This window comes from Stegostoma tigrinum, chromosome 3, assembly GCF_030684315.1.
Source record: "Stegostoma tigrinum isolate sSteTig4 chromosome 3, sSteTig4.hap1, whole genome shotgun sequence".
Lineage (NCBI taxonomy): Eukaryota > Metazoa > Chordata > Chondrichthyes > Orectolobiformes > Stegostomatidae > Stegostoma > Stegostoma tigrinum.
Window position 1 is genome coordinate 9084243 of NC_081356.1, and position 243793 is coordinate 9328035.

Sequence of the window (243793 nt, forward strand, 5' to 3'; positions counted from 1 at the left end):
CGTTATCTATAATAGTGCTGAAGACTTGTGTTCCAGAACTTGACAGTCCCCTAGCCAAGTACTCCCAGTACAGTTACAATACTGGCTTCTACCCAACAATGTGGAAAATTGCACAAGAATGTCCTGTTTCTCACAAGTATATCGCAGTGACCTAGCGATATTATCACTGGACGATTGATCCCAGAGACACAGGTAATGTTCTAGAGACCCAGGTTCAAATCACACCATGGGGCAGATGGCGGAATTCGAATTTGGTAAAAATCTGGAATTAACAGTCCACTGATTACTGTAAGCCTATTGTTCATTGTCAGAAAACCCTGTCTATTTCACTAATGCCCTTTAGGGACGGAACTATGCTATCCCCACCTGGTCTAGTCTACACATGACTCCAGACCCACAGCAATGAGGGTAACTCTTAATTGCCCTCTGGGTAACTAGGGAAGGGCAACAAATGCTTGCCGAGTCAACAATTGCCTCATCCGATGAATGAATAAAAAATGGTGTGGAAATGTTAGCCAGTGATTGCACAATGTTCAGCACTATTTGCGACTCCTCAGATACTGAAGCAGTCAATGTTGAAATGCAGCTAGGTCTGGATAATATCCAGGCTTGGGCTGACAAGTGGCAAGCAATATTCATGCCACACAAATACTAGACAATGACTATTTCCAATAACAGATGATCTAACCACCACTCCTTGATAGTCTACAGTGTTACCGTCACTGAGTCCCCTCCTATCAACCATTACAACTACAACTTTAACCAATCGTTACCTTTGACTGGAAACTCAACTGCACTTGCCACATACACACAGTTGCTACAAGAGAAGGCCAGAGGTTGGGAATACTGCAGCAAGTAACTCACCTCCTGACTCCCTAAAGCCTGTCCACCGTCTACAAGGCACAAGTCAGGAGCGTGAAGGAATATTCTCGACTTGCGTGGATGGGTGCAGCTCCAGCATTATTCAAGGAGCCTCACGCCACAAGGACAAAGCAGTCTGCATCCACTCCCTCCAAAAGCAATGGTCAGTAGCAGCAGAGTGTACTATCTACAAGATGCACTGCAAAGAGACAGCAAAGATCCTCAGACAGCACCTTCCAAACCCATGACTACTTCCACCTAGAAGAACAAGGGCCGCAGATACATGGCAACACCACCACCTGCAAGTTGCCTTCAAGCCGATCACCATTCCGGCTTGGAAGTATATCACTGTCACTGGAATTCTGTCCCTAAGGGCATTGTGGGTCAACCTACAGCATGTGGGCTACTGCTCACCACCACCTTCTCAAGGGCAACTGGGAATGGGCAACAAATTCTGGCCAGCCAGTAATGCCCATATCCCACAAGTGAATTAAAAAGTCCCATTTTCCGGTACTTGGCCTATAGCCTCGCGTGCCTTGGCATTGCAAGTGAGTATTACTTCAATATTATGAGGGTTTCTGCTTCTGCCACCCTTGTAGGCAGTGAATTTGAGATTCCCATCACCCTCTGGATGAAAAAAAGTTTTTCCTCATATCTCCTCTCAACATTCTTTCTGCCCCATACCTTAATTCTATGCCCCTGATTTCTGATCCCTCTATCAAAGACCAAAAGTTTCTTCCTGTCTACCCTATCCACGTCCCCTAATAATTTTATACATCTCAATCATGTCCCCTCTCATCTCCTCTGCTCTAAGGTTCAAAGTTGTGTGAGTGAAATATTCTTTTCATTTGGAAGAGCAAATTTTTGGAAAGAACAAATTGTTTCCCAGCTTGATTAGAACAAAGATAATGAGCTTGTTTTCATATCATCAACCATGTTTACAAGATTTTTTGACATGTTCATTGATAAAAGAATTGTGTCCTTTTATTTCTGGCCCATGTCTGGTTTTTTAAGCTACTTATTGGTGTTACAGCCTTTTCAATGACTTTAGACGACAGTACTGTTTTGCTTGTGGCAGTGTTTTGAACACTGCAATGTTCTGTAGAGCAGTGGCTGAAGCCTGAAAGAAGATATGCCCCTTTCCCTCTGTGGTGTTAGGAGAAACAGGTAATGGACGCAGGGTGTGACAATTTCATCTCTGCAGCATCTTTGAGGTTGATACTACAAAAGTGCTTGATGAGAGGCTCTGTAATAGCAATCACCCTGAGTAGTTATTATTTCAACATCATATATTAGCTGACGTGAAGCCCATTGTTCAAACTTGTAGAAAACCAGTTCACTGTACAAAACTGAGTAACAATGACCGAGGTTCAGGTTTTTGGCTGGAAGAGAGACCCAACATCAGCCTTGCTGAAAGAAATAGGCATTCAACTTGCACCCAAAGCCATGATCAAATGGTCAAGGTAATTCCAAAGCCTGTGGTAATGAACATAGAACATAAAACAGTACAGCACAGTACTGTTCGGCCAATGATGTAGTGCCAACCTATTATCCTACTAAGATCAAACTACCCTGCATTCCCTACATTTTACTATCCTCCATGTGTCTATCCAAGAGTCGCGTAGAAGTCTCTAAAGTGTCTGACTCCACTACCACTGCTGGCAGTGCATTCCACATGCCCACCACTCTGCGTAAAGAGCCCATCTCTGACATCTTCCCTATACCTTCCTCCAATTACCTTAAAACTATGTCTCCTCGTAATAGTCATTTCCACCCTGGGAAAAAGCCTCTTACGATCCACTCTATCTATGCCTCTCATCATCTTGTACACCTCTATCAAGACATCTTTCTTCCTTCTTTGCTCCAATGAAAAGAGCCCTAGCTCCCTCAACCTGTCCTAATAAGAACTGACCTTCAGTCAAGGCAGCATCCTGGTAAATTTCCTCTGCACCCTCTCTAAAGCTTACAACTCTTTCTTACAATGAGGTGACCAGAACTGAACAAAATATTCCAAGTGTGGTCTAACCAGAGTTTTATAGAGCTGCAGTGTAACCTAGCAACTCGGAAACTCAATTCTCCTGCCAATGAAAGCCAACAGACCATGCGCCTTCTTTATAACCCTATCAACTTGGGGAGCAATTTTGAGGGATCTATGGACATGGACCCCAAGATCTCTCTGTTCCTCCACACTGCCGAGAATCCTGCAATTAACCCTGTATTCTGCATTCAAATTCGACATTCTGAAATGAATCACTTCACACTTTTATGGATTGAATCCCATCTGCCACTTCTTTGCCCTGCTCTGCATCCTGTCAATGTCCCATTGCAACCTACTACAGCTCTGCATACTATGCATAACTCCACCAACCATCGTGTCATCAGTAAACTTACTAACCCACCCTTCCACTTCCTCAACCAAGTCATTTATCAAGATCACAAAGAGCAGAGGTCCCAGAACAGATCCCTGCAGAACACCACGAGTCATCACTAGTACCTAAGCTGAATGTTTTCCATCTGTCTTCTATTGGACAGCCAGTTTTGTATCCAGTCAGCCAAATTTCCCTGAATTCCACGCCTCCTTACTTTCTGAATGAGCTTACCATGTGAAACCTTATCATGCCTTGCTAAAATCCATCTATACCTCATCTACTATTCTACCTTCATCAATATGTTTTGTCACATTCTTAAAGAATTCAATAAGGCTTGTGAGGCCTGACCTTCCCCTCATAAAGCCATGCTGACTATTTCTAATCAAACTGTGCTTTTCCGAATAATCATAAATACTATCTGTCAGAATCCTCTCCAATAATTTGCCTACCACAGAAGTAAGGCTGACTGCTCAGTAATTCCCTGGATTATCCATATTCCCGCTCTTGAATAAGGGAAAGACATTTGCCACCCTCCAATCGTCTGGCGCTACTCCAGTGGACAGTGAGGATGCAATGATCATTGCAAAGGGGGCAGCAATTTCTTCCCTCACTTCCCGTAGAAACCTTGGGTATATACCATCTGGCCCAGGGGACTTATCTATCCTCATGTTTTTTCAAAAATTCTAGCACATCCTCCTTCCTAATAATAACCTGTTCGAGCATATCTGCCTATTTCATGCTGTCCTCACATATGTCAAGGTCCCTCTCATTGGTGAATACTGAAGCAAAGTATTCATTAAGGGCCTCCCCTACCTCCTCCGACTCCGCACACAAGTTCCCTCCACTATCCCTGATTTGCCCTACCCTCCCTCTGGCCATCTTCTTGTTCCTCACTTCAGCACAGAAAGCATTGGGATTTTCTTTGATCCTACCTGCCAAGGTTTTCTCTTACCCCCTTCTAGCTCTCCTATTCCATTCTTCAATTCCTTCCTGTCTGCCTCGTAGATCTCTAGAACCCTGTCCGATCCTTGCTGCTGAGTCTTTTCGGGGGTGATGTGATATGTTTTTGGGTTTGGCAGGGAATGCCAGTGTATTTTGATGGGGAAGGCAAAGGATCAATTGAGCTCTCCACATAATGTCTGAGCTGTAGTGGTGAACTTCTGAGGTGGCAGTGTGACACGGAGATAGAAGTGTGGAGAAGCCAAAACTCTCAGCCATAGGACATAGGGAGGAAGGGGGTCTTGGTTTGAAACTTAATTGAAGAGGTGACACGTCAAAATCAACACACCCTCAGTACTGTACTGAACTGTCAGCCAAGATTTTGTTTTGATGCCCTTAGGATGGAATATGGCCCATGACATTCTGACCAGACGTGAGACTGCTACCACTGAGTCATGGCTGGAATAAATGAAAGATCATTAAACTGTCTTGAAGCCAACAAATAGAAGGGTCGCCAGACCCCAAATGTTAACTCTGTTTTACTCTCCACAGATGCTACCAGACACACTGAATTTCTCCAGCAATTTCTGTTTTGTGACATACAGAGATTTGTTTCAGAGTTTCCAACAATGATTTTGAAAAGGGGTCTAAAGTACAGACGTCATTGGGATACCGTGATATGAAACTGAGGTGGCTAACACCTTGTCTGTGAGACACAAGAAATACATGAATGATCCATTCAGAAGGCAGCAGATCAGGGAAAAGATGGATGATGTAATGAAATAAATAGACAGTCAAATAAATGTATAAGTTATCAAATAGTCTGTATAAGTTGACTGTTCAAATATTGCACTACAAAACCCTTCTGATCATTCATATGAATAAGGCTCTTCCTTGTGTGCTTGTATTTAATAAGAACCACTCGTTTTTCACAAAGAATCTGGCTGTTGTAACATCTATACGACATGGGAGCAAGTCTCTTCCTTTACACATGTCAACAATGATGGGATATGCTCTGTAGCAATGAGGAGGCTGATCAAGAAGTTACTATTTTATGGCCAATATATTTAAATTACCAGTCTACCCTACAGTCACGGTATTGGTAATTTAAATATATTTCATAGAAGCAACATCTCGGGACTTGTCTGCTGACTGAGCAAAGTTGATTAGGGGCAGAGAAGCAGCTTGTTGGACAGTAGGATAAGTGGGAGCCGCCAGTCTCAATCAGAAACCTTGCATCACAAGTAAGCCAGAGTCATTAGATGTAGATCCCAGCTGATGCATGACTTAGGTCAGAACTATTGTACAGCAGGAACCACTGGTGAAGTAGGACCATAAGAAAAAGAATAGGAGCAAAACAAAATGATGAATGGAAACATAGAGACAAATCAAAAGAATGATTTCTTTTGTTGGGGATCTAAAGAGTTGATAACTAAATTCCTGGATGAAAAGGAAATGGGGAAATTGATAGGTAAGGTGAAGAAAAGGGAATGGAATCCCCAAGGATCCAAATGGGAAACTAGAGATCAGATTGGATGCCCATGAAAAGGAAAGGGAAAATAAGGGATGCTTCTTGGAAGGAAGACCATGAATCCAGAAAAGATTAATAATAGGATCAGTCAACCAGGAAAGTACAATATTTGAAGCATATTGTGTAGATATATCAAGGTCTGGGGAAAAGAGGGAGGCCGACAAGAAATGTAAGAGAATTATTGGAATTTTCAAAGGGAAGTTACCGTGAAAGAGAGGAATCATTTAGCTCAGAGACCAGCTGCAGAGAAGGGCTCAGTACCAGGACAGATGGCAGGATTTGGAAGTATTAATAATTAGGAATTTGTAGTTCTGTTCACTTACAAGGAATACGTAAAGCTGGTCTTAGAGATGGGGAAATGGGACGAGGGCAAGACATATAGTCACTTTCCAGATTGGCCAAAAGGCGGAATGTATGGTTTTGTTGAGACAGAAGAAGTTGTTTCTGGCCATCCCAAGATGAGAAATTTCCTCAGCCCTACCAAAGAAGAGAATGGGTTGAGGTGCCTAAGATAAAATCAAGGGCTGATCATCATGGACTATGGGCCTCAGAAAAGGGAATATCTGTCAACTAGTTCAGGCTCTACCGAAAGATTGACTGTGAGCGGCTACTGCTGTATACACAACGCTGCATTGAAGCAATTTCTCTGTTCTGCTCCAGAATGCGTGTGAGAGAGAGGGAGAAACGAAGGGGCAGAGTCTAAATGGTCAAACAGCTCTTCCATGTGTTGGCAGGTCAATAACTCCTTGTGGCTTTTTTTGTGTGGTTTTAAAGCAGTTTGTTGTTTAATGTGTCATAGTTGATTTATTTTTGTTTTCCTTCCTTTAAAAGCACTTGTTACTTTATTTATCTGTGTTTGGGCCAAAGGGGTTCATATTTGTTTGCATAATGTTTGAGTGTTTGAACTTGTGGCCTGGATAATTTGGATTAAAGGGAATGAAGGAACAATTTGATCCTAGTTGCAAAGCTACCAGTACACGAGCCCTTCTGAGGCCCTTCTGACCAGGGACACTTGCACATGTGGATATAGAAGAGAAAGTGTGATGGAAACACTAGACACAGGTCAAAAGTATAGAATGACAAAGGATAACAAGGACTATTATTGGATCCGCCATCTACAATCCGACCCCACCACCCAAGACATTTTTCCATCCCCACCCCTGTCTGCTTTCCGGAGAGACCACTCTCTCCGTGACTACCTTGTTCGCTCCACACTGCCCTCCAACCCCACCACACCCGGCACCTTCCCCTGCAACCGCAGGAAATGCTACACTTGCCCCCACACCTCCCCCCTCACCCCTATCCCAGGCCCCAAGATGACATTCCACATTAAGCAGAGGTTCACCTGCACATCTGCCAATGTGGCATACTGCATCCACTGTACCCGGTGTGGCTTCTTCTACATTGGGGAAACCAAGCGGAGACTTGGAGACCGCTTTGCAGAACACCTCCGCTCAGTTCGCAACAAACTACTGCACCTCCCAGTCGCAAACCATTTCCACTCCCCCTCCCATTCTTTAGCTGACACGTCCATCATGGGCCTCCTGCAGTGCCACAATGATGCCACCCAAAGGTTGCAGGAACAGCAACTCATATTCCGCCTGGGAACCCTGCAACCTAATGGTATCAATGTGGACTTCACCAGTTTCAAAATCTCCCCTTCCCCTACTGCATCCCTAAACCAGCCCAGTTCGTCCCCTCCCCCCACTGCACCACACAACCAGCCCAGCTCCTCCACTCCACCCACTGCATCCCAAAACCAGTCCAACCTGTCTCCGCCTCCCTAACCGGTTCTTCCTCTCACCCATCCCTTCCTCCCACCCCAAGCCGCACCCCCATCTACCTACTAACCTCATCCCACCTTCTTGACCTGTCCGTCTTCCCTGGATGACCTATTCCCTCCCTACCTCCCCACCTATACTCTCTCCACCTATCTTCTTTTCTCTCCATCTTCGGTCCGCCTCCCCCTCTCTCCCTATTTATTCCAGAACCCTCACCCCATCCCCCTCTCTGATGAAGGGTCTAGGCCCGAAACGTCAGCTTTTGTGCTCCTGAGATGCTGCTTGGCCTGCTGTGTTCATCCAGCCTCACATTTTGTTGTCTATTATTGGAATAACAACTCTTCTGGAGTTCTGAAGAAGTGGGACTGGACTTGAAACTTTGTTTTCTCTCCAGCTGCCAGAACTGCTGAGCTTCTCCAGCAATTTCTGCTTTTTTTTGTTTCACATCTCCAGTGTCTGCAATTCTTTGTTTTATTATAACACGGTCAAACCAGCTAGAAGTGGGGAAAAACAGTGTTTGTGAGGTTGTGAAATGTAGCAATGAAAATTTCCTTTATACACAAATGCTGTCATATATAAATCTGGAGCCAAAATCCTTCACTATGAGGTAAACTTTTACTCTCTGTATGTACTTAGCTGTGTTAGATTCAGTATTATTCAAGTTATTTGTTATTAAATTGCCTATTAGGCCTAACCAATGTGAATGCTGGCTGCAGGCCCACATTTGGAATATTCTGATCATTGTTAATAGCCGGAATGAGAGACATTTCTCAATTCTCTATGAGCACATTGGCTAGCTCAGTAGCTGAACTGTTCCACCAGAGCCACCTATTCATTTGTAACCATTAATGGGGAGGCAACAGCCAAGTGGTATTATCACTGGACTGTTAATCCAGAGACCTAGATAATATTCGGGGGATCCAATCCCAACACAGCAGATGGTAGAATTTGAATTCAATAAATATCTGGAATTACAAGTCTAATGATGACTGTGACTTCATTGTCAATTGTTTGGGGAAAAACCCATCTGGTTCACTGATGTCCTTTCGGGAAGGAAACTGCCATTCTGGCCTACATGTGACTCCAGACCCACAGCAATATGGCTGATTCTTAACTGCCCTCTGGGCAATTAGGGATGGGCAATAAATGCTGCCTAGCCAGCAACACCCTCATCCTGTGCATGAATAAACAAAAATTAATTTAGAAGGTAAATTAGTATTATTGTGGAGAAGCAATCAGTATTTAGCAATGAATCATGGGCTTCAGATCGGTATGACAGGTCGGCACAACATTGAGGTCTGAAGGGCATGTACTGTGCTGTAATGTTCTATGTTCTATGTTCTATGTTCTAATTGCAGCTGTAGTTATAAAAATACTTGCTAACTTTAAATAGTATTGAACAAAGCAATGTTCAAGAAAAATTTTAAGTTTCTTTGAGCAAACATGATAGCAAAACACTCAAGAAAACAGGGATCTTGGGAGATAGTCATTGATTCAAATTGGTCAACCTGTACCCAAATAGACAATGCGGAGAAATTCCCTCCTTTTGGGAGTCTTGCTGGCTGGTTGGAGAAAACCACATGATTGATATCCTGAACAATAACCTTGAAATTTCCTGCTGCCCAACTTGAATCAGTGGCTATGGCATACTATGGAGGAGGGGATGCTTTCTGACCACCAGCATGATTCAACAGCATAGATAATATTCACTGCTGAGAGAGCAACTCAAGATTCTGTAACTAGTCCCGGGCCCTAACAATAATCAGACATTCAGTGATAATTAGCATCCAGCCTTCCCGCAGGAAACTGATAAAGATGATCATTGATCTAACAGAAGATGAGTTGAGATGCCTGCTTTCAAAGGTAAAGCAAATGCCAAACTACTAGAATGTCTACGGAAGGTGAGGAGAGAGGCCCAGGTGACAATGAAGCAGTATGACAGCTGAGAGAGGATGTGGGAACCAAACTGGAAGTTGCATTGTACTGATAGGCAGTTTAAGACATTCATTCCAGATTAGAATTATTTTCCATGGAGTTGTGTTGGTCAGTTGTTAATCACTATTAATTTATAATAGAATGTGATTCTGTGCCATGCTGGAGTAGCAACCATAAGAAACCTGTGGCGAACTAGGATATGTTAGACGTAACTTAGAAAATGTAATCATAATTGAAATTGTAAACACGTTCTGCTTCAAAACACACCATACTGACTTGGAACTATATTGCCATTCCTCTAATGTCACTGTGTCAAAATCCTGGAATCCTTTCCAACAGCATGACAGATGTACCTACACTCCAAGGACTGCAGCAGTTTAAGAAGATAGCTCAGTACCTGGTTCTCATGAGCTATAAGGTGTAGACAATAAGCATTCACCTTGCTTGCGATCCCCACTTGCTATGATCAAAATACAAAAGTCTAACTTTCTATCTGTCCAACTGTAATGTGGCAAGGAGTGTGGATAGTTTAGCTTCAGTTAGAGATTTAAGCCAGTTATAATTTATTTTGGCACAAGTTCATCATAATACAAAATCTCAATCCCAATGAAGCCTGGTTATTAAGACAAAATTGGGGTTGTAAGAGGATGTTAGGTAAGGAGCCGAAGTTCGTTGAAAATGATAGGATCCAAGGATTATTCCTTGAATGGCGAATTCTATAGTAATGGCTCCTTTGTGTCTGGGAGAGTAATGCATGGAAATTATGGGACACTTGGCATGAAACTGAGGCGACTGAAGGCTTGTTTGTCGGACAGAAAAAAATCACATAAATACTCAAATCAAGAGTAAGGTGGAGAGATGATGGAATTAATTAAACAACGTGTCAAATAAATCTCTAACCATACACGATGACTGTTCAAATATTAAGCTGTCAAAACTCTGCAATTACTCATGGTATAAGGCTTCTCTTGCATGCTCATATCTAACAATGAATCTCTTGTGTTGAACAAGATATCTTACCATCCAGGCAGTTTTTGGGTGTTGGGGAAATCCCTCCCCTTTACAGCTTCACTTACTTTATGTGAAGTTAATGGGCAAATCAAAGCTGCTGGTGGTCGATTGTCATCGGAAACTGCAAAAGCACCAGAGGAGAATGATTTTCTCAGCAATGGTCATCTGAACTTGCAATCAGAAAAGTAAAAGTGTTCCAGAAACAGACCCTTCTGAGGAAGGGTCACCAGATCCAAAACATCAACTCTGTTTTTAACTTCACAGATGCTGCCAGGCCTGCTGAGCTTTTCTAGCAATTTGTTTCTGTTCCTGATTTACAGCATGTGCAGTTCTTTCGGTTTTTAAAAATATACCAGTCTAGCTGGAAAATATACTAGTCAAAAGTTAGACAAAATTTTTTCAAGCTGAACTATTCAAATACTGTGCAACGTTCATAAAAGTAATCACTTGCTTACTAAGTCAATGACATTTAATGATTTTGATTAAGGCTATTGTTGACATATGTTTAACTTGAAAACATAACTAACCACACTTCCCTTCAAGTAAACATTATTTTCAAAAAAGGTGTATTTACTATATTTTACAACTATGCACTGTTGTATTGCTTCAACAGCAACATAACTCTGGTGTCAAGAACTGTTCTGACTGAAATGAAATATGTATATGATGTTTAATCTTATTTACTCAGAGATTGACACTGCAGAAAAGAACTGAAATTTAGAAAGAGCTTGTCATAATGTCAGGATATTCTCCATACTTTACAGCAAAAAGTACTTTTAGAATTTAGCAATTTTGAAATATATAAAATGCCAGTGCAATGTCCACTTTGATTTCAGTAGTTAGTGGTAATCTCATATTTTGCATCCCATCTATATAAAACGACTTCATCCAGTGCTGAATTAAATTTTGCCATGATTAGCCTCAGATCAGTAATGCTGCCTATAACCCAGGTAACATGCACCAACAATCATCTGATTCATTGCTCTCACTCACTTCAAACAGTTCATTGTTTCAGAACAGATAACAATATGACATAACATATGTTATACTGTAAAGTTGAAATAAAACTTATCAGCACTTAGCTATGGCATGCTAAAACTAACAGTAAACTGTTCAACTTGGCAAAACTGCACACCACCAATAAAGTGCACAATGTCCTCGTCTGTGAATTGCTGTTTGCTGATAGTCTTTTAACGAGATCCCATTTTGAAGTTCACTTGCAAACAGCTTGTTAATCAATTCTCCCAGGCCTGAAATAAACCAAAGAAATGTGGCTGCTGAAGATCTAGAACAAAAACATAAATTGCTAAGAGAAATGCAGTAGGTCTGGCAGTAACTGTTGAGAGATAGCAGAGTTCACGTCTCGAGTCTGGTGACACTTCTCCAGCAATTTCTATTTTCTCCCAGGCTTGAAGTCAGTTCAGATTGACAATCAGCAGCAAGAAGACACAAGCTCCAGACCAGGTTATAAAAATGCCACCTTCCATCAACCCTGATAACTTCACCCTGGAGGGCATTCACATTCACATACCTTGGATCAACAATCACCAGCGACCTGTCTCTCAGCAATAAAATTAGTACCAGGATTGTTAAGGGCTATAGCTGTGATCTCAAAGTTAAGAAATTGTTTCTGCGTGTACCAGGCCTCTTAGCACCTTCCTTTACCCAGTGAAGCATGCATAATTTGTACAAGTCAGGAAAAACAGCTGAATAGTTTCCATTTCCTCTGCTGCAGACAAACACTGGGATCTCCTGGCAGTGGGCAGTGCAGAATATGAAAGTACACAAACATTCATGGATTCCCAACACGTTTTTCCCTTAGAGTCAGTATTGGTTTCTATTGGCTGTGTCATCTGAGCTCATTTAAATTTTGCTAGAGTGGGCTAGTTGAACAGAATATTCATATATACAAGCTTATCTTACCTGCTCTTCACAAAAAATTCAGACATCCGATTAACTTTATGGACTTGACAGTTATTTCTATTCTCAGCATATGTGTGCTCTGTAAGTATTTCTTCTTGTGTTTAGTAATTGATAATTTTCTCTCTTTGTTAATTCAAGAAGTCTTTGTTAAATTGACTTCTTTAAAAAAGTATCCACAAGGGAAGACATCCTTTCAAATTAACCTGGTTGCAAGCTACCAAGGGGTGGGTGAATAAAGAGGGAGAGAAGGTAAATCTTCCCGACCAAGTGCTTATTGCTTGAGGGTATTCCATCTGAAACTGTAACAATTTGGGGAATCTCACTGGGGCACGATGGTAACGATGCAAAGTAAAATAAGGTACACAAATATCTTGCACACGCCAGCATCACAATAGAGGAAGAACAGCAATGGGTTTTGAACGTGTTGGCAGTAAGGCAAGTTTGTAGGAGATGGCTGATGATGTACTAAAGCATGCGTCAACTATGTAAAAATAATTCAAACAAAAGGCTTACACTTCATCTTAGATATTGTTGTATTATTGCAAAGATCCCAGACTGGGCAGGCAAAGTACCTTTAAGACAGTTAGGTGGCATTATGGCACATGATATTCCAAGATAAAGGTACCTACCTCAACATGAGTATTAATAGCAGTGGTAACAGTGCTCATTACTGTACATTTGTTTTATGCAGTTATTAAGCACAGAACCTAGACAATGTATAAATATAAGATCTTATACCAGTGCCAATAGTTAATGTTGTTGACAAACTTTAAGAAATCTGTCTCATCAAAACTCCAGTCTTCATGTTGTATGTAACAAAGGTAACACAGAGGAAACAATTACACTGTATCTCACTGACATTATTGTTTGACACTGAAGCCACAGCCTGTGGCAGGTGATTGACAATGAAAAGCCTATTTAGATGTGGTAGTTGTGAAGATTTTTCCATGCTGTCCCCTAATCATCTAAATGAATTCTGAGCTGAATTTTACAACCAACTATGCAGGACAAAGGTGATCTGATCAATTTAGAGGCACAAAAGTCTTGTTTTTTGCATCGATATTTGTAAGAAAAGAAAAACAGAAAGTGCTGGAGAAATCCAACAGATCTGGCAGAATCTGTGGCAAAAATAAGTACCATGAATTATTTGGATAAGTACATGAATAGGAAATGCTTAGAGGGATAAAGCCAGGAGCAGGCAGGTGGGACTAATTTAATTTAGGATTATGTTTGGTATGGACTGGTTGGACCAAAGGGTCAGGTTCCGTGCTGTATGAATCTATGAGAGAAACGAAATCAATGTTTCCAGACTAATATGGCTCTTCTTTAGAATATTGTTCTCCATTTGGAACTTAGTTCTTATGGGGAGTCACACTAGACTCAAATATGGCTGAGTACATCAGATATCAGTGGAGGAATATTCAAGGGAGTGTGATCATTGTGTTATAAGGTTTAGGCAGATGGTGGATGATGATAATGTTCAATCCAGGGTGCAAAAAGTCAATTAATGGACACTTGTCTTCAATGGGGCAAGAACAGATTTGTGTTGAATAGACTGGAATGAAAAGTGTTGGGAAAAACAGTAAATGAGCAATGGGCTACCTTCCAAAAGGAGGAAGTTTGGTTGCATTCAAGGCATATTTCCACAAAAGAAAAATGGAAGACAAAAAATCCAAACTTTGTATGTGACATTAATGATAGGAATTAAAATAAAGAAGAAAGAATACATTTGGAACAAATGTTAGAAAAGAACTAAGTGGAGATCAGAATGTTTAGGAGCAAGGAGAAAAAGTATATTAGACAAGCAAAGAGGAATAATGAGTAAAGAAAGGCAGCCTACAGAACGGGAAATCTCAAAGTCTTCTATAAAAACATTAGCAGTAAAAAAACCGAATAGATCTGACTAGGGACCAAAAAGAGAATTCACAGATAGAGACAGAGGCGTGGATAAAGTAAGAAATTAATATTTTACTGTTGTCTCTACCAGAAAATTGTAGATGTTCTCCAGGCTATGGTCACAGAGGAGGAAACTCAATCATCAGAAAGGTACAAAATTCAGATGTAAAACTATTGTTTAAACTGTTGACACGTGAAGTTGACAAGGCGCTGGGACTGGTTGAGATGTACATGAGAACATTGAAGGAACACAGAGAGAAATTGCAGGAGAATTGATCAAAACTGTTCAGTCTTCCATAGACACAGGGGAGTGCTGGAGGACTGGACATTTGCAATTATCATGTAAGCTTTTCCAAGCAAAATTCCAGTCATTAAGACATATCAGCTTAACTTCATTGGGAGAAGCTCCGAGCAACAATTAATTAGGATAAAATTAGTAATAATGTGGAAGAAGGTGGGTTGTTTAGGAAGAGTGAGCATGGATTTTTAAAGAAGAAGTCATGTCTAACCAGCTTGCTGGACTTTTTAAAGAAATGACATAAAAGATTGATGAGGGTGACACTGTAGATGTAGCATACATGGATTTCAATAAGGCATTTGATGCAGTGCCACACAACACATTCATGAGAAGGTTTATAGCTGATGGAATAAAAAAGATAGCAGCAACTTGGATACAAAACTGGCTATGTGATAGAAATAGAGCGAAATGGTCAATGGTTTTTTTTGAGCTGGAGGAAGGTTTGTAGTGGAGTTCCCCAGGGGTCAGCATTGGAACTTCTTGTTGTTTTTCTTGATACGTATTAATGATCTAGGTCTTGGTATGCAGGAAAAATGTCAAAGTTTCCAGATGATGCAAAATTTAGGAAAATTGTAAACTGTGAGTAGGTTAGAACTCCAAAAGGACATAAACAAGTTGGTTCGAGTAAGCAGTTAGGACGCAGATGAAGTTCAATAAATTTGGCAGGAAGAACATGGATAGACATATAAAAAGGTCAAGCTTAATGGGGAGCAGAAGGATCTGGTAAATATGAGCTTGGTTCACTGAAGGTGGCAGAATAGGTGGAGAGGGCAGTTAACTAAACATAAGATGTCCTGGGCTTTTTCAGTATAGCCATAGAATCCAAGAGCAAGAAGGTTATGTTGAGCTCATACAAGACACTGGATAAACTTCAGCTGGACTGTTGTGTACAATTCTGGGCACCACATTATAGAAAGTATGCAAAAGCAATGGAGAAGCAGTCGAAGAAATTTACAAGGATGTTTCAAGAATGAGAAACTTCAGTGATGATGTTAGATTGGAGAGGTTGGGATTGAGAAGAAGGCTAACACAATTTGGCAGAAGTTTTGAAAATCATGGGAGGTTTGGTCATAGCATATTAGGCGAAACTGGACCTATTCATAGAAGGATTAAGAATGAGACGGGACAGAGGGCCTTAAGGCCATCCGCTTCTTCCTGTCCCGCAGACCCGACCAGACCCCCTCCACCGACACCCTCATCCCCCGGCCAAACTCGTCCTTACCCTCAACAACTTCTCTTTCGATTCCTCCCACTTCCAAAAGACTAAGGGGGTGGCCATGGGTACCCGCATGGGCCCAAGCTATGCCTGCCTCTTTGTAGGTTACGTGGAACAGTCCCTATTCCGCACCTACACTGGCCCCAAACCCCACCTCTTCCTCCGTTACATTGATGACTAAATCGGTGCCGCCTCATGCTCCCAAGAGGAGCTCGAACAGTTCATCCATTTCACCAACACCTTTCACCCCAACCTCAAGTTCACCTGAACCATCTCCAACACATCCCTCACCTTCCTGGACCTCTCTGTCTACATCTCGGGCAACAACCTACAAACCGATGTCCATTTCAAACCCACCGACTCCCACAGCTACCTGGAATACACCTTCTCCCACCCACCTTCCTGCAAAAATTCCATCCCCTATTCCCAATTCCTTCACGTCCACCGCATCTGCTCCCAAGATGAGGCATTCCACTCTCGCACATCCCAGATGTCCTAGTTCTTCAAGGGCCACAACTCCCACCCACCCCCCGCGGTGGTCGAGAACGCCCACAACCGTGTCTCCCGCATTTCCTGCACTTCATCCCTCACACCCTGCCCTCGCAATAACCACCCCAAGGGAATCCCCCTCGTTCTCACATACCACCCCACCAACCTCCGGATACATCGCATCATCCTCCGACACTTCCACCATCTACAATCCGACCCCACCACCCAAGACATTTTTCCATCCCCACCCCGTCTGCTTTCCGGAGAGACCACTGTCTCCGCGACTCCCTTGTCCGCTCCCCACTCCCGTCCAACCCCACCACACCCGGCACCTACCCCTGCAACTGCAGGAAGTGCTATACCTGCTCCCACACCTCCTCCCTCACCGCCATCCCAGGCCCCAAGATGACATTCCACATTAAGCAGAGGTTCACCTGCACATCCGCCAATGTGGTATACTGTATCCATTGTACCCGGTGTGGCTTCCTCTACATTGGGGAAACCAAGCGGAGGCTTGGGGACCGCTTTGCAGAACACCTGCTCAGTTTGCAACAAACAACTACACATCCCAGTCCGAACCATTTCAACTCCCCCTCCCATTCCTTAGACGACATGTCCATCCTGGGCCTCCTGCAGTGCCACAATGATGCCACCCGTAGGTTGCAGGAACAGCTACCCATATTCCGCTTGGGAACCCTGCGGCCCAATGGCATCAATGTGGATTTCACCCCTTCAAAATCTCCCCTCCCCCTCACTGCATCCCAAAACCAGCCCAGCTCGTCCCAGCCTGCCTAACCTGTCCTTCCTCTCACCTATCCTTTCCTCCCACCTCAAGCCTCACCTTGATTCCCTACCTACTAACCTCATCCCGCCCCCTTGACCTGTCCGTCCACTCCAGACTGACCTATCCCCTCCCTACCTCCCCACCCATACTCTCCTATCCACCTATCTTCTCCTCTGTCCATCTTCAGTCTGCCTCCCCCTCTCTCCCCATTTATTTCAGAATCCTCTCCCCATCCCCCTTTTCTGATGAAGTGTCTAGGCCCGAAACGTCAGCTTTTGTGCTCCTGAAATGCTGCTTGGCCTGCTGTGTTCATCCAGCTCCACACTTTGTTATCTTGGATTCTCCAGCATCTGCAGTTCCCACTATCTCTGACAACAAATGATTTGGTCTGGAATGCACTGGGAGCGGGATGGAGACAGAATCAACAGAGGCATTCAAGAGGCCTTTGGATGACTGTTTGACAGGAAACAATGTGCAAGAGCATGGGGGAAAGTCAAGGAATGGCAGTAAGTCAAAATGGTCAATGCGTGAAGTCCACTTTGATACCCCTGGGCTGCAGGGGTAGAATGGCCTCCTTCAGCTCTGTAATAATTCTGTGATCCTGGTTCTGTGAAAGAAAGCATATAATTGGTCATATTGCTAACTGGGTAAAACATTTAAATTTATTTGATGACCAGTGGATTATTGGAAGTGGAGAGAACAGCGCAATCTGTCCAACATACAGCCCATAAAGAAAGTATCTCTTCTATATCAATTGGGGTTGCTATTTCTGAATAACTAGGGTTTCCACAATGTATTAAAAACAATAGCGTACAAAATACAACCTTGTCAATTTTCTGAGCAAAACCCAATGCATGCTTGACCATGAGTTCATCTACTTACAAAATGCATTAGTGCATGGCTAACATTTCACATCCAAAATGCCTGTCATTATTCTCCTTTTCATTCATAGTTCGGGAATTGTTGGCCAGGCCAGCATTTATTGTGTTCATCCAGCTTCACACTTTGTTACCTTGGATTCTCCAGCATCTGCAGTTCCCATTATCTCTGAAAAGAATTGTTGATAGTAGGCCAGAGAAGAAAGTAATTGTAACTAATTGGAAACACTGAATCTACACTCATTGTCTGTTACTTACCCTATAACCCCAGGTCCTGACATGACAGAGGTTGCTTTCAGCTCGGCCAAACCATTTTCAACTAACCATTATCGCCTATCTAGCTTTTCTTCTTCTGCCTTACTATCAGAAATCCTTTGTCTGCCTTTCCTTTTTGCCTTCTCTCTCTCTCTCTCTGGCTCCCTGTTCACCTATCCACTCATTCATTTCTGCATCCCACCATGTCACCCTTCCATCCTCCTGACATCAGTATAAATATCATTTTTTCATTTTCATTCTGGCATACCAGTCCAGTGCCAACTACAACTATTGCCTTCTTGTTCTGTACTCCTTACTTGCTGTTGCATCTGTCTTGTGGTTGCACCTGCACAGGCATAGATGGATCACAGCATCTATTTTTACCACCCTACATCTTTCTGTCGATATTGCATACTCCATAAAAGGAGAGGCATCAGTTTTCTGGTGCATTTCAGTAAAGGTTATATTGCTTTGACACAAATAAGTTTGTGTGACAGCCTGGGATAAATTATGGTCCCTTAATGAAACTCCTTAATGAACAAACCCTGAGTCTTGTAACATTTGTGGTTATAAATTTGACCAAAAAGCTACAAGACTTGAATTTCAGGAACCTGTGGTTGGAAAGTTGAAGCTAAGAGTGGAGGGTCCAGTGTTGTAAGTAGAGTTGGGGGATTACATTCCCACAGATGCTGTTGTGAAAAATGAGGTTTGAGGTAAAATTTCGGAGAGAGAGTGAAAATAAAGAGCATTGAGGAAGCTGGATCTAGAATTGCTGATGGAAAAGGGGAAGGACAAAAGGGAATGAGAAAAAAATTACAGGTCAGAAAGGATGGCTGTGACTCTGCTGAGTACGTATTTGACTCCAGCCCAAGGCTCAGTGAGGAGTTGTTTATATTTGTGGAAACTCTCCCAAACTTTGATGAAAGGACCACAGAGAATTTCTTTTATTAATTGTTGTTGTGTCGAGACTGTAGTTGCGATGGCCAAGTGGTTAAAGCATTTCTCCACTCAGATTTAAACCTTGTTTACAGCAGATCTCTTCACTAGGTGAACGGCTGATAACCCCGGACTTGACAGGATCCATCTTAGGATATTAAAGGATGTAGCTACAGAGATAATGGATGCAGTGAGAGTAATCTTCTAAGAATCCTTAGATTCTGACAAGTCCTAGAGGATTAGAAAAATTCTAGTACAGCATCTTTATTTGAAAAGGGAGGGAAGAACAAAAATAGGTAACTATTAGCTACTCAGCTTAATATCTGTCATTGGGAAAGTGTGCAAGGTTATTGCAAAGAATGAAATAGCAGAGCATTTTGAAAATAGTGATATAATCAAAAAGAGTCAATATCACTTCATGAAGGGAAAATCATTCCTGTCGAACTTATTACAATTCTTTGAGGAGGTAACAAGCAGAATAGATAAAGTGGAACTAGTGGAGGTAATATATTTGGATTTCCAAAAGGCATTTGATAAAATACTCCACATCAGGCTACTTAATGGGATAGGAGCCCATGGTATTGGAGTCATATATTAGCATGGGGATAAGATTGACGAACTAAAAGAAGACAGTTGGATAAAGGGAACATTTTCAGGATGTCAATCTGTAGCTAGTGGAGTGCCACAAGGATCAGTGCCAGAGCCAAAATTATTTAAAATATATGTTAATGACTTGGATGAGTGAGGTTTAACTACTATCACCAAGTTTGCGGATGACACAAGCAAAAGTGGGAAGCTGAGTTGAGACAGTGACACAAATAATCTACAGAGGGATACAGGCAGATTAAATGAGTGGGGATAAACAGGCAAACGGAACATTATGTCAGAAAATTTGAGAATTTTCATTTTTTAGAAAGCATAGAAGGCTGAATATTATTTAAATAAGGAGAGACAGCAGAAATCTGCAGGGATTTGGAAGTCCTCATGCATGAATCACAAAAAGCAAGTTCAACAGCTGTAAGGATAGTGTCTTTTGATTTTGCCATGCAGGCAAGTGAGACGGCCGATACTTACATTCATTGTCAAAAAATCCAAACACTCTTTCCGTCTCCTCCACAAACCAAAGTAGAATAAATGCTGGGATGGATAAAGGAAGGCAAGTCACCAGAAAGAGATGGAGTGCATAGAAACACCCCAGGGCCTCCTCCTCATATTAGAAAGGCAGGTACTGAACATGGAAGTGATGTCCAAAACTCAAAGCTTTTCCATTGCCATACAGTGGGACATGGATTCATAGTCATAGAATCATCGAGTCATACAGTATGGAAACAGACCCTATCTCCTTTTGCCTGCACCTGGCCCAAATCCCTCCAAACATTTCTTATTCATGTACTTATCCAAACATCTTTTAAACATTGTAACTGTACCCACATCCACCACTTCCTCAGGAAGTTCATTCCACATGCAAACCACTGCCTGTGTAAAACGTTTTCCCCTCCTGTCTTTTTTAAATCTCTCTCCACTCACTTTAAGAATGTGGCCCTGGGTCTTGGAACCCACCATCCTAGAGAAAAATCACCCTATCTGCGCCCCTCATGATTTGGTTGTATGGAGTTTTGAAAATTGCAGTGTAAACCCATGGGACTTGTTGGGGTACACCAGGTCAATGCAGAGAAAAGGGCCCATTCCAAGAGTATGACAGATCAAGTTGTATCTCTGAAGGTATGAGATCAAATACAAACACTGTTGTTAATGTAGGGGAGATGAACAAGATACCTGAGAGCTACAGAGAATTCTGTCTAAAGGAAAATTAACTCCTTTTCGATCAGTTTACATTGTGACTCATGGAATAATATGACTAGAAAGAGAGAGATAGTGCACTTCTCCAATGAGGCAATGCCAAATACCATAATATTTAGAGATACAGGAACCATCCAAACAATTTTGCTAAATGTATAACCTTTCCATCTCAGATTGCAGTGAATGCCAGGGTTTTAGTGAATGATCCTGGCAGGGAGTGTACACCTGTACAATTGTATCAGGTGCACCTGGACTGTGGCCTAATGTCTGGAACAGCAACTTGTGGGCATTGTCTGCTGTTTAACTACAGACAGAATTGACCTACATCTGGGGAAAGAGTTGGCTAGAGCAAACATAGCAGTTTCTCCAAGAGTCATGGAGAGCCCAAATAATGTCAAAGAGACAGAGCAGTTGCAGGAAGAGGTTCCTGGAATTTTTCTTTCAAGAACAATGGCCAAACAGGTTCCATCACTGGAGATCAAATTGGCACAAAAGACTGATAGTTGGCTGTCAGAAACTTCCTTCGGGGGTTTGGATAACCTGAAGGTAATACTCAATTATACTTCTCTGACTGAGGGTCAGCAAGCTGATTCAGAGTCATGTAAATAGTATAATTGGCACCAAGCAATGAGAGTTCCAGAATGTTATTATACTAAGAATGTGATTTTGATGAGCAAGTGGAGCTGTCCTAATAGACTTGAAGCAAAAAAATAGCACTGTCGTTCATCAGATAGTGGAGACACCCAAACATTATCAGGCAATATTCCTGATAGCCCATGAAATTCCTATAGCAGGATATGCCACAATCCATAAGACACAGGCATGAATGAATCAACACTTTTACTGGCCAGATGAGGGGCGATCTGATCGAAGTTTACAAAATTATGAGAGGCAAGAATAGAATGGATAGACAGAGTCTTTTTCTGCAGAGTAGAAATGTCAATTACTGGGAGATGTAGATTTAAAGTAATAAGGCATAGGTTTAAAGGAAATAAAACTGAGAGAACTGTGGGTGCTATAAATCAGAAACAAAAAAATAGAAATTGCTGGAAAAGCTCAGCAGAGTCCATGGCAGCATCTGTGGAGAGAAATCACAGTTAAGGTTTCGGGACAAGTACCCCGTCCTCTAGGTTTAAAGGAGATATGAAAGACAAGTTTTTTTTAGAAAGAAGGTGCTAATTGACTGGAATGTACTGCCAGAGGACGTGGTAGAGACGGATACAGTTGTAATGTTTAAGAGGCACCTTAACAGATACATGAATAGAGAGGGATTAGAGGGGCATGGATCATGTGGAGGCAAAATGTTTTTAGTGTAGAAAGGCATCATGTGCCAGAACAGTCTTGGTAGAGTGAAGGGTCTGTTCTGCATTATACAGTTCTTTGAAACCAAAGGCTAATTTGATGCCATTAATGTCTTTCTTGCTTTGATGCTCTTATCATGCACTTAAAGCAGAATATTAATCATTAATAATTAAACTCAATTAATCATTAATCATTGCAATGGGTACTTGATATTTCAGCTGATTAAAGGCTAAAAATCCACCAGATAGGTCATGAAATCATGTTGGCAGCATTTTGATGCAGTTTTCACATCAATAGTTATGTCCTGCTCAAGTGACCCCTCTTGATTGCACCTTGCACAAAGTTTATTATTTACTGCACTTCTTGGGTCATTGCTGATCTGAAATGTTTCCTTTCTTATTTTAAAAATTTAAAATTCAGCCCAATTACTGACCTACTTTTAAATTCACATGTGGCAGTAGTGAGAGTAATTTTTCTTTTAAACTGCATTGACAGCATGTAACCGAAAAGTTTTGGCCCCTACTATGCAATTGAATCTCTCACATGAAGCATACAGCACCTGATACAGGCAGGGTGGTTCAAGGATTTGTCAGGAGTTTCCCACCATTTTCAACCCTATCTGTTCACAAACTACAATGGGAGGTGCATATTTTAAGCAATATTGAAAGGGATTCCCATCTCTGAAGCAAAGCACTGGACAATTTTTGGGGATATTTTGTTTCCATTAGGTTGCAATTTTTGGTTATGTAGACTATTTCAGAATGGTCCTATCAGTTGAACATTCTGGATTTTTAAGGGATTCCTGATAACAGTTTTGATTATCACAGGGGTCCCTCTTGCAATTCCACTCTGGAGAAGGGAAAACAAAGGATCAGGAGGAAGGAACCAACAGAACTGTGGCTGCAAAGAGAGAATAGAAGGAGATTCTCCAAAGGGCGTTTTCTCTATAGAACAGTGCATAAAACAATTTCTCAGGCTTCTACAATAAAAACCATGTCAGCTGACAAAGCCTTGCTCTGTAACATAGACAACATCATCATTCAGTGAGGACATTCAGTACAATGAGAGAGAATGGATGAGCAAGTTACAGGGCTCCAACACTTATTTATAGCCAGAGATCTTTCGCACCAAATCCCTGAAGAGCATTTCAGCTGATCATTCCTTTCATTTCCAATCATGTCCAACAAGTCTCCCAAACCTTTACCCTGGAATAAACTGTGTGTGCCCATAGACCAATATATTATACGTAATTAAAATTTTAGATCCACCCACTTGCGCAGACTCATTATACAAAAATACTTCAATACTTTAAATGTCCTGCCTGATTGTAATCTTTAATATTAATACTTAAACTGCTGACAGGCCCAAGTCACTGTCTTCTCAGCTATCTAATGAAAGGTTGCGTGTGTTGTTTAATTAAAAAGCAAACAATTCCTAATGCATGGAAAAATATCCAACAGGTTCTAAATTATTGGAGTAGATTTTCATTTTAGCTAGAGGGTGATCCAAAGGTCAGCTGTCCTGTCTCTTTCCCGATTTCCCTTTCCGTTAAGGAAGGAGTCTAATGTTGAAAGTCTCCACCATTACCTATCTTTCTTCGTAGCCAAACTACCCTACAGTGTACCAACAAGCCAGTTTCTCGCTGAGAAACCTAAGTTCTATGAGAAAATCACTCATTTAAATTCAAATCATTTAATCTGATTGTTATTCTTATCATAGGTTGTGAAGAAATGCACTATTGCTTCAATTTGCAAATTGACTTATGAAATAAAACTTAAGCCAATTGTATAGATGAAAGAATACAGAAGATAATCATTATTAACTGACACGTAGAACAATGCAACAGGACTTAATGTAAAACATTGTTGACTGTAATGTTATTTTGACCTCTTCTTGTCCTTTTTTATTACCAACTGGACGGGACACAGTTTTTGTTCCTGCTGAAGGAAGTGTTCTAATTTCTGCTTCAATCCAGTTTAAGATTAATATCCTGCTTTGTGACTGGGATTTGGAATGTTTTAAAGACTGTTCAGACCAATAACAGACCAATTTCACATCCTAAAAAAAAATTCTTTCACTGTAATGAGCAAGTATTCTCAACCACACTTCTATAAAGGACAGTGAATAGAAGTTAGAAAACCTGTTAATGGGGATATGGATAGGGTGAGTGTGAGAATTTCGATAAGATTCACCCAGCACATCCTTCATGTATCTCATAGAGGCTGTGTGGAAGAATCATCTTTAGAATATTTTTGAGTCCGTCTCCAAAGAATAAATCCTTACTTTTATAAGGAGAAAGATTAGATTAGATTCCCTACAGTGTGGAAGCAGGCCCTTTGGCCCAATAAGTCCACACTACCCCTTGCAGTGACCCCCTATAACCCACACACTCCTGAACACTACAGGCAATTTAGCATGGCCAATCAGCCTAGCCTGCACATCTTTGGGCTGTGGGAGGAAACTAGACCACCCGGAGGAAACCCAAGCAGACATGGGGAGAATGTGCAAACTCCACACAGTTACCCGAGGCTGGAACCGAACCCAGGTCCCTGGTGCTCTGAGGCTGCAGTGCTAACCACTGAGCCACGGTGCTGCCCCAAAGGAGAATGTTCTCCCTGTCGCCAGCACATGACAGGTCTGAGGAAGGGTCAGTGGACCCGAAACATTAATTTGGGTTTTTCCTTCTCAGATGCTGCCAGACCTGCTGAGCTTTTCCAGCAACTTCTGTTTTTGTTCCTGATTTACAGCATCCGCAGTTCTTTCGGTTTTTGTTCCTGTGTGATGTTTTGCTGGCCCCTTTCTGTTCTGACTCTGCCTCAAGGCCAGGTCATACCTGAGGGTGCTGCCAGTAAGACAGCAGGTTTAGTCTGAAGGCTAGACGTACACAGCAAAGTCTCTGGAGGCTGGACTTTTCAATTGAGTTTCAATACCTAAATTCACAATAAGCCTCAGGCTTTTGGTGTACATTTCAAGCATACAGGCCATTTTACCCCTGAAAAACTGGTCTAAGCACATATTTGGGCCAATTTTCAAGTAAATTTTGTGCTTCTAAGTATCATCGAGTAAATTACACAAAAAACTAAAATAAAAGAATTGCAGATGCAGTAAGACCATAAGACCATAAGACATAGGAGTGGAAGTAAGGCCATTGGGCCCATCAAGTCCACTCCGCCATTTAAACCATGGCTGATGGGCATTTCAACACCACTTCCCTGCACTCTCCCCGTAGCCCTTGATTCCTTTTGAGATCAAGAATTTGTCCATCTCTGCCTTGAAGGCATCCAACGTCCCGGCCTCCACTGCACTCTGTGGCAATGAATTCCACAAGCCCACCACTCTCTAGCTGAAGAAATGTCATCTCATTTCAGTTTTAAATTTATCCCCTCTAATTTTAAGGCTGTGCCCATGGGTCCTAGTCTCCCCGCCTAACGGAAACAACTTCCTAGCGTCCACCCCATCTAAACCATACATTATCTTGTAAGTTTCTGTTAGATCTCCCCTCAACCTTCTAAACTCTAATGAGTACAATTCCAGGATCCTTAGCGGTTCATCATACGCTAAACCTACCATTCCAGGGATCATCCGTGTGAATCTCCGCTGGACACACTCCAGGGCTAGTATGTCCCTCCTGAGGTGTGGGGCCCAAAAATCGGAAACAAAACAGAAGTTGCTGGGAAACCTCAGCTGGCCTGGTGCATCTATGAAGAGAAATCGGAGTTAACATTTCAAGTCTAATGGCCCTAACTCTGACTTCTCTTCACAGATGCACCAGACCTGCTGAGCATTTCCAGCAACTTCTGTTCTTGTACACAAATGACTATACTTGTTGGTACAGCTTGACTACAATATGTAGCATTCAAACAATTGTAGATCCCATCAAATTGGCTGAAGTTATTCATTGGACTGTCTTCCCATGCACACCATGATTGGTGATTTAACAGAGTGAATTATGTTCATATTTACTTTCATTTTGATACGTTTCAACAATGCCTGAAACATTTCGAATGGAACTGATTTACAATGAGGGAAAATAATAAACTGCTAACATTCAAGGAAGAAAAATGTTCAGAAAGGGAAATCTTTTGTGCATTGTTTTTGATCTGAACAGCTGAAGAAGATATATTTGGGGCACCATGATTCAGAGATGCCAGTTGCCAGTCATTTTAGAGTTTCACTGTTCCCATTCTGGTCTCTCCGACACTGACCTCCTACAAAGCTCCAATGAACCTTAGTATCAACTCAAGGAGTATCATCGTATTTTGACCTGGCACTGTGCAGGCTGCATTGTTGAACAAGACTGTGTTTGTTGTCAATGTAACTGCAGGGGGCATGCTCACTGCACATGTCATTTGTAGAGCCTGTGCTATAACTCCAATTCACCAGAGTTGAAATAACGACTTTTAGGGGAATACCACAACTGTTCATCCTCAAAAACTGCACTCTAAAGACATTGAGACAACCATTTCACTCATTGTTTCTATTCTTTAAATTCTATTCTGTAGCTGTGTCAGTAAAGTTTAAAGCACGGGAATGACAAAGTTGATCTTCAGGAGCCAGGGTGTAGCTGGACACACCATCCTGTGGGTGAACAAATCAGCTGGAGGAGTGGAAAATGGAGTGGCAAACAGCGCAGTGAAGGGAGAGACATATGGGGGCAGCAATTGCAGAGGAGAGTGTCGAGGTGAGCAGCAAGAACAGGCACACTTCTTTTGGCTCCAACTTCTGGTTCTAACTTCCAGTTGAGTGCATTGTCAGGAAATATCCTGGTTCAACAAACCTTTGCCCTCATTTGTTTATTTGATCTTTGCATTTTCTTTCTCCCTTGTTCCTTTCTATTTTCCTTTACTTTCAGGCACATTCATTCACAATCCAACCATTCTCACCTCTACTGCAAAGATCTTTTGCTTCATGACAATACCCATTACCATTCTCTTCGGGCACTCTTCTGTATTAATTTCCCTCCGTTCCCCCATCTTAGGTGTTTTCCTTTTGCTCATTATTATTGATTAAATTGCAACAACGCAATTGTATAATGATATATTTTTTAAACTGCATACTTACAATTTTCAGCCTACTATCAACAACCTGGCCAATTTTTAAAATTCATTTACGGGATTTGGATGTTGCCAGCTAGGCCAGCATTTATGGCCCATACCTAATTGCCCAGAAGGCAGTTAAGAGTCAACCACATTGCTGTGGTCTGGAGTCACGTGTAGTCCAGGTCAAGTAAGGGTAGCAGTTTTCTTCCCCAAAAGATAATAGTGAACCAAATGGGTTTAATAGCCTTTCCCCATCTCTGATATCTTTCCAAATTTGAAACTAAAATATTAAAAGAAAATGTATGAAACACACAACTCTGCTTTAATACCATTCATGATTTTTCTTGTGAGTTGTTGATAGTAGTATCTAAGAAATATGTGTTAAAAACCTGGATGTACATGATAATATTGGAGGTTTAGAAACACAACATGCCTTTGACATCACCACCATCAGCTTGGTCACTATACTACAGATTTTACGATAGAGTTATAGTAACATTCGTTATGTTAACCCTAGTCTAATCCAAAATAAAGGAAGATATCCGAATGCAAAGATGGAAATTCTTCAACAATTGCAACATCAGAGCATCTGTTGAAGTTAATGTGCAACTTCCCTCCACAAGTTTATATCCGATTGCAAGGACACTTTAAAAAAATTCCCTAATCAGAATATAAGAACCTTTCTTCTGCTGGGACAGTAGAAACCACAGAATTCCGATGACTCATTCTGAAAGAGCTTATAAATATACTAAGCTCCGGATGAAATATCTTGTTTTGAACAGTCAACTTCCTGACATAACAACAAAGATTAAAACACATTTTCAAACAAAAAAAATGTAAATACCAATATGAAAAAAATGTTATGAAGAAATGCTACAAGGAAGTATTTGATGTAAAATTTCATTGTTGATTAATATTGTAATAATGGGATACTTTCATTCTTCAATATTAACATCTGTTATAATCACAGGATTGTGAGGCTCTGACACAAACAGGACTCAATTTTGTTCTTATTTCCAAAGAATAGTACCCTTCTTCAGTTTAAAAGAATAATTCCACTTATTTTTACACCAGGCTTTCAAACCAGGAACCCAATGGCCAGGTAATTTCTGGCTCTCAGCAATTGTGCTGTAACTGGCCTGGTGGAGTATTTAATGATGAGTGGCTGGAGGGCGGTGATGGAGAGTGATTCTAAAACTCAATTGGCAACCATTACCGAGCTTCTGCTGTCTGGTGGCACAGAGAAGAGGGCAGACAGCCTCACAACTCACACAAGTGTCCAAATGCCCACACCTCAACACTAAATAAAAGTATAGAATACTCTGCTCAAGCAATACCAGCTTTGAAATTGTAAGACTGCAGATGCTGGAGTCAGAGACAACAAATTTTGGAGCTGGATGAACACAGCAAATCAGGCAACATCAGAGGAGCAGGAAAGTTGATGTTTTGGGTCAGGACCCTTCTTCAGAAATGGCTGAAGGAGGGTCCCATCCCAAAATATCAACTTTCCTGCTCTACTGATGCTGCCTGGCCTGCTGTTTTCCTCCAGCTCCACACTGTGTTGTCTAAATCCAGCTTTGCACCATTGCCTGAGAACCTCAGCTTGACTGTTCATGTGCAATTTTTCATCAGCAATCATAATGTACAATGACACTCCATTATGTTCCTGATGGTGTCACAGAACATAGGACTGTACAGCACAGGCATGGGCGGTGTTGCACTGAACATGATGCTGAATGAAACTAATCCCTTCTGCCTGCCTTTAATCCATATCCCTCCATCCCTTCTATAGTTACGTGCTTATCTGAAAGTCCGTTAAATGTCCCCTATTGTATCTGCCTCCACCCCATCCCTGGCAGCGAGTTCCTGACTCCTACCACTTTCTGTGTAAAAAAACCTACCCCTCACACATCCTTTGAATGCTCTGCTCATACCTTAGATGCATGCTCCCTAGTATTAGACATTTCAGCTCTGGGAAAAGTGATATTAAAATGCTGAATAGTGATCTTTGAACTCTGTCAGCTGATTTAATACCTGGGATTTTCATGGGTGGAAACATTCTTGAAAATGAACAAAAACACTGAATTAAAAAGGCCATGGGACCACATGACCATACAGGTTGGTCAAACTTAGTGAAATCGGCATGGATTAGATCCATGATAATCAGAGCTGAAATTAATATTTGTCCCAAGGGCAACAAAAACTAATCAGCCAGGCTTCCTTAGCCTGAGGTGGAATGTCATCATCTCCAAGTTGATACATGCCACAATGAGAATCTTCATATGTTGGACGTTAAATATTAACAGTGGTTATCAAGTATGGACTCATAACCCCAGTGAACATGGAATGTGCAAACAAATTGCAATTTCAAGTCACCCCGTTTTGACAGAATGGAAGAGATAGAATTTCAATGCAAGCAAACTGAGAAGGATCTCTCGGTTTAACAAGAAAGCAGCTGCTTCCATAGCACTAGCTGGAAAATGGAGTGTCAGAAAACTGAGAACTTCAGAGATAACTACTGCTGATGGCCCAAGGAATTAAATAATCAAAGGCCGCATTATGTTAAAACCTTACCCTTCATGGTTACCCAAAGGCCTGTAAACTCTATGGCTGATAATATTTCTGGAAAATTGATAAAAGGGCAGGAGTAGGGCATATGGTCCTTCCACCACTCAATATGATCATGGCTGATCATCTAACTCAATACCCTGTTGCTGCCTTCTCCCTATACACCTGTCTCACACTTCATTACCAATGCAAGGGAGACAATGTGTGAGTTAGTGGATCACATGACAAGCAAGGTAGAAGTTTTCAGCACTGGCAGGATCTTCCAGGGTCAAATGTTCTGGCTGCATATTTAAAGGTCAGCTTAACAAGACTTCAGACACCGCAAGCCAGGTACATTCCCTCAACCTGTGGTGGTCACCCTCAAAAGTTCATAGATGCCTCCCAAGAAATTGAAGCTGTGTCTCCGGTTCACCGATGCTATTCTCCCATTGTTGCTAGAGAGAAATAATTTCTCCTCATCTCATTTTAAAATCTGCTACCCCTTACCCTAAAACTAAGACCCTAGTTCTGCCTCCCAAGAGGTAATATCCCTCTACATTTACTTTATCTTATAGTCATACAGCATGGACATAAGTCCTGCGGCCTGACTCGTCCATGCTGACCAGGTTTCCTAAACTGAACTGGACCCATTTTCTTGTGTTTGGTCCATATCTCTCTCGACCTCTCCTATCTATGTACCTGTCCAAATGACTTTAAATGCTATAATTATATGCACCTCTACCACTTCTCCTAGCAGCTCGTTCCAGACATGCATCATCCTCTGTGTGGAAAAGTAGCCCTTCAGGTCCCTATGAAATCTTAAAAAATGAAAGATTTGCAGAGGCCGTAAATCAGGAATGGAAACAAAGTGGCTTAAAAAGCTCAACAGGTCTGGCATCAACTGTGAAGAAACAAACAGAGTTAATGTTTCAGGTCCAGTGACCCTTCCTCAGAACTGAGTTGTAAACCTGAAACATTAACTCTGTTTTTTGCCTTCACAAATGCTGCCAGCCCTGCTGAGCTTTTCCAGCAACTTTGTTTTGGTCCCTGTGAAATTTTTTACCCTTCATCTTAAACCAATGGCATCTAGTTTCCCCTCTAAATACTGCTGTGATGCTTCCTCCTAATCAAAAATGCCAAACCCCTGCTCTTTTGCCTCCCTCTGTACCCCACAATGTTGAGCTGCCAGACTTGCCCCTCCCTCAGCCCTGTTTCTGTAATGTCTACTTCATTATCTTATATGCTTCAATTAGGCCTCTTCTCATGCTTCTGAGCTCTATAGGTATACACTGCTCATCTCTCCTCATGAGACAAACCTTTCAGCGCTGGAATCGATCTAGTGAACCTCCTCTGAACTGCTTCCAAAGCAACTGCAATTCTCCTCAAGGAAGGGAGCCGAAGCTGTACACAATACTTCAGGTCCAGTCTCACTAAACACTATGACACAGCACTTGTCCACTTTTATACTCTATTCTTTTCACAATAAATGCCAAAATTCCATTGGACTTCCTTATTACCTGCTGCATCTGCATCATAGTTTTCTGTGATGGATGTACGAGGACTCCCAGTTCCCAATGCAACAAAGCTCTCCGAAGTTTCCATTTACATTGTCTTTCTGTTCTTCTGAGTAAAATGGATAATAGGAGCAGGGACTACAAGAAGAAGGCCAACTTAATACCTGCCATGCTTCATCACTTGAAGCAAATTTGTGAGAATAGTAAGGAAAAATCTTGGTAAGGGGACACTTTCATCAATGACATCCCTCCCTACGAAGCTTCCATGAGACTTCTGATTACATGCTGTACCTACATATTCATTTTTAAACTTTTATATCCCTGCTTGTGTATGTGTGTTTGATACCACATTACATTATTTTTCTCATGGGATTAGAAATAATTAAATCTCTTTTTATTTCACTGAAGAAAACCTTGTAACTGACTCTTTAATTTTGATTGACACAAAATTTTCATTAAACTGTGATTGCTGCATGGTAAAAAGAACATAGAACATAGAACATAGAACAATACAGTGCAGAACAGGCCCTTCAGCCCTCGATGTTGCGCTGACCTGTGAACTAATCCAAGCCCCTCCCCCTACTATATCCCATCATCATCCATATGCTTATCCAAGGACTGTTTAAATGCCTCTAATGTGGCTGAGTTCACTACATTGGCAGGCAGGGCGTTCCACGCCCTTACCACTCTCTGAGTAAAGAACCTGCCTCTGACATCTGTCTTAAATCTATCACCTCTCAATTTGTAGCTATGCCCCCTCGTACAAGCTGAAGTCATCATCCTCGGAAAAAGACTCTCACTATCTACCCTATCTAATCCTCTGATCATCTTATATGTCTCTATTAGATCCCCTCTTAACCTTCTTCTCTCCAAAGAGAACAGACCCAAGTCCCTCAGCCGTTCTTCATAGGGCCTGCACTCCAGACCAGGCAACATCCTGGTAAATCTCCTCTGCACCTTTTCCAATGCTTCCACATCCTTCCTGTAATGGGGTGACCAGAAAGAAAAATATATTTGTTACAACCTATTGAGAGAGAAAAAGATTAAAAAGAGGGATAACGAATGTGGAGGCATTGCCCCAGTAGAATTATTACTAGACTTTTAATCCAAAAACTCAGCTAATATTCTGGGGAGAGAATGTAGGAACTGCAGATGCTGGAGAATCTGAGATAACCAGTTGTCGAGCTGGATGAACACAACTGGCCAAGCATCATCAGAGGGGCAGGAAAGCTAATGTTTCAGGCCTAGAACCTTGTTCAAAAATGGTCTAGGCCCGAAACATCAGCTTTCCTGCACCTCTGATGCTGCTTGGCTTGCTGTGTTCATCCAGCTCCACATCTTGTTATCCCTAATATTCTGGGGACCCAGTTTTGGATCCCAACACTGCAGACAGTCAAATTTGAATTCAATTAGGAGAAAAAAACATCTGGAATTAAGAACATACTAATCACCATGAAATCATTGCCAAGTATTGGGGAAAGACCCAACTGGTTCACTAATGTCCTTCAGAGAAGAAAGCCTGCCATCCTCATCTGGCCTGCTTTACATGTGACTCCAGACGTACAGTAATAGAACATAGAACATAGAACTGTACAGCACAGTACAGGCCCTTCGGTCCACAATGTAGTGCTGAACGTTTACCCAAAATCTAAGGTCCATCTAACCTCTACCCCTACCTTGTACTATCATCCATATGCCTATCTAATAGCCGCTTAAATGCCCCTAATGAGTCCGGCTCCACTAAGCTCTCCGGCAATGCATTCCATGCCCCTACTACTCTCTGGGTAAAGAACCTACCTCTGAAGTGTCCCCTATATCTACCTCCACTTGCTTTAAAACTATGTCCCCTCATAATAGCTACCTCTACCCGAGGAAAAACGAATGTGGTTGACTCTGAGCTCCCCTGTGAAATGGACAAGCAAACCTTTCAATTCAAGGGCAGCGAGGGATGGGCAGTAAATGCTGGTCAGACAGAGATGCCCATGTCCCATGAGTGAATAAGAAAAATTATTATTTTTTCATCTGATCATAATATTCTTCTATTACCCTTATACCTCAAGGGACTGATGGCCACAGATTGGCGACTTGCTCGGACTTACTTTTAAACAATATCAAAAATCTCATAGTAGGCCAGGCAGTATCAGAGGAGAAGGAAAGCCAATGTTTTGCGTCAGGACCTTCCTCATTTTCTGAAGAAGGATCCCAACCTGAAATGTTAGCTTTCCTGATCCTCTGATGCTGCCTGGCCTGCTGTGTTCCTCCAGCTCCACACTCTGGCTCCAGCATCAGCAGTTTTTATTATCTCATCAAAAAATCTCATCCCTGTTTTCAACTCTCTTTCTGGATTCAAATTGCCTCATCCCTACAGTCTCACCAAGTCTGGCAACTCCTGACATCTTGTCTCTTGTCTATTTTTGATTTCAATTGCCCCACACCAGGTAAAGTCACCTATAAGAAAAACACTAAGGGAATGCACAAGAATCAATGGTGGAATATTGAATGAATTGTTGGAAGCATTGGTGGAAAAAATTATTATGGAATAATTGCATTGTCTTTCACTGTAAGTATACAAGCAATAGTCAGCCTTGTGCAAACACCAAAAGAAATCCAAACTCTTTTGATTCACCACCTGCTTGTAAAGTTGAACTTGCCCTGCTATAAGCCTACTCATTGATAGATTCACAGAACAGCACACCATTGAAGGTGAATGTCCAGCTCCTTGTGTCTGTGCATGCCACATATTAGGTCGAGGCTATAATCCCACTGGTACACATTGCGTGGCCATTTATCCAACCCTGTAATGTAGTATCAAAAAGAAATGGAAGATACATACAGCTTAGTTCAAGGTTAAAGTGGTTGAAACTGCAGAGCAGACAGGTAATTGTGCAGTGGCTAGACAATTCAATATACCAGAAAGGAACATTAGAGACTCATGGAAACTCACTCGGCAGCTTAGGCAAATGCCTAAGAATAAATACGTATATGGGTCATGCAGCCATGGTTGACAATTAAATTGCTAACTATGTTAACTCGTATTCCAAGAATTGATTTTCCATTTCTCACAGATGATTCATCTAAATCATTGCTCTGAAACAAGCAAGAAAATTAGATACTGCACATTTCAAAGACAGCCGTCAGTGGTAAACCAGCTTTCTGAAGGGAAATGATTTTGCATTGGATTAGAAATTCAATATTTCATATAATTTTAAATAAATTCAATAAAACAAAATACATGTTGCCTTCTTTTGCTCCTTTTGGGGAGAGCAGTCTGCAAACTGGAAACTTTGCAATAGAAGATGACGGAATTTCAACCCCCAAAAATATTACACGTTTTAAAGTTAAGTCCCTACTCTTTGACTTATTTTTAGAGAACTCTATATGGTATATCACAAATATGATCAAGCATAAACTGTGATTGACTGTAACAAGTGGGGTTGTGTTGAGTGACACAGGCCTGGGGTCAGGGAACCAAAGTCAAATGAGACATTTGTGAAAATCCTTTCTAAAATGCAGATATGCTGCTTGTGTTCTCTTCCTTCTCCTCCTTGTAAGATGGTTGTCATGGTCAAAGTCATGGGCTGTACCCACATAATGCCACTGGAAAGCTCTCTCTGAGTGGTTCATTGTTTCAGGATGACAAAGGACAGATCCTCGACAGTTCCAACTGCTCACTCAGTGGAAACTCAGACTGAGGTCACAAATTCGATGATGGCTGCCTTGCAGTTTCAGAATACTTCTGTCATGTCTGGGAGCTCATTGCCACAAGGGACATGCATCTCTCAAAGCAAATGATCATTGAGCAGATTATCAAGGTTGCTGGCTTGCTGCCCTTTACAATGGCAGTGGCTCAGTTCTGTATGAGCCTGGCCTCTCTCAGGCTGACATCATTCTGCCAACTATTACCTCCCAATCTGCTGTCTCTCCCCAGACTGCTATGTCATGCCCAGGTGAGACAGTCTAAAGGTAGAGCTATCCTGCAAGACCATCTGCAGATTCCTTCAAAAAAAGGAAATAAACTTACACTATCCTGCTGCAGACACTAGAGGGCATTGAACGGTTAAGACCCACCTTGGTGCATGTGCTGCAAAGATTTCCTGCAGCAGTGTTACCATTGCAAGCGTTGTTGACTGAGGTCAATTACATCCCTTTTGAGGTTGCAAGTGGCTCCCTGTCTTTTATTATGTCAGCCAGCCCCGGTCTTACATTGGATTGGCAATATAAATACCACATGCAGAGGAAGGAGGCTGTATCCCTGAACAACCAGCCTCTGGTTCCTCTGCAAGGGCAGAACAGGTTAGGTAGCAACAAAGGGAGTAGAATAAATCATTTCTCTGCCTCCAGTCTAATGGCCATCTGACTGGAAGGTCACACACCGACTGCGTATTGATCAAATGGTACCTTACAGCTTCAGCCACTCTCGCTACTGATATATGGAGTCCACAGAATCATGTAAGTTTGGTCAATGGTATCAAACACCACTGGGCATTCTGCTAAGATAATAAAATGTGAGGCTGGATGAACACAGCAGGCCAAGCAGCATCTCAGGAGCACAAAAGCTGACGTTTCGGGCCTAGACCCTTCATCAGAGAGGGGGATGGGGAGAGGGAACTGGAATAAATAGGGAGAGAGGGAGAGGTGGACCGAAGATGGAGAGTTATGAAGATAGGTGGAGAGAGTATAGGTGGGGAGGTAGGGAGGGGATAGGTCAGTCCAGGGAAGACGGACAGGTCAAGGAGGTGGGATGAGGTTAGCAGGTAGATGGGGGTGCGGCTTGGGGTGGGAGGAAGGGATGGGTGAGAGGAAGAACCGGTTAGGGAGGCAGAGACAGGTTGGACTGGTTTTGGGATGCAGTGGGTGGGGGGGAAGAGCTGGGCTGGTTGTGTGGTGCAGTGGGGGGAGGGGACGAACTGGGCTGGTTTAGGGATGCGGTGGGGGAAGGGGAAATTTTGAAACTGGTGAAGTCCACATTGATACCATTAGGCTGCAGGGTTCCCAGGCGGAATATGAGTTGCTGTTCCTGCAACCTTCGGGTGGCATCATTGTGGCACTGCAGGAGGCCCATGATGGACATGTCATCTAGAGAATGGGAGGGGGAGTGGAAATGGTTTGCGACTGGGAGGTGCAGTTGTTTGTTGTGAACTGAGCGGAGGTGTTCTGCAAAGCGGTCTCCAAGCCTCCACTTGGTTTCCCCAATATAGAGGAAGCCACACCGGGTACAGTGGATGCAGTATACCACATTGGCAGATGTGCAGGTGAACCTCTGCTTAATGTGGAATGTCATCTTGGGGCCTGGGATAGGGGTGAGGGAGGAGGTGTGGGGGCAAGTGTAGCATTTCCTGCGGTTGCAGGGGAAGGTGCCGGGTGTGGTGGGGTTGGAGGGCAGTGTGGAGCGAACAAGGGAGTCACGGAGAGAGTGGTCTCTCCGGAAAGCAGACAGGGGTGGGGATGGAAAAATGTTTTGGGTGGTGGGGTCGGATTGTAAATAGCGAAAGTGTCGGAGGATGATGCGTTGTATCCAGAGGTTGGTAGGGTGGTGTGTGAGAACAAGGGGGGTCCCCTTAGGGCGGTTGTGGCGGGGGCGGGGTGTGAGGGATGTGTTGCGGGAAATACGGGAGACGCGGTCAAGGGCGTTCTCGATCACTGTGGGGGGAAAGCTGCGGTCCTTGAAGAACTTGGACATCTGGGATGTGCGGGAGTGGAATGTCTTATCGTGGGAGAGATGCGGCGGAGGCAGAGGAATTGGGAATAGGGGATGGAATTTTTGCAGGAGGGTGGGTGGGAGGAGGTGTATTCTAGGTAACTGTGGGAGTCGGTGGGCTTGAAATGGACATCAGTTACAAGCTGGTTGCCTGAGATGGAGACTGAGAGGTCCAGGAAGGTGAGGGATGTGCTGGAGATGGCCCAGGTGAACTGAAGGTTGGGGTGGAAGGTGTTGGTGAAGTGGATGAACTGTTCAAGCTCCTCTGGGGAGCAAGACTGGGCATTCTGCTATCCTTGAGCTATCATCCTGGTCACAACTCTGAGGTGAGAAGAGGATGTATTGTCCTCTCGGAATAAATGACCAGATACACTAAGCTTTCTGGCTGCGAATCCTAGGACTGGGGACATAGTCTGAGAATTAGGGCCATATCATTCAGGAGAAAAGTTAGGAAGCACTTCAACAAACAATGGGTGGTAGAAGTTTGGAACTCTTTTCCACAGACGGCAGTGGAAGCCGGATCAGTGGTTAATTTTAAATCTGAGGTGGATAAATTTGCAAAAGTATTAGGGATAACAAGGTGTAGAGCTGGATGAACACAGGTGGCCAAGCAGCATCTCAAGAGCAGGAAAGCAGATGTTTCGGGCCTGAATATTAAGGGAAATGAGCCAAAGGTGGGTATATGGAGTTATAGATCAGCCATGATCTTGTTGAATGGCAAAAAAAAAGCTCAAGAGGTTGAATGGCCCGCTCCTGTTCCTATATTCCTATCACTTTGACCTGCCGGATGGTGCAATGTTAGATGGGCACAATTTTGCAATACTTACTCAATTTCTCCCATTCCCACTTGGAATGACCTGGAGGTCTAAAAGGTACAGATGACAATGGCTTTGACAGCTACTGGAAAAAACATTCTCACCCTGTTACAGAACTCCAAGTCAGTTTGCAGATAGTAGCACAACTTTGTGAGCAGCTCTTTGGTGAACCTGAGTCTCCTCAGGCATTGTTCCTAGCTCCTTTGAATGTACAAGAAGTCATCATGGAAAACATCTGGTTGATAGGGTCTTCAACATGGAATGTGCTTTTCCTCCCTTTTCACAGACTTTCCACCCTCTCTCTGCTCTGTTTCAACTCCTGGTCATTTTGCAAATGGAGAGACACCGCAGCAATTGCCTTCATACCTGAGTCAACTACCCCTTTTTGAACATATCCAACAGATTCCTAAAAGAAAACACCTCAACAGTCCATGAAAACCATACAAGCAAAGGTTATTGTTAAACCTGCCTTTAAGTAGCCCTAGTACAGGGACAATGATGTGAAAGTCCAGTACTGGACTGGGGTGGACAAGGTCAGAAGTCACATGACACCAGGTTATAGTCCAATAGGTTTATTTGAAAACACAAGCTATCGGACCCTTGCTCCTTCAGATGTTAGTGAGAAGGGCACAGAATTTTTAAGTGAAAGATTGAAGTGTCACACCACTGATGACGGTACACTAAACCTAAATCTTTAGTCAGTTAGAAGGTTTTAATTTATTAATATGTATATGTGAATCCCTAAATTCCTTTAAAGTCACTGTTCTGTGAGAACTAAAGGTTTTATCAGTGTAGAGGAGAGGTGATATTTTAGGTCAGTAATGCATGTTAGGTCTGAGGCCTAGTTCTTGTATCTCTGAGATCATTATTTGATGATAGACGTGAAGATTTCTTGTCAAAGTTGCTGTTAATTAAATTTGGAATCCTGACCTCATCAGCTATCAGTCAGTTTATGCTGTCTGGGCAGTACTGTTCCCATTCTTTCAGGAGATACAGGGATCAATTATTTGAGCTGACCTCACCAGGTAGGCTCCACAGAAAGCCATGGTATGTTGCACAGCCCAGAAAGTATCAATGAGTCACTCAATGCCTCACCCAAGCATTTCAGTCAGTGTCTAGACCACTAGCTATGAGTAAATCTATTTTAAATCTCTGAAAATGACGTCTAAAATAATACAAACTGTCATGACCTGCTCAGGAAAATGCTGATAATGAGTCCCATTACTCCAGAAATCATCACAAAAGTTTACGATTTAATCAACTTACTCAAAGCTCCTATCAGATGGACTCAGGTTGACAGAAAACACTAGGCAGGTTTCTGAACTTAACATAAACTATTATTTCTTACATTAGTTTCAAAGCACAACTACAAATTGTCAACATATAACTCTACTATTCTACCACTGTAATGAACAGACATGGGTGTTATAAAGTGTCTCAGTGGTTAACAATGCTGCCTCATAGCACCAGGCACCTGGGTTTGATTCTACCCTTGGGTGTGCATTTTTCTCCCTGTGTCTTTGTGGGTTTCCTCCAGGTGCTCCAGTTTCCTCCAACAGTGTGCGGGTTAGGGTGGATTGGCTGTGCTTAATGGCCCATAGTGTCCAGGGATTTGCAGGCTAGATGGATTAACCTTGGGAAAATACAAAGTTACAGGGATAGGGTAGGGGCATTGGTTTGGGTCGGATGCTCTTTGGACGGTTCGTGGAAACTTAATGGCCAAATGGCCTGCATCCACACTGTTGGGATTCTACGATGAAAACTAGGGCAATGCAGTTCCATACATCAGTCCACAGATTTAATGGGATATCCAGGAAACTGGATTTGCTTGCCTTCCTGAGAGTACAACTCACCGTACCCAAATTCTTTCCTGTTTAAAGGAAACCTACAGTTCAGTTCCATTAGCCTTTTGGGATATCCCTTTTGCATGGTCCACGCCTTTCTGATGTCTGATTGTCATATTGCAGCCCTTTCGGTTCTTTGCTGAAGACACAGATTGGTTGATACATTAATCATTCAGCCTCTCAGCCACTTTCATCCAGTTAAATGATTAGAGAGAATAGCTAGCCATCTTTCAATTTCCACATGCCACTAATTCAATCCACAAACTCAAAAATAAATTATGTGAGACGATATATAAATTGTGGGGAGAGTTTACTCTATCTTGAAAGACATGTGGATACTTGGAAATACTACCAGACAGGAAGTAGCAGAAATACAGAAACAGTAGGAGTAGGAGATATTAGCTGTTTTCTGAGTAAAGGAGAAAGTAATAAAAACTAAATTGGCATTGCAGTGCGTGCACATCAATGCATGGATTGTAAGAGATAAGATTGGTCGGTTACAGATGGATAGCCTCTGGAAAAATGATGGTGAGATTATAACAGAGTCCTGGCTCAAAGAAAGACAGGACTGTGACTTAATTGGATACTATTTGGTATGATTCCATGGACATTGTTCAGGATAGATAAGGAAGGAAGGAATGAGGGATTCACATGCCAATAAAGTATATCGTTGGAGAGACAGTAGCCCCAGAGGGATTGAGACGATCTATAGAAGGAGATAAGAAGGGGCAAACTGGTGCAATTGCATTGTAAGGTGTAGCGTATAAGACGGTAAACAGTGGGAAAGATGTAGAGGAACAAACATTCGAGAAAATTACTAAGTAAATTATAGGATAATTATAGAAGTGGGCTCTAATTACAAGACATAGACTAGGACATAGAGTGAAGGGCAAGGATGGGCTGAAGTTCTAAGTCAATGTTTAGGATTCTACAGCAATATGATGCCTGGCTAATGAGAAAGGAAGCATTACTAGACCTGATATCGGGTCTGCCAAGTGGATCAAGTATCAGTGGGGGAACTTATAGAGTAATAATTGTATTGCAAGATGAATGCTGGCTAAAAAAAAGAAACAACTCAGAATAAAAATAATTAACCAGTGGAAAAGCCAAGTTAGATGAGGTAAGAATGGATCTCACCCAAATAAACAACAATCAATGACTGGCAATAAAACTGGAACTGAACTGCAGGTTTCCTTTAAAGAGGAAAGCGTTTGGGTAGAGTAAGTTGTACACTCAGGAAAGCAAGCAAATCCAGTTTCCTGGATGATGAAAGAGCTGGGAGATTAGGAACACATTTTCTGGTTTCATTTTATGAATAACATCCGGCGGATAATACATAGAATCATAGAATTTACAAACACTATGAAGAGGCCCAAAGGGCCTGCTCAGCATTGTGTGTTTCTATAATTCTACAGCACAGAAGGAGACCATTCAACACATCATGTCTGTACCAGATCCCAACAGAGCTACCCAGCTAGTCCCATTCTCAAGGCCAATTCTCAATGGTAAGACTCAGAGTGAAATGTGCAACAGCATAAAAGAAAAACAAAGCGGAGTATGAGAGACATGCAGCTAAAAGATGGGGGTGCGTCGGGGGAAACGCTGTAAACAGTGGAGTGGGGTCTCTTAGGGGCCAGAAAGGCGACAAGCACATGGAGGCAGGAAGTGTAGTGTACAGATTAAGTGAATACCTGCATCCGTTTTTATCAAAGAAGATGTGGCCCATTCATGGTGAAAGAGGAGGGAGTTTAGAGAGTAGGAGGGTTTAAAACTGATGGTGAGGAGGCTTTGGAAAGGTTGGCTGTTTTAAAAATTGATAAGACACCAGGACTGAATGAAAAGCATCCAAGGAAGGGAGTAACAATGGAAAATGTTAAAACTTTACATTCTTCCTTCGACTCAGGCGCGGTACCAGCCAACTGAAGAATTGCAAATGTGGCAGCCTTGTCCAAAATATAGTGTAAGTAGAGACGAATCTGCTTTCAGAAGTGATAATTTGGGTTAATTAAGAGAAACCAGCGCACACAGATTTGTCAAAGACAAATAGCATTTAACAACTTGCTTCAGTTTTGTTCTGAATTGCTAACAGAGAAGATTGATGAAGTAAACACCAAAAAATAGCAGTGGATACTGTAAATCAGAAACAAAATCAGAAATTGCTGGAAAAGCTCAGCAGGTCTGGTACTGCCACTGACATGGTGCACACAACATTCCATAAGGCCTTGATAAATAACCATACAACAAGCTACTGAATAAAGTTGGCTCTCATTGAATTAGAGGAACAGTAAAACCATGGATGTCAGCTTGCCTGAATGTCAGGAAACAGTGGATTGTGGTGAATGGCTGTTTCTGAATTACTGGAGGAAGATCGATAGTGGAGTTCCCCGAGGGCCAATGTTAGGAATCCTGCGCTTCCTGACATATATTAATGACCTGGATATGGGCACACAAGTTTAAAAATGTGTGAATAATATGAAATTTAGAAAAATTGTGTACTGTGAAGAGGATATTTGTAGAACGTCAAAAGCATAAGGACATGTCGATGGAATTGGCAGGTCAAGTGGCAGATTAAATTGAATGCAGAGAAGTGTAAAATGATTCATTTTAGTAGGAAGAATTCAGAGAGGCAAGACAAAATACAGCATACAGTTCCAAAGCAGTACAGAAGCAGAGGGATGTTTACATGGCATAAATCTTTGAAGGTATCAGAACGTATTCAGAGCGGGTTATTACAGTATAATGTATCTGGGTCTTTATAAATGGTACAAAGAGGTGCACAATGGTATAAAATGGTATACAGAGTACAAAAGTATCAAAGTTATCTTCAACCTGCATGAAAGATTGGTTCCCCCTCAACTATTGTGTCCAGGTCCAGGTACAACATTTTTGAAAGAATGTGAAGATGTCAGGGGAGACACAGAAAATGGCACAAGAATGATTCCAGATATGAGGAGCTTCAGCCACCTTTAGAAGTTGGAAACTGGCCTGTTTGGAAGAGATTGAGAGGAGATTTGAGAGGTATTCAAAATCACAAAGGATCTCGACAGAGTACATAGACTGAAGTTGTTCTCTTAGGTGCACATATCAAGACCCAAAGTACATAAATGTATGATTCCTCCAAAAGGAACAATACCAATGAAGAAAAATGTTTTACTGCAGCAAATGTTTAGGATTTAGAATGACTGTCTGTGAGTATGGCAGAGGTACGTTTAATCAAAACATTGAAAAGGGAATTAGATTATCATCTGACGAAGAAAAATATGAAGTGGCACAGGAAAAAGATGGAAGAATGAGAGTCAATAAAATGCTCCTGCTGAGAGCTGCCACAGGCCAATAGGTCAAACTTCCTCCTTCTGTGCTGTGAGCATTTTGTGGTTCTGTAATTAGGGTCCCATAGTTACTCAAGTCAAAAGAAATTCAAAATCTTTTAAGGCCTGCCCAGTATCCTTGCACATGGAAGAGCCAGCTAAATTCATATATTTTCTCAAAGGCCTGTGAATGTATGCACTGAGGGAAAACTCACAATTATGCTTAATCTATCCTGGTGTTGTGGCCAGTTTTGTGAATAGAAAAGTTGTAGACTCATAGAGTCCTGGAGAAATACAGTACATTAACAGACCCCTCAGTCCAACTCATCCAATCCGACCAGATATCCTCAATGGATCTAGTCCCATTTGCCAGCATTTGGCCCATATCCCTCTAAACCCTTCCTATTCACGTACCCATCCAGATGCCTTTTAAATGTTGTAATTGTACCGGCCTCCTCCACGTCCTCTGGCAGCTCATTCCATTCACGCAGCACGCTCTACACGAGAAAGTTGCCCCTTTGGTCCATTTTAAATCTTTCCCCTCTTACCTTAAATCTATGGCATCTAGTTTTGGACTCCCCTACCTCAGAAAAAGACCTTGACTATTTACCCCATCCATGCCCCTCAAGATTTTATAAACCTGTATAAGGTGACCCCTCAGCCTCCGACAGTCCAGGGAAAATAGCCCCAGTATATTCAGCCTCTCCCTATAGATCAAACCCCCCAACCCTGGCAACATCCTTGTAAATCTTTGCTGAACCCTTGCAAGTTTCACAACATTCTTCTGATAGCATTGTTTCAAACTAGAGCAAAAGCTTCTGGAAACTCAATTGGAACTGATTGTAATTGCACTTAAAGTTCTGCAATCTTCTCTCACTTTCATGCAAATTATAGCAACAGCCTCAGTGTAACCTAATGGAAATTTTACCCCAAGATCTTTATTATGCTCAGTAATCATTCATTGTTCATAGTGCCAGAAAAGTCATGACCAAAAATCACCAGAATTCCAAGGTAGCATATTGTACTGCACAGTAACAATGCTGGATGATCCAATTTCAAATTACAGTCTACCCACACCAGGGAATCTATTGGGATTCTTGGCAGGAAAGGTCTATGAGTCTGTCACACCATAGTGAGCAATTTTTTTACTCCAGGTCCTATTACCAAGTATCTTGGTGAAGTATCTGATTGACTGAGAAAGTTTACCAGAAATTCAGGCATACATTGGATTTTATAACATATTCCTGAGGTGGCACTTCATGGTTGAGATATTTGGCAAAGTCAAATAATCAAACTTATATTTCTGATTTCATTTCCTTTGTTTGAAAACTCCACTAGCCCATTATTCCATTGTTGTATATATTTGATAAATCAAAAGATATATTTTTGAAAGGTAGATTTTCTTCTTATATCCAATATCTTTTGTTGTTTTTTCCATGGGTTGTGACAAGGCTAGTCTTTGTTACTGTTATAATCCCAGCTGATGCTAACTCTGTACAAGTCACATTTCAGACCAAAATCTGAGTTGATAGATCAAGAAAAACAAACCTAAAAAGATTTTAACACAAACAGGTAAAGGAAGGCCCAACCCCATGTCAAACAATATTCTTTGGAGTCTACTCAACCCCAGTGAAGAATCACTTGTATATTAGGATTTCTTACAAAACTGACTCTTTCCAATTCTCTTGGGCCTGGACACATCTTTCTGGGTCTGAGGCCTTCTTTCTAATTCCAAAAACCTGGGGCCTACTTTGCAATTCCGATAGCATGAAATCTGTAACTGCTTTGAGGCCTGGAAATCTCTTTCCAATCATCAAACCTGGAGCCTTCTTTTCAATTCCAACAGCCTGAGGCTACAATTCTGATGGCTGAAAGGGTTGGATATTTGCCTCCAATTCTAATGGTTTGGACTCTTTTATCCAGACTCGGATACTTCTTTCCAATTCTGGGAGCCTGGAGCCTTCTTTCATGACCTAAAGAGCTCCTTTCCAGGCCCAGAGTGTTCTGTCCTATTCTGATGACCTAGAGGCTTATTTTCAATTCCATTGGCTTGGACCACTCTTTCCAGATCTAGATACTTCTTTCCAGGCCTGGGTATCTATTTCCAGGTTTGGGTCCCTCTTTCTCGGCCTCTTTACAAGCTTGGCTACTTCTAAAGTCATAGAGTCATACAGTACGGAAACAGACCCTTTGGTCCAATTCTAACAGCCCGAAGCCTTATTTCTAATTCCAAAGACCTGGAGACTATGACAGCTATCACAACTCAGAGACTTCTATAAACTAAAAAAAATTACCTTTTCACTAGGATAACTCCTCTTCTTCTGAACTTGTCATAACTGTATCTGGTCATCTCTTTATTATCCCGTGTGCCATAAAATTTCAACTTTATAAACACTTTATCAACTAACACCCCTGGTAGTTAATTGAGTAATTTAACTTAGTTCACATGCTTTCTTGGAATAATGCTGAGCTTAGTGCTCAAATATGTCTTTCTCATCAAGTCACCTGTTCCAAACTGAAAACTAACATCCATTTGCCTTCCATTTTCAAATCCAAGTTCCTCAACAACAATAATACATTACAAAATTACATCACATTACCCAGCCCAATTCAAACTTGAACCGAATAGTTTGTAAGGCCATTTCAGAGGCAGTAAACCAGATGTAGGCCAGACCAGGCAAGGACAGCAAATTTGTTTCCCTAAAAGGCATTAGACAGTTTTATTTCAAGACAATTTCGTTTTTGCCATTACCAAGACTAACTTTCAAATTTCAGGGTTTATTAATTGAATTGAAATTCCATTAGTTACCACAGTGGGGTTTTTTTAAGCTCATATATGCAAAGAAATCGGCTCAGTTTCTGGATTCCTAGCCCAGTGACATGATTACAATGCACCGTCACCTCACGCGCTGATGCAATTGAGTTTGTGGTTGGTTTGGGGCTGGCAGTTTTGAAAAGAATGTACCATTACTCTCTTGACACGGTCAGAACACACAATACCTGGTTATAATCACTTCACCTGACAAAGGAGCAGCAATACGAAAGCTTGTGATTTCAAATAAACCTGATGGACTATAACCTGTTGTTGTGTGACTTCTGGCCTTGTCCACCCCAGTCCAAAACTGGCACCTCCACATTACAATTACTCTCTTGAGAGGACAGCACAGAGAAAATGGAAAAACACTGGTCGAGGGTACAGCATGTGTTTTTTGACACCTTTAACATACCAATGTGAATCCAATTTCCAGACCCTGTGTGGCTACTGTCCGTAAGAGTTCAGCTGCTTTGTTGTTGCTCTACAGTGCTGTGTAATTTTAATACTTAGAAATGATAATGCTATAAAACCTGTAAAGGCTTTTAAATGTCTGTATTACTCAGGGTGGTTGTTACTTATGGAAAAGGGTGTGTTTGTCAAGTCACAGAACTCAATGGTTAGAGGTGAAAAGATCATGCAATACCAAATAACAAGTCTTACAGCTTTCTGATGCTGTCATACCATGAAATACATTGCCACGGTGTGTCTACTTTATAAGCTACTTTCAATATTGCACCATGCTCTGTCAAATTTAGTTTCAATTTTCACTCAAACTGCTCATGTCAGAATCTTTTTATGTTTTTTGTTACACCTCCAACTTGTACATAATGTAAAAGGGATCTATTTTTTGATCAGATTTGATGGGAACTGCAGATGCTGGAGAATCCAAGATAACAAAGTGTGCGGCTGGATGAACACAGCAGGCCAAGCAGCATCTTAGGAGCACAAAAGCTGACGTTTCGGGCCTAGACCCTTCATCAGAGATTTCCTGTTGTTATGATGAATTCCTGACCTAAAGATTAGATTAAGTCACAACTTGGATGCAATTCAGAATATTGGTCACAATTCAATAGTGCAACACTGCAATAAAATTAAAATATTAGTTATGATGATGAATTGGGGCACACCAAAGTCATCCTGCAGGCTAATGGCTACCCCAATTGGTTCATTTTTTGCTATATATCGCCAAAACTCATGTACAGCCCCATAACCTACACTGTTGCTCCTGAAGATTGTCTAATCTTTCCCAGATCACTCTGCAAAAGTCAGATATCTCAAAAGTCTGACCAACAGGTAAAGTTACCCAAGTCAGGAGCCCCAGCTGATTTTTTTCTTGCCTAACCTGGGACCAATTTGAGCACCTCTATCACTGATGAAGCTAACGTCAGCTAAGTGAGCACAGAACAGGATTCAAATTGCCGACCTTTCTCATTTGTTCTGCTCAATCACACAAGGCATTTGGCAGCAAATTAAATAGATGAGGCCTCACAAGAACTTAATCTGTTCTCAATTATAACACTATGACTGTGAAATGAGAAAACAATTTCATGCACCAAACGTTGGATAAGATAAATGGAGCCTTTGCTCATGACGTTTACAAAAACATTGACATGTTGCCTACTTAGCTCCACTGGGGTCATATTTTGCAAGGTGATCTGAATGCAACTAGGCAATAATTGGGAAAATGACTTAACAGCAAAAGGGAAAAGGGACAGGTTAATCTTCAGAGTATTGGGTTGAAATTAGTGCACATGCATGTGAACAAACATGCCATACGCTTAAGTACTTGTCCCAATGATCAGAATCAGATAGCATTTGCCTCACTGTTACACTGTGTTCCGTTTAGAAGATGAAATCAATGATAGCAGTTAATATGTCATGAGTAATTTTCCATCTGTGTCCAATCCTCCTGAAACAACATGCTCAGTATCACATGGGGTAGCTCACATGGGCTCACTCAATTAGGCATAACAACATGTTTCAACACCTAGCACCTTGCCTCTGCCTCTGAAATTATCCATAACGTGTAATAATGGCATGAAAGTGGAAGTGCACGTACTAACTATTTCTTGTAAATTCCATTTCAGTTCATGAAGGTCAGCATCATACAAAAGTATTATGACATTAACATAGAATCCTTATGTCATGTAAACAGGCCGTTCAGCCCATCAAGGCTGCAACAACACTCCAAAGAGTATCCTACCCAGACCATGGCTAATCCACCTTGCTTGCACACTATGGACAATTTGATGTGGCCAATCAACCTAACTTACACATCTTTGGACTGTGGGAAGAAACCAGAGCACCCAGAGAAAACCCACAGATACACAGGGAGAACGTGCAAATTCCACATGGATAGTAGTCAAGGGTGGAATCAAACATTAGTTCTTCGTGCTATGAGGCAACAGTGCTAACCACTGAGCTACTGAGCCACCATCCATTATTAACTACCAACTGATGCCTTAATCTTTGCCTACATATTTTATGAATTACTTGTTACATAATAGGGCTCTGAGATTTGATGACTGTATTTCTGTGGATAGAACACAGGCTTTATGCAAAGCAGCTGCCAAATATGCATTTTGTCTCACCAGTGTAGAGGAGACCACATTGTAAGCAGTGAATACTGCAAACCAGATTGAGTGAAGTGCAGATAAATCATTGCTTCTCCTGAAAGGTGTGTCTGGAGCCTTAGATAGTGAGAAAGGATAAAGTAAACAGGCAGGTGTTGAACTTTCTGTAATGGATGGGAAGGTGCCGTGGGGATTTGGGGAGGTATTGGGAGTTGAAGAGGAGTTGTGCACTATCCCCAGTTGAAAACCATGCGATGGTGACAGTTGATGACAATTCACAATTATTATCCTCCCTGCATCCCAGCACGTACCTTCAAGTTCCCATAATCTCTGACCCCTACCTTCAATCCTCATCTTTGATTTGGCCAGTATCCCCACCATAATATTGGCCACGGTAACACACCATGACCTTCAGTGAAGGTGAACAGAGCTCCCTGACTAACTTGGGGTGACAGCCCTGACTGATGAGTGACGAGATCCCTCGCTCTGTGCAGCCTCCCTGGCCGACTTACCGCTAATCTCCTGCCTGATTTAACTGAACCTGTAGGACTGATCACAGCCCATCCCTGAGACTGCGCAGATATGGATCTACTCACTCTGAACTGCTTGAGCACCTAAATAACTGTGTCCAAGCCTCTGGGTTGATACTGGACAATGCTTTCGAATTACTAGACCAATATCCAAAGGCTGAAGACAGTTCCTCTTGACTTGACTAAAGACCACTGTCCCTAGAGTTTGAAACAGGGCCATTTGTTTGTAGCACGCTCAGTGGTACAATTGTGGCATTGATGAGGCATAATGTCATATGTCCCCTTGACTGGTCACTGTTAACAACTGTGACAAATGGCCTGGGTTTCTGCCTGCATCAAACAGCAAGTCAACATTATAATACTGTCAGCCTTTACATTTTGAATGAGGCAGCCAAGCATGAAAGGAAAGGCAGAGATGCTATGAGCATCCATGAAAATACAAAGGCAGCACTAAGAAAGCAAGCAAAGTGCCCACTGGTGTCCTCTTTCCCATGTGTTAAAGTGGCATGGCAGCAGCCATACATGCAAGATGTCGGTACCATCCAAATGTAGTAAGAAGTAGAGAGCTGCATTTAAGAGGTATAGAAGTATCCCATTATGATGGGTGAGGCTGGTGTGTGGCCAAAACCAACATTCATGGATGTGGTATGCTGGCATGTTTCTGATTATACAGTGAAACCTGAGATGTTGGGGACAGTAGGTCGAGATGGAAGCCCAGAGAAGCAAGTGGCAAACTGGAGCTAGCACATTCCCATTCTGAATTTAACATAGGGGATTGTTGCCATACAGTTCCTCTCCGCTGAGTGGAGGAATAGCAAAATGCCGATCAGTGAGGTGAGATGGCACTAATGAGACGATAGTGACCACAGAAACAAAAACAAAGTTGCTGGAAATGCTCAGCAGGTCTGGCAGCACCTGTGAAGGAGAAAACAGATCCTTCACAGATGCTGCCAGACGTGCTGAACTTTTCCAGCAACTTTGTTTTTACTCCTGATTTACAGCATCCGCAGTTCTTTTGGTTTTTGTTAGTGACCCTAAATAGGCTTCTTACTGCTCACCAGTGAGATTTTCACCTTACTGTTCAAACTGTAGGTGGAAGGTTAGACATTTTCACCTCAATGCCAATAGTCTCATTTTTCAAATATAGGTGTATGTTTCCAACTGAATCATTACCCATGTTGCTGAGAGACTGAGAGGCTGCTCAGGGAGTCCTTGCCCAGAACAGAACCCAGTTCTACTTCTCATTTTCATGTTTCGTCAAATTTTGTTCCTGGTCTCAGCACTAAACGTCCTTGGTCAAGGTGCAAAATGAGCTGATGAACAGTGGAATTCCTCTTGCATGTGCCCAGTCGCAATTCTGAAATTCAACAGCAAAGGCGCAATCTCCAACCAGAAAACCTTCATCTATCAGCTGCATGAATGAGCTGTCCATGAGGTTCCTTGTTTTGCACCAAATTATACTGAATTATGAGGAATTTTGGAGCTTTTTTTCTGTGTGGTACTTTACAGGTGAGGGAAGGAATTATAAGTGGTGACAGTGGTGAGCGAAACCACAACTAGGTGAGCTGTAAGCACAAAAATAAAGAAAAAGGGAGAAAGAGCTAAACAGAAGTGTAACATAATAAAAAAGAGAAAAGAATGAATCAGAACAAAAAGACAGAAATGAAGATAGGGAAAGAGATAAAAGATACGGCAATGTATTTGCTACATTGGAGAATAAAGATCTGGAGAAGCTTTCACAACGATATGTAAATTAAGAATAATTTTATATGGAGGCATAGTAAAGTCAGGATAAGAATTCTAAAATCAAGGTATTGCAACAATAAATAAAAAATAACTTAAAAAACACACAAAGTAAGTTCAGAAACAGTGATTCCTTTTAAGTAGAGAATTCCAGCATATTGTGATTAATGAAGTGCATATTGTCATTAATTATATGAGTCCACTTACTGAAGTCAGACTAATGGGAATAGTAAGATATTTTTATACAACAGGGAGATTGCTCATGAATACAGTCTGACCCTTTACAGGGGAGATAGAGAGAGAGAGAGACAGAGGGAGAGTGAGAGACAGAGACAAAGACAGACAGAGTGGTGGAGCCACCCATGGGGATTTCCAACTGAGAGTTATTTCAATGGCCTAGTGAATAAATGTGATTGTTGGTGTGATACCAAGCCAAAGATCCAAGTTAATTGTCAGGTGTCTGTGCCTAACTGTGGGAGCTTAAATAGAGAGATGATGATGTTACACAAGGAGGAAAATTGAAATTAAAATAGTTGGCATTTAGCTCGGTTGGTAGTTAAAGCCTAAGAAATCTGCTTCCTGATCTAAAGACAGCTCCAACCTGCTGATTTCCAACTTGAACTGAAGTTGCAAAGTGGGCAGGCTACCAACTCGGCCCAAAGGCATGGGTTGGAATTTGTAACATGATAATTAAACTGTGGGACTCAAGTAGTTTTTGAAATTCGACAGCTATCAAGCAAGTATCAGGGAGCCCAGCAGCTTAAGGTGGGGACTTGAACCACTCAGGTGGTTACCTCTTACATCCTACTACCTCCTACATTTTGGATAATGTGGTCACTAATCCCCTCTAGTCTAAGCCAAAGGTCAATGTCCCTCTGAGATTACCACCCCACACATTCTCTCTGGCTCAGGGGCAAGGGGGAGTGCGGGCATCTGGAAGATTAAGTTACATGGAACTCAAATGATGCTAGGCAATATACGGGATGAACTTGTCAAAAACTCAGATTCTTATTTTACTTCCTTCTTGGTGTCCACTTGAAAACTGTTTGCAGCAATACTGAGGAGATTCCCTTTTCATTCAAAACTGTGGCCCGAATTACCCAACATGTTCTCAGGCCATATCACAACTGACTCCTTATTGGGTCACTCTTCTATTAATTACATTCGGTAATGCCTGCTTTGCATCTGATACCTGCTTCCCATTAACTAAAGTTTACACTTCTGAAGAACAGTTTATTGGACACCAAATATCAACTTCTTTTCTCTCCCTACACATTTTGCCAAACCTGCTGAGCTTTACCTGTACTTTTTGTTCTAGCCTCAACAACTGAACTTAATCAATCTCTTACCCTTTAACAGGGATTTTTAATTCTAAATGTTCACCAGCTCTGAACTGTAGTATTTCAATAGTTTGGAGATATGATAACTTGTCACTGGTCCCACATAAAGCATTCATAGATTTTGACCTGCTTTACTGAAGGAGGAATGGAATTGTGGGAGATATAGCAGTTTGGATCGGAAATTGGCCTGCTGAAAGAAGACAGAGGATGGTAGTTGATGGGAAATGTTCATCCTGGAGACCAGTTACTAGTGGTGTACCACAAGGGTCGGTGTTGGGTCCACTGCTGTTTGTCATTTTTATAAATGACCTGGATGAGGGCGTAGAAGGATAGGTTAGTAAATTTGCAGATGACACTAAGGTCGGTGGAGTTGTGGATAGTGACGAAGGATGCTGTGGGTTGCAGAGAGACATAGGTAAGTTGCAGAGCTGGGCTGAGAGGTGGCAAATGGAGTTTAATGCAGACAAGTGTGAGGTGATGCACTTTGGTAGGAGTAACTGGAATGCAAAGTACAGGGCTAATGGTAAGTAGTGTAGACGAGCAGAGAGATCTCGGTGTCCACGTACACAGATCCTTGAAAGTTGCCACCCAGATTGACAGGGCTGTTAAGAAGGCATACAGTGTTTTAGCTTTTATTAATAGAGGGATCGAATTCTGGAACCAAGAGGTTATGGTGAAGCTGTAAAAACTCTGGTGCGGCCGCACTTGGAGTATTGTGTACAGTTCTGGTCACCGCATTATAAGAAGGATGTGGAAGCTTTGGAAAGGGTGCAGAGGAGATTTACCCGGATGTTGCCTGGTATGGAGGGAAGGTCTTACGAGGAAAGGCTGAGGGACTTGAGGCTGTTTTCATTAGAGAGAAGAAGTTGAGAGGTGACTTAATTGAAACATATAAAATAATCAGAGGGTTAGATAGGGTGGATAGGGAGAGCCTTTTTCCTGGGATGGTGATGGCGAGCACGAGGGGGCATAGCTTTAAATTGAGGGGTGAAAGATATAGGACAGATGTCAGAGGTAGTTTCTTTGCTCAGAGAGTAGTAAGGGAATGGAATGTTTTGCCTGCAATGGTAGTAGATTCGCCAACGGTAAGTACATTTAAGTCATCATTGGATAAGCATATGGACATACATGGAATAGTGTAAGTTAGATGGGCTTCAGATCGGTATGACAGGTCAGCATAACATCGAGGGCCGAAGGGCCTGTCCTGTGCTGTAATGTTCTATGTTCTGTGTTCTATGATTTTGTTTGTGAGGGTTTTAGGCCTGATCATGGTCTGTAGAGTCTCGTGCATGTTTTCTGCTCTGCTGCAGATACACATGTGAAGTATACAGCACATAAGATGATTCCTAAATCTTCAGGAGAGGTCCAGGACAGACTTTAGGGATTGCTGAGCACAAATTGGCTGGGAATTTGGAATGTGCAACTGATAACTCACTGAACAGTTAAATGTGGCAGAATGCAAATCCACAATCATCATAAAGGCTGAGGACATTCAGTACTGCCACATGATCAATGATGTAGTGGCCTTGGAAAAGATCCAGAAGTAAGTTACAAAAATGACCCCCAGCTTAAACAGCCTCAGTTATCCTGTTTTAGTTTTAAAGAGTCTTTGCTCTATTCACTTAAGAGCTGCCTAGATTTAGAAGTTACCCAATGGGAATCCTTTAAATAACACATCAGACTTTAGATAAACCAAAATATCGACCCTGTCGATAATGACCTTAATTTAACAAAATGAGTTTAATATAAGAGTAGGAATAGACCTGCTGTTAAATGAACAAAAACAGAAATTGCTAAATAAAAATCTTAATAAGTCTGGCGGTGTCTGTGGAAAGGAAGCAAGAGTTTTGGATCCAGTGGACCTGCTTCAGCACATACAGTCGCTGAGAAAAGTTAGGTATATATGCTGAGGATTGATAGGACGAGCAGGGAGGAGTGAATGGTAGGTGGAGGTGTAGGTGAGAGAGAAAAAATCAGTTGGCCATTGAGTCACAGAGGAGTACAGCAAGGAAACAGACCCTTTGGTCCAATTCATCCATGCTGACCAGATATCCAAAATAAATCCAGTCCCATTTGCCCATATCACTCTAAACCCTTCCTATTGCATGTATCCAACCAGACGCCTGTTAAATTGTAATTGTACCAGCATACACCACTTCCATTGGCAGCTAATTCCACGCACACACTACCCACTACATGGAAACGTTGTCCCTTAGATTCCTTTTAAATCTTTTCCCTCTCACCCTCCAGTTTTGGACTCCCCCACCCTGGGGAAAAGGTCTCATCTATTCACCCTCTCCATACCCCTTATGATTTTATAAACCTCTATATGTCATCCTTCAGCCTCTGATGCTCCAGGGAAAATAGCACCAGACTACTAAATCTTTCTCTATAGCTTGAACCCTCCAACTGTGACAACATCCTTGTAAATCTTTTCTGAACCATTTTAAGTTCCACAACATCCTTCCTATAGCAGGGAGAACAGAATTTCAGACAGTATTCCAACTATAGCCTAACCAATGTCTTGTGCAGCTGCAACATGACCTCCCAGCTCCTATACTCACTACACTGACCTATAAAGGCAAGCATACCAAACAGAGATAGTAAGAACTGCAGATGCTGGAGTCAGAGACAACACAGTGTGGAGCTGGAGTAACACAGCAGGCCAGGCACCATCAGAAGAACAGGAAAGTTGATGTTTCGGGTCTGTACCCTTTTTTGCTATCCGATCTACCTGCCACTCCATTTTCACGTCAGACAAAGGACCAGGTAGTGGTCAGCTGGAGAGAATCAATAGCTGCTAATGGGAACCATTAGTGGCTGAAAATGGCTGTCAGCAGAGTGTGGTAGCCACTCATGTGATGACTTAGCCTGGTATGTGCGGTTTGGGAGAAGGTGCTCAGGCCCTAAAATTGTTGAGCTCGATATTGATTCCAGAAGACTGCAGGGTTCCCAAGCAGAAAATGAAGTGTTGTTCTTCCAGCTTGCACTGAGGTTCGCTGGAACACTTCAGTAAGTCCTAGACAGAGATGTTGGCCACGCAACACAGTGGTGTGTTGATGTGGCAGGCAACTGAAGGCTCAGGGTCATTTTTGTGGACTGAGTGTGGCTGTTCTGCAAAGTGGTGTGAAGGAAGGGTCACTGGACCTAAAATGTTAACTCTGCTTTTTTTCCACAGATGCTGCCAGACCTGCTGAATTTTTCCAGCAATTTCTGTTTTTGTTTCTGGAATTCCAGCTTCCACCATACTTTGATCTTTTTGATTTTAAATGATTCTTCTTTTCCCATGGAGTATAGTCAGCTTCTGGAATGAATTACCAGTGTTGGTTACTTTTTTTAATGATGATGATTTTCTGCACACTATGAAGAGGGTCCATATTGGTTCCCAATTGGCAAAATGACAAAATCATGTTGAAGGCAAGGATTTGCACAGTTGATCCATGTATTTGTCTTCAGAGGCTCAGAAAGGAGTTTGCCAGAATAATTTTGTTCATATTTGGTCACTGTTATGTTTCTTGCCTCTCCCAGCCGAATACATCATAGGGCCAAAAACTCGTCAACTTACATCTTTCCAAGTTCTGGTCATGTACTTATGCCTGTTCTTGATAACCTACATTGGCTTCTAGTTAAGCAAGTTCTGAATTTTAACATTTTATGCTTTGTTTTTAATCAATCTATTGACGTGAAACTCCTCCAGCTGCAAAACTCTCTTTTGAATATCCTTATTTTTAATCTTGATATTCCCTTCCAACACATCTCTGCTTCTTTACCTTTCTTCCTTTCTTTAAGATGCCTTTTAAAACCCATGGCTTTGGACAAACTTTATTTATGTGCTCTAATATCTTCTTATCAAAGCAAAATACTGTGGATGCTGGAAATCTGAAATAAAAACAGAAAATGCTGGCTGAACTCAACATCTGTGGGTGCATCAGCGGAGAGAGAGAAAAAGGTAACTTTTCAAGTCCAAGTTGTGTACTTTGGAACTGAAGGGCCTGGTAAAGGATGCATCCAGTGCAAATGGTGGTAAAGGAAAGATAGAGATATTAAATAGGTGTCAATGGTATATTTGAATAAGACAAAATAAGTTAACGCTGCTGAGACCAAAACTGACAAGGAACAAAGAGGACGCAGCTGGTCGGAACCAATCAAAATGGACGGCAGTGTTAGTGTTCCTGTACCAAAATTTCCATCCTAGGCTTGATACAGTGTTTCCAGCAAAGCTCAATGCAAAGTGTTGAAACTGTACCTCATTTTCCACTTAGGCACTTGACAGCCTTCAGGACTCAACATTAAGTTCTGCTCTTCTATCATCACCCTGTAGAGCTGCTGTCACATTTTGTCTCTGTTCTGAAGTCCACCTGAACTTAAACCATTAAATCTGCTCCTCTAAACCCATCCCCAGCACATTGTCTTTGTATTTCAGATGTCCAACATCCACAGAATTATTGCTTGATGACTGGTCTGTGGCTTGATAACAATCTAGGCACTTATTACTCCATTAAAGTTGAGAAATAAATACAAGTTGCCCTGTTGCAGATATTTGCACATGATTTCTCTTCTACTCTGCTCCCATGTTCTACATTCTTGCTGTTGATTTCACACTAGTTGAACTAGTAAGAGAAGTCAAGGAATGCAACTATGTGCAGTCCTGAACCTTAAAGTGATCCAAGTGCTAACCAGGATGCAAAGTGATCAAAATCAGAACTGAGGATTCTTGAGGAATGCTTCAGTTTGAGAAAGCTGCCGTTTTAAACATTTCAACATTTCCCTGATGCATTATGAAAGCAAAATTTGACGTAATTGGATCTTTCCCTATCATCTCTCCTAACTCCCAGTCATGTACTTTCGAGCATACAACAGTCTCCCAGACTGTCATTGAGAGATCAAAGGGCAGAGTAGAGGAAAATTTCAGAGAAGTGTGAAAATAACACGGTGTTAACAATAGGGGATTTTAACTACCACATTATTAACTGTGATAAACAAAGTTTGAAAGGCTTAGAGAGGAAGGAATTCTTAAAATATATTTGGGAGAGCCTTTTAAGCCAGCACACAGAAATTTCTACAGGCAAGGAAATGGTGCTGCACCTACTTTTGGGGAGCCAAGGAGGACAAGTGGCAGGGCTGTCAGTGAGAGAGCATTTAGGTGATAGTGACCATAACTCAGTATTTATAAACTAATAATGGGAAAGGGCAAAAATGGACTAGAAATAAGGATTCTCCATAGAGCCCAAGCCAATTTTAATGTGTAAAGACAGGATCTGGCCAAGAGTTTTGAGGAAGTGCCACTGGAGCTGAAAAGTTATCTCTGATTTTTCTCCACAGATATTGCCAGACTTGCCAAGGTTTTCTCACATTTTCTGTTTTTATTCCTGGACAAAGTGGACTGGGCATAATGGCTTGAATGAAAATGTATATCAGAGCAGTGGGAGTCTTTCAATAAGGAAATAGTGACAGTATAGTCCCAACACATCCCCATAAGAGTGAAATGTGGAACAAGCAAGTTCAGAGAACCCTGGATTTTCAGGAGCGTACAAGATTAAATAAGGGAGGAAAAGAAAGGGAAGACTGTGGCTTGAGTCACTGATTTGACATGCAGTTTTTTTTCATCTACAAATTATATCTTAACGATGCTGTCAAAAAGGGAAACTCTGCTGCTCCCTTCTTGACCTGTCTGTGGCTTGTGACACAGTTACAGGTATTATCCACTTCCAATGCCTCTCCAATGGCAAGCAGCTGGGTGAGGCTACACTCTTCTGTCATTATTATCTATTCAATCATAGCTAGTGTGTCATGTAGTTTCTCTTCCTGCTTCTGTGCTCCTACCTCTGGTACACCCTAAGAACAGATTGTTGGCTCGTTCCTATTTCTCACCTAAATGCTTTCCCTCAATGACTTCATCTGAAAAACATATTAGTTTTTACATGTACACCAAAAATGACCAGCTCTTCCTCACTTACTCATGTAAATGTAAGGTTAGTGCTAACAGTGCTCATCTGCAGTGCTGCAGAACAGTCAGAAGGAATATCAACAGTGTGGTAAACAAAAAAGCCTCCTGGTTAGTAATTACCAATCATTTCCATTTCAGGTTACAGCAGCTGCACTGCAAATTCTCTGAAATATATAATAATTTTACAGTTCTCAAGGGGTTATTTCATTTGTTTATTTTTTTTCTGTGTTTATGTTACTTCTAGCTACTATTTCTTGTTTTTCTTTAATAGCCTAATTATTTTCTCAGTTTCCTGTTTTCACTTCTTCCAGTTATGAGCTGGTTCTGAAACAAAGCCCAGCTAACATGTGTGCAGGAATTCAAACCTCGTAAGTGTAATGAGATAAGCGGATACTGTCCACCCACATGCTCATGTTTTATGGCCAATCTTGTTTCAGCCTTGTGAAAAAAATGTTTAAGCCTCCATTTGATACATTGCTGCACTTAATTCATTCATAAATTGTTTCATTCTCATGATTATGACATCAGCGGAAATGGTGTGCCCTTCCCCCTCACCGAGCTGTGTCGCCTTGCACTGCACACTCAGCCAACTGCTTTCTCGTGTAATCAAAAAGCTGTGACATACACATAACTTTTGAACTACAATAGACCACAGAAAATATCTTGATCTTTGTTATCTTTTGACAATATTATCTGTAACACAAAATGTCAGTAATTATTACAAGAGAAATAACCAGTGAGTATAGTTTTTTAATCATCAAACTTCTGACATTAATAAAAAACATAATGCAGGGTTTTTTTTACCCAATATTTGCTCATGGGATGAGTCCTTGCAATATCTATTGCATATCCTAATTGCCCTTGTGAAGACACTGATGAACTTTTGGCGTGAACTCATGCAGTCCATAGTGTAAGTACAGCCACAGTGCTGTTGGGGAGGAATTTCCAGGATTTTGACAGTGAAAAAACAGAGGTACAGTTCCAAGTGAGGATGGTATGAACATTGGAAAAGAACGTGCACATGGTGGTGATCCTGTGTCTACCGCCTTTGTACTTCCATATGATCAAAGTTGTTGAGTTTTCAAGGTGCTGTCAAAGGAGTCTCGGTGAGTGGATCTTGTGAATAGGACACACTACTGCTGCTGTGTGCAGCATTGGAGGGAATGAATGTTGAGGATGGTGGAGGAGGTGCCAATTAAGTTGGCTGTTTTGTGCTGGATGGTGTGCAGCTGCTTTTTGAATTTTGCTGGAACTGTCCACATCAAGGGAAGTGGAGAATATTTCAACATACTCCTGATGAGTGTACAGGATTTGGGGAGTTAGGAAGTGAATCAAACACTACAGAATCCCCAATCTCTGACCTACACTTGTTGCCACAAGTTTTGTATGACTGGTGCGATTCAGTTTCTGAATAATGGTAACCCAATGGATGTTGATATTTGTAGGATTCAGTGTTGGTAATGCCACAGAATGTCAATGGGAAAATATATAACTCTTTGTTGATGTCTTTGCCTGCATTTCTGTGCCACAAATGTTATTTTTCCCTTCACAGCCTAAGTCTATAATATTACCTAGGTCTTGGTCATGAATCACTTCACAATCTGAGATAGTAGGAACTGCAGATGCTGGAGAATCTGAGATAATAAGGTGTGGAGCTGGATGAACACAACAGGCCAAGCAGCATCAGAGGAGCAGGAAAGCTGGTGTTTCAGGTGGTGCCAAACATTGTGCAATCATCAATGCGAACATTCTTACTTCTGACCTTGTGACGGAGAGAATTTCATTGATTGAGTAGCTGAAGATGTTTGGGCCTAGGACCCTGATGAACTCCAGCTGAGGAGCCCTGAAGCTGAGGTGACTGACCTCCAACAATCGCAACAATCCTCTTTTATTAGCACATGACTCTAAACATGATTCCAGTTTTGCTTGAGCTCCTTGATGCCAGATTCAATCAGACGTAACCTTAATGTCAAGTGCTGTCGCTATCTTCTCAGCTGTGATTTTAGCTTTTTTGTCCATGTTTGGACCAGGGCTTAAATAAGAACAGCTGATGAGTGGGCCTGACAGAACATAAGCTGAGCATCAGTGAGCAGGTTATTAGTTGTAAGTGCTACTTTCTGGCATCGTAGGTTATACTTCTCACTAGTCTGCTAATAATTGAAATTACACTGATGGAGGTGGTAATTTCCTGCAATGGGCCTGTCTTGCTTTTTGTGAACAGGGCATAATTGGTCAACTTTTCACAGTCCCTGGTACATGTTAGTGTTGAAGCTGTACTGGAGCAGCTTCTGTGTCTAGTTCTGAAGCACCTTTTAAATACTATTACTGGAATGTTGTCCCGCCTATAGCTTTTGCAATATTCAGAGTCTTCAGCTGTTTCTTGACATCACAAGGAGTGAATTTATTTGAAGGCAATAAAAACGGCAAGCACTGGAGAGACTCAGCACATCAGGCATCTGTGGTAAGAGAAACCGAGTTAATGTTTCAAGGCCATTAAATTGAGTTCGACTCTTTTTCTGAACGCTGGCATCTGTCATGCTGATGATCTCTGGAGGAGGCTGAGATGAAGTGTGTACTTGATACTTCTAACTGGAGATGGATGAAGATGCTTGAGCCTTGTCCTTTGCACTGATATACTGTGGATGGTGATATTTATGAAGCTTTCTCCTCCAGTGAATGGTCTAATTGTCCACCATCATTCATGATTGAATGTGACAGCAATTGGATCTGGCATGTTGCTTCCAGTGTATTGTGTGCAAATGGTCCTGTGTTGAAACTTCACCATGCTGACACCTTATTCTTAGGTATGCCTGGTGCTGCTCCCAGCATGCCCTCCTAAAATCTTTGCTGATCTGTGGTTAATCTCGTGGCTAAACTAGTAGTGAAAGAGTGGATGATATGTCAGGAAGTGAGGATACAGATTGTGGTTAATTAAAATCTATTGCTGCTGAGGACCTCAACTGCCTCAAGGATGCTGAGTTTTGTGTTGTTGGAGCTGTTTGAAATCTTTTTTATTGAGCATGGTGGTATGAATATCCTCAATGTAGAGACAGGACTTCATCACCACAAGGACTGTGTAATGTTTAATCTTACCAACACTGCCATGGACAGATGTACCTGCAATATGTAGTTCTGTGAGGATGACATTGATTAGTGGTGGGGCACCATGCGATAGGGTTAGCACTGCTGCCTCACAGCACCAGGAACCAGGGTTTGATTCTAGCTTTGGGTGACTGATGTATGAAGTTTGCACATTCTACTTGTGTCTGTATGAATTTCTGCCAGGTGCTCTGGTTTCCTCCCACAGCCCAAAGATGTGCAGGTTAGGTGGATTGGCCAAGCTAATTTGCCCAGTAGTGTCCAGGGATGTGCAGGCCAGATAGATTAGTCATAGTAACTGTGGGTTACAAAGATAAGAGGCTGGGCCTGGGTGGAATGCTTTTCAGAGGGTTGGTGTGGACCAGATGGGCCAAGTGGCCTCTTTCTGCACTGTAATGATTCAATGATTCTCATTAATGCATCTGAAATAACTGTAGTGCTTTAGTTGTACAGCACGAAATACTCTATGAAATAATATCAGAAACATGCACTACATGCAGCTGGTTTTGACTTTTTCTAATGTAAAATGTGAGATATTGATTCAGCCATCCATTAACATCTTCCCAATGATTACTTTTGCAAAGACATTTGAATCAAATTTTGGTTGAAGTGTAAAATGAGTGCAAGCCAATAGCATAGGTTTTGCCTTATTGCCATATTGCCTTGAGGGTGATGAACCCATTGTGTACATGTTTACCAATCTCACAGAGCTCAACAATTTCCACAATTGCAATTAGGACGGATTGTTTGCTATGGTAACCAATATGTATCAACAGTATGGGAATATGATTTCAAGACCAACATGCATGGTCTCAAGAATAATTTTGTGTATGTAATTTCCAAAACATATCAGTCCTGTGGTTTTGAGGATGTCAAAAGAACTTCCTCAAAGATATGGGAGATGGCAGGGAAGTGTGATCAGATGTAATTTTTGTGTGAATGATTGTCATTCACATGGTTGTGGGGAACAAAGAGCCCCAATCGATGTATATACTTTTAAGCAAATATATTCATGGAATTCACGCAGATATTTCATATGATATTAGCAGAATTTTCCAAAGATCTGATAGTTGCAGCTATTCTTTTGACATTTTCCATTAAACATATTTTAATGAATTTTGCTCCTTCCTTGAGACAAGGGTAAAATTTCTCCCCATTCACAAGGAGGTATACACAGAGATAAGTGGGTGTGAACATTTGCATGGAAGGTCAGCACGAATGACAGTCTGTACTGTGGGCCATTTTCTATTGTATTGCTAGTTTCTGTGAGTTCTGATGAGTGATCATTGGCCTGAAAAGTTAACTCTATTTATTAATCCACAGATGCTGTCTGACCACTGCAGCATTTCATCGCAACAGTGACCACACGACAAATGCTGTTCCATTTCCTGTGAAACACTTTGGGACTTTGGGATATGGATGGAATCAATACAGATTAATGGGTTTTTCTTCTCTGATGAACAGAGAGTGAAAAAGGCCAGTGACTTTGTGATCTTACACGAAAATGGAAAGGTCCATGGAATATGATTTCCAAGACTGGTGCAAATTTGATATTTTTCAGGCATCAGAAACCAATGGCCAGGAAATTATATTTAGGTTTTTGTTTTCAAGGCTGCCATCAGACTGCAACTTGAGACAGTAGATTTCAGAAAGGACAACAAATCTGTGATGGTAAGTTTTAACAGGAATGAAACTATAATGGCAATGTGTTTGGTACCAGTGACTGTTCACCAGAGTTACTGTTAAATATTATATGTATTTTCAAACAGAGGTAAATGTTTTTATCTTGTTCTGTTGTGTTGTTCTAAATGTGCCAGCTGGAACTGCTGACCTTATTTTTCAGTTTGACCCTGAAGAGAAGGTTAACTGTTATTAACATTTTTTTAAATTAAATTTACTCATTTAATGATGATGCAATTATGCACAGCAGCACTTTCACCTACAGACAACTGAATTTCCTGTTTTGTTCTCTCCAGCGTTTGGACTTGGGTCAGTATAATTCTGAACGGGTGAGTCCACAGAGGAAGCAGGATGAGTAACTGCTACCAGATCAAATCATGGGACGGATAGTAAATGAGTGTTTCCCACACAGATCAACAGTAATGTTAAATGGAAATATTAATCCTTGCATAGCTCAGCCTGTTTGTCTCACAAAATAAAATATATAATAGACGGAACATGTCAGTCATCTCTTTCTGAAATTGTAAAGGGATCAAATATATCTGAATTGCCTTATGTCACAATTATGACAGCTTAGTTTTTTTTGACAGATTACGTATTTTTGCACTTGTGAATGATGAGGTGCTTAATTATGGTAATATATAAACTTGTTGGCAGAACTAACACTTCCCATACAGCCTGGTAGGAGTTTGTTGCAGTCAATTTAATTGCTAATTTTTAAAAACATAAACAGTTGTTACTTCATTTAAGTGTCGTTACATGAAAACCGTACCTATTAGAACAGCGCCATTGATAAGATTGTGCCAGATATCCTGCATTTAACAATGTGAGTTTGAAAAAGAGGAATCTTTGGAAAGCAGAAATATCTATTAGCAATGCTTTTGCAAATCCAGCACAAAAATTTAGTTTTCTGTGAGTTTCTAAGCAACCAGTTTTTGCTGCAGTAAAATAGTAAATTACTGTTTTGGTAAAGGTAACAAAACTTTTGATCTTACTTAGATAGTCTGCAGAATATCCAGAATGGGGAATTATCCAATCAGAGGAAGTCTCATGGTGCAGTAAACAAGGTCACATTGCTTCTGAGCAGTACAGCCTTGACTTCAAGTAGGTGAGAGCAAAGGAGCTCTACTTAGGTTAAAGAAAACTGGACAAAAGCTTCATTAAATTGAATAATACATCAAAGTTTATAAAATATTTGCAGTTGACTACTGAAACATGAAGTCTGTGCCAAGTATAGATATAGTGTCTGTGAAATCATTAATCCAATGGTCATTCCAGAGAATATTCTGACCACCTTTCCTTGCAAAGTCTTTGGAAATGACTTATTATGATATTGAATTATTGAAGGCCATGCATTTTTGCAATTCTTCTCCTCAAAAGAAGGTGGAAGCAGCCTTTAAATATTTTTGGGGCAGAAGTTAATGAATTCTTAATAAGCAAGGAGGTGAACAATTATTGGGAGTAGACAGGAATATGGGTTCATCAGATCAATCATAATCATATTGAATGATGGAATAGGCTCGAGGGGTTGAGTGGTTTCTTCTGCTCCTAATTTCCATGCGTGTGTGCTCATGTGTTCAACCAAAATGCACTCTTACAGATAATATCATGCTCCTGTTTCTTGGAACTTGCTTACTTTGGAACTTTTTATTTACTGTACAATGGAGACTACACCTCAAAAAGTGCTTTATTGGCTCAAAAGCACTTTGAGATTTTCTAAGGCCATGATTGGCTCTGCATAAATACAGGTCGTTCTTCCTTTCTCAAGTTTTTAGATGACCCAGTATAGCACACACGGATGGTATGTACAGATAGTTCAGCGATACTAACGTAGGAGCATACAAAACACTGACCTGATCCCAAAATTAGTTTAAAGCTATGCACAAGCCTCAATGCTCAGGGACTGAATGCCATTAATGAACTGACAGTACAGTGGCAGCCTGCAAGGGGACCTTTGCCAGAACAAAGAATCCCTGCTGTGTGGAAACAAGCCATTCAGCCCTCACCAACCCTCCAAAGAACATCCCAACCAGGCCCAAACCCATCTCAGTTACCCTGCGTTTCCCACAGCTAATTTACCTGCTCATCCCTGGGAAATTTAGAGATAACACAGTGTGGAGCTGAAGGAACACAATGAGTCAGGCAGCATCAGAGGAGTAGGAAAATTGGTGTTTCGGAAGGGTCCTAGCTGCAGCATCAACTTTCCTACTCCCCTGATGCTGCCTGACCCACTGTAATCCTCCAGCTCCACACTGCATTATCTCTGATTCCAGCATCAGCAATTCTTAATTTAACATGGCCAACCCATTTAACCAACACATCTTTAGACTGTGGGAGGAAACCAGAGCACCAAGAGGAAAGCCACACAGACACAGGGAGAATGTGTAAACTCCACACAGTCACTCACCCAAGGCAAGGATTGAACCTGGGACCCGAGTAGTAGGAGGCAACAGGACTAACCACTGAGCCCCCATGCCACTCACAAAGAAGGCAATCACCTTTTGTCCAGCATTTGTGCTCGGTAGTAAACTGCCTGACTCATAAAAATATGGATGCACTCCCAATGACCCCATAATTCACAGCAGCATGCTTAATGATCAAGGGCATCAAGTGGGCACAATTCCAACACAAATAGAGAGACTATGACTGAAGTAAATTTCAGCACCATTGATTTTCGTGTTGTTGGTTTTCTTTCGACTCTTTTATTTGATATTATTTCAACTTTCCTGTATATGAACACTCTCACGGATCAAGTCAAAATTTCACATACCTCTGAGAAATTTTTCTCCTATCCTCAGGATCTAGGTAAACATGCAGTAATGCCCTTAGAGAAATGAAACAGAAAAGGCCAGCCTATTAATTCCTTTCACAGCATCTAGATCATCTTCGATCACTGAACCGAGTATCCCTGCTTCGGACCTTATTTTAAGTTTGAAAACATTAAGTCAATTTGTTTAATAAAAGCAAATCATATAGCAGTTACACTTTTATGATACAAATTTTATCATCTCTTGACTGGAAAAAGATAAAAAATGATAAAAACTGAGATAAATCATTTTCAAATACACATTTTGTTCTTTCTGTTTGAATTTCTTTTCATTGTGGTTGACCAGAATAATACTAACATCTTTGAAATTTCAAACTGATTTTTATCTCTTTCTGAAGTTTCTAAGTGATGGTTTCCTTCTTTCAATCTCTTTGTTGATTTAAGCAGAACACTCATTTTTAATATCTCAGAAATTAAATTTAGGTTTTCAATATTTAACCTTTCAAATTTAAACAAAAGTGTCAGTCATATACAAAGAGAAATGGCTACGTTTGCCTACTTGAGAGCTGGTAATGATAGCATTTGCATGTTCTAGTCAAGTAAGCTTGTTAAGGAACCTGACCTGTAGTCAAACTGCTTTTGTAGTGTGACTGGATGTGTAGGAATAGCCACTAAATCAAAATTAAACAAAAGCATTCATTGTCGCTGGCAACTATATTTCAGAAATCATATGACAGGCTGATCATAACTTCACAAAAAAAATGACAATTCCTAGTTCTCATGGGCATGCTGCTCCTTATAACCTAGCACTCACAATTTTCATCTATTCATAAACACACAGGCTGGGAGTTCAACTGTGTGATAAGATGGGAACAAGAGAATTCCAGGTATATACTGGAAACCCAGAAACAGGTGCCGCTGTTAATTGTTTCTCTAACTTCATGTAACAATATTACCCTCTCACTTTTGTAAATTTCTTGAGCAATTTAAGGAAGTGGAAAAGATGGCAAACATGATTTAAACTGAATTTTTAAAGAAATGTTCCAAAACATTGAATATGTTGAATTTGGAAGGCCAATAGAATGAGTGTGTAGAATGGAGTGCAGTTGTTCAAAGGCTTGGTCATGCCTCAGTGATACCTCCTTAAAGTGCTGCTAGCAGCTGTAGATGCTTACATGCTTGGAGTTAGGAATTCGCTGTACCAATATATGGAAAAAACCTCCAGCTGGAACTAAAGAGGCATTGCTGGAGGTAACCTATATGGTGAACAGCAAGAGGATTGTGCCCATTTCAGGGATTAAAAGCTGAAGACAGCACATTGACATAAACTGGGTGGGACCGATTGGTACAATGGAATATTCATCCACATTCTTATCTGTATGTCACCCCAACACCTTCACTCTGCCTTCCTGCACAAAATTAGCTACCAGTCACACCTATCCCTCTTACATCAGGGCACTGCCTCAGATCTCGACCTGTTCATCCTCCATTTACACCCAAATTACCAAGCCATGCTTGTGCTTTGCAGCCAACATCAAAAAATGATCTCCACATGCCTATTCAGCACACATCTTTCATCTCACTTATTGGTCTATATCTTCTTTCATTCCTCACTAGAGAATATGAAAGAGGTAGAGAATTGGAGGTGATCCTCCAGCCATCTCTGTACTGACAGCTGTACAAGAGCTGGTACTGGACTTCAGCAGAATCAAACTGGAGATGTGGAGGGTGTCCTTGCCTCATGGTGATAATAATGTATCAGCAGATATCTAGATGGCATGAGTCATCCATCTGTGGTGAATTAATGTCAAAATTAACTAAAGTATCATCATGTACATAATCATTTTTAAAAAACATTTCTACCTTGACAGCCCTCATTCATGTCATTACCTCCCAAAGGAACTGCAAGCAGCCCCTATGAGATGAACTGACTGGGTAATGACAACCCCTCAGGAGGGGGTCAACCTTCTAAATGTACACTGTCACAGGGCCCCATTGTGTATTTGCTAAGCTATTCACACTTCAGTAGAACAGCAAGGCAGTTAGTTGAGTTTTACACTGGTGACTCACACAGCACAAATGAGTAAGAGCAGATGATGGAGTCAGAGACATCAGTGACGAGTCAGCATGGAGAATTGTAGGATGCCCAGGTTTTGCCCAGTTGGAGGCAAATGCGCTTCCTCAGGGGCTGGTGCTGAACAGGATACTTCTGGAACAGCAGCTCTGCTAGCTTGTGGAAGGATTTAGTCTCAAATATGGGTGGCATGTTATCGCATACCATTGCAAGTCTTCAATGGAAAGATAGAACATCAAACACAACAATCATAAGACTGCATGCAAATTTTTGCTAATGGCTTGCACTGTGTAAACAGCACCTTAAATGGGATTAAAAACAGCCTAGCTTTGGCAAACATTTCCCAATGCATTGCCAGCAGGAAAATGTGAGTTGACACCAATTTCAAACTGAGGATAACTCTGACACAGTTAATTTTGGCTCTCACTCTTATTTGCACTCCCACTCCATTGTGTTTTTGGCCCTCAGTTAAGTTAATGCTGTCCTTCTCATGCTCTCTTCAATTAATACTGGTAGTGTCCTTCCTCCCCAAACTCAGTCAATATGGGTTTTAACTTTTCATGCCTCCTCAATGTGCTTCTGCTCTCTGCAAAGTGCTGCTGTCAGTTTCCCTCTCTGTTCTCACTTCTCTAAAAGAGCTGTTCCCAGCATGCCATCCCTCCCCTCTACCTTCAAATGTTTAATTCCTGTTTTTTTTTGACATTGTGGGAAGGAATTTTCAACCACAGTTAGTATCACAAAATGCTTACAGAAATTAACATGAGGTACAGTAAAAGAAGACCTCAAGATGGCAAATCAGTAGAGGAGTCCAGCTGATCCCAAATTTTCATCGACCAGTGGGCACAGTAATAGGGTTTTGCATTTTGTGCAAAATACAGAGGCTGCTGGGTGTGTAGTTTCAAATTAAATAACAGGAATAAACAACACTGTTTTGAAATGCACATCACCAGTGCACGAAGAAACGTTTTTTCTCAAGTTTTTCCCATTTGTTCTAATTCTATTTGTTCAGCCCTTACATTGATTCATTAATCGTGTTGACGGATACTGCACCATTAAAGAAGACAAAAATGAGTGGACTGTACAATCGCAGGTGAATAAGGTGCTCTTTTTATACAGAAATTAGCATTAACAAAATAAATAGAAATCAAGCGAAGTCTTTTCCCAACGGAATTTAGGTGAGAGTGAAAAGGTCCAGTGACTCATGGTTAGTCAGTTTGCGGATGACACCACAATTGGTGATATAGTTGACAGTGAAGTAAGTTATCTAAGAGTACAATGGGATCTTGACCAACTGGGCCAACATGCAAAGGAGTGGCAGATGGAGTTTAATTGAGATAAATGCAAGATATTGCATTTTGCTGAGATAAGGAACAGGAGTTACACAGTTATTGGTAGAGAAACCTATGGGTTCAGATACATAATTCCTTGAAAGTGGGATTCCAGATAGACAGGGTGGTGAATAAGGCACTCAGAGAATCCCTACATTGTGGATGCAGGCCATTGAGTCCACAACGACCCCCAAAGAGGATCCTACCCAAATCCATCCTCCAACCCAATCCCTGTAACTATGCATTTCCCATGGCTAATCCACCCAGCCTGCACATCCATAGACACGATGGGCAATTTTGCATGGCTAATCTGCCTCACTTCCAGCACTGGTCAGAGAATTGAGCTTGGGAGTTAGGATGTCATTTGGCAGCTATACAGGACAATGGTGAGGCCATTTTTGGAATACTGCATGCAATTTTGATAGTCTTCCAATAGGAAGTATATATATATATACATACTTCTTTTCTATTCATTTGTGGGATGTGGACGTCACTGGCTGGCGAGCATTTCTTCCCCATCCCTAGTTGCCCTTGAGAAGGCGGTGGTGAGCTGCTTCTTGAACCGCTGCAGTCATCCTGCTATCAGTTGACCCACAATGCCATTAGGGAGGGAATTCCAGGATTTTGACCCAGCGACAGTGAAGGAACGGTGGCATTTTTCCAAGTCAGGATGGTGAGTAACTTTGAGTGGAACTTGGAGGTGGTCATGCTCCCATATGTCTGCTGCCCTTGTCCTTCTAGATGGAAATGGTTATGGTTTAGAAGGTGCTGTCTGACGATCTTTGCTGAATATATTATTAAATTGGAAAGGGTGTAGAAAAGATTTTCAAGGATGTTACCAGGGCCCTTTGAGCTCTCAGGAGAGGATGGATAGGCTGGGTTTTTTTTGCTGGAGTGTAGGAAGTTGAAGGGTGATGTTGTAGAGGTTTGTAAAATTATGAGTGACATAGATAAAGTGAATAGCGTAAGTTTTTTTTTCCCTAAGATAGGGGAGTTCAAAACTAGACGGCATAGTTTTGAGGAGAGAAGGGAAAAATTTAAAAGGAACCTGAAGGGCAACTTGTTTCACACAGAAGGTGGTTCGTATATGAAATAAACTGCCAGAGGAAGTGGTAGAATCAGATATAGATACAACATTTAAAAGATATTTGAACAAATAGATGAAGAGGAAATGTTTAGATTGATTTGGTCCAAATGCAGCCAAATGGGTCTAGTTTAGTTTGGGAAACTTGGTTGGCATGGATGAGATGGACTGCAAGGTGCGTTTCAGTGCAAATGAATATGACTCAGCTTTCTAAAACAGTCAGAGGGCACTATTGAAACAAACAATTGTTCTATTCACCCTCAAACTAATCAGATTAACTTTCACTGCATTAACTTATGAATAAAAGATGTCCAAATAAAATGTTTTCTCTCCACAGACGCTGCCAAACTACTGTGTTTTTCCAGCAATTCCTGTTTTTGGTTCAGATTTCCAATATCTGCAGTTCTTTACTTTCTAAGCCATATTTGGCTTTGCTTCCATTCACTAGAAGAATATTAACATGAATACATTTCTTCTTACTTGAATTTTTTAACCAATTCTGAGGCACAATTTAATCAAAACCAGTTGCCATCTTATACCTTGCCTATCCTTTCGGTGTATATATTCTTCAGATATGAATCCCAACAGAGAGAGTGAACAGGATATTCAAACACGAGAATATGCTCCTATACTTACCCATTGATAACACTCATGTAATCACCAAGCATTTTGCAAAGATCAGTGGCTAATCAAAAGAAAAGAATCTTGCATTTATATAATGCTTGACTTCAGGTCACCTCAAAGCACTTTACAGCAATTTAAACACATTTTGAAATGTCATTTTTTTTTGAAATGTAGAAAATGCAACCTCTCAAAAATACCGAAATACAATTTGATTTGATTTATTGTCATGTATACCTAAATACAGTGAAAAGCTTTTGTTTGCGAGCAGTACAGGCAGATCATAGCAAGCACAGACATACAGATCATCGGGTAAAAAATCTTGGACAGAGAGAGTCACACAGGTTGCACCACACAGGACGTACAAGAGGCAAGAACAACATTAACAAGATCAACATTATTTGAAGTTGGAGAGTCTGTTCATCATTGTAATAATGGTAGGGAAGAAGCTGTTCTTGAACCTGTTGGTGTGTGTATGTTCAAGCTTCTATATCTTCCGCCTATGGAAGAGGTTGTAGGAGAGCATTACCAGGGTGGGATGGGTTTTTGATGATGTTGGCAGCCTTTCTGCAGCAATGAGAAGTGTTAATGGAGTCCATGGATGGGGCCTTGGCTTCCGTGATAGTCTGGGCTGTGCCCACAACCTTCTGTAGTTTCCCATGGCCCTGAGCAGAGCAGTTGCCATACCATATTTTGCTATACCGTCATGCACCCAGACAGTATACTTTACTGGTGCATCTGTAGAAGGCCTTATGGACCTGCCAAATTTCCTGAGCCACCTGGGGAAGAAGAGGCATTGTTGTGTCTCCTTGAATGTCACATCCTCGTGGGATGTCCGGGAGAGGTGGTCGGTTATTGTGACTCCAAGGAACTTGACCCTTCCAACCCTCTCAATATCAGCCCCATTGATGAATTTGGGGGTGTGTTCTCCTCCCTGCTTTTTGAAGTCAATGATCAGTTCTTTAGCTTTGCCAACATTGAGAGAGAAAACGCTATCATTTCATCATGTCACCAAGCCCTCTGTCTCCTTTCTATTCTACCTCGTTGTTGTTAGATATCCATCCCACTCTGGTGGTGTCATCAGTAAACTTGCAGATGTTGTTTATTCAGAATTTGGCAACACAGTCGTGGGCATATAGGGAGTACATAAGGAGGCTGATACACATCCCTGTGCTACTCCTGTGTTGAGATTATTGTGGAGGAGATGCAGTTGTTCATCTTCACTGATTGCAGTCAATGGATCAGGAAGCTGAGGATCCAGTTGCAGAGGGCGGAGCTGAGAGCCCAAGTCTCAGAGCTTTGAAATCAGTCTGAATGGGATAATAGTGTTGAAGATAGTGTTGTAGTTGATGAGCAGGATTCTGATGCAGGTGTCCTTGTTGTCCAGACGTTCCAGAGATGAGTCCAGGGCTAGGGATAGGGCATTTGCCATGGCATATGTCAGTAGGCAAATTTCAGGGGATGGAGGCAGACGGGGAGAATTGATGTGGGCCATGACCAACGTCTTGATGTACTTCATGGCTATTGAGGTCAGAGCCACCAGGCAGTAGTCATTAAGGCACGTTGCATGTGCTTTCTTGCGTACGGGGACAATGGTGGTCTTCTTGAAGTAGATGGGGACTTTGTTGTGTAGGAGGGAGAGGTTGAAGATGTCAGTAAATACCTCTGCCAGCTGGTCCACACAGGATTTAAGTTCATAGCTGGGGTCTCCATCTGGGCCTGTCGCTTTCCTTGGGTTGACTCCCAGGAAAACTGATCTGATGTCTGCAGTAGTCACAGAAGGAACAGGTGCATCTGGGGCTGGTGGAATGGTGACACCGTGCCACTGGAATTCAGCTCGAACTGAGCATAGAAAACATTCCGCACATTTGGGAGGAATGTGACTTTATCCACTATCTTGCTCTGCTTCATTATGTAGCCTGTACTGTTACCCATAATGTTACTTATTATGTTACCTGTTAGGAATCAGCAGATAACAAAGTGTGGAGCTGGATGAACACAGCAGGCCAAGCAGCATCTCAGGAACACAAAAGCTGACGTTTCGGGCCTAGACCCTTCATCAGAGAGCTGTTTTAGTGATATTAAGACCATAAGACCATAAGACATAGGACATAGGAGCAGTAATTAGGCCATTCTGTCCATCAAGTCTGAGCTGCCATTCAATCATGGCTGATACGTTCCCCAACCCCATTCTCCTGCTTTCTCCCTGTAACCCTTGATCCCTTTGATAATAATGTTGGTTGAAAGAGAAAGATATTGATGAAGGTGCAAGTGGATACACCGCTGCCATTTTCAAAATACTGAATACCACCATAAGATCTTTTACAAAACATCTGAAACGACAGCAGATTTAATGTTAAATCCAACAGATAGAACATCCAATGGCACTTCATCAGTACAGCAATGGAGTGGCAGCCTAAAGATGTGCTTTAAAGAAGGGAACATAAATGGCAACTAAATATTGGTTGGATATCTTCTCCTTCACTTCTTACACAATCTTTCAGAATGAAGAGTCAATAAACGTGGAGCTGGAAAAGCATAGCAAGTCAGACAGAATCTGAGGAGCAGGGAAGTCAATGTTTCGGGCCAAAATCCCTCACTGTAAAATGCGATTGATAACAAATTATTCAATTCAATGTGTAACCAGCAGACTGTGCTACATGGCAGGTGCTAGCAAAGGACTGTTTAGCTGCGATGCTTAGAAGCTTGTGTGCTCTCTCAATTTCTCAGTTTGGCCTCTGTCTGTTCCTGAGGAAGCCTCCCAATATGTTGTGTGCCTTCCCGAATGAACATGTTCCATTTTGACCAATTACAGGACAGAGGCACTTATGAGTCACCAGAGGGATGTTTGACCACTTCAATGATGCTTTGAAAGCATCTACAAGGCATTTCCACTGTCCTCCTGAGTGTCTAATGCTGTGACCAAGTTCTGAATGGAGTAAAAACCCAAAGGAACTGCGGATGCTGTAAATCAGGAACAAAAACAGAAGTTGCTGGAAAAGCTGGCAGCATTGGTGATGAAAAAATCAGAGTTAACGTTTCAGGTCCAGTGACCCTTCCTCAGAACTGAATGGAGTAGTTGCTCCAGGAGTCTAGTGTCAGGCATGAGAATGATACATCCTGCCCAGTGGAATTAGTTTTAGGTGCATTAGTGACTGAGTGTTGTTCGTCGGACTGCAATTGGACAATCTGTTCGATTCTCCATCATGCAACCTGTCTCTTGTGAAGGAAGCACTGGTGGTATTTCCCCAGTGATTTGCATTGGTTAATGTAGGTTGTCCAAGTCTCTGTCTAATTAAATACATCAGAAAATGCCTGTTTATGCGGTAATAAATGGCACAATTTTTTAAAAAAGCGTTCTTGCAAATTGCACTTTTCTGAACTGCATATTATCAAAATAGTACCATAAGAATTAAGGATTAATTTATGTGTTACCTGTCAAAACTCCCCAGGGAGCACATACCACACTGGATTAATTAAGTGTTCACAGTCAGTGTCTCTCCCTAGAGTGTTAGATTTCATTTCCTGTGCTTTGTTGATTTATAGAATATTATGATTTAACCAATACTGAGGCATTTAATTTAATCCCTTCTTGCATATTTCCTGGTCAATGTGAAGCAACTGAGAGTGTGCCTCATGTGAATCAGTTAAAAGAAAAAGCAAATAATAGCTTACAAAATGCTTGGATACGACCAAGACATTTGAAATTTAAAAAAAAACTCCGAGGCTGTGTCATCGACTGCAATGTGAGGTGGAGCACAATGACTTTGTAATGTGCCAAAGAGACTCAGCATATATTCAGCTCATAATGTATGGTCCAATAGCGTTTACCGCAGTGATACCATTTTCTAACGAATTTTTCTTTAACATTTTTAACAATAGTATTTCGTTTTTCAAGATCTTATTGGTAAAATGTTTTGTTCTAAATTTTCGTCAGTTTACCTCTCTCCCTTCCCAGTGGCCTGCATTTTGCAGACTGTAATGAAAGAACAATACTCATTGAATACATTCCAGGGCCACATGTTCAAAAATTGTGGCATGATTGATTTGAGCTTCCAACCACTACAGTAAGCTACGGTTGGAAGACCAGGGAATGGGTCCTGTACTTGAAAACCTGTTTTGTTAATTTTTTTTTGTAAGTTTTTCTTGCACCAACTAAATTGGCTAACTGGCTTCCTCTATGCTACATTATTGTACAATGATCCTTACAGCAACCTGTAGACTTTTCACTGAAGAAGGCCTTGTAAATAGTTCCTCTATGATACTGTCATCATTAGAGAACTACATTTTCATTAGAAAGAGATACAGCCTTGTGCTAAAAGAAAACTTAAAGATTTGGCTCACCCAAGAGGCTAACAACAGGGGAGCCAATGAACCCCTCCTGTCTGGGAGTAATGATAGGGTGAACATTTGTGGCTGAATCATACTGGACACAGTTAGCATGCATGCAACGAATGTCATCTGAGCAGGCAGATCATGACACCAGCAATGCCATTTTGCAGCTCAATTCTCAAAACAATATCATGCCTTAATCTTGCCCCCTGACCACATATTCAACAGCAAGAAGGTCCCTCCAGCAGCACTATTTGGAGAAAGACTTAAAAATCTTTCAACTACTATATTATCCAAAGAAAACAAAATATTGCGACAGTCAGTTACAGGAAAAAAAAGTAAGAAAACCAATTGCATTAACTCTAAAAACTAGTGATGAACCAAAGAAGATCACTGGGTATGTAAGCACACTAAACAAAGGAGGAGCAAAGATAGGGATATATTCAATAATAAGGTCAGAAGTCAAACAACACCAGGTTATAATCCTACAGGTTTATTTGAAATGGCAAGCTTTCAGAGAATTCTTCACCTGATGAAACAGCAGCTCTCAGAAAGCCTGTAATTTCAAATAAACATGTTGGAATATAATCTGCTGTTGTGTGACTTCGGACCTTGTCCACCCCAGTCCAACAACGGCACCTCCACATCATATTCTTTCATGTGTTTTTGAGTCAATCCCATCAATATCTGTGGTGTTGACTTCATTAATAAGAGAATAAAACTAAATCAAACCGCAATTTGATTTCAACAGGTATTAAAATCAATAAAAATCAAAATTAGTGAATTTCAGTAAATTTATTGATAATATCAGGTAATAGCCAGTAGCAAAGGATGATTTCTGATAAGTTCATAATTGATATCAAATGTCAATACCATCAAATGCCAAGTGGTTTAAATGGCAAAGGTCTTAAAATGATTGATATGAAGGAAATTCACGAGCAAATCATTTAATTTGAACAAATTACCCCAGCTGCAATGGTAGAAGTAAATAATTTGATGTTCCTATGCTCAGTCATTGTCTCATTTATTGTTCAAGAAGATGGCATTCTCCTTTTGTCCATCAAGGATTTCTTCATGGATCTATCGTTATCTTCTTCACACCTTGGCGACAGTAACTTCTTCACATTTCAGAAAGATTCTATCAGCTTTCATAAGTTGCTTGGAGGTTTTAAATACTGGTTCATCCATTGTCCATGTGCATTTCACAGCTTTTAATCATATCAAGGGACATTATGTGCCTTACTCCTTTACCAGCACTCAACTCACAGATTTATGAAATATAGGCCCATTAAAACGCTTCCCCTTCCTCATGTCTTCAATTACCTTTTCTGAGCCTGAGAATGGTATATATTGGGTCAGAAAAATATTAGATGTTCGTAAAAGAACTTTGTAAAACTTTCTTCCTGTAAAAACTCCATCCCATTCTCTCAGTTCCTCCATCGGTGTCGCATATGTTCAGATGAGGCCAACTGTGACAAAGGAGACTCTGAAATATCCACCGCCTTCCTCACCCGAGGATTCTCCAGCACCATTGTCGACAGGGCCTTCAACTGGGTCTGACCCAACGCCCACACTTCCGTCCTCACCCCTTCTCTTCTCTCCTGCAACAGCGATAGGGTTCCTTTTGTCCTTACCTACCATTCCACCAGCATCCACATCCAGAAGATTATCAGATGCCATTTCCGGCACCTCCAGGGAGATGCCATCACCAGACACATATTCTCCTCCCCTCCCTTGTCTGCCTTCCACAGGGATTGTTCCTGCCGGGACACCCTGATCGACTCTTTTTTCAGTCCCGACAGCATATTCCCACAGCCTCACAGCACCTTCCCCTGTAACCGCCAAAGGTGCAGGACCTGCCCATTTACCTCCTCCCACCCTGCTATCAAAGGACCCAAACATACATTCCAGGTGAAGCAGCACTTTACCTTCACTTCCCAGAATCTGGTCTACTGCATTCACTGTTCGCAATGTGGTCTCCTCTACATTGGGAAAACTAAATGCAGACTGGGTGACCATTTTGCAGAATATCTACATTCTGCTCACAAAAAATACCCGGAGCTTCCTGCTACCTGCCACTTTAACACACTACCCTGTTCCCTGGCCAAAATCTCTGTCTCAGGTTTGCTGCATTGACCCAGCAAAGCTCGGAGCAAGCTGGAAGAACAACACCTCAATTTCCACTTTGGGATCCTGTAGCATTCTGGACTCAATATTGCGCTCAATAATTTTAGGGCCTTAACTCTACCATGCCATAGCCTCCCAACCCACACACCAGGCCTTGTCATCACATAACCTGCCATTACACACTACCTATTGTCACTAACAGTCCCCATTAACAATTACTCACCTTCCCAGCTAGATTGTTAGCAACTCCTTTGTCTGTCCAACTGCTCTTCTCTGTCTTTGGGCTCTTTCCTACTGTTTACTCCCTACCCCATCCTTCTCCCTATTTTCCGCATATAAACTGACGTTTTCCCAGCCACCATCAGTTCTGAGGAAGAGTCACCAGACCCGAAACATTAGGTCTGATTTTTTTCTTGACAGATGCTGCGAGACCTGCTGAGCTTTTCCAGCAACTTGTGTTTTTGTTTCTAAAAACTCGCCTGTTTCAAGGTTGTAATGGCAATGAATTACTGGAAACGGTGTTGTTGCAATAATAAGGTAGCTCACTACCTTGCTAAGTTAATTTCATGCATTTCTGAATTTGCCTCTCCCTTCCATATTGTGTATCCTTGCACAGTTACCACCTCTTTTGTACATAATGATCAGTCAGTGTATTTGAATGCAACTATCCTGATCCCCCTGCCTACATAGTTGTTAATACTGGTGATCTTTTTTTCCAGACTCCTTCAAAGTCTGAGAATCACTCATGGTCCTTAAATTCTTGTGTCTCTTGATATTTTCAACATTACTAGATTCAGCATAAATAAATCAAGCCTTACTAATGGTGCATGGACATTGCTGCAGGATCTTGAGCTTTCTAATTATATTGGCCAGGCCTTGGCTTTCCAATTTCATCGGGATCAATCTTCTCTCTCTACTATTTACGCACTTTATACTGCCTGCAATATCATTGGGTAAGTGTAAGAAATCTCTTACTTAAACAGTTTTAGCATCATCAATGTTTTCTGTGATACTTCATTTAAAATCTGATGGGAATATACCCTGTGTATCAGATATGTCTTTAAAAGATCTGCACTTCATTTAGGTTTAAGACTTGTCATCTTCAGATTGTTGATACTTCTCCTCCCAATTTCCCTCAACAATTGCAGCCCAAGTATTGACGCATTCTCATAAATTTAACTTATTTCCATGTAAATCTTTTGTGTGCACCAATATTTAGAGAGTGGCCTACCTTTAACGTCTTCAATAACCAGTTGTTCCATTGTACATGTTATCATTTTTTACTCGGTCCTATCTTGATTGGAGTCTTAGCTGACCAATGAATTGAAGACTTTTGCAATATATACAAATTGTACTGTCAGCATCAAACGCGGGTGAGGACACCTCATGAAAGCCCTCAGACTGATGCAAAACAAAGATAGAATGCTGCCAATGTTTTACTTGGGCCATAGCAAAACACACCAAAAATGAGGTTTTGATATCCAGACAGTTCCAGCTCCCTTGCATCATAATCCAGACAGAATGTGCAAGTGTGCTGTTCAGAACTGCTGATTAATGGGCGATGTTCTGGATTCAGAGGAGACAGGGGTATTTTCACTGGATTGTTAATCCAGAGATTCAGGTAATGTGCTGGGGTCCCAGGTTTGTATCATGATAGATGGTGGAAATTGAATTCAATAATAATCAGGAAGTAGGAGTCTAAATGATGATGATGACCATGAAACCATTGTTGATAGTCAGAAAAACCCATGCGGTTCACTGATGTCCTTTTGGGAAGGAAACTGCCTTCCTTGCCTGGTCTGGACTATACGTGACTCTTGACCCACAACAATGTGGTTGACTCTTAATTGGCCTCTAGGCAATTAGAAATGGACAATAAATGTTAGCCAGCAATGCCCTGCATTCCATGAATGATTTGTTTTTAAAAATCAACAGCAATCTACCATGAATGATGGAGAAGATTAACCAGGAGGATATCCAACAGATCATTACAATGTGGCGCATGATTGAGCATGAATGAATTGGGTTGGGGTTTCCTTCAGTTGCATAATCTTCTTTAGTTATGACAAGTAGACCCTACTTAGTGAAAAATTCACTTTCAGGTATCAGCACATGAAGGGTCCTACTTACCATTAGGAAGAAAATAGCAGTCAGTTTGACAGGGCACTAACATCACATGATGTGAAGGTTAGGTAGCTCTTAATGATATGATATTCACCTGTTGTGCCATGAGGTCTCTCATGATAAGCAGAAGGCTGAGATACAACCGCAGACATCTCCGTTTAGACTTTTAGAACCTTCCACCACAGGTTAGACTTGGATATTTCAGAGTGCAGGCAGACCACCAAATTGTATTGAATTACATTAGCATCCTGTACAATAGCATTTTACACATCCTCGAAAAGCTTATGGACAGAAGTAACATTTCCCTCAGTATATATAGACCTAGCACTGACTCCACCTTGTCATTTACAAGGTGTGGAAGATGTATGCACACTAGGCCAAGTGACAGCGTCAATACAGTGTGGAGCTGGATGAACACATCAGGTCCAGCAGCATCAGAGGAGCAGGAAAGTCAATGTTTCAGGTTGGGACCCTTCTTCAGAAATGGGGAGGGGGAAGGAGGCTGGGAATAGAGAGAGCAGGGGTGGGGCTGGGGAAGGTAGGTGGGATGGTGATAGGTGAGTGCAGGTAGGGAGTGGTGGGGATTGGTCAGTGGGTTGTGAAGGGCGGATAGGTGGGAGAGAAGATGGGCAGGTTGTGTCAGATCAACAAGGTAGGGATGAGAGGGAGGCTTGGACAAAGGATGAGGCCAGGGGTGGGCAGATTTTAAAACTGGTAAATTCTATGTTTAGGCCATCAGAATGTAGGCTTCTGAGGTGGAATTTGAGATATTGCTCCTCAAGTTTCATGTAACATCATTGTAGCACTAGAGAGGCCCAGGATGGATATGTCACTCAGATTGTGGGAGGGGGAGTTAAAATGGTTGGCAACTGGAAGGTGTTGTCATTTGTCACATTCAGAGCTTAGATGCTCTATGAAATGGTCTCCAAGTCTATGCTTGGTCTCACCAATGTAGAGGAGGCCACATTGAGAGCAGCAGATACAGTAGACCAAGCTGGCAAATGTATAGGTGTCTGAAATGAAAGTTTTGCTTTGAGCCTTGAATGGAGGTGAAGGGGAAGGTGTAGGAACAGGTGTAGCACTTCCTGCGGTTTCAGGAAAGGGTGTCAGGTGTGGCAGGGTTAGTGGGGCGTGTGGAGCGGAAGACGAGAGAGCTGTCCCTACAAAATGCAGATAGGCATGGGAAGGGAAATATGTCTTTGGTTTTGGGGTCCGATTGTAGCTGGCAGAAGTGGTGGAGAAGGATCCACTGGATGCAGAGGTTGGTGGGCTGATAGATGAGGACAAGGGGGATTCTGTCTTTCAATTTTTGAGAGGAGGGTAAGTGAGAGCAGAAGTGCAGGAAATGCAAGAGATGTGGTTAAGGGTATTTTTGATCACCGGAGGGGGCATGTTGCAGTCCTTGAAATACGAGAATGCTAGAGAAGAGCAGAATGGATGGAAGCATCTATGGAGAGAGAAACCAAGTTAATATTTTGAGTCCAGTATGACACTTCTTCATCGAGTCATAGAGATGTACAGCACAGAATTAGACACTTCACTCCAACCCATTCACGCTGACCAGATATCCTGAATTAATCTGGTCTCACTTGCCAGCAATGTCCTAATCATATACGGACCCAGATGTCTTTTAAATGTTGCGATTGTACCAGCCTCCAGCACTTCCTCTGGCAGCTCATTCCATACAGCACCCTCTGTGAGAAAAGGTTGCCCTTAGGTCCCTTTTAAATCTTTCCCTCTCACCTTAAAGCTATGCCGTCTAGTTTTGGACTCCCCAACCCTGGGAAAAAGACCTTGACTATTCATCCCATCTATGCCCCTCATGCCTTTATAAGCCTCTATAAAGACCCCTCCAGCCTCTGATGCTCCAGGAAAAATAGCCTCAGCCTATTCAGTGTCTCCCTATATCTCAGAACAAAATAATTTATTATTTCATTGGTGTATATCGATTATTTTCTCCATTTTTAGAATTCATTTAAAGACTTCTACACCATCCCTAACAAGGTGCCATAATTTAATGTGAAAAGCCTCCTCTCATTGTTGCAAATGCCAAAACATCCTACCATTACTTTATTTTGGGGATATGGGCTAACCTCCCAATTTTAAAGCAGCATTATAGATTGTGGAAACCTGTTTTACCAACAGCTGAACGTGCAATTATAATCTGATAACTTTTACGCCAGTTTAGATGAATCACTGAATAGTGTTCATCGACAGAAACTCTAACCTAAAACACTTAATAAAACCATATGGGACCAATGCCAGAAAAGTAAGCATTGCTTTCCTCCAAAAACTGACAAGAATTGACTACATTCTTCCCAACTAGGTACTGAGCTTTCTAATGCTTTAATTACTTATACACCAAAAGTAGAAAACCAGCTATTTAGCCATGAATCAGCACATTGAAATCTCCTCAACAAATACTTGAGAATAAACTTTTCACAGTGTCTTTTAACCAACATCTGAATATGAAACAATCCAAACATTGGTTGTTTAATGCAAGGATCAGATGGCCAAATTGGAAGTCACTTCAACTTACCAAGTATTCATTCACGTTTCAAATATCGTATTGGTGCCAAACATATTTTCCTGAAACGATTCAATCTTACAAAGATGTTGATTCATATCTTCAACTTGCTATGACCTTCGGCTTCAAACAACCATCAGTGTTCGCCACATTCCTGTGGTTCCATCCTTTTCTCCCTATTGTCCCAACGAGACTATTTATGGAGGTATGCGAACAATTCATCCTCAACATAATTGAAATATTTAATGAGATACTATTTTAAGTTTGTTTTTATTCCAATTCCTATTGTCCTTGACGTAGAAACATAAAAATTATTGAGATTTTTTAGATTCTCTAATTGTCTTGGTATGCAGACAGATCCTTTCACTTTTCTTTGATCTTTTGTCCACAGTTTGATAGAAAAATAAACTGAAGGGAAATTCAGCATGAATTACAAAGGAGTTCATTAGGTGACTGACGAGCCTAAACTGATTTTAGCATCTTTTAGCATTGTAAAGGACCTTGTTTGCTCACTTACAACCACATACTTTTATTATCATGCAATGCCCAAAGCTGTCACTCTCACAAAGATTTGATACTAACCCATGAAAAGGACATTCAGGCAAAGATTTTAAGACTTTCCCCTGCAACCGCAGGAAGTGCTACTCTTGCCCCCACATCTCCTCCCTCACCCCCATCCCAGGCCCCAAGATGACTTTCCACATCAAGCAGATGTTCACCTGCACATCTGCCAATGTGGTATACTGCATCTGCTGTACACGGCGTGGCTTCCTCTACCTTGGGGAAACCAAGCGGAGGCTTGGGGACCGCTTTGTAGGACACCTATGCTCGGTTCGCAATAAACAACTGCGCCTCCCAGTTGCGAACCATTTCAGCTGCCCCTCCCTTTCCTGAGGCGACATGTCCATCCTGGGCCTCCTGCAGTGCCATAATGATGCCACCCGTAGGTTGCAGGAACAGAAACTCATATTCCACTTGGGAACCATGCAGCCCAATGGTATCAATGTGGATTTCACCAGCTTCAAAACCTCCAATCCCTCCACTGCATCCCAAAACCAGCCCAGCTCATCCCCACCTCCCTAGCCTGTTCTTCCTCTCATCTATCCCCTCCTCCCACCTCAAGCCACACCTCCATTTCCTAGCCACTAACCTCATCCCGCCCCCTTGACCTGTCCGTCCTCCCTTGACTGCCCTATCCCCTCCCTACCTCCCCACCTATTCTCTCCTCTCCACCTATCTTCTCCTCTATCCATCTTTGGTCCACCCCCCCTCTCTCTCACTACTTATTTCAGAATCGTCTCCCCATCCCCCTTTTCTGATGAAGGGCCTGGGCCCGAAACGTCAGTTTTGGTGCTCCTAAGGTGCTGGTTGGCCTGCTGTGTTCATCCAGCTCCACATTTTGTTATGAACGATTTTAAGAAACTTCTTTGAGGAGGAGTGGGAATTAGACATGTGAAGATATTTAGCACAGTGTTTCCAGAGTTTGGGTTCCAAGCAGTTGAAAACACAACCACAAATTGTGGAACATCAAAATTGGGATGTGCAAGAGGCCAAAATTAGTGATTTTTAAGAGGTCTGGTCAAATGTATGGCTGAATGAGGTCACAGAAAGGAAGAAAGAAATGGTTTGAAAACAAGGATAAAAATTTTAAAATCAAGGAATAGTGATGTGGTGGTGGGGGGGCGGGGGGGCACAATGTAGACCAGATGGCACTGAGTGGAAAGATGGCTGTGATTTTGTGTAAGTTAGGACAAAAGAAGAATGAGTTCTGAAAATGAGCTAAGTAAATTCATATTAGTGGAGGGTGGATGACAAGAGGCATGTTCAGAGTATATTGGAATAGTCAAGTCTAAACTTAATAAAAGCAAAGGAAACCATTTCAACAGCATATGAGCTGTGGTCAGTGAGAAGATGGGTGATGTTACTACAGTAGAAATAGGCCATGCTCATGATGGTACAAACCTATGGTGTGGGTAGGAAATAGAGTATGGCTGAAGGCAGGTGGCAGATGAGAACACAACAGATGAGAGATGGTGGAGGGATCAACACCGGTGGTGATGAGATACAGTGTACACTGAGAATCATTTATATCACACATTTGTTACATGCAATTGCAATTGGTAGTGAATATTCTTTTTGTCTGTTGGCTTCTGTTTGTTCAGCAGTCTTCATTGAAGGGCTTTGTGTTGATTTAATTGTAGGAATGTATGGGAAAGCTAGGCTCCTTCTTCTCTATCATTCGCAATTAGATAGGACAATGGTGTTAATTTCCAAAGAATACAGTGACACTGTTTATCCATAAGTAGTTATTCTTCAAATAAAGAACTCAATGTCTTCAGAGTCAGTTTGGGTTGAGGTCAGGAACAAAAAGCAGTCACTTTGTTGGAGGTTTTTTACAGACCCCCTAATAGCTGCAGAGAAATGGAGGAGCGGATTGGGAGGCAGATACTGGAAAGGTGCAGAAGTCACAGGGTTGTAGTCATGAGTGACTTCAACTTTACAAACATTGATTGGAAACTTTTTAGTTGTAATAGTTTCGATGGAATTGATTTGGTCTAGTGCGTTCAGGAGGGATTCCTGATACAGTACATAAATAGACCAACACGAGGAGAGGCCACTTTGAATTTGGTGCTTGGCAATGAACCGGGCCAAGTGTTAGACCTGTTGGCAGGAGAGCATTTTGGCGGTAGCGATCATAACTCTGTGTTACTTTTACAATCGTCATGGAAAAGGACAGGTATATACAGTAGGGTAAGGTTTATAATTGGGGGAAGGCTCATTATAATTCTGTTAGGCAAGAACTGGGTAACATAAAATGGGAACAGATGCTGTCAGGGAAGACCACTATTGAAATATTGAGATTGTTTAAAGAATGCATACTGTGTGCACATGAATCTTTTGTCCCTAGCAGGCAGAGAAGATACCATCGTGAGGGACCCTTTGTCCTCAAGACAGGTCGAACAACTGGTTAAGAGGAAGAAGGATGCTTCTGTAAGGTTTAGGAAACAAGGAACGGAAAAGACTCTTGAGGGATACAAGTTAGCCAGGAAGGAGCTGAAGAAAGGGCTTAGGAGAGCTACAAGGGGGCATGAGAAAACCTTGGCAGATAGGATCAAGGCAAACTCCAAGGCTTTTTACATGTACATGATGAATAAGAGAATGACCAGAGGAAGGGTAGGGCTGATCAAGGATAGTAAAGGGAACTTGTGCACAGAGCCTAAAGAGATAGGAGAGGTCCGTAAGGAATACTTTTCTTCAGTATTCACAACTGAGGGACTGAGTTGTGAAGGAAGACAGTGTGAAACAGGCTGGTAGGCGAGAGGAGGTTGATGTTAGTAAGGAAGATGTACTAGGAATTTTGAGGAACTTGAAGATAGATAAGTCCCCCGGGCCAGATGGGATTTATCCAAGGATTCAATGGGAAGCGAGGGAAGAGATTGCAGGGCCTTTGGCAATGATCCTTTCATCCTCACTGTCCATGGGTATAGTGCCAGAAGATTGGACAGTGCCAAACGTCATTCCCTTGTTCAAAAAAGTGAATAGAGATAACCCTGGAAATTATAGGCCAGTTAGTCTTACTTCAGTGGTGGGCAAATTATTGGAAAGGGCTCTGAGAGGTAGGATTTATGATCACTTGGATAGGCACAGTTTGATTCATGATAGTCAGCATGAATTTGCGAAGGATAGATCATGCTTCACAAATCTTATTGAATTCTTTGAAGAGGCGACCAAACACATAGATGAAGGTAGAGATTTGGATGTTGTATACGTGGATTTAAGTAAGGTGTTTGATAAGGTTCCCCATGATAGGCTCATGCAGGAAGTAAGAAGGCATGGGATGGGGGAAATGTGGCAGATTGGTTTCAGAAGTGACTGATCCTTAGAAGACTAAAGGTGGTAGTGGACGGAAAATAGACAACATGGTGCTCAGATATGAGTGGTGTACCACAAGGATCTGTTCTGTGTCCTCTTCTTTTTGTGATTTTTGTAATTGATTTGGATGTAGGAGTAGAAGGGTGGATCAGTAAGTTTGCGGACGATACAAAGGTTGGTTGAGTTGTGGATAGTGCGGAGGGCTGTTCTCAGTTACAATGAGACATTGACAGGATGCAGAGCTGGGCTGACAAGTGGCAGATGGAGTTTAACACTGAAAAATGTGAGGTGATTCATTTTGGAAGGACAAATTTGAGAGCAGAATACAGGGTTAACAGCAAGATTCTTGGCAGTGCAGAGGAGCAGAGGAATTTTGGGGTTCATATCCACAGTTCCCTGAAAGCTGTCACCCAGGTGGATAGCGTTGTTAAGAAGGGTATGGTGTGTTAGCTTTCATTAATAGAAGGATTGAGTTCAAGAGCTGTGAAGTTATGCTCCAGCTATACAAAAGCCTGGTTTGGCCACATCTGGAGTATTGTGTCCAGTTCTGGTCACCTCATTACAGGAAAGATGTGGAAGCATTGGAAAAGGTGCAGAGGAGATTTACCAGGAAGTTGTCTGGAAAGGAGGGAAAGTCTTACAAGGAAAGGGTGAGAGAGCTAGTGCTTTTTTCTTTAGAACAACAAAGGAGGAGGGGTGGCTTGATAGAGGTGTACAGAATGATCAGAGGTGTAGATAGAGTGGACAGCCAGAGACTTTTTCATAGGGTGGAGGTAGCTATTATGAGGGGGCATAATTGTAAAGTGAGTGGAGGTAGATATAGAGGAGAAGTCAGAGATAGGTTGTTTACGCAGAGAGTGGTAGGGGCGTGGAATGTATGGCTGGAGAGGGTAGTGAAAATGTTAAGGCATTTAAACAGCGATTAGATAGGCATATGGATGATAGCATGAGATAGGGGTGGAGGTTAGATAGACCTTAGGTTTAGGGTAAAAGTTCGGCACAACATCATGTGCTGAAGGGCCTGTACTATGCTGTACAGTTCGATGTTCTATGTTCAATATTGATCTATTCTTCATGGTTCCATTCTCAATTATGAATCTACACATTGACTTAGAAATTTCTTAATTTGGTGCATGGAATTTTCTTTAAAGAAGTGACCTATTTTCTTACAATGAATATATTGTTGCTCTACGACTGGACAGTTTTACCTTCACTAATGCGGTGTTTTGGAAGCACACTCTGGGAAGATATCATAGCAATAGATTGTGTAGGATTTTACATAGATGTTGTTATATACTATATATTGTTCTGATGAAAAATCCATTTGTTCTGATCAAATTAACTATTATGCTTTACATGGCCAGTGCACTCTGTAGAATGTTCTGTATTAAATTAAACTTTTACTCTAAGAAGTTTCTTGAACAATTTTATACACTCTATCAACAGTTATTTGGAGTGCTTGTTCTATGACAAGATCTTCTTTTCATTGAGGAGACTCAGTGACTGATTTATCTCAGAATCTAATGAAAATTCTGTCACAAATGAGCTCTTGTTGTTAATTTCCATAGTTGCATGAGTCAGATAGTACATCCAGGTCATTCATGAAGTTATGTATCCCTCAGAGTTTGAATTGGTTACTGAAGCATGTTCTGAGGATAAGTCACCAGACCCAAAATGTTAACTCTGATTTTTTCTTCACAGATGCTGTTAGATCTGCCGAGCTTTTCCAGCAACTTTGTTTTTGTTCACTGATGTCATATTTGTTCTTGAAGGGAAAATAAATCAAAAATTGTTTGGAGGGTCTCAAATATAATTTGCTTCTCAAAATCTTTTGACTGTGTAACGCAAAGGGGCTAACCTGTTCTACACTTTATTTCATCTCCAATCCTACTGTTGGATTCTTAGGAATTACACCTTTCACATTTGTAAATCTTGTGATCTATCAAATGAATCTGATAGCTTGTTCTTTTTCTGATGCAGATTAGTATCAATGAATTTTGTTACAATGACTGATTTTCGTTAGGCATTTCAAGTGATCAGACAATCAGGTTCAGAATTATGCCATTAAGCCCATCAAGTCTGCTCCACCATTGGGTCATGTTTCTCAACTCCATTCCCCTGCTTTGTCTCTGTCAAAAACGTATCTATCTCTGTCTTAAATACACTAAATTTGGCCTTCACAGCTTTCTGAGACAATGAGTTCCACAGATTACCCATCCTTTGGTTGAAGAAATTCCTCTTCATCTCAGTTCAAATGGGCTGTCCCTTCATGCTAAGGTTGTGCCCTCACATCATGGTCTCTCCTACTATGGAAACACCTTCTCTACCTCCAGTCTAAGAAAGGCTGCACAGTATTCTATGCATTTCAATCAGATCCTCCCTGATTCTTTTAAACTCCATTGAGGACAGACCTAGAGTCCTCAACTGCACTTCATGTCATTACTTTCTTGACTTGGATGATCATTGTAGAATCCTGATCTCCTTGCACTACACTCATCTGTTGCCTTGTTGTAATCTTCGATGATTAGAATTGTTGAATCTTTGGTGCTGTTAAAATTGTTATTGCAGGTCTAAAACTGAAAGCTGTTGATTTTTCTGTTGTTGTAAATTTTATTCTCAATGTGAAGTTAGTTTTCAGGATCAAAAACAAAGTTGCTGGAAAAGCTCAGAAGGACTGGCAGCATCTGTAGAGGAACAAACAGAGTTAATGTTTCAGAGATAATGGGAACTGCAGATGCTGGAGAATTCCAAGATAATAAAATGTGAGGCTGGATGAACACAGCAGGCCAAGCAGCATCTCAGGAGCACAAAAGCTGACGTTTCGGGCCTAGACCCTCTTCTAGAGCAAAAGTAGTGTTGGTCTCTAATTGGCTGGAAGTTCTCTGTTAATGGGACTTAACACCCCTGAGCTCCTGATCTGGTGGAGGGTCCATTAATTGCCTGGTTAATTGAGAACGTTTCTAACCACATCATTTTTAGAAATCTTGCAACCATATTGGAAAAGGTGAGTATTTTCATTCAGTTCTATGAAGGCACTGTACTTTTGCTATGAAATGCTTTTTAAATAATTTTGTACACCCTTTATCAACTACACTTCAGATGGGATAAAGGAAAACTATCTTCATGAAAACCGAAAGAACTGCTGACACTGTAAATCAGGAACAAAAACTAAGTTGCTGGAAAAGCTCAGCAGCTGTGGTAGCAACTGTGGAGGAGAAAACAGAATTAACGTTTCAGGTCCAGTAACCCTTCCTCAGAACCGACCCGAAACATTAACTCTGTAGCATCTCAGGATCACAAAAGCTGACGTTTCGGGCCTAGACACTTCATCAGAGAGGGGGGATGGGGAGAGGGTTCTGAAATAAATAGGGAGAGAGGGGGATGCGGACCAAAGTTGGAGAGAGGAGAAGGTAGGTGGAGAGGAGTGTATAGGTGGGGAGGGGATAGGGCAGTCCGGGGAGGATGGACAGGTCAAGGAGGCGGGATGAGGTTGGAAGGTAGGAAATGGAGGTGCGGCTTGAGGTGGGAGGAGGAGATAGGTGAGAGGAAGAACAGGTTAGGGAGGTGGGAACGAGCTGGGCTGGTTTTGGGATGCAGTGGGGTGGGGGAGATTGTGAAGCTTATGAAGTCCACATTGATACCATTGGGCTGCAGGGTTTCCAAGCGGAATATGAGTTGCTGTTCTTGCAACCTTCGGGTGGCATCATTGTGGCACTGCAGGAGGCCCATGATGGACATGTCATCTAAGGAATGGGAGGGGGAGTTAAAATGGTTTGCGACTGGGAGGTGCAGTTGTTTATTGTGAACCGAGCGGAGGTGTTCTGTAAAGCGGTCCCCAATGTAGAGGAAGCCACACCGTGTACAGTGGATAAAGTATACTATATTGGCAGATGTGCAGGTGAACATCTGCTTAATATGGAAAGTCATCTTGGGGCCTGGGATGGGGTGAGGGAGGAGGTGTTGGGGCAAGTCCAGAATCCCAAGTCAGATGTAACTGATGGCAGGAGGAGTTTTGCAGAGTGGGGGTTGAAGAGAAAAGTGTGCAGGTTGATCAGCAGCAAGGTCAGGATGTAAGCCCTCAGTAGTTCCTGCACCGGTCTGCCCATCTGATGATGGATCCGTCAATCACGTAGAGACGTTCAACAAGAGATTTATTGCCTCTGGAAGGATTCCCACATGTGATGGGAAGGCTGTGTAAACACTTTCCCATCACATATGTATTCAAAATGGAGGTTCAATGTTGGTAGAGTTCATACTAATCACCATACCCACCCACACACCCCCGGAATTAAATGCTTTCTATCTCCAAATTCACCACTCAGGGAAGAGTGTAAAATACTCTGCATGATGTTGGATCAACTGGCATTTTCCTGATTGGAGATGAACAGGTCTTTATTAATTTAAGGCTATGGAGAATGCAAAGCAGTCACACCCACAATTAAATTAGGATACAGATCAGCCATATTCTAATTGAATGTCGGAAAAAGCTAGAGGGCCTCAATGGACATCTTCTGTTCTTATTTTTCTTCATAAGACTGTAAGATATCAGGGTAGAGTTAGGTCATTCTGCCCATTCAGTCCGCTCTACCATTCAATCATGGCCAATATGTTTCTCAACCCTATTCTCCTGCTTTCACGCAATCTTTGAACCCCTTACTGAGCTGTATAACTTGATAACTTTAGGACTCTAATCAAGAACCTATCTATCTCTGTGTTAAATACACTCAATGACATGGTTTCCATAGCCCTCTGTGGCATTGAGTTCCATAGTTTCACCACCCTCTGGCTGTAGAAATACCTTCTCATATCAGTTCTACAGGTTGTCCCTTCATATAGAGCCTGTGTCCTCAGGTCCTAATCTCTCTTACTAGTGGAACCATCTTCTCCATGTCCATTCTATCCAGGCCTCCCAGTATTCTGTAAGTTTCAACAAGATCCTTCATCATCCTTCTAAACTCCATTGAGCATGGACCCAAGGTCCTCAACCATTTCACAATGAAAAGCCCTTCATTCCTGGAATCATCTTTGTAAACCTCCTCTGGACCCCCTCCAAGGCCGCACATCCTTCCTTAGATATGGATCCAAAACTGCTGACAATATTCTGAAGGTGATCGGACCAGAACCTTATACAGCTTCAGTAATACATCCTTGCTGTTTTATTCTAGCCCTCTAGGAATAAATGTTAACACTGCATTTGTCTTACTAACCACAACTGAGCCAGCTTGTTAACCTTAAGAAAATCCTGAACTAGAACTCTCAAGTCCCTTTGTGCTTCAGAATTCAAAAGCCCTTCCTCACCTATAAAATAGTCTACACCTCTAATCTTCATACCAAAGTTCATAACCTCACACATTATCATGTTGTATTCCATCTGCCACTTCTTTGCCTACTCTCCTAGTCTGCCCAAGTCCTTCTGAAGCCTCCTTGCTTTCTCAACGTCTATTTTTGTGTTCACTGCAAACCTAACAACAATGCCTTTGGTTCCCTTGTCCAGATCATTAATATATAATGGATAGTGTGGGCCCAACACTGAGTCCTGCAGTGCTCATTGGCTGCTGCACCTTGCCAAAGACCCTATTATCCCCAATCTCTGCCTTCTGCCAGTCAGCCTATTCTGTATCCATGCCCTTATTACCTTGGGCTCTTGTTTAGTAGTTTTTTGCACAGCACCTTGTCAAAGACCTTCTGGAAATCTCACTAGATCACATCTGCCTTGCTGTTACCTCCTCAAATAATCTTAACAGATTCATCAAATATGACTTCACCTGGATGAAACCACACTAACTCAGCTCTATTTTACCATGAACTTGTGAATATTCGGCAATCTCATCTTTAGTAAAGGACTCTTACCAGCAACTGAGGTCAGATTAACTGGCCCATAATTTACCCTCTTCTCCCCCGCTTCTGAGGCAGGTGTTTTACATTAGTTATTTTCTACTCCTGTGGGACTCTTCCTGACTCCAGCCATTCCTGAAAGATCACACTAGAGCTTGCATAGTCTCCTTAGCTATCTCCTTCAGAACTCTGGAGTGTGGTCTATCTGGTCTGGGTGATTTATCCACCTTCAGATCTTTCAGCTTCCCCAGTACCTTCCCCTGAGTAATGGTCATTATACTCATCTCTGCCACCTGACTCTCTGGAAGTTCTGGTATGCTACTGCTGTCTTCCACTGTGAAAACCGAAGAAAAGTACCTATACAGTTCTTCTGCTATTTCTTTGTGTCCCATTACTACATCTCAGCCTCATTTTCCAACTGTCCAAAGTCAACTCTTATCTCCCTCTTCGTTCATTTATATATCTAATCATATTGTTAGTATCATTATCCACATATTTCATCTTCTGTCCCCTTGTTACTTTTTTAATTGTCCTCTGCTGGTCTTGAAAGGACAGTCCTCTGGCTTCCCGCTAACCTTCATCATCATATTTACATGAATAGTCATATTGTATGTTCACTGATGCGGAAAGTAAAATTAAAATTAATGTAAGGAATAGTATTGAAAACAAATACCAGTCAAATGAAAGAAATCAAGGAAATTACAAGCTGTCTTTATTGTAATATTTATGGTCAAAGATTATCATGCAATACAGCATAACATGGTATGCGCTAACTTCACTCACTTGGTGGAAATTAACCAAACCTTCTGTTTAGCCAGTTTCTGGACAATTTACATGTTAGTGTTTTAATATTTTAAGACTGTAACAAACCTATAAAGTTACGCATATTTTCTTAAAGAGCTTTTCCTTCCTTTATCTATTAAAGTTGACAGGAGGTAGATATCATGAACAAAATGTTAATTTTTTAGAGTGAAATGAATGAATGTCAGCTTTCAAAGAGATAAAGTAATTTACACGCATGCAAAGTCGGAAACAAAGAGAAACATCAGAGCTGATAATCATTCAAAACACATCCATTATGCAGGTTGTATCTGGTTTATGTCGGAAAAATATTTTGCCAATTCACTGATTTCTTTTTTAAAGGTATGAGTTTTATAACTGCCTTATTTCAAAAAAACTCTACATTCCTAATTTGATCACAGGAAAGTTAGAAGGGACTTTTCTTTAATATTTCACAATATGTAGAACATTTCCTTGGACTCCTCACATTCACAATTAAGATGGGGCGTGGCATAACACCAGCTAATACATCTTAAGCCTGAACCCTGGAAGAAAGACCCACAAGATTGGCATAGTCTGCTTTGGGATGGATATTAAGTACTGCCCAAAGAAACTGTTTGGACAGCAGTAATGGGTAACATTTTTCTTAATATTTGTAAACTGGCCCCTTTACAAAGGAGAACAAGAAGATGCTCTGAAATTTGTTGAGGGGTGGGAGTGGGAGGAGAGGTAGGGCAATGTGTGAAGTAACAGGGTACCTAGAGCAGCCCCTAAAAGATGACCCACCCTAGATTTGCACCCATGATGGCATGAATGCACTCTAAGCCTCTGCAAAAAGATGTCCTTCTGTTGACTGCACCAACTACAATGGGGTCAATGCAAGAGCACAATTTTTGGGTTAAAAGCTCCTTTGCGTCCTGTGCTTTTTTAAATATTCATTTAATCATATCTTTTACGGGATATGAGGTATGCTGATAGACTGCATTTTCATTCCAAAAGCCAAGTACTGGTTTCCACACTGTTTATTCAAGCATTTTTGGAATATTTTTTGAGGTCATCTTCTCTTGTCTGGAATTCATTTTTCCACTGCAAACCTTCATTATTATATGTTAATACCATCAGTCTCTGATCACCTTATGGAGCTCATCCTTGAACTAATTTACTTAGACTCTTAGAAATATTTTCATTCCAGTAATTGTTTTGTGCAATTTCCTTTGAAAGACTCATAACATAATACCACCTTCTAAAGTTAAATTTCTGCCTTCGATAGTTTAGTGTAAGCTTGCAGAAGTGTATTTCAGTAACTCCTACCTAAAAGCCACCTTGACTTGTAGATTGTAATCCTGAGGAGAACAGGACTTTTACTACTAAAATGTCCTTTAAAGAACTTTACTTCAAAGAACAGGGCGATGGAGTCCAAAACTAGAAGGCATAGGTTTCAGGTAAGAAGGGACAGATTCAAAAGGGATCTAAAGGGCAACTTCTTCATGCAGAGGGTGATGCATGTATAGTATGAGCTGCCAGAGGTACAATTATAATATTTAAAAGGCATCAGGATGGGCACATGAATAAGAAGGGTTTGGAGGGATAAGGGCCAAATGCTGGCAAATGGGACTAGATTAATTAGGATATCTGGTGGGCAAGAACAAGTCAGAATGAAAGGTCTGTTTCTGAACTGTATATCTCTAAGACTCTATGACTCTATAACACACGTCTGTAAACAAAATTTGTCTGTAAACAATATTTGAGAGTGACAGTCTGAAACTTCGAGTATTCTGTAATAGTTAAAACATAATTTGTACCAACATAATTTGTACATAATTTATGTAGAAGGAAGTTCCTGCTATAATCCTTTTATTTGAAGGTGCTGAGTGGAGGCCAGATTATTTTCCTATTAAAAATTTAGACAGTAGATGTAGTCCTTCCATTCATGGCTTTTTAGCAGTAGGATGAAATAGAGGACAAAATTCCAAGAGATGTGAATGCAAATTTTGAAACTATCACAAATCTTAAAAATGCTCTCTAAATGGGGAGTTATCACTGTGAATAAAAACTCGTTAAATTGAATATTTTCAAAAACATAAATAACCTGCAGGAGATACATAAAGACAAGTCTGTGTTAATGTTATTCTATACTACTTTCAAAATAAAGACATAAAGTGCTGGAAAAACTCAGCAGGTCTGGTAGCAGCTGTGGAGAGAGAAACAAAAGTCCAAAATAACTTTTGCTGGGGATCACAGCAGGTCAGACAGCACCCAATGGAGAGAGAGCAAGCTAATGTTTCGAGTCTGTATGACTCTTCAAAGTCACGTAGACTTGAAACATTAGCTTGCTCTCCCTTCATTGATGCTGTCTGAACTGCTGTGATCCCCAGCATTTGTTTTCAGTACAAATTCCAGCATCTGCTGTAATTTGCACCTCCAATATAACTCTTCATTGGAACTGGAGAGAGAGGTAGCAAAGTAATGGGTTTTACACTGTGGAAAACTTATCATTCTTCTTTCTCTCTCCCCAGTTCCAAAGAAGTTATATGGGATGTGAAACATTCACTCTATTTTTCTTCCCAAAGACATCTCCAAACTTGCTTAGGCTGGGGAGAGTTTAAACTAATGTGGCAGGGGAATGGAAACCAGAGGAGTAAGACATTAGATGCAGAAGTTATAGGAGAGGTAGAAACCAAAGCAAACATGACCAAGAACAAGAACTGGCAGGGAAATGCTGCTAAAAAGAGCAAGGGAGGTGGTCTGAAATGCATGTGTTTCACTGCAAGAAATTTAATAGGCATTGTAGATAAACTTAGAGCTTTGGTTAGTCCTTGCAACTATGAAATTATTGCGATTACAGAGACTTGGCTGAAAGAAGGATTGGACTGGCAGCTGAATGTCCCAGGATTTAGATGTTTCAGGTGTGATAGAAAGGTTATAAAAAGTGGGGGGAAGTTGCATTACTGGTAAAGGAGTATCTCACATCTGCACTGAGGGAGGATACATCAAAGGACTCATACAGTGAGGCAAAATGGGTACAACTCAGGAATAGGAAAGGTGGAATCGCAATGCTGGGATATACTGCAGACCTCCCAACAGCCAGCTGGAGATAGAAGAGAGAATATGTAGACAGGTTTTGGAAATATGTTAAAACAGCAGGGTCGGTGTGGTGGGTGATTTTAATTCCTGTACAGTGACTGAGACTAACTTTGTGCTCAGGACTTGGATGGGGCAGAATTTTTAACAACCATTCAGGAGGTTTTCTTGATATAGTGTGTAAACAGTCCAACCAAGAAAGGGGTGAGACTGGGCTGTGTTTTCAGAAATGAGTCCAACCAGCAGAGTGAAGTTTCAGTGAAAGAGCATTTTGGGAGTAATGACCACAGTGCTGTGAGTTTTAAGGTACTCACAGATAGGGATAACGACAGTCCTCGACTGAATGTGTTAAATGGGGGGGAAGACGAACTACAACAATATTAGGCAGGAACTGGAGAATTTTGATTGGAGGAGGCTACTTGAGGGTAAACCCACATCAGATATGTGGGATACAGGTCCTGTAAGTGAAGGTAGTTTCAGTATGGAAAGGCAAGAAGTATTGGCACAGGCTTGGAGGGCTGAAGGGCCTGTTTATGTGCTGTATTTTTAGTTTGTTCTTCTTTGAAAGCAAAATAGGAAACCGCATTGAGCATTCTCACGTTAACTTGTAAATAGCTCACCTTTTGCAAGCTGCAGCAAAGAAATAACCTGGCTACCATCTGAAAGCAAGCTGGCCGGTACAGTGCAATAAATGAGGCTTACTTTCCTTTTCATAATCTCTACGAAAGAGTGGTCATAACATGAAAGTTACTCAATTAAGTCTGAAACTAGTCTCTTGGATCTAATCAAAACCATTTTCATACATTTGGGGCACAAGTTGGCTCAGGTAATTTGGGAGATTATCTGAAAAGATATGGCGGTAGATAAGCAACGATTATCAATTTAAAAAATAAATATGTTGTTATCTTTAACCTGTATATCTCTATAATCAGCAACAAATATTCATTCCTAAAGAGTATGCAGACACTACAAAAATAAAGTGGTCCATGCATGGTTAACTAAAGTTCTTAGTGTTATTTACCAATACAGAAGACTTAATGAGTTTGCAGAGATTTTCATAAGGCAATGAATCACATGATGTTACATCACCTCTTGTGATTATGTAAGTATCTGATTTGCATAATTAATGCATCTCTCCACAAACCTCTAATCCTCATAGAATCAAAAACCCATAGAAAAGTTACAGCACAGAAAGAAGCCATGAGCCCTTCGAGACTGTAGCACCTGAATAAACCAGGCACCCATTCTAATCCCACTTACCAGCATCGAGCCCATAACTATCTGGGCTCCTTTTAAACAGATGAGAATTTCTGCGTAAGCCACCAAACTGGGCAGTGAAATCCACACACACTCATTACTCTCTGCGTGAAAAGACTTTGCTCATGACCACTCTAATCCTTCTACTACACATTTAAATCTGTTCCCCCAGAAATTGGTTTGTCTGGTAGGGGCAACAAACCTACCTTGTCTACTCTATCCAGGCAAATTATTTATTTGTTCACCTCAATTAAGATACACCCCCACCTTCTTAAAGGCATTGGCTAGGCCTCAGCTGGAGTTTTCTGGACAGTTCTCGTCAAAGCATTATAAGAAGGACGTAATTGCTGTAGAAAGCGTACAAAGGAGAATTAAAAGAATGTTGCCAGGGCCTGAAAATTATAGCTATTAGGAAAGAATGGATAGTGTTGCTTTCTTTAGAGTGGAACTTTTCTGAAGAAGGGTCATTGCACCCGAAACATTAACTCTGCTGTCTCTCCACAGACACTGCCAGGCCTGCTGAGTTTCTGCTGCAATTTCTTTTTGTTTCAAATCAGTAGGGGCCTTCAGTAGAATGAAGGCGGTGTAGAGGAAGTGGCTTCTTGGAATACATGTCCACAGGTCCCTGAAGGTAGCAGAACAGCTAGAGAATTGCATCCCCGCTCTGTCTTCAGCACCTCACTCGATGAAGGGAATCATCCCATCTGTCTGCTCTTATCGTCCTTCCCTAGCTGCCCTTGAGACGATGGTGGTGAGCTCCCACTCCGAACTGTTGCAGCCCATGTGCTGTCGGTGGACACTCAATGCAATTCGGGAGGGACTTGCAGATTTGACCCAGCGGCAGCGAAGAGATTTTTTTTCAAGTCAGGATGGTGAGTGGCTTGGAGGGGAATTTGCAGTTGGTGGTGTTCCCATGTATCTGCTGCCCTGGTCCTTCTAGATGGCAGTGGCCTTGGGTTTGGAAGGTGTTTTTGAAGGATGTTTTACAATTTTACAGCACAAATAAATCAAGTGAACCCACTTAACACTTACATTCCCCCATTTTCTACATCAAAAAATTCTAATAGTTATCACCTCTGTTTAAAAATATTGAATATAATGATTTAAAACAAAATTAACCTGTGATTTGCAGATACGGAACATTTCCTGACTGATGAAAATGAATCAATAATGAAAATAAATCAAGGCACAAGTAAGGAGTGTGATGGAATACTCCCCACTTGCCTGGATGGGTGCAGCCCCAACAACACTCAAGAAGCTTGACACCATCCAGGACAAAGCAGCCCATTTGATTGGCATCACATCCACAAGTATCCACTCCCTCTACCGCTGACGCACAGGAGCAGCAGTGTGTACTATCTACAAGATGCATAGCAGAAATACACTAAAGATCAACAGACAGCACCTTCCAAACCCACAATAATTTCCATCTAGAAGGACAAGGGCAGGAATTAGAACACAGAACATAGAACAGTACAGCATAGGCCTTTCAGCCCATGATGTTGTGCTGACCTGTTATTGTAGTCTAAGATCAAACTATCCTGCATACCCTATGTGCCTATCCAAGAGTTGCTTAAATGTCCCTAGTGTATCTGACTCCACTACCACTGCCGGCAGAGCATACCGCGTACCCACCACTCTCTGTGTGAAGAACCTGCCTCTGACATCTCCCCTACACCTTCCTCTAATTGCCTTAAAATTATGCACCCTTGTATTAGTCATTTCTGCCCTGGGAAAAAAAATGCATGGGAACACTACCACCACAGAGTTCCCCTCCAAGGCACTCACCATCCTGACTTGGAAATATGTTGCCTTCCTCCACTGTTGCTGGGTCAAAATCCTAGGATTCCCTTCCTAATGGCATTGTGGGTCAACCCACAGCAGGTGGACTCCTGTGGTTCAAGAAGGCAGCTCACCACCGCCTTCTCAAGGGCAACTTGGGACGGGCAATAAATTCTGGAACCAGCCAGCCACGTCCCATCCCACAAATGAATACATTTTAAAAAGGCCCTAATCCTGCTCTATCAATGATTGTGTCTACACTTGTCATTCTACCCAGGCTGGTCAGCATTGTAATCAGACACAGTCCTTAAATCATTAAAATAAATCATTCTTACATATCAATACATTCAATTAATCTCAACATCACCACAGGGTCTTTCAGAATGACAGATTTCACATTATTCAGGCCTGACTAGCCACGTATATATTGAACCAAAATAATGCTACTGAAACAATAGGCGAGTGACATACAGCTAGTATGATTCATTATTCAGTCACTTGGTCAGTCACTTCCTCAATCACTTCAAAACAACACCACAGTACACTCTTCCTGACCCAGGCATTTTACTCAATTGAGGTTGTGGTCCCCACCGATAATAATCAAATACTCGAATGATGTTTCCTTCCATGACATAGTTGTTTCTTTTTCTCAGGTCCACTTTCTTTTCCACATTTTTAGTTCCTCCCACAAGAAGTAACATCCTCCAAGCATCCATGCAAGTCCCCTCAGGATCCCATCTGTTTCAGCACAATCATCGCTCTTTCATGTAAACTCCCTTTGGCACAGGTCTAATCTGTTCAACTTTCCTCATTAAATAAACCCTTCATCTCAGGAGCCAACCAGGTGAACCATCTCTGAACTGCTTCTAACGTAATTATATCTCTTTTAAAGGTAAATCAAAACTGTATATCACTCTCCAGATGTGGTCCTACCAAAGGCCCTGCACAGCTGCAGTAAAAATCTTCCTACCTCAAAACTCCACTCCCCTTCACAATAGAAACAGAATTTTACCAAACGTCGGCTAACAGTCCATTTCAGGGACTTCCACAAACAACTACTCCCTGTGAGCTCCAGCGAGTTATCACATGCAATTTTACATTTCTCAGTAAGGGGTGGCAATGACCTAGTGGAACTATTACTAGACTATTAATCCAGCTAATCACCTAATATTCTGGGGGACCTGGGTTCAGATCCCTGCTATGACAGATGGAAGAATTTGAATTCAACACAGGACCTACTGATGACCATGAAACAACTGTAAGGAAAAAAAACATCCATCTGATTCATTAATGTCCTTCAGGGGAGGAAATCTGCCATCTTTACTTGTTCTGGGCTACATGTGCCTCTCGACCCACAGAAGTATGATTGACTCTTAACTGCCCTCTGGGCAATAAATGCCAGTCTAGCCAGAGGTGCTTACTTCCTGTGAGTGAATTTTATTTTAAAAAATTACGCATACACCACAGCTGAAGGCATTCAGCAGCTGAATAACTGCTGTTGCCAGATCTTCTCAGATATGCACTGCCAGAAACATATTTAAATTCTAATTGTGCACCAGGTCACAACTGCCATCCACAGCAAGATCTTCACAGCACGCAAGAGGAAAATCAAAAATGAGTAGCTTCTGAAGGCACGTAGCCGATACTGCTGAAGCTGCATTGCAATAAAAGCTCAACCCTTTGTAAATGTATTGCCCTTTTATATAGGTATCAGTTCAGTCATCTGTCATTTTAACTGCGGCTTCAAGAATCAAACCAAACAGACCACCCATCCTTGGCACTGTATCACATTAGAATCCTGCCTAGGATAGTGGTGCTCTTTGTCTTACTCTCAGCACAGCATAACACTTGTCACTTTCCAATGTGGAAGCATCATATGCTGGGATGCTTTCAAACATTTGCAATTGTCAAGCTTTATTGAACAAATGCAAAAGGGAAGGAAAAACCAGCAGAAGCTGCATTTGCTTCTGGAGACAAACAGGAACCGGTTGCAATTCAAGAAACATCAAATTTACAGTTAGTGAGTAGTCACTGTACCCAGCTCACATCAACTGGAACTGGGTCAATTAAGTCATGTCTGTTATTACACCTGATGCAAACCCTAACCCTATTGCATTGGTCTATCATACCGAAGGTAATGTTCTGCCTGCTGATGTTCCTCCTTGGAACGCTGTCATTCTCCCAGCTCTCCAGCAGGCATCACATTCCCTCTTTGCCTGCTCCAGTTGTGCTGATGCAGGCTGCTGGGGTTATGTGGAACACTCTGCCTGAATTGATTCAAGCATTGGAACCTTATCTTCAGATGGCCTATCACCTGCTTCATGAAGGCCCTGGTGGAAGAGCTGGTTATATTGTATCTAAAATCAGCCACATTTGGCTGTGGCATAATGGAGTCATCAGCCAAAGGTACAGTGAGTAGGCCTTGTCTCCCAGCAGTTATCCTCATCAGGTGCCTTGCCCTTGAAACAAAGCAGGAACAGGAGAGTTCTCAAGGACGTATACATTGTGGCAGCTTCCAAGGTACCTGGGTAAACCTCTAGAAGGTAGAGTTACAGTTACAGTTGGCTTGCACATTGATGGAAGGGATCCCTTTTCGAGGGATGAGATCAACCACATAATGTTATAGTACTATTAACGTGATGTATGTGTAAGTGTATGGCATCCTGAACCCTTGGGGAAAGCCAGTTATGTTGGCAAAGCCTACTGCCAAGGAATGGAATGAAGCAGAATGATTTGGCACAAACTGCATCAGTAACAGCCTTAATATATTTGTGGGTTGGGGACTGAGAGATTCCACACAGGGCCCCAGAACTTTGAAAAAACATTTAGTGCAGCTGTCACTGTGATGACCACCCACCCCTTCAGTTTATAAATCACATTCTAGCAGATGACATAATTCTGTGATGTTATCCCGGAGTGTCCTCAGACAACAGTGACAATGTACAGCACTTGTCAGGAGGAAACAGTATTATGGATGGTAGGGTCTGGCCTGCCTGTACTTCCTTCACACCAAAGGGGATTAACAGCTGTGACATCGTCATCTGGAGGCTGTTTAGCAGTTGCTAGAGTTTGAAGCTTGTCAGCACATCTCTTCTTCCTGAATTTCTCTGAGCCTTTGTTCTACTGAAGCAACAAGAACAATGACCCCTGATGTGGCTGAAGCCATTCGTCACAGTTCCAGCGAAACTGCATGGGGAATATCCAAAAGAAAATATATGATTTATAATGTGAGCAGTCAGCATTCATATCAAATGATGGTTTAGCATAGTCCTCCATTCAGTGAGATATGTATATTCGAATGATGGCAAAAGAATGCCTTGGACATGAACACATATGAACCACAGCAGCACAAGCTATGTCACACAAGTGTGATAGAGGATAATAAGTTTGGCAGGACCACTAAAAACTTATCATCATCACGCCAGCCTGTCCAAGAAATCCAAAATCAAAGGATCATGGTTTCAGGATTGATGGATGTTATTTTTGGATGAGGAGAGAAATTTCTTCAGTCGAGTGGTGATGAACCTGTGGAATTCTTTACCACAGAAGACAGTGAGAGCCAAGTCACTGACTAAATTTAGGAAAGGCAGAGATTCCTAGACACTAAATGTGTCAAGGGGTATTGGGAGAGAACAGAAGGATAGCATTGAGATGGATGACCAGCCATGATCATGTTGGATGGAAAAGCAGACTCATTGGGCCAAATGGCCTACTCTTGCTTCTCTTTTCTACACGATACTACATCGGTAAGATTACAGTCTGGTATATTTCTGATTACCTTGTATTGCAATATTTATTCTTAATATGTAATGAAAAGTGTAAAGAATAGCAGCCTGAAACTTTCAAGTCTTGTCCAGTCTGTTTTTGAGCCACACTCTTAGATCTGTGCATAAAACAACGTAGAACAAAGGCTCAGAGAAATTCAGCAGGAACAGATGGACTAACAAGCCCAGGACAAGCATCAAACTCTAGCAACTTTCACCCAAGTCGTTAATATGTATTGTTACTGGTTCCTGCACAAGTATTGATACCTTTCTTCATCCTAATCTTAATCTACTCCATCTTTTCCCCCATTTTTATTTCTCCTTCAACATTATAATTTAAACCTCCTTCTCAGTTCTGGCACTGTAAATGTCACAATCTTTCATGATTAAGTGAATGTTCACTTCCTTGCCATGTTCATTCAAATGCCCTGTTTCTCACTCTGAGGCATTATCACCTGCACTTCCAGCAAGTTGCTATGCAAAGACATAACAAAATTCACTGCCAAGCCTAACCAATGTCAGATGTTAGACATCATCTGTGGACAGAAAGAGAGTCAACATTTTAGGCTGCATGACCATTCACCGTTGTGATGGTGCCTGACCTGTTGAGCTTTTCCAGCAATTTTTTGTTTTGTTTTCATTATGTTTTCTAGCATTCATTATCATTTGCTTTTGCGATGCATGCCTCAGTAAAACGTGGCACGCTACTTTCTCCCTCAAGGCATAAAACACAGCCCTGAAAATCTGATGGAATTGTTCTGGATCACTTTTTAATAAGTTGTTGCTGTAAGGCACAGTCAGGTTACTATTATTTATTTAATTTTTCTACCTATCAATTTTGAGAGAATGGGAGAAGTTTTGTTTAAATAAATTAAGTTTTAAGAACCTGAAATGTATTGAATGCAGATGGGTCTTGGGCCAATGCAGCAAGACAGCTGGGAGGTTCTGTGGGTCATTACAGGGACATGGAAAAGCTTCATTTTTCATCTCCCCACATTCTCCTTACATCTCCTTTCCTTGACAATCATGTAATTATGTTTCCTCCTAGCGTCTGTCTTGTTTTAAAAGGCTACCATAAGAAGAAGGATTAAAGGATACAGAACTTTTTGCTTCTCTTCTGACTTGTATGCCTTCAGTATATTTGCAGGCACTAAAATATTCACTTTCTTTTAATGATCAATGATAAGGAGCTGTTTGTTCATGTTTTGGGCCTTTGTCAATACTTTAAGGTTATGTTGGGCAGCCACCAGAGGAAAGAATATGAAATAGTCTCACAGTTGACATGGGTGGCGTGGTGGCACAGTGATTATGCTACAGTCTCAGAACGCCAGGGACATGCGTTTGATTCCAGCCTCAGGTGACTGTCTGGAGTTTGCATGTTCTTCCTGTGTCTGTGTGGGTTTCCTCCCACAGGTTAGGTGGATTGGCCATGCTGAATCACCCCGTAGTGTCCACGGATGTGTACGCGAGGTGGATGAGCCACACGAAATGTGGGGTTATGGGAATAGCATGGGGGCTGCTATGGGTTTGGGTGGGATGCTTTTTAGAGGGTTAGTGCAGACTCAATCTGCATTGTAGGGATCCTATGAGAGTAAAATGATAGAGTGAAACTCTGTTGCACCAGTAAGTGTCCCCAAAGCAGCACTTTCACTCAGAGGTGGAATAAATAGCCATGCGTAATTATGCTATGTCAGTTAATTAGCCATGTAGCATTGAGGGTTTAGCCAACTGTGCAGTGCAGTTGGGCAGAAAGTCACTGTCCCTGCTATTACCTCGTGCAGTCAAATGTCCAGCTCTTTCTTGACCAGGCACCCATTCCCTGAAAGCCAACCCCATCAGTCTGTCTACCTGTCTGAGGAGGAATGTGAACTGGAGCTGCTGTCGCTCCTTTTCCCCACCGACCACACTTTAATCTACAGAGCTATTGCTACTGTGTCACCACGTATTGATCCTCATCAGAAATTGGCACATGTCTTAGCACCAGTGACTCCATATCGTAACCATGTCTCCCTCCAGGTTATTTTCTAGGCAGTCGAAGAACACCGAGAGACCCAGTTTTCCAGCAGATTCACCATCTAGATCATGGGGACAGAGATTAAAGAGGAGGATATACACCATCGTGTCTACAACTGTGTACAATGTTATGAAAGCGGCAACAACTTTCTACGCTCTGCAAGGTGGGTGGCACAGTGTTGGCACTGCATTTGCCTTCAAATCACATAAATGCACAAATGGAGAGGTATACCAGGGTGGTATTAGAACTCTTGGCCTCAGCAACAGTTGGTACAATTGGATTGAATATGTGGCAGCCAGTTCATGATGTACATCTGTGGAACACTTACTAAATGACATTAGCCATCATAGACTGTTAGTGTCATTCAACACACACTCTGGCCGTAACGTCTTCTCTCTCTTGCGTCTTACAGGTCAGCATCATCATCATCGTCATCATCATTATGATCAGTAGCAGTCCCTCGCAGACAAGGATGACTCCCTTCTACTCTCAGGGTGAACCCATAGCTGGTTTTACAGTCCAATGCAGTTTCTGCACACTCTGCCACACTTGAGGCAAGAGGTGATTGTGGGAAGGGGTGGGTGAGACGTTGGTGTGGCAGCATGCCCCTTTCACTATTTTTGACTGGCTTCCGCTTTTTGGTGGTGGCAAGTCTCAAGGTGCTCAATCTCTTTCCAGATTCTCCTTCTCCACTTTGGTCCAGTGATTCCCAGGTGTCTGTGGGAATGCCCCCCGTTGCCAGTGAGGACTTGAGGGTATCATTGAAGCCTTTCCTCTGTCCACCTGGGGCTCACCTGCCCTTTTCGAACTGGGATTAGAGCGCCTGCCTGGGGCATCTCATTTCAGTCATGTAGATGACGTGTCCAGCCCATCATAGCTGATCAGGTATAGTCAGTGCCTCAATACGGGGGATGTCAGTCTGATCAATGACACTTGACCATGCATGCAAGTGGGTGATATGTGAGTGAAAGCTCAGGGGGCAAGCATGCAGCCTTGAGAAGCATTTTTTGCACGAAGTGTCCTTGCAGCAGCCTCCTATTGTCAGAGCACCCTGCAATGCAAAGGATGCCACTGGTATACTAGAGAGGTGTCATGGTGGCTGTGAGGCATTGACAAATGCTTGGTGTCGATATCTGTGTACAACAGGTTCATTTGATTGGTCCCGTGTATCATGAGCTGGCCTGCAGTTGGATGTACCCAATGTGGTCATGAGCTGAATCTGCCAAGTAACCATGCTGATTTCCAAAGGCAAACTTATTGGTAGGATGGCTAAGGCAGAGATTTTCTCCTGATTGCCATTTAGTCTAGCTTTGTAGGGGCTGCCTTGCAATCACAATTTGACAAATGCAGCCTTGAGGTCAAGGCAGTCATTCTTACCTGAGGAATTCAGCGCTTTAGTCCATGTTTGAACTAAAGCTGAAATGAGGCCAGGAGATGAGTGGCCCTGGCAGAACACAGACTGAGTATCAGTGAGCAAGTCGTTGCTGAGCAAGTACTGCCTGATAGCAACAATGAGACTTTTCAACTACCAACTTCTGATTCTGCCCGTATCCTTTTGCAGTTTGAACCTTCTTCAGAAAATATCCCTTTCAGGTAACATTGCCACCCCACAATGAAAACAGCAAGTGTGGGCATGGCGGGACAGCAGCTGGGGTCACAATGTTAGCAAATGACCCAACTAAGGTTTTCCACCTGGAAGCTGAAAATTCAGGCCTAATCTCCTGTTTGCTGATTGGCATAGGAACATCGTCAACTGTGTACAGGGGCATGTGAGGTAGCCAGTTGGAGGCCAGAGATGATTGTGACTAAACCAGCTGGAGTGTGACAATTCAGATTTGGCAATCAGTATATTAGAAACTAAATAAATTTCTCTTAAACAATGAAGGAAGGCTCACTGCCTCCAGTCAAAGTTAATATTCATATCCTGAATTTTAAATATTATAGGATAGTAACTACTATTGCTGATAATAGAACATAGAACACTACAGCACAGTACAGGCCCTTCGGCCCATGATGTTGTGCCCAACTTTTACCCTAATCCTAAAGTCAATCTAATCCATATTCCTATCTAATAGCCACTCAAATGCCCCTAATGAGGCCAACTCTACTACCCTCTCCAGCAATGCATTCCACGCGCTGGCCACTCTCTGAGTAAAGAACCTACTTCTGACATCTCCCCTATATCTACCTCCACTCACTTTAAAATTATGACCCCTCATAATAGCTACCTCCACCCTAGCTACCTGTCCACTCTATCTATACCTCTGATCATTTTGTACACCTCTATCAAGTCACCTCTCATCCTTCGCCGTTCGAAAGAGAAAAGCCCTAGCTCTCTCAACCTTTCCTCGTAAGACCTTCCCTCCATTCCAGGCAACATCCTGGTAAATCTCCATTACGGAGAATAAATACTTAATGTGTGCATGCAGCATTTGCCTGTCTGCTGTTTTACCAGAAGCTTTAATGTTTTTTAGTTGGAAGTTCTGATGGAACAGGAAACAACAATGTTACAGGAATGTAAGAGTTCACATTCCTTTGTAAGACTATTCTTTTTCATCACTCATTCACAGGATGAGGGCACCACATTTAGGCAGCATTTGTTGCCCACTCTAATGGCCCAGAGGGCAGTTCAGAGTCAATCACATTGCTGTGGGCCTGGAGTCACATGTAGGCCAGACCAGGTAAGGATGGCAATTTCCTTTCCTAAAGGACACTAGTGAACCAGATGGGTTTTTTCTGACAATTGGCAATGGATTCATGGTTATCACTAGATTCTTAATTCCAGATATTTTTATTAAATTCAAATTCCACCGTCTGCCTTGGCAGGATTCAAACCCAGAACAGTTTCTGGTCTTACTATTGATCTGGAGCTGCCATCAGGCCCTTCTGTTTATTTCTCATTCTCTTTTCTCCCCCCTTTTATTCCTTTTTCTCCCACTTTTTGGTGTTTTCCGCCTATTGGTGTTCACCTGCTCCATGGCTGGTCTCAGTCTGGTCTCTCAGCGGGTCTCAGCCTGGTCTCTCAGCAGCTTATGGCTGTGTCCCAGCTCAGCACGCAAGTGGATCCTGCCTGGGCATGTTCCCAAGGCTCTGGGAGAGATCAGAGAGCCGGCAGTTTCAGCACCAGCGACGGTATCTGTGGTGGCGGCGTCGAGAACAGGCAGCAGAGCGAGGTAAGTGCAGGACTCGTCTAAAACTGTTGAACTTTAAAACTTATTCCTTTATTTTCCTGGTTTAAACTATGCCAAACCTTCACATTAACCATGACCTTATTTCTTTATTTTTCTACTATTCTATGAAGTAATGCTTAACGTTTTAACTCTTGTTTCTCTTCAAACTTTTTACCTAAGTCTTTTTTGTACCTTGGTACCTAGGATGGCACCATGTGAGGCCACATTATACATTTCTCACTGTACTCCTGTACTTCTGTGTTTGAGTACGTGACAATAAAATCTGAAATCTATAAAATCTAAGTCATTCTTATTGCTTAATATTCATAAACCAAACATTGGGCAGAGGTTTAATGGGGAGATCGGATAGCTAGTCATCATGAAATATAAGTTGGTCATGATCTGACAGATGCGAAGCAAGCCATTAAAATCTCCAATGGACTAGGGTGCAAGTTGCCTCTCAGCGACAGGGAATCTCACCTTCTGGAGCTAACAGGTGTAGCCGCACCAGAGCTCCATAGTGGGAACTGTTAGGAATGCAAGCACGCCCACAGAGATGGGGCAGCAGAATGCCAGGTACAGGTACATTGTCGGTATTGGGCAGGGAGAGGGTTTTCAAAGTAAGTGCAGGTGTGAAGGAGGAGTTGTACTGTGTTCTGTGAGTATCAATGCCAAAAAGGGCATTGGAAAAACAAGCGGCCTGATCCCTGCCTGCCCATGATAACAAAGTGTTGGGCTGGATGAACACAGCAGGCCAAGCAGCATCTCAGGAGCTTTTGTGCTTCTGAGATGCTGCTTGGCCTGCTGTGTTCATCCAGCCCAACACTTTGTTATCTTGGATTCTCCAGCATCTGCAGTTCCCATTATCCCTGTTTGCCCATGCCAACCATACAGACACAAGCAGGCTAATACTGAGTTCAACTCAACTTACAATAAGCTCAGGTGGTGGGCTGGACACCCATCCTGTTTTATGTGCTGTGTGCAGAAACACACCCAGCTGTGTATTTAATATCCAGCCTATAACTCTCTCCAAACCAGACCAACTGCAGTTTTTAACAGATTCAGATATGCAAGCACTGAGCTCCTCAGGGTTTTTTTGTAATATTGAGAGGAGTATCTCTTTCCTCTTTACTTCCCTCCTCTTTCAACTAGCCTGGGCTTTCATTTTCTTTCTCGCATTTGGTTCCTGTTTGTCTTATCTAACTAAGGGGCTTCACAGGGCCAGGGTCCCAGATTTGATTCCAGCCTCAGGCGGCCGTGTGTGTGTGTGGAGTTTGCATGTTCTCCCCGTGTTGGTGTGGGTCTCCTCAACGTGCTCCATTTTCTCCCACAATCCAAAGATATGCGGGTAGGTGGATCGGCCTTGGCAAATGCAGCCTTACAGGGATAATGTGGGGAGTGGGGGTAGATCTGGGCAGGATGCTCATCGGAGGCTTGATGGGCCAAATGGCCTGCTTCCATACTGTAGGGATTGGCCTCCTGAAGTTAGCTTTGAGCCCAAAAGACCTTCAGTTATTTAATCAAATTTCTCAAGGGTGAGATCAAGCAGTTACATTCTGCAGCCAATTGCCTCATAACAGTGTCTCTGAACATCTTTTCCTTATCTGCTCCCGCCCCCAGGAGCTAATGTGGCCTCCTAGTCTAAATGTCAGATGAAACACATTGAGAGCAAAGCACAGAATCTGAAATTTGTAGCGTACCACATTCAAATTGTATGAGGAATAAAATCTAAATAGGATACTCACATTTAGACTCACAACAAGAACTGAAGCGATTAAATGCAAATGCCTCCACAAAATACATATTTTAAAAATACTGTAGCTCATGAGTACCCAGGCACGGTCTATTGCTTTTGTTTTTATACTCCATTCTTTCGTTATTCTATCTTAAACTTGACAGGGAAGCATGACTCAACTTGTTGAACTCAGTTTTGTTCCTTTGATTTTGTTTTTAATCTCATCTGGTGTTGTTTGCTACAAGTACACAGACTTGGATATAGTCATAACATCTGTTTGTGGTGCCTTTCCCTACCAGCTAGGCAGATAACAAACAGAATTGAGCATGGGATGGGGGAAACCCTATGTACGTGTTTGCCAAAGACAAGTCATGTACATTCATTTGCAATAAAGCAGTTCAATCAAGACAGCAGGCCAGATATCAATCTTTGTGATAGTGTTTATCAGATATCAAAGGATTCATGCGTTCGTGAACTTTTTTTTTGTTTGAGTATTTGAGTTTCATTTGATATATTTTATTTGAGTATTCTTGCGGAACATAAGGCTGACCACAAGTTTGCTGACATGATAATATTGAGTCGAATGCACCCACTGCTCTGAGTGGGTAAAACTGCAGGAAGTGATGGGAAGGAGAAATATTCTGTGAATTGTGATTTTGCACAAAATGCTGGACACTTTATGGTGCTCTCCTGTTCGCGTTACAAAATTGACAGATATCCCTCAATTTTGGCGGGTCAAGATGTTGTTGCATTTCAAGTATGATTAGAGATTAAGAGATTAAAGTTGTCATTGTACATTAGGATTGATAGTTAATTGCCTTAAGTACCTTTTTCATGATAATGTTGATATTCAGGTAATGTATTCACAATCTGCAAGCTGGGAGGAAAGAACAATTGAAATTATGGAATTTCATTCTATATAAGTACGAAATTAGTTCTGGAGAGATTTGACATGTAATGTTTATATGTTCTCTTACTCCTTCTTTCTAATCTTGTCTCTTTTTCCTATCTTTGAATCTGACTTTCCTTCCCCAGCCTGTATTCCTCTTTTCATACCTAGTTTGACTAACCTGAATCTCCATTTCTGTTTCTTCCACAATCTCTAAATGTCATATTGATAAGGACCTAAGCTTGGAGTTCCATCATTCAACAAGGTCCCAGATATCTGGTTTCCTTTGCCTCGTTGTTATCGGTTCACACATCTAACAATTTCCCGTGTAAAATATTTTTGGCGTGAAGTATGAGGGGACAATCTGAATAACAGAGCGATCTATCACATGACCAATCCATCTAAGTATGGGAGACCAAGAGATGAGCACAAATAGAGGGCATTCCATTTTTTCAAAAGCTCCACAAACAACACATTACTGATATCATGGCTATGAATCATTTCTCCAGATAATCTGAAGACATATTGAACTTTTAATTACAGCATGCTTTTAAAAAGATGACATACAGCCAAAGTAATGATAGTGTAAATTCTGAGCAATGCAGTTCTAAGACTGCCTGGCAGGCCAGTGTAGATTATCTTCTGCCATAAAGGAGGCCCTGGAATATCACACCTGATGGAAGATAAGGAATGTGGAACTGTTGAAGAATCTGGAATTGGAGTTATGAGTATTGCATTCAAACAGGTTCTTCAGGTATAGTCGGGGGGAAATGGGACTGTCTTGATTGATGACCCCATGTCATCATTTACCACCTCCTCTTTCACATGCTCCTTCCTCAGCTTCTCAACTAACAGACAGTGCCATGGACCATCTCCTCATGATGCCAAGATGGTGAAGCTTACAGCATGCCACTGAGAATCAAGTATCAGGATCAACTGAGTACTGCAGTACTTTTCAATAGTGGCCTAAGAATCAAATCATTGCAGCAGCAGACCAAAGATTTTCAATTTCACATTGCTTGCATCAAGATGGTGATTATATCATATTAATTCCTCACACATGCAAACCAGGGTCATGACACATGTCATCAGTGGGTACAGCTTATCTCATAGTAACCAACTCTTACCTGCTCAAATACAATTGGGCAGCCCAGATTGTTACTGGTTAAATCCAATATGACTGTTTCTAGGGTACCATGGAATTCTCTGCAACTCGCTTTGCCTATGGCCACAAACCAGTAAGACATTGAGAAGCAGATTTTTTTTAGCTCTGATATACGATGGAGTTTACATGTGATGTCAGCACAGCAATATGTGGGCAGTCATTGCACCACGCACCTGAAACAACCTGGAAATTTCTCGTGATTGATCATTGACAAGAGCCCAGCTCTGGCCTAAGAACAGCCAGGAACATAAAGGTTCACCATCAAAGTTACCTTCAGAGCCACTGACAATCAGGCCCCTACCCCACTCAGAAGCTGTTGTTGTGGCTACAGACATTTGTGGATTTCAGAGTGGACCAATTTAGTACAGAACTGATATATCACACATTATGATGGGGGGAGGCAGGAGGGCAGCAGAGTCAGGGGGAATGTTAAACTGGGTGCCATACTCACAGTGCTATGCTTAATCCTAGCCAACCTTGTCTAGTTTCTGAGTGTTTCACCAGGAGCAGGAGTGGGAGTGGGGAATGTTAGGCAGCTTGCTGTCCAATACAGAGTCACCTATAAACAACCCCAGAACAAGGGATTGTTCCATTGGAGGGTGGATTGTTCCTTTGGAGGACGGATTGTTCCACTGGGGGAGGGATTGCTTCATTGGAAGAGGAATTGTTCCATTGGAGGAGGGATTGTTCCATTAGGGGGGGGATTGCTTCATTGGAAGAGGAATTGTTCCATTGGAGGAGGGATTGTTCCATTGGGGGAGGGATTGTTCCATTGGGGGAGGGATTGTTCCATTAGGGGAGGGATTGCTTCATTGGAAGAGGAATTGTTCCATTTGAGGAGGGGTTGTTCCATTTGAGGAGGGATTGTTCCATTGGAAGAGAGATTGTTTCATTGCAGGAGGGTGCCCAAGTCAAGTACCCAGGCCATTAAATAAAAGTTGCCTATTGATGACCAGTTCAGGGGCCCACCTCCAGTTTTGGCCCATCAGAGGCTCCATGCAAGCCAGTTTCCCCATACTCCTTTCTTGCCCACCTTCTTCACCAGAGGCCCTTATCCAGCTAGATTCAGCTTCTTTTCCAGGGTTCTATTTGCTCTTCTTCAAAAGGCTTAGTGCAGCCCAAGCAGTGGTCACCTCTCCTGTGCTGTCTCTGTATGGGATTGTTGTGAATGTAAAAAAAAGTTATGACCATTTGATTAGCCCACAGATCTGGGATATAGATGTGGAGCTGGAAAAACACAGGAGGTCAGACAGTATCCTAGGAACAGGAAAGTCAATGTTATGGTTCAAAATGCTTCATCAGGACTGGGGAGGGGGGTGGGAGCTCAGAAGTAAATAGAAGGAGGGGGTTGAGATGGGGAGAGGGTAGGAGAAATTGAGATAGGTGGATGCAAGTAGGGGATTATTTTGGTTGGCCAGAAGGAAGGGTAAAGTGGATAGGTGAGTCAAAAGATGGACAGGTTGAGGGGGGAGAGATTTTGAAGCTAGTGAAGTTAATGTTCAGGCTATGAACTGTAAAATATGAGGTGTTTACATTTGGCCTCATTCTGACAATGGAGGAAGCCAAGGATGGACTTGTAACCAGGGAACAGGAAAGGGAGTGGATGGCAACCAGATGGTCAGGCTGGTTGGTTGGCGCATATATACTTTGACTCAACCGTAAATCAGTCTTCATTATCTCTTCATTTCTGTCTCAAATGTTCTGTCCATTATATTGTTTGTAAAATGTATTTTGACATTACCCATTGTATTGAAAGGCATCAGAGAACTAGAACATTTTCTGTTGCATGTGGGCCACCAGTTTTTGGGATATAATGCAAATTGAACTGGACTATTTTAAAAAGCAAGAAGAGACAAAACAGAGAAATATAAGCAAATTAACCTAATGCCAGTAGTGGGGAAATCCTGGAGTCGATTATAAAAGATATGATAACAGAACATTTTGAAAGCATGAACAGGAATGGATAAAGCCAGAATGGGTTTAAATAAGGTACATCACGCTTGACAAATCTTCTGGAGCGTTTTTTGAGTGTATGACTAGTAGAATAGATAAGCGAGACCCAGTGGTTGTGTTGTATTTGGATTTTCAGCAGGCCTTCGATAAGATACCTCATGCAATTAGTAGGTAAAGTTGTAGCACATGGAATGAGGTATAATGTGCTGATATGGATTGAGAATCGGTTGACAGAAACAAAACATAGAGTGGGAATAATTGGGTCTTTTCCACGTGGTGGGCATTGACTAGTGGGATCTTTGCAGGATCAGCCCTTGGACCCCAGCCATTCACGTATACATAAGTAAGCTGGTTGAGGGAACGAAATGCAATATTTCCAAGTTTACTGAGAATTGCGAGGAGGCTGCAGAGGTTTCAAGGTGATTTACAGAACTTGTTGAGTGGGTAAATAAATGGCAAATGCAGTACAATGTGGATAAGTGTAAAGATACACACTTCAGTGTGATAAACAAAAGAGTATTGTTTAAAATGGCAACATTGAGAAGTGTGAATGCACAAAGGGATCTGGGTCTGGTACGCTAGTCAATGAAAACAGACAGGCTGGTAAAGCAAGTAATTAGGAAGGCAGATTATATATTGGACATTGGACAAGAGGAGTTGATTTTGGAAGTAGGGGTGTTTTACTGCATAGAGTCTTGGTGAGGACACACCTGGGGAACTGCATGCAGTTTGGTCTCCCCGCCTAAGAAAGGGAGTTCACTGTCTGATAATGGAGATGGCGTGACTAACTTATGAGGAGAGATTGGTTTGACTGGATCTATGTCAACTTGAGCTTAGAAGGATAAGATTGGATCCAACTGAAAGTTATAAAATGCCAACAGGGTTGGTCAGAATAGAGGAGGATGATTTTCCTGGTTGGAAAGTCTTGAACCAGGGACACAGTTTCAAGATACAGGTCAGACCGTAAAAGGCTCAGATAAGAAAAAAAAATCTTCATTCAAAGAGTAGTGAACCTGTGGAATTCTCTACCATAGAAAGCTGCAGAGGCCAAGTCACTGAATTCAAGAAGGAGATAGATAAGTATTTAGATTTTAAAGGCATCACATTGTATGAGGAAAAAGCAAGAGTTTTGCATTGAGATAGAAGATCAGTCATGATCATATTGAATGGCAGAACAGGCTCTCAGGGCTGAATGGCCTAATTCTGCTCTCAGTTAATACACAATATCAAGTGTGGCCAGTTCTCTTCTGGTCACGTGTGTTCTCCTTTACCTTACAGAACTTCCTACTGAAGTGTTTGTGAATGCCTTCTCATACTTTACACAGAAATGGTCACTTTATAAATTGGTAGTGACTCTAACTGTAATCTAAATACCAAACAATAGAATGGGTTCAGATGTGAGCCAATAAAATTTGACAAGTAATTTGAGGAACTGGGCTGAACTTGCCCTGTTAACACTCAGCAAATCTGGGTGACACAGAGTTGATGAATCTTTGAAAGTTTTGTTACTAAAAGCTAACAGCATTGTTGATCAAAACTGTGCACTTCGAATATGGAAACAAACAACAAAACAGGCAACTGAGTAAAGAATGCTAGATAACAAAGTGTGAAGCTGGATTATCACAGCAGGCCAAGCAGCATCTCAGGAGCACAAAAGCTGACGTTTCGGGCCTAGACCCTTCATCATGTGATCCTGAAATGCTGCTTGGCCTGCTGTGTTCATCCAGCTTCACACTTTGTTACCTTGGATTCTCCAGCATCTGCAGTTCCCATTATTTCTGAGTAAATAATGCTGATGGGGAAAGTAGGATCAGAAGCAAAATCAAAGCGTAAAATAACCACAGTAAGTCTAAGGTGTAATTTCTTGTTGCTAAATGGCCTTACTGCAGAAGGAATAGCTTACACTTGCAAATTTCTTGCCTGAGAATCACGTGAATATATTTTGAAGTTGTTTGCTTCTCTTTAGTTTTGTTTTAATTCATGCTTGGGTTACAGTCATAGATGACAAGTCATCACTTCTTGCTCATCCCTGATCAACCTTGAGGAGACAGTAGTACGTCTATTTCTTTGAGCCACCAATTTGTGTGGCAAAAGTACGCCCACAGTGCTGCTAGGCCAAGAGTTGCAGAAATTTGACCCCCTAACAATGAAGAAGTGGAGATATGTCCAAGCGAGGATGATGCGTGACTTGCTTAAGACAAGACTTGATACCAAGACTGTGGCTCACATACTGAATCATGTTTTGTTCGTTAATAGCCCATTGGTTTTATCATTTCAGAAGCAATTATTAATCGTCAGATTTCACAGTTGCACAAAGATTTCTGGTTCAGATACTGCTTTCTGTTTGAACATCAAGTCCAAGAAGCAAACACCATTGTTCTGATTTAACAATGAAAAGACTTGGAACCAAGATAGATCGTGGGAACTACTGATGTTGGAGTCTGAGATAACAAGGTATGGAGCTGAAGGAACACAGCAGGCCAGGCAGCATCAGAGGAGCAGGAAAGCTAACATTTCAGGTCAGGGCCCTTCTTCAGAAATGGGAGAGGAGAGCAGACTCTGAAATAAATAGAGAGGTTGGGGGCGGTGATAGAAGGTGGACAGTGGAGCAGATAGGTGGGAGAGAAGACGGACAGGTCAAAGAGGTGGGGATGAAGCTAGTAAAGGTGATTGTAGATAGGAAGTGAGGATGGAGATTGGTCAGTGAGGTGGGAGGAGTGGAAAAGTGGAAGAGAAGAAGGACAGGCCAAGGAGGTAGGGATGAGAAGGGTGCTAGTCTTGGGATGAGGTTGGTCTTCTCTCCCACCTATCTGCTCCATTATCCACGTTACATCACCGCCCCCCCCTCTCTATTTGTTTCAGGGCCCCCTTCCTCTCCGCCATTTCTGAAGAAAGATCCAGACCCGAAATGTCAGCTTTCCTGCTGCTTTGATGCTGCCTGTCCTGCTGTGTTCCTCCAGCTCCACACCTTGTTCTCTCAGACTTGGAACCAACTTGTGTATGCACCAAGGCTGCCATCAAATTGTTTTTAAACTATTTGAGATGTGGGCATCACCTGCGGACAGCATTTATGGCCCGTCCCTAATTGCTCTTGAGAAGGTGGTGCGAGCTGCCCTCTTCAACCACCACAGTCCACAGTGCGTGAATTGCAGGTACACCGACTGTGTGGGAGAGGAGTTCCAGACTTTGATCCCACAGCACTGAAGGAACAGCGATAGAAATCCTTGTCTGAATGATGTGTGGCTGGGGTGGGAACTTGCAGACGGTGGTGTTCCCACACATCTGCAGCCCTTCTCATAAACGTCATGGGTTTGGAAGATGTTATTGGAAGAGCCTAGGTGAGTTGCTGTAGAGCGTCCTGTAGGTGGTGCACATTGTTGCTACTGTTCCAACCTGTCTTTCTTTAGTTTCTATGGTGACACTGGCAGTTGCTTGGTATAAGCGTGGTTAGGCCCTACAATGGCTTCACAAGCAGTCTTTACAAGGACCAATGGAAGCCATGGAATAAGCCTGCATCAACATCATTATAATTTAGCAGCAGTAACAAAGAGTTATACCAGCCTCAAATAAAACTGCACCCTCTGTGATGCTGCTTGGCCTGGTGTGTTCATCCAGCTCCATACTTTGTTACCTCTGTGTGAAAGAGCTTACTCAACTGTGTTCCCAACACCTCAAATCCATCCACCCTTCATGCCTACCTGTGGACCTTAGTTGGTGTAGAAGACTACTAAGATGGATTGGTCTCTAATTATTAAGAAATTTTGGGAAAATCAATTGGCACCATTAGCTATCTTGTACTGTAATGGTAACGCCTGTGGATCAAATTAGGATACTTCTTTGGTCTATATGTAGTGATGCAACTTTGCCGCAGGAATTGCTTTAGATTGTGGGTGCCAATGGATTTAATCATTAATTACATTTCCAGTCTGCTATACAGCTCTCCCTGATGCCAGATGAGAATCTCAACATACTGAAGGACACTTTTTAAAACAACATTCTTTGACTCTCTTTTTATTCTTAATCTGTGCTCAAGTGTATTGCATTCTTATTTCTTCTCACATTTAGTGAGGAATAAACTCATTGTTCTGTTGAGTCAAGAAAGCCTAGTTATGTTATCTCATTTTAAAACATAAATTAATTTGAGTTTGGGAGGAAGGTACCCACAAGGAATGGGTTCCTTTTTAAATTAACCTTATAGTGATCAACAAAGGCGATAGGAAAACAAGAAGAGATGGCTCGTTCATCTGTCCCTATCTGCGAGCTTAATAATTTGGCATTTCTTGACTGGAACTGTAACAAAATGGGAAACCCTTGCCTGGGCATCTGATCATAACAAGAATGTGTTTACTTTGCAAAATAACCAATACTTCTAATTTTAAAGCTCTGCAATCGATTTCCTGAAACTCTGCTGTGTAGCACATCCCATTATCTGATTTCATTGTAAATTAGCTATCAATGATGCAAAGGAGCACAGCATATGGCATTTTCAGTTCACTTATATAATATTGTTTATTCATTTCAATCACAAGCATTGCTGAACTGTACAAACACAAAATGATTTCATATAATACATTAACCATGCTAATAAACAAAACCTTCTTTGCCTACTTCTATCCAGGATGGTTGACTATAAATTGAGGTAAAGCGACATGTTCAAATAATTTCTGAAGAAGGGTCTAGGCCCGAAACATCAGCTTTCCTGCTGCTGTGATGCTGCTTGGCCTGCTGTGTTCATCCAGCTCCACACCTTGTTATCTCATGTTAAAATGACATGCTGTTTGTGGTTTTTGTGCTGACAAGCCGAGTAACAGCAAAAAAAAGCAAACTTTGCCTAATTTTAAAGCAAAATAAAATATTTCACATAATATTTTTTAAAAGTTTGTTGTAAAGAGTAAGGTTTTACAAAAATTAAAAGCATCTTCATGATTTCAACAGTAATTGACAATGGAGAATATTTGTTTGTCCGATGCTTGTAAAATGCACTCAGCGAGTCAGCACTGCAACACTGGTTGTGTAACTGGACACTGTTGCCATGGAAACAATTGAAACTCTTAATGGCAGTGCAGTCAGGTGATATTTTCTTTCTTACAGATATCTGATAAAAGTGTTGCACAATAACTACATTTATATAGCATCTTCAAAACGGAACACCTGAAGTGATTGGTGCTTCTCAAGGGAAATGGTTAAATTAACATTTGACACTGAACTACAAAAGGACATATAGGACTGAACAAAGTCTTAAACAAAGCAGGCGGTTTAAAATATTATAAATGACGATTCAAAAGCAGAGAAACTCAGAAGTTGAGGAAGGAAATTACAGAGCTCAAGTTTTGGGCATTTAAAGGTCTGACTACCAACAGCAGTTAAATTAACCTTGTTGTAACCAGCGAGGGGTAAGTCAACAAAGAAGGGAGCTCATTCATCTCTCCACAATCAACAGCTTCAGGATATGGGGAATCCCAATTGGATTTGTTTCAAATTGAGGAAACTTTCCCAGGGATCTGGTGAGTTACAGGATGCAAATATTCAATGGTTTTGATTTTAAAAGTGTGCAATCCATTTCCTGTATTGCACAGGAACTGTGCAAGAGACCAAAAGTGATAGTGTGTATGATATTTCTCCAGATAACTACTTATGGTATTTTCCACCTCTAGCAGCATGTGACAATAGCAAATGGTTGTTTAAAGTTGTTTGTTGCCACCAATCTTCCTGTGTCTTTGCTCTGTCCTGAGCCTATCTACTGATTAGTGGTGGAGGATATACCATGGAGTACCTACAGAAAAGTATTGTTCTTACCTCACAAGAAGGTTAGTTTAATGATGGCAATAAGTGCCATTACATTTGGTCACAATTACTGATAGCTTAAGGAGCTGGGACAGATCCATCTTGTTCATCCAACAGCAAGAATAGACCTCCTTGTTTCCACCAATAGACAGTATGTGAACTCAGTAGAATGGATGAGCCAAAGTCACATAAACATTACCTCTTCTGAAACATCACCTTAAATAAAAGGTTGTAGAAAATGCTATAGATTGTAAAACTGAAGGAGAATAGGGAGAGATGATGATATTGGAAACAGGGATGAAATCTGTAAATTTGACTTGTTGCTTAAGAAGGAATCTAATTAGATCAGTGTACACAGGAGTGAACTGGATTTCAGAGTTAGTATATAGATACCAGAATTCTTCATGAGAGCCAGGAGAGAGGCTACTCCAAGATCATTGGTGTAGTCAGATCTAGAGAATAACATAGGCATGGCTCAGGATTTTAGCTGCAGATAAGGTGACCCAGGTCCTGAGATGGACTCTTGTTCAGAAATGCATGTCAACAGATTGATAATGGAGAACATACATGACCAGCTCATTCCCACATCAAGTGTGATGCAAAAGATTCAAGTAGTCTGGTCCAGATTCAGCCATGAGCTGAGGAATGGGATGGAATGAGTGGATAAGGAACAGAGTTTCTAATGGGGACTGAATACAAAGGCTTTCATCTTCCAAATAGTTCAACGGAAAATTCCTGTTAATTCAGTACCTGATGCTGGACAAGCACGTATGACAAATCAGAAGAGAGATCATGTATACAATGGTGAGGAGGAACTGGGTGCTATCACCATACCTATGGATCCAAATGTCTCATTTTCAAGTGATCTTGCTACAGGTCAATATGTCAATGAGGAATATGATGTGAAAGTGCCAGAGTTGGACTGGGGCAGACAAGGTCAGAAATCACACGACACCAGGTCAAAGGCCAACAGGTTTATTTGAAAACACAAGCTTTTGGAGCCTCATTCCTTCTTCAGGTGTTAGTGAGAGAGGTGGTATCAGACACAGAATTTATAAGTAAAAGGTCAAAGGGTCACTTCACTGATGAGGACATTTTCAACAAACCTGAGATGCTGTTAAATCTTTAATCAGTTAGAAGGTTTTACTTAATTAATATGTATACGTAAATCCCCAAATTCGTTTCAAGCCATGGTCCTAATGAAGAAGAAGAGATGACGTTTTAGGTCAGACAATGCTTTGGATGATAACCTGTTCATGAGAAATAGGACAGGGTCATGGAAAAGACTTGGGGAGCTCCAGAGATAACGATGCAAGAGGTCGAAGAGTAAAAATTGAAGATGATTATCTTGCTCCGACAGGATAGATAGGAATAGAATAAGGTGAGAGGAGCTTCGCCAGCTAGTCAACTGAAGAAAATCATTGGAGGAGGACAATGTCATTAACCATGTCAAAGGTTGCACACAGGCTAAGAAGGATGAAGAGATATACTTTACCACAGTCACAGGCATATAAGACTGACTTTGATGGGGACAATGACACTATTATGGAGGGAGAGAGCCCCAAACCTGTGTGCTTGCAAAACTCAGAAAAATGTCCAGAATTCGGTAGGATTCCACATTTACGCAACAGTTGCTAAACAATCCCAACTGTCTTCAAAATTAGGCTAACAACAAATGTAAGAAGTCAGTAGTGTAGCTCACAAGCATGCTAGTTGCTACATATCTTCACAAGCAAGACCCTGTCGTTAGCAAACAGAAGAATGTCTGGCATTTCTTTTTTTTCAATTGAACAAACGTTTGGGAGTAAGTGTTGCCTCGTGAATTTTCCATGACAATGCCTTGAAAAATTAGAGTTTCATGTCTGGTTTGAATTTATATAAACATTTTGCAGTTAACAGTTCCCTGGCGTATTCTCCTTGGCAGTGCCTCAGCCAATCAGAGTTCACTTGCCAACCATACAGTACTCTCTTCTCTCACAGTTTAAAGTGGTGTTCCCTATAATATTTGGTACGCTTGTGATTCTATCCTGATGACTGGATGATGAAAAGCTTCAAAATCATCTCTTCCTTTTTGCAATGCTCAAGTTCTACATGATCAAGGGATCAATGGAGATACTAATGCCCAGAATACTCCCCTAAGGAGGTTTTGCTGCAATATCTTGAGGCTGAGATGGCTAACTTCCAACAAGAATTTTTTTCACCATATTTGCTCAATGGCCTCAATTTAATAAGGACTCAGATATGATGCTCGCGCTCAAAAAAATAATAATAAACCTGTTCCAGCATAAAGGTGAGCCTTAATACATTGGAACAGAGATAATGGGAACTGCAGATGCTGGAGAATCCGAGATAACAAAGTGTGGAGCTGGATGAACACAGCGGGCCAAGCAGCATCTTAGGAGCACAAAAGCACAGCCATTAATCGAGGAAAATTAACATATTTAAACAAGTAGGTTTCAGTTGTCCAAGATTCCCAGGCATAAATTCATTCACTTCATTAAAATTTGTTCCTGGATCTAGTAGATTTGTACAGATTATGACCAAGGTCTCATAGTGAAATAAAATAAAACAGGTAATGCACATTTCAGGTTAATTCAGGTAAATGCATTTAATTCAGGTAAATTTAGTTAATTAACTTAAAGAAAGTAAAGTTACTTTTCTGATGAAGGGTCTAGGCCCGAAACATCAGCTTTTGTGCTCCTAAGATGCTGCTTGGCCTGCTGTGTTCATTCAGCTCCACACTTTGTTTTCTTGGAACAGGTTTTTTTAATGGGTGTGACTTTAACCTGGACCTTCTGACCCAGTGGATGGGATTCTTTCATTGCACTGTAAGACCCCTGCTGTTGGTTAAATAAAGCCCTAATATCAAAGACAATAATTCTTACCAGACTTCTGAACTTAAACTTGCTGGGTCAAGGCTATAATGATGTCTGAAGCCAAATAGTTCTGACAAATCCTGAATTAAGCATAGTGAACAGATGAATGATAAGTAAGCACTGCCTAAAACATTGTCCAAAAAGCCTTCCATCACTTTCCTGATTCCATGATATCTATGGAGTCCATAGTCTTTGTTGCAATCAGTGCACTCAGCCACTTCTGGATAACATCTGTTAAAGACTACCATCTGTGAAATCAGTGAGTGCAGGATGAGGTGAGATGGAATAATTCACTTTTGCACTTCTAGCTGCTGCAACAGGACTGATCCAAGGAGGAGTTTGAAACATTGGCTGGAAGATCTGAATATGATCATGTCAAGGTGTTATCTGCCTAATCTGTGGGACAGCTCCCCACAGTTTTAGTGTAAGTCCCCAGAAATTGGTAAGGAGATGTTTGCAGGGTGTGCCTTTGTCATGTCTGGGTCTATGGGTTCTTACAACACTCATTTTTACTGACAGTATCTTTTTAATTCCTGATTGATTTAATTCCATACTCTGGTTCCACATTGTGGGCCTATACATTCTGTACCTATGCACCTCCCTTCACTTCATTTGATGAATGAGTGCTGCTCTGAAAGCTTGTGATTTCAAATAAACCTGCCGGACTATAACGCACTGACTGAGGACGAACGGTCAGTCCTAAGCAAGGGGCTCACCTTTGTCCCCCTACAACCACACATCAACGGATACCAGTCACATTCGGACATTGAGCAGTTTTTCCGCCGCCTTCGCCTCCACGCTTACTTCTTCAACCGGGAGCCTAACCCTCCCTCCAATGACCCTTTCACCCACCTCCAACACAAGTCCTCTTCCTGGACACCACCCCCAGGCCTCCAACCCTCCCTCGACCTCTTCATCTCCAACTGCCGTCGAGACATTAACCGCCTCAACCTCTCCACCCCTCTTACCCACTCCAACCTCTCCCCTGCAGAACGGGCAGCCCTCCGCTCCAACCCCAACCTCACCATCAAACCCGCAGACAAGGGTGGCGCAGTGGTAGTATGGCACACTGACCTCTACATCGCCGAGGCCAAACGCCAACTCTCCGACACCACCTCCTACCGCCCCCTCGATCATGACCCCACACCCGAGCACCAAACCATCATCTCTAATACCATCCATAACCTCATCACCTTAGGGGACCTCCCACCCACAGCCTCCAACCTCATTGTTCCCCAACCCCGCACAGCCCACTTCTATCTCCTTCCCAAAATCCACAAACCTGCCTGCCCTGGTCGACCCATTGTCTCAGCCTGTTCCTGCCCCACCGAACTCATCTCCACCTATCTGGACTCCATTTTCTCCCCTTTGGTCCAGGAACTCCCCACCTACATCCGTGACACCACCCACGCCCTCCACCTCCTCCAGAACTTCCAATTCCCAGGCCCCCAACACCTCATTTTCACCATGGACGTCCAGTCCCTATACACCTGTATTCCTCATGCAGATGGACTCAAGGCCCTCCGCTTCTTCCTGTCCCGCAGGCCTGACCAGTCCCCCTCCACTGACACCCTCATCCGCCTAGCCGAACTCGTCCTCACACTCAACAACTTCTCTTTCGATTCCTCCCACTTCCTACAGACAAAGGGGGTGGCCATGGGTACCCGCATGGGCCCAAGCTATGCCTGCCTCTTTGTAGGTTACGTGGAACAGTCCCTCTTCCGCACCTACACAGGCCCCAAACCCCACCTCTTCCTCCGTTACATTGATGACTGTATTGGCGCCACCTCTTGCTCCCCAGAGGAGCTCAAACAGTTCATCCACTTCACCAACACCTTCCACCCCAACCTTCAGTTCACCTGGGCCATCTCCAACACATCCTTCACCTTCCTGGACCTTTCAGTCTCCATCTCAGGCAACCAGCTTGTAACTGATGTCCATTTCAAGCCCACCGACTCCCACAGCTACCTAGAATACACCTCCTCCCACACACCCTCCTGCAAAAATTCCATCCCCTATTCCCAATTCCTCCGCATCTGCTCCCACGATGAGGCATTCCACTCCCGATGTCCAACTTCTTCAAGGACCGCAACATTCCCCCCACAGTGGTCGAGAACGCCCTTGACTGCGTCTCCCGCATTTCCCGCAACACATCCCTCACACCCCGCCCCCACCACAACCGCCCCAAGAGGATCCCCCTCGTTCTCACACACCACCCCACCAAACTCCAGATACAACGCATCATCCTCTGACACTTCTGCCATCTACAATCCAACCGCACCACCCAAGACATTTTTCCATCCCCACCCTTGTCTGCCTTCCGGAGAGACCACTCTCTCCGTGACTCCCTTGTTCGCTCCACACTCCCCTCCAACCCCACCACACGCGGCACCTTCTCCTGCAACCGCAGAAAGTGCTACACCTGCCCCCACACCTCCTCCCTCACCCCCATCCCAGGCCACAAGATGACTTTCCATATTAAGCAGATGTTCACCTGCACATCTGCCAATGTGGTATACTATATCCATTGTACCCGGAGTGTCTTCCTCTACATTGGGGAAACCAAGCGGAGGCTTGGGGACCGCTTTGCAGAACACCTCCGCTCAGTTCGCAATAAACAACTGCATCTCACAGGCGCTAAACATTTTAACTCCCCCTCCCATTCTTTAGACGACATGTCCATCGTGGGCCTCCTGCAGTGCCACAATGATGCCACCCAAAGGTTGCAGGAACAGCAACTCATATTTCGCTTGGGAACCCCACAGCCCAATGGTATCAATGTGGACTTTAAGCTTCAAAGTCTCCCCTTTCCCCACCGCATCCCAAAACCAGCCCAGCTTGTCCCCTCCCCCCACTGCATCCCAAAACCAGCCCAGCCTGCCTCCGCCTCCCTAACCTGTTCTTCCTCTCACCCATCCCTTCCTCCCACCTCAAGCCGCACCTCCATTTCCTCCCTACTAACCTCATCCCACCTCCTTGACCTGTCCGTCTTCCCTGGACTGACCTATCCCCTCCCTATCTCCCCACCTATACTCTCCTCTCCACCTATCTTCTTTTCTCTTCATCTTCGGTCCGCCTCCCCCTCTGTCCCTATTTGTTCCAGAACCCTCTCCCCATCCCCCTCTCTGATGAAGGGTCTAGGCCCGAAACGTCAGCTTTTGTGCTCCTGAGATGCTGCTTGGCCTGCTGTGTTCATCCAGCTCCACACTTTGTTATCTTGGACTATAACCTGGTGTCGCGTGACTTCTGACCTTATCCACCCCAGTTCCACACCAGCATTGCCACATCATAGTTCCACATTCTCATCACTCTCTTGGCGATGACCTTCCTTCTGGATTCTCTGAATGTGTTACATCTTATGTATCTTACATTGATGAGCAATAGTTTTGCTTTTCCCCAGAAGTGAAAACTGTCTCTTCGCTGCCAAAAATTTACTGAACACAAATTCCCCAGCCACCATGCTGGGATTTGGCTTCTTGTTTTCAGTTCGCTAGAGTAGACCTCTCAATTCCCTCTGTAACAAATAACCACAAGGCCAGCTTATATATAAGATAGTAACTCAGCTCTCAAGCCTGCGTTCATACACTGTACCTGTTTCAAACTTACCATAAGAAAGTGATTGAATTGAACTGAAAAAGCATGAGTCACAGCACTTCCGAGTTTTAAACAAAATATTTTTGCAAGTTTTAGTTTTAAACCTTTGCAAAGCACCACTAGAAAAATAAGCAGTTGCAGAAGAGTAAGATAACAAAGTGTAGAGCTGGATGAACACAGCAGGCCAAGCAGCACCTCAGGAGCACAAAAGCTGACTTGAGATGCTGCTTGGCTTGCTGTGTTCATCAAGCTCTACACTTTGTTATCTTGGATTCTCCAGCATCTGCAGTTCTCATTATCACAGTTGTGGAAGAGTGATAGATACATGACACAGCCATTAACAGAGGAAAATTAACATATTTAAACCAGTAGGTTTCTGTTGTCCAAGATTCCCAGGCATAAATTCATTCACTTCAATAAAAATTGTTCCTGGATTTACTAGATCTGTAGAGATTATGACTGAGGCCTCATAGTAAAATAAATGAAACAGGTAATGCACATTTCAGGTTAATTCAGGTAAATTCATTTAATTCAGGTCAATTTAGTTAATTAACTTAAAGGAAGTAAAGTTACTATTTTTACTTTCAAGCTAGTAAAACTATTAAAAATAGCAGCAAAGCAGTTAGGTTGCTGTCGTGAGATCTTTCACACTATCAGTTGAATAAGCTTCTTTCAACATTTCTATTTTGCCAAGGTACTCTTCCCTTGAAAGGGTATACTGCAGATATAGCCCGGTAATGAGCTCATCACTTCAGCAATACACATCAATGTTTATCCTCTTCTCTTTTTCCTAATCTCAGAGGTTAAGTAAAGTTCTTCATTACCTCCTTCCTCAGCATGCTGATCTAACTCCTCATTAAATGCATCAATACTATTCACTTTAACTACACCCCACAGGAGCAATTTCCATATTCTCAACACTGTCTTGGTAAATGAGCTTTCTTCTGGATTCCCTGTTTGTATTATATCTTAACTATGTTACACTAATGTGCTGTAATTATGATTTTCATCAGAAGTGAAAACATCCTCACTGTTTCTTTGCTTCCAAAACTGTTCAGAATTTTTAAAAATTACATTACTTCTCAGTTATCACTTTTCAAGTGAGAAAAGAACCAGCCCATTCTTTTTGACAGGTATAACTTCATACTTCTTGTATGATCCTTATAAAACTTTTTTGCACTCTTTCCAGTGCCCCATTCATTTTCATAAAATGATCACTAGACCTTCACATAGTGCTTTAAATTTGTTTTTCACAATGTTTGATGCATAATTTCTCACTTCCCAAATCTAATCCTCTAGAAACAAGACTTTAGTGCTCAGTTAGCTGCTTTAATAACTTATTAATTTGCAATGGTAATATCTATAATATGTGAATTTGTACTTAATCCCATTTGGAACTTAACTTCTGAAGCAATATATAGCTTCGGTATTTAACTTACCAAACTACAATATCTCTCAATTCCCAGTGTTGAAATTAATTTCACAATTATAATTTATTCAAGCTGATTGCTCTGTAATCCCTTGGGCATATTTTATGTCAATTCATTAACTTTGTGTGGAACATTGCACCAGGTACATTTCTGAGCAAGCTAAGAAGCTCCCCCACTTCTTTATTTAATTTGCAAGCAACCATTTATTGTCATAGAATCGGAGTCATTCAGGCCCTTCAGTTCAACTCATGCATGCCAACCAAGTTTCCCGAACTAAACCAGTCCCACCTGCCTGCATTTGAACCATATCCTTCTCAATGTTTCCTATTCATGGTCCTATCTAAATGCCTTTCAAGTGTTGTAATTGTACCCACATCTGCCACTTGCTCTGGCAGATTATTCCACGTGTAAACCACCCTCTGTGTGAAAAAGTTGCCCCTTAGGTCACTCTTAAATTCTCTCCTCTCATCTTAAAATTGTGCCTCTTGTACTCCAGTGAAAGAAAAGTCCCAGCTTAGCCAACCCCTCCTTATAACTCAAACCCTCCAGTCCCAGCAACATCCCGGTAAATCTTTTCTGAATCCTCACCAGTATAATAGCAAGGCACCCAGAACTGTAAAAGTACTACAAAAGTGGCCTCACCAAAGTCCTGTATAATCTCAACACGGCATCCCAACTCCTATACTCAATGTTCTGAGCAATAAAGGCAAACATGTTAAATTCCTTCTTAACCACCCTGTCTACCTGCCAACTTTCAAAGCACGATGTACCTGAACCCCAAGGTCTCTCTGCTCTACAACACTTCCCAGGACCCTATCATTAACTGTATAATTGTAATCTTAGATAATCTTCTTCACTGTCAACTATACCAGTAATTTTGGTGCATTCCACAAACTTACTAACAATGCTTTCTAAATTCTCACCCAAATCATCCACAGAAGTGATAAAAAAAAAGTGAACCTTGCACAGTTCCCTATGGAACACCACTGGTCACAAGCCTCCAGTCCAAAAAACAATGCTCTCCCACCACTCTCTGTCTTCTGTCATTAAGCCAATTTTGTATCCAATTGGCAAGATGTCGCTGAATCCCATGTGATCTAACTTTACTAATTAGTCTACCAAGCAGAACCTAGTAAAAGGCTTTACTAAGGTCCATGTAAACAACGTCTACCACTCTGCCCTCATCAATTGTTTTGGTTATGTCCTCAAAAACATCAATCAAGTTTGTGAGACACAATTTCTCACACCCAAAGCCATGCTGACTATCCCGAAGCAGACCCTGCCTCTCCAAATGCATATAAATCCTAACTCTCAAAATCCCCTCCAACAACTCGCCCACCAATGATATCAGACTGACAGGTCTATAGTTCCTCGGCTTCTCCTTACAACCTCTCTTAAATAAAGACACAGCATTAGCTACCCTCCAGTCCTCTGGCACCTCGTCTATCTCTGCCAGGGGCCTCATAATTTCTTCCCTAACTTCCCACAATATCCTCGGATAGATTTGGTCAGGTGCTGGAGATTTATCCACCTTGATGTTTGTTACGGCCTCCAGCACTGCATCTTCTGTAATGTTGACAGTTTTGAAGAGTCTGACAAACTACCCCCTCAATAGTACACAAATGGTAGACAACAAGGTGTAGAGCTGGATGAACACAGCAGGTCAAGCAGCATCAGAGGAGCAGGAAAGCTAATGTTTCAGGCCTAGACCCTTCTTCAGAAAATGTGGAGTATAATTTTTAAATTCTTCCAGCATAGTGTGTCAGCAGTAATCAGTCGCCAATCAATGCAGGTGAGAAGAGTCTTTTTAGGCTAACTTATGTGAGCTTCTACCAAAATGGTACATCTGTTTGAGACAGGAATAGCCAAAGCAGACTCGTGAACTACCTATCTACATCTCCTGACATTCACCCATCTCTCTGTGGTGCAACCACATCTCTAAAGCTACTAACCACCACACTCTGTATCTCCTGTATGTTCCTCAGTGACTCTGCCTCTCCAGCCGATCCAAACAGTCTGATACCTAATGGATCCAAACCTGCCTCCTGCAGACATAGTCCCCACGAACGGTCAACTCCCATATTTAACGGGAGGGGCATACCATATTACTGACTGCCAGAACTGCACCTTAAAACTTGCTCACGCAGATTAGCCTAAAAAGACTCTTCTCACACACATTGTTTGTAGACTGATTGCTGCTGACACACTATGCTGAGAGAATTTAAAAATTGTACTCTATATTATAAGGCCTCAAAGAAGAAGCTCTAAAAAGAAACCTTTTAAAATAAAGCTACCCTTCCCTTACCCAACTGACCTCCTCAACCAGAATTTTTAATTTTAAGCATGCAAAGGCAAAGTGTGGCTGATTCCTCTCGCTAACTTAAAGTATTCTATGAGAAATTGATTCATTTTCAAACCCCCTGACAATGTGGGCTTGTCAAGGACATTGGGGCAATCAGGTGACATTCGCAGTAACAGGATTCTCAACTTCAAGCAAAAAGGGTCCTGTTCTCCAACAAGTATTCAACGATGAGATGAGAATCTCATGAGTGAGCAGCAACAGGTTTATTGCAACCATTTAGCTGTGTTAGCACCTCATTATTAGTTAATGTTGGCTCACTGATTCGCAGTTTCCCATCCTACTAAATAGAAGTTAATAATTGCTAATACGAGAGTCAGGTGTATCTGGTGACCAGCTCACTACTTGTTCTTCTGAACCTACCTCTTGGACAACACTCCCCAACATCTCAGCGGACATTCCACGTACAGCAACTGCATACATCCCCCTCCACAGATGCTGGCATTGGGCATGTACCAGTCTCACCACTGGCACAGAGCACCAATGGCTAGATCAATGGAGTGCCGGTCTGTAGATATATCCAGAAGACACTGAGGCTGCTAGACCTGGTCTGTAGTCCTCCAGACCAGCCATCGACCTACCTATGGAGTAGCTAAAATGTGGAGGATTAGTACTGGACGAAGAGATATCTTGCAGGGCTGGTCTCTTGACTAAGGAGGTAGATACCACTGGTAGCTTCAGGAGAGGTTGTGAAAAGGGAGCGGCAGTTCAGGTATGGTAAGTGTACATTCCCGGTGGTGGTAATGGAGGAGTAGCCCAGCAATAGATAATGGTTCATACCTGGTGGCTGGGAGTAGATTAGAAAAGCAGTACTGGCAGAAATGCAGTTCTTCAATGTTTTTCTTCTCAGCATTTCTCACATCCACACCTGGATCTACCTGTCTGGGCCTGATCTGGATCTTGCACTGGTGACTCGGCTCAATCTTAGTTCAAATAATGTGGGATGGAATGCTGCCTTTGACTCGGGACATGTGTGGTGGCATCAACACCAGCTCTCTCCAGCCGAGTATGGGATGGCTTCCTTCCTGTGGTCAGGCTTTGGGGGATCAGGGCCTGAAACTGTGCTATTCAGCTGCTCATTAGGTCTCCATTGGTCTAAGCCTGATGGACATTTGAAATTATCAGAATGTTTCTGAATTTCTGCAAAATAGCCCACCTCAAAACTGCAGTTCAAGTTTCACACAGTAGTAACTCTCCATATTAGTCTCATTAAGCTTGAAACTCCAACTGGCATAAGCAATTCTTTTCAGCATTTAAATCTGAGACAGCATCAGTTCTGGGCCCAAGAACCTGACAATGCTTTCCAGTATGACAGGATGTTGGAAATCTAGGTAGCAAAGTAGAGGTGATGAGAGAGGTTTCTGCTTGAGAGTGTGATAGGACTCTTTAATGCTGGGGTCCATCGCTCTGCGATGCTCCATGAGGCATTACACCTCACATATCCTTCTGCAACCACCCCATTCCTACAGTTTTTACACCTCCACAATTTCAGCCAGATGCCTCTCTCATCATTGTCTGCCATGATTTAATGTATTCGCTGTGAAATCCTGTTGACTACACCAGAAATATAACAAGAGATTTGAACAAATGGATGGCCCAAAGACCATGAAGCAGGGAGTTTTTAATTCCATTGGCATCAGGTCATTTCAAACATGAAGGGAAATTTAGAGTAAACAAGGAACAGCTTTCAGTAACTGCATGAAACAAAGCCTATGGTTTACACTGGTTTGAGGAATCCCTATTTGTCTACCTTTTTCCCATAAGGCTTCCTTCCCATAAAGATACTTTTTTTTTATCCAGACAGTGGCCATTCAATTACTCCAACTGCCTTCCCTTACTGTCACCTGCTGCTAGTGTAGGTCCTGGCAAAACTGCTCAAGTCCTCCTCGTCAGTGCTTCCCACCTTACGGAGCTACATTCCTTCTTCAGATGTTAATGAGAGAGGTAGTATCAGACTCAGAATTTACATGTAAAAGATCAAAGTATTATACCACTGATGAGGATTATAATAGACAAACTTAAGATGCTGTTAAATCTTTAATCAGTTAGCAGGTTTTAATCGATTAATGTGTGTATATATGTGACTTGAAAGGAATTTGGAGATTCTAATTGATTAATGTGTATTGATTAATGTGAATCCTCAAATTCCTTTCAAGTCACTGTTTTGACAGAACCACAGTATACGTTCTCTCTCTCACACACACACACACAAACACACAGGTAAATCTATGACGTGAATTTGTATCTGAAGATACATTCTATTTTGTTCAAAAAGCACACAACTTATAGACAGTCAGTCAATGTGGCATTTTATAAATTCCTACTTTTGAAATAAAACCAGTCTGACTCCAAGCCAAAACACAAACAAATTCTAAACAAGACCTCACACCTAACACGTATTGTCTGACCTAAAGTGTCACCTCTTCTTTACACTGATAAAAACTTTAGTTCTCTCAGGACATTGACTTGAAAGGAATTCAGCGATTTACATATATATATTAATCAATTAAAACCTGCTAACCGATTAACGATTTAACAGCATCTCAGGTTTGTTTAATACATCCTGATCAGTGGTGTGACCCTTTGATCTCTTACTTATAAATTCTGTGTCCGATACTACCCCTCTCACTAACACCTGAAGAAGGAGTAAGGCTCAGAAAGTTTGTGATTTCAAATAAACCTGTTGGACTATAACCTGGTGTCATGTGACTTCTGATCTTGTCCACCCCAGCCCAACATCAGCACCTCCAGATCATGGTTCGCTCACTATCATCATTGGCCGCTGGGTGTTCCATTACAAAAGTTAGAAAAGAAAGCTATTACAAAAACAGATAAAGATTGGTTGAGCGAGTGTGCAAGAATTTAATCGATACAGTTTTGTGAGGAAATATGAGGGTTTCATTTTGGCTGAAAGAAAAGTCGAACATTAATTAGAGATATCAAAAACAGCTGATGCTGGAGTCAGAGATGAGTGTGGAGCTGGATGAACACAGCAGGCCAGGCAGTATTAGAGGAGCAGGAAAGTAGACATTTTGGGTCGGGACCCTTCTTTAGAAATGGACAGAAGAAGGATCCTGACCCAAAACGTCAACTTTCCTGTTCCTCTGATGCTGCCGCCTGCTGTGTTCCTCCAGCTCCACACTGTATTGTCCCAAATATTACTTAGATGTAGCAAGACTACATGATGCTGAAATAAGGAAGAATCTGGGTGCCCAGTGCATGAATCACAATAAGTTAGCATTCAGTTTCATAGGTAATTATGAATGTTTACTTCTATTTCAAAGTTTGAAGCATAAAAGTAAAGAAGTCTTGATAAAACTGTACAGAGCTTTGATGAGACCACACCTGGTGTACTGTGCACAGTTTTGTCTCCTTACACAGGGCAGAACATACTTGCATTGCAGGAAGTTTTGAGAACATTCATCAGACAGATTCCTCGAAATGAAGGCATTATAAGGAAAGGTTGAACACAGGAGAATCCACAACAGATTGAGAGTGTCGGGGGGGGGGGGGGGAATAATTTAAAAATAAGGAGTTCCCCATTTAAGATGAAGATGAGTAGGAATTTCTTCCATCTAAGGATCAATAAAATAAAATAAAAAATAAAATAAACTGGACGCTGAAACACTGAATATATTGAAAGTTGCGTTATACAGCTATTTTATTTACAGAGAATGAATGGGAAGGGGAAAGATTTTTGAAAAAGTGGAGTTAAGCCCAGAATCAGACCATTGAATGATGGAAAAAGCTCAATGGGCTGAATGGTCTATAGCTGCTAGATTTTTGTGATCTTATGATTAAGTTTCATTCAAGACAGACAGCCATGTCTGTCCAACAAAGAGCCTCCCTCTCACTCTCCAGAAGATTTGCTTTTACATCCCACAATGTGATGAACTAGCTGAAAGGTTGCAGATTAGGCTTTGGAAGTGCTGATTAGCTGTGACAGCTGTGAAGCAGTACCTTCTGTAATCATTTTTATGAAGGAATTAACCTATTTCCCAACATGCCTATACACACACTAAAAATTTTTATGTTGTCCGATTCTAATCTTAATTGAAATCCAAAACAAAACAGTGATAGCCAATCATTCTAATTGCAGTTCCTATTGAAAGGTTGCACCTGAATCATTAAATCTTCTTTCAAACAGTTTTATACGTCTTTCATTGGCAGGTCAAAAAATATGGTGTAAGAAGAACCAACTAAACATACAGCTAAAGAACAAATAGATTAGCTGCACGATATGAACAGTTACCCTTTATTGAGAATTCTGTTAAAAAGGGCACTCTGCCTCAATAGGTCAGCGAACTAAAGCAATGACTTACACAGGGAGTAACCTGCCAAGTCCTGAGTTAACTAGTTTCAGTCCAGTTGGCAGTAGAAGTGTTACAGTTTGTCATAGAACTCCCGAGTTTGGGGGTGGATCTGCAAAATTTTCCATATCCATGCTGCAATGTCTGCTGAGATTCTGCATTTCTGGGTAGCGGATGAGGATGGGTTACAGCTCAACTATGAGATCTTTCAATTTTACTATTTGTTCTGATGGCGTGGGTCCTGGTATCAAAGTCACATTATTGTGATGCTGGAAAGATGCTGTGCCTAATGTGAAAGAATCCCCGTTATGAAATTACAGGGCTTTCTGCCAATGGCAATAAAGGAAATGGCACCAGAAACAGCAGGTAACAAGAAAGGCAAATGAAATGTTGGCTTTTCTTTGAAAGGGAATTAAGTATAAAAATAGGGGAGTCCTATTTGCTCATACAACGTAAAACAGCAGTTAGACCACACCTGGGAGCGGTTCTGGTCCCTTTATGTGAGGAAACATATTTGGCATTGGTGGCAGCCCAGAGATAACAAAGTGTGGAGCTGGATGAACACAGCAGGCCAAGAAGCATCTTAGGAGCACAAAAGCTGACATTTTGGGCCTAGACCCTTCATGAGAAAAAGGGGGATGGGGAGACGATTCTGAAATAAATAGGAAGAGACGGGGAGGTGGACTGAAGATGGATAGAGGAGAAGATAGGTGGAGAGGAGAGTATAGGTAGGGAGGTAGGGGGGGGATAGGTCAGTCCGGGGAGGACGGACAGGTCAAGGAGGCGGGATGAGGTTAGTAGGTAGGAGATGAGGGTGGGGCTTGAGGTGGGAGGAGGGGATAGGTGAGAGGAAGAAAAGGTTAGGGAGGCAGGGATGAGCTGGGCTGGTTTTAGGGGTGCAGTGGGGGAAGGGGAGATTTTGAAGCTGGTGAAATCCACATTGATGCCATTGGGCTGCAGGGTTCCCAAGCGGAATATGAGTTGCTGTTCCTGCAACCTTCGGGTGGCATCATTGTGGCACTGCAGGAGGCCCATGATGGACATGTCATCTAAAGAATGGGAGGGGGAGTTGAAATGGGACTGGGAGGTGCAGTTGTTTATTGCGAACTGAGCGTAGGTGTTCTGCAAAGCGGTCCCCAAGCCTCCGCTTGGTTTCTTTGGTTAGGTTGATAGTAGGCATGGAGGGATTTTCTTCCAAGTAGAGTTATAGAGTCATACAGCACAGAAACAGGCGCTTTGGCCCAACCGGTCCATGCTGACCATAATCCTAAACTGAACTAGTCCCACCTGCCTGCGTTTGGCCTGTATCCCTCCAAATATTCCTTGTTCATGTACCTATCTAAATGTATTTTAAATATTCTAACTGTACCTGCATCCAACAGAGGTTGAGAGATTGTGTCGGCTGGGCCTGCACTCATTGGAGTTTAAAAGAATGAGAGGAGGCATAACTGAAACATAAGATTTTGAGGCAACCTGACAGTTGGCAGTCTTGTCAGATTGCCCATAGTGTCCAGGGATGTGCAGGCTAGAGTGGGCTAGCCAGGGAAATTGCAGGGTTACAGGGATAGGTCTGGGTGGGATGCTCTTCAGAGGGTCAGTGTTGACTCAATGGGCCAAATGGCCTGTTTCCACTCTGTAGGGATTCTATGACTCTATGACAGCACAGATGCTGATGGGTTGCTTTTCCTTCTGGAAGAGTCCAGGACTATTTGGCACCATTTCACTGTAAGGGGTTGCCCAGTTTCGGTCAGAGATGAGGAAGAATTTCTTTGCTCAGAGACAGTGAATCTGCGGATTTGTTTTCTACAGAGAACTGTAGAGGTTGGGTTGTTAAGTATATTTAAAGCTGAAAGAGACGAAGTTGTAATCAGTAAGGGAATCAAGAGTTATTGGGCAAAGGCACGAAAGTGGATTTGAAAATTATCAGATCAGCCATGATCTCACTGAAAGATGGAGCAGACATGATGGGCTAAACATCATACTTCTGCTTCTGGGTCGTATGGTCTCACTACAGACAACTAAGTCGTAACACTGTGTGGTTGGAAAGTAACTTAAAAAATAAGGAGGATAGTCGACAAATTTTTATTCTAAATCACCAGTTCATCAGAGAGGTTACAATGTCCTCTTTGCAAGCAGAAGGCTATCAGAAACATTTCTGGTGAACACAGCCAGATAGCTGCATGGATGCAACTAGAAAATGAAAATAATAGCTCACATTCAGATTGGGTTTGGTCGGAAGAACATTGAAAGACAATGTAAGGGGTAGAATTCTAAGGGTGCATGAGCAGAGAGACCTGGGTGTATAAGTGATCAGAACACTGAAGGCAACAAGATGGGGTGGAGGCAGTACTTTATTAAGCATACAGATTTCAGCTTCACTAATTGGATCATAGAATACAAGAGAAGGGAAGTGATATTGAACCTGCCGAAGACATTTGTTAAACCTCAGCTGGAGTATTGAGTACAGTTGAAGATGCCTCATTATGGTAAAGCTATAAATGCATTGGAGACAGTGTGGAAGCAATTTACAACAGCGGTTCCAGGAATGAGAAATTGCAGACGTTGGGACTGTACTCCTTGGAGAGAAGGCAGCAGAGAGGAGATCTGGTAGAGGTTTCCAAAATCATGTGCAGGCTGAATAGGGTACTTGGGGAGAAGCTGTTCCCAGTAGCAAAAGAGAAAATGACAACACAGCGCAGATTTAAAGTGGTGAGCAAATGAAGCAATGATCATGTGAGCGAAAAAATATTCATGCGCCAAATAGTTAAGGTCTGGAAAGCAGTGCCTGGAAATGTGGTAGAGGCAGGTTCAATTGAGGAAATAAAGACAGCATTGGATAATTATTTGGATAGTAATAGTGTGTTGGGGATAAGGGGAAAAGCAGAAGATTAACACGAGATAATAGAATTGGCGCAGGCATGATAGGACAAATAACCTCAAAAATAGAAATAAATAGAAGCCCTACAGTGTGGAAACAGGCCGTTCAGCCCAACAAGTCCTTACTGACCCTCAGAGCATCCCACCCTGAATCAGCTCCCTATAACCTGCCTAATCTATACATCCCTGAACACTACAAGCAATTTAGCTTGGCCAATCTAGCTAGCCTGCACATCTTTGGACTGTGGGAGGAAACCGGAGCACCCGAAGGAAACCCACGCAGACGCAGGGAGAATGTGCAAAGTCCACACAGACAGTTGGCTAAGAATGGAACTGAACCCAGATCCCTGGAGCTGTGAGGCAGCAGTGCTAACCACTGAGCCTCCATGCCACCCACCGTACCTCCTTCTGTGTCACAACGATTCTGAGAGTCTGAGTTGGATATCAGATAGGGCTAAGGAGGATATGCCTCCTGACCTTCAGTTTTCTAGAAGCAGCGAAAATCACATCTGCTCACACAGTGAAGATGAAAAGTGAACATGTATTTACAAACGTGAGGATGGTTTAAAAAGAAGCGTCACATGTGGCCTCAGAGTCATCTTCCTTTCTCTCCTACAACATCGAGGTGCCATCCTGGAGTCCACAGCTGAGGTGGAAAAAGTCTCTGCCAGTGCGGGCCCTGTTTGTCTTGCAGCTTTGATCAGTTGTGCTTGTGGCTAGAGTGCTCAGATGTGCTGAGTGTGTCCCTCCCAGGTGCAGGTGTGCCCTCCACAGTATGAATTCCCACAGTGTTGAGCATGGAAGCTATGGAGAGGTGGGAACCCTGACTATCACTGGTGTACCCCGACAGGAGACTTCTCGGGGTCTGTCTGTGGCTTGTCCTCTGACTTGCACTGCTCTGTCTCCAAATAAGCAATAGCTGAAATTTTTCTTCCTATTCATTTGTGGGATGTGGGCGTCGCTGGCTGGTCAGCATTTCTTGCCTATCCTTAGTTACCCTTGATAGGGTAGTGGTAGTATGAGCCGCCTTGGAATGGAGTGGAATGGAATGATTGAGTACCGGTCTATGTGCATATCCAACACATATTAAATGTGTTGGACCTGGGTGTCCATGGCCTGGACTCATCCAGAACAGGAAACATCCATTTCACAACTCCTTGTGAGTGTCATTCAGGAGCTTACGCATTTCAATCAAGTCATTTCTTGGTCTTCTCAATTCCAGTAGAAACTGTAGCGCTTGGAATGAGGTCAGCCAGACAGGCCTCATAGAATATGAGTTCCCTGTTTGGACCAGGTTAACAGACCCAATCGAGGAGTCCTGGCTAACAGATATAAACAGGGGTTTACTTCACTCTAGGAGTCCATTCTTAAGCTAGCTGGGTCAGTGACATGTACTATGCATCTGTAAATACAGGGTGACTTTGTGGCAGGATCCCAGTCTTTGTGCAGTTATTTCATGAACAAACTCAATTTGTCCAACAAATCCTCATAGGGCAACTTGCATATTTCAGGTATCGGATTAGTAAATCCCCTCTGAACTACCCCCAGTTCACATACACAATTTCTTAAAATCATGCCTCACCTCATACCAATCTTCCCTTTTGAGTTCCTGCTTTTCAAAACCCAAGAACTGCCAGGAGGCCAGCTATAGGAATCCCCCGAGGCAAACAAAATGGCAACTGTGCAGCAGCACCAAAAAGGCACTATCCATTGCTCTGACATTTGCAGGCTCACCACTGGCACTGCATATACCCTGGTGGTCGGTATAGAGATCAGCTTGTGGGTCACCTAGCAAGGTGTAGCCTAGATTTAGGCATTTGGGTGAGTTTAAAGATGAGTCTGCAGCAGAGGACAGCATAGGACGTGCCCAATGACAATGCAAACCAAGATGTTTGCAGTCATACTAGCTAGCTGCCAATTAGCTTTCTGCAATAGTTAAGTATCAGGGAAGAGACCAGCTCCAACTTCACTGAGGTTGCATTCTGCTCCCTGCTGTCTCTGTTGGACACAAAGATGCTTGAGATACCCACTATTGCTGCCATTGTATCTGTCATAGTCTGTATGTGCACAAGTCACCTATTTCACTGGCTCCCCCATAAAGATGTGGCAACATACCAACAATCCCACAAATTCATTCCTAAACCACCAAAATCATTTCAGTATACTTCCAGACAATTTAAGATTGAAAATATTTCAAAGAATTTAAACAGTATTAGTCCATCCTGCAGCATCATTGTAGTAATTGAAATGAAGGCCTCGTGGATCTCATTGGCTATGAGATCCTTGATTGGGGATGTTAACCTGAGTCAGACAGGGAGCCCTGGCTAACAGGGGACTCAGAAGCTCTTCTCAGTCCAAGGACTGGCCCTGAGCTGGCTGGACAGAGGTACATGTGTTGTTCATATGGTAACAGGATATCAGCCTCCATGTACTTATTTCAGCAGCAGCAAAAGTGGGATTTTTGCTTGTCAAGTAATGTCAGTGATGACTGGAAAAGAAGAAAAACTAAACAGGAGACTCAGTCTCTTTATTCTAGGCACTAGCTCTAAGCTGGCGGGTCAAAGCTGATTTACTATGCACATGTAAACAAAGGGTGACTTGGTGACAGGATACCGGTCATTTCAGTTATTTCAGTCATTTTTTCCCCCCTGTACTGAGCCATGAAATTGTTGAGCAAACACGAGATCTTGGAAGGGTCACCGGACCCGAAACATTAACTCTATTTTCTCCTTTACAGAAGCTGCCAGACCTTTTCCAGCAACTACTGTTTTTGTTTAAGATCCTGGGCTGTGCAAATCAAAAAAAATTGAATCTCTGGTGCATATAGAGCACAAGGGGTTAACAGCTGTCCCACTAACAGCTTGAGTGCACCATTAGTGATGTCTGATTACATGAAAATGGAGCCTTGCAAAATTTCTCTCTCTAAATAGTGTAAAAGAGGCAATAAACGTTCGCTAATAAAGTGTGAGGCTGGATGAACACAGCAGGCCAAGCAGCATTTCAGGAGGACAAAAGCTGATGTTTTGGGCCTAGACCCTTCATCAGAGAGCTGATGAAGGGTCTAGGCCCGAAACGTCAGCTTTTGTGCTCCTGAGATGTTGCTTGGCCTGCTGTGTTCATCCAGCTTCACACTTTATTATCTTGGATTCTCCAGCATTTGCAGTTCCCATTATCACTGATAAACGTTCGCTAGTTTGAGCACAGTTTGCAACCTTTACCAATCGAAGATACCCAGTCTTTAGAGTATCAAAGCATGCAGGAGATGCACATGCAATGTCATTATTACATAAGATAAAAAGACCTGTTTGATTGCTCATGACTCCCACATCTCCTCAATGCATTTTAGAAAGGCAACTCAGCCCTAGCCCATAGTACAGCTTGTACATGGAAAGCTGTGCCAGGCTTCTGTATCACAGTGTGCACTTTTTAAAACTGCTATCATTAAACTTCTCCTTAACTGTGCAACAGGAAGCCAAGAGTGGTTATAAAATTGTGCTTGTGGCTTGTGACAAGATGGGAGTCTGTGTGAGTGTGGTTTGTTTGTAGCCATTGTTGACATCTGCTGGTCATGAGGGGAACAGAATCTGACTGGTCATTGCATTGGAAACATGAGGGAGAATCAAAACAACCAAAAACAATGAATTTCTCACATCTGGATTAAAACTGAAAATTTAAATCTTATTAAAGTTAACCCATAATCACAAAGCAATCGCTGTATTTTATTGGACAGGCCTAATATCCACTTGATATTGTGCCCTGGGCATGTTATGCAGAAGCAAAGAAAAAATTTTAAAATCAGGAAATAATATGCCAGCATTAGCTCTTGGGAGAATCTCTAATAAAGGGGAAGGAAAGGTAATCAGGAGGGGAGTAGTGTCTTGGCATCTGAGTAAAAAAGTAAAACGTAAAATCACAATAGTCTTACTAGACCATTAGGGCTACTTGCACATTAGAGAGAGGCAGACAGACAAATGACTGGTGACGTTTTAACCTACGGGTGACCATGTCTCAGGTGAGGGTGCAGTCAAGAAGCAGAGTCCTTCATGGTAACCATATCCAGTGCAGTACCTTTAACTGAGTAAGGGCCGGCTACCAAAGCCAAAAATAAGATTAGGAAGGGCAGATGCCAGGATTAAAGGGGCTGTTTTGACAGATCAGGAAGAGTGATGAGATTTGAATAAAGATTGCATTGAGGGAGGAGGACAAAATAGCATTGGCCCACAGCAGGTCACATTGTTTGAATGTAGAGTTGGGAAGAGAATATCATCTTCTCCCAAATTCATACTAAGGATACTACTTTAAAAATGTACCTTCTTGATGGCAGCCTGCATCTATCAGGCTGTTTTTTTGCTGTTTAACTCACATCAGCTGCTTTAGGATAGCATAATAAAACAGGCATTAAGTCCATTATTTGAATATGCAAGAGAACAAATGCTTGATTCAGCTTTGAGTTCTGAACGACAATTCCTTCGGTTATAATCAAATGGTGGGTAATGCATTTCAACCAGCAATAAATGTGCACTTCCTCCCCAGCATATTAGAACATATTAGCACCAAATTAGGTCCTTAAGAGTAATCAGTGTAGATTTACCAGAATGTGCAGGAATGAGAAATCTTTAGCTACAACGTTAGATTTGAGAAAGCTTGGTTGTTCAGCTTGAAATAAATTAGATTGAGGAAATATCTAATGAAATTGCTCAGGATGATAAAAGGCTTGGATAGGATAGAGAAGAAAACTGTTCCCAATAATTGATGGTAAAAGCAGAAGTATAGGGAAATGTAAGGATGAATTTTATTATGCAGGGAGCAGTAATGACCTGGAACTCAAAACCTACAAGGGTCTTAGAAGTGGAGATGGCAGTGATTTTGAAAGGAAATTGGATAGACACTTGAGGGAATTAAACTTGCAGGGTTACAGGCACTGAGCAAGGGAAATGGCATTACTGAATTGTTGCACACCCAGCCAATATTGACTTAATGGGAAGTCAACAACAATTCTATGATTAAGTAGTCACTGTAGTCAATTAAGTTAGTAAATCTGGACAATAATGTTGGAATATATCATTATTATCATGAATATATTTGTAAAACACCCCGACTAATTAGAATACAATGGCGATGTTGGGTACATATCTCATACCGAAGATAGGAAAGTTCTTTATCAAAAGATTTTTTTTAAAAGCAACTGTTTACATATAACAGGCCTGTTCAACAGGTTCCATTTCCTAAAAGTTGAATATTGTGCAAATAGGTACACTGAGCTTTGCATGAACCCCATCTTCTTACATTCTTATGAGAATTATTAGAATGCTGGAGAATCTCTAGATTTTATACTTCATCCACCATTGTTCGTTGGCTCGCTTTAATCTTTTCTTTACACTCAGCATCTATATTAGAGTAAATCAAGTTTATAATAGGTAAAGTTCAATATATTTGTAGGTAGTTGCTGAATCTGAAGTAATGTCACAGCAGAGAAAATTATTGTTGCAAAATATAGTATGAGGAGATAGTTGGGAGAAAGTAGGACAAATATTATTGGATCTAGTAACATTCACAGAAATGAAATGCACCCATGTTAAAGTAAGTATTTGACAAGAAATCAAAGTCTAGCAATTAAACAGTTATATTTTAACATTATAACTTTAAAAATGGATAATGATGTGCTGTAACATTTTTAATGGATATTCAAGATTTAAGATTCTTTATTCCCATTATTTCTGCACCAAGAATCAAGTCAGGCAGAAGTGCCTAAGAATATTCAGATATTTTAGTATTTTTAACTTGTAGCAGAAAAATGTTCCATTTGCATTTTGTATTCCATATAATCTCAAAGAGGGATCAAAATCCTAGCCTGATGTCCTAAAAATAGGACTGAGATATAAACAATGCAGATTTCTTTTTGTAATGAATGATAGCCAAAATTGTTTGCAATTAAAACCACAAATCGATACCTTTGAATTACAGTTGATAATTCATCATAGTCAAATCAGTTTTTAGGATCATAATATTTTGAAACAGCAGTGTACAGCTAGATAATGTTCTATATGGGTGAAACTGCAGAAAAGAAAAATCTCGGGAACATATTGAGGTAACTTCAGGTACTTGTTTTGCAATAATTATTTTAATGATTAATAGCAATGACAGTAATAACAATCACCACATGATTACATTCCATTGTAAGGGAAATGGAATGATGTTTGAGAAACTGTTATTGGAGCAATTAGAATTACATCTCAAAACATTGGTTTCAACAAACAGTTATTTCCATATGCCACCAAGGGGTCCCAGCAAACCTAGAGAAATGGGCATTGGGGGAAAATAATTTGACTGGTTCTTGTCATTCCCAATACAGAGGAAGACAGCTGAGTTGCTGGAAACCATTGTTTTCTATCCCAGGAGACTACTGGAGGAAATTATCGTGTTAGTGCCCTGTGCCTAAGTTCCTTCCGCTGCTTTATCATTGGCCTTCCCCAATAAGAAGGTCATAAATGGTGATGTTCACTGGTGATTGGGCATATTCAGCGCTGTTTGTGACTTCACTGATACTGAAGCAGTTTGTGCCCATATGCAGTAATAGAACATAGAAAAGTACAGCACAGTACAGGCCCTTCGGCCCACTATGTTGTACCGTGGAATATTCCTAATCCAAAAATAAAATAACCTAACCTACCTCCCCCTCAATTCACAGCTGTCCATGTGCATGTCCAGCAGTCGCTTAAATGTCACTAATGACTCTGCTTCCATGGCTTCCACTAGCAAAGTATTCCATGTACTCACAACTCTCTGGGTGAAGAACCTCCCTCTGACGTCTCCTCTTTACCTTCCTCCTAACACCTTAAAACTATGACCCCTTGTAAGACCTGAACAATATTCTATCTTAAGCTCATGAGCAGCAAGAAGTATTCACAACACACAAATGCTCAGTAATGACCATCTCCACCCAGAGATAATCTAATCATCAGCCCTGGATAGTTAATGGCATTACCATTGCTGAGGCAACCCTAATAATATCTATGTTGAGATTTAGAACAAAATCTTGAAGAATTGCAGGATTTAGTTTGATACCATGCACTCTACTTATCCGAAATGTCTGGGTAAGCCGACAAAGTGACCAGGAACAGAACTGAGATGATGTTATAAGTACTGCAGTGTCAGGAGCAGGTCCGAGGCTGGAAATTCTGTGGTGAGTAAATCCATCTCCCCACAGCCTATCCACAATCTATAAGACACAAGTGAGGAATGAGTTGAGATATACTAGTTGAGATTTCCAGTTGATTGCAGCTGCAATAACACTCAAGAGGCTTGACATTGTTCAGGAAAAAACTATCGACTTGATTAGCATTCTATCAATCACATTAAACATGCTCTACCTTCACTAGCAACATACAGTGGCAATAAGATGCACTGCAGAAATTCACCAAGGCTTTTTCACCATGCATGGAATATTGGACTGTCGGGGGTCAAGAAATTGGCTCACCACCATTTTCTGCAGAGCAATGAATAATTGATGTACATGCTGACTTAACTAGTGATGGCTACATCCTATGAAAGCATTAATAAAAAGAAAGCATCTGTACCTTTTAATCATGTAATGCATGGCCTGTCATTGCTGCCATAAACAGTCTTGAAGCAATAATGTGATGCAGATTAGAAGCATTTATCACCCTCCTGAAGGTTATCATCCTTGTGTGTATGAGGCTAATGTTATGGGACTTGTATAGGCTGCTTGCAGTGCAGAGGTTAAAATCTCCACAGACTTTAGTTTGTGCTGCTTTAGTATAGACAAGTTAGATTTGTGTATTCATGGTAAATTTCTTTCCACACTATTTTAATATTGTCATTAACATTCTTGTGCATGGTGTAATTACATGGATTAAAATAGCACAAGCAAGACATTAAAGGAAACAAGATAACTAACAAACTAAAAATAATGTACAAAGGAAGTTAAGGTCCCATGTGCCTTTGTAAAATTAAATAATGAAGGTAAATCAGCCATACACAAACTGATTGAAACAATTTTTTGAGAGAAATTAATATTGAATCTGCATATAGAAAATCCATTGAGTTCATGAATTTGGACTTGAATTCATTTCATATTGTAATGACTGAATTTGGTAACGCAAATTGTTTAAAATGTTCACGGGATGGGAACATCAGCGGCTAGAATAAAATTTATTGTACATTCATAATTGGCTTTAGAAGCTGGTGGTGAGCTGTCTTCTTGAAACATTACAGTCCTTGGTCCACTCAAAATGTTAGGAGTTCCAAGGTTTTGACCCAGCAACTGAGAAGGAGTCATAACATAAGTCCAAGTCACAATGGTGCGTGCCTTGGACAGGAGCTTGTAAGTGTTCACTGGTATCTGGTGCCCTATTTCTTTTAGCTGGGATGGTTATACGTTTGGAGGACGCTGTCAATGGAACATTGTTAAGTTAAAGCAGTACATCCTGTTGATGGTATACAATGCTGCTTCTGTGCATTGGTGATGAAGGCACAAACCTGTGAAAGTTGGTATTTAGAGCAGCAATCAAGTGGCTGCTTTATCCAGCCAGTGTCAAGCACCCATGTGAGCAAGCAGAGAATATTCCATCACATTCCTGAATTATGCCTTCAGAATGGAGGAGAGGGCATGGGGAGTCTGGAGGTATTTACTCTGCAGAATTCCCAGCCTCTCCCCTGCTGTCATTGTATTTAAATAGCTGATCCAGTTTCAGTTTCTGATCAATGGTAACCTCCATGATTTTGATAATGAGGGAAATTCAATGACTGTAATGCCATTGAATTTCAAGGGAAGATTAGATTCAATTTTGTTTGAGTTGGTCTTGCTTGGCACTTGGGTGGTACAGATGTTACTTCCCAAGCCCTGGATCTTGTCTAGGTCTTTTAGTACATGAACTTGAGTTGAATCAGCATGTGAAGAATCTTGAGAAGTGCATAACATTGTGCAAAATATCAGAAAACATCTGAATCCTGATGGTGAAGGGAAGATGAGGCAGCTGAAAAGACTGGGCCCACTATACTGCTCCAAACTCCTGCGATGGTTTCCTGAGATTGAAATGATTGATATACAACTATCACAACCATCTTTCTCTACTCCAGCTATGACCACAACCCAACAGAGAACTTCCTCTGATGAAGGGTCTAGGCCCGAAACGTCAGCTCTTGTGCTCCTGAGATGCTGCTTGGCCTGCTGTGTCCAGCTCCACAATTTATTATCTTGGATTCTCCAGCATCTGCAGTTCCCATTATCTCAGAGAACTTTCTCCTGATTGGTTCCAGTTTTGCTAAGAATCTTTGATGCCACACTTGGTCAAATGCTGCATTTATGTTGAGAACCACCACTCTTATCTCATGTCACCTCTGGATTTCAGCTCTTTTGTCCATGTTTAGGCCAAGGCTAATGAGGCCTGAAACTAAGTGGCCCTCACCGAGACCAAACTGAATGCTGCTGAGCATGAGTCAATGACCCCTTAAGTCACTTTATTGATCAAGAGTAGACTGGCATGGCATTAATTGTCCTCAGTACTAGTATTGGAGTGCTGTTAGGGCTCATAGCCTGGGCAGTATCCAGTGCCTTCAGCCATTTCTTGACATTACACAGAGTGAATTGAATTGGCTGAAAGCCAGTATTGAGATGCTGGGGACATCAGGAGTAGGCTAAGATGGATCATCTGTCATTTGAAGATGGGTTAGAATGCTTCACCCTTATCATTTGCACTCATGTGTCGGGCTCCTCTATTTTTCAAACCTCCACCCCCTGTTAGTTGTTTAATCGTCTACCACCATGCATGACTGAATGTGGCAGAATTACAGAACTTAGGTCCAATCTGCTGGTTGTGGGATTGCTTGGCTCTGCCTATCACATGTTGTTTCAGTTGTTCTGCATACAAGTAGTCTTATGTTGTAGCTATACCAGATTTACACCTTATTTTTATGTATGCTCAGTTCTGTTCCTGGCATGTTGTCCAGCACTTTTATTGAACCATTTATCCCCGTGATACGTCCATCAATGGACAGTATCGTCTTCAACTGAATAAGCAATGTGTAGTGGTCAACCTTACTAACGCTATCTTGGGCAAATGCGGTGTTAGGTAGAAGAATAAAGGCAAGGCAAAGTAGCCTTTGGCTCTATCACTGCCTATCACAGATTTGGTCCAGCAGTCATGTCCTGTAAGACCCACCAGGCTCCATAAGGATGATACAGCGTCAATCACTTTGGTGATGGACAGTGAAATCCCAAATGAAGAGTACATCCTATTCACTTCCCTCAGTGCTACTTCAAAATGATGTTCAACATGAAGGAGTACTGATTCAGCAGCCGAGGGAGTTGCAGTTGATGGTAATTTGGGAATGTTTCTTGCCCCATGTTTGAGAAGCCCCCACATGTTAGTAAGAAGGACTCTGCAGGGCCAACAAGTGCTGGGTATGCTGTCGTCATTTCTTGTGCTTAAGTCAATGCCATGTGGTCCATTTGTTTAATTTTCTTCACTTTTTTTGAAATGATTTATGTTGTGATTAGAAAAAGATTAGCCAGTTTGACCTCATTGAGTATGAATTCCCTGATTGAGGGTGTTAGTCTGGGTCAAGCAGTAAGTCCTGGCTGACAGATAAAAACAGGAATTTCAAGGATTCTCCTCCACCTACAGACTGGCTCTGAGCTGGTTGTTTAGAGTCAATGTATTGTGCACGTGTAAATGAAGAGTCACTTGGTGACAGGATACCAGCCTCTGTGGAGTTATTTTGGTGATGAGAGAAAACAATGCATATGCTCCTGAAGAAAATTTGTTCATAACAGTCATCTTTGAGTTGGGGTAAGCAGTCCTGCCATCATGCCTTTATTTGGGAAGCATGATTCATTTGATCCTGACACCAAACACTGGGGCCAGTATGTGGTAAGAGTGCATTATTATTTTCCTGGGTAAATGATGTTGGGGCAGATGAAACACAGTGAGTAATTCTTATGACTGCTTGCGAGCATTTTTAGTTGTTAGGAGACTAACATTTCCTGAGGCACCAGATACTTAAGTCTTTCAAGAGTGAAGGAGTATTATGACCCCAAGCCTTCTTTAATTCTGACATGCTATCAGTTTAAAATCGGCAGTTCAAGAACCAGGGAAATCCATAACGGGATTTTGACAAGGTTAAGATGACTAGCATGTGATTTTAGGTTAACTCTGAATGAAATGCTGAGAGACCATTTGGTATGTGAGATTAATATTGGAACCATGCAAAAGCCCCTACTAGCTGCAGCCTAAGTGGACGTTAAACAGGCTATGCAACTGGCTTTGTCATTAGAAAATGCAGCAAGTGGTACATGTGAGCTATAGTGTGTCCCAATGGAAGTCCGACTGAGCTTGGGGAACATCACCTGAGTGAAGGCAATTTTTTTAGCCTCACTCTGGACATATCCTAAAGAGAGTAAAGGAGCCCTAAGAGGCCTGATTTGAGCAAGAGAACTCATAGTTCTCTTCCCCTCCCCCATTTCTGAAGAAGGGTCGCGGCCTGAAACATCAGCCTTCCTGCTCCTCTGATGCTGTTTGTATTTATCCAGCTCTACACCTTGTTATCTCAGATTGTCCAGCATCTGCAGTTCCTACTATCTCCAGGACTCATAGGCTGGTATCCAGGAGGGTATACACCAGAGAAAGTCCACCTGCATGTGGTTTTGATCAGTTAAATTGTTGAATAACATACAAATCAGAACCTTTCACCCCAACCTCACATTCCCCTGGACCATCTCAGATAGGTCCTTCTCCTTCCTGGACCTCTGTCTCCATCTCTGGTGACCGCCTCAAAACTGACATCTATTTCAAGCCCACCAACTCCCACAACTACCTGGACCATACCTCCTCTCACCCTCCTTCCTGTAATAATGCGATCCCCTATTCCCAATTCCTCCGCCTTCGCTGCATCTGCTCCCAAGATGGGGCATTCCACTCCCGCACATCCTAGATGTCCTCATATTTCAAGAACCATAACATTCCCCTCCAGTGATTGAAAATGCCCTCAACTGCATCTCTTGCATTTCCCACCAGCATCCACATCCAACATATCAATCTCCTCCACTTCTGCCCCCTACCATGCAACCCTGCAACCAAAGATATACTTCTCTCCCCATCCCTATCTGCTTTCCATAGGGATTGTTCTCTCCATGACTCCTTCGTACGCTCCACACTCCCCACTAGCCCCACCACATCCGGCACCTTTCCCTGCAACCACAGGAGGTGCTACACCTGACCTTCACCTCCATGCAAGGCAGAAAATAAACCTTCCACATCCGACAGGGGTTCACCTGCACATCTGTCAACTTGGTCTGCTGTATCTGCTGTTCCCAATATGGCTTCCTCTACATCGGTGAGACCAGACATAGACTTGGAGACCGCTCTGTAGAGCATCTGTGCTCTGTACACAACAAATGACAACACCTTCCGGTCGCGAGCCATTTTAACTCCCCCTCTCATTCCCTGGGTGTCCATCCTGGGCCTCCTCCAATGTCACAATGACACCACCCGCAAACTAGAGGAGCAGCATGTCATATTCTGCCTCGGGAGCCGACAGCCCAATGGCCAAAACATGGAAGTCAACAGTTTTAAAATCTACCCACCCCAGCCTCCTCCCATGTCCAACCCTCGATATCACCCCCGCCTCCTTGACTTGGCACAGCTTGTCCATCTTCTCTCCCACTTATCTGCACCTCCCATCCCACTGATCAATCCCACCCCTCCCTATCTGCATTCACTATCCCATCTACCTTCCCCAGCCATACCCCTCCTCTCTATTTCCCAGCTCCCCGCCCCCTCCCCATTTTTGAAGAAGGGTCCTGACCTGAAACTTTAACTTTCCTGCTCCTCTGATGCTGCCTGGCCTGCTGTGTTCCTCCAGCTCGACACTGTGTTATCTCCGACTCCAGCATCTGCAGATCTTGCTATCTCCCAATGAAAATAAATGTCTGGTTAAATGGCCACCCAGTCCTAACAGAGGTCAATACTAGCACAACTATAGCAATGACTGCAGAGCCAGTCTTTTACAAAATTCATTCTGGGCTCCAATCCTTGGGTTTGCGCAAGGCCTCAGCTAGTCTAAGAACATGTACCAGGGGAGCATTACAGATTAAGGATACAACTTCAGTTCTGGTCTCCTTATGAGAAGCAGTCAGTGCAGTTACCACTGACTGTAGTAAAAGGCTTGGACCCAAGCTAGATGGGACAGAAATGGTTGAGAAAGATTCATCTTGACTGCCACAACATTTCTTGATTCAAAAATGCCTGCCTGAATGAAGTCCTAGTTAAAACCCCAGACACTGTTCAGCAAAGTCGAGGGACTATCAAGCAGCCAAGGCCACCTTACGTGGTCACCAGGAAGTAATTCTGCAAGAACCCTCCATTGCAATCTGCCCTCTGTACAAAAGTAGAGGCAGAAATCAGGAGGCTGGAAAGGGAAGGAATCATCATGCCAGTCCAGTTTGCAGAATGGGGAGCACCGATCATACCCATTGTGAAGCCTGCTGGCTCAGTTTGCCTTTGTAGGGATTTTAAGTAAATGCTAAACCATTTCTCGCAGCTGGGTAAAAACCCTATCCCTCGCATAGAGGATTTATGTGCAAAACTGGCGGGTGATGGGGCATGGTGAGCTATCCTTCATGCAGCTGGACATGTGCCACACCTACCTGCAACTGCAACTAAATGAGGATTCCCAGAAGTATACTACAATTAATACCCATAAGGGTATGTACCAATATACAAGACTGCCATTTGGGGTATCATCAACCTGTGCCCTTTACCAGCAGACCATGGAGAACGTTTTCATTGCTATTTAATGCAATAGTGTGCAAATAACCAGGAAGACCAATAAAGACCACTTGGAGCACTTGGACATGGTGTTTAGACATTTCTCCCAGGTGGGAAGGTGTATACCTTAGAAGGAAAAAAAAATGTGTTCCAGACACCCCAAATGACCTAGTTGGGCTACAGAGTCAACTAGATCTGGTTACACCTGCTGGAAGATTAAGTGAGGGCAATCAATGGTGCCCCAGCTCCCACATCTGTACTAGAGCTTAGGTCTTTCCTTGGGTTGGTGAACTATTATGGAAAATTCATACATCCTGGCACCCTTACACCGCTATTGGAAAAAGGCCAGCCTTGGAAAAGGCCACGTAGGAAGGAGTAGTCTTCAGGGAAGTGAAAAAGCAGCTGTTGTTCCTGCATAAGGTGTTGGTCCACTATGATCCCAAGCGAAATGTGCTAACATGCAGCGCCTCCTCGTACAGCATCAGGGTAGCGTTGGATCACTGATGGCCCAATGGAGAGGAACACCCGACAGCACGCGGTTCCCAGACTTTGGCTGATGCTGAACGCAAATACGCCCAGATAGTGAAGGAGGGTTTTGTGGTTATCTTTGGTGTGAGGAAGCTCCACCAATACCTTTTGTGGACAGGAATCTGTAATGGTAACAGATCACAAACCCCTACTGGAGCTACTTAAGGGGACATGGCTGTGCCACCCATAGCTTCTGGTTGAATAGCAGTAGGTCCTCATTGTTAGTGTGTATAATTACAAGTTGAACACCATCCAAGAAGCCAAGTGGCAAATGCCTTTAGCCACCTTCTGTTTGCAGTTACCCCGCCAGTGGTGCCTGCCCTGGAAGAGTCTGTTCTAGTTTTAACCTTTCTGAATAGCCTTCAGGCCACTGCTGACGATATCCAACTGGCAAAATTAAAACAACTGGTGGTGATGGGGGAAACAAAAGGGCCATCATAACCAGAACTGAAACTTTTCTGGGCCTGAAGAAGCAAGCTCACTGTAGAGGATAGCATATTATTACAGGGAGCAAGAGTGATTGTCACAATTCAAGGTCACCACCAGATACTGGCTGAACTCCATCAGGGTCATCCAGAGGTTTCCAAAATGAAGACTTTGGCAAGAAGTTATGTCTGGTGGCCAGGATTGGATAGTGACATGAGTGTGTTGGTGGGGCAGTGCCCACAAGGAGAAAAATTGCCGCCAGCAGCTCCCGCATATTCAGGGAAACAGCCAGGTAAACCCTGGACTTGGTTACACATCGACTCTGCAGGTCCTTCCATGGCTCAATGTTCTTAGTCATTGTGGACACCCACTCAAAGTGGCTGGATGCACATAGAGTCAATTTGACAAATGCAGAGATGGCAATTGAAAAACTGCTAGCATGGTTTGCAATACACAGACTCCAGGAAATACTGGTCACAGAAAATGAGACATTATTTACCAGCAGGCATTTCAAACATTTCCTAAGGTTGAATGACATTCAGCATGAGCAGCCAGCTCCATACCATCCATCGCTCGATGGTCTGGCAGAAACAGTGGTCCAAACATTGAAAGCAGTCTTAAAGAAACAACCTACAGCTTCACTCAATACTAAAGTGTTTTGGCTCCTGTTTGATAGAATCACCCCTCATGCAACGAGGGGAACAGCTCGAGCAAAGTTGTTGATGGGGAGATGACTCCACACCAGGTTGAACCTGGACCTGAGCAAGGGGAAAGTGAAATGGCTTTAGGAACCCTCTTTGCACTCTGTGAAAAGAGTCAAAATTTGTTCCTGGATAAATTTATGCTGCAAAATTCCCCTGTTAATAGCCACAAAATGCCACTATTAATCTCTGAAGGTTAAGGAGGAATGGCTTTGAATGATAAATACCAGAGCTTGACAAATGAGAACATTTGATCAGATGAATCTGGTGACCTGTGCAGAATTATACATTTTTGGCTTAATGTTCCTTCTGACCTGACTCCAGCTGCTTGGCAGCCAGATATGATCACTGTCTTTTTATTGATTTCTAGTTTATGTTCCAGAGTGTGAATGCAAACCCACACCAAGTCACCCACTTAGTTAAATTCATATATCTTGTTTCAAAATTGTGTGTCATGTATTTTAATATTGTATTCTAAACTAGGGAGGAGGCGGAGAGAGAGAACAGGAGCCAGCCACTTCCCATACGGCATACAATGCAGACTCTCTCATACAAATGCATATAAATAGACTAGATGTAAACAATATTGCTTGAAGTTCTTTCAAAGTAACTAATTAAATGATGAAAGGAAGGGAACACGGCTTTGTAAGAAGAATTTTGATCCAATCCAGTCCAGTATTTACTTGCATCCCTGTCAATTGCTTTTGAATTCTGTTCAGGTAATGTATAATTTTGTTTTCAGTCGGTTGGATGCTGCTGTCATTTTTAAACTTTGGTTTATATATTTATGTGAACTGGTTCGCATGCTGCTTGAACTTGGCAAGCGATAATGGATTAATCAGCAAAAAAAACGCTTGTTTCCTTTCAATTTGAACTGATCACATGGTTCCAACTGTCACTTCACTGGTTGTGCTGTTGCTGCTGATTCACTGCTGCTGACTGGTGCCCAGTGCAAGCTCTCTCCTCTCGTGACTGAATACTTTTTTTTGAAAATTCTCTTGGCGAGAAGCTGAGGTTGTATGACCAAGATGCGAAGGTAGAGATATTTGAAATGTTGTGATCTTTCAATGTTTGTACACAGCTGAATAATATTTCTTTTATTATGACTGTGATCACTTATTTCAGTCTTATTAATACTGAAAGTGTCAAACGGCTTCCTCTTCCAGCATCTGAAATTTGTGCTGTCAAATCTCAGATGCACCAGTAATTTTATTTTGATTAAATAAGGATTTGTTTGTTTTTCTGAATACATTTCTCAGAAAGGATAATGTGGTTTCTAGCCAAAATATCTCTGAAGCATTCTTTCATTACTATATGCAACCACAAAGTTCCAATTAGCTGTAACTGGTATAAAGAGCTGTGAGTACCAGCTACAAACAACCTCAAGAAAACATATGTTGTGCAGGCGCTTTAGTAATATCCAATTGATGTTGATTGAAATGGTTATTGATGAGAGGTGTTAAAAATGGCTGCCAGGTGGTCTTCATCCTGAAAGGGTCTAGTGTCTTTGTGGTACTGATTTGGGGGGGCTGCACAATCGAGAATTTATGGAGAGAGAAGACCTAAAGTTCTCTCCACTGATCTGCTGCAGCACTTTCTGGTTTCATTCCAGACTTTCAGCATCCACAGTTTGTCTTTTTGCTTTAGCGCTGATGATTGTCCAGTTGGCAAACCATACATTCATTCTGGACATCCTACGCACTTTCATAGTGAAATGGATCTAAAGTGTTCCCTAAGTAAACCAGACAGCAAAATTGTTGTTAAGACTTCACAATGCAATTACTGTATTTTGGCCTCATTGTATAACATTTCGTTCCTGTTGGTTACCATGGCAACATGTCAAAAGAAGTCAGCTAGTTTCTGCCAGGAGCCCTTTATCAATTTTCAACTGCTATGAGACCTATGTTTGATTGCCATGGGATGGCAGTTCCTTTGGTTAGCCACAGGTATTGCATTCAGTACTCTACAGTCATTTTGAATTGGGTTCTCCCTCGCCAGTAAATATGCTCAAATCTGCATTTTAGTGTCATTGCTTTCAAGAAGTTATGCTTTTTTACAGTCTATTAGGCAGGTACGTTCTTCTTGAATTACCCATTTCCCTGGGTGCAAAGATTAGGAAAAAGGGAGTCTCTTCCTTTTTCCAACATACAGGAATATTGTAAAGTTCATGTGAGTGTGTGTGTGTGTCCAGGGGATAGGTCAAGAGGGTAGCCATGGAGATGGCCTCTCATCTGTAGAAAACAGGCCAGATAAAATAAGTAGTGCCTAAGATTCGACAGTAACATCCTGGCTTTTCTTAGTGTCACTCACCAAAAAGTGAACTACTGAGACATCCAAGGTACTAGTGGCATTAAGGCCTGGCCCTAGATCATTGCCAAGAGGATGAGGGAGAAACCAAACAAAAGTAAATGAATATTGTTTTTTAAGTGCAGACCAAGATCTTTGAATGTAGTTAGAACTTCTGGCTCCAATCAAAATTGTGCACCAAAGCTGGACGGCAAACCACATATTCCCTCACTTCCAGCAGGCAATACACCTTAACAAATGGCAGACCAACACCAGGGCTATGTCAGGTAATTGCAGTCCTCCTGTCCAGCACCAGACCACATGAAACAGGAAAACCTGCCATTAGATTTCCTACACATATGCAATGAATCAGACAAACATTCACAATAGAAACTGGATAGCTCCTGCAGCATTTCTAATACTCCAGTCAAAACTGAGCACAAGTGATCCAGTTAAGTGCATTATTCCCTGCAATAGAGCTAGGGCTAGTGTCCTGGAGGGCAGAACCAGGGGAACAATTTACCAAAACTAATTGGCACTAAGTCTACTGGAAGTAAGAAAAAAAGTGCAAGTTTTGTGTTCCAGAGCAGAGCCGGTCCTAGACAACCCCATTCACAGGTGCTATAGATATATCAAAGCTCCTTATTCCTTGAGGGACTTCATGCCAATAACAATGGTCACTGGATTTAAAGTACAGTACAAAACCATCAGCAGTATTTTAATGACTACCCAATGTTGTGCTTACTTATGCAATTAGTTTCAAATAGTTATTTGCATTTGAAGCACTTTGTATTCACTGACCTTTCTCCTTGAATAACATTTGCATACACAAACACAGCATTGATGTTTGCAGCATGACACAACTCGTAGCATTAAATATTGATCAATGGAAACATCACTTTATGGAGCTACGCAGTGGCTTCAAATCAGTAGTCTGCCTGACATGAAACTTAATTGGGCAGTTCATCAAAATCTAGTGTTGAATTTCAACCTCGGCACAGTTAGGGACGCCTCAGTGTCAGTAGGCTTTAGAGGTGAAAGTTTGGCAATAGTTTTTTTGTTAATCGTTGCCTGGAAAGTTACTCATTCTGGAAAGTGAGTTGTCCATGAGATTTGATTTGGTTCTGATGCTAGCTACAATCTAATACAGCACCGAGTGGCACTCTACTGGACAGGAAATTTGATCACGCGGTACCCGTTTACTCTTCAGGACTAAAAGGGGCGCAGAAAGATGCAATGCGGTAGATATTTTAACCAGACTGGTTAAAATAAATTTTAACCAGACTGGTTAAAATATGACACACCTCTGAAGCAGGTGGGACTTCTACCTGGGCCTTCTGGCTCAAAGGTACAGACGCTAGCACTGCGCCGCAAGAATGCCAAATTAATTTTGGTATGCCTGTGTGCTCCTTATCACCATTTCAGAAGCTGCCAGACCTGATGACTATTTCCAAACGTTTTGCTTCTGCACTTCTTAAGAAGAAAGGAATAAGTGGGTATGGGCAGAGCACCTCAAGCGGATCCTAGCTTGGATGATCAACCGTGATCCTGTCGAGTGGCGGGGGCGGGCACGGGGGGCGGAGGGCCGAATGGCCTGCCCCCCTCCTTTTCTCTCTGTACGTCTGCCTCTGTCACTGAATTGAAACTGGTTTGAGTCCCTTTGCCTGTCAATTCTCTGGGATGCACATCAGCCAAATCAACACCGTAGCACTGCAGGCACACACACACACCAAAAAAAATTTATTAAAATATCTTGCCTAAATATGGAGCCGCGGACACAGAGGATATTCTTCTGGTTTCGCATTCCCTCGCACTACCGAACCCTTGCTCGCCTGTTTGACCACATTCTGTCCCACCCCCAGACTCACTTGATTCTCCGGGGCTGTATCTGTTGGTACTTCTCTCCTGCGTAATAAACGCAGTGCCTCCGGAAAAACAGTTGCTGATTTGCGCAAAGCTCTGTCGCAAGCGCAGCAATTACACCTGATCATCTCGAACTCGTCAGCTTCGGCCTTGCAATTCCGCCCAAGCCGCCGGCTTCGTGCTGAAAGCCTGATACAAACCGATTTCCCGACGTGTCACTTCGGAGATTGCCTGATATCCTTGGAAATAAGTCGCTGCCTTCACAAGAAAACCGACGATAAACATCCAAACTGAAATATCCGTGAGCCAGCTAAAGCAACACAAGATGTTTTCGAGATTCTCAAATCATGACGTGAAATGCCACTTCAACACATAGAATCCCCTACAGTGTGAAAGCAGGCCATTCGACCCATCGAGTCCGCACTGATCCTCCAAAGAGCATTCCACCTAGACTCACCCTCCCACCCTACATTTCCAGCGGCTAGTTCAGCCAACCGACACATCCCTGGACACTGTGGGCAATTTAGTAGAGCCGATCCACCCAAACTGCGCATCTTTGGACTGTGGGAGGAAACTCACACAAACACGGGGAGAATGTGCAAACTCCACACACAGTTACACAGGGTGCAATTGAACCTTCGTCCCTGGCCTGTGAGGCAGCAGTGCGAGCCACTGAGGTACCCCATTTCAATTGTGATCAGAATTCTAACCCAGATCAGACCTTCATTTAATGCGGTTGGCGGAAAGTCCGTGTAAAAAGAGGAGTTTTTTTAAAAATTGTCATTCAGAATGTTGCAGTGAAAGAAGGTGCTTGTGTTATTTTGATACACATGAACCTGATATGCATCAGCCGAAACAATATTTGAACACAGTTTTATGTACCTCTCTCACATTACAATTGTATATTACTTTGAAAGCTCTTAGTTAAAGACATGGTTGCTCGTTTTGAATCTCCGTTGGACAGGGCTCAAACCGGGAAAGTCACCAGCTCTGCAATAATATTAAACAAAGAGCTGTGAATGCTGAGGATCTAAAACAAAAAAAATTTGCTGGAGAAACTCAGCAGGTCTGGCAACAACGGTAGAGAGAGAAACAGAGTTAACATTTTGAATCCATCATGACTCTTCATCAAAACTAAATTATTTACTAAAATCATTGCTGTACATTAGTAATATTCTTTTTAATGACTCATTTAAAGATTTTTACACCATACTTAATGATGCGCTAATTTAAAGAGAAAAACTTCCTCAAATGGTTGCAAATACCAAAAATGTCCTATCATTATTACTTTGTTCTGGGGGTGTCAAGGAAACACCAAAAACATAAATAAGAATGTTTAGCCTTTATTTCAATAACTGGAAAGGTGATGCCAGTAAATAAAATCTTGTGGTAAATAACAAGTTGTTATTTTTGAGCAACTGATTATACAAGGGGAAATTAATTAAAGGTCTCAGTCACTGATTTAAACTTAGAGGATAAATTTAAATTTGAGTATCGATGTTTGAACGGAGTATTAGTGTATCATGACAAGCCACTCATTATATTCCCATTGACACCACAAACCAAAGTTTTCATTAATGCCTATATTTCTATGCAAAATAAAACAAAACAATAAAGAACAAAACTTAAAAAAACTCCAAATAGACAAGCTAAACCTAAAGATTGTGTGTTTATATTTTAACTTAGATGCCGAAAAAATTACTGACTGCTGACCTTTGTTAAGGGTCCATTCATCAAATGGCATTCCACAGGTTATGGTAACCACAGGAGAAATAATTCTGGCCTCTATTCCCCACAAAGCCCTTCAGATGTCCCTAAAGGCCTCTGAATGTCCACATTCTGGAGCAGCATTGAGTAGGGTTGATAACTGGTTCCTTGAACAGATTGGGTAGAAGCTTAGATCAATTGTGTAATGTACTACAGGCAGTCTGTGCCCAGTCGAGCTTTGTTCCTATTCCTTTCCACATCCCCAACTGGGTTTATATGCTTCCAGATATCCCCATTTATTGCCGTCATGTGGTTTCTGTGCATAGCTGATCCTGTAGGCCTACAGACTGCTCTGTAAAGTATTATTATTGAAGAAATATTGATCGAATCAGATGCAGCAGGATGGGAGAAGGCCTAGGCTGGCACAGGTCAGTTGGATCAAATGCCCTGCTTTCAGTGCTGCACACTCAACGTAATTTCATGAAATATTGGAAAAAGGAGGGGTTCCCAAGGTTGTCATCTTCCTCTTGGGAACAAAATATTTGTCAGCTTCAGTCCAAAATTCACCAAAATGTTCAAGTACCTGAGTTAAGATCCTGTGAGGAATCCAGCAAGATTGCAGTATCCTGTAAACTGTGGGTTTCCTCCCCTATTTACATGAGTGCAGGCTGCAAGCTCTGTATTTTTTTCCAGTTTCATGTAAAATAATCTGGTTTCTTCAATTGCTGGAGTGGATTCAAAGGAAAACAGTTTTATGACCATAGATTATGTGCAAATTATTACTCGTCAGTATTAGAATTGGAGATGGACCAATTCAGGCATAATTTCAGAAAGTTTTCTGAATACAATTGAAATGGAACTTCTTCAATAAAGGATTTTGGTTTGTATCTTTTTAAAGATTTGATGACAAATTGACAAGGTGCATTGATACATTTTAGTTTCTGGCTAAATTACTGTGCTATAATAATATTTGTATTCCACAGTGCTGCCCATATTAAAAGTGCTTAAAGCAATTCAAGCAGTTAATTTGTTTTCAATGATATAAATTGAAACAGCATACTTTAAGACGATATGGAAGGAGCAGATGTAGCCTACATTATCGGATGACTAGGAGTCTGGCACAGATATTTGCCCTTGTTGTAATTTTCAAGGTCTTGACAATGTGGTCCACCAGCTAATTTAGATTTTTCTTGTATGGTAACTGCTTGAGTAGTGCCTTTTGTTTTAATCTTTCAGCACTGTTTGTTTTGGACTCATTGGTTGTGATTTAAAGAGGGGAAAATGATCTGGAGTTGAACAAAATTCAGCAGCTTTGTTCTGTTTGCTTGCTCTGATTATCTGTGTCCTTTCAAATATTGCTAGTGGCTGTGGGCACAGTTTTAAACATTTAAAAGACACTTAGTTAAGTGTATGAATAGGAAAGGTTTGGAGGGATGTGGGTGAGAAGCAGACATGTGGAACTTGTTTAGTTTGGGATTATGATCGGCATGGGCTGAAGGTTCTGATTCCATTCTGTATGAACCTTTGTCTATGAATATGGTGTTGTTGATATTTCAGAAAATGAGTCTTTATACATCTAACTATATTTTTCAAAATAAACAACCCTGGCTGAATTAAATGTGGACATTTGATCTCTGTTTTGTATATTGAACGCCTGCAGCAGATGATTTCCCATTTATTCAGATGCACATTGCTAACATTTGCTGAAGCCTTATCTTAAATTATGGTCGCTATTAAGTGACAAAGTTTTTTTAACTTTCCAGCAATAAGGAATGTTGCTGATGTGCAAAAACCTAATGTGGAGAAAGCAGCTCTGTAGCCTTGTGAATTACTGAGTCAGGAGTAGGAGAGAGGAGTTTCATCTGAGAATGTTTAGGTTTTGACCCTGCAGCGGACATTTGTCTCTGGCTGGCTCCCAACCTAAAATTCAACCCAATGGACAGGCTTGGAACTCTGCCAATGAAGAAATATTCTTAATGGGGACCCCGCTCCAAGAGCAGGTTAGACAGCCATGATAACATGGAAGTGGGTACAGGATGAATAATATAAGAGCAACAGTCAGAGGCTGGGAAACTGGATTCACAATCCTAGAGAATGGGATGATTTGATCTCTCTGTCCATGGAGCTGGGGAAGTAGATTGATATTGGTGATCTATTGTTGTAGGGATCACTTAGGGAAGGAGATACATTTGGTGGGAAAAGGGAAAACATTCATGCTGCAAAAGCCACTGCTTTATACCACAAATCAGTAATTGCCGCCTTTTGGCTGCCTTAACAAGGCCATGCCTCATATTTATAATATTTAAAACGGATAACCCACCTCTTGGAGTGAGTTGGGTCTATGTCCTTTGACCTGACTCCATTAAGCTAAAGAGGCTGGGTTCAAGGCAGTTGGTGTTGAGTCTTGGAGATATCACTTGAGAAGAATTTGACTGGGCTAGCCACAGAGGTACTGTGACTACAGGAGTGGGTCAGATGTGAGGAATTCTGCAGTAAGCGTCTCACTTTGTATCTCCTGAAAGCTTACCCACCATTTACGCAAGTCAGGGCTGTTATTGAATGTTCCCAGTTTGTCTGGATGAACACAGCTCCAACTATACAAAAAAAGCTTAACGCCATCCAGAAAAAAAGTAGCCCACATGGTTGGCACCACATTCTCAAATACTTAGCCTCTCCACCGCTGACACCCAGTCGCATCAGTATTTACCTATTACATGAAGCACTGGAAGAAATCACCAAGGCTCCCTTTGACAGAACCTTCCAAATTCATAACCTCTACCATATTGAAGGATATTGGAACTAGATGCACAGGAACACCATCACCTACAAGGTCCCCACCAAGTCACTAACCACTCAGACATGAAAATATTTATCTGTTCTATCATTGTCACTGCAGCAAAATCCTGGAATTCCCTCCTTAACAACACTGAGGGTGTCCTTACACAAACTGAACTACAACAGTTCAAGAAGACAGCTCACCACCACCTTCTCAAAATCAGTTTGGAATGGGCAACTTAGGCTAACTCAGCCAGCAAAGTCCACATCCCATGAATTAATGAAAAAAAGTCCCATATGAATACAGCTCTATACAGTCATACAGCATGGAAACAGACCCTTCAGTCCAACCCATTCATGCTGACAAATTTCCTAAACTAAGCAGGTCCTGCATTTAGCCCATATCCTTTCCTATTCATGTACCCATCCAAACGTCTTTTAAATGTTGTAAATGTACCTACATCTACCCACTTTCTCTGGCAGTTCACTTCACATAAGAACCACCCTCTGTGAAATAGTTGCCCCTCAGGTCCCTTTTGAATCTTCCTCCTCTCACCTTAAAAATACACCACCTATTTTAGAACTCCCCCATCCTAGGGAAAAATAGCCTTGCTATTTTCCTAATCCATGCCCCTCTTGATTTTATAAATTTCTGTAAGGTTGCCACTCAACCTCCCAAACCTCCAGAAAAATAACTCCAGCCTATGCAGCCTCTCCCTATAACTCAAACCCTCCAACAATGCCCAGCAGCAGTAAAACCAAATCTGCAACTCCCCAACGTTGAGAAATGGCGTTACCTGGAACTTATTCATTGCCTCCTCAGATCTTGTCCAAGAAGTGAACCTCTAAAATTTTGGGTCCAGACTGATTTCCTGCTGTAGGAAGTTTTCCCCTTTCCACCCCTCTACCGTAGATCCTAATAGCACCTACTTGCCCATCAAAAAGCAAACACCTCAGCTTTCTGACTAAATTGACATCAAATGCTACACTGCATCCCAACTCGTTTTATTTGTTCATGGAATGTAGAGTAACTGGCTAAGTGAGCATTTATTACCCACCTTGAATTGTCCCTAAGTGGTAGTCAGCTGTCTTCTTAGAGACATAGAGTCGTAGACTTATACAGCATGGAAACAGGCATTCAGTCAACTTGTCCATGCTGATAGACAAAAAACTGTGAAGCTGGACAAACACAGCAGGCCAAGCTGCATCTTAGGAGCACAAAAGCTGACGTTTCGGGCCTAGACCCTTCATCAGAGAGGGGTATGGGGAGAGGGTTCTGAAATAAATAGGGAGAGAGGGGGAGGTGGACCGAAGTTGGATAGAGGAGAATATAGGTGGAGAGGAGAGCATAGGTGGGGAGGTAGGGAAGGGATAGGTCAGTCCAGGGAGGACAGACAGGTCAAGGAGGCGGGATGAAGTTAGTAGCTAGGAAATGGAGGTGCGGCTTGAGGTGGGGGGAGGGGATAGGTGAGAGGAAGAACACGTTAGGGAGGCGGGGACGAGCTGGGCTGGTTTTGGAATGCAGTGGGGGAAGGGGAGATTTTGAAGCTTGTGAAGTCCACACTGATACCATTGGGCTGCAGTGTTCCCAAGCAGAATATGAGTTGCTGTTCCTGCAACCTTCGGGTGGCATCATTGTGGCACTGCAGGAGGCCCAGGATGGACATGTCATATAAGGAATGAGAGGGGGAGTTAAAATGGTCGCGAACCATCATCATATTCCGCTTGGCAACCCTGCAGCCCAGTGGTATCAATGTGGACTTCATAAGCTTCAAAATCTCCCCTCCCCCCATTGCATCCCAAAACCAGCCCAGCCTGTCCCCGCCTCCCTAACCTGTCCTTCCTCTCACCTACCCCTCCTCCCACCTCAAGCCACACTTCCATTTCCTCATCCTGCCTCCTTGACCTGTCCATCTTCCCTGGACTGACCTATCCCCTCCGTACCTCCCCACCTATACACTCCTCTCCACCTATCTTCTCCTCTATCCATCTTCGATCCACCTCCCCCTCTCTCCCGATTTACTTCAGAACCTTCTCCCCATCCCCCTCTCTGATGAAGGGTCTCGGCCTGTAACGTCAGCTTTTGTGCTCCTACGATGCTGCTTGGCCTGCTGTGTTCATTCAGCTTCACACTTTGTTATCTCGTATTCTCCAGCATCTGCAGTTCCCATTATCTTGTGCTGATAGACATCCTGATCTGTCCCATTTGACAGCATTTGGTCCATATCCCTCAAAATCCTTCCTATTCATATACCCATCCAGATACCTTTTAGATGTTGTAATTGTACCCACCTCTGCCGATTCCTTTGGCAGCTCATTCCATACATGCGCCACCCTCAGTGTGAAAAAGTTACCCCTCAGGCCCTTTTTATATCTTTCCCCTCTGACCTGAAACCTATGCCCTCCAGCTTTGGACTCCCCTACACTGGGCGGGGGGGAGGCCTTGGATATCCACTCTATCCATGCCCCGCATGACTTTATAAACCTCAATAAGGTCACCCCCTCAGCCTCCTACACTCCAGGAAACGTAGCCCCAGTCTATTCAGCCTCTCCCTGTAGAACATGCCATACAGTCCCGGGAGCATCCTTGTAAATCTTTTCTCAAGTTGAACACATCTTTCCTATAGAGAGGCAACCAAATTGTTTTTTCCTCCAGTCCTAACTTTTCCTTCTCTCCCGTCAGCAGTCTTCCATTCTCCAGCTCTTGTTGCTCTGTTCCAGGCCTCAGGCAGACCCTGTGAAGGGAAGTACTTGAGTAGACATCGCATTCCCACGCAGTGGGTCCTCTCTGGACCCTGATGCAGGCCTCCATCTCCTGCAGGCTTGTACAGACTCTGAGTAGTTTCTGAATGAGTGCTAAAGTCTGTTGGGGTTTGGCATACACACAACACACTGTAGGAAGGGGTTTCCAGGGTTTTGAGCCAGAAGGAGTGCAGGAACAATGATGTAGTTCAGTATGAGGACAGTGTGTGGTTTGGAGAGGAACTTGCAGATAGTGGCATTCTCAACTGAACTGGGGAAGCAGTAACTTGTAACAAAGGGAATTCGGCCCCTGGCTTGTTCTGGGAACCCATCTCCTTATCTCATGGATCTTTCTGGGGCAAATTCTGAACCTCACACAAGAAAAGCAGCCTTTGCTGACAGCATCTTTCCAAGACCCATGACTAGAAACTGAACTCAGAAAGAACAAAGCTGAGGTAATGGTGAAAGAACAATTATTTACTGAAACAGTGCTGTAAAAGGCTGCATAAGTAAGAAGCAATTTTGGAGTACAGCTATGTCGGAACCATGCAAAATTATGTTTGCTGGTTATAAGCTCCATTCTTATGTTTAATCTGAAGAGGCCTAATATGGATTGGGGGGGTGGCGCGGGGGTTGGGGGGAGGTGTGCAGAGGAGCCTGCTCCACAGTGATCCCTACAGAATAACATTAGCCATCTTTCTGAAGCTGCCAGCACAGATCAAATATTTGCAGTTAGTGAGAATAGCCCACAAGAAAGTTACAGAAAAGACATTTAAATTAAGTGCCTGACTCACTCAGTTCACCTTGTGCATTTGGGCATGATATAGTGATTTATTCCCCTGTTATAAATTCGTCCTCTGCTTCATCTTGGCAGCCTATTTTTTGATTTGCAACCAGTTTACTCTGAACCAACAGAATCCAATGCTAAAATATATTGAAATAAAAATACTAAATTTACAATCAACAGGTGAGAAAATGTTACATTTCATAGTTCTCGCAACAAGATTCCCTTTAATGACAATTGCCAACCCTCACTTTAGCAACTTCTGGACACTAATGTTTTATGTTCGTGGTTCTCACTTGTCCAGTGCGAGGGATAAGTGCACTGAGACAGGTGAGGTGAACTGGCTGTAGAGGGGGGATATCTAGGCCACACAAAACAATGGAGGGTGGACTGGATTCATGAAGTCTTGTCATTAGGTTGTTACCTTAGGCAAGAATAACAGGTGGGATGCGTTGAACATTCAATGGATTAGTCTGGTTCATACTCCCTCAAATCCCCCTGCCACCCCACATAAAAGTAGACTGGCATCAGACTTTACGTTCAGGGATCAGCTGGGTCTGGAGATGGTTCTGTAGTCACTTGAATGCTTGCTGGCTGTATGTAAATTATGGGCTCCCGAAAGGACCTGTTTCTGTGTCATATGTCCAATGTAAAACCACCAGAAACCCCATCAAAGTCAATATGTGTGGCATCGCAGAGCCATACTCTCTGTAAACACTGAGATTGTTCTCTGTTGCTTTTCCTGGCTAAAAGCTTTGCAATTTTTTCATCATTGTGTTATTTCAAGGAAGCTTCTAGAGGACGGGAAAGAAGCATCAGTCAGTGTTCACTGAATGATCCTTTTGGATCTTTGATTTAATAGGAAGTATTTTGGAGAAGATTTAATTAAATATTGAATTTTAAAGGAAAATGTATTCACCGTTTTTTTTTCAGAAACATAATTGACCAACAGCTAAAATAATAATGAACATGGGATCAAATTTGTTGCCTCAGAAACTGAAAATGCTAAGCAATTTAACATTTCACACATTATGTTGGAAAGTCCCTTGACCCATTGACATGACAGAGGTTATCGAACAAAGATCTTGTCCTCTAGTTGTTAACACACAGATATAAAGGCAGGAACAGGAACACAAGCCAACAGACAGGAGGGCAAAAGCTCCCTCACTGCAACTGGCAGTGAGAGGTCCATGCCACACACATGCCTGTCCCTGGGGTGCCCATAAAATCTGCATTGCATCACTGGAAACTGAATTATGCAAATGAATTTCACCACTTAGATTTTTAAACAAGTTGCTACAAGCTCCAGGCCGTCACTCAGACCACAAAAAATGCTGAAGCTTTGATATAAACTTAGTCAGGTTGATTAAGATTTGGAGAAAAGTAAAATTCATTATTTGGCGTAATGACTGAAAGACTGTTTGTACTGATCGAATCAACCAAATCTCCTCATAACTGTTCCACTTCTATACATCCGCTCTCTGCATGTTTTATTTGTACCTTGACACAGTTAGGTACATAAAAAATGCTGACCAAATGACTGAAGGACATCTACAGAGGATACAAAGAACTCCTAGTCTTTTCAGTGCAATAAAACAAAGGGGGACTTTTGGTGCACAGTACATCCTCCACCAATCTCTGACCAACAATGGTAGCTGAGATGCTATGTGCAACATAGGATTCAGATGTTCATTTTAAACAGGCCTACAGCCTTGACTCAGATGTTGAACTCTGACAGCCTGGCAGTATTCCCAGGAAAACATCACTGACTACAGCAAGGTCAGCGATGAGCAGCAGATCATTGTCTACCATTTTGGGAGCTGCAGCACCCTTTTTCCACGAGGGAGTACACTACAGAGTTGAACCAAATGTCTGATCTGTTTAGGGCAGTGTGTCGATTGTTACTTGCTCCTGGTTAGGCAATGGTGTAAATTACTATTGTGTAGCATGAATCAACTCTAGAATATACGATTTACTTATTGGAGCAAACAGATGTCACTGAACCTAAGAACAAAACTGCAGCAGAACAAATCTTGTAACAGTGAATAACCATAAATTCTTCTTCAGCCATCCATCTTGAAATAAGTACTACAACAAAGTTTAATTTTGACTTTGATGGAGTAAGGTGAATATTAACATGTTGGAAATGCGAAACAACAAAGATGTCAAAATTATGCACATATTTAACCCATTCAATATGTTCTTGCATAAAAACTGTAGATATACTGCCTGTCAATGTACCCACTGCAGCATCTGGGGCTCTTTGGCTCCAGCTGTGAGGCCATTCCAGATATTGATCACTCCTGTTAGGAAACATTTCCTCAGTTTGCATTGTAAGCTTCTGGTACATTTTAACTTTGAATAATGTTCATGACTTACCTTTTCTGATCTACTTATTATTTGTCCTAAAGACCATCATAAGCCCCCCACTCCAACTCCCTTTTATCACCTCAACTTGAAGATGAAAATTTCAAGCTTTTGTAATCATTCCAGTCTGACACTATGAAATCAGCTTCAGTCCAATCTCTGCCCTCATCCTCGGGCTTGAATAGATTGCACAGACTGAATCTCTGAAGAGCTGCTCCTCCAATCATAAGCTGGTTATCTCTCATATTTGCTGCTCATAGGCTATCTGACCTATTGACAACAAATCCAAGTCAATGCCAGAGTGTGATTGGAGAATCAGCAAGAAGGTATGTGATAGTGGTCAGGGGTTTCAGGGTCTGAGAGGCATGAATTAGCAGGGTTGGGGCAGAAAATGTGAGAGCGCCGCTAGGACCATGCCGGGGAAGTGTGAGATGCTGGACTAGGTGAGGAGAGAAAGGGGGCAAGGCTGCAGTTGTTAGGGGGAATGGGAGTGAGGTGGAGGCTTCGGGTGTTTGGGGGAGAAAGGGAGACTGTAACATATTGTTCGCAGTTCTCAATATTGTGAGGAAGAGCACTCAGATCACTTGTATCTTTTAGAAGAGGTGGCAGAATGAGTGGGCCATTTTATTTAATATTTTCATTTACAGAATTAATTCAAAGAGTTCTCTTCATCTGTTTCATTGGCTAAAGAGTGGGTGATGAAACTCAAGATCCATCTGAAATATGTCCTTCTGTGATTATTAATATTCACTTTGTACATCTCACTGATATTGGGCACATTTAGAAAATACATGCTAGGACTGGAAACAAATTGATCATATGGAGTCCTTTATTAATTTTTTTTAATGTTCATTCATAGCATGTGAATATCTCTGGCTGGCCAGCATTTATTGCCCTTGAAGAAGTGGTGATGAGCTGCCTTGAACCCCTGCAAGTTTTTAGGATATGGGAAGTTCCAGGATTTTGATTGAGCAGCAATGGTGATATTGTTCCAGGTCAGCATGGAGTGTGGCTTGAAAGGTAACTTGTAGGTGGTGTTGCCTAGGACTAGAGAAAGAAAGCACGGACCTCCACCAGACCCCCGTTTCACCTTCTTCCTCACAATATTCTGAATTGGGAACAATATGTTACAGTCTCCCTTTCTCCCCCTAACACCTGAAGCCTCCACCTCTCTCCCATTCCCCCTGACAAGTGCAGCCTTGCCCCCTTTCTCTCCTCACCTAGTGCAGAATCTCACACTTCCCCGGCATGGTCCTAGCCCCGTTCTCTCTTTTTCTGCCCCAACCCTGCTAATTCATGCCTCTCAGACCCTGAAACCCCTGACCACTACCACATACCTTCTTGCTGATTCTCCAATCACACTCTGGCATTGACTTGGAATTGCTGTCAATAGGTCAGACAGCCTATGAGCAGCAAATATGAGAGATAACCAGTTTATGACTGGAGGAGCAGCTCTTCAGAGATTCAGTCTATGCAATTAATGGTGGTTGAGTTGTCCCTGCTGTTTTGGGATGAATTTGTTCATTGCACCAATGAAAGGAATATTCCATGACAATTCTGATTTGCACCTTAAAGATGGTGGACAGACATTAAAAGAGTCACAAAGTGAGTTTCTAGCTCAGAATTCCCAGTCTCTGACCTGCTTTTGTAGCTACTGTATACATAATTGTTAGTACAGTTCAGTGTCTGGCCAATGGCAATACTCAGGTTGTTATTAGTGAGGTATTCAGTGATGGTATTCACTTTGAACATTAAGAGGCAATTGTTAGATTAACTCTTATTAGAGATAGTGATCACTTGGCACTTTGAGTGTTGTGACTATGACTTAGAATCACAGATCATTACAGTAAAGCCCTTCAGCCCATTAAGTCTGTACCACCAAAAATACACCACTATTGAGACGAGGCCCGCTTTACAGCTTTAGGCCTATCACCTTGAATGTTGTGACATGCAAGTACTCACCCAAGTACTTCTTAAAGATTGTGAGTCTTCCTGCCTCAACTACCTTCCCAGGCAATGATTTCCAGACCCCAACCACCTTCTGGGTGAAAAAGGCCCCTCTAAATCTCCTGCCTTTTACTACAAAATTATGCCTTATTGTTATTACCCTTTGACTAAGGGGAACAGCTGGTTTTTATTCACTTTTTCCACGCACCTCATAATTTAGTATTCCTCTATCAGGTCAACCCTCAACCCTCCCTCCTCCAAAGAAGACAACCTGGGCTTATCCATTCTCTCTTCATAGCTGAAATGTTCCATCCCAAGCAACATCCTGGTGAGTCTCTTTTATGCCCCCTCCAGTGCAATCACATTCTTCCTCTCATGTGTTCATGGTTTAACAAAATGCTGTGCAGTGCCAGCGTAACTTCCTTGCTATTATAATCCGTGTCACAACTGATTAAAGGTAAGGATTTTGTATGCCATCTTGACCTCCCATTAACCTGTCCTGCCATCTCCAGGTAACTGTGTGCAAACACCCCAAAATCACTCTGTCCCTTTGAGCTTCCTGGTGTCTTGCTATCTACTGGGCACTCCCTTATCTTGTTCCTTCTTCCAAAAGTGTATCATTTCACATTTATGTTCTGTCATTGTGATTTGCTGCTTATCAGCCCAATACTAGACGCTGAATCGGAACCAAAAGAACTCAGTAGGCCTGACAGCATCTGTGAAGAAAAAAACATAATCAGAGTTAACATTTTGGATCAGGTGATCCTTCCTCAGAACTAATGGCAGCTAAGAAAATGTCAGTTAATGTGCAGAAATAGGAATAGAATAGGCAGTAAATGATAGGATAAAGGATGGAGCCCAAAGAGAGAGAAGAGCAGGTGGATAGATAAAGGAATTGATAACAATCTTCCTGGGAGGGCGCATTGCTGTTAATGGGGACTGTTAGTGACTAACAATAGGTTGCGTGATGGCAGGCTATGTGATAACAAGGCCTGGTGTGTGGGGTAGGGGGCTAGGGCATGGGAGGGTTTAGGCTCTAAAACTATTGCATTCAATATTGAGTAACTCATCCCTCAATATTGAGTCCAGAGGGCTGCAGGGTCCCTTTGGAAAATTAGGTGTGGTTCTTCCAGCTGACGTTGAGTTTTGCTAGAACATTGCAGCAAGCCTGAGGCTGATATTGTCCAGAGAACAGGGTGTTATGTTAAAGAGGCAGGCAACAGGAAGCTCAGCGTCTTTTTTGAGAGCAGACCATAGATGCTCTGCAAAGCAATCGACCCATCTACGCTTCATTTCCCCAGTGTAGAGGAGACCACATTATGAACAACAAGTGCAGTAGACTAGATTCTGGGAAGTGCAGGTGAAGTGTTGCTTTACCTGGAAGGTATGTTTGGGCCCTTGGATACTGGGGAGGGAGGAGGTAAATGGGCAGGTGTTGTGCCTTCGCCAGTTACACAGAAGGTGCCATAGGGCTGTGGGGAGGTGTTGGGGGTGAAGGAAGATTGGAACAGGATGTCCCAGAGGGAACCCACAGACTCCCACAGCAACCTAGAATACACCTCCTCCCATCCATCTTCCTGCAAAAATTCCATCCCATATTCCCAATTCCTTCGCCTCCGCCGCATCTGCTGCTAGGATGAGGCATTCCACTCCCATACATCTCAGGTGTTCTCGTTCTTTGAGGACCGCAATTCCTCCCCCACAGCACCACCCCGCACCACCCACCACCACCACCACCCCCCCCCCCCGCGCGCCGGCAATGGTCGAGAACGCCCTCAACTGCGTCTCCCTGCATTTCCCGTAACTCATCCCTCACACCCCACCCCCACAATAACCGCCAAAAGAGAATCCCCCTCGTCCTCACATACCACCCCACTAACCTCCAGATATAACGCATCATCCTCCGACACTTCCACCATCTACAATCTGACCCCACCACCAAAGACATTTTTCCCCACTCTCTCTGGGACTCACTTGGCCTCTCCACACTCCCCTCCAATCCCACCAGACCCGGCACTTTCCCTTGCAACCGCAGGAAGTGCTACACTTGCCCCCACACCACCTCCCTCACCCCTATCCCAGGCCCCAAGATCACTTTCCACATCAAGCAGATGTACACCTGCACATCCTCCAATGTAATATACTGTATCCACCATACCCGTTGTGGCTTCCTCTGCATTGGTGAAACCAATCGGAGGCTTGGGAACCACTTTGCAGAACACCTCCGCTCGGTTCACAATAAACAACTGCACTGCCCAGTCGCGAACCATTTTAACTCCCCCTCCCATTCCTTAGATGACATGTCCATCCTGGGCCTACTGCAGTGCCGCAATGATGCCACCCGAAGGTTGCAGGAACGGCAACTCATATTCCACTTGGGAATCCTGCAGCCCAATGGCATCAATGTGGATTTCACAAGCTTCAGAACGTCCCCTCCCCCCACTGCATCCCAAAACCAGCCCAGCTCATCCCCACCTCCCTAACCTGTTCTTCCTCTCACCTATCCCATCCTCACACTTCAAGCCGCACCTCCATTTCCTATCTACTAACCTCATCCCGCCCCCTTGACTTATCCGTCCTCCCCAGACTGACCTATCCCCTCCCTACCTCCCCACCTATACTCTCCTTCCACCTATCTTCTCCTCGATCCATCTTCGGTCCTCCTCCCTCTCTCTCCCTACTTATTTCAGAATCCTCTCCCCATCCCCCTTTTCTGATGAAGGGTCTAGGCCCGAAACGTCAGCTTTTGTGCTCCTGAGCTGTTTCTTGGCCTTCTGTATTCATCCAGCTCCATACTTTGTTGTCCCAGAAGGAACGGAACTTGCGGAAGGTGGACAAGGGAGGGGAGGGGAATATGTGTCTAGCGGTGACATTTCAATGGAGGTGGCAGAAATGGTGTCTGATGATCTTCTGGATGTGGATGCTGGTGGGATGATAGGTGAGGACAAAGGGAACCCTATTGCTGTAGCTGGAGGGAAGAGAGGGTGCTAGAGTGGGAAATGGGTCAGACCCCGTTGAGGGCCTTGTCAACAGTGGTGCTGGGGAATCCTCATTTGAGGAAGAATGTGGACATTTCGGAGGCTGCCTTGTCAAAGTTGGCCTCATCTGAATGTATCTGTCATTTGATTCCAGCCCCAGGCAATTGTCTGTGTGGAATTTGCATGTTTTCTCCGTGTCTACCGGGTTTCCTTTGGGTACCCTCATTTCCTTCTCCATCCAAAGATGAGCAGGGTAGTTGAATTGGCTCTGCTAAATTGCCCATAGTACCTGGAGATGTGCAGGCATGGTAAATGTGGGATTATGCAGATGGGGTGGGTCTGTATGGGATGCTTTATTGGGCCAGTGCGAACACAATGGACTGAATGGCCTACTTCCACACTGTAGTGATTCTATGATTAGCTCAGGTGACCAGGCTAACATTCACCTTTAATTATGCAGAGCAAACTCTTGTGGAGAGTGTAACAAGGTTTAAACCCTCCTGCCTGAAGAAATTGTTTGAGGCATTGAAGAAGGCTATGTTATGTGTCCCAGATCATGCTAGTAGCACACAACAATAAATATTGTTTGCTCATGAAATTGTCTGTTTAGACATATGTAGAATTTAAAAGGCTTAAGCAACTTCTGAGCAATATGTATGAGATTTTAAGGTAGAAACCGCCTACGAAACTCTCCATGAAATAATGCTCCTTCATTATTATAAAACAACATATCCTTCCCAACAAGAATATGCCAGAACACCAAAGAGTGATGAAGGCTCCTGTTGGAGGCTCTAGCCTGAAAACGTTGACTCTCCTGCTTCTCTGATGCTGCCTGACCTTCTGTGTTCCTCCAGCTCCACACTGTATTGACCAAAGAGTGACTGAGTCAAGGTGAGCTGCCACGCTGTTTGATGATTATGAGCTGATCAGCAAAATTCTGAGCCAAAAGCAACCCTCCCGCAATCAATCCAAGCCAGCAGAAAGGATAGACTTAGAGACAGTAATAGGAAGCAACATCGAGGGCCAAAGGACCTGTTCTGCGCTGTATTGTTCTATGTTCTATGAAACTGAACACACAGTTATACTCAAGATGGAGAAGGCTGTCCTGAGGTGAAAACTGAGGCCAAAAGGCCTGCCACAAGATCGGGTATGCCCAGTCCAATTACTGGAGGCTATGGGCAAAATGTGGTAATTATCAGGACACATAAACCCCATGTAGAGCATTGGAGTCAGTTGGAAAGCAAAGTTTACCAACCTGTAGCTGCCAATCCCTGTGAAGAAGCCCCTGAGATTAATGGGATCACTGAAAGTTATCAGGATTTTGTATCCAAAGGAACAGTGGCCGCATTTCCCCAGAATGATGCGAACAAGGCTGTAGTCATGCTGAGGGGTCCCAAGACCAGCCAAACAAATGGTTAGTAAGTTTGCAGGTGACACTAAACTTGGAGGTGTAGTGGACAGCAAAGAAGGTTCCTTCAGAGTACAACAGGACCTTGATCAGATGGCCCAATGGGCCAAAGAGTGGCAGATGGAGTTTAATTTAGATAAATGAGTTGCTACATTTTGAAAAGGCAAATCAGGGCAAAACCTTTACACATTGATAAGGTCCTGTGGAGTGTACCGAACAAAGATCTTGGAGTCCAGGTTCATAGCTCCTTGAAAGTAGAGTTGCAGGTAGATGGGATAGTGAAGAAGGTATTTGGTATGCTTGCTTTTATTGATCAGCAGTTCAGGTATAGGAGTTGGGAGATCATGTTGCAGCTGTACAGGAAATTTTTGAGGCCATTTCTTGGAAAACTGTGTGCAATTCTGATCTCCCTGCTTTAGGAAGGATGTTGTGAAACTTGAAGGGGTTCACAAGATTTACAAGGATGTTGCCAGAATTGGAGGGCTTAAGCTGTAAGAAGAGACTGAATAGGCCGGGGCTATTTCCCTGGACCGCTGGAGCCAGACGGGTGACCTTTATAGTGGCGTTTAAAATCTGAGGGGCAGAGATAGGGTAAATAGCCAAGGCCTTTTTCCTGGGGTGGGCGAGTCCAAAATTAGAGGGGCATAGGTTTAAGATGTGAGGGGAAAGATTTAAAAAGGGGCAACAGACAACCATTTCCACGCAGAGGCTGGTGTGTGTATGGATTGACCTGTGAGAGGAAGTGCTGGAGGCTGGTATAATTACATTGAAAGGCATCTGGATGGGTATATGAATAGGAAGGGTTCAGAGGGATACGGACCAAATTCTGGCAAATGGGACTGGATTTATATGGGATATCTCGTCCACGTGGACAAGTTGGACCAAAATGTCTGTTTCTGTGCTGTACACCTCTATGACTATGCCAAAACCCTTCTGAGTTTCAGTAAAGAGTACCTAGGTGCCAGGTTGCTGGTAAAGAAGATTGAAAGTGTGTACATGCTGCACCCATCACGTGAGCCGTACCTAGTTTCTTGTGGACAGGATAGATTTGCTCACCAGCAATGACCTGACAGGATCAAAGTTAAACGTATCTCTGGTCACAATGAGATCAGAGGTGGAACAACTGCAGGAGAAAGTCTCTGACATTATCTCTGGTTATATGGTCTATGGCCAGAGCAGTTCCGCCACTGTGACAGACTGAGCTAACACTGCAAGCAGAAGGCCCTCCAATCTGGTTGTCTGTTACCTCTTCTTCAGGGCTGTGAAAGACTTCAAGGAGGTAAAAAATAGAACATCCTTAGTAGTAGATCCCATATAAAAGACTCAAGCTCCAACTGCTCACATTGAAACTGAGGTAGGAACCGTCCCTGAATGATACAATGTTTAAAACAAGGTGCAGATGTAGAAATGGAGAACCCCTCATAGACCTGGAAGCAACAAATGTATACCCACCAGGTAGTGGTGCTGCCAAGATAACACAGAAAAATATTGCACTTAGCTCACAAACTTCTGATGGTTGGGTTCATTTGGTATAAATAAAACTCAGGCCCATAGCCAGCAATTTTACTGACCACAGTACCACAGGGAAGCAGAAGGTTCTGCAAAATCCTGTGACACTTCTCAAATTGTGGGTGAACCCCTACCTGAAATGAAACCTGCACCCATGATTTGGGGAACCATTCAGCAAGACAAGCATGCGTTGGTTAGCTCAGTTGGCTGGACATCTGGTTTATGAACCAGAATGACGCCAACGGTGTGGGTTAAATTCCCCGTACTGGTTGAAGTCACCATGAAGGTGTTCCGCCTTCTCGACATGGCCTAGGAGTGGTGAGCCTCAGGTTAAACTCACCACTCGTTGTCTCTCTTAAATCAGAGAGCAACTTTGTGGTCCTCTGGGACTGTGATAACTTTACCTCTACATAGACACTGTGCAAATCCACCTCAAAATCAAATACCAGCATATCCTTATCATGATGGACATGGCTACTTGTTTCCTAGAGGCTGTTTCCCTGAGACCCATGCAAAGATTATGTTGAGGGATTTGACCCAAGCCTGTACCCAATTATGGTCTGACAGAACATCATAGAGCACAGAAACAGACCCTTCGGTCCAAACAGTCCATGCCAAACATAATCCAAACTAAACTAGTCACACATGCCTGTGCCTGGCCCATATCCCTCCAAACCTTTCCTATTCATGTACTTATCCAAGTATCTTTTACATGTTGTAATTGTTCCCACGTCCATCACTTCCTCAGGAAGTTAACTCCACATGTGAACCACCCTCTGTAAAAAATTGCTGCTTATGTATTTTTTAAATCTCTCTCCTCTCAGCTTAAAACTGTGCCCCCTTGCCCTTAAATCTCCCATCCTATGGAAGACACCTACCATTAACCCAATCTATTTCGCTCATGATTTTGTTAACTTCCATAAGGTCATCTCTCAACCTCCTACACTCCAATGAAAAACATCCCAGCCGATCCAGCCTCTCTTGACAACTCAACCTCCCATATCTGGCAAAATTCTGGCAAATCTCTTCTGAACCCTCTCCAGCTTAATAATATCCTATTCTATGGTCCATCGGAAGTCTGAAGCATGTCACCCACAGTCACAGTGGATGCAAAAATGGTACCAGCAGACCTTAAAAACAATAGTCTGCCATAGATTCACCCAATGAGTCCACTGGGCTGACTCCATTTGAATTAGTTTATGGACACCAAGTGTGAGGGTCTCTGAAATGACTCAAGTAAAGGTTTTTAGAACAGAAGATGGAAGTTTCCATGTTAGACTAGGCAGGTGAGTTCCAAAAGTGAATCACATGAGCCTGTGAAGTGGCCCAAGAACACTTGAAAATTAAACAAAAGCAGAGCCTGAACAGGCAAGCGTAGTGCTCCTACCAATATTAGGTAAACCCTTAAGGACCCAGCGCAGTGAGTAGCAGGTGAACCCTTAAGCAGCCGCCTCAGTGAGTAGCTATGAAGCTTGGGAAAGTGAATCATCAGATTGAAATCCCAGATCCAGTAAAAATGCAAAAGCATGATGAAATGATGTGACTACTGAGAATAAGCAGGTAACAGTCTGTCCTAGTAGTTGGAACTCCCAGTGCTGGTCCCACACAAACAGAGCTCTCCAATCGACCTTGCATCGACCACTGACAAGTGAACACCATGACCATAGCCAACTCCTACCCTATTCCCAGATGTAACATTGCATAGATAGAAAGAAGCCTACATTATTAAGATAGATTTACTCAAAAGGTGTTGTCAGGTTCACTTCACTGCCCACATGAAGGAAATTTCTGCCTCCAGAACGCTGGATGGATGATGTCAATGCACTTTGGACTCAGAACCAAACAGTGGCAGGCTTATCTAATTGTGTTTTATAGATAAACAACCGCCCAGTGAACAGTGACACTTGAGGAACACATGTGAGTGCAACTGTATGTACTGGACGAAAGCTTCCAATCAGTTGACTTTGTGCTTAATTTTTCAAAGAGTGAATTTGGTAAGGCCCAAGTGACCAATCTAGGACATATAGGGAGTAAAAGACAAGTTCTGCCCAGGACTGTAAACACAGTACTGAGTTACTCAGCATTATAACAAAACAGGAATTCAAGAAGTTCTTAAAATTGTGAGGGTTCTACCAAACATTTATCTCAAACTTCAGCACAATGGCTATGCTGCTGACAGGCATACTGTAGAAGAAATCAAAGGTAGAAATCAAAGGCAGGAGAATTGCCAGACTGTTTGTGAAAAACTGAAGGCCATGGCAACAAGTGATCCTGTGTTCACTGTTCAAACCATAATCAAGCAGTTATCTTGCTGTTTACGTGAGTAACATCAGAATAGGGCTGTCCTCCTCCAGCAAAATCAATCTGGACTAGAGACTAACTGGGGCTTCTCCACAGAACTAAACATGAAGCTTCAATTTATTACTGGCTGTCAAACATTTTGCAGTATTTGTCTGAAATGGGTACAGAGAGATCACAGTCTAGAATGAACCACAAACTGTTAACATTTGTGGAAAAAGCTTAAGACCCAGAATGCTAGAATGCTCCATTGGAGACTTTTCCTTCAACTAAATCACTTAAAAATCATTCACATTGCCAGAAAATCAAATGTGATTGCAGATGTTCTGTCCTGATCTTAAAAAGGCCTGGAAAAAATACTGAATACCTAATTTACCAAGGCTACAGGAATATAAGTGCATGTATCTGCAATGTAGTTGACTCTTAACTGCCTTCTGGGCAATTAAAGATGGGCAATGAATGCTGCCTGGTCAGTGACACCTTTGTCCCATTAATGAATAAAGAAAAGATATCTGATAATTTATGTTTGATTTTTTTTCTCTCCTTGGAATGAAATGACAATGATTCTTCTATGGGTGAAATATAATGATAGATTAGAAACAATTTAAGGTATCATATTTGGTACAGCAACAAATTAGGGAACATCACCTGGGGTCTAGTCATAACAGAACAGACTGTTTCAAAGTCTAAAAGTCTTGAATGATTCTGACAATCCTGCAATCATCAGCAAACATTCGCATGTTCAACCAGATGATGGAGGGAAAATCATAATAAATTAACCGAAGATGGCTGGCCCTTGAACTCTAACCTGCGGAACCTGCAGTGATGTCTGTGCCTGAGATCATTGACCTCCAACAACTACATCCACCACCTTCCAAGGGCAACTAGGGATGGACAATAAATGTTGGCTGAGCCAGCAATGTGTACATCCCATGAGAGAACAAAGGAAAAACCATCCTGTGCTAGGTATGACTCCCAACAGCAAAATGACTTCCTTCAATTCCTACTGACTCTAGTTTTACTATGGTTCTTTCATACCATGCTCAGTCAAATGCTACATTGATGTCAGGGACTGTCACTTTCACCTCAGCTCTAGAGATCAGCTCCTTTGTCCACATTTGAGCCAAGGTTACTATGAAGCCAGGAACTAAATGATCCTGGCAGAACTCAAAATGATAGCACTGTTAGTGACCACCTTCATCACTTTGTTGTTGACTGAAAGTAGACTGATGAGTGGTAATTGGCTGGGTTGGGTTTGTTCTGTTTTTTTTTGCATAGGACCTTACCTGAACAATTTTCCATCTTGTTGGGCCAATGCCAATGTTGTAGCTGTACTGGAATATTTAACTTGCGGGCACAGTTAGTCTAGAGCACAAGTTGTCAGTCCCAAAGCCAGAATGTTGTCAGGGCACATAGCCTTCACAGCATCCAATGCCTTTAGCAAATTTTTGATGTTATATGGAGTGAATTAAATTGGCTGAATTTGACACTGGCATCTGTCTTTCTGGAGACTTCGCTAGGAGACCAAAATAAATCAGCTATTTGACACTTGTATGTTAAGACAGATGCAAATGCCTTCTTTAGCCATCTCTTTCGCACTGAGTGATCAGTTTCCCCTTTTTGTGAGACTGGGCGAAATTGTGCAGTCTCCTTGTCATTCTTTTTTAATTCAGTCATGGGATGTGGGATGTGGCTGGCCAGTGTTTACTGCCCATCCCTGCGTGCACTTGAATTGAGTGGCTTGCTAGGCCATTTCAGAGGGCAGTTGAGAGTCAACCATGTTACTATGGGTCTGGAGTCACATGTAGTCCAAACCAGGTGAGGTTTGAAGATCAAAAACAGAAGTTTCTGGAAAGGCTCAGCAGGTCTGGCAGCATCTGTGGCCAAAAAGCAGAGTTAATGTTTTAGGTCTGGTTCTGAAGGAGGGTCACTGGACTTGAAACGTAAACTCCTGATTTTTTTTTTCTCCACAGACGCTGCCAGACCTGCTGAGCTTTTCCAACAATTTCTGTTTTTGTTCCTGATTTACAACATCCGCAGTTCTTTTGGTTTGAAGATTCCCTTCCCTGAAGGATTGTTCCAACGGGGAATGGTCGAATCCCTCTGATAATTAAACTAAAACACAAGCCCCAATCTGTAATAACACCGTGTAGAGCTGGATGAACACAGCAGGCCAAACAGCATCAGAGGAGCAGGAAAGCTGACATTTCAGGTCAAGACCCTTCTTCAGAAATGCTTGAAGAAATTGCTGAAGAAGGGTCTTGGCCCGAAATGTCAGCTTTCCTGCTCCTCTGATGCTGCTTGGCCTGCTATGTTCATCCAGCTCTACACCTTGTTATCTCAGATTCTCCAGCATCTGCAGTCCCTACTATCTCTGCCCCAAACAGTAATGACAGGAATAGGTGTTCCCTCTAATAATTACCCACCAGAACACCCAAAGAAGCTCATCTTTCCCCTCGTAATCTATTATAAGATTGGTTAAAAGAAAGAAAATCCTTGATCTCCACTTTACAAGTAACAAGAAACAATTTATTTATTTAACTCAACAATGAACAAATTAACAAAATTTCTAACAAACCAACTATATCCATTAGGCTACTAATGACTCCCTAACTGGTCTAAATTCTATTGGAATGCTGTTTAAATAAAAACACAAGTCCCACTAATATAAACCCAATTAATAAGAAGCAATAAATTATGACATCATCTCTCAAAGTTCACAAAGACTGTCTTCCAGAATATTCTGTCATTTCCACTGTCGTCACAAATGCCTCTTCCATTAATTCCGCTGTCAGGGATGTTCTATCTCTATAATTTCTTCAATGAGGACTTTGAGCTAAAATACCATAGAACCTATAATTAATTAGATAAGCTTTCTCTGAGAGCTGAATGGTGCTAACTCTGGCAGGTGGCAGTTGACTCTCTCTTTCAGACAGAAGTCAGCTCTCCCTGATTTTCCAAATGCCCTCGTCTTACATACCCATAATGACGTAATCAAATTCTTATAATATGATTGGTTTCTGGTTGTCAACACCTTCAGATTTAAATTCAATTGGCTTTCTGTTTCTGGGTGCTTCGTTTTAAATTGATTCGCTGAATTCAAACTGGTTGTCACAACGTCAAAACAAGACTGTTGTTTTGCCTGACACCTGTAAGGCTTTGTTGAAGAGCTTGTTTCACTTTTTGAGGCTCCCAGTACTGGCAACTTCAGCTGCTGCTCACAGGCATAGAAATTTGAAAAGTTTCTAAGCACAAAATGCAAATCTCTTAAAGGAGCCTTTTTTTTTCCCGCTTCCTACCTTCCACTTCACAATTACTCCATCCAACTTCATAACAGAGACATGAGTAAGCAGGAGATATTAAGAATTGCAGATACTGGAGTCAGAGTTAACACAGTGTGGAGCTGGATGTACGCAGCAGGCCAGGCAGCATCAGAGGAGCAGGAAAGCTGACATTTTTTGGGTCAGGACCCTTCCTCAGAACTTAGTTCTGAGGAAGGGTCACTGGAACCCGAAACATTAACTCTGATTTTTTTCTTTACAGGTGCTGCCAGACCTGCTGAGCTTTTCCAGCAACTTCTGTTTTTCTTCCTGATTTACAGCATCCGCAGTTCTTTCAGTTTTTCCAGAACATTAGCTGAGTTTCTGGATTAAAAGTCTAGCCATAATTCCACTAGGCCATCAACTCCCCTGTTAGATGATTAATTTCCACCATCATTCACGACTGGATGTGCAAACTTGAATCTAATGCCATAGAATCCCCACAATGTGGAAACAGGCCATTCGTCCCATTGAGTCCACACCGGCCTCCGAAGGGCGACCTATCTAGACACAACCTCCTACCTGTAATCGTGGGTTTCCTATGGTGAGCCCACCTATTCTGCACATCCTGAGACACTGTGGGTAATTTAGCAATCCACCTAACCTGCACGCCTTTGGGCTGTGGGAAGAAACTGGAGCACCTGCATACACAGTGATGCAGACATTCACCAAGGGTGGAATCAAACCTGGGTCCCTGGAGCTGTGAGGCAATAGTGCTACCCACTGAGCCACCATGCTGCCCCACATCCCACACTGAGCCACTGTCTTTATGGAATTGCTCAGTCCTGTCTATTATCAGTTGCTTCTACTGTTTGGCATGCAAGTAGTTCGGAGTTGTAGTTTTACTTGGTTGACATACCATTTTTAGCTCTGCCTGGTGCTGCTTTTGGCATGCCCTCTGGCGCTCTTTACTGAAGCAGGTTTGAGCTTCCAGCCTGGTGTTAATGGTACAGTAGGGATATGCTGCGCCTTGTGTTTACGGATTGCATTTGAATACAATTCTGCTGCTTATAGCACATGACACATGATGGATGACTGGTTTTATGTTGATAGATCAGTTTAGCATCTGTCCCATTTAGCACAGTGATAGTTACTGGCACAATCCTCAATGTGAAGATGGTTCTTAGTTTCCACAAGGATTGTGTCGTCACTCCTACTGAGAGTGTCACTGATAGATGCATCTGCAATAGGTTGTTTTGTGAGGATAAGGACAGTAACAGTTTCCCCTTTATTGGTTCCCTTATCACCTTCTGTAGACCCAGTCCAGCAGCTACATGCTTGAGGACTTAAAGTAATGTAAAGTAATTACTAAAAGTAATGGATATTGAAGTCCTGTAGCCAGCATAGATAGTTTCTAATCAACCTGTTCAGAGATGTTATGACAGACCTCTGGAACAGGTGAGACTTGAACCCAGGCCTTCTAGCTCAAAGATCGGGACACAAGGGTGGCACAAGTAATTAATTTTTCTATTTTTCCTATGTCAAGGAGTGTTAAATAATAAATGCCCTACGGTCACTGAGTTATTGCAGCTGACTTCAATATCCTAAATCCTGAGAAAGATAGAAATCATTTAAATTACTTTTTAAAAAATATTCTAACTTAAGGGACTTCCCTGGGCCCCTGCTTTGGAGAATTTTAGTCTCATCTGGTGACTGGTGAGATGGATTATCTAGGCAGATGCAAATTTAAATAATTCACTGGAGTTCTTCAGAATTAATTTTGGGATTTCTTTTCTCTAATTTCACCCTGTTTCATGGCTGTTTGTTCTCCTTTGACCTTGTTCGCCGTGGTCAATAAATTTGGCAGGAGGCCTGTTCCTGGGTCTTCCGCAATACAGTTCAACTACTGAAAGGAAGAGAGAAACAACTGAGAGAATACTTCAGCAACTTACACAGGGGCACAGGAACGGCAGTAGACCATTCAGCCTGTCAAAACTGTTCTGCCATTCATTGAGGTCACAGATCAGCTGTGACCTAACTCCTTATATCTCCCTTTGGCCCATATCACTTAATACCTCTGCTTAACGCAAATTTATCAATCTCAGATTTAAAGTGAACAATTGATCTACTGCCCTTTGTGGAAGAGAGTTCCAAGCATCTATCACACTTTGCGCGTAGAAGTGCTTCATAATGTCTCTCCTGAATGGTATGGCCCTGATTCTCAAGCTGTACCCCCAACCCAACCAGTAGAAATAGTTTATTTTTATCCACCCTGTCTTTTCCTGTTCATATCTTGAAGATTTTGTTGATATCACCTCTTAATTTTAAATTCTAGATAAAATAGACCTAATTTGTGCAATCTCTCCTCATAACTTAACATCTGAAGTCCAGGAACCATTTTTATAAATGTACCCCGTACTATTCCAGGGTCAGTATATCCTTCCTAAGGTATGGTGACCAGATCTGTTCACAGTACTCCAAGTAGGTTCTAACCAGGGTTTTGTATAACTGCAGCACAACATCGGTGACCTTATACTCCAATTCCCTAGATATAAAGCCAGCATTCCATTAGCTTTCTTGATTATTTTCTGCACCTGTTTGTGTCATTTTTAAAGATCCACACTCCTGAACCGGCAAGTCTCTTTGGACATCCCTGAACCCAAGTGTCTTTGGACCCACATTAATAGCTTCATGAGCTATCATACACACATGTATAGTAGAACGAGTGTAATTACTTATGATTTGATGACTCCACTGTTACTTCCCTGTAAACTCAGCTGCCCCATCCTAACTTATGCCAAGTTCTGTTCACCCATGAACTTGGTCTCAGCTGGTCCAGCAATTCCCTAATTTTATACTTCTCATCTTTGTTTTAAATACTTTCATCACTTGGTCACTCCATATTTCAATAAACTTTGACAATCCTATAACCTCAGACATCTCTGCAGTCCTTTACTTTTGAACTGCTTTAAGTATTTCTGTTTTGAATTGCTGTAACATTGTGATTGTGTCTTTAGTTGCCTAGAACCTAAGCTGTCTAATGTTTTCCTTCTCTAAACCTTTTCAACACTCTCTCTTTCTTCAGGATATTGTTTAAAATCTGCCTCTTTCCAATTAAAATATCTCCCTATTTGGCCAAGTATCAAACTTTGTTTGGAAAATGTTATTGTGAAGCATCATGTGGTGTTTAACAATATCAATCATAATTTGATTGTTGTGGAAAAATTCTACAGATTTCTGCACAGCAAAGCAAATAATTTACCTCGCACAGAATTTAGTTAAATGCATATTCTGACATTACAGTCTTAATGTCATGGCTAACGTAGATCACTCAATGCGAATTAGGACTAATATTTTAATTTTATTGACTGTTCATTACATAATTTTACACCAGCCTTGTCCTGATAGTACATTGTTCAAATTGGATAACTGAGGAGTTTTTGCAATATTTCTGTTATGCTATTTCAGTGAATTTAAGTAGATTGCACTCATCATCCAGGAAGCAACTCGCATCATCATCTGTGGAACAGTCCATTCTCAGTAGGGGGAATAAAGTAGTTGCAGCAATTACATGAGAGGGTTCTTTTTAAGTTTAACAACCTGAACATTCAATTTTCCAAATTTAATAAACATGTGACTCGTAATGATGACTAAAAAGTGCATAAAGTAATACAACACAACTAATAAACCACTTCAGAAATATTGACAATTTAACAATTAGCCTTGATAATTTGTAGAAGTGGAAATAATTAATGGTAAATGAGTTATTTGCTTTATTAGTACCTAATAGGAGAGGCAATGGCCTCGTTATTATCACTAGGTTTTAATTGCAAAACTCAGCTAATATTCTGGGGAGCCTGGGTTTGAATCCCACTATGCCAAATAGTGGGATTTGAATTCAATTAAAGAAAAATGTGGAATTAAGAATATACTGATAATCATGATTCCACTGTTGATTGTCAGAAAACCTTATCTGCTCACTAGCTCAATTCAAGGAACGCACTCTGCCGTCCTTGTCTGGCCTGGCCGACACAAGACTCCACACTCACAGCAATGTGAGTTGACTTTCAATACCCCTCTGGGTAATTCAGGATTGACAATGAATGCTGGCCTAGTCAGTTTCACACACACCCAGTGAATAAATAAAGAAAAAGCTAATTAGCTAAAATGCACTTTTTTTGTGCAACCTATTGCCTTCCAAATAATAATGGTGATCGGGTGTGCTGACAATTCTGCTCAACTTGGGCACAGCCACCCTCTGTGCTTAGTTTATTTACATTAGCTGTGAAGCTGAATCCCTATTTTTAACATTGTCTCAAACTGCAGATTTTAGTGAAACTGTCTTTAGCTTTTTTCCTGAGTGAGTGATGCAGGCTAGTTTGCTCTTTCATCTTGCGGTGTTAAAAAGATGGCAATGGGTTTTCATTTTGAGCTGTTGCAATTTTAGAAAAGATGGTTCTTCAATACGGTGTAAAATTATGTAATGACTCACTGTCACTAACTCCATCTTTTTCCTAATCTTCGAGGCTGGTTAAAGCTGACGGTCACTTCAGAGTATATTAGTACAATATTATTATATTAAAAAGGATAAACTGGCTCTATTAATGAACCAGTTTTTTAAAAAACCAGGCAAAATTCATGTTTTTATTCTCTGCTATAGGTTAAAAAATTGGTTGAATTAAATTTTAAAGCTTGTGTTGGTTAGATTTGAACTCACAACTTGTCATTAACAGTGTCACACCTCACCATTCACCACTTATGTTGCTGAGCATCAATTTTCAGTACCAAATGTTACTGTGGTTGTAAGATGAGATATTATAGAGTCCACACAGGGAAGATAAACACCATTGAGCCCATCAAATCTGCACCAACCCTCCAAGGAGGGTCCCACCAATACCACCCTGCATTTACACCAGTTAACCTAGCCTGCACATACCTGGACACAATGGAGAAATTTAGCATGGCCAGTCCACCCTACCTGCACGTCTTTGGACTGTGGGAGGAAACTGGAGCACCCGGTAGAAACAGAGCAGACACAGGGAGAATGTGCAGACTCCACACAGACAGTCACCCAAGTCTGGAATCAAATCCAGATTCCTGGCACTGTGGGTTAACCACTGTTGCATTGTGCCGCCCCTTTGAGATATGTGCAGATCAAGCCAGAATTTTAAAATAAATGTGAATCTTTCTTGTAAAGCACATTCAATATTGTTAGCCTGTATTTTTGATTCAAAATTTGAGGAATGAAGAACAAGGCTAATTCTGCAGGGCTGAAACAAAATAAGATATATTTTATAGTGAGTGTAAATTTAAGATTTCTGGCAATTTTTCTGTTTTATTGGCCTGTGATGATTTCATTATGCTTTATATAATCTTGACAAATCATCTATTTTTCTGAACATGCACGGACATGCAAATGTCACATGTAAAATTAGTCCCAAAATTTTCTACCATTTATACTCAGAAGAAAGCTCTTTGAATTGAATTTGAATTGTTTACTTAGAAAGATTGAACACAGAGATTATTAACAAAATTCTGTGACCAGCAAAAAGGTAAGTTAACCGGTTTGTACCAGGAATTATTTCATTTTTAAACACCATACAACATCACCTACTGTTGCAGTACTTAATGTTTTCACTGGCATCTGGGGCAACAGGTATTTGGGCAAATTCAAATTGTCTATAACTCAAGCAAAGGACTCAAGTGATACCATAAATATTAAAAAAAACTCAATTGACTTTTGAATATTTGTCAACCTATGTTGAATGCTGTTTTAAACTGTGTTATCAGCTCTACTATCTAGTGAATACCTGATGTAAACAAAATCTATTTTTCTTCTTGGCAAATGATGGCCACATTGAATACAGATGTGATTAATAGCTTAGCTGAAAGTGTTAAGGCAATAGACAAGGCAATAAAATTAGATTGCTTCAGTCTTCAACAACATGGTACCAGTATCTGATCTACAGAGGTTTTATTATGTGTGTGTATATGTTCAGTGACATGATGAAACAGCGATATTACTAAAGACAGAGATAATTGTCTAAAGTGGAAGAGTGAATATTGAGGGTTTGTAACTTTTATCTGACCTCTAAAGTCTGTATAATTACCATCTGGGATACAGTCCAATCTAGCTGTCTGCTTTCCTCTCTGTCACTGTTGCCATTGGTTCACACCAGACAGTGGTTCTTTCGGCAGACAGAATATGCCCTTCAGCAGTTCACTCACATTGCCTTTCTTTGTGGCTAAACCTAGTTAGACTGTTCCACCGCAGGAACATTACAGCTAATCATTGCATAGTAATCAGAAGTGGAAACACTGATGATATTTTTCTCTCTAAGCCAGATTGGCCATAGTGTTGGTGTGATAGAGACCAGCTAAATTCATACCTATCAAGAACTGCACACTGTGTAGTCCATTCGTGAGCAGGGTTTTCTTATCTGCATGATTATAGCAAGTGTATGGAGTGGTTTTGTCTTGTTATGACCCTTTTTTGTTATGCTCCCACTGAAGAGATCAGCAAATAATTGATGTTGCATGATTTTGTGCTTAATGGATTGTATCACAATTTTTAATCATTGCAAATTTAACAGTAAATAATTTGCAGTACATTGCTAGTAAGTTTAATATTGATACTAGAAACCCTAGGGTTAATGGCTTTACCACGCTTCTGTGATATACTTTAAAGGTCAGTGCTACAGCAAATTCTTTGCATGTATGAAAGGTTCAATTTGATCACTGGCAATTCCATGTAAATCTAGAAACAAATACAAAATAAATCTAAAGTTCAGTTTGGATCGGTTGTGGTGCACTGGAAACTGTGTATTCAACTCTTTCATCAGTGACTTGTGCATTGCTGGGTGACTATTTTACTGTCAGGAGCGCCATTTCTTGAATAAAACATAAACCAAGGCATGATCTTCGTTCTAAGATGGATGTGAAAGAGCACATGACAAAACTGAAAGAGGAATTATCTTGTTGTATGGTTAATTTTTTTATTCTTTGATCAAAATTCTGAAAACTATTGTCTAATCAGTATGTCTGTTTGAGGGACAATGTGCATATAGATTGATTACATTTCATAAACAACTTTATTCATTTGTAAAGCACTCCGAGATGTCCAGCAATAATGTATAAATGTAGGTTCTTGTTTTCTTGATATTAAAATTGATGGGCAATACAGTTGTGATATTTTTCATTCCTGTTGCTCCAGAGATGGCGCTGTAACCCATTTTATTTGCTTTGTCATCCTTCCCTGGTGTCTGCAGTGTCAATCCTCAATCACTTCCGGATCTTTCATCCATTCTGTCTCGCTTTGTGCTCACTTGTTTTTGTGCCTGACTGCAAACAACTCTGCAAGAGGTTCACTAGCAACACAATGTAATCATATGCAGGAAACTCCTCCAACATAAAATTGACACTGTTATGATTTCCTAATAGAGTTGCGCATATTCCAAACTCTAAATAGCAACTCAATGGGTACTCTACAATGCAAAATTAATTAGCACAACAGCAGTTCCTGGTCTACAAATGTATATAAATTCTCAGTAAAAGTGAAACAAAATTATGAACATAATTTGCAGATTGCAGTAATCCAAATTCTAAAAATGTATAGTAAACTTTGAAGGAAGTAATAAAATAGTCTAAATCTGAATGTCATGAAACAAAATACGAACTCAAAAGAAATGAAGTATGTTTTACAGTTATACTTAGTTACTATTACTATGTTGAAAAATTTCAAAAATATTCCATTTTTACTTTTTTTCCATAATCCAACACTGCAACATGTTCAATAGTTCATATACTGTCAGCATGATCTGACAGCTGGTGGCTACATTTTACTTGTGATTTTCCCACATATATTGACTTGGACACAGTTATAGTGCGACAAGATCAGATGTAAAACTTACTCTTACATTTTGCTGAAAATTTGTAATTCTTCCAAGTAACCAAGTTGTAGGCTAAAGAAAACTGTTGAAAGGAGATAAACGAAAGAGATTCTACTATCCATCAATGGGATATGGACATCACTGTTAAGATCAGCATTCATTTTCTATTTTGAATTCCTCTTGAAAATGTAAACTCCTGTCTTGAAATGCTAAACTACATGTGATATAGGTACATGTGAGGGAGGAAAGGAGTTTCATGAATTTGGTCCAGCAACAGTAAAGGAATGAAAAGATAGTTGCAAGTCAGGATTGTACACAGTTTGATGTGAAATTTGCTGGTGGTGGTCTTTCAATGTGTTCTTCTAGTTACTAGAGACCATGGATGTGGGACATGCTGTCAAAAACATATTGGCAAACTGCTGCTCTGTATCGAGTAGATTAAACAGAGAATTGCTACTGTTTGGCAAGGATTGAACATTGAAGATGGTGGATGGAATTCCTATCAAGGTTGCTGCTTTGATTTGCCTGGTGTTGAGCTTCTTGAGTATTGTTAGAGTTGGATCCATCCAGAAAAGTGCAGAGTATTCCACATACTCTTGATTTGTTCCTTATAGCTAGCAGACATAGAAAGGAGCCAAAAGGTGATTTGCCAAATGTATAATTCTCAGTGTCTGACCTGTTCTTGCAATCCAGTATTTAAGGGGTTGGTCCAGCAAAATCTCTGGACAATGATAATCTCCAGGATGTTGATGGTAGGACATTCAGTAATTTTTATACCACTGAATGTCAAGAGGAGAAGGTTAGAATCTTGTCAGCTGGAGATGGTCATTGCCTGGCACCTGCGTTAGGGTTAGGGTTAGTAATGAAGCAGTACAAAGTGGTTCAGGCTCAGACAACACACTGAAGAACTCTGCAGCAAAGTCCTGATATTGCGATTACTTGCCTACAAAAATCACAACCATTTTCCACCGTGCTAGTGTGATTCTAGTCATTTGACAGTTTTCCCCCTGATTCTCATTGACTTCAATTTTAATGGAGTGCTTTGATTTCAGACACAGTTAATGCCTCAATGTAAGGGCAGTCACTCTCACTTAATTTCTTAAGTTCAGCATTTTTGTCTGTGTTTGGATCAAAGGTTATGCAGCATCAACTGGGCTGGGCATGGCCTTATCTCATCCAATACTTTGGCACTATGTGGGCATCCTGTTTTATTCTTATTTGACGTTTGCATTGACTTTTGCTTGATAAAGCTGAGTGTCAGGGGATAGTTAAGCGTCAGCCACAATGCTACACATATTTAGTCACATTTAGACCAGATGGGGTAAAGCTGGCAGATTTATTTTCCTGAAAAGCATTAGTTAATCTTGGGGAGGTTTGTTTTAGCATTCCAGAAGTTACACAGTCAAGATTACAGTTACTCATTCTTTTTATTCCAGATTTGTTGAAGTAATTGAATTCAAATTCCCTCAGCTACCTCTGTGGGATTCAAGCTAATTTCTTGAGATCATTACTTACTGTTAAAACAAATATTCAGTTAAAAAGTTTAGAATTGATCAGGTTGTAATACGAAGAAAGAAAAAAATAATTAACATTGAAATAATGAAAGAGGAAATGAGGAACTAAGTAATCAAACTGAAACATAAAAGTTTCAATTTTAATTTTAATCTAAAATTGCTCTGTAGATACTTTTTCAAGTGTGAATAATTGACTGTAACAAAATAATATTAAATGTTTATTCCCAGTGTTTGTTCAGGATTTAATTGTGTGAACTAGAAACTTAAGCAACTGACCACATAGGAGTACAAAATATCCTTGATGTTCGTATCAGGATTGCAAAAATTAGTCTAATTGTACACAATCAGGATGGGATGTGAAGCACAAGTTTATAATATATCTTCTTTATCTCATAAAAAATTTCTGAGTCATTCAGAGGAAAGGTGGTGGATGCAACAAATGTCAGACCCAGGTAATTGAGATAGTGAAGAAGGCATTTGGTATGCTTGCCCTTAATGGTCAATGCCTTGAGTATAAGAGTTGGAAGGTCTGCTTGGCCTGCTGTGTTCATCCAGCCTCACATTTTATTATCTTGGAATCTCCAGCATCTGCAGTTCCCATTATCTCTGGAAGGTCATGTGGCAGCTTTTCAGGCATTGGTTCAGCTGCTTTTGGAACGCTGTGTCCAATTCTGATTTCCTTGCTTCAGGAAGCATGTTGTGAAACTTGAAGGGGTTCAGAAAAGATCTACAATGATGTTGCCACATTTGAAGGGTTCGGGCTTTAGGGAGAGGCTGAATAAGCTGGGACTGTTTTCCCTGGAGCATTGGAGGCTGAGGGATGACATATAGAAGTTTATTAAATCATGAGGGGCACAGATAGAGTGAATAGCCAAGGCCTTTTCCCTGGGGTGGGAGAGTCCAGAACTAGAGGTTATAGGTTTAACATGAGAGGGGTAAGATTTAAAAGGGACCTAAAGGGCAACGTTTTTATATAGAGGGTGGTTTGTGTATGGAATGAGCTGGCAGAGGAAGTGGTGGAGGCCTGTACATCTGGATAGATATACAAATAGGAAGGGCTCAGAGGGATATGAGCCAAATGTTGGCACATGGGACAAGATTAATTTAGGATATATGGTCGGCATGGACAAGTTGGAGTGAAGGTCTGTTTCCATGCTGTAACAGCTCTATGACTATGATTCTAATTTTGTAAATTATTCAATTTTACAAGGAACACAGGCAATGCAGTGAGTGATTTTTCTCCTTTCAAAGCGCTTAGTCTTTGATTACTCACGTTCAGCCAACCTATGCCTGCCCATGCATGTCACAATAGGCAGATAAGGAATGTCAGTTAACCCATCTAACAAGTCTCCTCAGAAACTGATTTGTCTTCTCCCCCACATTGCTACCCTCTCACTAACTCCATCACCCTCTCTAAATCCCATTCACCCCTTTTAAGCATGCTTTGAATAAGATGATTTCTAATGTCAACATACTGTAGCCAAATCTACAGGTGACACAAAGTAGATAGAATGGCACATTGCAAGAGAGATGCACACAGTTTACAAGAAATATTGCTAGGTTAACTAACTAGGCAAAAAGTTAGCAAATGCTGTATAATGTGGGAAATGTGAAGTTGTTCAGGGAAAACAAAAGAATTGAGTACTACTTAAGTGGAGAAGCGCTTCAGAAAAGTGTAATGCACAGGGACTTGGGATGACTTGTGCATGGAACACAGAAAGCTAGCACTCGGGTACAGCAGGTAACCAGGAGGGCTGATGGAATATTGGCCCTGATTTCAAGGGACTTTGGGTATTTGAGTAGTGAAGTCTTATTGCAGCTGTACAAGATGCCAGTGAGACCACAGCTGGAATACTGAAAGCAGGTTTGGTCTCCTGATTTAAGAAAAGGTATAATTTGATTGGACTCCATTCAGAGAAGGTTCAACAGGATGATCCCCGGTACAGAGGGATTGTCTTCTGAGCAAAGGCTGAACAGGGTCAGACTCTACCCACTGGAGTTTAGAAGAATCAGAATTGATCTCATTGAAACATATAGGATTCTTAAGGTGCTTGAGAGGGTAAATGCTGAGACAATTTTTTTTCTCATGAGAGAGTCTAGGACCAGATGGTATGGTCTCAGAATAAAGGGGGACCAATTTAAGATTGGGATAGAAGTAATTTCTTCTCTTAGAGAGTTGTGAGACTTTGAAACTCCTTGCTACAGGGAGATAAGAAGTCAGAGCCCTTATGTACATTTAAGGCTGAGAAAGATAAATTGTTTCAAGTTGGGGCGGGGGGGGCGCAGGTTACAGGGAAAGTGCAGAAAGTGGACATTAAGAATGTGGCTCACCCATGATCCTATTGAATGGTGGACTAGCTTCAAGGGGCTGAATGGCCTCCTGCTGTTAATATCTCTTACGATCTTGTGGTAACATTGCATTATCTCCTTTCTGTTGGGGTGGAAAATGTTTTACCTAATTATTATGATCTGAAAGTAGACTAAGAATTTGATTAATTATCGCTCATTAGCACTTGAATGATACTTATCTCCAATAGCCATACTTAAGTAATAAAATTTATAAAGGCAGTTGATAAGGACAGGTTTACGTGTTACAAGACAACCATTTTTTATTCTTTCTGTTAGGAGTAGATAAGGATAGTTTGGTAGTGTTTATTCCTTTTTCTAACAATTAAACTATTGATAATGAGTTTGAAGAGATATCAGAAACCAGTAACTATTTATCATTTCAATAATAAGCCTGCACAACTAGGTAACAAAGATCCTCTGACACCAGGTTATAGTCCAACTAGTTTAATTGAAAATGCAAGCTTTCTGAGCTCAGCTCCTTCCTCAGGCATAGTGTGAGAGAGAGCGTATAAGACTCAGAATTTCTAAGCAGAAAGGTAACAAATCTAAAACTGGCCACCTCTTGTTGAAACTTTAATCAGTTAGGAAGGAGACCATTGATTAAAATTCAAAATCCAGATTCCTTTCAAATCATTGTCCTGAGATAATTAAAGATTTCATCAATGTCTGCAAGAGGTGGCATCTCAGGTCAAGCAATCATTTTAGGTGTGAGGTATTGCTTAGAATCAGTCTATGTTTTAAACTAGGGTCAGGTTTTTTAGAGCAAAACAGAATGTATCTACAACAACAGCAACATCTTGGATGAAATAATTCACGGATGTGCCTGTGTGCGTGTGTGTGTGTCCGTGTCCATGTCTGCATGTGAGAAAGAGAGGGAGACACTGTGTGTGTGTGTGTGAGAGAAAGAGACTCTGTGTGTGTGTGTGTGTGTGTGTGTGTGTGTGTGTGTGTGTGAGAGAGAGAGAGAGAGACACTGTGTCTGTGTGTGTGAGAGAGACACTGTGTGTGTGTGTGTGTGTGTGTGTGAGAGAGAGAGACACTGTGTGTGTGTGTGTGGGTGTGCGTGTGTGTGTGTGAGGGAGAGCGAGAAAGATTGTGTAGTTGTAGATACATTCTGTGTTGCTCAAAAACCTAAAACTTGGCCCCACTTTAAAACATAGATGGATTTTAAACAACAACCCAGACTTAAAATGTGTTGTCTGACCTGAGATGTAGCCTCTTTTATACATTAAAAAAACCTTTAATTATCTCAGGACAATGACATGAATGATTCTAGATTTTGCATTTTAATCAATAGACTTCTTCGTAATTGAATAAAATTCAACAAGAGGCAGACAGTTTTGGGGTGGCCACCTTTCTGCTTTTAAAGTTTGTGTCATATCCCATCTCTCACACTATGCCTGAGGAAGGAGCTGAGCTTGCGCTTTCAAATAAATCTGTTAGACTATAACCTAGTGTCATGTGATTTTTGACTTTGTCCACCCCAGTTTGACATCAGTATCTCCCCACATCCTGGCTGCAAAGCCAGTTCATTGCTAAGTTGTGTTGTACTGTTTTAAAAATGTTGTTTTAAAGTTTAGCATGTCAGATGGGCCATAGTAGATTGAATTAACCCTCAGGAGATATATTTCAAATAAATTTAGTTAGAATTCTAATATTTGTTTACTTCTTGACCTTTACTAATCATATGTTTAAAAGCTCTCAAAACGAAGTCAAGTATTAATCATCCTAATTGTTCAAAATTATAAATTGGCATGATACTTTTGCTGTGTGCATTGAAACAAACAGATTAAGATTGAATTGACAGTAAATAGTGTTACTTCTTAGTTTACTTCCCTAATTATCTCAAAATCTTGGGAAAGCTAAGGTAATGTCAATAGTTAACACAATTGACGCAATTTTGCTAAAAGTGAGATCTGCAAGCAGGTTTCCTAATATATTCAGGTAATTCATTTAGTGTGTCTATGCTTTATTTTGTGGATGTTTGGTGAAAATATTTATTTAATCAAATAATTTACAAAGGAGGCCATGTTCCCACCCATCTCAAATGCACCAAAGTGATGACAAACTGTTAGAAAGCAACTACAGGACTGGAAAAAAGAGACTGCCATCAAAACTTTACAGTCGCAGTTTACTTCAAATTGAACATTGTCCCAACAAGGTTGCAATGTGTACAGAGTTCTTTCATTATCTTACATTTTCGCTAACATGTAGATAACATAATTAGTTTGAGCTCACAGGCACTACAAACAAGTGATAAATTAGCTAGTGCATTCATTTTAACAACAAAAACAAAACGTAGTACCACGCTAAGAATTAAGCCTGTAAAATTGTAAACAAGCGCACAGAATGTCAACAGGTCAGACAGCATCTGCTGTTAGAGAAAGAGAATGTGTTTCACGTCAGTGTGAGTTCTGAAAAAGTCATATTTAAGACTCATACACGAAGTAGTTTGTTATTAATGCAATATGTAAATTACATACGTAAGTTCTTTGCATATAGAAAGAGCACGTACACACAATGCCCCCGTTTCTAATAGTGTGCGACGTAAGTAAGAAATTACTTTGGCCTTTACAACTGCAAGGAATAGAACATAGACCACAAAAACGGAACGGGCCCTTAGGCCCACGATGTTGTGCCGAACATGACTTCAAATTAAACTAATCCCTTATGCCTGCCTATGGTCAATATCCCTTTATTATTTGCACATTCATGTGCTTTGAATTATGTAAGATTCAATGTTTGCCTTGCTATGCAAAGACTTTGTAGGACTGCTTCAGAACCTCCGTGTATGTACATAAATATTATTTTATGAATAAAGCACGTTTTTTGCAAAACAAAATCAACAATACGGGTGACAGTCAAAAGCTCGTTCATTTCTCAGAGCAATTTTGATCACTCAGTCAGAACCGTGCATGGGTTAAAGTTTAAACAAGGCTGTCAGCTGTCAGTAACTGCTTAATTCTCCACAGCAACACTTCTACCAATCAGAGTCCACTTGCCAGTCAGTCATCCTCTGGCGGTATAAATGTTGTTTTTCCTTACATTGGTATTCTCTCAATGAATGCAACATGAAACATTATGACTAAATGTGCCTTTTTTCAATAATATTATGACGAACAAAATAATGTTTAAGTTGCTCAGGTTATGTCTAGGCTTAAATAAGAATTTTATTTTTACATTTTCCAGTGCCTTGCTGATGAAGCCCTATAAGCAGCCCCTCAGAGATGCTTTCACTATCACATTACGGGGAAGAGTCTGATCCTGGAACCACACCACTTGAAGCCGAAGCCAGTTCCCTATATTTGAAGGACGTACAATTTGCATGAAGGTACATCTTATGTTTCAAGACTTAATAGTATTCAAATATGTTGTCCATTCGTAACAATCCAAAAGGGTAAATCAGTGTGGTTAGATTAGAGAAAACCAGAATCGAAAACACGAGGAGTCTTCTCAACTGATTTCTCTCTAGTACACTGTACAGTCATCACAGTAAGCGTATTTGACCTAAGAGTGGGTGTACCTCATGGTGAGCTCTACCATTTAATGGGTGAAATCAGAAATAGATCTCACTGTTTGAATTGTGTTGCCTTTTGTTTTAATTCTTGTTTACATTTAATGTATCTAACGTTGAAACATATGTTTGACAGTAATCTTTAAAGCCTGAATACTATTGGAGCATTTCTAACGCAAAGATAAAAAGTGGAATAAGATTTATTGTTTTATTTATTGCATACGCGCCAGATTAATCAGTGGTCTTCTACGTCATTTTTGGCAGTTGGCCTTGTAACATTAAATTTCAGAAACTAGAAACTGCTGCTACGAATTTCTTCAACAGCAAGAAATCACAGTAATCATGTCGAAATATGCCGGGATGCGCAGAGATGGGTGGGAAGATGAAAAATAAGTAATATTAACAATGGAATAGTTACCGAGCCATTGTGCAAGATCTAGGATAGCAAAGTGTGGAGCTGGATGAACACAGCAGGCCAAGCAGCATCTCAGGAGCACAAAAGCTGACGTTTCGGGCCTAGACCCTTCTTCAGAGAGGGGGATGGGGAAAGGGTTCTGGAATAAGTAGGGAGAGAGGGGGAGGCGGACCGAAGATGGAGAAAAGAAGATAGGTGGAGAGAGTATAGGTGGGGAGGTAGGGAGGGGATAGGTCAGTCCAGGGAAGACGGACAGGTCAAGGAGGCGGGATGAGGTGGTAGGTAGGAGATGGAGGTGCGGCTTGAGGTGGGAGGAAGGGATGGGTGAGAGAAAGAACAAGTTAGGGAGGCAGAGACAGGCTGGGCTGATTTTGGGATGCAGTGGGGGGAGGGGACGAGCTGGGCTGGGACCAGTTAGCCAACATGACTGCCAAAAAGATAAATTTTCGAAAGCTGTTTAAAAGAGAAATGAAGAAGAAGGTTTTAGGCAAGCAGATTTTAACCACTGAGGAAGAAGGCTTTGTTACCAAAGGAGTGGACAATGGTGCAGGAGTGTATAAGCGAGAGCAGGACAAATACGAACCTGGGGGAATTTGGATGGAATGTTAGCTGTGCAAGTTCTGGAATAGGGACAGCGTATAGTTGGACCACATACCTTACTTTTAAAGGAACAGTCCCATATTTGAGCCCAAACTCAGATGTCCAAACTTTTTCTTTTAAAAAGTAGCAAACTGCCCCGTATTTTCTGCTTCCTGATATCCACTACATTTCATAATGCCTGATGTCACTAAATGTCTACTGTTGCTGAAACTAAACTACAGGTACACGTATATTATGTTTTTTTTAAAGTTCCAAAATAAAATACTGTACCAAAAAGATCAGTGGGTAACGAAGCTGGTTGAGTGGAATCACATTGAAAGATCGGGAGTATAGCACCGCTGGCATAAGCAATCAGGTCAAAAGGTTAGGAACTTCTTTTCAAAATAAAAATGACGCAAAGTCTGACTGAAAAAAGGGACAATTAAAATGTGAGAGAAAACTAGCAAAAAAAAGTATAAAACCAGACAGTGAGAGCTTCTACGTGCATATAAAAAGGAAGAAGCAGCTCAATGTTGAGAGGGAATTAATGATGGGAAAGGAAGAAGTGGCAAATAATTTGCACAAAAAGCATCCCAGCAATAATAAATAAGCAGGGAATAAAAGGGGGAGAGGAATTGCAGGTAACGTCTATCAGTTGATGTCAACTTGAACTAAAACAGTTCCGACTGATTGCTTGAGAGATAATGGGAACTGCAGATGCTGGAGAATCCAAGCTAACAAAGTGTGGAGCTGGATGAACACAGCAGGCCAAGCAGCATCTCAAGAACACAACAGCTGACGTTTCGGGCCTAGACCCTTCGTCAGAGAGCTCTCTGACGAAGGGTCTAGGCCCGAAACGTCAGCTTTTGTACTCCTGAGATGCTGCTTGTCCTGCTGTGTTCATCCAGCTCCACACTTTGTTATCTCCGACTGATTGCTGTTGGACTTACTTGAATCTGTCATTTTGTCAGATGTCCCTTATCCCACCTAGAGAAATTCCTTCAGGAGGGGCTCCTGTAACGCACTGATAGTGTCCCCACCTTTAAACCCAACAAGTAGAACCGGATTCAAGTCCTATCTCGCACCCAGCATTCTCGATTGGACAGTAGACTAAGGAACAGTGTAGCTAATGAATGTGTTTGTTTCGCAGTGGTTATAGCCGTGAACATAAACACATTACATAATGTTATCAGAGGCAGACATCCAGCATTTCATTTATGCCTTAGACTTTAGGCCTTTGAATCGAGCAAACTGGAATTTAAACGGTGACTATCACCTATGCAGTATTCTGTTTTACGATCCCAGATTTTTCGCAATGTGGGGAAGAGCCGGGGTATAGGAGAAACGGTAATGCGATTTACAACAGAGCCTTTTAGTGGTTATAGTGAAGTAATAATGGGCGCTGTCTAGGCCAGTGCAGTGCGAGCTTTCATCTCACTACTTTTTTTCGTTAGAGACCGGGATAGGTTATAAAAAGTTGTCTTATTCCGTCTGCCGTGATACTTATAATGTTTAGATTTTTGACTCTTTTATACTATCAACTGAAAAGGATTTTTTAAAATTATCTAGCAATAAAGGCAGATCTAGAAATTATTTTTCTCTCAAATGCATTCAAAGTGTGAATTAATAACACTGGAAAACCCAATATACCAGTTTGCAAATAAACTGCTAGTTTTAATTACTCTGAAAGCCTGCTGCAAGGTCTAAATTTTTACCGAAACACATTAACATAGAATCATACTCTTGCAGCACAAGAGATTACTTGCTGAATCAGGCCTGTGCTGGATCTTTGAGATTGCATGTCACTGATCGGTATTTCATTCCCGCCGCTATTTCAGACATGTTTATGAATGTTCTCTGTGCAGTTATTCTGAAAAGTTCTAGTTCAGAACATCATTCTTTTAAACCTGTCTCAGTCAAAACGTGAATTCAGATCGGCGGTGAGGGAGAATGTATCACTTTTAGTCACAGTCAGTGAAAAATAAAGAGACGCTGAGTCACTTCGGAGTGTCTAACGTCAGCGAAGTGCGCACTTCAATGAATAAACTGCTCGCCCCTACAGATGTAAATCGAGAAACATTACACCGCTTCATTTCTAGAAACAGTCAAAACTTGCTCAATATTAGTTTAGAAGGATTTCTGACCGGACAGTGGTGTTTCTGTAATCTAAAAAAATACTGAATTTCCTGTAAAAACACAGCATCATTGGCGAAAATAAATACTTCAATGTTACAAAACATGTTAATATACCCTGTAACAATTTATGCAAAAGAATTTAGAAACATCCAATGCTTTAAATTAAATAATTCTTGTCCATTGAAACAATTAATATGATTAAAATATAACTCCAGACGCAAAGGGATTGATCCCTGCCGAAATTAGTTGCTTTTGAATTTTGCATCGCGTTGAACACTGGTTTAAATTTTGCTCTGTGTCTCTAATCTGTTATGCTATACATTTCGATACAAGGTTGGTGAGAACGTTGTCTGTCAGTTGCATACTTTCCAAGCAGCACGGGCTATTTCCTGAAACAGTCTCAAACCTGCAGGAAAGAGATTGCTTAATCGAGAACAATTATGAAGCTTTTTGCAACAGATATGTCAGAATTATTCTTGGAGTACAAGGGTCAGATTACCAGGAGACGTTACACAGTCTGGGCTTGTAGGCCGTGGGGTTTGGTTGCTTAAGGAGTAGTTTGGGGAAAAAGAAATGCTTTCAATATACTCTGGGAGCAACTGTTGGAAAGTCCCGAGTGGAGACAGTGTAAAAATTAGAGTCTGATCTTTGAGGAGTGAAATCTTCAGGCAAATGAGGCCGAAGTTTGGAACTCTGCTCCATAAAGTCATAGAGCTGTGCGTTCAAAAGGAAGAGAGAGAGAGAGAGAGAGCTGATGTTAGTTTAACCTGAGAGTCACCATGCCTCAGGTGAGGCGGGGGTTGAGAGGGAGAGTCCTTCATGGTAACCTCTGCAGCGCAGTTGGTAGCAAACCAGCCGTCCTGCCAACTTAGCTAGCCGATAATTGATGCAAATGTTTGTTTTGGAAACATTTTCATCACAGCAAACTATCAAGGGGTGCAAAGGAAAGGCACAAATCAAAATGCAGATCAGCCCTGATCTTGTTGAATGGGCTGGAAGAGCGAAACGGTTTTGCTCTGGTCTCTGCGTCCCTGTGATAATGTATAAATATAAATTCGGTCCGTTTATTATTTGGGAAGGGAAGAGGGGTGGGTCGTGGGGGGTGCGGGGGGAGACCGTTAATGTTGCCATGAAACGGTCAGAGAGTTATGGCTTTAACAGCCGTGATTTAATGAGACGAATATCCTTCAACTGAGAAAGGGGGAAACCATGAAGCGGGCTTTCTCGATATTAAAGTATCTATTTAAGAAACTGGCAACGAAATTAGAACTGACTGCAGCAGTATCTGAGGCAGCAGTAATGCGTCTCAAACCGAAAGACAGCCCTGACGTCGCACGGACTCGTCCTTTTGTTACGAGCCTTCGATATTATGTAAACGTCGTGTGAAGTTGTTAATAATAATTTATTTTAAAAAGGAAACACCAACTGGCGCAAGTGCGTCGCACCGTAGCTGGTCAGTAAATGACTGAGCCCCGACTTTTGTAATGGTTTTCTGGGTCAGAAATTCTGCTTTCTTCAAGTTGTGCCCACATTTGCAGAACAATATGATCAGAATTTCAGAATTCAAAACTAAAGGTGGAGTTGGGGGGGGGGTGGGTGCGAGGGTGGTGGGTGAATGGGTGAATCTTCCATCTTGTTAAATGCGGGAGTCATTTTGAGGAGCAAGTGTCAGATCAAAGAGAAGGTCCGGCCCTATATCAATCTTCCAAAAAAAATCCATCAACTCGATTTTGTGACATGATATCAGAAACAGAAACACGATTTTTTGAACAGTGAACTGACGGCATGACCTGAGTCTGCCGAGGTCATTTGTATTCGCAATTATTTTAAAAAATAAGTTTCGTCTTTTATTTCTCAAACTGTAGGTGAATAATAAAAATACACAATGGCGCGTTAAAATCAGTAATAAATTATACCATGCAGTCAATTACGGTCAGACTTCTTTTCGAAAATACTTAAATTGTTAATCTTAGAAATGAAACGCTGATAAATTGATATTAAACACAGAAATGGGGTGTTGCACTAAAATGTATTTGTATTTAGAATTTGTGAACATTATTTGTAGAATGTATCCGGACCAATGATAGTTAACCGGTGGAGATAAATAATTAAAACTGGCGTCCCTTTGCCTCTCTGCCCACTTCCTGTTAGTGGATACATAGCAAAACCGTTATTGCGTTAGCGTAGTACGTAAATATTACTGGATATAAGCGCCCAGAATGTGGGGATTTTTGGGGTGCATTTTCCTCACTGGTAAAACGTCCGATTCAGTATTTTCAAATCTGTTTCTGAACATTAAAACAAAAGGATCGAGGATTTCTGAAAGACAGTTTCACACCTGTTGCTTCAGCTAAACGCTGTGGGGGGAAAAATGCCAGTTGGTTGCGTTAGATCACAGAAATGAGATGATCATATCAGTAAGTTGCTCATTGCATTAGCAGAGCCATTTCTTTTGAACCAGGGGAGCTGTTTCATTAACATTTTTCTAAAATTGCAGCAATATTGACCCCATACATGGATAGCGTGTGAATGCAAACAAAAGTATCTATTGCGGTATGAACAATATTTTTGGTTCACAATGTATTGGTTTGTTAAAGTCGATAAACAGCGTTGAGGGAAGAAAGAATATGATTTTAAACAAATCTCGGATAAGGCAGCTACTCTACAGGCTATCTGGGGAAAAAAATAATTTGCCTTTTACCCCTAAAGTATTTGAAACAAATCAATAGTTTGAAACTCAAAAGCAAACTATGAAACTACTGACACTTTCAGAATGAACTTTTACAAATTATGTGGTTCATAGAGAGAGGTTTTTTTTTGGATTTGATGTGAAAGGGAGCGTATTTGTGTATATTCAAGTATCATCAAAGTCAGCGGCTATTGCCACTTTCAAAACCTGAACCTAGGCGCTATTCAAATTCCGCATCAAACAGGAGAAAATCGGGGGGGGGGGGGAGTAGACTTCAGTAAAACAGGATATATTTAGAAACGAAAGGTAAGGTTTTTTTTCTTGGGAGTATCTGAAAATTCGAAAGTCTGAGTGGGACCTTTTTTCACTGGAGCGTAGGAGGTTGACAGGTGACCTGACAGAAGTTTATAAAATCGTCGAGTTAATGGTAGGTGTCTTTCCCTTAAGATGGGGGCTTTCAGGAAAAGGCGACACATACTGAAGGTGAGAGGACAGAGATTTTACAAAGAAGAGGGGCTCTTGTTTGACTCAGTGGTTGGCGCGAAATGAACTTCCTGAGGAAGTGGTGGATGCGGGTACAATTACATCGTTCAAAAGATATTTGGATCAGTACACGAGTGAAAAAGGTTTGAAGGGATATGGGCCAGAAGCAGGCAGGTGGGACTAGTTTAGTTTGGGATGGTATTTGGCGTGGACTGAAAGGTCTGTTTCCGTGCTGTATGATGCCGTGACTCCATGACTCAAAAGTACAATTCATAATTATTTTGTTTCTAAATGACCGATTCGAAAAAAGATGCAAGTCGGTGAGGAAAATAATATTACAAGGCTCTTTGAGTATTTCCAGCAATGTATATGGAGTGATTTAAAATACGAGGTCCATGACTATTTTCAGAACCTGGATTCTGACGAGACATCGTGCACCTGAAACCTCCCGTTTCTGCTTCCACAGATATCTCCAGACCGGCCGATATTTTCAGCACTTTCTGGTTTTAACTCAGATTTCCTGTAACAGCTGTAATTTTGGTTTGGGGTTGTTTTTATTTAAATATCATTTCAGTTCTCGAAGTCTATAGTGATTTCCACTTTACTGTTTTCAATGTGAACATGACTGGATACTGCGGTACAAGATTCGAGGTTTGCAAACCAGAAACATTCAAAGTTACTGTAATATATCCTCAAAGACTTTTTTTTTAAAAAAAACACACACTTACTTATTTTACTTTACAGATTTGTTTTCCTTCCCAGCGAGATCATGCCAGCCAAGTGCAGAATACCCAGGCACTGAACTCAAGTTCATAAGACCTTAAGAAATACAATAGGAGTCAACTGTTCAGCCTGCATATTTGGGATCATCTGGGTGGTTCTCTTCTGAGCTGCTTCCAATCAAAATATATCTCTTCCTTAAATAAATGGACAAAACTGCCCACAGTGCACCACATGTGATCTCACCAACACCTTGTACAGTTGTAGTAAGATTTCCCTACTTTTATTCACCAAACCCCTTGAAATGAGGGTTCACATTCCATAAGCCTTCCTAATTACCTACTGCCCCTGTCTGCTACCTTTCTATGTTTCATGCACAAGTATCACCAAGTTACTTTGTGTTGTAGGTTTCGTCGATTTAAATAATACTCTGATCTTTTGTTTTCCCTTACAAAATGAATAACTTTACATTTTCCCACATTATACTCCATTTTTGCCTACTTGCTTAACATCTTAATTTCCTTGTCGTAAGCCTAGTTTTGGTCAGTTCAGTTTGATTTAGGAATTTGAATTATCCAGTTATGTTTTTTTTGTTGTTGATGATGGCTGCTTACTGAATGATCTGAAAGCCCAGCTTCTCTATACTTGCAATACACTCGCGTGTGGCACGCACCTGCAGCTTTTTAGCAACAGCGTAAACGGTGATAGCCACCGTATCTCTTGTTATTTAAAATCTTTGGTGGCCTTTAACAAACACAATGTTAACCGACTTTCAGCTTAAAGGGCCTCCGTGCACCTTTTAACCTTACGTAATGACAAACTTAGCTCAGGAGTCCAAATCAATTTGAGTAATATTGTTTAACAATATTCCTCGGGCTCGTCACATGTGTTTAAATTATTAACGCCGACCGCCTACGAAGTCTTTGATATCTGCGGTGGTTTTAAATGCTATCTTCACACAGAATTTCATACACTGCATATGCAACACACTGTAAGACCTGTAAGTCAGGACTCGAAAAACCAACAGTAATGCAGCATTTTCACCTTTAACCTCTGAAGAAAATTAGTGGAAAAATGATTTTTATAGCGATGTTTTAGCAATGGTTCTGGATGTGTTTTTGGAAAATGTTACTGCAATTGAAATGGACCCTACCGCATTTATAAAAGCGTATCTATCTTTTATAGAAACATCTAGCAACTATCGAAAAATTGGCACTGTGGTGATATTTTGTGGGACCTGACGTGTGGTGTCAGATCATTCTGCTGCTGCAGTTTAGCGGACAATTTTCTTGTTTCTTTATTTATTTACAGGATGAGGGCATCGCTGGCCAGGCAGCATTTATTGCCCATCCCTAATTGCCCAGATGGCAGTTAAGAGTCAACCAGATTGCTGTGGGTCTGGAGTCACATGAAGGCCAGACCAGGTAAGGGATGGCAATTTCCTTCCCTAAAGGACATTAGTGAACCAGCTGGGTTTTTCCAACAATTGACAATGGATTCACGAGCATCGTTAGATTCTTAATTCCAGATAATTATTGAATTCAAATCCCACCATTCCACCATCTGCCATGGTGGGATTTGAACTCAGGTCCTCACAATGTTACCTGGGTCTCTCGATTAACAGTCCAGCCATAACACCACCAGGCCATCGCCTTCCCCAGTTTACCAAATATAACATGTTTCGCTAGAGGAAGAATATTAGGTCAAAACAGGAGACGCAGGGAACCGAGAAAATGCAGGATGAAACCTAAATTGAATTTATATTCCAACTTCTGGTCTGATTTGGCAGATACAGCATAAAATTAAACCTGTGGGTACGCTTCAAGATATTACAAACGTACATAGAGTTTGTTTTGAATGTTCAGGACAGATAATGCACTTTGTGGAGATTTTGTTTTGATTTTAGTATCAGTACCAAATCTTTTCTGATGATCTCTTTCAGGGCGTTAGAAATGAATCAGACATGTTAAGAACAGAGAAAGGAGTGTAGATAGAGGAGATGAACGCAATCATATAAAAGCAAAAACACAAAATATTTTAAGAGGAAGCAATATGTACAAAAGCGGTTACAGGAAGAGAGGCATTGCGTCCGACAGAAACACTAACAGCTCAACGTGTCTTGATCGTTTTCTGACACAACCAACACGAATGGTTCGTGATAATGGTACAGAGGCGAATGGCTCCTGCGGCGCAGTGGCAGTGTCCCTACCATTCAGCCAGGATAAGCCTAGGTTGAAGTCCCACCTGCTCCAGGGGTGTGTGGTAACATCTCTGAACGGGTTGAACTATATCAGAGTGAATATAAGGGATTCGGGTTTAGACAGGGAATGTTTGCATCGAGGCGATGGGAGAGGATGAAAGAGGAACAAGTAAACTGAATAACTTGTGTAGGCCAAAGGAAATGTACTTCAACGGAAAAAAGGTTATCAAGTGGGAATTTGGAAAAATGGATTTGTACTCTGTTTAGAAAATCTTCCAGCAGGGAAAGAAGACTGAATAAGGGGCTCTGATCTTGTCTACTTTAAGAAGTTTTTTTCTTGCATTTTTGAAGCTGCGGTTTTAAGCTTTCCCACAATCCCTTTCTTAAAGGGAAACAAAATCATTTAAGCAGCACAGTAGCTAGAGATTTAACATTTGAAGAAACCTATTTTAATGCAATTTTTAACATTTGGGATCAGCATCTATGATTCAATTGAGAGGTCGTTGGTTCTAGTGATTTAAAAAATTGTGGTCTCTCCAATTTGGAGGTATTAGGGGAATTGCAGGTTATGTTGATGTATCAATGCTGAAATTCTTGCATGGGACCATGGTGAATTAGGGATTTTCTATCCATGTTAAAGTGAACTATTTTAACTCACCAACTATTATGATACAGCCTATTGGATTATGTCATCATAAATGTTCCATGGGAAATCCATATAAATAATAAATTGGTGTCCTACCAATTAAACGTCATTGTTGTTGGCGTCACTTTTTTTAGAAGAAGTATTTATCTATAGCTGGAACCATAAATACAATAGAGTAATATGTGAAAAACAGGTTTTTTTTGACTTGGAGAGTCAAACTGCACACTATATTTGCAAACATTTGCAAACAGCTGAGGAAAAGGATAGCAATACCTCATGCACCATAAGGCCATAAGAACATGAGGCTCCAATAAATCAAATAAAGGAATATAGAAGCTGTGGGCCATTCAACCCATTGAGTCTGCTCAGCCATTCAATGAGATCATGGCTGATCTGATAATCTTCAATGCTACTTTCCTGCCTTTTCTCTATAGCTCTAGATTCACTTACTGATTAAATTTTTGTCTATCTCAGCCCTGAATATACTTAACAACTCAGTCTCAACAGCCCTTTGTGGTAAAGAATTCCACAGATTCACTACCCTCTAAGAGACGAACTCTCTCCTCATCTCAGTTTTAAATGTGCAATCATATTTCAGAGATTACACCCTCTGGTCCTGAAACCTCCCACAAGGAGATAAAACCATTCTGTATCTACCACACAACATCCTTCAAAATCCATAACCTCACATTTCTCTACATTATATTGCAGCTGTCAACTTTTTGCCCACTCGGTCAACTTGTCTATATCCCTTTGTAGACTCTTTATTATCTTCACTACTTGCCTTCCCATCTATTTTTGAGTCATCCACAAACTTGGATATAGCACATTCACTTTTTTCATTGAACTCATTGATATGCATTGTGAATAAGTACAGCCCAGTACTACTCCTGTGACACTCCACTCATTAGATTTTCATCCTAAAAAATCCCCATTTACCCCAAATTCTCAGTGTTCCATCAGTGCTAACATACTACCTTCAACATGAAGGGCTCATGTCGTATTAAAAAAGCTTGAAGTGTGGCACCTTATCAAATGCCTTCTGAAAATCCAAATGCATTCCATATTTTCCTTTCCAAACACTTATGCTGCTTTTCACCTCCTCAAAGACTTATGGTAAATTTATCAGGCATCAAATCCTCTTCATGAAGCCAGACTGACTCTGCTTAAATATATTGTATATGTCAAAAGATTCACCTATTGCATCTTTTATAAAAACTCAATAATTTTCCCAGTAACAGACTTTATGCTAACTGGCTTATCATTATCTGTTTTTTTTTTGGTCTCCCTTCCTTTATAAATAAAGGTGTTACATTGAAAGTTCTCCAATCCTCCAGGACTTTTCCAGAATCAACATTTCCTGAAATATTAGTACCAGTGCATCCATTACCTCTGGAGCTACTTTCTTTAATATCTTAGGGTGCATCCCATTCAGGTCCAGGGGACTTATTAGTCTTTAGCGTCATCAGTCTTCCTCATACTTTTTCTCTAATAATTGTATTGTATTTATTTCCTCTCCTCCTTTTGCCCTTTGATTATTTAGAAATTTTGGAATGCCATTAGTCTCTTCTACAATGAAGACTGATGCAAAGCATTTATTCAACTCCTCTGCCATTTCCTGTTCCCTATTATTATTTCTCCAGCCTCATGCCCCAGGGGACCTGTCTTCGTTTTTGCTTCTCTCTGTCTTTTTTTATTTTTTAGAAGAAGTTACCGCTGTCTGTCTTGATCATTTGGTCAATAAATATTGTTCTTCCATAATTCAGTGTTAACTGCCACAATTGTTCTGTGACTGTTCTCTGGATCATATTCCACTCCTCAACTCCAAGCTAAATCAATTTATTGTATCTAAGCAACCTTTCCGTTTTGTCATCTTGGCTCAGTTGGTTGCATTTTCACTTCTGAGTCAGAAGGTAAAAACAGTATGTTTGTCCTTTTGTATACTGCAACAGCATGAACTGAAGTTTATGTGAGACAGTCCTCTGATGGGATTAGCTGTTCCTGGAATTTATGAAGTAAAGAGATGTAATGACTTTTTAGATACTAAAGATCAAGTTACCATTTTAATATAGGAATAGGGAATATCCATTTCATTTTCCATTTTCAATAAAATTCCTTGTATGTTTTAAGTTCTCTGAATATTAGAAACAGCTGTAACATTAGTTTCTGTTAAAATTGAGAATTGTAATATAATCACATGACAAACATAAGCCACTGAAACTTGGCACATTTTATAATATATAATAAAACTTTTTTTTTGTAAATGATTCCAACTACCTAAATTCATCCCCTATCCTACGTGTTTATCAAACTATCATTTTTTGGCCCAACACCCTCTGATATCATCAAAAACTCTCCATCTTCAGACAATATACGTTCAAAACTACCATCATGCATTTTTTAAAACCTTAAAATGCCCACCCTGCTACTTTGCAATCTTCACAATTACAGCCTTATCTCCAACAACCCTTTCTACTGCTAAGCTCCTCACATGTATTATTGTTGCCCTTCTTGATATTCATTCAAACTAATTTCCCCTTTAATAATGGGCCTGCTACTCCATCCACCATCATTGTATTTTCTCAATGGCATGACCTTTTGCTTAGTTCAACATTTACCTGTTGTAACAAAGCCAGAACACCTCCTGTAATGGCTTCTTCACTCCTTTTTCAAGAAAACCTTAGTTCTGCCCCAAAATTCTATCTTTAGCATTTTCTCTTCAATTAGAATTTAATTAGATAATATAATTATTTTTAATCATGTTGACATTAACATTAGATTTTTTAAACAATGAAATGTTGATCTCTGTTCCAATCACTGGTGACATTATCACATCCTTGTTTTTAATTCAGTTAAGCATGGCATCGACATTCATGTACTCTATCACCACCATGATCACCACTATGCTACTGAATATCTTAATAAACATAATTTCTCTCAACTTACTGTGGTCAACCCATAGCCACTTGACTCATTTTTCATGCGTAATTCCATACTAGCACTTGTTTCTACCCCTGTTCCTGGTTACTTGCGTAAGATTAACTCTAACCTTGTTGTCACATTCAAACCTTGTATATCACCTGCCACCTATTAGCATATGCACAAATTTTGATGCCTCCACTACACGTAGCTATGTTTTCTGCTTTCTTTTCTGCCAATTCCTCTGTTGTCCATATGCTCATCTGATTTGCCAGTCCACCCAATTCTATCCTGCCTACAGCAATATTTCTGACCACTGAGTAGTTCCTTCCAAAAGTCCCCAGATATCTTGCATAGTTTTCCCTCCACTTTATCATTTGCAGGATAAACATTCATATTTATGTTGCTAATCCCAAATCGAGGTCACCTTCCTTGAGCCTTCACTTCTTCGGTGTCTTGAGATCACATGTCCAACCAGCCCCAATGAACCACAATTTTCTCCATCCTAATATTGGTAAGACTGAAGGCATCAGTTGTGACCCAACTACAAATTCCACAGCCTGGCTACTTAGAACATAGAACATTACAGCACAGTACAGGCCTGACGGCCCTCGATGTTGTTCTGACCTGCCATACCTATCTCAAGCCCATCTAACCTACACTATTCCATGTACGTCCATATGCTTGTCCAATGACAACTTAAATGTACTTAAAGTTGGCAAATCTACTACCATTGCAGGCACTTCCGCAACAATTTTACAGACTGAATTATTTGATCTCTGGTCCCCCCTCCTAATATTTCCAAACATGTCCTGGCAAAAAATGCCTCCCTTTTTTTCCCTCTATGCCACTGTGAATCACCTTTTATATTAAATGCTTAAGGTAATATATATTTTGAGCTATTGCTGTAGGGCAGTTCAAGAGACTTAGAATCCAAATATTGTGAATGTTTGTGAATTTTGTGATTGGTCATCGGCTAGCCGAGGTAAATGGTACAGTCACACTATCCTGCATCAGCACATGAACACACATATGGTTCAGCAAACACTCTAAATCAGAGCAAAAACAAAGTTGTTGTAAAGGCTCAGCAGGTCTGGCAGCACCTGTGAAGTAAACAACAGAGTTAACGTTTCCGGTCTGGTGACCCTTCACCAGAACCCCAGATCCAAAATGTTAACTCTGTTTTTTGCCTTCACAGATACCGCCTGCTGAGCTTTTACAGCAACTTTGTTTTTGCTCCTGATTTATAGCATCCACAGTTCTTTCGTCTTTTTTTTATTCTAAAACAGGGTTTTGCTTGAAAAAAGTGGAGTAAATGTATGGACATGGCTACATTTCTAGCATGTACAAGATGCCATCATCAGTTTGACTATTTTTAAAGTAGGCTGTGAAGGTATAGCTTCTAAAAATACCCCACAGGATTAACAAAATGTAGGTGTGTGATATAGTAAAGATCCTGGAGGTTTGAGTTAGAGTGTCATCGATGATGGGATTTGAGAGTATTGACATATTTTTCATGGCAAAAATTTGTTATTCTAATAGACATAACATTTCAGATGTAACAATTACAACAGTTTACTGGTGCAAATGAACAGTGCAAAAAACCCTTCATATTTTCTCCACCTGCTAGTTCTCATCCATATGCATCCTCAGGGTGACATTATCCAAAAGCATTGCCTTTTGTGTATCCCGGTGACACTCATTTCTACCTCTTCTCTCCACCCCTTGACCCCAGCCACAGTTCCCAAATTTTCACACTGTTTGTCAGATAACTGGATGAACAGAAATATCTACCAAATAAATATTGGAAATTGTCTTTGGTCTGACCCACACGATCCATTTAATGGCCACCAACTCCAAGCATCTTGCTGATGACTATTTCACACTTAACTCCTCCATCACAGACCTCCTACTTGTACCTCCAGCTAACTCTATCCTGGCCTCAAGCTCATCTGCTGAAACCATTTCTATGGCTTTGGTGCCTCTAGATTTGAATATTCCAAGGTACATTTGGCTACCATTTCCTCTATTGGCTTGAGAAGACACAAAACTCTGCTGCTCATATACCAATTCACACCAATCTTGTTCCCTAACCTGCTTGCTGACTTACACTGACTCTTGGTTAAGCAACTCAATTTCCAAAGCTTGAAATTTAAATCCATACCTGACCTCATCAATCCAATCTTTGTAATGTCCATCCCCAAAACTTTCATGGTGGTTCCATTCATCTAATTCTGGTTTCATGAGCATTCCAGATTTTAATTCATCCACTATTAGTTGTTATACTTTTGGTGTTCTGACCAACTTTTTTGAGACCACTTCTTTTTTCACTATGTATATAATGAATAGAAATTATAGAAAAAATCACTAATTTATAACAGTAGTTTTGCAAATGAATGTGTTTCTAAATTTACACTTAAATTCACATTTAAAAATTATCACTCAGGCCTAGGGCAGATTTATGGGTTCTTTCTGCGATACAAAATGTAATAGATACAAAATGTAGGCTGATATTGCACAGCTGTGTGGGGAGAGTGCTGTATCATTATCAATGCTGTCTCTCAGTGAGATACCAATAGACTGTAATATCAGCTTTCTTAGTGGACGTAAAGGCCCAAGGCACTTTCTGAAAAAAGTGGCCTGTTGTCTCTTGACCAATATTTGCACATCACCTAAGCCCAGCAAAAGCACATTATCTGCTCGTTATGTAGTTTATTGTCTGTGGGACCCTTTTATATTCAAAAATATTTTGAGTTTGTTGACCTAACAACAGTACTTGTAACACATGTCAATGAATTCATTTCTTAAGAATTGTAGAAAGGCAAACTATTTCTTCCTCTAAACATATAGTGATGACAAATGGTTAAAAAAGCTAGATCTGAAGAAGGGTCACTGGACTCAAAATACTAATTCTGCTTTCTCTTCGCAGATGCCACTGGACCTGCTGAGTTTCTCCAGCAATTTTTGTTTTTGTTTCAGATCTGAATAGGTGCTTCTGCCAGATTTAAATCATCCTGTGGTATTCCAAACAACATCAACAAGTATTCTGCAACATAATAATCTTTAGTATTCACCACCAACATTTGGTGAATTTAACAAAATGTCTTTTAATGATGCAAATGTTTTAAGAGAATTTAGATAATGAATAACTACCTCACAAATTTACTTGCAGTACTTTAAGAACAGTTTTACACCCTGATCAAAGTATAAGCAATGCTGAATCATAACTGACCTGTGATTTTTACATATTGAATGTTTGTGACTGTGTCACTCAGTGTTTCAGGTTAGTTTACAAATGACTGCGACTGAGAAGTTTGCTTCATTTATGGTATGGAAATATAAGATAGAAAATGTAATGCAGCATCCCAGAGAGTTTCATTACAACCATAAAGTGGGTAATTTGTTGCTAAATAGAACAAAAGAGAAAATAAGGTGGAGGAGACTGAAGTTCGAGTAGAATATTTAGGGGCAGTGAGGTGGAAGTAAATTAATCATGTTAGCTGTGGAATCTGTGGCTTGTGGTGCATATTAACAAAACATAAAGAACAAAGAACAAAAACAGCACAGGGACAGGTCTTTTTGGCCCTCCAATTCTGCATTGACACCTTTTGCCCTTCAATACTAAAACTGTCTTCACTGACAGGATCTGTATCCCTCTGTTCCCTTCCTACTCATGTATTTGTCCAGGTGGCTTCTTGAATGCTGCGATTGTGTATACTTCCGCCATCTCTTTTGGCAGTACATTCCACGCACACTCAATCTTCAGTCCTGAACAAGGTTTATACCTGACATGTTGACTTCTCTTCCCTCCAGATGCTGCCTGGCTTGCTATGTTCTTCTCGCCTCCTGTTTGGCTACCTTGGATTCCAGCATTTTCAGTTTGTTTCATCACTCACCAGCCTTTGTTAGACCAAACACTTCTCCCAATAAATAGTGAAATTGAAGCTGAAGTAGGGTAAAATTGGATATAGATGATCTGAGGCTAGGAAATGTGTGTAAATTTGAAGCAAAGCTAATTTTAAAAGGAAATAATAAATACATCCATAACAATCCCCTCTCCTGCATTTACCACTGATTAGTACTGTACAAAAGAGACCATTCAGTTTGTAGTGTCAGTGCTAGGTCTTTAAAAGAGCTATGCAATTAATCACAGTGCTTCTGCTGGTAGTTCTACAACTGTATCCTTCTAAAAATATTTTTCCCAATTCCTTTTTGACGGTTGCTATTGAATGTGTTTATTCCTTCCTTCTGGACAACAGCTCTTACAATAAATAATTCTCTTCATCTCACCCTGGCAGTTTCGGCTGAATTGCTTTAAAGCAATTCCAAAAATCCCTATGGTCTCCACATATGACGGCGAAAGAAATCGTTACAATTTTGGTAAGAAAATCCACCGCCACATTCATTTTTGCAACATTTTTCTGCCTGAGGCTAGACGGTCATGTATATTTCAGTAGTGCAGCGTACACCAAGTACAGGATTGATTTACCAAATGAAAATACTGCAAAGCCTTTGCGTAAATTCAATATAACTATTGGTACCGCACGACTACCGAATGCATATGTGCCCGCCGTATTTTAGAAATATACATTTACGCTGGAAATGCATCAAACCAACGCACTTGACTTCAAAATATCTGTCAGATGTTAATTCCACACTGAAACTAAGCATTATTTGATTTCCTTTGGTCGTCTGTCAGCAATTCTGACAATATTGCGTACTTTTCCAAACTTTTAACTATGGATTTTATCACATGCTTTATGAATTCATTCATGCCAAATAAAAGCGTGTGTCCTCAGTATTTAAATAGTCTCATCTCTTGTACTGTTTCTCAAACTCAGCTCGAAGCGGTTGGAAGGCCAAATGTTTTATTTAAACGAGTTTTCGGTCAATTAAACAGGCAGCAAAGTCTCAAACAAGCAACAAAATCCATCTCCCAAAGGGACTGAAAGCAGGTCGGTTGCAGGAGCCGTTTGGTCTCGCAGAAAGAGGAAGCAAAAACAAGTAGGATTACAGACTGATTCACGACGTTTCTTTTTCAGGCACGCTTCCCAATCATTGAAATATAAAACCAGAACAATAATTCTATCCATGGCTGAAAATTAGATCTCATTACTACTCAGGTTCGCGTGGGAAGGGTTTGCTGGTGTAATGAGTTCGAAATGAATTAGTTACTAATTGTAAATACCTAGCACGCACTCGCCAGGCGCCCCAGTATAATTATTATACGGTTGAGTCAATGACAATATTTAGCAGCCGATTGTAAACAATTTTTATGGAGATTACTTTTGGTTGTTCAATACTTTTGTTTTTGCACCCTTCAGAAACAGGTAATGTTTTCGTGAATCCCCACAATAATTAACAAATAGCAAGAAATGTCATACTGAAACTCCAGAAACTATGTGGGCGGGAGGGAGGCTTGCTGAGTCGGGAGAGAGAGAGATGACATCTAAGAACATTTTGCTTTAGATAATGATCCTTTGTCTAAGGGATTCCAACAGTCAGCCTTGGGACATGTCACTATTTTTACAGACTGTATGCAAACAATCTCACTTGATAATAAAACAATGCACTTTATTAGACATCATTTTGTGAGTGTTTGTAGGTTTTGTTATAACTAGCGTTAATAGGACGTTGTGTTTTTAAATTAAAATATTCAAGTGCAGCTTGTTCAAGGTCACTTCTACAATTTTACTGGAGATTATTCATCTGATCGTTGTGAAAAGAGTTTCGGGATAAAACTGAAAGAGAGTATAAACTCCCTTTGGAATAAACACATTGTTCCAGACCTTCCAAACGGAACTATATATTAAATAAGCAAGGGGATGTGTCACATCGTACAAAAACGTTCGAAATGTGACTTCACAGTTTAATAATGTTGTCAAAGCCTTGTTTATTATTGTCGCCGATAATTAACAGGGCATCTATTGAAATATAAATTTCATAAAACCCTTTGATTTTATTTTTATGTAGCAACAGTTATTAAAGCATATTGATATACTGTTTGCATAACTGTCACAGAATTGTACCAAAAGCCGAAGGTGTAGATGGGCTTTTCCCTCAATAGCTTGGATATTTCCTTCCAGTTCTGCACAGTTTAGTAGCTGTAATGGTATGAAAATCCAATAAATAAAAGCACCTAAACTACAAAGAAAAATCTTAACACGAGTTATATTTCTAATTGTATTGGTCGGATAGTCCTACTGATTCAAACTCATCGCATTGCAAGAGGCAGTTTCCTCCTGAGCCAACAGAACTCGTTTGAGAGAACTCTCATTGTTAACTAGCTTTATTAAGTACTTAATTCCACTTTACAAATGATACATTATAAATAATTTCGTCTGTAACAAGTTTCAAATATACAACGACTTTAATGAAGGATAGAATCGCTTTCAAGGACTTCTCACAGTTGGATCATCATTGTGGACATACACAAGACAATTTTCTAACTTTCCTAAATAACTTCAATTTTTTCCCTTCGGCCCACACCGACCCTCAGAGCATCCCCCTCTCCTAATAACCTAAACATCCCTGAACATAATTTAGCAGGGCCAATCCACCAAGCCTGCACATCTTTAGATTGGGGGAGGAAACCCACGGAGAAAAGTGAGCAAACTCCACACAGACAGTCACCCGAGGCTGGAATCGAACCCGAGTCCTTGGCGCTGTGAGGCATGAGTGCTAACCACTGAGCCACGCTGCCTTTCAAAGTTTTGTTTTATTTTCAACTTGTCAACGCAAATTATTGAATTCCAACCTCTAAATGCACTTGGCCAGGGATATACCTCACCGCCAGCAAGAAAAGGCTCATGATTAATCAGGCCTTCGAAGTGTCAGCTTGCTCAAATGAGAAATACATAGTTTCCACTTTTGATCTGATTATCGCAATATAAGCATAATGGTATAATCATATCCATCACAAGCCACAGTCAAAAGAAGTCTGTTGGTCAAACTGCTTGGATGTGTGCAACACAGAAAAGCAAATAAAGCTAGCATGTTACTGCATAAGACCTCGCAGAGAAAACACCAATCATTTATTTAAATATGTCTGTTCTTCATTGTGTAAATTAAACATGAATGCATGCGCTGAATTAAATAATAAAGAGGGATGTTGAAGTGTAAAATCTGAATTTGTTTGGGAAAGGATAGTTCCGCATTTCTCATAAATATAACCGTTTACAAAGTTTTTAAGTTTGCCCTTGAAATAAAGGGGCAGACTTCGTCTTTCAATTATGAACGAATCATGACCACAAGTAAGTGAGAACTGAGAAATACCAGGGGTTCTCATCTTTACTATTAAACAATTTAGATACAACAATAAAGGGAGCCATTTTGAAACAAAAAAAAGTCCATTTGAGTGCTGGTAAAATGAAAACTATTCAAGAAATCGTACAGTGCACGTAAAACACCAAATGGATGAAATTGTAAGAAGGGCCTAATATGCACTCTTTGGAAATTTAACAGTATGTATGTCAAAAGACATGTCTAGTTTTCATTCTTTGAGTCAGGACTGCAAAACAAATGATCTCCAGTTATTAAAACTACCAATTCAACAGCAAATCGAATATTATTCCAACACTTTTTTTTGGTTGACAGGGCATATATATGTATAACACCCCCCACACTAGTGGAGAGATAGTGATCTTGCACTTAAAAGGAAATACACCCTTTATTTGCATTCGGTTAACGGGGCGAGTCTAAAGCTGAGATGTGGGAACATTTACACCAACCGTGCCAATAGCAGGTTTGCAGTGAAAAACCCACAGAGGGTCGCTTTGGAAATCCGAAATTAAGAAATCTGCAGAATATTCCAGATTTATTAATAACTGGAGTGGATACATCACCAGAAGAACTAATTCGGCGTCACAACCCAACTGAAAAGGTGAAATATTTACCCTCGCTGGCACTGCAATTTAACTGTTGTGTGCTATTGATATGAAGGTTATATCCTTTCAGTATCAAAGTGTGAATGTTATTAATCAGGAGGAAGTGTTTATTTATATCATCGCTTTTGTCACAAAAATTCGAAAAAACCACGTGGTTTTTTTGTCAATTGTTGCAAATTTACAAATTAATATAATTAATTTTTTCTTCGACTAACACAGACCAGCAAAAGCAGTAGAATAAATTAGTACGGGCTCAATAAAGTTTCAGAATCGGGCATCGGTTTCTGTTGAAATGTACAATGTACTGGCAGCATTTCTACGCCTGTATTTGTTTTCATTGATCTGATTGCAATACAGCTGCGCTGTGATCTAATATTCGAAAGTGCACTGAAAGTCAATAATTATAACGTGCACAATAATATCGATACCAAAACAAAATGCTCGGCGTACTCCTAGAAAATTGATTTTTTTACGATGAATAAACCCGAGGGGCTTGGCAGCCCTTCCACTTGGACACTGAAAAGCTTTGATCACTGCAACAGAATTTAGTGTCATGGGTGTAACCTTTCTTTAATTAATACGTACTATAATCGACTTTTTTTTCGGTTATTGGAAGTTCGTAATATAATTCTGGCATTTGTTGAGCGCCTTTCGGGGCCTCCAGACGTCGAAACGTGCTTTAGAGTAATGAACGGTAGTCGCAGCCGAACTCTAGGGGACGTTTCTTAAGAGAGGCAAGAGCCGTTTAACAATAGGAGCAATGTTGAAACAACACGACCGTGTCTTTCTTTCGGAGGTATGATTTCTAAACCTTGAAATAAATGCATGGTTTTTTTTGTTTCACAATGATTGAGTGGTAGAAAGCGATTGTCAGCCCCGGCTGACCTGGCCGTTAGCTTTCATTAGAAACGCCAGTACCTGGACTGCATTAAAGTCTCAATAAGGGCTTTTGTAGCACGGTGGGAGTGACGCTATTTCTCAACTAGGAGACCTGGGTTCTAGTTGCACGAGCTCCAGAGGTGTGTAATAGCATTTCTGAGCAGCCTATACAGCTACTAGCTGCATAAAAAGTAGCAAAATGAAAATGTATTTGTATGCATGAGTCCGTACCTCTGAGCCAGGAGGCCTGGGTTCAAGTCCCACGAGTTCCAGAGGTGAGTACTAATATTGCTGAAGAGGTTGATTAAAACAAAGAGAATAAAAATCTGCAATGCATGAGAGAAGGCTCTTGCAGGCAATAGTAGTGTTCCTACTTCTCAGCCAGAAGGCTGGGGTTCAAGTTCCACTAGCTCACAGGCGCGTCATTAACATATCTAACCAGATACATTTACGGGGGGAAAAACTGCATCCATTACAGAGGCTTCTTGTGGGAGGTGGCAGTGTCCCTACCTCCGGGCTATGAAGCCCGAATTTCAAGTCCCATCTCGCTCAGCGGCATAATCTGAACAGATTGGTTTAAGAAAAAATCAGTCTGCATGCATTTGTCCTGATCTCATGCGGAAAGACGAACAACACGTCCCAGGCTGTAGCTCCGGGTGCGGATGCCAACACCCGGCAGTACCGCTCTCCTGCAGCCGGGGTCGATGATCGCCCGCCTGTCTCGAAAAGCCAGCGGCGCAGACAGATGGTCTGAAGGCTCCCAGTTAATCGGGTCCGGGTGTCGGGGGGGAAACTCCGCAACGAGTCACCCCATTTTTGTGATCGTTACCGTTGGCCCCTTCCTGATACGTTCCCCATTCATTCATCGAAGGAAGAAAGTGCGCAGACGCGCGGCTGCCGGCGGCCGGCTCCCGTTGTGCTCCGACGCGGGGTTGCCGGTGGCCGGCTCCCCTTGTGCGCAGACGCGCGATTGCCTGTGGCCGGCTCTCCTTGCGCGCAGACGCGGGCTGCCGTCTGATTCCCGTGGTGTGGACACACGAGTGCCGTCATGCGCAAACGCAGAGACTCACCCTTTGGGGAGGTGAGTGGCCGACGCTGTGCGGCGGTGCTGTGACGTCACCCCCTCCCTCTGCCCGGCCGATGGGCAGCCAACCGCGCAGGCGCAGGAGACAAGTCTGAACAGATCGCGAGCCCAACGAGACAGCTCAAGGTGCAGCGCCCCTCTCCGGATTACAGCTCTGCCCACGGGAGACCTCCAGCAAGCAACCCACATCCCAGCAACCCCTCCAATGCACCGAGACAGACAGACAGACGCAGTCATTCGCACTTCATGCCAGCCTCTCAAAACCAAAAAAAACACACAAACCGAGCTGGGAGGATGGTTTACTGACATCGCTCCACCTTCTCCAACTCTTGAAATACTGTCGGCAGAGAGACATAACAGGTTCGGAAACTGACAAGACGAGCCAGCTCCAATTTATTGTTGTCACTGTTATTCCAAATAGTACGGAACAAAAAAAAGATATTAAGTGGGCGCCATGGCTAATAACGACGAACTTGCCAATGCAGCTGCTCAAGGGAACTATGACAAGGTGAACGAATTGTTGCATAATGGAGCAGACGTCGATGGGATCAATAGTTTTGGTAGGACCCCCTTACAGGTACTTATTTTTATTTGATGTTCCATTTTTATACTTCGCTCATATTATGACACGTCCGTAAGATTGTTGCAACATTAGTATTAGTCTTTGAATGGCTAGGCAGATAGTGACCCACGTTCCCCTGATTGGTTTTAGGTTTGCAAGTAATTTCCTCCATTTCTACAATCTGTTCAATTAGTTTCTCGATACAAATTTTGGGTTAATTTTGGATGAGAGAATATGATTGTTCGGGAAAGGCATGTTAACGCATATAGCTATTAGAAATACCGGAAGTGTTTTAACTAGGGCAAACGCTTTTTTTCAAGAAGTAGAAAATAAATAACAATGAAGAAAACTTTAACTGTAAGATTATACATAGTTATTTGTACCGGATTACAAATAAAAATCGTTATTTTGGCGCCATTTTAGTCTACATCATGGAAAAATGATATATATTTGTTCATTTAAACATTTCAAATGTATTTCATTTATTAACCCAACGGTATATAAACTAATGAAATTAATATTAATCCAAAAAGTTCTAAAAACCGTAGATCTGATAAAATTTGAAACAAATAAGAATAGACTCAAAAGCTCACAAAAACGTCAATGTTTTAGTGCAAACCAAATCGACGGCATTACAGCTCTGACCAACGACATCAGTCCTTGTTGAATTAACTTGCTGCCTCGTTATTTATAAAAAATTGTTCTACTGAATATTGTTTTAAATGCCAGTGAGATCGTGCATTTTGCAATTTAACTATAAAGCAATGGCAATCGAAATTAAGCAACATTCAAAGACGCCTAAGTGCTCTACTGCTACGTATTAGAAATTTAGATATCCAACCAGAAAGCGAGATTAAAAACGATGGTAGACATTTCGTCAAGCATTGTAGAAAACAATGTGTCAAAGATCATTCGGAACAATCAGACATTTTATTGTTATTTCTCTGCGTAGATCACTTAATTGTAAGCAAATGTCTCAATTGTAAATATTTGATTTTTATATACCATTGTCTGAAATATCTTTGTTAGTTTTGTAAATTTTACACATTTAACAAGGATATCTAAATGTATACCCGAGAAGAAATTGAAATGATTTCTGTGTTGTCTTAACGGCTTTATCCAGAATATTTCTTTAAAAAAAACTTGAAGACTGTTCTATTTCTCGGCGATTTTCCCTTTGTAATGGTGTACTAGTTAGGTAGATTAGCCGTGCTAAATTGCCCGCAATATCCAGGGATATGCAGGGGTGGATTGGGCATGCGAAATGCAGGCTTATAGGGATGGGGTCGGGGTGGGATGCTCTTCGGAGGGTCGGTATGGAGTCGATAGGCCGTCGGACCTGCTTCCAAACTGTAGGGGATTTCACGATTCTAGTAAGACCCCGCCTTAAATTCTGACTGGGACTAGACATTAACTAAATTATTTAAAATGTTAACCTCCTATTCTTAACATATTTTGTGATAACTCGCTGATCAATTTTTAGCTTGACGCATGACTTGGCCGTAAATGTTGTGCTTTTTATATATTTGTTAGTATTTTAGGATACCTCAGAAACAGAGATAAACGAATGTGGGAAGAATGGATTCATTGAAAAACTGATCGCAAGAAAATAAATCAAATGAATGTAACAAAATTGCCAACAGTTTTATGCTCACTGCATAATCTATTGATATGCTATGTTCACATTTGAGAAATATGTTCAATAAGGCATTGAGACAAATGTCAGTTAAAAAAAGGGGAACGAATATAAATTTTGGTTTGGTCACTTCAGTTACATGTGGGTGTTCATTGTCTAGGACCGGTTGAGAAGCAAATTCCTTTCTCTCTCCTTCTGTGTCCCTCTCAGGTGATGAAAATGGGCTGTCCGGAAATTTGTCGCCTTCTCCTGCAACACGGAGCAGATCCTAACCGGCAGGATAATCAACAAATAGCATTGATCCATGATGTTGCCAGGGAAGGTTTCCTGGACACGTTGCAAGTTTTGATCGAAGTCGGGAATGCCGACGCAAATCTTCGGGACAAAAACCAACAACGACCCATCGATCTGGCAAAGCAACACGGCCATCTGGATATTGTGAACTATCTAGGTAACCTAAATGCAGCAGATTGAGTGGCTGTGTCCTCATTGGGAGACACACCACCTTCATTTTAGATCGGATTTTTTATAAGTACACTCGTTTCCACGGACTTTTTTTAAAAAAAGAACAAATTCCGATATTACTGTAAAATGTAAAATATATAAATAAAATACGGTAAATACAAAGATGTTTTGGGAATTAGTCTATAAATGTGCTAGTGAAATATTAGCAACAACACCTTTAGACGGTTTAGTTATAAATAATGTACTCCATTCACAGTCATAATATATTATTTCAGTTTAGGATTTCTCGAAAGATTTGTTTTCTAAATTACTCGGATACCCCTCTGTCGCTTCACCTCGCTTTCTGCTGTTCAGTTTCATAATACGTAGGCACGTTTTAATTTCAGGCGCATTTTTATTAATTTGGACAGTTCACCCCCCAACCCTCCCCCTCGTCCTTGACTATTGCAGTGACTAAGCTACAGTGCTGGTTAGGCTAAATGGTTTGTTTCGCTCTGATAACGTCTAAGTATACCCCTTTTTCAGTGAATTTGTAAACACTGCGGGCGTTAAGCTCTTCAGAGTTCAGATCGTTAATTGATTTATTTCACATTTAATGGCATCTTTAGAGGTAACCTAAAACGAAATTGGAAAAATTTGGGCAATTGCATTCGATAAAGCATGCATATTCTACACTGAAAAAAACCGAAGGCGATCTTATTGTTTCATTCTTCGGAGGGCGGCGCTCATCCTGACGTCCTTTCAGCTCCACAGTTTATTCCATTGCATTTAATCATAAACCGTGAGAATGGAATATACTAATCTATTACAGTGTACAATGACAAAATTGGAGTGTAGTAACTGAACATGTTAGAGACCGCCTTCTGATTTTCTCAGTCTCTTCAACCTGCTGCTGAGTTACACCATCCATGCAATTCCACAAACGGGTAAAACTTCTAAAGCGGGTTACAGCGGTAGGGGGTCCTGAATATATATTAGATTCCCCACAGTGTGGAAACAGGCCCTTCGGCCCAACAAATCCACACCGCCCCTTGCACACTACGGGCAATTTAGCATGGCCGATCCACCTGGCCTGCACATCTTTGGACTGTGGGAGGAAACCCACGCAGACACGGGGAGAGTGTGCAAACTCCACACAGACAGTCGCCCGAGGCTGGAATCGAACCCGGGTCCCTGGCGCTGTGAGGCTGCAGTGCTAGCCACTGAGCCACCGTGCTGCCCCGAATACGTGCACCCAGACCGTTGAAGGTGATTGGACAAGTGGAGAAAACGATTAATAAAGCAGAGAGTGTGCTCGGCTTTATTAATAAGGGAATAGAGTATAAGAACAAGGAGGTGATATTGAGCTTGTATAAGGCACTGCTTGAACCTTAGCTAGAGTATTGTGCAATTGTGGCGCCGCGTTATTGGAAAGACACGAATGCACTGGGCAGAGTGCAGAAGCGATTTACACTAGGATGGTCGAGGGAACGGAAAACTTCAACTAAGAGGATAGGTTGAAGAAGTTGAGAGTATTCCCCGAGAAGAGAAGGCTGAGAGATAGAGTTGAGTTTTTTTTAAATCATGACTGGGCTGGAGAGTAGGTAGGAGGCTGTTGTTTTGACTTGTAAAAGAAACAAGAATGAGAAGGCTTGGGTTAAAAATGATCAGCAAATAAAGCAAGGATCATATGAGTTTTTTTTACACGGCAAATGGTCAATGTGGAATGGACAGCATCGAAATGTGGCGGAGGCAGGTTCAAATGAGACGTTCAAGAAGGTGTTGAACCGTTATTTGGCAAGTAATGGTAGGCCGGGATACGGGGTGAAAGCCAGGAGGTTGACACTAGATAATACAGTTGGTGCAGGCATGAAAGGCTGAATCCTTCGGTATCACAATTAAACATGATTTTCCCAGCACTTTGCACAAGCTAGTTTGAAGATCTGCTCAAAGCAGTGTGAAATGTATTGTCTCTGCTTACAGTGAGAAAACTTGGAGCTGATGCATTGGTCCTGCGAGATCCGTTTCTTTTTCTTGAAACAAAATACACTTCGTCTTTAATGCTTGATGCTCAAAAAAAACAAAGTACCTCACCCTAATAAGAGAGTAGCTTCCTTTCGGCTTTATTTTACACTGGCAATAATTGCATTGATTTGGTAGAGACGCCAGCTGGAAATTGTGAATATTTTCCAGACACTGTAAACACTATTTGGTATGTAGCCATTCAGACTAAATTAATACGCTTCTATCATGGGGGGCACATTTTTATAGTGTATTTGATTTATTCACTCAAGGAGTAGCGCCTTTTTAGAATTTAACAGTTGAGTTGGGAACCTTGTCAATTTATTTTGTTGTATCTTTAAGACTATGAGAAAGGAATTATTTTTAGCTTTACATTCAAACGATATAAACCTATTTTAATGATTAGAAAGCTGATTTGAACGTACAGAAAATAATGGGTGAAATCCGGGTACATGATCCGAGGCAATAATAGCGTGCGTTCCTTCGATTGATTAAACAAGATTCGTTGTGTAAATTTGATAAAGCTAGGACCTAACCTCGTAGAAAGGGGACTGTAGAATTGAGAGTTATTGTTCCACTAGTTCTTCTAGAGCTAAACATTTGAACATACTCACGTTGGCACATATTCGGGTGATGCACCGTCTCTGGACGAAAATATATCATTTTGGATTGTCGTGAATTTATTTATGTGTAATTTCTCGATGATACATTTTCGCTATACATACAGCTGGTTTATAAAAACGTCCTCAAATCTACACATCTATCTACTGGATCGTTTATAAACTGTAGATTTTCGCCCTGTCTTAAATTATTACTAGAGACAGGCAGTGAGGGAAAACTACAAATAGTAGAATCGAAGGAAAAAGCAGAAAATACTGCAGGGCTATTTACTCAGAGAAAGTATTGCTTACGTCATTCAGAGAAAGTATTGGTTTTGTAATTACTAATGCATTTCACTATTCGAGATTAATTTTGAAAGGAGTGATGTATTGCTGAACCTTAGTACTCAGAAATAATCTCAGGTATTAATGCCTTGTGGCTGTTAACTTACGTAATTTAACTGATGGATTTTGCCTTGTGCCGCTTAAACTTTGAGCGACCGTTCCTTTATTTTGATGCCACAATCTGATTTTTTTTCCCTTATTTAGCAAAAGCCTGCCCATCTTTCGCTCCTTTAAATATTATCTCCCAATATCCTATGGGTATTGTATTGCCATTTTTTCTCTAATATGAAATTTCCCCATATTGTGTATATTAAACTGAATGTCTCTCATATTTTATCAAGTATCAATGGTTCATAAGGTAATGACAGCTTATAATTGCACTGTTACATTGCCAATCTCAGACCATTACCCTGAAAATTTCGATTCGTACAATCATTATTAAATTTATTAATATAACATTTATATAACTTTCAGTCTGAAAAAATAGTATCGTCTTTGAAGGTAACTGATACCAATGAAGTTGAAAGATATCAGGGTGGAATTTGCAGAAACAGCTAGAACAAATTGTTGGGGTGTTCGTAAATGGTTTGAAAAACTGAAACGTTACAACTGATATAAATCAAGGTGCTTTGAACATCTATTTAACGTATTTTAAAACTTATTGTCTTGAATTATTACTAACATTGACATAATATAATAAATTTAAACTTATTCCATTTAACCTACTTGTTGTTCATCTTTCAGGAAATATGATTTTCTTTTACGCAAGTGTTAGAAAATATTCGGATTCTTTAAATCAGTAGCGCCGATTTCCAATTGTAACACTCATTCTAGTTTAATGAAATTGTTTGGCTATTGTCAGCATTGACAGTAGAAGAATCAGCCAATTTATCGTGATCTTTTTGAAGACTTTGAACGTACTGGCAATTTATCAGAAATACTGAGTTTTTTAACGTAAAGAATTCCTAACGGCGGGTCAAAAACGATAGGTTGGTAAATTTTAAGAGTCCGACAATCTGCCAGAAGATTACGAATGGCAGATTCATTGTAGAATCTTCCCAGAAAGAAAAAAAATCGGCAACAGGATAAAATGTAATTTGAATAGTATTGTTTTAATTAATCTTAATTCGTGTTAGAATCATTTAAACATTTTGAACGAATTTCAACAAAATAAGGCACTTTCAAGTCGACACCAATGCTAAAACCTCGCTTTCCAATTGAAGCTTTTTAGATTACGCCTAGCATTTTGACAGAACCGAAGCTCTGAACTGCTCGTCGAGGGAACAAGGAATAAGTGGGAACCACAGAACAAAATAAACCGAAAATAACAAAAAAAACTTCATATCAGAAGCACAGAAGCAGCAAAATAAAAACAAATGTTCAATATTAAATTAGTATTCAGGATGCAAAAACATATTCACATCTTCCCACATGCTGGTGACTAGACATTGATAGCAACCAGCGCAAAATTCTTTCTTTAGTTGATACGTGCTTTTGCTGAAAGCAATTTAATTCTCTGCTGTACGAAGAGCGAAAGGTTTACAGATTGGAAATGCGTTCGTTTCTGGTGCCAAAAGGGGCCCCAGCTGTGTTTGATCTGAATACTAAAACAGTAAGAGGGCGAAGGGAAGTCGGAACAATAGTTATTTCACAATGTCTGTCTTAGATAGATTTTTCAGAATTATTTTATAGGGTGTGAACTTCACCGTCAAGGGTGCGGAACGGTGTCTCAGTGCTTAGGACTGATGACTCACATTGTCAGGGACCAAGTTTGATTCCAGCCTCGGGCGACTGTCTGTGTGGAGTTTGCACAATCTCCCCGTGTCTGCGTGGGTTTCCTCCCACAGTCCAAAGATGTGCAGGCCAGGCGGAATGGTCATGCTCAGTTGACTAGGGATGTGCAGGCGAGCTAGGTTAGCCATGGAGAATGCAGGGTGGCAGAGAAATGTTAGGCGGATAGGTCTGGATGGGATGCTGTTCGGGAGTCAGGGTGGCTCCGATAGGCCGAATGGCCTTCTTCCACACTTTAGGGATTTTATTCTATATCAGCATTCAGTATCCCGGACCTTGAACTAAGTGACTTGCAACATTACGTCAGAGTCAACCAACATTGCATGTACTCGTGATTTCCTTCTTTAAATGACGTTAGTAAACCAGATGGGTTCTTACAAAAAGATGGTCATTGAGCGGTCCTTATTTCAGGCGCTATTAACAATTTTTTATTGCTTGTCCCCTGTTACCTTTGAGAAAGGCAGTGGTGAACTTCCTCTTTGTACCAATGCAGGGTTGTCTTAGAATGCTAACAACTGGGTGGTTTGCTGTTTCAGAGGATAGATAAGTGTCAAGCAGGTCGCTGTGGGCCTCGAGGCACATGAAGGCCGGGCCGTGCAAGGATGGCAGATTTCCTTCCCAGGTGTGAACAAAATGAGCCCCACCCACCTCAACCTTCACCCCCCCCCCCCCCCAAGGAGGTAGGGACACGACCATTGAATACACCTGTAAAGTCTGCTTATTCATTGCCGAACAAACGTTTCTTTCACTGCTATTTTAACCAGATTAAGAAAAATGAGAAAATAGAAAACCATTCGCGCTATTTCGGATTGAAGCCTCTTTTTTCTTGGCTTACCTCTGGGACATTGCAGAGGTAATGTGATTGTTTTATTTCGCTATCAAAATATCAGGCAGGTTGCCATTAATTTCCGAAGGAACTTATACCACTAGATAGTCAATGTCGGACGTTCGTTTTTTGTGTAAACTCATTAACACGGTGGCCTAAGTTTCAGTTAGAGCTATAGGTTATTGAGTCATATAGACCTTTTGGCCTGTTCATGCCGGCCATAATCCAAATTAAACTAATCGCACCTGCCTGCGCTTGGCCCATATCCCTCCAAATCTTTCCTATTCATGTACTTAGTCAAGTATCTTTTAAACGTTATAACTGCGCCCGCGAACGCCACTTCCTCTGGAAGTTCATTCCACACACAAACCACTCTTTGTGTAAGAAAGTTGACCCTCGTGTCTTTATTTTTAAATCTTTCTCCTCTCACTTTAAGAATAATTTCCCTGTTCTTGAAATCTCCACCCCAGGGATTCACCTTCTGTATACTTCTCGTGATTTTGTAAACTTCTGTACGTTCACCTCTCAACCTCCTATACCCCACTGAAAAAAATGCCCAGCCTCTCCTTATAACTCAACCCTCCATTTCTGGCAAATGTTTGAAATAGAACTGAATATTCCACAATTGTAAGAGAAACCAGCTCTTACAACGTTGCAATTTCCACATTTTTGTCAATTTCACTGCTGTGGCAGATTAGGAACCCCCAGGCATTAAAGTTCATCAGTAATTTAGAAACAACATAACTGTGGCACTCTTATTTTGTCATCGTTTCCTACATTAGCAAGGCACGATAGCAGCCCTCCATGTTTGAAACATTGGCAGTTTCTGGCTGCCCTAAGTTGGGAAGCATGCGCTTGTCACTACTCAATGTGTGGCGAGCAACGTGGCTCCAACAGAAATGGCTGCAGAAACTCAAAGGCTCGGGCAGCATTTGTGGCTACAGAAAACAGCTAACATTCTGAACAAGGGTCAGAGGACTCACAGTCATAGAGTTATACAGCACGGAAACAGACCCTTCGGTCCAACTCATCCATGCCGACCAGATATCCTAAACTGATTGAGTCCTATTTGCCAGTATTTGGCTTGCATCTCTTTAAACCATGCCTATCCATATATCCATCCAGATGCCTTTTAAATGTTGTAATTATACCCGCCTCCACCACTCTCTCTGGCAGCTCGTTCCATACAAACAACCCTATCTGCATGAAAATGTCCGCCCTCAAGTCCCTTTCAAATCTCTCCCTTCTCACCTTAAATCCATGCCTTTTAGTTTTGGACTCACCTATGATGGGAAAAAGACCTTGGGTATTCACCCTTTCCACGCCCCTCATGATTTTATAAGGAAAAACACTCCAGCCTATCCTGCCCCTCCCAGTAGCTGAAACCCTCCAACCCTGGCACCATGGCTGTAATTTTTTTCTGAACCCTTTCAAGTTGAACATCTTTCCTGTGGTGTGTAGGCCAGAATTGTAAGCAGTATTCCAAAATGACCTCACCAATATCATGTATAGCACAACATGACATCCCAATTCCTATACTCAATGCGCTGACCGATGAAGGCAAGCGCGCCAGATGTTTTCCTCACCATCCTGTCTATCTGCGACTCCAATTTCAAGGAACTCTGCACTTGCGCCCCTAGTTTCTTTATTCAGCAGCACTCCCCAGGACTCTACCTTTAACTGTGTAAATCCTGCCCTGGTTTGCCTTACCAAAATGCAACTCTTTGTGTTTATCTAATTTAAACCCCATATGCCAACCAGCCTATTGGCCCATCTGATCAAGGCCTTGTTGTATTCCAAGACTCGAAATGTTAACTGTTTTCTCTCCATAGATGTTGCCAGACCTGCTGGGCGGCTCTCCAGCAATTCCTGTCTTTTTTGTTTCAGATTTCCAGCATCTTTTGTTCTTGGTTTTATAACACTTGACCCTACTTTGGGTTTGCAGCTCTGCTGAATAATCTTTCGCCACTTATAACTGATTTCAAACACCAACATCGGAATTCGCAAATACTCACGAGGTACATGTATTTCGATATTAATTTTACATTCTGTTTCATTTCCTATAGCGGAGGATTGTTTGACTTTTCTTTCTCATTTGCATTCTCATTCCTCTGAGATTGGCTGCCAACTGTGCTTTCGATTCACCCCACAGCAAATCACAGCTTTTTCCCCATCTAATGTTTTGATCCAAAAATGCGATTAATCCGTTAACCATTCTGGTTAATGTGAATGATGACATTCCATCAGAACTAACAGACCTGCTGAGGATCCCCAACATTTTCTCTGCTTATTTAAAATCCCCAGTCTCCGCAATGTTTAGCTTTTGTTACAATTCATCTGTTTGTCAAATATAGATGTAAACGACGTCATTCTATCATTTGAATTAGGCTGAGAATAAAAATACGACCGAACTTCAAACCTGAAAGTAAATTATATTTATTTTTTAAAAGCCCTATTAGCAATCAGGGATAACACTGGAATCAAAGCGAGAATTTCCAAATAGCTATCATTGTTTTGAAACAAAACATTTTTGATCTGGCATTTCTTCACGCATTACTTTTTAAATGTCTTTCTGCATCGTGGAACATTCTATCTGTCGATTTGTACATCTCTACGCATCCTCACTCCCTCCGGATCAGCACTTCCTTCTCGCAACATCGCGTCATAAGAGTTACGGAGTCCCACAGCATAGAAGCAGGCCCTTCAGCCTATCATGTCTATGCTGACCAACAAACATTAAGCCAAAAAAAACCTGCAGATGCTGAAAAACAAAAGGAGAAATTGCTGGAGAAGCTCAGCAGGTGTGGAAGCATCGTTAACACGAGTTAGCAAGTTGGGTCCACTGAGCCTTCTTCAGAGCTACAATAATCTAATTTACCTTTACTTGGTCCATAGGCCTAGCATTTTAAGTACTTATCCACATGCTTCTTAAATTTTGCAAGAGTACCTGCCTCCACCACAGTCTCAGGTAGCACATTCAATTTTTGTACTATCCTCTAGCAGACCCTCTTGGATCTCCTCGATAACATTTATAGAGCCATAGAGATGTACAGCACAAAAACAGACCCTTCGGTCCAACTTACCCATGAAAACCAGACATCCAAAACTGATCTGTTCAGATTTGCCTACATTTGGTCCATATCCCTCTAAACCCCTCCCATCCATTTACCCATCCAGATGCCTTTTAAATGTTGTGATTGTACCCACCACTACCACCTCCCCTGGCAACTCTTTCCACACATGCATGACCATTCGTGTGAAGAAGATTCCCTCAAGTCCTTCTTAAATCTTTCTCCACTCACCTTAAACCTATGCCCTCTAGTTTTGAACTCCCCACCCTGGGAAAAAAAGACCTTTGCTATTCATCCTGTCCATGCCTCTCATGATTTTATAAATCTCTATAAAGTCACTCTTCAGCTCCTGTTGCTCCAGAGAAAATAGCCCCAGGCTATTCAGCCTGTCCTTACAATTCAAACCCTCCAAACTTGTAATATCATCCAACATCCTTGTAAATCTTTTTAAAACCCTCTGAAGTTTAACAACATCTTTGCTATAGCAGGTATTCAAAAAAATGACCTCACCAGTGTTTGTACAGCTGCAACATGAAATCCCAACTTCTATACTCCAAGCACTGACCAATAAAGTCCAGTGTACCAAATGCCTCCTTCACTGCCCTGCCTACCTGTGATTCTACTTTCAAGGATCTATGAACATATAACCCAATGTCTCTTTGTTTGGCAACACTCCCAAGAATCTTACCATTGAGTGTGTAAGTCCTGTCCTGATTTGGCTTTTCAAAATGCAATACCTCACATTTAACTAAACTAAATTACTCCTGACCTTAAACTTATGCTTGAGGACTCTTGCAGTGCAGTGACAAACTCTGAGCTAAGAGGACCAGGTTCCGATTCCACTTATCACCAGAGGTGTATCAATACAGGCTATTTAAAATATCTTTAACATAGACAGGGCCAGGCCTCTCTCTGTGGGTGTTGTACTCATGAAGATCCCTTTACCTATCACTGAGTGGCACAGCCTAATGAAAGACGAATCCACTGCACCCATTTTGCATATATTCTTCATGTGCTGTAAAATGGCTGTCTGTGTGGTTTACGTTTCATCTGAATTTCTGTGGTGACTTTTAGATCTCCCCATTCCAATACCCTTCAGAATGTCTGCAAAAGTAACAGGAAGGGTTTTCATGCAAGAGAAAGGTATGCCTTTTCCCAATGGATGAAGTACTGATATTTCGAGAGCTCAGGGAGAATTGTCATTCTATTTGTCTGACAATGAATGATTTAAATTGGAACTGACATGCAAGAGATATGGATAAGTAACTTCAATTCCTTGAATGTATAAAATGTAAAACTCCTATCCTAGTAACCTAGTAACACAATGATTCTCTTATCTCTGTAACCCTATCCAGGTCTCTAAGATCTGCGTTCTTCCCATATTTGCCTTTTTTGCTTCCCCATTTACATTCTCTCACTACTGGTAGCCGGGGCTTTAGCTAACTAAGCCCTAAGCTTTGAAATTTCCTCCCTAACCATCTCTGCCACTTTCTCTTTCCTTTCTCTCTCCTTCCTAAACCAAACACATGGTTGCCTGACCAAACATGGAGAGACAAGGAGAAACAGAAATCAGTTTACATGCCTTGTAAATAACCAGTGACTGCTGCTGGAAAGCAGGAACTCTAATAACACTGCAGTATAGATGCCACAAGTACCTGTGCAAGGAGAAGCTGGATAGCTGGAATGTTTTTCACTGGACAATAGGAGGTTGAGGGATGACCTTGCAGAGTTTTACAAAGTTATGGCCAGTGTAGATAAGGTGAATAGCAGAGATAATGGGAACTGCAGATGCTGGAGAATCCGAGATAACAAAGTGTAGAGCTGGATGAACACAGCAGGCCAAGCAGCATCTTAGGAGCAGAAAAGTTGATGTTTCGGGCCTAGACCTTTCTGATGAAGGGTCTAGGCCTGAAACATCAACTTTTCTGCCCCCAAGATGCTGCTAGGCCTGCTGTGTTCATCCAGCTCTACACTTTATTAAAGTGAATAGCAGGTGTCTTTTCCCTACGGTTGGGGATTTCAAGGCTAGGAGGCATATTTTTAAAGTGAGAGAAATATTTATAAACAAACATGACAGACATTTCTTTTACACAGAGTGGTTCATGTGTGGAATGAACATTCAGGGTACGTGGTGGATGCAGATACAGTTACAACATTTAAAAGACATTTGGAAAAGTGCATTAAGGTATATGGGCCAAGCGCAGGCATCTGGGATGAGCTTAGTTTGGGCTTATGGTTGGCATGGACTGGTTGGACCAAAGGGTCTGTTTCTGTGCTGTATGACTCTATGACTCTACTATCTAAACTATTCATGCAATGAATGCACCACACACACAACACTGACAGAGTCAGGGCCTTATTGCTGGGTACAAAAATAAAAGTTGCTGGAAAAGCACAGCTGGTCTGGCAGCATCTGTGAAGAGAAATCAGAGGAAGGGTCATGTTCTGTGGAAGCGTCACTGGACCCAAAACATATAACTCTGATTTTCTCTTCACAGATGCTGCCAGACCCGCTGAGCTTTTCCAACAACTTCTGTTTTTGTTCCTGATTTACAGTATCTGCAGCTCTTTTGGTTTTTATTCCTTATTGTTGGGCGCTATCAATGAAGGGTGTTTGGCATCTTTCTTGCACTGGAGAGTAGAATTCCAAGAGTCAGTGCTGCTAAACCTCATCATTGAGGATGCCTGAGTGGGCAGAGATGCTAGCATTTTGGAACCCTGTCCCATAGCAACCATTTCACACAATGCAGCTGTCATGTTTCTCCAACTGATGCATAATTCCAGAGTTATAATGAATCTGGTGCACAGTTCATGCACTAGTTATGGGCCCCTTTGGCATTAAAATACACCAATGACATTGAGCATGGTGCAATGGGTACCATCCTAATATTGCAGCTGTGGAGACAATGAGATGCAGGGGCCATGAATTCACATTGATAATCTGCTATCAGATACCAACCAGGCCACAGTGCAAACCATTATTTCTGAAATGTTCAAAGGATGACTTGGTTCCTGGGGAGTCATACTTCAACAATGTCCAGTACCTCCAGGAAAGGAGAAAATAATGTTTCAAATTAAGAGGATAGAAGGAGTTACCTCGATAATGCAAATAATCTGATATAATTGACAGCTGCTCAGACCAGTAACATTTGGTACTGAATAAGAAATCGCTGTTAACCTGTTTAAATAAACTATAATCCAGCTTCAACATAATTAATCGGAAATGAAGCCCAGCGTGATTTTCTCTGTTTTCTCATGGGATTGGACAGGGATTTCCCCTTCTTGGATTTAGATCCGAGGCAACTTCAGAAATTAATCATTTTCATTTCAAGGCAACATGAAGAGAATGTTAGGAAGGGTCAATCTGCTCCAACGGTCATGACAATAATTATGGTATTGTCTCTGCACAGCCCATCTGAACAGTTTTTCTGAGAGGGAAGGTGAGGAGCACGATATTCGCTAATAAAAAGCGTTAGGCACTGAGGTGGCGAAAGATTAGAACGCACAGTGCAGCGCTTTCTCGGTGCGGGTTCAGCACAAGACTCCAGGTTAGGAAAGGATTTGAAGTGTGCAATGGGAATGGCCATCCAGAAGCGAGATGTCCAGCACGCTGTTCATGAGACGACCAGCTGCTTGCGATTAACATGGTGTTTTCAAATCGGTTTTAAAGGGGCTACTTGTGGCTCGGTGGTCCTGCCCTGGACCAAAGATGCCTGCGTTCAATTCATAATAAGTGTATAAAAACAGGTCTGAGCAGTTTGGTTCGAAAATGACCACAGGTGGCCTTGTGGTGCAATGGTAGCATCCGTGCCTGTGGACCAGGAAGTCCAGGTTCAAGTCTCCCATGTTCTAGAGTTGAGCAGGTTGGCCAGAAAACACTGCAGAGCTCCTTTCAAGGGCTCTTGTTGTGCAGTGATATTTGTTCTCACCTCTACCCCGGAAGACCTGGGTCCAGGTCTTCCCTGCTCTAGAGGTTGCTCGTACACAACCGAGCAGCTTGATTATGTGTATACAGCCTATACCTGCACGCCATATTCTCTCTCTATGCATAAACATCAGAGACGATGAAGGTTCTAGGCCCGAAACGTCAGCTTTCCTGCTCCTCTGATGCTGCTTGGCCTGCTGTGTTCATCCAGCTCCACACCTTGTTATCTCGGATTCTCCAGCATCTGCAGTTCCTACTATCTCTAAAAATCAGAGTTAACGTTTCGGGTCCAGCGACCTTTCCTCAGAACTGATGGTAGCTGGGAAAGCTTCAGTTTATACGCAAGCTTTACGTGCACTTACTTGAACCTTTATTCGGGAAATCCTTGAAGATTTCGTCTCAAAACAGTAGAGGATGGCGCGAGGGGAAAGAGATTGGTCACAGGGTATCTTTCATTGATCCCCTCACCCCCACCCCCACCCACGCACCAGGCTGGAGGAAGGGGGCGAGACGGAACTGCTGTAAAGTAGGAGGGCAGAAGGTAATGGAGACAAGCGAGTGTCCTCAGGTTCGGAACGTGAGCTCAGTCTCTGCACACACACACGCTGCCGGACCTGCTGAGCATTTCTAGCACGTCCTGCTTCCACCTCAGAACTGCTTTAATTGAGCTGCAGCCATTTAGAGTCTGTTTTCCACCATCGTTCAAAAAAAAACTTCCCCCCACCCCCAAACGTATTTAAAAACAAAACAAAAATCGGGGAAAAGAAAACTCGAGATGAGACGTCTAGCCCGAGGCCGTCTGTATGAAACCTCCAGGGGGAGAAAAAGTACATATTCTTGTGGTTGGTAACTATGTCTTAAGTTGCCAAGGCAGTAAGGGATGACTGGAAGTGTTTCACGAATGTCTCTGAGCTTTTCTAAAAAGTTTGCTGAGCGGAGGGCAGTTTGGCTTCAATTCGAGCAAGCAATAATAGTAGGCCATTCGGCCCTTCAAACCTGCTCGGTCATTCAATAAGACTCGTGTGATTCTAACCTCAACTGCATCCCTTCAAAAATCTTCCATTCCCTCTGCAACTGAGAATCTATCTACGTTTGCCTGAGAAATGATTTAAAGAATCTTCCTTCACTGCTTTTTAAAAGGGCAATAATTCCAAAAGTTCTCAATCCTCATGAAAAAAAGCCCTTACCGGTCTTGAATGAGTGAAGTCTTATTTTTAAAACTGTGACCCTTAATTACGAGAGGAAACATCCTTTCAAGCTGCGCAAACCCCCACGCCCCACCACTCCAGTCAAGTCCCCTCAAGATCTAAAGAAATAAATACGATCGCTGGAAATCGGAACCAAAAACAGAAAAGAAACAACTGATTTTGAGTTTTCCAACAATTTCTGTTTACCCTCAAGATGTTATCTGATTCAATTAAGTCACTTCTGACACTCCCAAAGCCCAGCACTTAACAGAATAAACCCGTCCTGTCCGGCTTCACAAGGAAGATTTTATACCTGGGCGGCACGGTGGCTCAGTGCTTAGCACTGCTGCTTCACAGTGCCCTCGGGTTCGATTCCACCATCTGTGTGCAGTTTGCACGTTCTCCCCGTGTCTGCGTGGGTTTCCTCTCACAGGCCGAAGGTGTGCAGCTTACGGCGGATTGGCCATGCTAAATTGCCCATAGTGTTCAGGGATGTGTATGTTAGATGGCTTATGGAGGATGGGTCTGGATGGGCTGCTCTGAGGGTCGGTGTGGACTTGATGATAAAGCTTAAAACCATAAATGGGCCATTCAACTAATTGATTATGCTCTACCATTCAATCAAATCCTGGCAGATCTCATAAACCTCAACTCTACCTGATCTTCTTCTGACAAAACCAACACTGTAGGGATTCTATGAAAGCCCTTAACTGCTTACAATTCACTAACATCCTTCCATAAGCACAGTGACCAGTACAGTGTTCCAGATACGGTCACAACCTTTATAACTGGAGCATAACCTCTACAGTCTGCACTTAATCCCCTTTGCAATAACCATATTTTCTATTAGCTTTCTCAATTACTTGTTGCACCTATATATTCACTGATATATTAACCTGTATGATTCATGCACCAGGAGACCTAGATCTCTCTGTATCTACAACTCCACAAGCTCTCACTATTTAAATAATATTTTGCTTCTTTTCATTCTTTCTGCCAAAATGGACACATTCACATTTCCCCATGTTAATCTCCATGTGCCAGATCTTTGCCCACTCACTTTGACTATCGACATCCCTTTGTAGGCTCCTTAAATCCTCCCCACAACTTAATTTCCTACTTATTGTTGTCTTCAGCAAATTTAACAACTATAATCTAGTTCAAGATAGCAAGGTGTGAAGCTGGATGAACACAGCAGGTCAAGCAGCATCTTAGGAGCAGGAAAGCTGACGTTTCAGGCTTAGACCCTTCATCAGAAAGGGGGATGCGACCTGAAACGTCAGCTTTCCTGCTTCTAAGATGCTGCTTGGCCTGCTGTGTTCATCCAGCTTCACACCTTGCTATCTTGGATTCTCCAACATCTGCAGTTCCTATTATATCTGATATACTTTAGTTCACTTCATTTAAATTATTGATATAAATTATAAAGAGTTGAGGCCCTAGCACAAACCCAAATGGCACACCACTCGTGCCAACTTTAAAAGTACACATTTATTCCTACTGTTTGTTTCCTGCTAGCCAAGTAATCTTCTACCCATGCCAATATGTTACCCTCTACACTGTGAGCTTTTCATTTCTGCCATAGCCTTTGATTTGGCTCCTTAACAGATGCCTTCTTGAAATCTATGTACAGCACATCTACTGGACCCCTTTATCCAAGCACAAGTTACTTCTTTGAAGCACTGAACTAAGTTAAGATGATAAAGCTTAAGACCATAAAGGGGCCATTCAACTCATTGATTATTCTCTACCATTCAATCAAATCCTGGCAGATCTCATAAACCTCAACTCTACCTGATCTTCTTTTGACAAAATCATGCTGGCTCTACCTAATTCCCTTCAACTTATCCAAATGCTCTGTCAAAATGTCTTTAATAATAGCATCTAATATTTTCCCTGTAACAGATGTTAAGCTCTGTATTGTCCTGCTTTCTATCTCCCTCTCTTGTTAAATACAGGAGTTAGCCATTTTCCAATCTAAAGGAGCCTTCCTTGAATCTAATAGAGTTTTGGAAAATTCAAATCAATGTATCAACTACCTCACTGGCTGCATCTTTTAAGACGCTAAGAAATGTCCATTGGGGCCTGAGATCTTGTCAACTCATAGTTCCAACAATTTGCTGAATATTACTCACCAGTAACTGTATTTTTGAGTTCCTCCCTCTCGTCTAATTTCTAAATTTGTACATGCATATTTCTAACTTGTTACTTGTAGACATTTTAATCAACCTGTTCAGAGATGTTATTATGCATCTCTGGAACAGTTGAGACTTGAAGAAGGGACTCCTGGCTAAGACATAGGGATACTACCACTGTGCCACAAGAGCTCTATTCCCAAGATGTTACTTGAATCCTCTCTCGTGAAAACTAAACAATATCTGTGTTCAATTTGTCAGTCATTACTTTGTCTTCTACTAACCTTTTGGCATCTTTTTGCCTTTTTTTTAAAAGTGTTCTGTCCAGTCTCCCGATTTGCCACCTATCTATCCACAATTATATGCATTTTATGTGAGTTCAGTGTTATGGTTGTTTTGGTTTCATTTGAGATAGTGTGTAGTGCAAAGTCATTCGTAATTGAGAGTCCTAATGTGCTACAGGCGTGGGGTCAAATCCCACGGTAGCAATTCAATTAGTGGGGGTAAGGAAATGCAGAAATAAAAGCTAGTCTAATGATGACCTCAAAACCACTGTCGATCGTCATTAAACCCTATCCGGTTCATCAATATCCTTTGTTTAAAGGTGAGAGGGGAGACGGTTAAAGTGGATATGTCAGTAAAGAATTTTACACAGTGTAGTTGAAGCTTGGAACTTGCTGTCAAGGAAGGTGGTAAGAAACAGATACCATATCAAAGTTTAAGATGCATTCAGACAGACACATGAACAGTCAGAAAACAGCGACCATTTGCTGGGATTAATTCAGAGTAGCGTCATGGTTGGCACAGATATGGTGGGCCGAAAGGCCTACTCCAATGTTGTACTGTTCTATGTCTCAATCACGGAAGGCGGTCCGATCTTTAGAATTTATTTCAATATTTCTGACGGGGACGGAGTATTTGTAGGTCATAAGCGTGTAGCAAGTTGTTCATTTAGGAGTTCTGAAAAAATGCACAAATACAATTTCTTGCTCAATCTAGAAATTGCGCGACTATCTCCGGCTTGATTACGTCAAAGTTTGAACGAAAAAAGAAAGCTTTAGTAACCCCGCCCCCATTCACCCCAAGATCGCTTTCCAATTCCCGTTCAATACCTCAATTTTTTCATCTTGCGCTAAGAGGAAGGGTGGATTCTCGACCTCGCATAATTTTTTGTAAAAAATTTATTCATTTCACTCTGTGGGAATAAAAGCGGTACATCATCCTTCAGTTTCTTGGCAACTTCAGGAATTTACAAGACACAAAGCCGTGCGCTTCTTCCCTGAGATTTCACGTAGGGGGCAATGTTCTGCCTAGGGACAGTCTTCCTATCTGTGTGTATAAAATGCAATTGTTCCAAGCAGATGGTTTCGCTCAAAGTACAGAGAAACGCCTGACCCTTGTCGCTGTGGAGCGAATGAAATTAATGCGTGTTGTTGGTTGGTCGAAAACTTATAACAAGCTGGTTCAAACTTTCTCAGCAAACGTCAGTATAAAAACACGACTTGCCCAAATTTTTAAAATTGTATTACACAAAGCCTGAATCTGCATCTTGTTCAGAGCAGACAGCAACGCAATTTGATATGGCTGGCGCCAGGGAATCTGAATTAGCTGTCTTAAAGTTCCTTGCAAAAGAAAACGTTTTATTTAATTTCCTTTCGTACTTCTATGCGAGAAACCAGCTTTTGGAAATCTACGTAGATTCATCAATTTGGAGAATAAGTCTTTGTTACACAACAGCCGGAACTGATCGATGTACGCTCAAATCGCTAACAAAAATGAAAAAAAAATCTGGAGAAACACAATTCCGAAGAAAGGTCTCTCCACAGGTGTTGCCAGACGTGCTGAACTTTTCGAGCAATTTCTGTTTTTTTTCGCGAATAGCAGCATCTGCGGGGAAAGAAAGCACGGTTAATATTTCCAGTGACCCTTCAGAACCGAGTTTCTCCAGCTAATCTCGTTCCAGAGCTTCAGTGTCCGCTTCGCTTTACTTCAAATCCATGCCTTTTGGCATTAAATCAATCATTTGAAACATTAAGTTTCTTGGTCTTTGATTTCCACACATTTATCGAACGATGCCCACGGTACAGAATATTCTCTGTTCCTCAGCAATTTGAGGTGATTTAAATAAAAATAAAACAATTGTTGACATCACTATTTGGGATGTGACCAAAAGTTTTTAATCAGAGGTAGTTAGGAATGTAACTGCTGCTTTGGCATCTATCAGTTCGTTATCTTTCAGTCAAAGCTAACATTGCAATTCTGAATTCAAGGTTGACAATTAAGGAGCTAAATCTCACAGGGAAGAAAATGCCTTGCCTACACCTCTGCTGCGGCGAAGGGATGTCCCTGTGCCCGCTCACTTTTCGAAGGACTGCCCCGCTGTGATAACACGCCCAGGGCTGCGGAGTTAAACCGAAAGTGACACCCCTGTCCCTAATGCACAGGAAATCCCGTCCTAAAGAGCTATCAGCAAATCTCAAGGGCGAAGAGTTTAGACAGGTTAGTCAGGGAGCGATTAGGGTAAGGGTGGCATGGCATTGGGTTTGAGACACTATGGAAAAGGGCCGTACTGTCGTACGGTGAAGGGTTACTTCCAAGGGCAAGTGTTGGAAGAAGGTCCTACCCTTCCATCTTAGTTTTTGTCTAAGTTGTCACACATGGTGCGCTAGTATCTCCCAGGTGGCCATTAATTAATCAGTTAAGGGCCTTAATATGCTTAAAGGAGGTAGGACGCTTTGTCTGTCCCTCTTCTCTCCCATTCAACCTCCTCCCACCTCACTGACCAATCCCACACCACTCCATACATGCACTCACCTATCACTTTCCCAGCTACCTTCCTCTATTTATTTCCCAACTCCCTTCCCCCTCCCCATTTCTGAAGAAGGGTCCTGACTTGAAATGTCAGTTTTCCTGCTCCTTTGATGCTGCCTGGCCTGCTGTGTTCATCCAGCTCCACACTGTTGTTGCTGACTCCAGCATCTGCAGTTCTTACCATCCTAGGATGCTTCACACTTGCCTGTTCACTAGATCTTGATATTTATCCTGAGGAAAGTTCTGAGGAAGGGTCATCGGACTGAAACATTAACTCTATTTTTTCCTTCACAGATGGTGCCAGACCTGCTGGGAATTTACAGCAGAGATAATGGGAACTGCAGATGCTGGAGAATCCAAGATAACAAAGTGTGAAGCTGGATGAACACAACAGGCCAAGCAGCATCTTAGGAGCATAAAAGCTGATGTTTCAGGCCTAGACCCTTCAATTTTGTTTAATATTAATAACAAAATTAATTGTTATTAATACTAATTAATAAGCTTTTAATAAATAAATAAGCTGTTCATAAAAACTTATTAACAATTGCTTTTGGTTCTTTTAAAATCTCTCTGCACATTACAAAAGCTGGATTGTTAAGTTCTATCATGTATTATCACCTGGTAGTTTAATATAGCCTACTTGACACCATCAGCAATTTCAGTAAAATGAAGTGAATCAGGAAGCACAAGCACAGTACTAACTATAGGCTCATCTTGTGAAATCACAACTGGGCTAAAGTTCTCAGCCTCCACATCCATTACAATAACAGAAATTTTTCCTTCTTTTGGTATCAAATCCAGAAGTGCCCATGAAAGCTAACGACTTGAATTAACCTTACCAGGAATGTTGGATGCAATGGCACATTGAGGGAAATTGAAATAAATATGACCCTGTGTGACTTTATTCACACAACCTCACCACCATGATTCCTTTAGTGATAAAAGCAGCTGTTATAAACTTAGTGAGAATCCATAAATGACTCAATTTACCAACGAACTATGATTTGAAAACTTGATTTCACTCTTTGTAGTATGTCATGAACAAGATTCAGTGTATTTTAGACATTTGTTAACAGACAAATGTTCTTTCAATTGAAAAAAGATGTGCAGGTTAGATGGATTGGTAATGCTAAATTGTACAGTATTGTCTAGGGAGGTGCAGGCTATGTGGATTGGCCAAGGTCAATATGGGGTTATAGGGATAGGGTGGGTCTGGTTGGGATGCTGTTCGGTGGGTTAGTACAGACTCAATGGGCTGAATGGCACCTATCTGTACTGTAGCAATTCTGTGATCTCTGAAAACACAAATGTAAAGGTATACCTCATAATTACAAGTTCACAGATTTCTTCTTACATGTGTGCCAGCATAGGCAATCTCAGCCTTTCCCAAATTGACATCTGGATTTGGCCCTCGAGTCACTTTCACCTGCAGCTTTATTCCATTTGAGGTTCTCAGATGTGATTAATGCCAACATTGTGTACTTCTACAATCCTACTCTCATTCAGGTCATGTCAGTCCTGATGATATAGCTTTCTAGAATTCCTTTCAAACTGACTGACCAGCAAGACCCAATTTCCAGCTTGGTTACCTCAGAATAAAACACTGAGATCTTTCACACCTGATTTAATCTCACCACTTTTAGAATTAAGTCCCTTTTAGATCTCATACACATTGCCTCACCAAGCATTCCAGGACTTCTTTTTATTGCCAAATAGAAACCTTTCTGTTCAGAGTTTTATTCACTCTTAAACATATTATAAGCTTTATAATGGACATAACAAGGTGTAGAACTGGAAGAACACAGCTGGACAAGCAGCATCAGATCTCTGAAGCTGGTTCAAGTAAATATTGACAACAGAAATCACAGTAACAGTAACTTATTATAATCTTAAGTATCAAACAAGGTAAACACTCTACTTAAGTTTGTCTATCCAGACCAAGTTGTGCTAATTAATTTTAAACTCTTGGAACTCACCCAGGCATTCATAATGAATCCATCTGGGAACTGCATCAGCAGAAACAACAGATAGCTAGTTCACTATCTGGATTATAATAATTTGTGCACAGTAAGCTCCCAAAGATAGCAATGTGATAAAGACCAGGCAATCTGTTTTTGTGATGTTGATTGAGGAATAAATATTTATCAGAATACCTAGAACAACTGTTCTTTCCTTCTTTCAAGTGGACCACAAGATCTTTTACATACTTTGATCAGGCAAATGGAGCCTCAGTTTGACGTTTCATCTGAAACGTAGCATCTCCAGAAGTGTAGCAGTCACTCAATGCTGCACTGAAGGTACAGGCTTTGTCTTTGTGCTTAGGCCCTGGAATGAAACAGAGAAGTTTATGACTCCGAAGTAAAACCTGTACAACTGAACCGTGTTTGAGGTGGAGAACCCATATGGCATACTCCTGAAATCTTCCAACAGGCTTCTGGGCGGTCATGGATAATGATGAAGAATAGAGAGGAAGAGATCTCAGCTCAGAAATGGCCAGTTGATAGTGGCTGCTTTGGAATACTTGTATTATACATATTTATGCTTTCTATACTAGAAAAGAAGATTTCAAGGCACTTGAAAAAGCACATAGAAGATTCACAAGAATAGTACTTAAGCAGAGAATATATACTAATGAGGAAATGATAAGCAGGCTGACCTTTATTCTCTGCAAAGGGAAAACTTACTGGTGATATCTAAAAGTCTTCACTCTTATCAAACAGTTTGGTTTTCTTAATTTAGTGGGAATGAGGTAAAGTTTCTGCTTTGAACCCAAAGGACAATTGCATTATTTTCATGAGGCAACGTAATCAGGGCTCTTGTGGCACAGTGGCATGGTCCCCGCCTCTAGTGATTAAAAGCCTGAGTTCAAGACCTACTTGTTCCAGAGGTGTCCAATAGTTTGTGAACTAGGGTGATTAAAAATACCTTGTGACGTGATAGTTCAACTTTTCACACAAACCTCAAATACACTAGCATCTGCAAATAGCTCATTCAGGCAGCATAATAGAACATAATTGTTTATTTGCATGAAAACATATTCATTGCTGTACTTGGAAGTGGTAATCTGTGGCAGTTTTATTAAGATAGCTGAAAGTAGTTTTGATAGTCCACTGTGAGCAAATAACTTTTAAATCAAAGAAAATGACTAAAAATCTGCTCAGTCATGTATTAATTTAATTGGTATTATTAGTTTCTTTGCAAATTAATGATTTTTAATAAAGAGAAACGTGCAAAGCATGTGTCTATACATCCATTAAAAAACAAAGTTCATTTCAGAAGCATTCTCAAATAGCAAAATCATTGGAAATACTCCATTGATGGATTTAATCAAGGATTCTCCTTATCTCAGTCTGTGGGCACCCAGACTGCCCTACTAAAACCAATGCAGACTTATGGGAAACTGTGAACTGTGAACTTCCAAACTACAAGTTACTAGTATAACATGGTTATGAATAAAGGCAATAGAGAATTCTAGAGAAACATCTTTACTCAAAAAGTGAGAAGAAATAATATTTGCTCCCACTGAGAAATTGTTGAGGTGAGTAGAACTGTTGCATTCAAAGGAAGACTACAGTTTAAGTAAGTACATGAATGAGAAATTAGTGGCTTTTGGTGCAGTGCTACTATCCCTGCTTCTGGACCAGGAGGCCCAGGTTCATGTCTCACCTACTTAAGTTACATCATAATATGTCTGTACAGGTTGATTAAATGTTTCATCAGTAAGGAGTGAAAAGGAAGAATGCCTTTTAGGTTGAATAAAGAGTTATGGTGGCATTAATGGAAGGAAGGAGGGCATTCAGCTCAACACCTTTGTGCCTCTCTGTAGATGCAATGATTCCTTTGTCCGATCCTTGTATACCTGCAACCATCTATTCCTCAAGTACCCTTCCAGTTTCCTTTTGAATTAATTAATCATCTCCAATTCTACCTTCATTGAGAGCAATTTGGGAAGTGGCTCATATGGAAACCAATTACAAGTTGAATTGAATATCCTGTTTCTGTGTTCAATACTAACTGTATCCAGGTTCATCAAAGAGTGTTTTCAGCGGAATTCTTGAGTAAATCCAGGAACATGGCCTTGCAGTTCTCTCATGCAGTAAGGGCAGCCAGATTTGATTTGATTTATTATTACTACATTTACCTAAGCACAGTGAAAAGTTTTGTTTTGCATGCAGTAGAAGCAGATCATAACACCCAAAGACCATAGGGTGATTGAACAGATCAAGGAAAGTAAAGTTACGGCAGCAAAGAAGTGATTGCCTCTCACAGAACACTATCTTTAACAGCTCTTCAGAGATATGGAAACCTGGTGGTCATGATCTTTATCTGTTGTACAGCATTTTTGTGAAGATGTCCCTACAAACTATAAATCTTTGTTTCTTGAGTGCCCTCTCAGATGGTAACGGTTGACTTTCCAGCATGTAAGAATCAAAACAACAAATAACTGAAAAGCAATTAAGATTTTAGATTGCAGACACCTGGCATGAAAACTGAAAGTGTTAGAGCAAGTCAACAGACAGTCAGCATTTGTAACAATAAACTATAATCTATAATATTTTGGGTGTCTCCAGCTGTTCCTATTTTTAGAGTAACTGAAAATTGGGCGTAAGCAGGTTACCACCCATCTATCCAAGACTGCAGCTGCACTAAGCAGTTTAGAGTGGCCTGCAGCCAGCAAAAAAACACATTTTTTTGACATGCATAAAACAGTATTTAGAATGCACCAACACCAAATCACCACACTTCACACATGCAACAAGGTGAATAGAAAAGGTCTTTACCGTGGGGTGGTGGAGTTCAAAACTAGGGACCATATTTTTAAGATGAGAGGAGAAAGATTTAAAAGGAACCTAAGGGGCAATGTTTTCACACAGAGGCTGGCTTGTGTGTACCATGAACTGCCAGCGGAAGTGCTCAAAGCAGGTTCAGTTACAACATTACAATTGCAGCAATGATGGTCACA

General features: G+C 41.6%; 1 protein-coding gene across 9 annotated transcripts; it reads left to right on the forward strand.

Moving 5' to 3' along the window:
- Positions 1 to 107218: 107218 nt before the first annotated feature.
- On the forward strand, positions 107219 to 239326 carry cdkn2a/b (cyclin-dependent kinase inhibitor 2A/B (p15, inhibits CDK4)). 9 transcript variants are annotated; one of them, XM_059642890.1, is made up of 5 exons: positions 107219 to 107239; positions 194516 to 194657; positions 211926 to 212007; positions 219885 to 220125; positions 239125 to 239326. In XM_059642890.1, exons 3-5 carry the CDS (start codon positions 211978 to 211980, stop codon positions 239160 to 239162), a joined length of 309 nt encoding a protein of 102 aa, XP_059498873.1. In that variant the 5' UTR covers positions 107219 to 107239; positions 194516 to 194657; positions 211926 to 211977; the 3' UTR covers positions 239163 to 239326. The 9 variants fall into 9 exon arrangements, with proteins under 9 accessions (XP_059498873.1, XP_059498876.1, XP_059498865.1 ...); XM_059642893.1 differs by lacking the exon at positions 107219 to 107239 and adding an exon at positions 152350 to 152369; XM_059642882.1 differs by lacking the exon at positions 107219 to 107239 and adding an exon at positions 152571 to 152686.
- Positions 239327 to 243793: the final 4467 nt, after the last annotated feature.

Coding starts and splice junctions, on each gene's coding strand:
- cdkn2a/b (XM_059642853.1), top strand. CDS start 217,931: ATGGCTAATAACGACGAACTTGCCAATGCAGCTGCTCAAGGGAACTAT. Junction 218,054..219,884: donor TTGGTAGGACCCCCTTACAG/GTACTTATTTTT, acceptor TGTCCCTCTCAG/GTGATGAAAATGGGCTGTCC. Junction 220,126..239,124: donor GGATATTGTGAACTATCTAG/GTAACCTAAATG, acceptor TTTCCTTCACAG/ATGGTGCCAGACCTGCTGGG.